This window comes from Struthio camelus, chromosome 4 (assembly GCF_040807025.1).
Source record: "Struthio camelus isolate bStrCam1 chromosome 4, bStrCam1.hap1, whole genome shotgun sequence".
NCBI lineage: Eukaryota > Metazoa > Chordata > Aves > Struthioniformes > Struthionidae > Struthio > Struthio camelus.
In genome coordinates this window covers 4,539,034-4,827,391 of record NC_090945.1, presented here as the reverse complement: position 1 = coordinate 4,827,391, position 288,358 = coordinate 4,539,034, and the positions used below count along the sequence as shown (strand labels likewise).

Below are 288,358 nucleotides of genomic sequence, written 5' to 3'. Positions count from 1 at the left end.
GGCAAACACCAAACCTGATTCTCGGATGGTAGGTCACCCTTCCTAACTACCTTGTTCTGTAGGGCCAAACATCTGTTGCACATAGGGTCCATGTTGTTTAAATGCACAAGCACAGTTAATTTTGGCAAGTACCCTTTGTTTTTTTCTTTCTAAATTCCAGTGCAAAATGGCTTAAGTATGAAATGAACATAACCAGTAAGATTCACATGCTGTCCTGCATGTGATTGCATGACATTATGAATTCACTATATTCATTTAAGTACTCCTTTCACACAAGGTGTGGGGTGCAAGTGCTTTACACATCACAACACTGTTTTATCAAGTACTGCTCAGTCTAATCCAGCATCAGTATTCTTGCATCCAATATTTAGATATTTAATTCGGACACAGGGGAGGGTTTCCCTAAAGATAATCTCTAAACGATCGTAGCAGAAAGCATACTTATGTTCATCTTTTGGAGGAGTATGAAATCATCTGCATGTACTCAGAGTTCAGCAATGCTTAAATAGTTTGCCAAATACAGATCGATGGATTAATCAGGTCTGCAATGGATCCATCTTTTGGATGGCTGTGTCCTCCCTGTGAGCATTACTGGCTGTGTTCAAGTACGAGGTCTTTCTCCTGGATAGAGGAGTGCAGGGGAGGGGTAAGCCCTGCTGGACGATTTTAATAAGATAGGATCTGCTGAGTGGAATTTTACCACATACTAAAATGTCTGAAGGGAGTTTGGCATCCCAGGCTTTCCCAAAAAAAAAACTCCTGGAAGCTAATTTGCAGCATTAGCTATTTAATGACTTTTGAAAGTCTGCTCTGAGGTCTATCCTGATGGGTTTCCAAGAGACTTCCAAATGATGAGCAGTATAGGACAAATATTTGCACATATCAGCCCAATTAATGGTATATACAGATGCAAATGAAATTTATGACTGTGAATTATACATGTCAAGCAAGAGCTTAAGACAGCCATTCCAAAGCTAAGCCACATAAAAAATATTAGCCTTCTTCAGTGCTGCCTGCCACTGTAAGTACAGTAAATGCATTCTATTTGTTTTATTTCTCTCCCTAAAGGCTTGCAACAAATAAAGCAAAGCTAACCTTATGCTATGATCATAACAAAATTCAGTTTGGAAAGGACCTCAGGAAATCATTTATTTGCTTCTTTTTCTTACTCACAAACATAAATCCCCTAAAACGTGGATTTCACTCTCATAGCAAAAATAGATACATGGTCTATTTTTCTGAGCAAGCTAGGTTCAAATTTTGATTCTGTTATGGTCTAGTAGAACAGCCTTGCATGTTTGTGCAAGCCAATTTTTTTTTTTTTTTTTTGCCCCTTGTGTTGCTGAACTACACAGCAAGGTCTTGGAGAGACAGTGAAGCTCCTTGTTCCAGGATGTTTGTGTTGTGCACAGCATCATGTGGCTCTGATTTTACTCAGGGCTTGTAGAGGCAACTGTAATAAATCTTAGCATATGATATTTTCAACGCAATGGGGCAGCAGCTCCCTGGGCACCACCATCATTCCAGTCACTCCCAAAGGTTTCAAATCTTTCTTTAAAGCCTGAGGGAGTTAACAGTGTCACATGGGTCATTTTTTCCTCTTGCTAGATACTCCTGCCCAAAGGATTTAGTTGCCTAACACCAGGCTAGAGAGAAGTCCTTCTCCTCTTGTGGGTCTCAGCCAGGTGAGCCCACTCCTGGTACTGCTCGGCCTGCTGGATTTGAGAATCCTGTCTGATTCTTTCCAGTCCAGATAAAGATTCTGGAGCAGAGATGTCTGTATGGGGTTGCCATGTGGGCAGAAGAGCGCATAGCAGCAAGTGACACCATGCTAAGGCCAAGCCCCCTAAATCTGCCTCAGAGCAACCCACCCAGAAGCGTTATGTGGAGTTTGTGGCAGATACTGGAACTGAACCCAATTTCCCGAAACTCAGCCCAGCGTTTCAGCTTCACCCATCCTGTCGTCTCCTGTGCAGCTGGTGTATTTCTAGCAATAAAATAACAAAAGATTTCCAACAGTCCACTCGTTACGCAAAATACCTCTGTTTTTTAATCAGACTTTGTAGCAGTTGCAGCAGGTGTCTATGTGAAGTGATAGAATTATTTAAACATCATGGTTATTATTTTTCCTAATTCTTCATTTCTTTTTGCCTTCAATGCAAAGTTAAAAGGCACCACTTCAATGTTTAAGTCCCTGCAAAGAACCACTCTGTAGTATTTCTCTTTGAAGTGCCATCTCACAATGGGACTCATCTTACTATTAAAAGTTTTTTAGATACTGCACCAGAGGAATGATTTACAGAGTTATTTAGCAGTAACCCTGTTGATTCAACATGGCGGTGAGCTCTCCAGCTAACTACGCTTTCACTATCCCTTCAATTTCCCGATACGCCTTCAGAATACTATTGAAGCTGTGAGCCACATCCAGAGCCTGTACTTTGGCCCTCGTCCTCTGAAGCCTTGGGCCAGATATTCACCTGGGTCACACCATGATAGCTCCACCCAGAGAAGAGCTTCTAGGTAGAGACAGGATGCTTTTGAAAAGAGAGTGCTTTTATACTATGCTAATGGTCAGCATGTCTCATCCTGGGGAGAATGTGGGTTACTTAACCCAAAGAAGAAGTGCATATCAGATTGAATGATGATTATTCAACCTTCTGGTCTTAATTCATTCAAAAAAAATTCCTGGGAAGTGAAATTTCATTTTCTATTTTCAAATAGAAAGGCAGGAAATTCAAACTACTATACTATGATCCAATTCAGTAACCTAAATTGCTACATATTTTTCCACTTATTTATTAAAAGTAGAAGTACTCAGGAGTGGTGGGGGTAAAGACAGCTAAAAACAACAATAATTGTGCTATTACTTTGAGAGTAACTACATTTTCTTCCAGTGCATTTGGATGTTCAGTTTGAAATAAAAAAATTACTTCAGTTGCCAATAAGCTCAAGAAATCTATGGGACCCAGTTGTTATGGTCTGTTAATATACTGTATATTTCTACTAACCATCTGGCTGCTTTCAGTGCTTTTGCCACTCAGTGAGAATGTCATTTACAATAAATTTCAACAAATACCATATGCATTAGGTTGAGAAACTTAAATGGTATTATTTAAATATTGCATTATTTAAATATTACATTGTGTAAGTGTTTAATGTTGACCAGACTCTTCAGTATTTTAGGTTCTGCGGCCCAGTAGACTTGGAGCCTGAGGCTCTAGTTTGTAATCCGGCAGACACCTGCCTTGCTTCTCAGGGCTGGCTTTGCAGAGGGACTGAAGAGCATTACTGAGCCCCACTTTACGGTATCTGACCCCAAAGCAGAAGCCACAGCTTAGAGCCGAGAGCTCCAAGGGCATACTCGGGGTGTGGAGAAAGGCAGGCACCCAAAAAAAGGTTTATATCAAGCAATGTCTGAATGGTGAAAGAGATGCCAATGGTTCATGACTTAACTCCTGCTTCTCTGTGGCATGCAGAGGGCTTTCATAAGAGGGTACTCTCCTTGCACTCACCAAACAAGTTCCCTTGTCCTTAAAAAATGCAAGTGTTAATTGAGGCAGAGAAAAGGAAACAGCACAAGCTAACCCTGACCCAGCAAAGCTGCAGTCCTAGCTCAGGCTTCAGGAGCAGTTTTTCACCTACTGAAACTTTAGGGAAAAATACAGGATGCCCTTAATGCCCTATGTATTAAGCTTCCTTCTGCAAATATTCAGAAATTGCAGGGGCAGGGAGGTTCTTTAGAGCTACGCAGGGAGTTCTAAAGAACAACTCTTGGGGTTGTGGTAAGCAATTTCTTTTAATGGTTTTATTTCTCAGTTAGCAAAAGCTAAGACATTGCTTTTCTACAAAAACTTGACCAAAAAAAACTGAAAAAAAAAAAATCAGTAGAATTTTTCATTAATCTTTTCATGTGTTTGAAAGAGTTCAGACAGTAAATATTTTAACACTGCTAGTAATTAGTGAACATATAGTCGTCTAGTCTTGAAAATATAACATCTGGAAAGTTTCTACTGAATTTGAACATTAACAGATGGGGCTTTAAAAGCAGTCAGCGTTTATCTAATCCTTCTTCTCTTTGACTAAATTGGAGCTTTACCACTTGCTTCAGGAGGAACAGATCTCGGCCAATTTTAAAATTCCTATGCTATTAAGTACATAATCACTACCAGCCTTGGACAAAGTCTCAATCTCATTTTAATCAGAGCAAGATAAGCATTGATATTTTTTCAATATCAATTACATCCTAACATTTTATAACAGACCCATTAAACAGGAGTATGAGTTGCTATGCAAGCCAGTAAAAAGTCTTACAAAACAGTCTTTTGACCCCCAGCTCAAGAACAACTTAATGACACAGAAGGAACATACAGAATGATCTTAGAAGTACTTCAGAAAAAAACCTTTGACTGCTCATCCTTTAGATTATTGTTAATACATATTCCTTCATGGAAATACATCACTATTATTACAAGTATACCATCAAAACACTATCAGTCCGACTTCAGGTATGTTAGTCACTCCATTCCTTCCACATATTTGGAGCCTTATGCATTGCAAAATGTGTGTCTTAGGAACTGAAAAGGCATTTCGTGATGAGACATACAACATCACTTCCACAATCAAAGACCTTGTGCACAAAAAACTCGCATAACCTAATATTCCTTGGCATTCAGAAAAGGATGTATACTAATTTGTACTAACTAGGCAATTGCTTCTCCTGCACTTGGAACGCCCTCAGTGGATTTACCTATTAGCTCTATCTCACACGTTCTACCAAAGAGAAACATTAATTCATTATAAAAATAAATGTGCCTGTGAAGGAGCTTTGCACCAATTTGCTACCAATCTGTTAGGTATGCCATAACCTGGACAGGTCTATCTGAACCAGTTCCAATACCTTTCTACAGAGGAAGTAGCTTCTATAGAGGCCTGTGTTAGAGTAGTTAACGCTAGCCTGGAAAAGCTCTGCTTTAGATGCTAGCACACGGAAAAGTGTTTGGGTACCACCACATTAGATACGTTGGCCTTGAAGTTTCCCTAGAGGGAGCAAATCCTAGGCATCAAATTTAGCTTTGGATTTCCAATAACCCTCTAGGGGAGTACTCTCTTTCTAGCACTTCCTCCTGCAAGTAGAATCTGATTCCTTATGACTTGCTGCTGTTACCAGCACCTGGGCTGCTCAGGAGGTTAAAGAAGGTCTTTCCCAGAAATCAGCCTCCTGACTGCTTTGGCTTGCTCCTTACTGTTCTGGGGATGCATGGCAGGCATCCCACAAAACAGACTTAGCAAAGGATCCAAAAAAAATTGCTCCATGCTTTGGACATGAGAAATGTACTGCTACAGTTAAGATAATAAACCTACCCCTTAGGGCATCTGCCGCCGTATTCACAGATCTCAGACATTACCTTTATTTGGGGTAGTCCTTCAAAGAATCCAGGGTTCTCTTTCCCATGCTCATCCTCTCAAGGAAAGGACTGAGTATTTCTCTCCCCTCTGTGGACCACTTTCCCTCTCCCTAATCTGGGTACATGAGGACCTGGATTTATTTTGCTGCTTCTGGAAGGACAGATCCATGTCAGAGCAAAATACTTCTGGCCTTCTCTTTTTGCCTTGTTGACTGATATTTTGTCAAATACGAATCAGCAATTTCATCACAGGTTTCCTTTTGTCCACTCTACACTTAACCCATACTAGCCTCTTGTTGAAGAATAATTTTTATTTGTTAGCCTTGACATGTATTGCTTCCTTCTGTTGCCATATGGATCCATCCATCCTCCTAAAATAGGTCTATTGACCAACAAGCATCTGTTACAACAAAGCCTCATGCATACATAGAGGCAAATTAGTGGTTTGTAGATAAAATTTAAGGAGGGATAAGCATTTCCTTTGGCTGCTGCCACCAGCTTCCAGAGGCCATGAGGCTCACTGGATCACCTGGTTTTTATTTGGTGTTCTGCAAAAAAATAAAAATAAAAAGCCTTCAAGCTAAGTGTGTCCCATCTTACTGCCACCCAAGTGGACAGTAAGATCCCAAGGGTGACCCTATTTACTCACGTGCTCCATAAAGGAGCAGAATTACAGCACAGGAACTGGGAGTATGATGTCTGCGGGGGTGGGTTCACCTCTATTCCCATGGGAAACAGTGGGAGCAATTCAAGAGCAACAAAGTTTCTTTTGGAAAATCTCATACTTCCGCAACTCATGCAGCAAGCAAAAACAATGAACACAGACACTTCTGAGTGTTATCTCCCCATGAAGATGACTAGCATCTTTATGTGCAAATAGCATCTTATTTCAAAAGAGAAAAAGATCTTTAGTTGCTTATCCATGGACCTGGTAGATAAAAATCCTCAATTTTTCTCTTCTAACCAGTGTAATGTTTTCTAATGAAAACACACACAAAAAAAGGAATACATTTAATGAGTGTACAATACTAAACTAGGCTCTACTGGTAGGAGACATCACATGCTGAAGTACAAAGGGGATAGAAACCAAAATAAATGGAGTGACCCATACCACTTCTCAGCAACGTGATTTTATGTTGAACAAAATAACACAAGGCACCCAGAGGAAACACTATCACACTGCCACAGGTTAGCTGCTAAAGAGCCCTACTACTGACGAGCACCATTGCTGCAGTTATCTGAACTGTTTTACAATGCACCATTTTACATTAGTGCTTTTAACAGATTTCTACCAATGTTGGATCTGAGCAACACTGTAAATCTAGTCTTCAGAAATCTCTGCAGCTGTATCTCAACTCCCATAACAAGTTTTAGTTACAATGCCTGATTTTAAGTAATTTCCTGTGAAGTTCAGTGTTTTGTTTTGTTTTAATGGCTCTAGAAAAGTTTAGAATAACTTAAGCACTACACTATTAAGAAGTAATAAAAAAAATCCACACTTTTAGCATCTTCAGTTTAGAGCAAATTTTGTAGTTGTTGTTTTGGTGATCTGAATTATGAACTGTAATATCAGTGGTTTCATCCTGCTTTGAGTGGCAGGTGTTAAGCCAGAGCCAGAGGTAGTTTCTGCTTCTAGGAGAATAAATTAAAACAGTGAGGGCCAGTATGGAGCAGCTGCTGCAGCATGTGTGGCCTCTGAGATTAAAGATTATCAGTCTTTGGATGCTGGAGTATGAACTGAGTGCAGTTTCCAAAGCTCTGGCTGAATCGCATAATGTTTAAACATAAAGGCAATGCAATTCTCAAATACATGCTCACAGTCCCTTACAAAACCCAACAAAGAAACACGCCACAGAGATTTGGTAAGTAGGAATTTAAAAAATATGCACCAGGAATGTTGTTTGTTAGGAGAATATTTCAGCTACACAAGAAAGCCATATCTGTAAAACAGCTACATAGAGGATAACTCTATAAGCCAGCTCCTTTGAGATTTATTGTACCCATTTTGGATAAGAGTAGGGGCCTGCCTGAAAATGAAAAACGTTAGATGCAAAATGGATAAAATGCTTTCCCCATTGCTAATCTGCAGAAGTCTGCTGCAAGATGCCAATGGAAGATACCTCAGAAGCATTCAAAAACAGCAGCAGTTGTTATGATGTGCAGAACACTACCAGTGTTATGGGTAAGGACTAAAAACAGTGAGTTACTTCAGGATTTAAATCAATCTGTAACTATCTAGATTTGGAAGGAAACTTTCCTTATGAACAACTTGTCCCACTCTTGGATGTTTGCATCTCTCCCTGAAGTATCTGGTGCTGGCCACTGCTGGAGACAGAATAAGGGCTTAGCTGGAACATGGACTCAAAAGTCTATGTTCCTGAAATTACTTGCAACTAATGCATTCAACAGAATTGTCACACTTCATTAGATACCTTATTTGTAACAAATAATCCAAACATCTGTCTTATTTTTATTTAGTCATTTAGAAAAATAACCGTGTCACAGGTTTGCTTTTCAAATATCACCCTTATCGTGCATGTCTGTGCCTCGTTTTAACTGGCTACTATACATACGGAGCGTCAAGATGAGAAATCATCCTTTTTGCCCTCCCTCAAAAAAGCAGCAAGAAATAACTAATCCGGTCACATGCTGCAAACATGTTGAGACAACTTTAATTAAAAATCCTTCTTTGTGGAAAATAGAGAAAGTTGTGTGGACAGAAAAATCATATACCAGACTGCTCATTTCAGTCCAGGCCATCATTTTGGCACGTGCTTAACTGTACACCAGCATTTTCCAGCCTGTGCAGTGTGTGTGTAGCTGGAAGCCGGCGCTTTTCATACAGGCGAGCACATGGAACAGCCCAGTCCACAGGCTGCACCTACAACTTTGGCAATACTTTGCTTTTATGATTTACAGCTCTCAAAGGTGAAAAGATATGCTCATGTCTCCATTGTTTAAACATACTGGCAATGCATTGAGAAGTTTTTGCAGAAGAGCGTCTTCCCCAGCTCAAAAGCCAAACAGAATGGAAAAGCAGGGAACATACAGTTTCCATGGGGGCAGGTAAAGTGAAGTATTTCCCCGATTGCTCACACTTGACCTAGCTGATGCTCCAGCTGAAGTCAGCAGTGAAAAGCTGCCTGTGCTTTCAGTGGGAAGCAGACCCTGACCAGTGTTGCGTGATAACTGAAAAACGCGGCGTACTTGAAATCCAGACAACTGATCAATTCTGGCTACATTTCCAGCTGCAAAAGCTCTGGCAGAGACACCTAGCTTGAGCTGAGCTTCAGGACACTTGGCAGGGGATCCTGGACACATTAAAAGGCCCAGACACAAGGCATGCAAGCAGGTGGCCCTGGCCTTATACTTGTAATCAAGATCAATGCAAAACAAGGAATGGTAGGGCCCCTGCAATGAGGTATCAGTGGCAACCCCCGCCTTCTCTTAGGGCATCACAGACATTTGTAGCCCTTGCAACACCTCCCATAAGCAGCAGGGCTTAAAACAAATGCTAAGTCCCATAGCTCTCTTCCCAGAGCAGCACCAGCACTCTTGACCCAACCTACTGCTGCTCTTCCCCCTAAACCCTGAGCAACAAACAAAAGGAATAAAGAACCAACCTTGAAAATCTGAGCCTGCTTGATGAAACCAGACCAGTTTTGTCCCACTGATTTATATTCCTCAAGCAGAAGGAGCTCTATTTTCCCCCTTCAACCTTTCTAAAATAGTAAATCATCAGACAAGACATTCTTTCAGTTCCTGAATAGGGGCTCTAAATACCAAGATGAATTACAGACACAAACCTCCGCCCAAAGGAGCAACTGGTGTAGTTTTAGTTCATGATATACCTCCCTCGCTTATCAGCATCCCTCATCTACATCTCATTTCCATTCTTTTTTCTCCCCACCCCAACCCTCTTGCTTTGCCAAATGTCTCAGAACAGCAAAAGCCAATAGAGAGGTCAGACTCAGGAAAAAAAAAAAAACATAGGCCTGTGTAGGCAAAGTGGACAGTTCAAGCAGCAATTCAGAACATGAGATTTTTACAGTCCCTTTTCAGTAGGTCTGACAGTCATCTGCTACTAGAAAGGCAGCAGCCTCAGCACCATACGGCACTTTGAGCACTTGATGCAAGAGCTAGAGTCCCCAAAACATCCCTGTGAGCCTGCCACCGGGCTGGATAGCTATAAGCCCAAAGGCTTGCACTTGCTGTTTGTCTGTGGGCTGCAGGTTTTCACCTCTGAGGCTGGGTAATAGATTGGACTGCCAGGACCCAGCTGCCCCATCGCTGATGCCAGTAGCAATAACTCGCCTTGCTTACACCCCGGGCATCCAGGAGGGATTTGGGTGGTGGCTGACCTCTCAAGCATATATTTTCACAGGAGGACCCTGATCCACAGCACTGCTACTGTTTGGAAGAGATGTTGCTATCCTTCATGTCTCACACAGGGTGCTCATGAAGGGTGAACACGCACTGTTTCGCATCAGTCCTTCTGAGTGACATCTAAAAGCTGCTGCCTCGTTTGCCCTCCCTTATCACTTTGTCAGAAAAGCAGCCTTTAGTTTCTATAGGCTATGGAGAAGATCAAGAAGGATTTTCACACATCCTTAGTTCACAGCATCTTCAAGAGCTTCTGAGTAAATGAAGAGACAGTTCTTTCAAAATGTAAAAATCCTTTCCCCTGGTTTACACAGCAGGAGGATATCACTTACTAGTGTTTGCTAATGAATACACAAAAGAAAATACAAGAAGCAGTTAAAAAAAGTAAAAAGGACATTCTGTAGGATTCAGTGGCCAAACGTCTAGTTTGCCACTGTCATCTTCCCCACTCTTTATAAGATCATCTTGGCTCAGAATCAAGTTAAGCAGTTTGCAAATCTAATTTAAATTCTTAAACACAGCTCCAATTTATCATGCTCTTTCTAAGGTCAAATCTATTCTGTATTCTTTCTCAAAGTTCTCCAGTGTGGTAAGTACTGTAGCCACATAATAAAAGGAAATGCAATTCTTATTTTATGGAAAACTTCCTTGAAAAAAGAAAATAACTCAGTATAGTTGTAGCTGTTACGAATTTCAGCTTTTATAAAGCACATTAGTATTCTCGTTGGTTTTTCTCAAGAGCTTTGTGTTCCTGGCAACTCTAAGACATGGGTTTTTATATATATTAATATATATAATGCTTAGAAAAGATAAAGGCCTGTCTGTGTTCAAAAGACACCAAGGTGCAGCAAAAGTGGAAACTGTGTCTTTTCAATACCAGTTCCTTGCTAAGCCCACTTAGGGACAGTAGTTGATGTACTTTGCAGGACCAGAGTCTAGGTCAGTCATATTAATTGCTAAAAATGATTATTAGCAGCAAGTGCAGCTGCTATACTGAAAAATGACAAACAGCAAAAGGCCCGGAAAAGACACCAAAAATAAAGGAAGAGTGCAATACACCTGGCTACACATAGGAAGGACAACCTTCAGTGCACAGTTCTACTTGTATTTATGCTGGGAGAATATGTGGCAACACTATCAGCAACTTGCTGCTCAGGATATTCTCACTGTAAGAATGATTAGGCTCATGAGACTGTAGACAGATCTCAGAGTGATGCTGTGCAGCAGCATCACACATCAAAGATTTTGGCTGCATTTTTCAGAAAAGCCTGAGTGAGTCAGTACTAAAGGCCACCAAAATTAAATGCACCCAGATCATTTGATTTCCTTGAATGTGCTGTTCTGCAATGCTACTAATAACGCAGATCGCTAAGTTAGCGCTGCTAAAATCTTGATACGATATTGTTCCACAGTAGAATAAACGCTTTGCTTCATTAGGGAGTTATTTTTATTATTTTCACTAGCAACATTTTTTATCTTTTCGCATAGTACGGGGCTCTCTCAAGACCATGATTCCAGCTTTACCAGGACTCAAAAGGGAGGAAAACGCAATAAAAAGAAATATAAATCTTTAAAGTGGTTCTATTGAAATAAAAGACACCATAACAGCAGGACATCGCAGGACTGAAAACAACGGTTTTGCTCTAACAGGACATGAGAGTATTTGCTTTCCAACAGCAGAGTGCATCTACTGCTCTTTCTGTGCATAGAGGTAATACACTTGTCCCTGCACCAAGGCACTATATTGCCCACCCTGGACATTAGAGCAGAGCTATTTCAAAGTGAAGTCAGATTTGAATTTGGTGACTGGATGCAAGCAGCACAACTAGAAATAGAGAGGCAAGGTGCTGCTCTCCAACTTGCTTTTATCTTGTATGCACAGTTTATTGTGCAAGCCTGCAGTTCACAGCAAACAGTCTCAAGTGCATTATATATAGCACTACTGTTGCCAGAGATGGGTGCATGAAGAACATTGATTTGGATGCTTCCACTTCTAGGTGCTTTTGAAAAGCCAAAGCAGATTTCTCTATCCTTCGAGAAAGCATTGGGTGGCTACAGTGCAGGAAAGTGTGCCCTGTGACACTGCCACCCACTCTAAGAAACAGAGAGGTCTCCAAGGATTTCAAAGGCAGAAGAGTTTCGCTTTCAGTAGTGGCCCAAGGCAAACTCACTCCAGAGGTTCATGGATGAAGTACATGGATGAAGTTTTCATGGAAAACCTGCATACATTTGATATGCCAGCTCTCAAGCTTTTAAATTCAGTGAGCTTTTGCCATTATGATTTTTCCCATCTTTTCTAAAGTTGTGAGAAATTCAAAATTCCTCAGCAGTGAAATGTGGTGCTCAGGAAAAATAAACCCAGCTGCAATTCTTGCTCTAACAGCATGTAAAAGACATCCTGAAAGCCCTCCAAGCATAATATCCACTTCTGAGTCAAGGGAATCAACTGCTGAAATTCAGGCTCATCGACACAGAAATCTTTCCCTCTTGGTAAACAAAACGTCAAGCAAAGCAGACTCGTCTCCCAGCCAACCATGCTCAGTAAGTCAATGTTTACCTGGAGTCTGTTCTGATTCTTGAGAAGAATGCCACACTGATCCAAACGCAATGAAACTCTGCTCTCTTCTCCAAGATTTTCCCCAGTTTATTAACTATAACTAAGCCAACATACTCTACTAAGATGGAAGAGTGCATTGGCTTAGTTACAATTAGTAACAGACCAACTTCACCAAAACTAAACCACTCAAGGAAAACCCCAGAGAGGCCCTGAGTTAGGGCCTCTCCTACCAGTGCTTATGTCTTTTCCTTGCTCAGGAGGGCATGCAGGCAGGTTGTGGATGCATTCCTGAACAGGGCTGGCATCTCTGACCTGAGGAGCCTTATCCTGCTTCTGCTTTCAACAGTGCTTCAGTTTCTATTTCTCTCCTTTTTCCTGGTTTTGACCATCTCAAAGACAGGCCAGTTTTTCCATGCCGCATAAAGAGAGGGTCGCCCACAACAGGGTTCCAACCTTACTCCAAAAAAAAAGTACACAGCAGAGATGAAAATCTGAAGTCTGAAGTACAGTCTCAAATCATTTTGGAGATAATGTTATTGAACAAGAGACCCTTCTCTCCTCTGATATTAAGCCTGATTTATGCAATCAAATTGCAAGTTACTGATATTTTTGTTGCACCAATGTGTAATTATTTTTCAGTTAAAGCAGCTCCCTGCATCTGTTTGTGGACATCTGGACACATTCGGACACTTCTGAAGGTGAACAGACGTGGAGAGATGACAAGCCTGCCCAATAACATACTGCCTTTCACAATAGTCACAACAAGAGAATTATAGGCTGTTGTTCCATTTTTGTGGGCTGGGATGTCTTTTAACTGCTTATTATGTATTTAAAAACAATAATCCTCCATTTTAAAGCTTTGCAGAGCAAATAAGATGACTTGTTTTTCTGAAAAGAAAATTGCCCTGCAGACGTAGATGGTCACGCAATCAGTCTGGGTGACAGCTGGTATTTAAATAGAAAATGAATTCTTCTCAGTCTGTCAAAAGGCAGGGACCTTGTCTTCCAAAGCAAGTGTGAGATTGCTTAAGACCCTGTATATCATGAAGCCCCTGACATAAGGGGGAAGTGAGTGAAGTGAAACTAGAAATCATCTTTCTCCGTGCAAGATACAGTTCCCTCACAAGCCCTGGCTTCTAAATTCCCTGGGGCTGTCCACAGGGCATCAGAGAACTAACACTTGCAGAGCAACAGCGACAATCTAGCAGGTCCTAACAAGGCAGCATGTAACAGCACATGATCAAGGATCACACCTAGTCTACCTCCTCACCCTCAAAATGCTTGCTTGCTGCCTGGCACATACTCTGTATAGTTTGCTTTTAAGTCATGAGACATGTATTTGCAAAGATAATTTGGCTCAGAGCATCCCTCATTCCCCCCTTGCTCTGTGGGATGGGGACAGTAAGATTTCACCTCATTTAATGGAGCAGCTTATCCTCTGCCACATCCCCAAAACAACCATCAGGAGGGGCTGCCTCAGCCTGGGCTCCCTGTCCCTGGATAAATCAGCACCTTCTCTCCACACGCACTGCAGCCATGTCCGGCTTAGCTGCCTCTCCCTACTTGCTCACTCCCAGGAAGGACTATTTCACAGGCAGTGGCCACACAGCATCTCCAGAAGAACAGAGGAATTCCTCATTTTATTAGGGGGAGGTCCATCATTGCTGTATGCACCAAAGAAGATAGTCTCCTAACATAAGTTTCTTTGAAAAATCTTGGCCAACGTGTACTCATAATACTGTGCTCAGGTTCTCTCTACTTGAGGAATGCCTCGACAGCTGAGGCAAAACAAAAAAAAAAACCCATTAGTAGTGTAAACAGTATTTATAAGTATTTATATTTGTTTTCAGAAAATGAATCAAAGCACAGTGCATATTATTACTGAGTAGACAACAAACTGGGACAGTCTTTAGCTGAAATACATCAGCTAAGTTCCGTGAATTTTAAGGTAGCAACTCCCATGTAGTGGAAAGCCTGCTCAAGGGTGTACAATAGTTATCTTCAAATTGTTTTAACTTTTGTATTTTTATTGTGCTGATAAACCCTCATTACTGTAGTACTTGAGGTTGTCTCCATCCTCCCACAGTCATGTGACATAGGAAAGCACCCTAAACCCAAGCTCAGAAAGGTAAGCAAGTTCTTACTAGGCTTTGAGTAAAGTGACTGAAATCAAAGCAGCACCTCAGAGAGCTGTGAACAAAATGCACCCTAGGCAGGCATACCATTGTGCATAGGTACTAGAAAACATTACAACACCTGAACAGCCTTCTCCTTGGGTAAAGCAGACTCCATTTAGTTGGTCTTGGAGCATTTGGCCACTGTGGGAGACCAAATGGGAGAACAAGAGACCTTTTGACATTTTCTGTGCATGCACACATACAGGAGGCACGTGAGCACACACATCTAATTTTAGAAATACCACGCTTTGGTGCACAGCTTTAACTTGTCAGAGGACTGCCATGGACTATGCTGCATACTTATGCCAAACTGATGATCTAGATGCAGATCATGGGTTCTGACTGCAGATGTTATGAGTGCACCATTCCTAACAGATATATAATCTGATTAAATATGAAATGCAATGATATTGTCAAAACCCATTAATCACTCTTTGAAGACACATTAATGTAGGCTTTACTGACAGCTGTGATGATTACACTCTCTTTGCAGGTACTATTGCTCAAACTTACCCGTTGGGTCTCAAAGAAGAAGAGAGACATAGTATGCAAAGTATACTTAAAATGCACAGTACACATTTGTAACATCACAGAAAACGTTTCTATAACATTCCTGCAGCTTTCTCTAGGTTATTTCTTTGATTTCTGTTCAACCCTCTAATTTAGTGCCCTGTGCAGAGATGGGGATAGCTTGCCATAACAGGTGGGTTCAGAAACAAGCCACAAGGTTCACATCTTAGAATACGGGATATGCCAGGGTCTCCCTGCAGGACTTGGGGGGACTTTTCTTCCACTTCAGCTGGAAGTGAAGATTGATTACAAATAGTCCAATTCTGCAAACCAGGCACCTACAGCATGTCTTGCTCTGGATGGTACATGAATAGGGGGCCTCAACTGTAGCCTGAGAGCTTCAGAAATGAGTGCCAAAGTCCAAGCCCCATATTTAGGCAATCAAGGCTTAATTTTTCAAGATCATTCAGAACCTATTGACCTCCATGACAAATGCTGGTGCCTGGATGCTCTCTCAAAAAAGAAAAAAAAAGCCACACACACACAGAGCAGACATGAGCTCAGGGCTTACGACTTCAAGCACTTGCTGTGTGCCTTCCTTGCTTTGCAGTCTTCAAACACTCTTCTAGGATGAAGAGCTTTCCACTGGTTTCTTTAGGGCCTGTTTAGTTGTTTCACATGACTGCCCTTTGCAGACACCCCCCTCCACCTCTGTGAGTTCTGACATATAAACCCTGAGATAGCAACTTAGGTGCATCAGGTTTAATAATATCATCCGCTGTAAGCATAGCTCCTTCTCCACTGCCTCAGGACTGACCCCACCGCCTTTGCTAACAGGGCTATGGGCTGTTGCTATGCTAGAGTGCTATGCTAGAGTGCTATGGGCTGCTGCTATGCTCCTCTCCTACAGGTCCCAGGAGCAAAGAGCAGGTAGAGGAATCCACAGCATAACTACGTCAATTGAAGTGGTGTGTCCTTTAATGCACACATTCAAACTTGTGGCTTCTTGGCCCAGGAATTGTGTTAGCACACACTCCCTTGCACCAGGAGCCAGGATGTGAAGCAGTCTCTCATGCAGCCATGCAGATCTCCCGATTTTGGCCTTAATGCACCTACAAGTATTAACCATCCATTACCAAAATGATCTTCACTTTTATGCCTAATATATTGGTATATATTTCTACATCTGCTTTTAGCCTGTTCTGAGCTTAATTTGATTCCAGTCTTGTTTTTTGACTTCCTAGACCTCTGAATTATTTATTTTGGCCCGAATATAAGATGAGCAGCTGCTCTCAGGCCCAGTAGACATTAGGAAGGCCAACAGGAGGCAGCCTTTGTTAATGCTTCAGAGAAAGGAGAAAACTCCTACTGAGTGACGCAGAAGGGGCATGCCTGTTGTGCTGTTCAAGTCTGGCCGGCCATGACTAGCTACCCCAAAGAAGAGCAACAACTCTTGTCTGCAGGACTAATAAACTGCAGCATTGGGGAAGGGGTAGCCATGGCCAGTGCACGTTCACATGGGGAAAAAACAGCAGTCTTGGCAAGTTATATCATAAGGCAGGCCAGCGGTCACCAGTAGCTACCGTACTAGACCATCTGTTAAAGACTGTGCCAAATAGAAAAGCACAGAAGAACAAGATTTACCAAGTCAGAGCAAGGACCATCTAGGTCCATATCCTGTGGCAGACAGTGGCCAGCAATGGATATGAAAGGAATGTGAGATCAGGGCAAGCCAGGAGTGAGAATTTTGCAAAATATTTTGCAGCCTACCAGCAAGTTGGGTTTCCCATCTGCACTGTGCCAGAGGCAGTGGCTCTGCATTTAATAGCTTGCAATACCTTCTTATTCCATTAAATTGTCGACTCATACTTTGAGTCCATATAAATTGTTAATATCTGCAGTATTCTGCAGCAAGTAAATCAGCAAAGTAACTCCCTGCTGTGTGACAAATTACCTCCTTTAATTTGTTTGAACACCTACTTGCCACCTGCTAGGTCACCACAATGCCTCCTAGCTCTTGTGCTAGAAGAGGCAAACATCCTACCCCTATTTCCATTTACCATATCTGAGATTGTATAGACCTCTCATATCCCTCAGTCATTTTTTTCATGCTGAATAGTTCTAGTCTACTTAATCATCTCTCATATAGAAACTACTCCATCATTCTCATTGGACTTATCTGCACTGATTTTTTTCCCCCTTCTTTTCCCCCGGTCAACCATCTTGCCTTCTAGACATTGATTCTACAGTTTACAGGATCAAATAGAGGATAAATTAGGGACCAACAGCTTCAGAGGGAACTAACATTGGCACAGCAATCCACTGTGTATGTTGAGCAACGAAGCAGGGTTTGTATCACAAACTCTTCAAAGCAGGCACTCTTACTATATAATTTGTACAGTACTCAACCCAGTTGGGCCTTACTTTACCTAGGACACATGGGTGTTACTCCAATAACAAATAGTTTAAACAGGTGAAACAATGCTAGAAATACACATTTTAAGGACAAAAAATAAACTGGTAGTTGTAGGCCTACAAGCATGCTAAAATGAGCATTACAAAGTATTGGGATAGTGCTTGTGAAGGGAAGGGAAGGAAACTGAAGTGTATTTGGGAGAGTGACATGAGGATACAGCCCTTCGGCATTGAGACAGGTCTCAGACCAGCAGAAATATTTATACAGAGCAGTACCTGTGTGTACATATATATAATTATCATACAGATAAATCACACAGCAGCATGTGCAAACAGAGCATCTTTTAGAAAGCACGGGTTGGAAAAACTTGTCATAATGCAAATCTCTTCCTGCACTGGCTCTTGCTGTGAGACCTTGAAGGCTGGAAGGAGACAGCATGGCCCAACAGTATCAGAGGCCAATTTGGAGAGGCCTTTTAGATAGACATTGGTTCAGACAGATTAATTGAATCAATGTGAACCCAGGTAGCCATATGGATTTATAGGAGACTACCACTAAAGTGAAAACTAAAGACTGGGACACTACACCAGTATTTACTGCAGTGTGACCTGAACTTTGCTTTTTTTTTTTTTTTTTTTTTTTTTAAATGTAAAATACCTCATCTAGAAACTAGAATTCCCCTCCCTATTAAAACTCGCATCCAAAATGGCATTTCTATGCTGTCCAAATACAGAAGCGCATGGGATCAGTATATCACAACTCCCACACCTTAGGATTGGCCAAAACATATTGCTTCAGACGGTCTCCCTTGAACAGAGAAGCTCTCTTCAGTGGAAATGCTGCTAACAAGCCTTGCACTGCAAAAAAGCTCAGCCACCTTCATTCCTTCATTTTGTATTGAACTCTTTTGCTAAGCTCTTCATTGCCTACATTCCCAGGAAAAAAAAAAAAAAATCTACAGTGTGGTTCAAAATCACTATAGAAACTGTTCCCTAATGCACTACAGCCTGAAGAATTTATAGCACGACTTCCTTGGTAAATGCCTCTCTAAGGATATTTCACAAAAGCAGACTGAAATCCAGGTAACAGAGCAACTAGAAGTATAATAAAGTCCTTCAGTCTGAAGAAACAGGAACAGGATCAGAAGCAGTATGCTAGAAGAATGGAGATTTCAGTTTTCTCTCAGAAGGGATCAATTGTTCTGTTAGAGAATATTGATAGAAATCTTCCATTTGGAACCAGAATCAGAGCCATGACTATACTTTATGGGAACTTGACTTCTCAATTGTTCGTGATCCTTCCTCTTATGTCTTGATTCCCTGCCAGGCATCTCTCCCATTAGGTCTGATGTCACATCCCTATTTGCTCTATGTCCCTAACACCACAGAGGCGATAAGCACAGCTTCTACACCAAGTACATTTTATGAAGCACAGCAAATACTGGACCACTGGGAAGGGAGGCTCTTCACCTGTCCATCAATATGTGAAGTGAAATGAACTCTGCAGACTAGACTTCTGTTCAGAAAGACACCTTGAGTTATGTGCCTTGGGAGAGGCAATCAAAACAAAGTAGATAGAAAAGCCAAAGTCCACCCAAGAAGAACTGCTCCTCAATAGAAAGCAGAACTTCAGAATCAAGATAAGCACATCCTAAATTCCAAAATACCTCAGCAAGGGAAAATGCAAGAGGGTAGGATCTGGAATAAATATTAATTACCATATTTGAAGTAGTTGAAGACTTAAGCAGGCATAGATGAAGGTGTCAGCATCTTATAGCAAAACAAATAGTATGATTCTCTGTAAAGGGTTAAAAATATATGTTTTAATAGGGACAGAGGCCAAGAGCTGACCAACACCATTTCGTTTTCACAAATGCTGAGCAGCCAAGGAAAAAAGTCTTTTGAAATTCGGCTCTTCATTTATTCAGCGCTAAAGAAGGTTCTGGCTCCTTGTGGGATTTGCATGAAGCTCCCTTCCTCTATGTGAAGTTCCTCCTGTTGTAACTTCAACAGCACTCCTCCACAAGCAAAATCACCTGCCTCATTGCGTCACTTGCAAGACTGAGACCTCAAGCCCAGGCTTCCCTGAAAGGTGTGCACTGAAAATTATATCTCCTTTCAGGGAATGACTGGTCTAGAAATGAGACTAGTCCAGAAAGCATCTGCTTGTAGACGTCCACCCACAAAGCCTGAGAACACTGTCAAGGGGAGAAAAATACTGGTTTCATGCTGTATTAAAAATAGCTTTTTCCAACAGTTCTTTCTTTGGTAGATGAGCGCATGAACTCTGTACAGGACAGCACAAGGTTGACCTGTGTGGCAATGTCTGAAACATGCTTAAAGAATCATAATAATTGACAGTTGCACATGTTAATATTTTAGACCCAATTGCCATTTATGTTGAGATTGCCTTTTAGCACTCATGTGGTACAAGCCAACCACTCTCTAGCCGGAGCACCCAGGGCTCAAGGGTTCACTCTCACACGGGGAGTCATGCTCATGCTTTTAAACATACTTTCATATCTTCTAATGAAAACATGAATTCCTCAGTAAAACCCTTATTAAACCAACATGAAAAATATAAGCCTTCCTGCCAACTGTAACTCACCTGGAGTGACAGCCACAACTCCATCTCCAAAATACCTTTTTCTCTTATCAGCTGAGCATCACTCCTTAACAGAGGTACAGAAAGCAAGCCTGGTCTCCCTCCTGGTTTAGGAGCTACTGGCTATTAGCAAACACATGTATGGCTGGTTGGGCAGGCAGCAAACTCTCCTCTGCCTCTGCAGGAGAGAGGAAGGGAACTGTAGACTCAGGTTCTTGAACTGCAGGATTAAAATCACAACTTATTCATGGTGTGCTGCAGAAGGTCATAATGCTCTGATAGGTGTAAGGACTTACCTCATCCTGATCCCATAGATTTCCCCTCTGCATTCTTTCTTCAGGGTTTCAGCTGATTTCCATGACATCACCAGTAGCACCTGCAAAATATCTTACCTTGGAGGGTTGGAAGCACAACCCTAGAGAAGAGGGACAAGTCTCCCACAACACTGCTCTAGTGCCCATGTGATTTAGGCAGAGAAGTGTCCAATCGGGGCGGTGAAAGCCAGGTTTCAGCTTGTCTCAGCAGAGCCAGCCCAGATTACTTAAACCAGACACACCACTGCAGACCAATACACATATAGCCAAGAGAAGATACTGGAAAGTTGCCAGGAAGTCTTTCTCCAGGCATGGGAATGAAGGGAAGTCACTATCTTTGGCTGGTATAGAAGGAAAGCACTGTTATCTGTGTGCACACACACTATTTTATATTACGGAACTACTCAAGCACCAGTAAAAACCACTAACAGCACATTCTAGCAGACAACTAGCAGCACTGATGCCTGTCACCCTACAGAGACCTGATGAGATTTCTTTTTCAATGCATTGCTATTAATCAGAATGTTTGACTTTTTTTTTTTCACTAAAAAAGAAAAAAATGCAGCTGTCCTACAGTTGATTCTGTAGAGGGCCATATATAGCCTAGTTTTAAGCAGCTGTCACGTGGTTCTTAAATATGGCTACACCAACTGGCACCTAGCACAAGGATGCTTTGTCTTGACCCTTTGCAGAAACTGCATAGGTCAGATTGACTTGAGGTTGCAACTTCAACAGTATTTTAAGGGATGGAATGAGAATATCCTAGATGGACTCAAATATCAATTTCTTGAAATTTCCCATTATTGAATATGGAGAAATTTCACACGAAGAAAATTCACACCTTGTGTTTAAAGCCACTGCTGCAACACAAGACGGCTTATGATTAAATATAGCTTGCATGCCTGGCTAAAGTCAGGGTTAGAGCACATGGCCTTTGCAAGCTGGAACTCTCCTGAAAAATATTTGCAGAAGCTCACACCAATTTGTTGCTGCTGGGCAGAGGACAACATCCTGAAAAGCATGCAGATATAACCAGAAACACAACAGCTATAGGTGAAACTCTGAGAATATCAAGGTGTCTACATATAAACCGAGACGGTTAGATGGTATACTGACATATGACACTTTCATGCAGAAAAGGAATACAATAAAGTCATTTTCTTTCAGTCTGAGAAGTTAGTACAGAAATTTGGAATTTCCTGATCTCCATCCCAAGTCCAAAAAAATTACGATAACAGAGGAGGACTGGCACTCTTTTAGACTTCAAATCAGACTAACAATTTTATTCTTTATTTGCATGAATGTTCAAAGAAATTTTCACTGAATGTTCAGTGTCAAGAAATGCTCAAGTTACAATGTGTTACTCAAGTTACAATACGTTCCTTCTCGTTTATCCTCACCTTTCTAGGAGCATAAAAGCTCTCTGCCACAGAAGGTAGGCAAATGTCCTATGACATGGGAATACCAACTTCTCCATCAAGCCACTGTAGTCTCATAAAAGAGTAGAAGAAACACCTTCGTCGTGTAAGCCCTCTTGCCTTCTGTTCACAGCTGTGCAGAGAGAGCCAGAAATATATATATATATATTTTTTTTTTTACAAAAGCAGAGAGATAACCCTAGCGCAGTTCAGAATAATGACACTGGCTTGGGTGAGGCATGGTGAACTGAACTGAGCTTGCCAGCCTTCTCTGGGGCACCTTCAGCAGTTCAGATATCTGAAGGGGAAAATCACAGTAAAGAGAATATCAACAAAACCAGCAATAATACACCATCTTCCACTCTTCTACCTCATGGGTAAGTCAGTTTATTGTACTAGCAGTCTGCATCACTCTCCACGAGTTTTGTTTTCCCCCTGTCAATGGATTTTGTTTTTCTGATTCCACCTCAGATATTTGATACACTTAAGAGACTGGGTTTATTTTACACCCAGTCCCACAGACTGGCACATAACAATAGCTCTTTCTCACTGAAATAACACACAGGCTCCCAGTGTCATTAGCAAAAATGCCCAACTGGATTAGCATGTGAGTTATAACACTTGCAGTCAGGGTAGGGTCCATGTTCTCATGGTCCTCAGTGCCCAGCTGAGGGATGACTGACTCACTGCTTTGGGGTGGGGTGACTCACCCAGCTATGAAGTGACTCACTCTACAGGGTAACCAAGATAACACCCTCATGGATATCACACTATAAAGTAAGCCTTTAGTAGCTGCATGCAGTGCTAACATCTCATGAGCTCCAAGGGACCACTTGGATATTTTGATTTTCATTAACCTTTTTAAAGGTCACCAGCCACCACCACTTCTCAGAACACCAAGGGTTAAGAAATTCAAAGCATGTAGAAGTTACCTTAACAACAAATTATTGGATACAAATGGAAACCACATGGAAATGAGAGCTTCCTAGGCACTTACTAGCACTTATTGTGCCCTATCAGAGGGAGAAGGGCTGGAAGAGGAGCAGGAAAGAGTTACAATTAACAGCTCTGCTCTGGCTTGGACAAAGCCTCCCTCCACCAGCAGAAGGGTGTTGCAGTCTGCTTAGGTCAACACATAGGGGAGCAAGGAGGAAAAAGGTGATTTCCCCCTCCCCCTGCAAGGTACATTTTTCCCACCCAGAAAAATGCTGTCTGGATCAACTGGAGCATTCTGCAAGTCTTTGTACTTGGGGGGGGGGGGAAGGGGGAAGAAATCAGAAAAAAAAAAAAGAACCTAACTTTCTTATATAACAATTTCCACTGGAAACATTTTTCTGATCACCATTTAAGAAAACTGCCCTTTGATCAACTTGCAGCAAGCTGAGGAAAGAGAAAGGTGCTGCAATAGTGACAACAGCACAGCTGGTCCAGCACAACACTTCTGTTTCTCCTCCATCAAGCCTTATCTGACTGTGAATGGGATCCCACATTTAGACTGCCCATCAAATCCCAGGACATATGGTAGCTATTTTATAAAATCTATTTTATTGGCTAGAATTGAATATACCACTTAAATAAAACATTTTAGGGGCTCTATGTGAACCATACTGATGCACAGTAGGAAAGAAAAAAATGATTCCTTATTATTCACTCTATATCAAGATGAATGCAAGTAAGGTTTATAACAGAAGCCATCTTCCAAATATCAAAGTCCACATAGAAATGTCACAAAAAAACAAATCCCACACACCATAATCAGCTCCCATGTGTAATAGTTAAAGTTTGCTTAAAAGCAGGGCAAGAGTTTGAGAAAAATGTGCCAAGTATTGGCATTGGCAGCACACAGTTCCTGGAATAACAGCGCATAAGCAGAAGAATTACTCATACAAGATAACACGGCTTGAATTTTCATTATTCTGGAGTTTGCCGAAATGCACAGCTTGGAGACGAGAAGCCAGGCTGTTGAGATGTGTGACAATACTCAGGAATGTTGTCTGTATTTCAGAGACAACACGCTGTCCCTTTCAATAGCGTCAGCTCTCCATCTCCATATAATCACTTTAACTTAAAATTAGAACAGAAGGCTGTGGCCAGAGAGTCTTAACACTTCAGCAGCACTTAAACAGTCAACATTTGGGGAAAAAAATTGATCAGGTGATCTACAGTGCATGCACTTTGCTAGCTGTCAGGAGGTTAATGGTGTGCCTCAAGCACAAGCCTAAATTAGGATGTGAACACCTTAATCTCCAGTCGCAAATGCTGACAGCAATGGCACTTCATCAACTATTTTTGCAGTCTTATTTGCTGCATATCTCCCTGATTTCTCAAGCCCATGCCACCAACCCTCCCTCATCTCCACATGAATTAGCTAAATGACCTCTTGTAGCCTGCTTGAAATGAAAATTGTCAACTGAAGGAGAAAATAGCTGTTCTGAATGTTTGCAGGGAATGGAGAGGGTGGTGAATTGTAAGCTTTCCTGCAATATAAAAACCTCAGAGAAATTCATCCATCAGAAATTAGTCTAACCTGGTATTCAGAACTAAAAATGAATAATCCTGCCCAGGAAAAGCATTAATATTCCTTCTTTAATGTTTGCACATTACGTTTTCAGGTCTGTAATGCAGTAACAGCCTACAAGATCTTGATTATGTAAAAATATTGCTGCAGCAGAGCTGGTATCTGTATTTGTTATATGTGCTTTATAACATGGACTCTGCCATGCTCCTAAAGAAAACTAATGGGTAGAGGTTCCTGAGCGACCGCCGTGGATGCACTGATACTGTGCTCTTAAGAGCTTTATTCCAAGAATGCATTAAGCTTAAGGCTGAATGGCAGAGAGTCAACCTTTCACCAGTACTGTCTGAGGGAAGAAGAGATACCAAAATTGGAAAAATAGAAACGAAAATATTGTCTGGAAGTACAATAAAAGAGCAGTTCTCCAATTTATGTGTACGTCCCTAAAAGGATTAATTTAATGGTAGTGACAAAGACAAGTCACCATGGATTAACCTGGGAGCAAGTTACTTCCTCTAGGGTAACTGCATCTGAACACATACTCACCACATAGCAAATATGAACTAGTTTTAGCAAAACAGTTAAAGGGTCAAAATCCTCTTCCAGCACTGGAATAAAATATGCAACAGTTTCAGACAATTATCCACCAAAATTTCAGCTTTAATGAAAAATGCTTTTGGAAATAGAAATCACTAATCAACTTTTTTCATTCAGACTATCATAGAAGCCCAGACCTGTAGGTCAAGTCAGGTTGGGGTGGCAGATCCCTAGGGATCCATCCTCGTGCCCAGAATAGGGTCAGCTCTGAGGTGAGACCAGGTTGCTCACTGCTTGATCCAGTCAGGTCTTGAAGACCTCCCAGGGATAGGAACTGCCCAACCTCTGGGCATCCTGCTCCACTGCTTGCTTGTCCTCATGGGGAAAAAGTTTATCCTTATATCCAGTCTGAGCCTCAGTTTCAGCTTATGCCTGTTATCTCTCATCCATCCGCCCTACTCCTATAATCCCTCATTAGATTAATATATACACAATCCATACCCCAAACCTGCCACCACTTAGCAAGCCTGATAATGCTACTCCAGACTGAAGGGAAGCTGATCAGAAGAGAAGAAAATTTAAGATACATTAGCTAATGGGTCTTTGAAGAGGACACAAAGGCATCTTTAGGCATTGGCAGGATATGTGAGAATTTTGTTTCCATCAGAGAAATTTCCTCGTAAGAAGAGGATAGACCAACACCAGAAAACATAAGATGTCTGCTATTTCAGGGCAAACTGCCTCATGATTCTCCAGTCTTCAGGAGGTAAATCTTTGAGGGTAAAATCTACCCTCTTTAAAACAGCACATTATGAAGTTTTAAGGCACGACAGTGAGAACGCAATTTCCATTTGTAAGAAAGCCTAAGGAGAAGGTTTATTTTAGGATATTTGCGCGCACTCAGCCTTCCCAGTAAAAAAGCACTTCAAGCACATGCCATGCACCACACAGGCAGCGTAACAAAGATCCCAGCTGCCCTCTGTGCACATCCCATAGATGCTTTATTTAGAGGCAAGATGATCATTGCCCACTTTATCATAGCAGCTGAAATGCCCATCTGAGAATTGTGCCAGGTGCCTCAATGTGATAGATACTATACCTGTGCATACAGAGGGAAAAAAAGCCCTCTTTAAAGCATTCACAAAGTAGTTGGGAAATACACAGCAAAAGGGGAAACTGCAATGACAGCCTGCACCAGAGCAACAGCCAAGCCAGGCACAGAATTAGTTTTCTCAAGCCCAACACAGCACCTCTGGGCTGGACTATGCTGCCTTTCAGCCTTCTCACTAAGAATAGCATTTTAGATGGGCCAATCTGAATCCTGGGTTGTATCTGAGCATGTGAACTTCCATTAGGGTTGCACAGCTCAAATTCAGAAATTTTGAGGAGTGGCAGAAATCTCAGATCGGTTCCTGCTCAGTGACTAGCTAAGGTGCTCTGTCCTGACCTCAGCCAGCAAGCTGCAGCTTTGCCTACTTCTTTGTTCATTCCTAATTGCTCAAGAGTGAGGGAAACTTGAGAGCCTGCTACACAGACACTGGATTTCTTTCTCCATCCAGAAGATGGATGCTCTCTGGAGAGAAATAAAGGGGCAAGAATATACTGAAAAAAACAGGGACACAACACCCTACACACTGGCAAGCCAAACAAATCGTCAAAGCTGCTTCCCAAACCTGTTCTTCAGAAGAGACTTCTGTAGCCATTACACTGGGATAAGTATACAGACTCAAAATTTCTGCACAAAGAAATAAGCCCTAAAACAGGGGCTGTACCATCCTTGAGCCTTGGAAAACTGTCATTATAGTTGTGGAATGCCTCCCTCAAGGGGACTAGGCCACACAGGCACTCCCGTAATACCCTTCATGCAATATTGCTCTAGGTGACCCAGTTTGAGAAGGGCAGTTGAACTAGATGATCTCCAGAGGTCCTTTCCAACCTCAGCCATTCTGTGATATTACCAAGCTGCACTATTAAGAAAGCTTCATCACTAGCAAAACAATAGAACCAGGAGCACTGAAGGAAGGAAAATACTTACATATATATAAGGCAAGTTCTGCTCAGAAAGAGCATGTAATATATGCTTGATTTTAGGCTTTTAAGCAAGTGCTTGAAATTATGTTTGGGTAAAGTTTCTTCCCAAATAGTAATGCTTATTTTCTGGATTGCGATGAAATCAAACAGGGCTAAAGACATTCTTGCCCTAAGACAGCTATAGCATGACCCAGTAGAGTAGTTTTCCTTCGCGTGAGAAATTTTACTCTGATGAAAATTTAGCAACGAATTATTTTGCAAGAAGCTCCTAAGATAACTATCCCTTTGTACACAGTTGCCACAGGGCTACTACTACAGCATTTTGCACTGAGATTCTGACTCACATCAGTTCAGCTCAGGTTGCCACAGCCTCAACAACCTTCATTGGCTTCTGGGAAGGGTTCACGAGTCAATAAGATCATGTGCCCAAATCCTACAGGGGTTCAAGGAGTCAGTTTGCACTCCATCCAATCCTACCCTCTAATTTCAGTGGGTCAGAGGGAGGAACTGCCTCCTGGCAGAATATGAACAAAGAAGGTGAACCCAAGTGCTCCTTCACTACTGCAGAGCCTGCTCAGACACCAGAGTGCCGGATAACAAAAATCTCATTAGTTTCACACGGCTGCAGCCAAAGGGCAAGGTTTCAGAGAGGTGAAAGATTCAAGTCAGCCTAACAGCAAAGAGTGTTTTATCCACTCTTTTCCTCTGTAATGGTTAAAGGGGTTTTATTTACATTTGCTATTCAGAGTGAAAGCTACTGGTGAACATCCCACAGCAGGTTTACAAAGAGTTTTGGCTGCAGGAGAAATCCTTATCTTTGGCAATTCCAGACCAGCAAGCAGAAGATGTAGAAAGATAATTTTTGTTATTACAACAGAAGGTTTTTTCATAGCAGGTGTTAACCCACTTGGGAAATACTTGATATCCTGTAATCCCTCTGTCCCTGTCATTTCTGTTTATTAGTTCCCTGACTATATTCAAAGCTGAAAATGGAGAAGCTGACCTGCCCAGCTTTCCAATTGAAGATGGGAGCCAACTGACAAAATACAATGTAGCTGTTTCACTTTAACAATCTCACCTGGACACATTATGCATCTACTACCCCTTCAGAAGCTTATTTCCCAGAGTTGGTTACCATGCAGATAGTAAAACTTACTCTTCTTTGAGGGTCAGGATTAAAGCCAATGAAAAGTGCCATGTAATTCATTGAGAAAAAGCAGCTAATATATATGCCTCAATACAAAACTCTACACTGTGAAAATTAAGATTGCTCAATACACCACTAAGCACCTAAATCATAGAATATGCAGCACAGAAGAAGCAAACAAGTATAGCTCAAAACCACAAATGCTTTCTGGACTGTATAACCCAGCTTAAGCAAGAGCACCAGGAGAAGAGCATTTAAGCAAGAGCACCAGGAGAAGAGCATTTACTCCCTCCTTCAAATCCCAAATGCCCTAGTACCCAGAGTGGGGCTATGGCACCCTGTCTGCCAAAATCCATAAGTGATTCAAAAGCTTCTGCACACCCAAGGCTTCTCCAGCATGAGAAGCCAGACACCTAGCTCCCTTCTAACCTTCATGAGGACTAAAAATAGGTGGAGTGGTGCCTATGCCCCATGAAGGGCCCAGTCTGGTCAGCATGCTCACAGCACATGTAACACCCCTCAGCATGAGTGGATTCCTAACAAAATTGAGCTATCATGCAGACGGCAAGGGTGAGAGCCAGCTTTTACACAACAGCCTAGTGGGCAACAGCAACAGGAGAGAGCCTTTGGCAGGGTGGAGAAGATTCAATTTCCGCCTCCCGGGAGGGTGCCTTGACCATACCACAGGCTAAACCAAGGCAGAGGTGATCTGCATCCCATCTTGTGGAGGGGCACCAGGAGAGGGGAATAGGCAGCATGGCTTTGCAGCATGCTGTTAGGGCACTCAGCTGGAGAATAGGACCCTAGGCCTCACCTGACACTGGCTTGCATCAGGCCGAAGAGGTTTACATACCCCCTGGGGCCTGCTGATTTGCAATATGAATCAAGGAATGCCACCACACAAATGGCTGGAATGGAAAAAAAAAAAAAAAAAAAAAAACCATTGGCATCTTTATGCTGTCTCTACAGCATGCCAAATATAGCATATGTAAAAATTGGCCAGTTGGCCAAAAACAGAAAAAATATCCTAGTGTTTGTTAAAATTTATAATATTTAATTCTTTGCAAATTATTAATTCACATAGCTGGTTCACTTTTTTACTGAGGGTAAAGAAAGGAGTTTTAATTAAACCCTGGTATTTAAGTACACTTGCTAAATGTAGCAATAGGGCATTGTTGAAGACAAATGACCATATATGACGCTTACTCTACAAACCACCAGAATCACCCTTCTAAGACAAAAAAAATGTCTTAAGAGCACTTGGGTCTTAAAAAAAACCACAATTAGTCAGTGACTTAAAATATCTTCTAGTCACAATAAAATGTGTTTCTCCAACTCAACTGCATCTCCACTAGTTTTACACCTGCAAAAGAGGCATGGGCCAGAAAAAGTAAGCTTCACTTCTTAAGTATTCAAGGATCTTCCCATTGCCTGCCTAACCGGCTAATGCTCATTTTTACCTGGAGGCATTTGAAGTTTTGAGGAGCATAGTCAGCTAAAAGAGAGGTATGACCTGCTTGTGCAAGCAAACTGACTATCAAAGAGAAAGCCACAGGGCATTCATCATTAAAAACTGAATTAACAATGCATTCTGCATTTTCTGTATAGAATTTTCTTTGAGAAAGGATTTAAGAATCCTCTGCATCCAGGAGCTCAATAAATTGATAAGAATGCCACAGCAAAACTTCTAAAGCACATCCTGACCAACACATTACCATGGCACCATACAGGGACAGGCACACTTTGGTAGCACTTACCAGCAAATAACAATACAGCTTTTGAGTCCCTCAGATTTGGACCTTGGTGTAGTTAGACCAAATAACCACTTTTGAGTAGCAGGGCCATGAATCTGAAAAAGCCAAAAAATTATATTTCACATAAGGATAGAAGCATGAAAGCAGTAATAAGAGAAGTATGTGTGATAAACCATCAAGGTAGACATGAATGTCTACCATGGAAGTTATGTTTCCTTGGAAGTTAAGCTTCTACACCTGGGAAGTTATGATTCTGGGGCTGTATTTATAAAGAAGAAAGCGCAATCCATTACCTGCCTCTCTGAGTAGTTCTGGTTACTGATCCCAGTATCCCACCAAGGCAGGTCTGCTGCATCTCCAAGAAGCTCGTGCTACAAAGCCCTTGTGTCTGTGTCAGCTCTAGCTTGTGAGCTTTGCCTCCACGTGATGGGAGAGCCAAAGACCAGGAGCCCACATGCACCTGTGCTACCAGATAGCCGTGGCAAGTGAATGGTGGGATGGACGCAGACAACCACAGACCAAGTTATTGCTGGTATTCCAGTAGCACCTTCCTGTCCCAGCCAAAACCAACAAAAACTTGCATGTCACAAACTGAATTTCTCCTGAGATCCCACACTACCCCCTTACACTGCCTAACCAACAAAAGACAGCAAGGAAACAAAACACTTCACATCTCAGTACCTAAAAGCCAGTTTCATTATCTATCCTTGTAGGTAAGCTCAGGAAGTGTGGGCTAGACGAGTGGACAGTGAGGTGGATTGAGAACTGGCTGGATGGCAGAGCTCCAAGGGTTGTGGTCAATGGTGTGGAGTCCAGTTGGAGGCCTGTAGCTAGCGGTGTCCCCCAGGGGTCAGTGCTGGGTCCAGTCTTGTTCAATATATTCATCAATGACCTGGATGAAGGGACAAAGTGCACTCTCAGCAAGTTTGCGGATGAGACTAAACTGGGAGGAGTGGCTGACACAGCAGAAGACTGTGCTGCCATTCAGAGGGACGTGGACAGGCTGGAGAGCTGGGCGGAGAGGCATCTCCTGAAGGTCAACAAAGGCAAGTGCAGGGTCGTGCACCTAGGGAGGAATGACCCCCTGCACCAGTACAGGCTGGGGGCTGACCTGCTGGCAAGCAGTTCTGCCGAGAAGGACCTGGGAGTGCTGGTGGACAACAAGTGAAGCATGAGGCAGCAATGTGTCCTTGGGGCCAAGAAGGCCAATGGTCTCCTGGGGTGCATTCGGCAGAGTGTTGCCAGCAGGTGGAGGGAGGTGATCCTGCCCCTCTCCTCAGCCCTGGGGAGGCCACCCCTGGAGTGCTGTGTGCCATTCTGGGCTGCCCAGTGCAAGAGAGACATGGCCCTCCTGGCGAGAGTCCAGCGGAGGGCTACCAAGATGATCGGGGGACTGGAGCACCTCTCCTATGAAGAAAGACTGCAAGAGCTGGGCCTGTTCAGCCTGGAGAAGAGAAGACTGAGAGGCGATCTGATCAATGTGTATAAGTATCTGAAGGGGGAGTGTCAAGAGGATGAGGCCAGTCTCTTCTCCGTGGTGCCCAGCAACAGGACAAGAGGCAACGGGCACAAACTGAACCACAGGAAGTTCCACCTAAACCTGAGAAAAAAACTTCTTGACTGTGAGGGTGACAGAGCATTGGAACAGGTTGCCCAGAGAGGTAGTGGAGTCTCCTTCCCTGGAGATATTCAAAAGCCGTCTGGATGTGATCCTGGGCAATATGCTCTAGAGGACCCTGCTTGAGCAGGGAGGTTGGCCTAGATGATCTCCAGAGGTCCCTTCCAACCTAAACAATTCTGTGATTCTGTGATCCCATCAAAAGCAGGAAACTTATGAACCAGTGTCCCTGGACAGTGTTTTATCTCAGGGTAGTATATGCACCTGAAGCCTTAGCAAGCATTTCTACTTGCTAGATGTTGCTGCTCTAGCAGGTTAGACTGCCTCATCCAAGGTTTGCAGGAACCTGTGCATATTTACTGCAGAGAAATCTAAATCAGGCCCACATCCTTTTTCTGAAGAACACTTCTGTCCTAGGTATACCTCAAATGGAAGAAAGACTATTTCTTCTGGTAAGAAAAAAGTGTGATGTGATGCACTCTACACTGTAAACCTCCTGTGTGAACCAACAGTCTTGAGAATATTTCCATCAGTATGTTACTGCATTTGATGCATCTTTCATTCACAAGGTTGATTCTCAAATGCAGTTCAACCTCCTTCAGCAACATGCCAGTACTCATCAGATCTCAGCAGGGAATGGAGGAGGGAAATTTAGGTTCTCTCATCTGTTACAGAATCACAGTCTGACTGCTTGTTTTTTCTGGCAGGGGTAGGTTTGAGTCTGCCTGCTTTTCTGAGGCTTCTCCATACAATTCAGTTTTTCCTCAAATTGATGCACTCCACACAGCCTTTCCAACTAGTATGTATCATGTTTTTAATCTAAATTCTCTGTAGAGGGACACATTGCACTATTGATATTTCTGAAAAACTCCCCACCGGTAGTCAGCAGGGAATTCTGCTTCTAAAAAAAAAATCGATGGCACAACCCAGCCATTGAGAGGACTTTGTTCTATATATTGCGTGTTATATCTTTTAAATGATTCCTGGCATTGATACTAAAATTAATGAAAAATTAGATGAAAAGGAAAAAGGGACAACAAAATACTTGCTTCAGTCAAAAAGCTGGTAAGGGCAAAGACAATAATATGTATTGTGCTACTGGAATATTAATTGTAGAATCTGATAATGTCATAAAATAGCTCTGCTGTAAGCCTTTCAGGTGTTTGTAAGTAATCATTTGATTACTTATTGTAGAAGTAGTCAAAAACTGGAGTAGGGCTACCACTGTTTTAGAAGAGAAGGACTACAAAAACCTGGCCCAAGGGAGGATTTTCAACAGGATTTGAAATCCTTTAGATGCATCTTCCCCACTTTTATGGAAAGGGACTAGGACTTCTAAATCCTTTACACACTTTGACAACCTAACCCATCATGCGTAAAAAAAAATCATAGTACAGAAGCTTTACCAACACATACCAGCCCTGCTAACTACAAAAGACCCATTTTTTCCTTGCTAAGAAGCCTCCCCCCGCTCCTCTGAACTTCATAGAAGTTGTGATTAATTACACAGAAGTGGATCTGGCCGAGTCTTTTCAATGCAACACTATTGATTTACTCCTGCAGCACATGTAGCCCACCACATTTTGACATTGAAATACGATCTCCTTTAATGATACCCTCTTAGTAATATCTTCCAGCTTTCTGTATTCATTCTGGGATTTAGATTTAATTTGGGTGCTGTGGTGTTGCATATACTTTTATTGTGCTCTGTTTACAAAATGATTCTTGCAATTAATTACAGTAATGAGATTATGGCTAAAAGACTCACAGAATGTTGATTAGATAATTAATGATTGGTTGTTGTTTGTAGCATTTTATTCAATATACAACTATGGGTTGGTCTCTCCCCTTTCCTTTTTTGGTCTTTTTGCCTGAGTTCTAATAGGTAATTGAATAAATGATTAGTGGGAAAGTAGATTACATGAATCATATGTAACCCCTTGGCACTTAGACAGGAATCTAGAGTAATATAACGTGAAGAATATTAGAAATCAATTTCTCTGGTATTTTCATTGCAGTAATTACAGGCTGAAAATAGCTTTAAATCAGATATTACTACTAAATTGGCAAATAGGCTGAACCTGAAATACAGTGCCTCTGTGCAGGAGAGTTAGTGATGTTAGATAAGTAGACTCATCTGAACAGCTACATGCCAGCAAGGACAGGACTGAGCAGGACACCAAGAGGCTAGTGAGGGTGGGCAGAAGTTGACCACTCAATCTGGTGCAGCTGAGCCAAGAGTCAAACAGCTGACCATGGAGAAAACGTTTCCCTTCAGGGTCCATGATGCAGACAAGGGATCAGGTCATCCTTCCTCTGCTGTCAGCAAGCTCCTGTGAAACCCTTTGACCACATTAATACCACATCTTTGTTCAGGGCCAAGTCTGAGCCGCAGTGGAAGCCCATCCATATCATAATCAGAGTTGGGACCTCAAGGCAAAAAGGCAAATAATTAGTAATTAAAATCATACCATATTTCATATGCAAAAATTGACCAAATCAGCATTGCTGGGCAGCTTTAACTATTGTCTTTTTTGAACGGCCCAATATTCTTTTCCCTAGGTATTTTGGCTCATTTCTGTGAAGTCTGATGGGATTTTTCCTTTTTTAATGAAAAGTACTGCAACAGAAAAGCTCTGGAAAAGGGTATCTGGGCTTTAATTAATAGAAAAGAACAATTAGCAGGAAAAGTTAGCACAGTTGACCTTTAACCTTTGGTGTTGCTCATCAAGTGAAATACACATTAGAGCACAAGGGACTGGTGAGCTACACTTACTTATAGGGACCAGGGGAACTCCCAAAATCTTAGTTATATAGTCAGACAAAGGAGTGTGGTAGTTTCCAACCATTCTACAGAGAAAGCCATGAAAGGACTTCTCCAAACAACTCTACTCCCTACAAAGTAACCCAATGGGCATTTAACATGCCAAGAAAAACAAGAGGCACAAGACCAGACGCAGCATTTAAGTCTGGTTCTGCATAACAACTTGCAGGCTGTTTCAAGACCACCTAGAAAATACACCTTTCCCTATGAGGAGGTACAAGATTCTGCCCGTTAGCTTAAGTGAGGCCCTTTTCATGCCTGAAGATGCAGAATTTTCTCCCAAGGCTTGATTGTTTGACTTAAGAAAAACATGCCACTGTCCTGCAGTGGTCAAGGCCATCAAGACACCACCTTGTCACCCTTATTGCCAATCTTAAGTAATCCTCAAATCCCAGCCTATGACAGAAAAGCCAGAGTACTTGTACATTTGAATCATTAATTCCCTCCCTCAGGACCTATGCAATTGGTCCATAGGCCTGAGGCTCTAAATTCATTCAGGGAGCAGAACTTGCTCTCAGCCTTCTGGGAAAATCCAGATCTTCCTAGCAGGTGAAAAATCTGAAATTCACACTTCAGCCCCAGGTACCTGGTAGCCAATCATCTTTCTCACAGTAATTCAGATGTCAGTCTTCACAGGTGAGGTGGAAACCAGCATATTCATCAAAAGGATGCCAAACTTGAATTTTATGGTGTGCCTTTGACACAAATCACTAATTTACCACTCCTCTAACAGTTTCCCAAATTCAAGCAGCCAAGTTTGAGGCATTTCAGCATAGCCAGGTCCCAACTGATGCTAATCAACATTATTCCCCTACTGAATCAGTCAAACCCAGATTATAACAGATGATATGCAAGCCTATTCTAAATAATTCATTAAATGAATGTGATAATGTAAGATGAATTACCTTGCCTCAATCTACTTCAAAAGACATGGGTCTTTACAGATAAATTTCTGCAAAACAGACCTACTCATGGAAGAATAGATTAAGCTATTATGCACCCCAGGCACATAACACTTTCATCACCCACCTAAGTTTCTTCAACCGTTTAGTATTTTTTCCAGAAAAAGCCAAAGATCTGGTAAGATGCATTTTTAGAAGATAAAGGAATCTAGTCAAAAACTAGGCAAGGTTTTTTTTCTCTACCCTCCATCAACAGGGAAACATTACTAACAGACTATGACATAGCTATACATTTGAGGGAAACTACACATTGGGCATAGTTTGCCTCTACACAGCCTGCTCATAGATAATACATAAGATTAAGCACAAAATGATAAGCCTCTGGCTAGAACCTGACTTAACAAGAATCCTATTCAAATCAGGGAAAGGAGGGTCACAACCTGTTCTGATAATATCATATGTTATAGATACTTGCAATATGTTTAAGACAAGAAACATGATCTCCACTACTATAACATAAGCTTTATCATAAGCTCAAGAGAAGCCAGTCATCTTTGAGCAAGAACAAAGTGTAGCATTGCTGCTGGTTGGGGTGAACACAGTAGAAATCAAGTTGCTTCAGACGCATTTGTGTTCATCACACCCACGTACAGCACCTAAAAACCCCATCGGCCATTGCCTCACAATTTTAAGCACCTAGTGTCTTCTCTTGAAGGAGGAAAAGCATAGGGAAGCCTTCTGTTTTATTCAAATAAAGAACAGTCCTGCAGTTTCACTTATACGCCAGTGTGTGGCAGCCCTTAGGCTGTTGGCAGCCTGACAGCACTAACAGGCATTTATCTTGTACTACTGCAAAGTAGATCTTTGGCGCATACAAGATTTAAACGCCTTCTACAGACCCCAACCAGGAACTAGACCCCCTGCAGGTTAGGTCACCTTCTGGCACAGAGGTCTGTACAAACTGCATAGCAAGCCAGAATCATTCAGTTTAAATGATTTCATTTTGGAGTGCCTAACTACTCATCTAATGCAATAGCCACTTGCAGGCTGCAAGGGAAGCAACTGCTACTTTGCGAAAGAGTAGCAAGATTCAGTATTAGAGCACTCTGGCCCCTCATCCACACTACCCATTTCACAAGGGACAGTGTCAGAAATACAACACCTTCCTTAAAGTTCCCAGCATGGACATTCAACTCAAATACATTGGTGACACAGAGCAAAGCCTGAGTTGCGTGGAGCCCAAGCGCTGCTACACCCTGAGCAGGACCAAGGTTCTCGGCATCTCCAAAAGAACAGCACCTTCAATCTGCACTCCTACCCAAATGTCATACAGGTCAGCAACATGTGCATCACTACACAACAGTGCATCACCATCACCATGTCAATAACTCAGCATTAAGTTCCAGGTCCTAATGCATGTCCTGATACAACAGTTTGAAGCAGCCATCAGAATGTATTTATTAATTCTGCACAGATAATAGGTTGCTTGCATGTTTTAAACACATTATACAATACTTGGGAATAGGGAGGAAATAAGTTTGGTCCTAATTTTCTCTTGTTAGTATTGATCACCTTGCAAAACAGAGCAGGTCTTTCATTGCTCCAAACACAGGAAACAAGATAGGTCAGAAAGGGCAGGCTTGGCTGACAGCTAAGCTTTTGCTGAAGGTCCCAGAGAAAAAGGTGAAGTTAGAAACAGTTCTGCACTTGACCCATTTTCCAGTTTTAACTATACGGAGCAAGCACCTCAGGAAACTTTAGACTGTTGTCCAAACAGATGTACAGATAGGTTAGGAATCCCTGACAGCATGACCAAGTGAGATTTATCAAATGACTTTGGGTTTCCCACATGGTCTTCATTCAACTTTCACTTCCTGAGGCCAAAGATCAAATCAAAATCAATGTTTATTAAATATTTACTTTACTGAGTTAAATTTGCTGTGTTAACTCGCAGCATGCAGTCCAATATGATGAATAATAGCATCTGACTTTACTCCAACTCCAAGTTGCAGCTTTTTTTCTTTAAAAAGGAAGGCTAGTGACTTGAATTGCAGCATGATCATTTAATTCAGAACAGTATCTGCTTAGCGTTGGGCATTTAAGTGAGGTTTGCTTTAGGGTGCACTATTCAGCAGTGCCAGAGCTATTTCGTTCAGGTGATGATCACTGGTAGAAAATTGTGAACTACTTGTCCAGTAGTTCAGAGACACTAAAAAGATAAGATGAGGGCCACTCTCTTCTCTTGTGGGTTATTAGACATGAGACAGTTTCAACAGAGATTTGAAACCTCATTTTTGAAACAGCCTGCTGGGTAGCCTAGAAGTAAGTCATTTGTTAAGAGGCAGGTGTGAACTCAATTCTTTCACATACTGTAAGAGTCTTTGAACTGCTACCCCACAGGACATCTACGGTCCCAGGGTGCTATTGCAGGTGATGCTCCAAATACCTTTTAACTCACCATATGCACAATACCCTGAAGAAATAAACGCATCTAACCTCATCTGGAAGAGGACATCCTGAATCCTAGTGAACTCAGCACTTGAATCCAAATAGTTTCAGTCTGCTCCCATTATGAAAAAAAGGGGTCTTTTGGTCAACCATTGAGCAAGGACAATAACAGCATGAGTCCTAATGCAAGGGAGACTACTCCAGAAAGTTGAAAAAGAACTTATTTCATATATACACACATATACCAACATCAGCCATGCTGTGTTCCAAATATCTACCCTCCTTAAGCTGCACAAAGCTACATGGCCAATTATAACATGCCCCTGGTGGGCTGTGAAGCATAGCAAAAGCAGTTAAAGTAGAGCTGAACAGCCAGATTAAACTTAGGTGCAGGACTACAGTTGAAGGAATTTACGCCATCCCAATTTTTGATCATTTGCCTGACACATATCACTTGCACTTCTAGTATCGGACATCTGAGGAATTGGAAACACTTACCTTGTCCCCTTTATGTGCCCAGATCTAAGCAGAAGATACAAAGGAGTTAGGTATTGATCTGCTACAGGTCTGGGGACTGTACACTCACAGGCCATGATATTTTCTAGAGACTGTTCCATTCATTGTCTTGTTTACAGATCATGGCAACTCCTGTCATAAGCTCCCAGATTTGTATTTATTAGTTTGAATGAAAAATACAGTTCAGATCTTAAAAACATACTAAGGGAATTGCTTAGTTTAAAGATGGTATTTGTTGACAGAGCACAGTTATACTATCAGATACAGTACTAGTATGGGGAGGGATACAAGAAACAATAGTCCCTATACCAGTACAAAATAGTGAAGCCATAAAAATCAAGACTGGCCATTACAGCTGTATATTAAAACAAAAATCATCAATTGATTATTTTTCTTTAGGGTCACTTCTGTAAAAAACTGTTTGAAATAATCCATATGAAAGAAAGGTTGTGCCCTAAGAGTGTTGCCAGCAGGTGGAGGGAGGTGATCCTGCCCCTCTCCTCAGCCCTGGGGAGGCCACCCCTGGAGTGCTGTGTGCCATTCTGGGCTGCCCAGTGCAAGAGAGACATGGCCCTCCTGGCGAGAGCACAGTGCAGGGCTACGAAGAGGCTGAGGAGACTGGAGCATGTGGCCTATGAAGAAAGGCTGAGCGAGCCTGGCCTGTTTAGCCTGGCAAAGAGAAGGCTCAGGTCGGGGATCTGATCAGTGTGTACAGGTCTGCGAAGGGAGGCTGTGACGAGGATGGGGCCAGCCTCTTCTCCGTGGTGCCCAGTGACAGGACAAGAGGCACAAAGTGAAGCCCAGGAAGTGCCATGTGACCCTGAGGAAAAACCTTCTTTCGTGGGAGGGTGCCAGAGCACTGGAACAGGTTGCCCAGCGAGGGAGCGGAGTCTCTTTGCCTGCAGAGAGTCCCAGGCGCCTGGACGCGCTGCTGTGCAAGGTGCTCTAGAGGAGCCTGTTTGCACAGGCAAGTTGGACTAGATGTTCTCCAGAGGTCCCTTCCAACCTCAACCATTCTGTGATTCTGTGAAGAAAGAAGATGGAAAATTATTTTTCTAGGATAAACAAATAGGAGGGAAAAATTCCTGCCTTTTGTTGCACCCACAAAAAGTTTTCTTCAGCTCCTAAAATCTTACCCTGCTGAAGCCTTGTTTTAAGCATACTCTACTAACACAAAAGCAGAGCTCACCTACACAGCTGAGAATCCCCAGTCTACTCCTTAATAAGAATTCCTAGGAAAGAGCACAAATATTTGTCTCAGAGGAAGAGAAACCAAGGGCTTTCTTAGATACTTAGCCCCCAACAAAGACCTCTGCTAAGTTTTCACACACTGCATGATTCTTATATATCAATAAGAAGACACAGTACCAGCTCAAGAACACATCTGCTTTCAAAGTTCCAGTTGAACTCTCATTAGTCTTTCACTACTGAAGGCATAGAAGAAACTAACCTCCATTTTCTCATCAGAAATCCTATGTTATTACTAAAAAAAGAAAAAACCCTCTTCAGAAGAAAAGGTAACCTCACTTATCTCCCTTGCATAAAGCCCTACACTCTCTTATCTTACTCACAGCCAAGAGCAATAACAGGCCCCCATACAGTCTCTTACAGCAATTGTTTCTAATTCCCAGCTTGGTCACGGCTGGGGGAAGCTTTGAGACACTATTTATTGTTTGGGTGCATCACTTGCTCTTTTTCATGTTCTTTATAAGAGAACTGAGGAGCAAATGAGGATTTGTTGGGTTTTTTTAGGTTAAAATTTTAAGGTAGGCTTTTTTTTTTTAATTAAGCTTTTCAGTATTTTGAGGAAAATAAGGGTCTCTTCTGAAGTTGCTAGATATTGCCTGGTTAAGTTCAATAGGGGATGGTTTTTCATTCATTTAATTTTATTCTTTTTATATTGGTTGTTATAGGTTAGCTCCTAATAAAGAAGGCTTAAGCTATTCTATTTCTCTTATAGAAACAGTGCTACAGACCTAGAACTCAATGTTATGACTTTTCAGACACCTCACAAAGATATAATACATCATTAGCAGATGTTATACTGTTTATTATAGAAGATAAGTGATTGTCTTTAGTTATGGCTTGCATTCTTTCAGCCGCTCTATTAATGCTATTTTTAACTTACTACTGATGCCTGTAAAAGGTCTAGAGACTGTTGACCACTTATTGACCATTTATAAAATGAATGTTATCTCAGAGGGCTGAAAAATTTATTTGTTTGTTTCTTTAAAATAGGGTAACAATTGATAATTTTGTTTTTGGATTTCATCCTTGAAACTTCTCAGCTTCTTTAATGCTTCATATTTTAACAGCTGAGAAGCTTATAGAAATTATTCCTCGAGGTTCTAATGCAAGCTGATATTTTCCAATAGAGGGAAATCAAAAGATAGGCAAGTATATTTCTAAAACTTGGTTTAGCTGGTTCTATGAAAGGGAGTTGTTCTGAATATAATCAAAGTTGTATTTAAGCATAATTTTGATCCCTTTCTTGAAGGTTTCCAATTCCTTTAGTCTTGATGCTGGTCTTAGAATGCTAGCTGGCTGTATGCTAGCTGGCTTAGAATTTTAATTAGAACTAATTGTAGAATGTTTTGGTACTGTTTTAGCCTCCTGGAAGTATTGGCCTGAATGCCTCCAGAGCAACACTGCCAAGCTGTAGACCATGACTTGCTGTAAAATCAGGATTTTTTATTACATCTGTAGTTGGAGAAAGTCCTGAAGGAGGTTTAAGTTCAGATAATAACTTCTTGCTCTAGAAAACATTTTTTTCAATTTCCAGTTTGATCAAAGTTGTAGGGTTTAAAAAAAAAAAAAAGCTTAGGTAATTAGTAATACGTATGGTTTCTTAGTTGCATGTTTCTGGTTCTTTCATTAAGTTTTCATCAAGCTATGTTTTAACACTGCAATAGCTTTGGAAAGCAGAAATGAGACAGACTGAGGCTGGACAGCTCTTGACAGAAGTACCTCACTTCTTGCAGTCTAAAAATTGTGATGCTTTGCCAAATGCTGTATCCCTAATCTGGCATGTCTGTGCAACGTGATTTTCTGTTTGCTGGTACCTATCTTGCTCTGAATAGACTGATATTGGTATTTTTATTGGCCAATTCTACAGCTGGCATCTGCTGTCAGCAGCTTCGTGTAAACACACTCCTGCCACAGCATCTGTTCTGCTGCATATTGCCCTTACTGTCTCACATGCGGAGCCAGAGAAGGAGTGATCAGGCTCTCTTTTGAAAGAAGGTATGGGCATTTAAAAATGGAAGCTGAATTTGGGGCTCACTTGTTCTCCCAGGGCTAGGTCTTTAGAAACTGACTCCTTGAGTCAAATCAAGGAAGTTTTCTAAATGACCTTTGGGTTTCTGGTGTCCAGCCTTGCTCACATGTAAGCTAGGAGACATTTCCTTCATATGAAGATAGGAGATGTGTGAAGGTGATCAGAACAATGGACTGCTGTACAGAATGGAAGATTTTTTTTTTGTAAATGGAATTTGACTAAAATGACAGGACTCAATCAGTAGCCAAATGCAATAAACTGAAGACGGATCTTACAGACCCTGTATATAAACTAAATACATATGAGCAGCAGGAGAAGACCCCAGTCAAAGTTGGCACTGTTGGGCAAGGAGATAGATACATACATAGAGAGAAACCTTTGGTTTCAAACTTCATCTCAACAGAGAAGATAAAAGGTAATTATGATCTGCAGTTTACCAATGGTTTATCAAACTATATAAGTAGGGAAGACTTGACTAGTTGATGGCAATGAAATAGAAATTGTCCAGCTTGCTTTGGTGTCAGGCCAAAGAAAGAACAGACCTGGGCAAAAATCAAACAGTTGTATGAAAAGTTCTGTGTTATATTTTTTTATTCTAGTGCTCCCACGCATCTCCTACCACTTTTAGTGTAAAAAACATACTTACTTTGTTTGGGTCTCCAATGTCTGCAGAATTTTATTCTGTACTTGTCACCATTAGATTTCCTTGCAGTACAACACCAAGGGTTGATTCAGATTTGTCAAATGCCTGTTCTTGCTTTCCTGGGAATAGACAGGAGGAATGTGTTGTAAAATGCTCGAGGATGTACTACTTCAGAACATACATCCAAACAGACACACAGGCTCTGTTCACTTGGACCTAATCCTATGCTCAAGAAGGACATGGCAAAGCGGTTAGTCTTGTATTTTTATTGCAAAGTGCTGAGGTTAGCATTGGTTCTAGAAGTTCGTGTGATGTCTCGGATCAGCCTTAGAAAAAGGTCAGTTGCAGCTTGAAGAGAGTTGTATTCCTTTGAAAACATGTCCCAGGAGGTAGAAGACGCTTCTTCCATGTTTTATAGTTCTTAGTGCCCAAAAGAGGTATTTTTATGGCTGGTGTAGCTCTCCTGTCAAAATTAGAATTTTGTTCCCAGTAGTTATTAATTTAAAAAAAAAGCAAAGACAGAACTGCAGCAGCTGCTCATCTCCTGGATGATGTCATGACCTGCAGGTCTTCCCAGATGAAGAGTTAACTCAGACACAGGGCAGCCACCTAATTTGTAAGTGCCTGGGTCTAGGAGGATTAAATGGATTTAATGGGCCTGAGTTTGACATAAAACAAAGGAGGGGAGCTGGGCATTGAGAGAAATGGAGTCACAACACCTGCAAGCAAAAACACCAGTAAAGAATAAGGGTGTTGCTCATCACCCTATGCAATGATCAGCCCATTTAGGGAGCATCTTAGTAAATACTCAGCCATAGTGCAGATGCTTGTGGTGCCTGCTGGATAATGCTTGTTGTAAATTTCTCCTGCCTCGCCACTTACCTATAGTTCTGAGACATGCTCTGCTTTTTTTCCTGTATTTTCCTATATTATTTGCCTTTTGTTTAGGGGACATCTACAGAAAAAGGAATGTAGATTCAATGCTTCTGTCAGAACACCCAGGGAAAGCATATTCAGTGTTTTCTGTTGAAATGTTTCTATTTCACATGGAATGTGGAGACCACAGAGAAAGTCTGGAGAAAGAAAGACTCTCCCTTGGTGGAAGAGGATTAGGTTAGAGATCATTTAGGTGAACTTGACATCCACCAATCCATGGGCCCTGATGGGCTGCACCCACGAGTGCTGAGGGAGCTGGCGGATGTTATTGCTAGGCCACTCTCCAGCATCTTGGCAAGGTCCTGGAGACCGGGAGAGGTGCCTGAGGCCTGGAAGAAAGCCAGTGTCACTGCAGCCTTCCACAAGGGCAAGAAGGAGGAGCCAGGAAACTCCAGACCTGTCAGCCTCCCCTCCATCCCTGGCAAGGTGATGGAACAGCTCCTCCTGAAGGTCATCACTAAGCATGTGGAGGACAAGAAGGTGATCAGGAGTAGTCAGCATGGATTCACCAAAGGGAAATCATGCTTGACCAACCTGAGAGCCTTCTATGATGGAATGACTGTCTGGGGAGATGAGGGCAGAGCAGTGGATGTTGTCTCCCTGGACTTCAGCAAGGCTTTGGGCACTAGCTCCCATCACATCCTCCTAGGTAAGCTCAGGAAGTGTGGGCTAGACGAGTGGACAGTGAGGTGGATTGAGAACTGGCTGGATGGCAGAGCTCCAAGGGTTGTGGTCAATGGTGCGGAGTCCAGTTGGAGGCCTGTAGCTAGCGGTGTCCCCCAGGAGTCAGTCCTGGCTCCAGTCTTGTTTAACTTATTCATCCATGACCTGGAGGAAGGGACAAAGTGCACTCTCAGCAAGTTTGTGGATGAGACTAAACTGGGAGGAGTGGCTGACACAGCAGAAGACTGTGCTGCTATTCAGAGGGACGTGGACAGGCTGGAGAGCTGGGTGGAGAGGCATCTCCTGAAGGTCAACAAAGGCAAGTGCAGGGTTGAGCACCTGGGGAGGAATGACCCCCTGCACCAGTACAGGCTGGGAGTTGACCTGCTGGAAAGCAGCTCTGCCGAGAAGGACCTGGGAGTGCTGGTGGACAGCAAGTTAACCATGAGCCAGCAGTGTGCCCTTGGAGGGGGCCAAGAAGGCCAATGGTCTGCTGGGGTGCATTCGGCAGAGTGTTGCCAGCAGGTGGGGGGAGGTGATCCTGCCCCTCTCCTCAGCCCTGGTGAGGCCACCCCTGGAGTGCTGTGTGCCATTCTGGGCTGCCCAGTGCAAGAGAGACATGGCCCTCCTGGCGAGAGCACAGTGCAGGGCTACGAAGAGGCTGAGGAGACTGGAGCATGTGGCCTATGAAGAAAGGCCTGTTTAGCCTGGCCTGTTTAGCCTGGCAAAGAGAAGGCTCAGGTCGGGGATCTGATCAGTGTGTACAGGTCTGCGAAGGGAGGCTGTGACGAGGATGGGGCCAGCCTCTTCTCCGTGGTGCCCAGTGACAGGACAAGAGGCACAAAGTGAAGCCCAGGAAGTGCCATGTGACCCTGAGGAAAAACCTTCTTTCGTGGGAGGGTGCCAGAGCACTGGAACAGGTTGCCCAGCGAGGGAGCGGAGTCTCTTTGCCTGCAGAGAGTCCCAGGCGCCTGGACGCGCTGCTGTGCAAGGTGCTCTAGAGGAGCCTGCTTGAGCAGGCAGGTTGGCCTCCATCATCTCCAGAGGTGCCTTGCAACCTCACCCATTCTGAGAGTCTGAATAATTGCATCTTTGTTGGGCAAGAAAGAGGAAACACACACAAATGACTGGTCAACTGGTTAGGTGCTCTCCAGCAAGATGGAGGAGGTAGACTGGCATTTCTCCTGGCTGGACTCTCCCCTCACCTGTGGATGCTTTTTATCTTTTTCATTACCTTTTGGGCAGAGTCATGTCTGTCACTTTAAATAAGAGGCAAGCGACAAGTTACCTTGTTAGGGTTGAAGTGATTCTGAGCATGTGCAGAAATTATGTGTAGCCCTACAAAAATGTTAGGTTTTAATTTAACACTCTACAGAGGTGTGTAAGGGGTTTGGATACTGAATATGAAATGGGAGTGAAAATACCAATTCTTCATGTAACTTCTTTAAATATACTAATTTGTAGAGTATACTGAATGCCTAAGATAGGGTCTCTTTTGAGATGGTTATTGTTCAAAGACTAGTTCTTGGACCTGAATAATATATTGACAAAAAGCCACACGAAGGGTAAGTATTCAGTAAGTTCTTATGTAAATGGACTGATAATTGTACAGTTTGAAGATCACTTCTGTTCACCTTGCTTATTTCATTATTCAGGGCTGTATGTGGTTTCACTGTGCAAAGGAGCTGTACAATCAGTGCATCTGTAATGGTTTTGTTAAAGTTTAAATGTTTATACTAGACTCAACATTTCCTGAACTAAATGTCTTTGGGTGACTATTGCGCTCTGGGTAATTATGTGCCCTAGACCAGGGACCCATTACAAGTTCACATTACCAAGTATTCTGCTCTAGGCTATAACGGTAATCTGATTGCCACTCCTTTCTCCACTTGCTGTGCATGTACCCACCTCCTTCACCACCTGATTGAATGAAATTGTAACCACCTACTCTCTTGTTTAGCTTGGGGCAGAATTAAAGGTAGAAAACAGGCAGCCAGAAGTGTTTGGGAGTGCACATGTGGGAAGGCAAAAGCTATAAAAGGGTGAATGGAGTAGGGATTGAACAAAGGTGCCAGAACCCAGAAGATCTTGCAAGAGACAGGAAAAGGAACGAAGCTTTGAGATCAAGGAAGAAACGCTTTAAATGGAGAAATAATTGAAGCAAGCAGCCAGTTCTCACTTATCACCATATGATGCAGATGGTGTGTTTACATCTTGCTATTGCCCAATACACTGATACTTTAGTGAGCTCTACTAACCTTTATTTGTAGAGCCTTTTCCTAAAGACCTTACCAGGGACTCTCCTCGCATCTAGGAATAGCCAACGCTTAAGTTAAGAGGCAGTCCTGCTGGAAAGAGAAGGAAAAGTGTTTGGCAAGGGAAGGGGTGGAGTCAGAAGAGCAGAGGAAGGCACACCAGTGTTGCAAGCATGGGACTTTGCTTGCCTGATTCCCAGGTTACTCCTCTAGTTGTTTAACTACATTGCCAACAGAGTAATGCAAAAATACTGCTGTGGCAGTGAGGGTGCTCCCCTTCACCCTCACCTAGGTGTAATGCTCACCCTTTAAAGCATATATCTTTGTTAATAGGATTTTACTTGCCCCTTATTTGGCACCCTGTCATGACCTGCTCTCCCTGATATGCTAAGATGGCCCCTGCTCGAAAGCATCTGTAGCACTGAATGAGTAAATGGTTATTATCAACTGAGAAAATAGTTTCCTCAGGATCACTCAGGCTGCCTATGTCAGAAACAAAGCTTGTATCAATGCACCTGAAGTCTATAGCTTAACGGAGAAGCCACCTAAGTGCTCCAGCTCCCCTGGGACTGAAGGAACAGCTTTTTCTGGCAATGGACAGAAGTCTGTCTGTGAGGCTTGCCTCTTTGCGACACTTGGACCCTTGAGCTGGGAAGCTGTGTACAAAGGAAGGCTGCTGCCTTTTTTTGACATCTTTCCATTCTTTAAAATCTAAGACAGGTACGTTCTTTCTTGAGTAATATATTCTGTTCATAACTCTTGGAAATGCTATGAAAGCTAAGAGTGACAATAGGAAACACATGGATCGTATGTCATTGGCCAATATTTGTGCCAGGATTTGTCACATGAGGCAGTCTGTCCCAGGGAGCTGGCTGCAGTCCTACCCTGTCACTCTCGTTTAGTTAAAATTATCTAACAATGCACATGGAAAATAATTATTTTAATTACTGAAGCACTTCTCCATGAGTAGATACTAGAGTTCTGCAAGCTAAGTATTTCTGATTTTGGAACACAAGCCCTAACTAATGGCATAACTTGAGCATTACAAAGGAAGGAGAGAAATAAATATGCTCCTGCATTTTAAAAACAGTTGCAATTAGCTGATGGAAGGGACTCAAAGACTATAGCTGTGATCCAGATGCCATCTCACAAGAACATAAATGAATGTGTTGGCAGCTGAAATTGCTAAGCATTTGCACATATTTGAAATATGAAGTGACTGACAATGATGTGACTTCTTTAGCAAATCATTAGGGGCAGGTTGAAAGAAAAGCTGGTGTCAAGCAGCCTTGCTTGGAGGAGAGGGGAAATGAAAAGTATTTGCTTTCCCCAAACAACAGGAGAATAGATGTGGTTGGCCTCAGTGTGGAATACAAGGCAATAGCTCAAATCAACAAAACTAGTCTGCTTATGAGCAAGGAAATTCAGGGCAGCCATCCAGATTGCCTTTAGAGATTTAAAAAATGTATTATTGACCTTACAAAAACATGGTTCAGAAAGGAACGTAGTATTGGACAGCACTGTATGTATATTAATATAATTTCACTACTATATGAGACATTAATATAGTCCTGACTATATTCATTATTGTGTTTGCACCTTGAAAGAGTGTAAATGTAATGAGTGAAGAGCTGAATGCTAACTCTTGAACTACAGTAGAGTGCACAATTGCTAGCACAGATCCTGATCGAAAATGACATGCTGGAAAAGAAAAGGTGAGAATGAAGAGCAAGCGGATCCTCCAATGGTTTCTGAGCTAGACGCAGGCTCACCACACACCTGTGTGACCTTGAGCAAATTACTCAAGGGCTAAGTTCCCACAAAGGGCTCTGGTACTTGCAAATGTATTTAAGTGGCTTGCCTAAGTTTGTGCAGTGTCTAGTAAAGCTGCTGAATGAATTGCTTGAGGGGAGAAGCTAGCTCTCCATATCTGCTGATCCTTATTCTGATACAAGATCATTTTATTAGTGTTTTAAGAACATTGTTCCTGATTCAGAAGAGCTGTAATCTATTAAGTAATCTTTATCTGGATCTTTAGTATCTGTTTTGCTTCTGTCTGTCTGTACAGGAGCATTATGCTACTCTTCCTCATAGAGGTGGTTGAGGAGATGAATTCAGGAGGGTGAGATGCTGAGCTATTGCAGTTAGTGGATGCACGTAAATAGCTTAAGATGAGAAATGTGGAAGTGAGTCCATTATTAAATTTAAACAGGACTAACCATGTAATCAAATTAGCCTTTGCACTTTCTCCTGTGCTCCACTTTCTACATTAGAATATCTCTATAAATCTCTGGAAAGCCATTTCATTTGTCCCCTTTAATGCTCTCTTCTGCTGTGATGCAAAGAAATATCTCAATACTTCCTAAGTACTGGGTAGGCAGCAAGTACTGCTGGCTCTATCAGCTGCTATTCACCGTGCTCTTAAGTGTGTACTTGGATTATCTTGCTGATCAGTTTAATCTAGACTAATGCATGAAAGTGATATGTGTTGAGCTCCCTGGGCCAGGGACTGCTCCTTTCCTCAAGGATAGGCAGTGCGATTTTAACACCTGGAGTTTGGCTCACTGGAGTCACTACAACCCAGTGAGAGAATCAAGTCATGAGCATTTGCAAGTAGGAGAGTATGCTGCTGAGCCCGAAGTGCCATAGGAAGAACTGTTACCAGGACTAAGGGTTGGTGATGAAAAGCTCCAAAACAAAATGCCAGACTGAAATGTCAAGCTTTCTCTGAGCCTTCTTTTGCCTGAAACATATGCATATGTTTTCCCACGGATTCTCAAGACTTTGGATCTATTTTCAGGCTCTAAGTGAAGTGAACAGATTTTCCTAAGTGCTCAGTTGCCAGTAGCTCCTGTATTTTGTGGGGGTGGAAAAAGAAATCGGTGCTGAGACCATGTAAGTGACTGGGTCTTGAACTTGCACAGGCAATGTTTTATTTACCACTTGCTCATTTTTTTCATGCAAATATTGGTTTGTTGGTTGTAGCATCTTTGCATCAAAGTATGGAGATTTCAGGAATAATTCAGGGCCATAATCCCTGATATACCTCATGTAGCCAAGGGGTGGCCCACCTGCATTTGATGCCTAACTTGTCTCCCCACTGGCTCCTGGTACAGATTTCTCTGCTGGGGCTGAGACTATTGCTTTCTGCAGTCTTGTGTAGGTTGCTATAGTGTTTCTTGAATGCAGCCATTTTGCGTTAAAGCTGTAGTTGTATCCATGATACAAATCCAAATATATCCATCTACTATGCAAAGCTGCTCAACTGCTCCCAGATTGCTTTCACTTTTAATATGCGTTTAGTTTTTGAATAGAAGGTAAAGCTGCTCTTTCAAGGGTTTTGGAGAGGAAAACAAAAAGCAAGTACTAAATTTCATGAGAGTGTTCCTTGAAGGTGTCATCTCTTCTGATTCTTCTTAGAGAAAAGGATGTTTCAAAAGAAAACGGCAATGCTTATATGCCTAACTAATGAAACAATTTACTGCATTACAGCACGGCCGCTTCTATTCCATTAATGCAATGAAGACATGGCTTCAGTGGGACTGTTTATGCTTAAATTTAAAGCATGAAATTAAGTCTTTCCCCAGACAGTGGTCCTATTGAATAGATGCAATAGTATTATACCTTTACACTTTACTAAAGGACAACAATACAGGGGAATGTATTTGGCTGGCAGTTGAGGGTTACTGAAATAACCTGAAGGATAAATTCATTTAATGTTCCATTGTTTATCCTGTCATCGACAGGATACAACATGCTAATGAAATGCACTGACAATGCAGAGATGCAGAGTTAGAAGCTGGTTTGAACAGAGAAATTATACAAAGGAAGCTACATACATGGGTAGAGAAGTGAAATTAAACTTGGAAACATGACCTCTTGCCTATCTAAGGGGAATAATCAAGAATGCACTAACTCAAAAGATGTCTAGTTTAAAAAATAGTTTAAATAATACGTAATAGCTGACAAATTAGGAAGCGTCAAGTCCCATGGGGCAAAGCTGTCATTTCAGTTTCAGATGCTATATACAAAAACTTTTTAGAGCTAGTTGCTTATTATGGCTTTGGTATGATTACATTTCTGGTCAAAATGTTATGAGAAAGATGCTGGAAACTGGGGGCACTTCAGAGTATAGCAGTATTACCAATACTATAGGAACGAGTCATTAGAAAAAGATAGAGCTGATGACACAGAGACCTTGGCTAAACAATGGCTAAGAGGAAACGCTGCAGAAGCAAAAGGGGGTAAACGTCGAGGCAGAAATGAATTAGTACGAGCCTGAGACAGATCAGGTTCTTGAACAGCTTCAAGGGCAGAGGCCTACCCCTTGTGATTTTATTGTGAGCTTATTCAAAGCAGTACCAGATCTACTTTCTGTTTTGGTGGGAGATAGGAAGGAATCCTGTGAGATAATCCTGTTTCTCTCTGATCACCCATCTTTTCTGATGCATGAATTCTGGTGAAGAGGGGACTGCTTCTCACAGTGATCCAGGGTTGTGGAGAAAGACCCTTATAAAGAAGAAAAACATAGAATTTCAGCCTCTGGCTGGCTGTTCTTGCTTAGCCAGCAGGAGGGGGCACACTCTCAATATAGGATGCCCTCGTGGGTGTCAGAAGGTAAGCAGGATTAGTGAGGCACTTTGCAAAACTTGCTGTCCTCTTGGTGCATTGACAAGGCAAAAGGTAGGAGGGAATTGCCTCCTGCAGATTGGTGACAAAGCCAGAAGGAGAATAGCAAAAAATCTGAGCCCTGACCAAATAAGATGTGCCTGACAGTACTCAAAGTTGCAATAGCTTCCCTGCAGGGCATGAGGCAACAAGCATTCAGAAGGCTCTATTTGGCATTTTTTAACAGTACGCAGGGACAAGCTCGGAGATGACGTTAGGGCACTTATAGATCCTGGCTGTGCCACTGGGAGAGCATGAACCACATACCTGGGAATGAGAGCTGCTTTTCTACAGGGGAAAAAGGCAGTTAAGAAAACCTAGAACATGGCTGCTATTCATAAATAGCTTATGAATCATATGGAGCTCATATCACTGTTTCCTAGAAAATTAAGGTGTCACTAACATGTCATCTGAAATGTCTCTAAATTACAAGCCTGCCAGTCTGAACAGCAGACAATAACTGTCAAATAGCAGCCCAAAATGGGGAGCAAACAACAGTTTGTGACATTAGACTGTGTGGTAAGAGACTTGCCTAACCACAGCAAACTTGCCTCTTGGCCAGTGGAGGCTCTTGACTGTTCGGGCTTTTTATTTGCTCTTTGCCATCTGATCCTTTTGAATATGCCAGTAAGGTGCTGTTTCTGAGGGCTTTTTTCCCCCACTTTTCCCTGATTTCTGGTTGGCAAAAGTTAACAATGCTTCCGGAGACGGAAAAGCCCTAAAAATGAGTATGCCGGGTGATGGTACTCTCTTTGTAAATCTGATGCAGGGCCTGGGTCAGATGTTCTCTGAATCACGACTCTTTATCTCAGCTGAGGGTCTGGCCATGCAGCTCTATTCTAGGGGATGGTCTAGCTGAAAACCTGAGCTCCTTTTTGATCTACAAATCAGTATAGCATTTGAATAGTGAAGGTTTGACACTGCCACAAATAGATCTGTGCTGGGCCTTTCATTTGTCTGACTACTTTATGTATGTACCTAATGTTATAAAACAAAGCCCCTCATTGTCCTCCTGGTGGCAGTAAAAATGACAAATAAACATGGCATAGCTTGTGAGTTAGAGAATCTTCTTGTGTAAGTAGTGAATACTTTTGAAAATAGCATGCATGATAGTCTAAGATGATGTTTATATTTTGGCAACAGCTGAGAATCATATATGGCGCCCTGGCAGAGAAGCATGCAGTGGGTAGGCTGTATTGTCCAACTGGCATATGAATAAAGAACAATTAATGCCAATGCACAGAGCTGTGCATTATTAGAAGTTCCCCCGTGAAAGCCTTTAATTCTGCAAAGCTGTCCATTTAGTTTTTTTTTTTTTTTAATACCGGCTTTGTTTAAGGGTTGTGTGATATAATTTACAATTTGTTTGGAGCCTGGATCCTGAACCTTGCCCTGCAGAGAGATCCTTGCGTGGAACACAATGCAGGCATGCAACCATCAGTTACTGCCTTCACACTATAAACAAACAAGGCAAAACCCTGGCACCAGTGAAATGAAAGATAAAACTCTCACACTTGGGGAAGGCCAGCATGGAATTTTGAAATGCATTGATTTGTGCTTAATTCCTGTCCAGATGAAATCTGATCATAAGCTAAGTTGGGAGTACAGTCAGGCTAACGCTTCTGGTATTTTGAAAAGCCTATCCACAATGAAGTAAGTGAAACTGAGGAGGAACTACACAGACGAAAAGGGTTTCCATCAACCTTTATGTTTGTGTACCCACAAGATGTGATGCTGTATTTATTTGCTTACCTGGAGATAGTCTCTTCAGAGGCTAAAGGAAGGAACTGATATTGGTGAATAACCCCCCCAGGTATTAATTTCTGATACTCTTGGGGTTTTCTGGGTGTTGTTGTTGTTGTTGTTTTTGGTAGGAAGATAACATGTTAAAATGGGTGATGCCTATGGCTCTGTTTCCACCAAGGAAAAACTTTCAGTGAAAACTTTCATGAAACAAATGGTCACTGCTAAATTCAAAACTGTGTTCTAGTGCCTGTCTTGGAAAGGCTAAACAAGCCTAAAAATAATCTTTAATCTATTTGTCAAATTAGTACCTTCCCCTGAATTGAATATTGTTACTGTGGTCAAACTAGGTGATTGAGAATATGATAAAAGCAACTGTCTTTTAAGCTTGCTGCCAGGAATGTCTCTGTAGATGGTGTACTGCTAAGAAGTGGGTCTTCGCTGAAGGTAAGGATGTGGTTTCCAAAGCTTTTGGGAATTTTGGAGGCTGACAAAGCATTGCTGTAGTACAGCCTGAGCTGTCTGCCACCACTCGCACCACCTACCTTGGCAGCGGTGTCACTGTGACTCTTGCACCTGTGCTTAAATGAAGAAACGACAGAAGAAGTTTTAATGCATTTTAGTTACATGAGCGTTGTCAGACCTAGTGATTTCATGCTCATGTCTTCCTCAAGACAGCATCCTGGGATGAGTGCTCCCCTGCTGTTTGCAGTATCTTAACATTACAGATATTCAGCCTCGGCGGTTGAGGAGAAAAGTTTGAAAATGTGAGTTAGCTGCCTCGTCTGCAGGAAGCTCGGGAAAAACTCAAACCGTTTTCCTGGCATCTCCTGTTGTTTCAAGCCTCGCGCTTTTCTAGCCCCTCTCCGGGAGCTGATGAGGAGCCGTGGACGCTTCTGAGCGTTTCGCAGTGGCAACACTGCCACCTGCTTTTCCACAGCACGGCCACGCCGACCGCCCCGTCTCGCCGGCGGAGACGCGGTTTCCCGCCCTGCGCTGAGGCGAGCCGCGGCGCCGGCGCCGCCCCCGCCCCCACGCGGGGCGCCGCGCCCCCTCGCATCTCGTTTCATTCCGCTTTTCCTGCCGCGCGGGGGGACGCTCTGCCGGTGGGGAGGCGGCCGGGGCTTGCCCCGCCGAGGGGCTCCCCCTCGACGTGCGGCCGCCATGTTAGGGCCGGGCGGGCCGCCCTGAGGCGAGGCGCGGCGCGGCCGCTCCGTCCCCGTGCGGGATGGCGGCGGCGGCGGGTCCGCCCCGTCGGGGGCGTCTCCATGGCGGCGGCGGCGGCGCTGGGCCGCCTCCCCCATCCCCGCCCCCGGTTCCCTAGTCGCGCCGGGCGGCTGGAGGGGAGCGGAGCCGCGCCGCGCCGCCAGCCCGCCCCGTCCCGAGCGCGACCCGAGCGGGCAGCGCGGGGGAGCCGCGGCCCCATGCGCTGAGGGTGGCGGCGGCGGGATGGGGCTGCGGGGCGGTGGCGGCTGGGGCGGCCGCGCCGGGGCGCCGGCTCCCGGCTGGACGTGCCTGCTGCTCTGCGCCGTGCTCGGGAGCCTGCTGGCCAGCCCCGGCAGCGAGGGTGAGCGGGGGCCGGGGGCGGTGGCGGGGCTCCGGGGAGGGGGGTGGGGGGCGCGCTCTTTGGGGTTTATTGCATCTATTTTGTAACCCCTTTGGAAAGGGCAGGGCTGTGGCCGCAGGGCGGTGGATGGTGCGCCCGGGGAAACGGCGGAAACTGGCCGTTACCAGCTCACCGCACCCTGGGTTGCGGGGTCCGGGAGAAGGGAGGCGGCGGCGGCCGCCGCTGCGCGCCCGCCCCGGGGCCTCTTGTGGGTCGGGGCGGCTGTGCTGCCACCGGGCACGGACGGGTTTGCAGGGCTTTGCCCGGGGGGGTTTGCCCGGGGAGCGGGGCTGCGCGGCCGTGTTTTGCAGGGCTTTGCACGGGAAGGGGGGTGTTGCACAGATGGCTTTGCACGGGTGGGTTTGCATGGCTGCGTTTTGCAGGGCTTTGCACGGGCGGGTTTGCACGGGTACTTTTTCATGGCTGGGGTTGCAAGGCATCGCACAGGGCGGGGGTTACGCAGATACCTTTGCACGGGTGAACTCGCACAGCTTTGGTTGCAGGGCAGCGCACGGCAGGGATTGCACAGGTATCTTTGTACGCGCGGGCTTTGCATGGAAGGGGGGGTTGCACAGCTGGGGCTGTTTCGGTGCCTTGGCCCGGGGAGGGTTGCAGAGCTTTGCCCGAGGGTTGCGCGGGTGCGCGCTTGCAGGCGGGCGAGTGGCACCGCCGGCGGTGCGGCGGCACTGGCACTGGCGCTGGCTCCGGCTCCGGGACGGAGCTCGGGGGTGCCCGGCTGGGGAGGCTGCCTGTGAGGAGCCTTGCAGATCCTGGCCGCAGTGCGCTTGAAGATAAATATATATATAAAAAGGAAGGAAAGGCACGTATATGCCGGTAGTTAACCCGTGCACCGCAGAGCCGGTAGTTAACCCGTGCACCGCAGAGCGGTGCGCGGCCGGTGGGGCTGGTGGTTTGAGACGTTTCATCTCTAATAAAGTCAGTAGGCGAAAGTATGTGTGAAGGTTTCCTGTCTGGTTTGGGTCTTCCACGGTTTCGAGCCGCGGTGTTTTTTTCTGTGCCTGGCGCGGGCAGTGTTTGAGGCTTTTATTATTTCTGGGTCGCGCAGGGAAGGCGTAAAGTGAAAGCTCTGCGTGTCCAAGTTTTGCATTGTATGGGGTTGCTGGCTGCTCACAGCAGGCTGGTTTTGTGAGGCACCATATTTATTAAGAAACTTCTGGTTTCACAAACCAGGGAAAAGAGGGGAGGGATGCAGGAGGAGGAAAGAGAAATCGCACCAAAATTTCAAAGGTGTAGCTTGAGGCAAGCAGCTAGCCCAAACTGATTTCGTAAGGCAACGATAACGTGAATCACAGTTAAAAAAATGAAGCGAGGAATCCATTCCTCCAGCTGTGCCTGTGTCTAGTGTTCAGGGGTGGGAAATGCATTAATTTGGGGGGATGGCAGAAATGGCTATGATTCTCCCCGACCGTCAAAAAGGGTGAAAGTCTGTGGTATCCTTTTTGGTGCTGAGTGATTTCAGTTGTGCCATGCCAGCATGCACAGCGATGTCGCTGCTTGTGCAGAGCTGTCCGGGTTACCTGCCTGGCTCTTGTACATGCTCGAGTTCACCTTGCCGTGGGACTGAGAGGCAGCTGGAGATGTGCTGAGCCCTGTCCCCATTGTCCTTTGCCCACCCACGCATTTGCCCCAATTTGGGGAGTCTTACCCCCAGTGTACAGTGGCTCTGTGCGAACAAGGAGCTGCAGAGCAGGATGTGTACCTGATGAGGAACAAGCCTGGAAAGGATTAATACAACTGCTGAGTTTTAGTGATATCCTTAGGAAGAGGCTGCAGGGGAGTATTACAGTAACGGGTAGCAGCGTGAGGGTTTGCTTCGTGATCTCTCTCCTCCTGCTTCCCCAACTCGTGCTCTGTAATTTTGGTCTCTTCAGTAAATGCAAAGGTAAAAGACTGTTGGTAGGAGGGGTCTAACTGCAGACCTGAACTTATTCAATGACTGCTATCCTTTGCTGCTAAGAGATTTATTTGTAAACAAGCATTATTTGACAAGTGCTTCTCACAGTGGGTCTCCTTTGCCAATTACTACCGAACAGCTCTGCTTCTGGGAAAGGTTCATCCTTTCCTTTGCACCTTTGCAGTATGTAAAGCTTAATGCGTGAGAAACCCCAGGCACTGAAGTCCGACTAGCCATATGCCACTGATACTTGTCACCACTTTGGGTTTGAAAAGTTCAGTTTGGCTCCTTCTGGGTTCTGAAGCATGGGACGAGAAAGAGCCTCTCCTGCGATTACTTGTCATGTTCAGCTGTTTGGAAACTTTTTCTTGGATGGAGGTGGCCATCTTAGGCCTGTGAATAATATTTTTAAAAGCTATTGGTAGTGGGTTCTCTGGGTCTTTCTGATTTTGTTCTCCCCCACCCTACCCATGAAGGTTAAAACAGCTAGCAGATAACCTATGCTATATAGGTATGTAATGCAGCATCTAGTTTTCCAGCTGCATAGAAGATGAGCCTCATAATTACTTCTTTTTTCTTGACTCCTGCATCACTTTTTTGTGTTCTTCTAAATCTTGTTGTAGTACATGGTGATGTTGTAGGATAACATATGTGCCATTACAAAATCATGCACTGTGAATTGTTGTTTTACACACTTGTATGAGGGAGACTTGGGGGAAATGCTTTAAAAATCTAGGTTAAGACTGGGGGCAAGGGGGTTCTAAAGACATTTCCCAAAACTTATGTTTGTGTTCCTTAGCACAGAAATAGGTTTTCAAAAGTGCAACTGAGTTTCAGAAACTGCTGCTCGTTTTGATGGGGAACTATCGAGTGGTCAACCTGTATCTCAGATTTGGCCACCTTTCCAGATCTTTGCAATTATGGATTGCAGAAATAGGGAAAACCGGATTATTTTTTCCCAGGATTTCTATAATAGAGAAATAAAAAATCATTTTGATTTCAGTCACCTTCTCTGAAGTTACGTATTAAAAATATAGGATACAATGAAGAACGAAGCCTCAGTACTATTTTCAAGCACTGTTTTCAAGCACTGTTTAGCAGTTATTTTTAACGCTTTAGCAGAGTTCATCAATTGGAATCAGAGACTTCCTTCCTCCCTTTGGCTATTTCTACAAACTCAGAAATTCAGCACAATGAAAACATTCCAAAAAGTACACTGGAAAGTGTTGCACATTGTATTGAAATGTCAGTATTTCACAGTGGTTTATTCCTTTAAAGTGCCTTGCTTATGATTTGTCTGTAGGGAACTGCTTCCCTCGAATTACTGTCATACCATAGCGTGTTTGACTGAACATACTATTTTCCACAGAATACATTCGGATATTGGTAATAATCAGAAATGCATTGCTTCAGATTTGAAAAAAGCATTGTTGATACTTATAACTACCTGAATTACATATTTTTGGAAGCCTCAGAATTTTGAAGTCACTGGTGATGTTTGGGGTGCGTGAACCTGAACAGATTTCCTGTGTGGGCTGTGTCTTGTTTTTCTGCCTGCAGTAACTTCTGACCTGTCACAGACCTGAGAGACAGCCCTGGACTATACGACTGAATTTCTTCCACCTCCTTCACTTTAAAAGTGCACGTGTTTTAAATTAATCTGTTGTAAGTACTCAGGTTTGGGAAGTGGCTTTTGTAAATTATTTATATAAAACAGACTGAATGAACAAATTGTCTAAAGACCCTTCGCTTCCCCCCCCTTCCCCAAACTTCAGCATGATTTGTTACCCATCTCCTGTGAATTTGAATTGGTTGGCAAATCTCGTTTGGAAATCACCCAGATGACCTTAAAAAGTGTCACACTGGCAGATTTTTAAAAGAAGGCGGTGCATCACATTTTCTGATTGCTTATAACAAAGTAACTCAACAACATACTTGCATAATTATCCTTAAATATAAAGTATATTTCAATTTAGGGCTTTTAATCAGAAATAAGTGCTGATAAGGCAACGCTATAACAACTGAGTATATTTTTAAACAAATGAAAAGAAATGCTGTTTGAAATAATGGCATATTTAAATAGGCGAAGGTGAGACATACAAAATGAGTCTGCTTTTGTAATGCATATGTATTACATTTATTTTAGGCACTCTAGCCTGGAAGGATATTCTGTAGTTACTGTATTTGGTCCTCTTTCTCTTAACTCTTTGAGGGATTTTTTGAAGCCGTGTTTTTTGTCAGTTTATCATTTTTAGTTTAAATGAATAAATGAGCACAATTAAAGGGGTGGGTTTGGTACAGGCGAAAATAGAGGAAGGTTGTAATTTACAGATTATTGCTGACAGAGCCTGGAATGATCCTACCTATTCCAAGTGTGTTGACTTGAGTGTGTTTGTGTTGGATACTAATGCATAATTCCTATGTCGTGGCATACTAGATAAATGCATATTTAGGCAGAATATCACAGCGTTTATATTTGACTTGTGAGTGAAGCCTTTTTCAAGGAGCTGGTTGTGTGCGTAGCGGAAGTAGATGTGAAAATAATTCTTGCATCAAGATGTTTCAGTTAGGCTAATGCTTTGGATACCAGTATGTACGATCAGAATATTTTTAGTTATTAAGTTGCTCTTTCCAGCTTGGCTTTGCATGTTGTGCATTCACATAGCTATGGCAATTTTGTGTAATTCTATAGGAGTTAGGAACTGCCAGCATGCATATACTTTGTGTATGCACAAGAGATAACTTTGGATACGTTTCAGTTAGTTCAATGCTGCTGTGTACGGAGGCTTTGAGGAGGTCATCTGTTCTGTATTTTGTACGTTGGAACAGTTCCCTGTGTGCTTTCCATAATAGCAGTGCATAGCTTCAGTGCTGTACATTTATTTCACTCATGGGAGTAATGCCATTAACTTCTAAATTCACTGCAGTGGAATCACTGGTATGAGGAAGGACAGCTCATGTTTAATGGTCTTTTTGGGATCAGTCTTATGTTATGTGTGTCTTTTTAAGAGGTTTAGAATGACTCAGTCGTAGTTCTAAAATGAAAACTACTATCCTTGTTTGATGCTAGAACAGCATTTGAAATGCAGCACTTTAAGTATAGGACTAAAAGCATTGCTGCTTAATGACGCGTTTTTAAAAAATGCAAAGTAAACAATAGCAAAAGCTGACTCCAAGATAGTCCCTGTTTCCTTTTGAAGCTTATCTTAAAAACTGCAATAAATAATGGAAAACAGGCAAACTGTCTTAGAACAGAACCACCGACAGAACGTCAGCCGATAGTATCATAAATGTTGACACCATCAGTTGATGTATAAAGCAGTTATTTGCAAATCAATTTACGTATGGATAAGCTGACAGGTACCATGGGGGAAAGGGAACAGTTAGTGTGCTTGTCTGACAGCTACTTCCTCCACCGGCTCCCTTGCCCCGTTAACTCTCCCACAGTTGCCTTATGTTTTAACTCTAAAATGTTGTCCGTCTCCATGTCTGCTATTTTCCTTCTGTGAAACAAATCAGAAAACTAAAGCTTACACGTAAGAAAGTGTTTATTCTTTGAACTAAATAAAAATGCATTTTACAGTAAGCAATGGGAGGGAGGGAAGGTGGGAGGAGAATTTTATGAAATGTTCCTGAGATTGTAAAGCCAGGGCAGTTTATTTTGTGATGCCTCACTGTGTGATCTCCCTGGTTTTACGCTTTATTGTTCTGAGGATTTCAGTGTTGCTTCTACTGTGCACTGTGCTAGTGTCGAATCCTCAACTCTGGGAAGCTCCAGTGGGAGTTGCTCAGCTGAGCAATAGCATAGGATCCTCTTATATTCTGAGTCTTGAATAGAAGCGGGACCGTTAGACACCTAGTCTTTCTGACCTGGAGTTGAGATTAAGTTTTAAGTAGTAGTCCATTCTCTGACTATGCAGGCATATATATTTTTGAATAGAGATAAGCTTTAGTAGTTGCTTAGGGACACTGAGGAAATGAGACCTTACCCCAAAATGAGAAGAAAACAAACTTTGGCAATTGGATTCATTTTATTCTCACTTCCTCCATTAGGAAATAAATCTAAATTGATTGAAGGGCAAAATGAGATTGGAGGGGAAGGAAAAAAGAGAGAAACGCACAGAGAGATCATTTTCTAGAAACATTGGCCATCAGTGCTCACTTGTATAGAGGAAAGAGTATTCTTTACAGCTCTTCAGTTAATACTCAGCCTTCTATCCATTAAAAGGTAAAGGAAAAATCAATAAATATCTTGTGTTTATGGTAAATCAGGCACACACAGAATTTTAATTCCTGTCATGAGTGCACCTTTCTCACTGACTCTAAGTGCTAGCAAGAGTTGTGTCCTTATTTCAACCTAGGTGGGCTTGCACCCTAGGTTGGAAAAAGTTACATAATATATAGAACAAATTTATTTTTTTAAATTTATTCTTCACTAAAGACTTCTACCAAAAAGAAGTCATTTCAGTTTATTCATCTTTTCTTTTGCTATGTCTTTACAAGTTTTCTTCTTGTGTAGGCAATGTGTTCTTCCCACTAACAACCTCTATCCTCTTCCTTCCACAGGAAAAGAAGGGATAAATTTTCAACCCCTTGAAAAGCCAATAGATCATCTTAAATATTTTTTGTTCCCAAATGCTATCTAAGCATTATGCCAGATATATATATTTTTTTCCTCTAAGTGAACCGAGTGGCAGCCGAGTAGTCATTATTGTCAACAGGAACGCTTTATTATTGGTAGTGGACAGTGAGCTCTTGCAAGTCTGCTGATGCTGGAAGCCGACAACTCTGGATTTGTCTGTGCTGAGTTTCTTTCCTTTTACTGAGTTCAGTTATATGCATAACAGAATTTGATATGCATGTCTCTTTGGAATCCTTTTTAGGAACAGAACTGGGATTGCTTTTAGTTGGTAATGTTCTGATTTGGGAAAGGACGTGAATGCCCTTTAATGCTCCCAGCAGGTGGTTTGATTGCATTGGGAATCCACTGGGATTTTGGGGCTTGTCTTTTAAGTGTGTGCTTTCTTTAAGTAGGGTCTTGAAGAAACTGGCTGCATCTTTCAGCTGCTAGTAGATATGTTGAAAAGGTGTTGGTGAGCTGTTCTCATTCTGTGCCCTGGGGAGGTGCCTGAGCGTTGCCATGCCACTAGCGTACCTTGACTGGAAACAGTTGACTGTAAGGGTATAAATGGACCTAGGTCTCCAGGCAGCAGTTGGTATTTTGTTGCTCCATGCAAGCCTATGTGGTGCTGGTCGTGCCTTACTTTCACAGGAAGTTTCTTTCCTGTTGCTGATGAGAGTGGTACTAGCCCTGAAGGTTTCCCCGAAAGCTTTGTGCTGCAGCTACTCTGGAGATTGCTGTTGGGTTGGTGCAAAATATTGTTTCCAGTGAATCTTACGAGTGGAGCTGGAACCGTTTTATTGACTTGCTCTCTTTTTTCAGTGAGTAATTCATTTTAAATTAAATGGTGATTTCAGTGGAAATGGAAAAGCTTGTCATTTTTTAAAAAAAGGTGAAACAAAACTGGAGCTTTGTTGACGTTTCCTTGTACTTTGGTGTCAAGCTTTCTGATTTTTTTCTGTATTTTCCCCCAAACAAACAAAAAAGTCTTGTTTGGTGAGAGGCAAAGAGCTAACAATTTCCTGACCACTTCTGCTTTTAGGTGATGTATTGGGAGAAGAACAAATGACTGCCTCTTGTCTTGAGTGCAAATCCTTGCAAGGGAAAAATCTGCAGTTTACTATTTGATTTAGTGGGTCTGGTTATGGAAGTGAGCTTTTCAATCTAGCTCCCTGGTGCTATGGCCAACGCTGCGCCTGCAAAAAAAATGCACTCAGTCCAGCAAACTTTGACGGAAAGGGCAGTGTCACACCCCTCTCAAACAGTGTGTTCAAAGAGAAATTACAGATATAATGCAGAAATTACTGGGTAAAATTGTCTGCCTGATGCTATGATAGCAGTTGTCCATCTGGCCTTAACAATCTATGAATCTCTGATGTAGATTCTAGCATTTTGGCACTTGCTATTAAAGGAAATAATGAGAAAACTTAGAGCAAAATGAAGCCAACATAGTAAGACATAAATCTGTAGTTAATATTAGTTTGTGAGTTCATTAAGTAGCGTATATTTTCTTCCTCTAGTGAGCTATAAATAATAGGTACTTCCACAACGTGTGTTCTGCTGTAGCTGGCTTCCACGGATGGAAATGTTTCCTGAGTTCTTGCCTGCTTGGTTTTTTGTCCTAGTTCAATGCAACTAATTAATACAAAGCATCTGCTCCCTGATGACTTTGATTCTTTCCAGGAGTTTATTTTTTCATTTGTTTTTGCTTTCTTGGATTATTTTTGACTGTGGTTTGCTGGAACGCCTTGGATTTATACTTCTTGAAGAAATACTTGGCACAACAGGGAAAACAGTTGGAAAATGAATGGCAACAGTAGTGCAATATAACCAATAAAGATTTTTGAAAAGGGAAAACTTTGATTCATGATGATGAGGAGACCTCTCCAGTCAGTGTGTCTTGGTAGCTCCGTGAACTCTGAGACAGCAGGAGGAAGGATGAGAGGGTATACTGCATAATGAGAAACAAGTGCTGTTAGCGATGGTGCGTCTTGCAGCTCTAACCCCTGCCTTAGGCCAAGGGAGACAGGAGGGGAGAAGAGGTGTGTGCTGAAGGAGTAGTTCTTACAGCCTCACAGACTCAGTGTAGCATCAGTCACTGTCCAACTGAAGGAAATGCATTTCTCTCCCAGCATTTCAGAAAGGATCTGAGTCCTTACCACATCCATACAAATCCAGCTGAAGGCTCAAACCCTCAGTGGCTTGGAGGCGCAAGGCCTGGCAGAAAGCCGGTAATGCCTTTCGAAAGACCTCCCTGTGACAGTTCAGTGCAAAGCAGTGCCATCATGTGTTGTCACGTGCCTTGACGTGCCGCACGTGCCAGATCATTTCACCTCATGCTAAATTTCCAGTGTGTGAATACTCCCATCAACTTCACTGAAGTTCCTCGTGAGTATTCATGGAGTTCCTCTTACAAACTGTGAGTGTTGGGTCAGAACTGTGGCTGCCTTGATCTAGCTCTGTCCTGTCCATGGACAGCTGCATGTTGCAGTGTGCTGTGCAAAGGAGGCAGAGAGCTGCAGGAGGAGCTTTGCAGTCATAAGAGTACTTACTTGATTTTCACCTCTTTTCATACAGGAATTCACGTTAACAAAAACAATGTTCAGACTCCTGTTGAATTTGTAGCAAATGTTCATTTCAAAGCAGAGTTTTGCTTCAGTTCTATTTAAAAAAAAAAAAGAAAGAAAGAAATTGTAGTCTGAATGTTTTATTCCAAAATGTGCTACTTATTTATAAAAGGATGTTTTTAAACGTTTAAGTTGGCTTTAAGTGAAGGTTTCTTTAACTCCTTTTCATTTTGTGATACAAGCTGTAGTTCTATGGTACTGACTTGATCAAAGAGGGCACTCTTTTCCTCCTGCTTTTCAGTTTTATTTCAGTGAAATAAAAAAATGATTCATAAAGCTTTGCAGCTTTGTGGCATAAACTCTGTCAGCTCTAGATATCTTGACCATTTTGCCTGTTCTCCTGGAGCAATTGCTCACGAGTAACTTCTGTACGTTGTGTCACGTTGTAATCTTGGACACCTCCACTTGGAAACGGTGCTGCTAAGGACTCCTGCAGTGCATAAAGGTTTTTTAGGGCTTGACTCAAAGGCCATGGCCACCCAGAAGAGTTGTTTGTCATCTGCCAGCAGAGACTTTGTTCCCATGTGAATTCTGATTCCTGCTTTTCTGGAGGGTGCTTTGACGCTGAAGTGTCGGGACGATGTGTGACTGGCGTCATGATAAACGCTCAGTGTTTCATGCTGTTGATGGTGTGGGGTTTTTTGTTTGTTAGTTTGGGGGGCTTCTTTCCTTTAGAAACTGGAGCAGAGAAATTGAAGCTGCTACCAGTTGATTCTGCTCCAATTTGGAGCCATTTCATTTCAGTGATGTGATCAAAAGCCCGTGGAGCAGTGGCTTTTACTGACGTGTTACACTGTCGTCGCAGACCTGTCCTGCTTTTGCCTCCACGAGCTAATGCGACCACATGGCACCGTCCTCAGTGGTGGATGGGTTGCTCTGCTGCGTGGGCAGGTAGGCTGGTTTAGGGCGATACTGAATGCTGGCAGTGGCCTTGCTTGGCATTTGGTGTGCTTGTGCTTCCTTCCAGCCCTGATCCCTGTGCAGTCATGATGAGGCTGCTGAATGCCAGTTATGTGAATGTGACAGGGCACTTGAGTAGAAGGCCAGATCCAGTCTCCTAGTCAGAGATTCATGAGTGAAAAAATACTGTTAATTCACCAGCTAGAGTTCAAGGCAAGGGTATAGATCGCTCTGGTTTTATTCTAACTTGATTACTTACCCTTAGTAACCAGCCTGTCTGAGAACAAGTACATGCAAATTCCCTGAGCTATTACTCTAAATAAAAAAAAAAGAAAGAAAGAAAGAAAAAAAAGGCTGTGGTGTGACTTTAGACTTAATCATCATTTATCCTACCCTGAAGGCATGGAAGTTAATGATGAATATAGATCTATGTGGTTTTGTGTTCCTCTTGACTGAGCATTAGAAATAATTAGGGCTTGTGGGATGGGTGGCACTGATGGTGTAGATGAGCAGAAAATGTTTCTGAATGTATGTACGCTCCTCTCCCAAGTTCAGTGGCAAAAATACGTGTGCCAAGTGTGTGCTTATGTGCTATGCAGTTTTTCACTGTTTCGTTGAGACACATCTAGCTGGTGATGAGCAAAAAAGAAGTGGGAATAAATCAGTTCTGTTATTTGAAAGCTTTTAAGGTTACGGGCCAAGCAGAGTTGATAGTGATTTCTGGAGCAGCTGCTTAGCAGGGAGAGCTTTCTTGCTTCCCCAGGGCTGCAGACTATAGACAGCTCTGGGTTATGTCAGTAGAGCATGTAAAGCATTGAGGCTCATCCAGAAGTCCCCAGCTATAGAGGAGCTGAGCCTGACACTGGACCTCCTGCACTATGTAAGCCCTGAGCACGTACTTTAGGAGGTTTTCCTGAATTACCTCCTTCGGTGCCCTAAGTGCTTGGTTTAGTTGGCTGTCAGACAGCCACAGCCAAACACACGCTGGTCCTCAGGCTTATTGGGGAGGAACTGGTTCTGCCCCTTCTGAAATGATTTGTAGTCTATTTTTCTGCCTTGTTGCGGGTTGAAACACAGGGGTGTTTTTTGGTTCCTTTTTGCCCAAGTAGCCACACAATTAGCGGTGAGAGCATCTGTTTTGGGGTGGCGCCAGCCCTTCTATAAAGTCTCTGCTGAAACTGTTTCCTCCAAGTCTCAGGCATGTACTTATACCTGCTGTTTGTCTGTTGATTCTTCCACAGCCTGGCCGATCTGCAGTTTTTGGATAAAAGCCATTTTGGCAGAAATAACATCCTGGGCTGGAAGAGCGATGCTGCTGAGCCCGTGCCTTGAATGACATGGCTAGGGCTATGCTTAGTGGGTCTGTACTTTGGTGACTCTTGGGCCCAGGATGCGAAGGCTGCCTGAGAAGGTGTCCTGCGAGCCTCTACAGCTTAGGCAGCATGTGCTGGGAGCTCCTTCAACTGAGGGGCGGAGGAGCCACCCCCCTCAAAAGGGGAGACAGCAGGGCTTGGATGGGGTGGAATCAGGACCTGGCACTGATAAAGGACACAGAAACTTACCAGACACGCCTGGCTGGGCTGATGATTGCGTGGGCAAGATGCGGCTACTTCACATGGAATAGTTGTCATTTGTGTTTATAGCAATTTTTGTTGTTTGAAAGTAAAAGAAAATGTCTCAGTCTTTACAGGCAATTTAGAATAACTACTAGCTAAACATATTCCTCAGGTCAATATAGTGCAGTATTTTAGAAGATATACTGTGAAAGTAATTCTGGGCAGAAGCCCACGGGGCAGCCAGAGTCTGCTGGGACTTAGTAAGTCCCTCAAAACTATCTGAATTATGCTGGGACCTTTCCAGTCTCCAAAGGAGCCTAGACACAAGGGAGTTTCAAGTCACTAGAGGCTTTTGTTTGCCTGGCGTGTGGATTTTGGGTTACACCTTTTGACAGGCACAGTGGAGTATCTCATCCCCTCTTTATTTTGTTCTGTTTTCAGTTCTACTGAAATAGAGAAGGAGTTGCCTCTTTTCTAACTGCAGATTTAGTATTCACTTTTGTTGGCTGACTCACTGATATAAAAATTCCCACTGACTTAATTTAGAGTTGAATGGATCATATTATCTTTTCATATGCACAGAATTGTTTTGAAATTGAAGTTAATAACAGCAATTTAAAAATTGCTGTTGATAGAAAGATAATATAATATTTAGTTGTGTCATACTCCTTTTAAAACTTGACGTTTGAATAAAAGCACTTTTTTTTGCTTTTTCTTTTTTTTTGTTTAATATATCACAAAGAACTTTGTAGCATCAAACATTTCATCTAATTACATTCATTAGTGGCATCTCCAGGACAAATTTTAATTAAGTTGTACAAGGTAGATCAATTCTTGTTTTGCATCCATTGCAACTTAAGACAGGAGTATACTGTTCTGCCCTGTTAAATCACAGTGATTGTAATGCAAGGAATTTGGGTAAATCTGCCATTGTGTTGACAATCTCACTCCATTCTCCCACTCTTTAAAATAATACATAGTTGTAAAATAGGAAGTGTTACACGTCCTGTTTTTAAGAATATTTTAAGATGACCCTTTTTATGACATTATGAAGGAAAAAATGCAGTTATGTTTAGGAGCAATTGGGTTTTAGCCTTCGACTTCAGCTGGAGCAGGAGAAATTAATGATTATGTTACCTGAAGGCTTCAGAGGGGAAAATTTGGCCTTTACTGGGTGTTATCTGTAATGACAGATACTAATAGTACTTTTATTTTGCTTAGGCTGTGGTGTGGCAAGCAGTCTACTTGTGTATTTACTTACTGTGAATGTATTTCAGTATAGTCCCTGAATATTGTTCCCACTGACTGTTCTGTAGTCAGGTAGCATTGTAAGCTCCCAGTTTGCTCTTTGTGGTTTAGGAAGAGAAAGCAATCCAGCCACCAAAACCCTGAGGTGCCCTGTATTTTTGCTAAACGTCATGAAAATAGGCTAGTTGAGGCAGAACAGCTGTATGCCTTATGGTAGTATGCTGGATTCATACTTGGATGCACGTTGTGCAAATACCTAGACAGAATAGTCTTACAGTGTTTGAGACTCCAGAGCTGAGAACTAATTTTTCTACTTGAATGTTGCTTTGTATGTTTTGGGCTATTTTTGGGTACAACGGACTTCCATGTTCCACACTCAGTACAGTACAAGCTAATGATCAAGATTGAATTGACTCTGAGAACTTTGTTTTTCAAACTAGATCTGTTGTTTAATCTGTGCTTACCGTTTTAAGTATTTCCTCAAGATTTTAAAGGAACATGTCTTTTATTCTAGTGTAACGTAGTTCTATTTTTATTTCTTTACCTCTATGTAGACAGTATGGTTTGGTATTAAATCCTTGTGCTTCCTATACAGTTAGGTCTTTTTGGCTCATCTGGGAAAAACAGGCACTTGGAGTCGAATACTAATAAACTTGATCAGAATTTTAATTTTTATATGCATTGTGATCAGCAGATACCCTGCAAATAGGGTGATTACAGTATCAGAGGTAGTCAGTTTGCAGCATTTTTCTTCGGCTATCATGCATTGCAGCAGGATGATGTGGGCTGGTGTAAGAAAGGGTCTGTATGCCTACTAGTAAGCATTTGTGTTGGCATACAGAGGCAGCAGATTAACCTGATAGAAGTACCAGGGTGAGGGTTATGATTTTCACATCTGTTCTTCGTATGTCTTGTTATTTCCACTTATCTGTGAATCTGTAGGTACCTCCATAAACTGACTTATTTCAAAAGGACTGAGTACCTAGTCTCCTCTGCTGATTTCAGGCTTGCTGAGGCTGGCTCATCACGCACTGAAGTCAGCTTTAGGCCATCCAATTTTGAAAACTTGGTATGGGGTTTTTAAAGAACACATAGGGTGGAGATCAAGAATTGAAGACCCAGAGAAATCAGTTCCTTTTCAAGAGGGATACCGGTGTAAAAAGTGAGATCGCAGTAAACAAATATACTGCAAGCAAGTCTTATAATCCAAAGAGAAGGAAATCCTGTGCTATTGAATCGGTAGAAAGTGCCTCCTAATTTTAGACTTTGTATGACAGCCATTGATTCAGAGACTAGTTTTAACTTGGGGATTGAAACCCTGAATACAGAAGGGGCGCTGGAAAGCACAACAGGCTCTTAGCCACAGAGACAGCACGAAAAGCTGCTGTAATTTATTCTTTAATTATTTCACACTTTGTACTCGTACTCCATGTTTTAGGTAATATGAGGGGAAAATGTTATAAACTTGGGAATAGTTTATTGCTCTTGAATGTAAATAGTTTGTTAATTGCTTATGTGGCTTAACAGTATAAAAGTTGATGAATTTCACTACAACTGCAAACAAACTGAATTTTGAGGGGAAAACAGGAAAAGATCTCTTGGATTTCTAATAATGAAGTTGTCAACAGACTTAGAAAAATGCAGGAGAGAGAGAAAAGAATAGTCTTCCTGATAACAAGAATACTCTATAATTCATGTATAAAATACTTCAAAAAATGAGTTCATGATAACTGAGATACTCTGCCTGTTGCTTCTGTTTCTTTTTGTCTTAAAGCCTGATTATGCTAAAAAGTGTAAAGTGTGTGTATATGTGTAAACATACATACATATATATGCTTGTGAGTGTGCATGTATTTATCTGTACATTATGCCTTATACATGGGCACATATATATGTGTATTTATTCCCCCCCCTCAAAAGATCAGATCACAAGAACCTAAAGGTGGGATCTGCATCCTGCAGAAGTGCATATATAATTTTGTTTCAATGGGAGAACTCAAAGGAGTAATTTAGTGCATATATAGTAATGTTTTCACAGTATGACCTCATTGTTAAGGGGCGTTATTGCATTGTTACCATGCTTCAAAGAAATTTAGCCTCCTTGGTTAATTACAAACAGTCTGTTTACCACAGTTACCCAAATCTTGAAGTATTTACTGAAATCTGTAATCCATCCAACTTCCTTAATAGTTTTTCTCGTTTCTTTTCAGTGAATTTACTGGACTCGCGCACAGTAATGGGGGATCTGGGATGGATAGCCTACCCAAAAAATGGGGTAAGTCTCTGTTGTTTGCTTTTCTCATTCACAAATAATGCTAATCGTTTCCATTCCACATGTAGACTACTGGGTTTTAAAACCTCCCTGGAGTGATTTGTCGGCAATGGAAGGGGAAAAAAATAAATAAAACAACAAGCTGTGACTGGAAAAATGGAGCTGTGTGGCTAGGGGATTGATTTATTTATGCTGTAGAGCCAGCCACAAGCATTTTAAAAAAAAAAAACAAAAGCATGAGTCAGCCCCCCCACCCCTCCCTGCACCAATAACATCTATGAGGTTATTGAAAATTTTGAAGTGATAAATTCTGATTCTCTTTTTCATCTTCTTGAGCCTTTGGGGTGAATGTACATCAGTTTCGTGGAAGTCTTCTGCATCCCCATGTCTGGGGCATTACTGTTCACTTTAAATGAGCAGCGCTGTTTAGAAATAGTTCTAGGTCCATGATAAAATTATGGAAGTTGATAACACAGCTACTAGAACAGGAGATGAGTTTTAAGCACCTTGACTGCTGAGGAGTCCCTTTCTCTTTCCACTAACTACACTGAAAATGGAAGGAACGTGGCTTCCTGAGTTGATACTAAGTGTTAGAATTTAGGTGCATGAATATCCTTCATTGTGTCTGTTTGACCTGACTGCATCATGTGAGCAATCACTGTTGTAACTGTGGCTTCTCCATGTACGGCTGGGTAATTTGAGTCAGTGTGTATTATCTTCTTGCAGTTGCAGGAAACATGAAATGATTGCCTGTCTGTTGTGGTCTTGATTTGGCTGGGACATCCTTGGTATGTTGATGTCACAGAGAGTTTATTGATAAAGTCAAATAAGGTTGCCTCCTGCAAGCTGCTGAGTATTCCTGTCAATTCTTGGGAGCAGTGAACACCATCTGACGTTAGAAAACGTCCCAAGATTGAAACACTGCACAACTGTGCCCTCCAGCAAGATAGATTTCAGGATTGTGGTATTCCAGAGTTTTAAACATCAGCTGAAACTGGCTGCAGAGTTGCCTTGGATGCCAGTTTCATTTGGACGCCAGGTGGACTGCCATGAAAATGGTGGTGGCAGCGTTTACATGAAATACAGCCACCCCTATGCATATATATGATATAGTGAATTCAAATCTGGCTTTCCACGTATTCTATGTTTCCATGTGTTATATTCTGTTCTTTTCCATATATTGGAAGAGCTAAACTAAATTCTTCGATAAATCATATTTTATTTATTTTATTTTTCCTTTTAGCAGTATTCTGTAGGTTCTAGTTACTTTAAGTATTTGGTAGCATTTCCACTGGTGATACCATTCCTACTGAAGATGCATTTTGAAGCAGCCTTCAAAAACTCTTTTAGGGTTGCTGCTTCAGCTCATGAGGAAGAGAAGCATTTATTTTTATTATGAATCTCAAAGAAATTTAGGTTTTTTTTTCCTAGAACCACATCTACTAGAAGTAGGAGACTGCATGAAGAGCTTGACTCTCGTTAAAGAAAGTAAACATTTATTCTTTGTAGTTGTATAGGAAAGCCTGAGAAGAGTTACCGGTGCATCACAAAGGCTCAGACTGAAAGGCTTTGAAAATAGATTTCTGCCTCTATTAAAAAAAAAAAGAAGTCACTGGTGGGGGAAAGAGGTCAAGTCATGCCAAATGAACTTGTTTTTGGCAGATCCTTTGTAGGATCTGCCTTTGTCATACTCTAAGTTTATGCTACAGCTATATATAGGGGCAATTTTTCTATCTTAAACCTTTAAGATGTTCCATGCTCCAGAGAGGTCCACCTCGTCTCATTTAGCCTGTTGTTGATCCCATTTTTGCTGATTGCAATGGAAAACGTGCACTGCTTTAGGAAATAAAAGCTGTGATGGGGTAGGAGACTGACCCTTCAATCTGGAGACAGGTTAGGCTTAGAGTCTGTTTTATAGCTGTAATTCCAAATAAAGTACTACAGTGCATTAAATCCCCACAAGATCAGACTTTGGTCTGCTGCAAGATAGTGCGCACCAGCTAATCTTGTGAATAAGGAGGTTAGGGGAAGGGAGAAGAGCACTTCAGGTTAAGGTTGCCTGTGTAGAGTTTTGTCCAGCCAACGTACTTGTGTCATACAGGTTTTGACAGTGTCCAGTATTCTTATGTTCTGGTGGGGTTTCGTTTCTCTCATACTCCTGGAAAGTATGAAAAATCCCCTTCTTTCTTCAGGTGGAGTATTGAGGGGCCAGTGGGAATTCAATGATTTGTCTGAAATATGCTGTGGCCAAGCAGGGATTGAACTGAGGCCTCCTGGAGTGGAGAACAGGATGTTGTGCACAAGCAGATACACTCCTCTTTTTGCTGTTTTGCTCTCTGAAGGGTTAATGAATCCTGGAAGTATGGCTTCCTCCCTACCCCAGGAGACCTTCCTCAGCTGCGTGAGCTTCAATAGCTTGTAGCAGTCATGCATGGGTCTTAAACCTGCAGTTGCGTCTGTGTTAGGACGTGGGCAAAGTCCTCATAAAGTCTGTGCAGCGGTGGACCTCAAAAAGAGGACCATTTCCCTGCCAGTGAATCCCTGCTTGCAGCTCACAAGTTGGAAATTTATCCTGTTATTACGTGCCAAAGGGACAATATTTACCTTGCTTTCCAGTAGTGGTAGATTTACTTTATGCTTAGGGAGGTTATTGGAATTTCCTGAGGTTGTTTCAGAAGAAAATCTGGCCCTTAGTGCAAAGTAGAAGCCTTCCAAGCACATCAACGAATCCAGTTGGGTTTTCTTTATTAAAGCCTGTGCTTGTGAAGCGTGCCTGCAAAGTCTGCAAGTCTCTTGCCTCTAGCTTGATTTCCTGTGGTGCTGCCTGTTTACTAAAGCTGGGCACGTTAGAGGTTTACATAGCGTTATATATGGCTGTGACACTGCCTAAATCTGACGTACAGAAACTGCCCTTGATTTTGCTAAATATACCCTTTTATTATATGGAAACTTGCAGAAGTAGGAACAATAGGAAATGCTGTGAGAGAAATAGCTGAGACCAATCAGACAGTATTTGTAAGCTGTGTTGCCTCTTTCCTCCTTTGCTCTGGCAGCAGGCTACGTGCAACATGTTTGGGCTCCCTGCAAAGCCATAGCAGGGTAGAAGCCACCAAGACCCCTGAGCTGTTCAGTCTTATTTGGTTTGGCCATGTAAAAACAGAACCACTTCTAACAATATCTGGTTAATTGCAAAAGCTGTCTTTTAAAATATATACTTTGGTTTAGCTGGCTTGAGTTCTTTAGAAATTGTATCCGATTTTTGTTTCAGTGGTTATGATAAGCATTGATTTACTTTTCTCACACCTTCTTCCTTTTGGGGTTTATTTTTAAAGTTCTTTCTGAACGACTTTGAAGTATTCTTTTCCTTCAAAATCAGAGCACCACATACCTGCTTTTCTTTTGTATAACTAGCCCTCTCCCATCTCCTCCACCTCCCATTGATTTCCTTGAACTTCCTGTAGCACAGAACAGGAAGGCATCCGAGGTCCTTTGAGTATTGGCTGTGTGCTGTGGCTCATTGCACAGCTCCGTGTTCTGTTTTTTTTTTTTTTTTCCTAGGCTCAGACAGGAAAATAAACATGCACTAAGGAACCTTGTCCTGTGGAGATGTTAGAGGATGTTGGGATCATTCATAATTCTTTATTCATTGCAGAGGATGAGAGAGAGCTGGCTGACTTGCTGCACTTGAACTGCAAGAAGAAAAGCAATTGCCTCTGCTTTTGACAGTAGATAAGGGCAAATACTGAAAAATGGGGTAAACTGAGCCAGATTCGTTCTGCTAGTTGCTTGTCATTTATGTAGGACATTGTTGGCTTCAATTTTTGAGCAGTATTTCTGGTTCATTCTTTTGAGGACAGGAACCCTAGGGTGCCTCTTTGAAGTTAAAAATAGCAGGGGTTTAGATTAGTCAGCGTGGTTTGTGAATAGATTCATGTTGCTCTCTGTCGGTCTTGGTTCATATTGAGACTTTATACTGGAATCTTGGCTCTGGATTGGAGGTAGTGTTTGCCCTCCGGGATAGAAATAAAGTAAAGGAGGAGGGATAGAGGGGAATGGAAGGGGAAGGAGGATTCTTGGCACCTTTGAGCTGTGTCATATGGCTATGATTATAATTGGCATTTTCAGGGCAGTACTTTTGGCAGCCAGTGTTTTTTTTTCCTGCAAATGCTGCTGCTCAGCTGTAGTCAGTATCGAAGAGGAAGTAGAGAGGGATACACTGCAAGAATACAACTTGTACTGCAGCAGGGAGCATAATCGATATGAAAGTAATACCTGAGTAGGTTAAAAATGTATACTAATGACTTCTGAAAAACCTGCAATTTGGCCACAGCTTTTATTTATACTTGCACACCCTTGTGCACCCACAGGTCAGTGAGAAACAAACACTCTCCTTTTAAGTGTTATTTGAAATGGAGTAATCCAAATCAAAGCAGTGCTTGTAGTTTTCCAGTATATACAAAATCAAGGATTTTAACAGGAGTAATTTGTGGGATGGTATTGAGTTCAATAGTCAAAACATGTGGAAAATTTTTGTTTTCCTCTAGGATTCCCTAGGGTTCAGGGTAGTATCTCAATATATCTAAACTTCTGTCCTTCCTGACCTTCCCCTCAGTTCTTCTTGATCCTATGTAGTGAGCTTTGCATGTATCCCATGGTGATGTGTTTTCTTTTGATTATGCCACCTGTTTCAGTATACCAACGTGATTCATGTATGTATGGTATGGCATAATTATAATAAAAAGCTTGTGCTTTGGTTCTGCAAAGACTACAGGAGTTAATAATGCAGTTGTTTTGCAGGATAATTGAATTACCTTTTAAAGCACTGCTGAATTAATGCTTCAAATTCTGAAGGCCACAGAGCAAGATTGAAGATGCTAGCATTAAAGGGGGTTGGAGGTGCTGCCATGAGAGCTGCACTTGGCCTACCAAATACTGTTCAAATTGGTGCACTTGTCTGGTGTGTTGGTGGCATTGCCAACAATTGTTGGGCTGCATTTTTTCATGGAGCTTGACTATATCAACCAAAATCTGAAAAGATGTGATCTCCTTTACTCAGGAAGGCCTCTGCTGGAGAGCAGTATCAGGAAACATAGCAAGTAATTGAAGAGAATCCACAACAGTAATCACGTAACTGGAGAACTCAGAGACATGTTTTATGTGGAAGGGCTGATGGAGCTGAGTATAGCATAAAGATTAGCAGACTGGCCCATAACTGTCTTTAGAGTTACAGAGAGGAAAGGAGTAACCTCTTCCCCAGGTTTGCAGTGGATAGGACAAGAAGGCCAGGGCTTCAGTTTTGGCCAAGATGATTCAAATTAAACTTTACAAAAGTACTTTCTAATGGTAGAGACAGTGCAGTTTTGGGGCAGATGTGAGGTTTCTTTGACAGGAGGTCTGTGGGAGCAGGTTAGATCATCATCTCTCTTCTTCTGGATGAAGCAGAGTTGATGTCCTCTAGAGGACGAGATGAAATGATGTATTTTGTCCTTTTCCAGCCCTACATCGGAGTCCCTGCAGACAGAAAACTTGTCTTTACTCTGTGTCTGGGGTGCAAACTTCCTGTGTGTTTTTTTTTTTCTGTCTGTCTGTCTGTCTGTCTTCGCAAACCTCAGTCCTTTTATTCATTCAGAGACCTCCATTTAAGAGCCACTTCTTGTCTGGTGCCCACAAGAGATTAGGTGTGGTATGTAGTTTCTTTTGAACTTGAGTACCTCATGCTGTACAAGACTTTCCATTGAACAGCCTCACCATTTCATTGATACAAAATAGATCTTATTTTATATATCATATGTAATCATATAATAAATACCATATCTTTTCATATCTTATCTCCTAACTAAACATTTGAAGTTGAAGCCTCTTACTCCATTAGGACATGCTCTTATGTTTGTTGTCCCGGACTCCAGTCTTGCTGTTCCTCCCTTGGTGTGCTGTTGACATGATATATGTGAAAGGGTGCACGTTTCTTCTGTAGATATGGGATGGGACTCTTGCAGTCACCTGCGGAGAGACAATTCACCACCACAAAAAGTGGCAACATCTGACTGTCATGTTAGAGGAGATCTAAAGTACCTAGAGTACTCTAAGATCCTGTAAAATAAAGTATTACTACTAAGATTAAGAATAAAGTAAGTCTTTATCTCTGCCAGAACTGTATATTGCAGTCTTGGTCTTGAAAATTCACCACAGAAGAAATGAAGGCTAATCCTTCAGTATATCTCTTTTGTACATAAAGTTGACAGCATTAGGTTCCTCCAAACAGGCTCTTTGGGCAAACAGTCTCCTTTCGTGCTTTAAAAAAAAGCCTTTTTTTTTTTCTCCTCCCTAATGTTTTATGAATTAAGTTTGGGGATAAAAGAGCTTCAGACAGCTTTATAATCTAAAACTGTTGGTTTGTTACTTTTGTGCCAGTCCCAGAAATAGTGGTATCCAACTTAGTAACTGTACAATCAGACTGTGTAAACCAAGCGCTCCTACTAAGAATATGAATTTTTACAGAAAAGTACTGCCATTGCAGGATGCATGTGCCACAAGCCCAGGGTCTCTAAAATCAGCATTAAGATTTTATAGCTTATGTTGATGTATTTGTAGAGTGTAGTTATTTCTTCATTGGCTTAATATATGTATCACTTGAGTATATATCACTTAATGGCACAAACCATTTATAAGACTTAGAACACATTGGCCTTGCTCTTGTCCTATTAAACTGCATAAATTTTTGTTCAGGTTAATGGCATTTTTGGGGTAACTGTAAATGCAAGACTACAGACTTGTGTTTGATTTATTTGTTGTTCTTTTCATAATGGAAGAAAGTTGGTTTTCTTTTCCTGCTTCTCATTCAGGAAAGCCAGCTCAGAAAGCACAAAATAGATTGAACGTTAACTCCAGAAAGGAAAATGGCTAGTAAGTTTTAGCCTAGGTGGTGAATGTTTTTAGAATGCAGAATTTCTGAAAATACAGTATTGCAATGGAAGCTATTATTTTGTCTTCATGACTAGTGGTTGCCTTGTGTATTGCACGGTGAATGAAGAAAATGAAACTTACAGAGGGATTTTTTGGCTGCAGTGGACATTGACCTAACTCTTTCTTTCAAAAGAAGACCCATCACCTAGCCTAAAACTAGTAAGAAGAGCTCTGACTTCTGTATTACCACAAATTCCAGATATGTGGCTATTCAAAAAAAGCTCAGCAATTAAACATCTAAGACTGCTCAAGCAGCCTACACACATGCATACAAAAGCGGAGGCTGCGGCTGGAATTTGGCCATCAGAAAAAAATGCCAGTATTTTAGTTGGAAGCTCTTTTTGCCTCGAAATATTTTGTTTTTATGTACCTTATTTTTTCCTAGGAAACTTTTTCATGGGGGAAGAGGGGAAACACGCTGAGCTATATTATTCAGTGTATTATATCTGTGCTAAAGCAGCCAGTAATCATGGAGTCTGTCTTTTTTAATGCTGAAAGTATAGTGGCAAAATAGATCTGACCTTCAGTACCAGAAGTACACATGGCTATAAATACATCCTTTCAGGAGTTGTGTGTATTCGTATGCTTTTGAGCATGCAAAGTACAGCTTCCAAATTGTGTTTAAGGTGAACTCTTCTGCAAAGAAAAGTGGTGGCTCTTCTCACTAGTTTTGAGGCTCTTCCCAACTTGAATGATGAAGCATTGTTGAAGGGTATGTCAGTGACACTGGGCTATGGGTCATCTCTGTGTTGCCACTGTGGCATTGTATGCTGCCATGCCGCTGTGACAGATCGTCTTTATCCTACGGACTGAACAGTGAGTATAAAAGAATTGCAGAACATGATGGGGCTGTGGCTATTACTGCTGCTTCACCTGCCTTGTCAGAGGGTTTAAAAAAAAAATCTCTCAAAGAAAAACGAAACAAAACAAAATGCCCCTGCTGCAATCACTGAGAAGCTGTAAGCGTTTGAGGGAGAGAACACTTATTTTCCCTTGTGTAATGGGAAATTGCTGTTCCCTGTTTTCATTTTAAAGTAGTTAAATGAAAAAGCATCCGTGATGCAGTAGTAGTAGAGCTCTGTGAGTCAATGAGACTTGCATGTTAGTGGTTTTTTTTTTTTTTCCCCCTCTGCTCACCTGTTCAGACATGCCTCTGGATAACCTTAGTTAATTGTAAGGACCAATCTAAGGATGAGTTGCCAAATAGCTCTAGGGGGCCAGGATTAGCCCCGGGGAGTCAGTAAGAAGTGAGCCACTTTGACAAGAAAAGTAGAGGACATCCCCGGTTCAGTGGTGGTGTGTTGCCAAACGAGAAGGACGAGAAATTGCCTGCTGCGCCAGGCGCCTCTGGGACAGCTCCCAGGACAGCGGCAGCAGTGGTAGGAGGTAGAGATTGCTAATGGCTTTCTGAAAACTGCATGTCCTAGACCAGACTGAAACACCTCCAGCACAACCCTTTGTTTGCTTTCTTTCAACGCTTCCCAAGAAGCAAAGTAGTATTAGATGCCTGGTTCTTACCAAAAGCCTCTGATAAGTGTTTGACCTTTGAATTCTTGCTTATTTCTCTTTTGTGTTCAGTATTCTAGCAAGTGCTAAGCCACTGCTTTGATTATATGAAGTCCTTGATTTAACAAAATAAGTGATAGAGACGTAACAAAATTGTTTGTATTGTGAACAGAGATATTTAGATTATTAGAAAAGTAATCTTCCCTAAAGCCTGTTTTTGCCCTAAGTGTGGATCTTACTGACTTTAGTGTGTATGAACTACCTATATACTGAAACACAGCAAATACAGATTGGGCTGTAAATTTGTTACTGTGCTGGCATAAAATAAGCCAGAAGCTTGTGAAGATATCTGCTTGCTATGGATAATTACCCTCCTTGAGATATTTTCCTACAAGTATCAAAGATGAGAACTTTCCACACTGAAGGGTGGAAAGGTCTGAGCCGTTATGCTGAAAAGGTTCTCTTTTGACTTCAGCAAGAATGTTTTGGGGCCAGCGACCTGATCCTCGTCTTTGAAGGTCTCCCTGCAGTATCAATGTCTTCTTCCTATAATATTGACAGCCCATAACGCTATGCAGAAATACAGCATATTTCTTAATGTGATTTGAGACGTTGGTGTGCACTGATCTAAGATTTAATATGTTTGCAGTTCTGTTCCTGTTGTATAGGGTGAGCTGCTGGCCTTGTGGTCTTCTCATTCAATTCAGCTACTGCCTTGCCTTGGATTTTGCTACGAGCTAGATCAAGAACCTATGAGCGAGTCCTAATGCTATCTCAGAATGAAAGCAAAGTGGAAGAGGAAGTGATAAGAGGATTTGATGTTATAATTTAAATATCTATTTATTTAAAGTGATCTAATAAAATAAAATTCATTGATGTCTTCAGTGTTTGAGTTTCCCTGATGCAGATGTGCTGCTTCTAGGGAACAGTTCAGATAGTGAAATCCTGAAGTCCCAACTGTACCCAGCAGATACAAAGGGGAGTGAGAAAAGTGCCTGAGATTTTTACCTTTCTGAAAAGGAGGAGATTGACTTGATACGTATTTAGTCTTCCAGCTCTTTAGAAGAACTAGCACTTCTTCCTGTGCTGGCAGTCTTTTTCATTGCAACTTTGATTCCCCTTTCTTTTGGGGTGTCTTTGCACAATCAGTCTTGTTGGTGCTTGGTCGTCTGTTCACAAACCTCAGGGGTGTTCAGTTTCATTTTGTTAACTTCATCTTCCTCAAGAATTGGGAAGATGCGCACGTGAAAATGTTCTGATTTCCGACCTGTAAGCTGTTTATGACTCGGCAGCTGTTGGAGCTCCTTGCAAGACAATTTTAAGTGCTATTATGAATTGTAGGGCATGCACCGACTGTTCTAGTTGACTGCAGTGCAAATGTATAGTAAGCCAGTAAATCGTAGACAGCATTGTGATTACAAATCATTACAATAATGCAAGATTATTCAGTTTATGTCACAAATCCTTCTAGACTACACAATTAAAGTTGTAACCACAAGTATAATCCTGGGAGATAAAGTCACTTCATTACACAAGCTCCTTCTGGTTTACTGTTTACTTTATTTTGATGCCAGATTGAATAGCTGAATGTTCCTATGTAATTAACTTTAATGGCAGCATATCTGTGTTTTTGTGTCCATGCTAATTCTGGAGTTTATTTTACATCCTTAAAAATATGGATTTTGATTAGTATAGTAGTTAAGGAAAGCCCTAGTGATTTCAGTTATGGTATTGGGAAAATTAGCATAAATGATGAAGGAAATTTTAGCAAAGATTATCAGTAATGTCCATCACATTAGATGTATTGTCAAATGATCAGAATAGAAATGTTTTGCGGTCATTGACACTTGCTATTAGGTGGTGGCTAAGTGAGTCTGAACAGTTCAGTGCCTCCATGGGAAAGCAGTGGCTGGAGTGAGCGTGCTGCTCACTACTTACAGCTAGGCAGAGTACATCTGCTAAATGAGGGTGGAACAAATACTTGATTCGGAAGCTGAATTCAGACTATGGTTTCAGATATTCATCTCCTTTCTTGAGCGCTACCTGTTTTTTGGGTTTTTTTTCTGTTGTTGTTGAATCATTGGACGTCATTACACTTCGTGCTTCCAATGCAAAAGAAACCGAGGTGGGATCAGGGACTGCTTGTGCCAGTCAGCCAGAGCTTGATGACTCAGTGTGTTGGAGTGATGCTGATAAATACCCAGACTGAGATAATCAAAACCCATCAGGGGATTTGGATGTTGTCCTACTTATTAATTTTAATGATGATTGAATACCTATGCCCATTACACAGGCTGTAAAGCTCTGCCCCAAGCTTCCTGAGCCCTGTACATTCAGTTTTAAAATGTTTATTTGCAGTCTGGCCTGCTTAACTTAGAGGGCTAGTCCTGGTGTGGACAGGCTGTACAGATAGATGGGAGCTATTGTGCCCTTTTGAGTCGCAGTAGCTAAGTCTGCAGAGCCTGTTTCTCGGAGCCATATAAAGGTATTGAACTGGCAAATGTCTTTAGCCCCTAGGGGATTTGGTTATGGTGCTGCTTGTATGATGTTTGTAAAAGGCTTCTGCAGTGTAGGTGTAAGAGAGAAAGCAGGGAATCCTAAACAGCCCTTGTTCAGTGTTTCCAAAGCTATTTTGCCCCCCCAGTAAACCTTTTTGACTCCTGTCTTCCCTGCCCTTTTCAGGGTTAAAAGCCTGAGCCTGAGCATAGCATTGCTCCTGAGCTGCCCTACTTCTGAGGTTAGCTCTTCCAGTGCTAATGTGGGGCATCTTCCCCATCACACAGCTGTTGGTGAAGACTGACCCAGCTGAAGTTCTATACACAGAAATCCCTGTGCATCTCTCCAGATGTTGCACAGGGTCCTTGGCAGAGGCTGGAATCTCTTTGTATTAAGCTTTTCATATATGAGAGAGACTTTTCCCAGATGAACTTCCCGTGCATCTGTTCCTGCTGTAAGAAGATGTAGTATTTCCCCATTGACTGAAGTTGAAGCAAGCAACTGAGGCTCAAACTGGGTGCTTGTACTGCAGATCTTCAGTCTTTCCTTGAACAACTGAGAATGAGACTAAATTACCAAAGTCTTGAACGCTGCCTTTAAAACCAGACTGTCATGGTCTTTTTTTAATAGTCTCTTTTTATTCTGTTTTGTGCCTTCTAAAATAAAGCTGCAAACAGAGAAAACAGTGAAATAAAAAGTGTTCACACAAAATGGTGTGATTGAAACTACTGCTGACAAATTTCCTTTCTTCTGTGCTCTGCAAACAGTTTTAAATCTTGGAGAACTGAACTAGTGTTCTCTCATATTACAGTGTTAATAATAAGTAATCAGAATGAAAATGGGAAAAAAGTTGAGCGAGTCCACAGTGTCAATGATTTGCAATTAACATATTTTAATATTCTAGATGCTCTTTTTCTTCCTGAGTTATCGTTTCCTTGCTCATGGAGTAGAGCAGCCAATTAAAAAAGCACAAAATTACAGTATTTGCTAGTTCTCATTATTTAAAAATAAGAGCAAATTTGTGAATGAGTGAGCTGAAGGTGATGGTGCTGTAGCTTCCTCGGATTTAAGGCTGGTGAAACTTAAGATTACTTTGTTGGATCTGTTGTGGTATTTACACTATAGAAACTCATGCAGTGATCCTTACAACAGTTTGTAACTTTGATTTGACCTACAATGCATCCTTTAGAGGGGGATTTCTTCCCTGATTTAAAGTCTTTCTATTACAGGGAGTCCACCATATCCCTTTGTAACTTATGCCAGCAGCTGGCTCTCCTTGTTCTAAGGTAAACAAATTTGCTTTCTAGACTGAATTTGTCAAACTTCAGTTCAAGGCCAATGTATCTTGCTATGCCTTTTCTTGCTAACGTTACATATCTATCTACTAGTCATCCCTTCAATTCACCTTCCTACACATATGCCCTTGACACAATTGCAGGCTATAGCCATATCCGAGCCTTCTCTTTAAGTAGTTGTTATAGTTATTTCTGCTGTAAAGCAGAGTTTGAGCTCGAGTAGCTCTGGACTCTCCTTTCTGATCTCTTCCCAGTTTGTCAGCATCGTTGTTGAAGTGTCAGCATTCAAAATGAAGGTGGCTTTCTGGTAGTGGCCTCAGTCAAGCTTTGCATCTCCTCCATTCTCCACTGCATCACCCTTCAGTATCTTTTTCAATTGGCTCAGTGAGGCAAAAAGACCAAGAAGAGGAGGAAATCATCCTGGCATTGGAAGCCATGCAGAAATGAGAGGGCATTTTAGTAGCTGCTTAGCTGGTCACTGGGGCCAAGAGACATTCGGGTGTGGTGCTCGATGTATGTATGACCTGGAGCCGTGTGCTAGGGCTATGCCAAAGCCTGCTGTCGGTTGACCTGGGCCCTTAGTTATTCAGGAAGGGGAGTCCAAAGGAGATGGACGTGCTACTACATCAGTGCGTTGTGTGCCAGTGGCTCCTGACTGCCCATGATGACTCGGTAAGCTGCTAAAAGTTGGGTGGACTGTGGCAGGTTGTTACCCATCACCTGTGTTTGTGGAGAATTCATTGTGCAAACAAAAAGGGACCCAGTCATTGCTTAGCCAGGAGGAAGTAAATAGCATTAAAAACGTTGGATGTAATTGCAAGAGGAGGAAGGAAGTAGTATCATTCGATATGGGAGGGGTGATGGAAGGAATTAGTCAGGACTAGGGAACATTCTGGGTTGAAAATCCCAAGTCACCCATTTAGTGAAGTGGACCTATACTGTGGACTCTTCTTCCATCTGTGTTAGCAAGCACTTATGTCCTTCCTGTGGAAGGGCCTGTGTTTGCTGCCTTTGTTTTCTGTGGGAAAAAGCACTGTAACTTCTGGTCAGAGCCTGTCCCTTCTGGACTGGGGAAATAGGTTGTCCTAGTGCAAGGTCTGTAGTGGAGAAGGTTCCTCTTACAGGGGAAAATATAAGCCTTGCAATCTCCTAAAGTCCTAGGAAAGGTATGGTTCAGTCCTTGCTCGGCAGCAGCTGTAGCGTGCATAAAGGCTTCGTGCCTGCAAAGCCAATATAGTATCTTGGAGCATTGTGTTGCTGAGCACAGGATATGTCAAACTTCCACCACCGAATTCTCACCTTTGTGCTTAGGTGGCCTGCCTCTGGCTACTTCAGTCCACAAAAATAAAAAAATTCCCCTTCTGAATGGGAGATGGTGTGGGGAATGGTGTGTCCATGTGCGTGTCAAGCAGTACTTAAAACATGCATAGCTTTTGGAGCAAGTGACAGCCTAATTCCATAATCTGAGGCTCTGCTCAAGTTAAGAATCCAGTCTGCATTTCCTTCTTGCAAATGTGGTTATTGCTTATACGTGAGCCATCTAAAAGCCTGTTCTCTTGTACCAATGTGCTGTAGCAAGGGCAGTCTGCTCCAGAATAGGACTGTTAGTGTGAGCAGGTGAATTTTCCAGTCAGGTATGCAGAGCCTGGTTTGAAACTCAGTGAAATGGTAAGTTGTAGGTAGTCCATTCCTTTTAGCAGGAGTGGGCTTTGGATCTAGTACTATATGCATCTGAGGAAAGATCTCTGTCTGTGGTATAGCTGAATGAAACAAATACAGGAACAGAGAGAAGTATGCAGATCAAACGAGTGAAATGTAAGATGGTGAGGTTGGCCTAGTTTCATTTGATGGTATTGTTTATCTCTTAGCTTCCTCCTGGATAGCACTAACATGGATTCTTGTAAATAGCTTGCGACTAGATCTGGGAGCAGGTTTGTCGTAGGATGTGAAGGACTATCTCCTGCTGGAATGAAACTGGACCCTTTACTGTCTGTCTGAATACGCCTGCATCTATCCTTGTGTGTGAACATGTGCATGCCACATGCTGTAGAGGGACAGGTGATAGCTTTAAAATGTATAATATGATAAGCAGGCGGTTTTGGGGGGGAGGGGTAAGCTATAGATGCAACAACAAGGGATTTTTCTGTGTGTCCTTCTCCTGAATAGTTTATTCTTTTATTTAGTATGAAATATCTTTCACAGCTTAATGCTTTAAGTTTCTTTGTGCACCGTAGTTTATGGATGAGAGCACACGTTATTAGAAAGCTTTATATGTTGTGTGCTATGGGGGCAACTTTTGCTATGGGGTCTGAATGCCATTTCTTTAGCCTTCTAACTTGCAGTGGTTATGCATTTTAATATGAAGAATGATGTCCAATTAACCACATCATCTGCAGAAAGGCTATTTCCTATGATAATTAGTTCTTTCGGTGAGAATTGTACTACTTATTTATTTCCTAAAGTGCATCCATTCATCTTTTTTCTTTCAAATGTCAAAATTTTATGTGAAATATGCGGACATCCAATTCTGCTGAGAGGGGAGAAGAGTCTGAAGCTGAAGAGACACAGCTGGAAAGGGGAAGGATTTCATGGATAAACTGTGAAATAATAATGAAATAATTTGTAACTTCCTGTTTAGTTGAAGTGGTCACTTGGCTCATTTTGCAGAATGACAGCAAGGCCTAGAAGAGGGATGGATAAGTAATCAGTTTCAGAGGCTATGCTGAGTAGTGCCTTTTCTCTGGGGGTCTCCCAAAGATGATTTAAAACCTTTATTTATCTGAAATAGGAGCTGGAGAAGGGTTGTTGTGCTCAGCAGTAAAATGCTGTTGCGGTAATTCAGCTGTTAGTGTTACAAGTTACACACAACTCATAGAGCAGCTCCCATCCAGTGATGAGACTGCTGTGCAGGCGGCTCTTTCATACACAAGTCCAAAGGAATCTTTGCTCATGGCTTCCTGAGGGACTCTAGCCTAGCATGAGAGAAGAAGCACTGATAGGAAACCCCTGAAGCTGGAGGAGCTGTGCGAGACAGCAGATCACAGTGCTAGGGGAGCCGAACTCAAGAGCACCCATTGTTTACGTAAATAATTTGAGGTTATCTTAGTTTCTTCTTGTAAAGTCACTTTCCTGGACTTTGCATGATCACAGCTGTTTGCTGAAGCAACATTTGTTTTTGAAATGCAGATATCTGAGCTCAATGTTTAGCAAGTGATTGTATTTGTTTTCTTAGCCATCGCAGGTTGATGTCCATTTGATTCTTTAGAGGTTGCCAGAGACACTGGAATAGAGCGTGGAGTTGTGTTAGGTTATAGGTCAGAAAAAAATAACTGATGAAATATGGAACCTCTCCAGAAATGCGTCTTTTCTGAGATTGTTAGGGTAGAGGACATCCATCATAAATGCAGGCATCCATATGTTTTCAGGTTTAAAGAGACATCAAGGGTCAGATTGCACCTCCATCCATTATATTTATATCACTGTAATTCCAGTACTGTATTTAAATACTAACATTAGCTTGAAACAGTGGGAATTAGATCCCATATAATGAAAAGTAATTAAAACTTACATTATGTTGTGGAATAACCATAACAAGCATCCACATGTATAATTTATTACCTATAGCGGGTAAGTACTTAACAACAGTCATAAACTCATTCTGTTCATTCATTTTTAGATCTTAGCCTACTGATTCAGACCTTAACTGAAAGTGAATATACAATCAATGTGAGGCTTTTTATGCTGGCTTAATAATGTAGGAGTGCTGAAGATCTTTAATTAAATAATTATTCTTTGTTCAATCAGGACAGATTACTTCACTATAGGGATTGCAGGAGAGAACGTACAAAATCCACCCTAAAATGAATATGTTTTAGCTACTTACTATAATCCTGCATAAGTGATGGTCTTTGTCTTGCACAAAGAAGCAAGAGCAACCGCAAAACCAGGATAAGTTCTAGTCGGATATTAAAAATGTAAAGCCTAATTCTGAAGCGATCAAAGAAAAGCATGCTAAGACCCAATTTAGTGGTGCTGTGAAAAAAGGTACAGCTGTCTGATAAATGGGAAAGGCAGATTTTTCTAAAGGGCTCAGCTTCCAACAGTTTTCTTTGTTTTTGAGGACAGTTGTAAGGTGCTCAGCACTTTGGAAAGTCTGCCTCCCTCATTTAGCTGCCTCCCTAGGAAACGGGCTCTTCAGGAAATCAGGCTTTTGGTTTTCTTACTGGTAACCTCATGTAATAAAGAGGTGGCAAATGGAGCTGTTAGGAGGAGGTGCAATAAATTGCATGGTGTGTATTGCCTGCTGTGCAGGCCAATTCCCATAAGACAGTCTGCAGAGGCACGTTTCTTCTGTCTTGGTGTATTAGAAACGCAAAATCTGTTCGATGTAGGGGCCGCCACTTGTAACGGTGCACAAGGCTGACTTCACATGGTCCCTGCTGCCGCGCAGCGTCATTAATGCAGCTCACGGCGACTGGACTGAGAGGACTTCAGTGTTTATGAGGGGAATATAATCATTTAAGCCTGAATGAGCTTCAAAGCTCTAATGTGGCTGTTTGGCCAACAGAAATGAGATGTAAATTTGTGCTGAATAGCCACCGATTACAGAAAGATGATTAATGCAAGATTTGAAATTGATTTATGGGTGCAGTTGTCAAGGCTGAAGCCATGAATGTAATATCATCTGTATGAAAAGCTTTGGGTAGATTAGAGACCAGGGAGCAGGGGTAAAATAATGCATTTGCTGGAGGGTCTGATACATTGTTTGGGCTTTGTGTAATCCAGACAAATTTGGTGTATGCCTGAGAGATTAGGTTTTGCCAGAGCAGCACATGGATAATTATTCCACTTTGCCTAAAACATTAGAAAAAAGTAGATTAGTCAGTTTTCTTCTCATTAAATGCACTTTTAGTCAAGTAATTTTTCTCTCTTTCTGGAAACTCCTAAAAATATTTTCCCACTTTTAGGGAATTTCGAGTAGCTGCTGCCAATGATGGAGATTAATGATGTGATTTAGTTTTTGCAAAAGAAATACTTCTTATTCCTTCTCTTCCATCACTAACAGTTTCCCTGGTACATGCTTTAAAAATAGGCCATATAGTTGCAGTAGGCAGTTAGACTTTCAAAATAAGTTCTCATGTATTTAAACATTAGGACACATATCAGACGAACAAGGAAAGCTTCCTGTCTTGCTCACTGCTTTTGAAAATTTGTGAACCCCTTGGTGTCTTCAGTTGATGAATCACATTAACACTATCCCTGAAAATTTCAAAAATCCAAGCATTTAGCTATAAACCGAAATCGTATGTCATCCCTTGCGGAATCCTTCTGAAAATCTGACTCTGTCAGTCTTCCAGCGTTAAACTGTATGGTGTCAACGCTGTTTGGTATAGCACTTGTTAAATTGTTCTGCAATGACTGTTACATTGAGCAGTGAAAAATGATTTAATGGTATTGTGTTTTTTCATTGCCTCTTTCATGCTCATCTCCCTTGTCTTAGCCTCAGTTGCCAGACTGCATCGTGTACCGTATGCTTAACTTGCAGAACTTCAACCCTTAAAAAAAGGGAGGGGGAGGGCAAGAAGCTGGGGTTACAATCAAAACAGTTGCTTTGTTCTGGGGCAGGTCAGAGCAGCCTCTGATTAGGCATGCTGGAGAGGGTCTGGTGCTCCTTTTTTATTTTGATTACTCTAACCCCCAGGTGGGTTCTTCCATTTGGATTTTGATCCTGACATCTTTCCTTGATCACGCAAATGATCAAATTCAGAGCAAAACTTCTGTCCTGTTTTCATTTTTCCGTTATATCTTGGAATGTAAGAAGTCTAGGAGACTTTTTCCTGATGTTACTTCATTTTTGAACAACTGAGAGTATTTTAATTGAGCCCGTCTCCAAATGCATGTTATAATTTCATTGCAAGCATGTTTTGCAAATAATTTTTCAGGCTTTAATTGCTCTTCTTTCTTACCAGCTTGCTTGAGTGGGACTTGTTTTAGCAAATTACTGCTGGTGTTTCAAGATGATATCTCAACTTTACAAGCATCTACATTGTTTGACTGTTGTCAGTAGTGTAGAGCAATCCAGGAATTGTCAAAACTTTGGCATTATATTGTGTTGCAGAAGTTTTACTGAGTGCCCGCTACACAAATGGAGGAAAGAGATGGGGCAGCAAGCTTTACATGTATATTACTGCTGTAAGAGTGTATGTACATGGAAGAATTGCTCAAATGGCAAATTCAATTGTTTGAACAGTAGGAGTGGATGATTATGAAGTTCTTCAGGTAACTTTAAGTCAGCTTCTGTTGCATCTTGACATTTAGCGCTTCCAGAGGGGAGCAGTGGTGCCTGATCTCACAGGTGTAGCATGGGTCTTTCCCATCTGGTGTTTTTTTCCTCAGCTCTCCAGGCAATTTAATTGTGTTATAATCTCAGTTTGTAGTAGTCTGTCAGGGAGGGGGATATCTAGTGGTCTCAATTGTATACAAAACCTTGAAAGCTTGGTCCAGGTAGAACTTGAGATCTAAAACAAAGATGAAAGAGAAAATACCAAGAAAAACAAAAATATTCACCCAGGTGCTTAAGATGTCATTAAAAATTTTTTTTTTTTTAAGCTGATCTTATACTGGTGAGTTGTGTTCTGAGTATCTGAGACTGGTAGTAATGAAGTTGGGATGGAAGAAAGGTGGGGCTTAACATTGACTCGTTTGCAGGGTAGTCCTTGTTTATAGTGAAAACGCAACATTAATCATTCCCCTGTCTTTATTAATTCTTGGCCTGCCCTGTGTTATGGTGTATGCAGTACAAAAACCTTGGCAACTGGTGAACTTGAGCCCTGATGCGTCTTGATGCCCTGATGAATAGCCTTTAATATGGATTAACAAGTTTGTTACCCGCGTGTTGGAAATAGTCTTTTTAAAGCACACATCTGGCTGTTCCTGCAGAGCTGCTGTAGTGAAGAATTTACTCTTCATGTTGTGGAGGGAGGGTTCATCTATTTATTTGAGTTCGCTCTCTGCTAGGCAAATTTTTTTCCTTTGAAACGTAGCAATGCAGGATAGTAGGGAATTTTTGAGGATTCATTGGTTATTGCATATATCAACAGTGACAGAGATAGCACTGAGTCGGGCTAAGGGAGAAGCAAATTCCTGGTGTGCCTGCAGTAGCCAGGGCTTTTCTTGGAGCTACAGATTGTCCTTCCTCAAGGCACAGCAGGGCTGCATGCCAGGCCTTCACATCTGGCGTTGGTCCTCTCATCGGAGCACATGGCAGAACCCGAGCTGAGCTTTTTCTTTTATTTTTAATCACATGTTCCATCTGTTATTTTGCTTAACCTTTGAGAGGCTGTTATGCTGGGTGTTGGATGTGAAAACAATTTGCTAGTCAAATGCGGTACGTGTCAGGAAAGATGTTTGGGCTTTCAGTTCATATCTTTCCTCCTTTTTGCAGTTTATGGTTTTTCTTCCCCTTAAGTTCTGAGTTTATGAAAAATAATCCTTAACTCCTGGCTGAAAATCTACTGGAATTAGTGAGGAAACTCTCATTTACTTCATGTGATTTAGAACCAGGTGGCAAGATATTCTGAGGAGATGAGTTAGCAGACTGTTCAACTTAGTGGCTGGAGTAGAGTGATGTAAGAAACAGTAGAAGATTGCTATTCAGTAGAAAAACATGGGAAACATAGCCCAAAGAGTGGTATTCTTACTTATTTATTTTTCTAATTTGATAGATTGAGGAGAATATGCCAAATGACCAGAAAATATTCTCTACTTTTTTGGAAACTTTACATTTTAAATTAATTTTGTGTGACCAGATTTTTGCCCAAGTAGGGAGTTTAATCGGATCCTTTCTATTCTCTGTGTCTGTTCTCCATTATGTTCTTTGCTTGACTAGTACCTGTTGTTAGTAAGAAAAAAATACATATGCATTCATATATTCATGTCTTAGTTATAAAATTGTTATCCAAATGAGGCCCCATCTTGGGTGGGGGGACTATGGTATGTATGGAAATTGTGAGCTCCCAGGCAGTTACAATTGCCCTGGCATTTAAAGGTTTTGACAAACGTTGGGTCAAATACTCTTTGCATTGAACTCCCTGTAATTTTTTTTGCTCTGTTTTCTGCCCTTAAAATGCGTTCCCAAAATCAAAGAACAGGTAGACACTATGTGGAAATCTCTGCAGCTTTTGCATCGTAGAGATGAACGTTGATATTGTGAAAGAGAAGTTCATCCATACAAATAATAACCATTACTGATTTGGTAGTAGAGGTTAGAAAAATGTGTTTGGAGCTGAAAGAAATATTTTGGTTGTCACATTCATTCCTTTTATTTTTCTCCTCTACTATTTTCGTTTATATTCAGGAAGAGAGGATGCCAAATACTTGGTTTGGGAAATTGTCAAAATGACCATTTTCCTCTTCACTGATTTTTGTCCTCTCCCATCCTTTGCTAACTTGATCTGAGTTCATGAATTATTTTGATTCCTCCCCCCTCCCCCCCCACCTTGAGTAGAGTTTATTTACTGAAAAAAGTCACCCAGCTGTATTTTGGTTTCTTTCCACTATCCAAGTAGTAGAGGACTGGATGGAAGGTGTTGCAGATTTGTGTGTTAGCCAACACCCTTGCTTAGGATGGTACTCTGAAGCGGAATTTAAACTTCAGGCTTACGTAGCTGAATTGTCTTAAAAATTATGCTTAAAATGCTTAAAAATTGTCTAATAGCTGTGCTTAAACTGGGACCCTGGCCAGTGACCTGCTAGTGGTGGAGGTGAGTTGGGCAAAGCCGTGTCACCTTTTATTTTTATGTGGCAATGGCATATAGTGACATCATTTATCCTGTAAGGCTGGCACTGCTTGTCATGCCTCTACTCTGCTCCTGGCACTGCTCCCCTCTATCAGGAGAGCAGACTTGCAGTGTTGTGGCTGGTTATTGCCTTTTTATTTTTCCTGAGAGCTGCATGCACAGCTGGTGCACAGATCTCTGTCGTTTGCTGTGAGTGGGACAGGGTCCCCTGCATCCTTTCTTCTTGTAGTAGTCGCATCTCTGAGGCTGTTTCTCAGGGACACTGGTGGTTTGTGGCTGAACTGCTGACTTTTTTTCTTCAAGGCACTTGTCGAACGCTGTCCTACAGGAATTCATGAGGGGCTTGCATCCAATTCCTCACTGCGCACAGGAGGCAAGATTGAGGTTTCATATTGAAATGTTTCATTCGTGCCATGCTCAGTATGATGATGGTGGGATTCTGCCGCAGTCAGTAGAATGAAAATATGTATATGTATATACACACACCCTCTTGCTGATGTTCAAAACGGCTGTTTTGTACCCTTCCCTAAACCCAGGATCTGCAGGAGCGAATAAGGTGAATGTTAGGTTCTTGTTTTGCACTCGTTTTTGAGCAAGATAAAACTTTTTTTTTTTTTTTAAATAAAGGCTGACCCCCACACCCGGCAAAAACAAAGGTTCCCCTTTAGTCGTGGCTCTAGAGCTGAGTCATGCAATGTATCATAAGACTTGGGATAAAACTGGTAATATCGATAGGGGGTATTGAAGTAGTTGAATGTTGGGGCCAGTGTGTCTGTAAGCTGTTTTGCGGTAGATGAGATGGTGACATAGTCGCTCTTACTGTACAGCTACCACAGCTCTGTAAAAGCCGCAGTGCAGAAAAAAGATATGTGCAGAACTCTGCCTGGCTTGCACTAGAGATTTAGCCTTACGTAAGCTCACTGAAGTCAATGAAAATTACACAGAGGAGAGCCTGCTCAGATGCGCTTATTTGCTTTAACTTTCTAATACAATAGCAGGTGAGAAGCTGGCAAGCAGCTAAAAGAAGAAAGTTCTTGGGTTTTGTGATGGGAGGAGAGCAGCGAAGGGAGGGAAGGAGCAGGTTGTGAGAGGAAAAAGTCTGGTTGGAGGAGGAAATGTGCATGTCGGAGTGGGCTGGAGGCTATTTATTGGTAGCCAAATCTTGACATGAGCTGCATAAATGGAAGTCAAAGAGCTGCCCAAATATTCCTGGGATGAAAGACAGGGTAGACTGCATGATCAGCATGGAGCAGGATGTTGGGCCAGTCTTGTCTTTCTGGAAGGGCAATGGGTTTTCCATTACAACCTGACATCGGTGTTGTATAGGCCCGCGTCACGCTGCTCTCTGCACTAGCGTGGTCACGCTGGGTTCGACAGCCATACCTCAGAGTAAAAATAATCCTCCTCTCTCTGGGCAAAATGTACAGAGCATCTTGGGTGTTTCCACGTATTACAAGCCAGTGATGTGAGATTTGGGCTAGGCTTGCCTTTGCAGTAAGGGTCCAGGTTTAGCATGGTTGCTGCTGCAGGGATCAGCACTGGTGACAAGGTGCGGGGGCTTACGATCCTTGCAGTTGTTTTACTGTGTCTGAGCAGCGGGCTGTGAAATGCACTGTCTTCCCAGGGTCCAAGGTGATCTTCCTATTCTTTTGGAAAGTGTGTGTTGTGTCGGGGCTGCCTCAGCCCAAATACCTGACTATATTTACGTGTGTTGACGCCACGTGGCAGCCCTTCAGGCAGGCTGGGAGGCTCATCTGCTGGGACAGTGAGGTAGAGTGTGCTGCAAACCAGTGCTTATTAATCAGTAGAGTGCCATTCCTAAAGAGGAGTACGAAAATTGGGACACACATTCCTGGAGGGCTGAAAATGCTGTTTTGATGTGTTTTCAGATCTTTTTGCGATGAATTTTAAACTGTGAGAACTACCTGGAGCTCTAGTTCTTTGTGAAGTACGTGAAGAAGCCAACAAAGAAAAGCATAGGAAAAGTAAAGCTGTATTCAGTGTGTGGAGCTGGTGGACTAACATGGATAAAGAGGCTAGAGCCACTGGTCAAACTAGCATGTAGAGGCAGGAGGTAGAGTTGTATATACGTGGTGGAGAAGGCCCAGTGGGAAGGAAGATGCAGGGGAGGATGAAAAAGGAAACAACATAATTATTTTTTTCCCCCGAAGGAAAGAGTGAACATACATAAATGCTTTTCGAATTTTGCCTCTTTATGGCAGCAGATAGCTGACTTGCCATGCCGTATCACATAGCTCCACATGGTGGGGTGGAGAATGAAATGGCAGATGACCAATGGGAGAGGAAGAGGCTCTGCATATGAGGGAGCCTGTGAAGTAGCCAGTGGGAACAGAGGAGACTGGAAAATGTGTTAGTGGGAGGTAGGCAGGGGTCCTGCTGGAAAAGTTTCTGCTAAGTTCTGGGAACCCGTTTGCTTAATGCTCTTAAGCCTTCCCCTAAGACACCTAGGATTTTGTTAGACGCTTCATTTCTCACTTGGCAGCCCTGGGACATGGAATTAGGGAGATGCTTAAAATTTCCACATCACCTTTAGTGGTTGTTTCAAGGGGAGAACCATACTGAAAATTCTCTTTGCAATAACATTGCTTTGAAATTTTCATTCCCATTATTTGTTTTTGGGGCAGCAACCTTTTGCTGTGCTGTGGTAGCAAATTACAGTCCTGGAATCCTGGAGATTAGAAACAAGCCTCTGAGCAGCAGACAGTTGGTGAATGTGTTTTAAAATTGTCCATTTAACCCAAGGCCACTCCACTGAATGTTTTTTTAGCTCATATATTTTTAGTTAGATGTGTGATACCTTTGGCCTTTCCATAGGCAGACAGCCTGCATGAATTTCATGCTTCTTGTTGATGGAGCAGAGTGAGTCTTAGCTTCTGTTAACTCGCTAGCAGTAGCATACTAGAAATTTCTCATTCAGAAATAGGTCTTCTATAAATGATTTAATATCAGGACATTGAAATGCATTTGTATTTTCCTTCTTATGGCTATTAGAGACTTAGAGAAAACATTTAGCATTAAACTAATGTTGCGTTTTTGTTTTAATCCTGCAGATGGGGTTGACATATCTTAAAATACGTACTGCAGAGAGGAATTAAAACATTATACAATTTTTCAGTAGTACTTAATTTTTTCCATGCAAATATTTTCAGCTAGATTTTGTCATATTAATGCATTGAGTTTTATTTTTCATTAACCATTACAGCGCAATATTTCACCCTCTGGAGTTTGTAGCTTGCTTGTATTCCTTTGTTTGGAATGCTTGTCTGAGGTCTGAAATATTCAGGACATTGGGACCGTGCAGAAGGTGCAGGGGCTCTTCCCTCCATCGCCTCCTCATGCAAGGATGTAGAAGCAGAATGGTGGCAGGCTGACTGCAGTCTCCAGGGTGAGGTAGACCTGGCTGAACTAATCAGAAGAGAAAGAAATGGTGCACTCCTACATGCAGATAAGAAAGAAGAAGGTGGGATTAAGTGACGGAGCAGAGATTTTACACAATAGCGGCTGCTCTGATAAAATCTGGTCGACTCTCCCTTGAGGATTATACACAGATAAGCAGTCTTAACTCATTAGCACCTCCCGTTCCTCTTGCTCTCTGATGATTGCTTTAGGTTTGACAGCAGGCGGTGATGGCAGGACTTACTCTGATTCGGGGTACAGTGCTGGAAATGCAGCTCATCCTATGGTTGGAGATATTGGATGACATGTGCTTTGTTGTAACTGAGGTTAGACTCTAGCACAGTTAGTGTATTTATGCTTGGATCTTATTTCCTCATAGTGTTAAAAGTGCTCTCAGTGCATGAAAGAAATAAAATCATTGGATTTAGTTCTTGAACAAATAAGCTTTCTTCTACTTCTTCGCACCAACACAATTTCTGGATTTTGCTATGGAAATGAGCTTAATTTTGTAACTCTGGAGGGCATGATGGTTTTTTGAAAATTGATCTTGCAAGTATTAAACAAAAGAGTGACGTTTTTCTGTGGGTTGTTGGTGTGCTTTAGAGTTAGATCATTAGTGATATTATACTGCAACACCACAGTGACTGCAAACGTCAGTTCTCTGAAAACACACATTAGATGCTCCCTAAATGTCATCTAGGGTTACACTGTGTATTTTAGTACTATACATACACATCCCCCTCCCTAAAACTGTTCAGTCTAAGTGATTTCCAGCCCTCAAATGCTTCTCACCACCTTCTGCTGGAGTATAATGTTTCTCCAATAACTGTGCATTGACCCGCTTTTTCAAGAGGTCCTCTGACCTTCACCCAGAAAAAGCAAAGGTTGAAAGTCACTAAGGTCATCTGAATCTTTCCTGGGCTATACTGGGAAGTGCTCACCTGCACCCCTAACTGAGGAGGCCACGGTGGAGGGATACCCTCTTCATCATATGGAAACTTGCGAGGGTAGTAAAAATAAGTCTTTGGATTTACAGTGTCTTTGCTGTTGGAGCTGTTTCTAATTAACTGCCTCTCCTCAAAGTTAGGCCTGAATCCTGCAAAGATCTGTCTAGGTTTAGCCATGGGCATACCTCTAGCTAAGTCTGTGGGACTGCTGAGAAGGCTAAAGTGATGTATTTGTGTTCATTGTGGTAGGGTCAAGGCCTTTTTAAGCTTAGGGAAATCTGAAGGGTTTTGTTAGATGAAAATACAGCTTAGCATGAGGAAAAACTTCCTCAGGTTGGCTTCCTCGCTCAGAAGATGGGTGGTACATGTGAACTCTTTGCATCGCAGCAGTCTGATCTTTTGCGGAAATTGCATAAGTCTTGACTTTCGCCTGCCAGGTCAGGGAAGAGGCCCAAGTGGAGGAGAGGAAATGCTTTTCTGGTTCTGGCATTCATGACTCATTTTGTTCTTTAGCATCATGTTATGCTTTCATGCCACTTGTTGCTGTCTTTTTCATTTAAAATTGAAGTAAAACATTTTCATGAAAAAAAATTGATCCTGATGTTGACTCTGAGGGTGATCCCTGTCAGCTCTGTGGTATTGGTATTGGGGCTGAGAAGGCTCTTGGCTTTTTTTCAGGCTGTATCCACAATAAAAGGCTTGGTCTTTAATGTTACAAAATACTCAATTTGGAATATAGCTATTACCTTGCAACTGAGCAACTTTGCATTCTTACTTTATGCTGCGTTTGCAGCCCTAATTAGGAGCAAGCAGCAAAGTTGAGTAGAGGCACTGGGTGGATGGAAGAGGTCTTGGGAATTAAGCCCTTACTGATGAGCAGGCCAAAAATAGAGAGGAACAAAACTGAAATAATCATTGATTCTCCTGAGTTCTTTGTATTTGATGGGTTGATCTGACCTCTTAATGTGACACCTCAGCTCTCCAAAGCAGAGAGGAAACGTTAATGTTGCCAATTGCTATTACAGACACTGTTGCAGTGCTACTCGTTCTTATGTGCTGCACTGAGAAACAGCCTTTCTTCCAAGTGAAGGGCTTCAGAATGTGGCCAAAACAAAAATGAAGAAAACAGTTGCTACAATTCCATAAACAGCTGGGAGAAGTTAGAGCTGGAGCTCTGCTTAAAAACCTAAGTAGCACTCTCATAAGCAGCTCAAGATTTGCAGTTCCCTGTAACTCCTTTAGTTGGAAGTACTCTGATATCTGCCTGAGCAGAAACTCTAACTAGGGCTCTCGGGGAGCAAGGCCCACTTACTTTGTATACCACTCCACTGATTTTCTGGCAAGCTGTTCAAGGCAAGAGAGTAGCCTGGAGAGAGGTGGTTGTCTTCCCTTGCGTTGGGCAGTGATACAAGGATGTGGAAAGGAGGCAGGGGAGTTGGGGAGAGCTCGGACAGAGGGGCTGTAAATAGCTTCATTCTCCTATGTGGATACATTGGGAAAAGCCAACTCATGCCCCCATCTGCTTTTGTTTTGTCAGTTAAAGCAATAGTGGACAGACCTAACAGTGTGTTTTCCCACTTCTGAAATGTCTGAAACAAAAGGTTACAACTAGCAACCTTTTATATTTATTTTTTTTTTCATCTGACTTTATCAGGAACATGTCAAGCCTGCAGTATGGAAAAACTTGCCTTTTAAAACATTTTTTCCCCTAAAATTCCCCTAAACCTCTAAATCCCAAGGTGCCCTGCCATGGGAAAGCTAAGATTTTGGTGGAGTTGTAACTTTTTTTTTTTTTAAGTAATACTTTCTCTTTTTACACAGTGGGAAGAAATTGGTGAGGTGGATGAAAATTATGCTCCAATACACACATACCAAGTATGTAAAGTAATGGAACAGAATCAGAACAACTGGCTTCTGACCAGCTGGATCTCTAATGAAGGGGCATCTCGGATCTTCATAGAGCTGAAGTTTACCCTGAGGGACTGTAATAGTCTTCCAGGAGGGCTTGGGACTTGCAAAGAGACTTTTAACATGTACTACTTTGAATCAGATGATGAAGATGGGAGGAACATCAAAGAAAATCAGTACATCAAGATCGATACTATTGCTGCTGATGAGAGCTTCACCGAGTTGGACCTTGGAGACAGAGTTATGAAGCTAAACACAGAGGTGAGAGATGTTGGGCCCCTAACCAAAAAGGGATTTTACCTCGCTTTCCAGGATGTGGGTGCCTGCATTGCCCTGGTCTCGGTGCGCGTGTACTACAAGAAATGCCCATCAGTGATCCGCAACTTGGCCCGCTTTCCTGACACCATCACGGGAGCGGATTCCTCGCAGCTGCTAGAAGTGTCAGGCGTCTGCGTCAACCACTCAGTGACTGATGAGGCACCAAAGATGCACTGCAGTGCCGAGGGGGAGTGGCTGGTGCCCATCGGGAAGTGCTTGTGCAAGGCAGGGTACGAGGAGAAGAACAACACCTGTCAAGGTAAGGGTTTGCGGGAAGGGAGCTGTGCCGATGCCATTGGGATGATGTGCAGTCTTGGCTTGGTTCTCTTGCACCCCTCCCATTGCTTCCTGTTACATCCGTATTTCACACCTAGTGGAGCTGAGGCTGGTGAACCGGATTCTCACTTCCACTGAGGTCCCTTTGAATGACTGTGGTATTGCGGAGAGGCCTTAGCTGGGTTTAATGGGACTTGCTGCCTATCGATGGGACCCGCCAGTGCTTTGGGCATGTGGACAGTGAGAATCTGGCACACCGCTGTTACTTGTGGAGCAGTGTACTGTTGGGCCCATGAGGGGATTGCAGTCTCATCTGTTACTTGAACCTGGACATTATTTATACTCAGGGTAGGGATTTTCCCATGAATGTTAGAAACTTGAGTTCTTTTCTCTGGACTATTGCAGGGAATATTTGAAATTAACTTCCATATACAAGATGCATTTTGTTCTTCTATGTGAAGGAACATGCATTTCTCTTTATTTCTTTATGAGAAAAAAAGATTTTGATATGGTGTGAATTGTTTTGATTTACCCTGCTCGTAAACAGTTTAATGCAAAGTTGCTCAGCTGCTTAGAGTTAAATCTAAAGCCCCACTCATGCAAATACTTCCATATGTGCTGAAATTTGCACACAAGCAGCTGGTAGAGATGTCTGGGATTGCTGGTCAGAGTAGATCTCTTGGATCATTGGGGTCTCAGCAAGAAATTTAGGTATCTGAAGCTTAAGACCTAACAAAGAATACTTTTAAGTCAGTGCCATGTAAAATGAGGTTATGTGCTGTTGGAATATAGCTTGTTGTATTAGATAGATGTGTGTAAAATATGCACTTCTGTTGTATAATGGGTAGCTTGGAAGAAAACCTGTATGGGCATGAATTAGAAAAGAAGATTTCAATGCAGTTTGCTTTTTGGAAAATTGTTATTATTTATTGATTGTAAATCCCATCTTACTTCCTTGTACTTGGAGACACTTTCTAAGAAAGAACCTGTGGCTTATTGGGGAAGCAGAGAGATTCTGCCTTTTCTGAAGGTAGCATTACATTTTCTCTTCAGCTCACTCCAGGTGTTCATAGTGTTGGTGCAAAGGACAGGTAGCCCATATGCAAAGTAAACTGTGGCCTTGATCCTTTAGTCCTCAGTCACACACCATTCCCCTGAAGATTTTAAAGTTCAAGTCTCTTCAAGAGTTGACTAGGATAGAGGGTGAAGGTATATTCATTTTTCAGAGAGGCGTTCTCTAGTAACATGCAGAATGTGTTTTTTGACTGGGATGTTCTCTTTTTCTATGAGAAGATTTGCAGCAGGCATTGCAGAATCTGTCCTGGTTTTGCTATCCTTGTGCCGGTAAAGATCTCTCTTCCACATGTGGGTTAACTGCGAGTCTGACTTGGTATTTGATACTATAACAAAGGGAACAAAGATCACAATTAGCCCAAACTGAGGACGTCTTGGCCTACCTCCCTCATCTGCAACAATCAGACATATTATCAAGGATATGCTTCTATGTAGCTAAAAAAATTGTGTCCCAAAGTAGCATGCGCTGTTTGGGTGCCATGTCTAGACGCTGGCTTCAGTCACCTATGAGAGTTTTTGGGGCAAATGGGTACATCCGTTGGTTCTCATTCAAAACCTGCACTTGTACACTGCTTGAGCAGGATGCAGCATCTCTGAGCGAGACTTGGAAGAGCTCTATTTGGAAGAGCTGGGCTGGGCCAGCAGAGAAGCAACATCTCTGGCAGTTCTGAAATGATCATGTGGAGTACGCTTTCAGAAGCCGTAGGTGATTTGGGATTCTGCTTTTCATTTCCTTTTTTAAGTCACTTGGGAGGAGAGCGCCTAGTAATAGGATAGTAAACTTTGCAGCCCATAAGCAGAGTAAGTTACACTGAGGAGTAGATGCTGAGTGCATTTTGCCTCTGTAACTGCATTGGTACGAGTGGCTTTTTCCCAGCCTGACTGGCATTCAGGGAATGCGCTTCATGCTCCTGGCTGTCATAATGATGGTTTCAGCACTCTACAGTGCAGCTATGACAAACACCTGAATAACTTCTGACCTTTGGTTTGTAAATCATTTATGCACGTTTGCAAGTGGTCTCTTGCTTTGCTTTCACTTAAACAGGTTATTACTGACCACGCTTTGGGAAATGGAGCATTTCCAACCCAGAAGAGCCTGGCATTGTTTATTAAAACTTATCCTACAAAGATGACATTTTCCAAGCTCTAGTGTCACGTCTGGACAAGGCAGACTACACTCTTTTTATTAGAGACGATGTAAATCCCAGTCACCCTCAGAAACATATGGGAACTATTGAAATCCCTTCTGCCTACAAATCATTAATTGGCAACGATGTTCTGAATTCATCATCTTGTCAGCAGGGTTCCTTTTGAAGGAGGCAGTGACAGTAACAGCTGAGCAATTTCTCTCGCTTGGGACAGTGAGGTTGTAAATATGACATGGTCTAATCTCCTTATATAATGTGTTCACTCTTTCAATTAATGTAGGCAGCTAGGTAGTATTTACTTTAAAGAACCCGAACTACTTATATTTTACACTTCTTATAGCAACATGGCTAATTTATCAGCAGCTGCTGTGTTGATAATCAGAGGTAAATCGTGACTGTTTTGGGACATGCTTATAAAGGACCAATGTTAAGGTTCATTACTCACAAGAATAAGTTGCTGTACTCGTTAAAAAGAAAAATGAAAGACGTTCTCTGTGACTTCTTGGACTGATTTCCACAGCAGTGACCTGGTGCATCTAAAGGAGTTTATCGGTTACTGGTTTGGCCCCAGTTCTGCCCATGCTGTCTGAATGGGTCCTTGAGAAATGTTCCTGAGTGTTTTCACTGGCTGGAAAATGCCCGATTTCAAGTCTCTTTGGTTGGGCCTGCCTAAAAGAAGGCCATCTCCTGGCGCTTCTCTGTTCCTATTGAGATCTGTTCTCTGTATTCAGCCTCACCTTCAGCCCAGTGTGCTTCAGTGAGAAGCAAAAACCACTCATTTTCGTCCCCATTAAAGGCTCTAGAGCCCATGCTATTGGAAGGGAGGGGCTGCTGGCACATAAACCTAGTGAGACCCAAATAGTGGGTCCTAGCAGTGACCATGGGGCTGCAAATGCAATTGATTTGCAGAGTGTGGTATTTTTGCAGCTGCTTTTCAAAGCCAAACCACAGATTAATTAAATTTTTGCCTACAAAAAAAGAAAAAGTTCATTGAATTAGAGCCAAACTGAAAAATCAGGGAATGAGTTCAGAAGGTTGTGAGGTTCTCCTTTCCAAGAATCAGTGCATGCTGCTACTTTGAGACATCAAAAGGAGTGCAGCCAGTTTTAGCTAGCTACAAGGTATGGCCACGATTATAGATGTTACAGAGCTGGACAAAATAATGGCGGGGGAAAAGAACCTCAGGTAAAATCTTAACTTCAGTGACAACCTTAATGCCTTCTGAGGAAAGAATTTCAAAACTGGAAGCTGGACAGAGGACGGTTGGGCTGTGGCTTTCTGCGTTTTAGAAAGGAATTGCTTCTGGAAGAAATATTTGGATTATTTTTGTAAAACAATTGTAGTATGTTCTAGCCCCTTTATTCTCTTTAATACTGACATTTTTATTGATTCTTTTTCGCTAAATCAGTTTTACTGAACATACCTCTGTGCATTTACAAATAATACTTATTTTTGCTGATTGTTCACTCTGTGTTTTGTAATGCAGCCCAGCTATTGCCAAGAGAAATGAGAATTTCCTGTAGGAAACAAAGATCTCAGCAAAAACCCATATTCACTTTTTTTTTTTTTTTTTTTTTTTTACTCAAGACTTAATTAAAACTAATAGACAAAGGTAGCCAAGTTTATGTAGATCAAAAGTTTACCTGCCGAATCAATTCCGCAGTGATTTTCTTGCTGACTGATTGGAGGCAAAATGGAGTTACTCATCTTCCTCTGAGAGCAGTGCAATCAGTGCAGACATTTGAAGGAACTTTTCCAGAGTGGTGATTGCCCCCCTGTTGATCAGCTACTAGAAAGATACTCAGAGGCAATTGTCTTTTGGAGCTGGGCAGAAGCAGGCAGCCAGAGACAGTGACCTGCAGTCAGTGGGTAGCAGAAAGCGCTATCTGTGCAGACTTTGGGGGCAACCAAAGGCAATGACAGCACCATGCTTGACGACTATCTAGTTCCTCTGAGTCTGCATAACAGGTATACCAGAGGCCTGACTTGGGAATGAAACGCATAGGCGATACTGCAGTAAAAATAACTGTTCTTTTACAAACAAATTCGGTGTGTGGGCTTCCCCAGGTGGCACTGTGCTGAAGCTCAGCTATTAACTTCTCTGTTCCTTTGTTTCTAGGAAATGGGAACATGCCACTGCACAGATAACCTTGTTTTGGAGTTTGAGCTTTGACTGCAAAGCAGCTAACGTTTCTCTTTTTGCTTCCAAGGCAGAAACAGAAGAGGGCAACTCTTCAAATCCCTCCAGAGCTTGTCTGCACACCCCTCCTCATCTGGTCAGCTCAGTCCTCACTTTAAGCTGTTAGCTAAATTCTGCCTGTCTTTTGGGAGCTTTCCCAGCTGGGACTCAGGTGAATAAGGCGAGCCTGCTTTACCCTTGTGGTAGAGCAGAGAGCAAGCTAAGTCCAGGGATTAAAATAAATAAATAAAAAGCTCTTCTTAATTGTTCTACTGGGAGGTGATTACATGGCAAGAAAACATTGATGGAAATATTCAGTATATGGAAAATACTGAATTTGGAAGTAGTCTTGCCCCTCCAGGGAGTTCTTTGCCCATCATTCATATTTCTCAAGCATTTTTCTGATTAAAACCAAATTGTCTGGGAGTATAGGAGTATAGTATAGTAGATGTTTGTGTAATTATGAGCTGAAGTGCCTAGTTAATTTTAATTAGGCACAAAACCAACCCGACCAACATCAGAATAGCTGAATTTTTGACTGCCCTTATATGTATTACCTTTTCAAATGTAAAGAAAATGACTTGAATGCTGCATTACAGCAAAAAGCACTTGTCACTGGAGGGGAAATGGTTTTATTCTGTAGAGAGACAGGCACATGTATAGTTAGGTATTTTGTTCTGCAGTTGAAATACCTTATGAGCAGGGAAATAATTTCCACAAATCAAAACTGTATTGCAACAGGAGTGATAAAATACTACTTTCTAATTTTGCACATCTATTTGCCTTCATTATAAGAAGCATGGTCTGTGCATGCACCATATATTGTGCTTTGCTAATGAGTTGTAACCTTCTGTACTTAGTATGTTCATGACCCCTAATGGCTTTGAAGATCTTGTTCTCATTCTACAGCGATGCTTTTAAGTCATTACTTTGCCTGACTTAACCTTATTGTTCCTTGCAGTGACTGCTATGCAGTCACCTTCCAGGAGGGCAATTAAGGAGTACTAAAGTATGGACTGAGCAGCACAATTAAAACAGGTAGGAGAAGGGTTTGGAAACAGCTCAGCAAGTGTGAATTGTAAAGGTCATATTTGCTTCTTGCTCAATTGATATTTTGGAACAAATTTTAGGATATATGTTTTTTTTTTTTTTTATCTGTTTCCAGATAACTACCTGATACTTAGTTGAATACTGATTTTGTTTGCTTCCTTCAGCATCCTTGAATATAGGATGTGCACTGGTAACTTAGGAAGTTATTTTTTGAAATGTGGAATGGGAGAGGTGGGGCAGGAGGAAATACATGCTAGCCATGGTGCCCTTTGGTTCCTTTGTCACTTTGTCTCTGAGTTGTTTGGAAGCAGCTTGTTTGTTTATTGTGCTTTTCAGAAACAGTCGAGGACTCTGGACAAATACTTACTTATAAAACATGTGAATACTGGTTGGCAATATAATAGATTTAATTGTACTGATATAAGATACAGCTGCCCCCACCCTTCCACTCTGCTCCGTTGCTGGAAGTCGTGGCTGTCGTTGCAGAACTGGATAGCTTGCATGCTGGCTGAAGTGACCAATGGAGGGTTTGTCTTAATGCCCCTGCCTGGGGCAGATGAGGCATGGGTGCTATCCCTGGGTGCTAATCTTCAGCAGAAGGGTGTCTGCAACCCCTTAAACTGCCACAGAGCTGCCATAGCTTGTCTGTCAGAACCCACGTTCCACAAAATCAATATTAAGTATTAAAGTGAAGTGGTACTATCGCATGTTTTGTTCATAATGCAGGTTTTCAGTTTTGTATTCCTCATTTAGGAGAACTTAGCGGGAGTTAATGATGTGTTGACATTTCAATTATATGCTTTTTCTCTTGGCGTGCTTTATATCTTGACCGTTTTAACTTACCTTGGGATAACATTGAGGTTGACCTCTAGGTCCCACAAAACGAAGCTAGAATTTTGCCTTTTATGTACCGATTTGCAGCTGATATTTTATTAATTTTAGCTGCATAAAATTGTGCCCTGTGTAAGGTGAGCTGCTGAGTAGAATGCAATGCAGACGTCTCCAGAATGAGGTGAATTATCTTGTGATAGAAACAGAGGTGCCCACTTATTTTGTCAGAATTTTCCTCATTTTTATCAGTGAAGAAGTTAATCTAGCATAGACACAATGATATCAACAGAAAGTACATAGTTAAGGTTGTATTGAGCTCAATACTGATGTGCCTCCATTTTTAATTTCCCTCAGGATGACGATGAAGTTGTTAATACTGGAAGTCACAGAGTGGGAATAGGTGTTACATTACCCCAAACCGTGTACCCAAAATAGATTAAAGAAAAAAGATGATGCTAGCCATGAATGTCCTTTATTACTTTCATATACCTGTCTTACCTTTACAAATGTGTTTTTAAAAAACAACTGAAGTTTGAAGAATTGGGATTTAAGTTGACAGCTCTCTTCTTGCTCTAAATGATGGTAGATAAAGTTAAGGCAAAAGAAGATTTTCTTTTTTTCCCCCCTCAAAATCCAAGCTCTAAGCACTGCAACTCAGTGGCATTATCAGACAAAATCCAGTGGATATCTGGAGGCGTGAGACAAGACCATCCCTAGTTGCATGCCTCTGCTGCTGTGCTTGAGGTCACCTCCCTGAAAGCAGAGCCAGTGGGAGAGGATATGTATCTGCAGCTCTGCCACCTCGCTTGTCACACACGCAACCTGCTACGGTGGGGATGGCTGGCGATCGGCTCCTGCTGCAGTGATGGACCCCTCCCAGGAGACGTGGGCATTGTGAGTGTCCTGTTGGCACAGCAAGGCTCAGAGGTGCCTCCTAAGACAAGACCTTGTGGTGTTGCACTTTGAGAGCAGTTTGTAAGCAGGTTAGCTGGCACTTCGGATTTGACCCTTTCAGTGTAGTGAAAGGAAGTTAATACAAGCCGAGTGTGAAAATATGAAAATGACAATATGAAAAATACTTCATGTCATTGAAAGGGCTTTTCTCCAGGGTATTTTGAAGGAACTACTTTTTGAATGGAGGTCAGAGTCACTGTTCCTTATTGAGCAAATGACTGCCGTGGGGAAGAGGTTGAGTTGTTCAGTACCGCCCAGAGGCTAGAGCCCAAACTACAGCTCTGGCCATCAATGCTGTATTTTATTCTGCATGCTCTTTTGTGATTTTAGAGTAATGTAAAACCCTTGTAAGATCGTGCCTATCTGGGTGGATTCTCTGGGAAGGGCTGGACAGCAGTGCACAAACTTACTATTCCTCTAAGGCTGGAGTTTCAATAGAAGTCATCTTTGCAAAGGTTTTTTCAAGCTGTGAAAGGTGCTCTCCTTATCTTGTTCTTGTTCTTTTTTTTCTCCTTTCTCTTTTCCTTCTTGTAGACACGTTTTCCCTCCCTCCCCCCCCCCCCATTTAAAAACCTTCACCTTTTACTTTAGGCCATTAGAAACTTTCCTTTCAGAAGCATCAGACACTCATCAGCATTTCCTGAAGCCAATGGGTGCTCAGCACTTCTGCGCATTAACTAGGCTGTTTGCTTTTGTGCCTTAAAATTAGGTACTTCCTTTCCGAAAGTTTTTGGCCTGAAGGTGCATTTTCTGAACAGGACTCTCAGGCAAACGAAAGCTGCTGTGTCGTGCAGAAGCCATGCAAAGCAATCCATAGCTGCCTGAAGGTCCCTTTCACTGCCAAAGCCATGGCGTTTTTGAGAATTGGACCTTGTGCATATAGACAAAAAAAGCATACCCTGCATCAGCACGTTCCCTCTGGTACCTCTGCTTGTCTGTGACTGGTATTACTGAAATAACGTGAGCATTCCTAGGGAAGCAATAACATCTTTATTGAACTTCGGAGTCACAGTTACTGTCCACCGAGTGAAATGGCTGCCTTGAGCGTGTTCATAAGGATCCCTTTTGCTACGGTGCTAGTTCTCCAAATAATATGTTAGATGCCTTGCACGTACTTGGATAGTCTGTCATCCAGTTATAACAGCGGCAGAGGTCACAGCATTGTGTTAGAAAGCTGCCTGGAAAGGAAGCTTTTTAATTACTGCAGAGCAAATGGAAAAGCTGTTCCCTGAGTGAGTGGGGAATGTGCTAATTTGGTATTTGGCGGAAGCAGCCTGTGGGTTGCAGCTTCCCAGCTCTGAGCCGCTTTGCAGATAGTCCGCTACCCAGACAGCGATAGAACCAGGATGGTGGCCTTCATTACTGCCAGAGCTCGGTGCCAAATGGGCTCCACACAGGTTTGGGAAATACCAGTGATGCTGAGAGTTTGGGATAAGGGCCATGATTGTATAAGTATAAATCAAAGGTGAGTGATCATGTTAATTACTGGGCAAAATCCATAGTAGCGGAGAGGAAGTGGTTCAAGGTGACATGGGGTGCTGCATGGTGATGAGGAGTGCTGTAGTGAATCATGAAGGTCCCTGGATGCCCTGTGACCCTGTGTTGGTGGGGGTTCCTGCTCGGTGTTGACCCCCAGCAGGTTAAATGTGTGATCTCTCTGAGGGGGAGGAAATCCCTACAGCAAGGTGTTTGTAGAAGGAATTTGAAGTAAAAATGGCCAAAAACTCCGTGGATGCTGCGGCAAAAAGAGAGTCAGGGGATCCTCCAGTACCAAGTAGGATGTTCCTCTGGGCTTATGTGTGCATATGAAAGTTTGGGTTGACTTTGCTAGGTAGGGGGTAAATGTATGGACGCTGTTGAGAATTCACTCTTTCTGTCCTACAGACTTTGGGGTGGGGGCTTTTTTGGTCTTTTTTTGATCAGAGCTTGTTATACTGTTCAATAGAGCAAGCAATTAGCAAGAGACCTTCTAGAAGTGAAATGCATGGAAACGGCTACAAACGTCTGCAGAAAAAGGCAGGTGTCTTTGTTCTTTTATGAAATAATCTTTGCCTTTCTGCTTACCCAGACTCCTTAGGCTCAGATAAAAGCTTTTCTCCCTTTCCCGTGGACAAGCCTGATCTGTATTATTTATTTATTTCCAAAGACTTTTTAGAAGAGCTTTTACATTACTTTGTTGCTCTCACAGTTCAAGCATGATTTAATATGTCAAAACTAGTTTGCTTAACCGGCCTTGATTGTCTTGCATACTTCCACTAAAACAGGGCAGTCATCTTTCCAGGCATATTGCTGGTGAGACAAATGAAGTGTCACACCAGTTCAGGCTTGCTCTTGTATTGTGACAGCAGTAGCTTCCTCTGACAAAATCAGCAGCGGACAATTTAGACAGTGGTAACACCATTGGACACATCTTGGGTCAGAGCAGTGCGGGCCCACACACACAGCTGCAGAGACAAGCTTATGCTTGAGATACTTAATCGATCATTCACGTGAAAAGGAATTTTGGTCCAGATTGAGAGTCTGGCTAGTACCAGAGGGAGACAGAAACCCCACCCTGCTGGTGCCTGCGCTCGTGTAGCCTTGCTGAAGTAGCGCTTGGAATCCCTACTCCAAACTGATACAGCTCAGTGCAGGTTTCCTGGCAAAAGTTAGCTGCCACGTGATCTTGTACCTTCTCCTGTCGGTGAGGATTTTGCCATTGATTTTGATGGGAGGAAGACTAGTTCCTTACAATACATGCCTAATAATTAAAATGATTTCGTGGCCTAGGTCTTACTTAAGAGTGTTATATTGACTGCCGGTAAAGCACAGGCTGCAGGATAGGAACTTAATTTATAATAATTTACATAACTGAGATCCGACCTATTTCTCAGATAGTGGTGTGATCCTAATCTGGTCCAAACTTCCTGAATGTTACGTACAGTCTTTCTCTTTATGGTGATGGTCTTCTCACCTCTTGCAGGGGGACACAGGGAGACGCTACTCCTTAAAATCTCCTAGGGAAGAAGTCTGGAATCACTCCTTGCTCTTATTACAGTTTAAAATGGCATGTCAACCCTTTGGGCCTGCTTGCAAGATTTTTGTGCATCATAGGAAGCATTCCCTAAGCTGCTGTTGCTGCAGAGCTGTGCGCTCACCTAACTTTTGCTTTGCACTTGGCATCTTTTCGTTGACTCCTTTGGCTGTGTTGATAATACGTACTCAGCAACGAGGTCAGACATCTCCTTGTGCAGTGGTGTGTGTAGCACTGGTGTGCTCTGTGGGATTTTCACTCTGGTGCGTGGGATGGCTGCCAGATGGAAATCTGGTGCTTGGGGGTAAGGAAAATGAGTGTATGATTCTGTTATTGACTGAGCTTTGAGCGCAGCTAATGGCATTGACAAGAGCTGTGCCATTCTGATGGCGAAGGCAGAAAGCCATGCACTGACTCTAAAATGTAGCATGTTAAGTGCACTGGCAGAGAGGGGGGCCTGTGCCCCGCCAGACTCTTCCTTGCATCGTATCATAGGGTGGAGTCCTCCTGTTTGATTTCGTGGCTTCCCAAGTGATTAATGGGACAGAAGAGTGCTTGGGGAGTGCGGGAGGGTGCGGGGAAGCCTACCTTTTAGTGTTTTGCCAAGAAGATAAAAGACTATGCTAGATCTGACCTCAGCACATGAAGCAGTTGGCCAGTGTTGTCTGAAACTTCATATCCTGACTGTGAACGCTTAATGTTGGTTGAATGTGTGCTGTAACACAAGGTATTTGCTAAGATTCTTGTATGTGACACCTTCTATATGTGTCCTAGCTGAAAGATTCAATTGTGCTGGTGCGTGCAAGCCTTTAGCTGTGCTTTTTGTGCACTGTACATGTGTTTCAGAACACACTAGTTCCGGTGTCCCGTGTTCCTTTAATATCGCATGTAACTTACAGGCTAGCAGCAAAACGGGTATTTTGCAAGAAAGCAAGACCAACCTGAACTAGAGTCAGCGTTTTCAGATGTAAGCATTTGCTTTTAGGTCAGAAACAGAAAAGCATTAGCCTAAGGTCCCAGCGTTTGTTTGGAGTGAGCTGGTGTAAGAATTTTATCACTCTGATCAGGAAGAAACCAAGGCTGTTGTCAAATGAGGAGAGTGATTTTTTTCCTGAGCAGACCCACAACCTTTGTGCCCTCCAGAAGACTGTGCTTTTAACTATATAGAAAATTCTGAATACAGGCATTTTTTATATGTAGCTGCCATTTGAAGCTATATAGGTGACTGCTGGAGGGGTAAGTGGGGGATCTCCTTCCATTCTCTTCATTGCAACCCAGAAAATGATGGAAAATAAAGCAAAAGCAGTGCATTGTTTTGCAAGGAATGCAAAGAACTGATGGCTGCAACACCACTGTCTCATGTCTAGGTTAAATAACAGAAAATAGATTGGGCTTCATTTGTTGGCCCCTCAGGTTTCTTCCTGCTCCCCTGTGATCCTTCTTTCTGGTAGCATGAAAAGCAGCATGGATATGCGCAGAGACTATTCTTATGGACTGGTTTGGTGGGGTGAAGTAGCCTTTGTCTTGGTATCACTTCAGCATCATCCCCAGTAAATGCACTGGCCTTCCACTTATCAACTGGATTCAGCCATTTCACTTCTACTGTGATGGGGACCCGCTAGTTCTGCTGGATGCAAGAAATTCCTGCCTGTGCCATCCAGTGCCCAGCTGCACTGGATCTCTCTCTGGGGAGGATGAGCTACAAACGTGTATAATAATTGATAAGCCTCATCAGAGCTGCTCTCCAGCTTGCTTAATAATCCATTTTTTACAGTAGTAAGGAGCAGGAATTTCGGAAAGAAGTTTAAGGAAACCTGCAGAGATTGGATTACAAACCCCCCTAGAGAAGTTTCCTGCACAGGTCGAAGTGTGCATTTGAAAGACCTGATTGTATAGCAGGATTAGTATTGTCATGCTTCTCATTGTTCTTGATTTTTAAATTCCAGGAGCCCCAGATTGTGGCCTGCCCACACATGGATCTGCACAATTGGCCAATAGGACAGCAGCGTTAACGGAGAGGTGCGGCTCTGGTGGTCAGTCCTTGGCGAATTCGGCCGTGGGAGTCTAAGACCTCCCTGTCTGCCCTACACGTTTGCCTTGGATCAGTACTGAGACAGCAGAGGTGGTATAATAAGATGTGCAGCTGCTTCTCAGCCTTTTCCCTGCTTACTCAGGAGATTTAGCGCTTTGAGATAAAGCCTGAGTTGGAATAACTGAAGGCAAGTTGCAAGGGTGGTGACTTGCAGCAGGGTTGGTCATGACCTATCTTACTAAGGCAAGATTTGCAAGACTGCCAGTGCGCTGTTAGAGCCCTCTGTAAAAAGGCAGTCACCTTTTATGTGCTTAGGGAAGGAATGATCTCTGCAACAACCATGCTGCACGTATGTCTGGAGGACTTCTGAGTCTGTGGAGATGTCGTAGGATTCGGCCAAATGTGTATTGTCTCTGTCTGTGTGCTGCCAGGCAGATGGGGAGGGCTCGTGGAAAGCCAGCTAGACCGTTTCTGTTTGTGGAGTTCCTTCCATGTTTTGTGTTGCGTACGTGCGTGCAAACAATGCAGGCTGCACATATGTAGACAAACGAGCACAGTCTCTTGGAAAGTTTGTTTATTGAGCAAAGGCTTCTGATTTAACCAATTCAGATTTTGCATGTTCCAGGGACTGATTCCCAGATGCCATTGGGAAAAGTGTCGGGCCACATTCAGATTAGCCTTATTGTTCCATAATATCTTACTGGAGTGCAAGGTTAATTAGTACCCTAGGCAATATGCATTATTCATCACAGCAATCAGGCTTTTCTTTTGTCGGGCTGTTGCATGCTGCAGATCATTCCTCTTCCCATAACGGCTCCTTGATATATTATTTTCATATTTAATCCTGTCAAATCGTATATGTGATAAATAAATTATGTGGGCACTCTGCTGATTGGAAAACAACACTTCAGGTGTCAAAAAGGACTATACCTTCAAGGTTTAAATCCTGGTTTACTTATCTGGTTTGGCATAGACCTCTAGCACCATGGGCAAGACAAGATGACTTTATTGCTGCCTGCCTTCGTTTTGGGTTAGATGGTCAGATTGTCCAAACTGGGATAGCAGTTGTGATTGTTGTTTCCTTCACATCAGCAGTGGTTTCAGTGCTAATTATCAATGGCACCTCATTGCAGGCATGAAGTGCTAAAATCATGTTACTACCGTGGGCTGTGGCTGCCTGCAATATCCCCACACAGATCACTCAAGCATCTCCTTTCCCTGCCCTAGGGCTGCAGCTGTGGAAGCTGCTTTCTACCAAGGCTCCTTCAGCCATGAGGACTAGCTATGAGGTGCCCATGGCTACCACCCAGTCCCAGGAGCTGTGCCCTGCACTGGGGTCCTGTGTGGGCTGCAGCTGGCTGGCAGCATGCCCTCGAGCCCGGCTGCAGCTGGCTGGCAGTGTGCCCTCAAGCCAGCCAGCTGCGTTTGCAGCGTACATCGTAACGCTACTTGGTGTGCAGAGGGTTTGTTGGCCTTTCTCCTGGCAAGCCCTCAGTTCAGGGGCCAAAGAACCAGCACTTAACAGCAGACAGGAGAGAGTTCACTAGAGAAGAGTTATCTGGTAGGAGGAGTTGTACAATGCTTTGGTGATTCATCTGATCCTTCCTTTCCCTAAAAGCAGGATCCCCCTGAGAGCCTGTTGCCTTTGCTTGTCCAGCTTTCAGGAGGCTGAATCACTCCTATATCCTGAGATTACATTGCCGCAAGTGCCGAGTGCCTACAGCTTCCATATGGGCACTTGGAAAATCCGGTGACCTACAGTGATTTCTCTTCTATCGGAAAAAGCTCTCTCTGCCACGGGGCTTGTTTAAAAAGCTAATATTCTTCTGAAAGATCTTTGGTAGATCTTCAACTGCTGTTTAGTGGTTCTGCTTCTGACATGTCAGTGAGGCTGCCTTCTGGAGGAGTTGTCTAGCTGCAGCCTTCTCAAGTCAGACGCACACACACACATACTCGTGCATAGAGAGGTATTAGGACACTGTGGCTCAGGGAAAGTGCTGTTTGTGTGGGAAGACATCAAAGCCCCCAGCTAAGATCACTTGCCTTGTGCTGTGTACCACACAGAGAGAAGTTGTTGTGCCCACAAGGAGTTTACAGTCTCAAACAACATGTTAAAAGGGAAACTGAGGCATAGAAGGCCTGATGACTTGCTGAAGGTTGTGTGAACTAATTTTGGCAAAAATGAGAAGCTCAGGCTTGCAGCCTCACTTTAAGATGATCATTGGCAGTTCCCCAGATCTCGTTTGCTCTCCTGAAAAAGATTTAGGCGTGCACTCACTTTTTGACATAGTATGGCATGGCCTCCTTGCACAGAGGGGCATGCCTTGCAAAGCAATGCTGTGCCGTCAGGATCTGGAGGAATGACTTGTACTGACATTGCTGGAAGATAAATGGGGCAGAATTTTACCTTAAATAGCCTACAATAATGAATCCTCCATCTTATGCCAGCCTTGCTGAAGTGATGATGATGAATGTTCAAGATTCCTTTGTATTCAAAACTGCAAGTAACTATTTTCCAGCAAACCTGACTCATTTCCGTGCTACCCCTCTTGTTTTGGACGTGCATTGTTTTCCCCTCCCAAGTTTCCCTTTAGTAGAAATAGAGTCTTGAGTTTATGTGACTGCCCTGCTTCTTGCCTCCTCTTAGCTGGGACAGGGAGAAATTTCAAGGGCATGATTTCTGCAGGTGAATGCAGAATTTGGTTTTTACATGTTGAATAACAAGCAAAAACATACTTTGAAAGCTAGTACCTTTATGTATCTAGGCCCTTTCTAGGGACAGTTTGGAAACAGATTTTCAGCCAGAACAGAAGTGAGCAAGAAAAAGGGGAATATTATTTGTTGAAAAGTGGCTAAATGATAGCGGTTAGCCCTTTGGTCCTTCATCAGCTGAGCTGAGAGATGGAGATCTGGCTGTTCTCAGTGGAAGAGGCACAGGGAGGAGGGTGGTCCTTAGCAGGGAAACCCCAGCCCCATCTGGTGTGCGGTAGGATCCTGCTCCATGTTGCCAGTCCTTCCCTGGCCCAAGGTCCTTCATTCCAGGTGCCCATGTGGCATGTATCAGAGAAGCACTGGTACTGCCAGGTGAGGCCTCTGCAGACCTGTAATGAGCTCCTTTATCTCTGATGCCTGTAGAGCAATGAAGAGTCTGTGGCTTCCCAGCCGCCCTTTTGGGAAAACTTGTAGGTGAATACCTTTGGAAGGAATGCCTACCTCTGTGGGTAAAGTGATTAGCAAACACCTCTAGCCTTTGATTTATTTGTTTATATTATAACAGCACCTGGAAACGTCAAGAGGTGATTGTCAGTATTGTTCTTTTGCCCTCGTTATTACCCACTGTTTTGAGCAGGTAGCTGAGATGCCTTGCAGCAGTCCGCTGCCTCCAGTGTTGCATGGGACTGCATTTGTAAAGTAATTTGAGCTGCTTCAGATTAAAACATAGAGGTATTCATTTGCTGTTTGCTTAAAAGTTAGTTACAGGCAGCAGCATATCAAGTAAATTGTGCCAAAATTATAATTATGTAAATTATCAAAAGTGGAATGACTTTGTTAGCTTAGTCTTTAAAGGTCTCATCAGTACTTAACTTCAGTAAATGCACAGTGCTCGTATGCTACTTTGCTGCACGGTGTTATGACATAAAGGCAAAGCAATTTAATTCCTTAAGTAGTCCTGGGGACAAAAAAAAAAAATCTTGCCACAATCAGTGGTGTGCAAATTTAGTGTTGTGTTGCAGAGCAGCATGGCTGAAAGTATTAATTAAAGAAGATCCTCTGAAGCTGCTGTAGATCTCTGAAATAGCTTGTGGGGGCAAAAACTAGAATGCGTGGCTGATTAATAATAGAATAGCTTTGCTCCCTCTCCTCCCCCATTTTCTTAGTTTTATATGACATGAAGCACTACTTGGAAGAAGTAGTGTTTTTTTCAGTGTATGCTGGAATATAACAAAAGCCGTCATCGTTCCAGACAAAAGGTACATTTTTGTTGTCATGTTTTGACTTTGAAGTAGTCAACCCAATGAACTGTTGAGTCTGAATATATGAAAAAAGGCAGCTATATGTGGTGAGGCTGTCTGTCTTTCCTTCCCAAGGAAAGGTTTGTGTGCCTCTGTGTGCCTGTTCTTCAAATAGGAGGAGGATCCTTGGGATGCCAGCAGCTTGAGAGAAGGGTCGACGCTTCTGGCTTTGTCCTGCACCCTCAAGACATTGCAGGGGTTAGCAGTTACCAAATAGACACCCATGGCTTGGCAAGTGTGGCTCAGGCTGTGTCTTTACCAGTAAATTAAACAGTGCTGGGAGTGTTCCTGGGCACTGAAGTTTGTGTAGTTAGTTGCTAGCCGGGTTTTGGCCAGACATGCTAGTGCTTCCCCAAACAACTCTATCAGAAGCGAAATGGGCCATACACCATCCTTGGCAGGCAGTTTGGATATAGCCACCCTGCTTAGGTGAGTAAAAAATTTAAAAAGAATGAACATGGACTGGTTTTTGCCAGTTTGCCTGAGCCCTACACAGCAGCCCTAAGCACATTTAATTTCTACAGTAGTTTTAGTCACTGCAACTGGATGGCTTTGGGAATGGCAAGCATGCGATAAAGTCACAGGGCGCGCACAGTACTAGAAACAGTGTCTTTGCTTTGGCCACTCAGATAGCCAAAGATACAACCAGCAACTGGGGACTGATTATACTTTAAACATGTGCTGTGCGCTCTCCTGGCTGGGAGGTCTGTCCCAAAGAGCAACTGCTCTGGATAGAGCCAGGGTTGGAGGCCAGCATACAAGCTAAACAGCTGACATGATGTTCAGCAGGTGTCATGTAGACTCTGTGATATTTTTTTCTAGCACTTTCATTTCCTGTGTGTTTTATATAGACTTTATTAAAGAAGGATATGGTGCCTGCACTAGGTGGGATGAATGAGACTTCCTGAAGAATGGCCCCATAAACTCAGGTTTATCCTTTGCATGGCATTTTCAGTGCTAGCTCTCGGAATCCAGTTTGATTTTCAGTGGCAGCAGGACATTACAATCTCCTAGATGCTTTCAAAACACTATCTTTAAAATTATCTTCCAAATTTGCATTTCTCAGGGAAAAAAATCAGCTTTTATTAAGTGGTTTGTTAAGGTATTGTAAAAGATAACAAATAAAGGAAATGTATAACTTAGGCTTTAAAAACATCGACAATGAAATAGTAGCAATAACACATGGGCAATATTGCCTTTCCAAAGCCTTGCTCCTGCTCTTCTTTTCATGAGAATTCTGCAATTCCTGATGAGGGAGGAGAAAAAAGGCCTAAGCACTGAATCTAAGCTGCTACTTGTATACTTCCCTTGTTTGGACTCAAATTCCCAGGGCTTTTGTCATATGATCAAGTAGCATGTTACACAAATGATCTCATTATCCTTATTTTCACAGAATCACAGAATGGTTGAGGTTGGAAGGGACCTCTGGAGAACATCTAGTCCAACCTGCCTGCTCAAGCAGGCTCCTCTAGAGCACATTGCACAGGAGCGCATCCAGGCAGGCTTTGAATATCTCCAGCGAAGGAGACTCCACAAGCTCTCTGGGCATCCTGTTCCAGTGCTCTGTCACCCTCGCAGGAAAGAAGTTTTTCCTCAGGGTCACATGGAACTTCCTGGGCTTCACTTTGTGCCTCTTGTCCTGTCACTGGGCACCATGGAGAAGAGGCCGGCCCCATCCTCGTCACAGCCTCCCTTCGCAGACCTGTACGCACCGACCGGATCCCCCACCTGAGCCTTCTCTTCGCCACGCTAAACAGGCCAGGCTCGCTCAGCCTTTCTTCATCCGAGAGATGCTCCAGTCCCCTCAGCCTCTTCGTAGCCCTCGGCTAGACTCGTTCCAGGAGGGCCATGTCTCTCTTGTCCTGGGCAGCCCAGAACTGGACACAGTACTCCAGGGGAGGCCTCCCCAGGGCTGAGGAGAGGGGCAGGATCACCTCCCCCCACCTGCTGGCAACACTCTGCCGAATGCACCCCAGCAGACCATTGGCCTTCTTGGCCCCCTCCAAGGGCACACTGCTGGCTCATGGTTAACTTGCTGTCCACCAGCACTCCCAGGTCCTTCTCGGCAGAGCTGCTTTCCAGCAGGTCAACTCCCAGCCTGTACTGGTGCAGGGGGTCATTCCTCCCCAGGTGCTCAACCCTGCACTTGCCTTTGTTGACCTTCAGGAGATGCCTCTCCGCCCAGCTCTCCAGCCTGTCCACGTCCCTCTGAATGGCAGCACAGTCTTCTGCTGTGTCAGCCACTCCTCCCAGTTTAGTCTCATCCGCAAACTTGCTGAGAGTGCACTTTGTCCCTTCATCCAGGTCATTGATGAATATATTGAACAAGACTGGACCCAGGACTGACCCCTGGGGGACACCGCTAGCTACAGGCCTCCAACTAGACTCTGCGCCACTGATCACAACCCCTATTTTAGTGATGAGGAAGCAAAGCAGAGGAAAAAATTACCAAAATTATGTAGCCATCTAGTGGAAAATCAGGACTTCCCAGTGCTGTGCTCTACTCACTAAACCATGAGTCCACTTAGATACAGTGACTGTTATTGTATTTTCTCATTAGCGAGTGTAGGCATGGGTCTAGTATGTTTTAGCTGATCTTAAGTGACTCGTCTTGACAATAGCTGTTTTCAGTGATGTGATTTGCAATTACAGTTGAGCTTCCCCCCTGTTTACTTGGGACAGGATTTCAACTGTAGCTCAGTCCAACATCTTATTACGTTGCACTGCACATTCTCACTGTCGACATGATATTTTTCAACTAGGTTAAAAAAAGCTGGAGACAGGAAAGCAACATAAATTTACTGCATGAGTACTTCATTTCTAATATCTTAGGTTGTTGGAGAAATAGAAAATATTTAACAAGTTGTATAAAATTCTACTAAAAAGTACATGATATTACTAAGCTATTGGTATCTGCAACTTTTAGAAAAGGCTGGATTAGATATTTTGCTCTGTGCTGACTTGTTAGAAAGTAAAAAGGATGATTTGCAACCTGTTCTCTTCTGCTGAAGCACTAGACTCTAAATATGCGTTCCAACATTTACTTTAAAATAGCATGCTACTGTGGATGGTGTTACTACATATTTAATTATCTCCCTTTTTAAAAGGGAGTGAAAGTGGATCAGTGCCTGACAAAGCAATATACCTCTGATTTGTATCCTGTGGCAGCATGACTTGATCTTTTCCTCTAAGGTAAAAACAAAGCTCTTAGTGTCTTCATGCAAAATTGGCAATCTGCCATTTAGACAAAACCCTTCAGACTTGCAGCTTCTGCAGTCCAAAGATTAGCAAGCCAAGCCATATTACACGTGCAAAGTTTCCAATAAATAGTGATTAATTAGTGCTTAGAAGTGAAGCCTGACGTGAGCTTTCAGTTCAAGTCCCTTCAGTTGAACCGCTTTATAATGTGATGCTATCAGGATATTTCATTGTATATGGAGAAGCAAGGGAATAATAAATATGTGCTAGAATTCCTGTGTGCTGGTGAATTTCTTTAATTTATCAAGCTTGCTGGTATGTCTTCTGAAATTTTCACCAAAATGATGACTAGTTCTTTAATTACACTTAGAGCTGTGTTGTTGTTGTTAGAAACTACAGATTGAATTTAGTAACGTAAGTGTCATTAATCTGGTGAAATAAAAATGTCTAGCTTTTTAATAAGGTCTCAATTTAATGTTTTTAAAGACTCTGAAGAGATTTAATGCTAAAACAGTTGATATAAATCTCCTCCACTCCTCTGTAATTGTCTCTCTCAAGTGGGTACCTCTTTTCAAGGAAACTTGGCTTACTCTAATTTGAAAGCTGTTTACTGCTTGCAGGAATTGGATGGTCTCTCACCTTTATTGTTAAAAGTTGTTAACATCAGAGGTGATCAGGAAACTGAAGTGATAGAGTCTTATATATAATATAATCTTTTTTTTTGGGGGGGGGGGGAGGGGAAGGGGGTAAAGTGGTACAACAGAAAGGCCCCAGTCAGGAGTTGGACTCCATATGCTGGATGCTGTACGGATGCTGGAGAGCAGCAGAAGTTGAGCCTGTCCGAAGGAACTGAATTGTACTGGATTTGAGGCTTTTCACGTGAATTTCTCTAGTCCCCGTTTTGGGTCTGTGTAACACAGTCTTACTTTTTGACCCTATAAACTGAGGCATATCAATCCACTACTTGATCTTACTGGTTATTGCAAGGCATTGGAAGATCACGTTTGGTGCTGCTGTATGGTTGCCTGGGCCTTGCATGTTGAGGTTCATACGGTGCTAAATGGAGTGAAAATATTCGTTTGTTTCCAAGATTATATTTGCTATGGTTTATTCCTGAACAGACTGAAGTCTTTTCTTATGGCATTTAATTTTCCTCTTTTTTTTTTTGCCAGACTGACTTTTCATAACAGATCATCAGATTGGTTTGTTTTAGATGAGGAACTGAGTGGATTACTTGAGTTGTATATTGATTTAGAGATACAAAGCAGGCACTGGATTGGCATTACTTCTTATGGAAACATTTGTGGCTTTTTCATTAAGCTTATTATGTTCATTCAGGCAAACCTTATTTCTGTGGACCTTTTTGTCATCGTTGATGCTACTGCCAAGTGAGTCCAAATTAATTTCCTTCTATGCTCTGTTTCCTAGAATAAGGCATGGAAAAGCTGAGAAAACCTTGCCACGTGGGTCCAAATGGACCTCCCTGCATCATAGTGAGTGTATTTAGCCATTTTAGTTGTAAATATTGCAGTTACGAGACAGTGGTATTCACAAGGGAGCTGAATCACTGCAGTCAGTTTAGAACAACAAAACACAGAAACTGTACCAGCCTTAAAGATGAGTCGGTGCTGTGGTGATTAAAAAGATATATGTTTCCCCTGTTCCAAGTAGGAATTGGCATTGTTTTCCTTTGAGATTTTCAGAAGTCTATAAAAAATGCTTCCACTTTCCTTGGGGAGCAGCTTAAGATCTGAGAACGTTGTTTGCCATCAGGTACTCCTCTTTAGCCCATGGCTGGCATGGGGTCAAGAGGACTCTGTGCAGAGGGGCAAGTGCGAGTGCTGAGCTTTGGTGCTGTCTCCTTTCCTTGGCTAAGGCACCCCATACCTTTTTGGGGTTTGGTGACCTGCTGTTACTGAATTTAGAGAAGTGTAAGCAAATACCCTGTGTGTCGCAGAGCCAGGAGCTCATGTATTTATTAGTGCAGTGCTGGTGGAGGCTGGATGCTCCTGGGTACCACGGCGCAGTTAATGAGCACTGCTGCTTTTCTTTCCTTGATATGTGAATGGTTTGGCAAGCAGTCCGGGGAAGACAAGGGGCAGCTCGTGAGCCCAGCCGCTATTCTGCTTCTTAATTATTACTGTTTCCAAATCCCTTTCAGTATTCACAGCTCAATTTATGTGCTAATTGGTCCTTCTAATGATCAAAAGATAGAGACTACTGGAGTGTGCGGTGGGGGGGCGTTCTCCTGGCAGTGCCACTGTGCAGCGACCATAAATCTGTGGCAAATATTTTGTTGCCTCGTGCCCCTCAGCTGGTATCAACCAGCCTATTTTCTGCTGGGGCGGGTGGCCTCTAGGGTGAGGGCTGGCTTGGGGAGCAGAAACGGTGCGGGGAGAGCAACTGTGGACCAGCATCATGCTGGCTGGAGCAGAGGCATGCTGAGGCCTGAAGAGAGGCAGATGCCCCTGTGGGCTATAGCGTGAGGGTTTCTGTGGCCAGTGGCGGTGTGCAAGCTTGCGGCTCCTTTGCCAGACAGGTGGGCGAGCAGCTCCGCCTTGAAAGCACAGTGGAGTGAGCCAGCCGCAGCTCCCCTTCCGGGTACAAAAATAGGGTTCCTCGTGTTTGCTGCCTCCCCTGGTTTCCTGTGCCAGTCCCTTATTTCTGCCTCTGATCAGATCCGAGATGGAACAGAGCCCCGTTTCCTTGCAGCAGCTCCCTCCTTTTGCTGCCGTATCATATGCCAAGACATTTTGTTGGAGCTGTCTGCAATGCAGCTATAATTATTGAGTATGCATCTGCTCTCCTCCCCTCCCACTCACCCTCTGGTACCTGGTGCAAGGCCCCACTTTCCCTGCAAACCACCTCGCTGCTTCGCAGTGCTTCCTCCTCTCCTTCCACCTACTGGTCCCCCGGGTGCTGGAGAGCTCCCTCCACCAGCATCCCATAGTCCTTTTCACATGCTTCTGAGCTGAGCCCTTCTTAAAGCATGTGCTAGCAGCAAAGCTCTTTTTAAAAGCATGTGCCAATGGTGAATCTTCATGCAGCAACTCTGCAGGGGAAGGGAGTGCTTGGATGCTGGTGTGCACCTGAACGCCCTGTGTGGCTGACTGGCCATGTCTCCTACACGGTCTCTTTGGGGTCCCTTGCAGGTGGAACTGTCCCCTTCTGTGGGACAGTTTGTGTTGCTCTGACGCAGCTGTACAGGCAGGAGGGAAGATGAAAACACCCTCCCTGCCTCCTGGCATCCGAGCCACCTCGTCAGGGAGCAGCAGCAGAACTGGGTATCTGGGGTTCCTCTCCCAGCCAAGTTCTTGGGGCTGGAGGAAATGTGGGTCTTCCTGCTGCAGGAGGTAGCGCAAATAGCAGCATGTGGCCAAGGGAGCGGGATGAGGGATGGCCTTATAAATCCTGCGAGTATTCCTTCCTGTAGCTTTCGTGCAGCGCTGTGTGACGGTGAGGAGTATGGGCACAGTCCATTCCCTTTTGGAGTGCGATGTCCTCTATTTTTACAGAAAGACAGCACTTTCTATTTTTTTCTGGTTGCCAGTGTACTTCTAAACTGCTTATTTGTTATTTTGGGCCCTTTGTGGACAGAGCTTGTAAACCTGTTTCCAAGGTGGTGGTTTATGACATTTGGCCTGCATGTGTGGAGTTGAGAAGCATCCATTTGTATTTTTGGAAAAGTCCATGTAGTTTTTGAGCAAACTCTTTTTGTTGGTGCCTTAGCTTCAGCCGAGAATATTTTATTGCTTCCAAGATGTCAAGGGAAACTTTTTCTTCCGGGGTGTATTGCTATCCACTGATAACTGGTCAGCCTTGGAGGCTGGTCTTTTTAGAGAGAAAGCACACGTTCTGCACACTGGTTTCTTTTCAGTCGGTTCTTTCACATTGTTGGCAAGGGATACTTACCATGAAGGAAATGCACAAATCTTTTTTTCACTCCTTGTTGTAATAACGTTGGTAAAAGAACCTTGAAGTAGAAACTGCTTTCTTAATTTCTTGGTAAGTCTGCAGGAAGTGAAGGGAGATTATTCGATTTGTTAACAGGGCTAGGAAAACTCACTTGGAAGATTATGCTATCCATTATGACTGCATGTCTGCTCAGAAGTAAGAGTCTAGCAAAAATAACTAGATGTGCCTAATACACTGAAAACAACAGTCATGATACTGTTTTGAATAATACTCTACTTGAGGGATCTTGCTGGAGGTGAAATAAGATATAACGTGGGAGAATCAAGATTGATGTATGAACGTTGAAAACAAGGAAATAGCTAGGTGTAATGCATAGTTACATTAAAATACCTCTTAGTCTAACTTCTCCGGAGGCTTCCATGGATCAGAATTTTTCTGGTCCATTTCTAAAAGCCGTAATTGTTGTTTTTCTTTGTTTTCATGAAAAGTAATGAACTGAACACAAGCTGATTTGTTTCAAGAAAGCTTCTATGCTGTTGACTAGGGACATAAAGAACTCATGCTGAAAATGCGTTATGAGCCAGAGTTGTGTATGGCTTACAGTATTCATATTAACCCGTCCTTTGACTTTTTTTTTTTTTTATAGTAGAATGGATTTTGTTGCAAGGGAAACAACATGTTTGCATTCCTAAAAGTATGTAATATGTGTACTAGAACAAAAATTATACACTGTTTGAAGACAGTATTTGTCAAAAGCAGTCAATAAATATTAAGTTAAAGGAATTTTCCCAGCTGTCCCTGAAGGCAAGTGAAAGTAGTGTGGCTGGAGGAGGGCTCTTACATGGGCTGAGCAACCCTAAGGGAGACGCTTCAGCAACAAGCTTGGGGGAAATGTCAGAGTTGAGCAGGCAGCTATCATTAAGTATTTCAGCTTAGACTGTCGATACAGGCAAATCTTGGTGAAGAGTAAGCTTTAGACAACACATGCTAGTTAGTATTATGACAAACATGGAAAAAGCCCTGGGATTCAGTGACCTATGAGATTTTTTCTTGCCTAACCTTTTCACATTGTTTGTTTCACAGAATGCAGTTTATGAAACTGGGTGGTTTTAGGGGATCGGTATCTGTTTCCTATTCATAGGTCCTAGTTTGTCTCAGCACAGGAGTGACCACAGGTAACTAGCATAGGGTGGCTATATAAAAGTATTTAGGGGAGTGGGAAAGAAGGGAGAGGAGAGGGAAACAGGTAGAGTATTGGCCAAGTATTTTCACTTCTTACAGTTGTCAAGTATCACAGTACTGCAGAGCTATGCGTGCAGAAATTGTGCAGTTTACCTGAAAATCATGGCTTTTAAAACCCAGTATTTGTTGAATTCCTTGATTTGCCTCACAGCTGAGCTTTTAGTCTCCATTTTAAATCTGAGCTTTTAGTTTCCATTTCAAATCTTTTCTTGGCGAATGTGAAGCCTACAAAGCTAATTAGAAAAAGAAGGATGACGGCTGTAATTCTGATGGTACTTATAATATAAAATACCAAATATGATGAAAACAAGAGATCTGGCAAAAGTGACAGCAAAAACACCCAAACCTTTTACAGCTGATTCAATTGCTCAACTCCAAATTGGAGGGTTTGCTCCAAGAATCACTAGGATACGTTTTCTGGCCTAAATTCAGTGATAGGTGAGCCTAGATTAGCATAATGAAACCCATTTGGCTTTAGCATTTCTCAGCACTTTATGTCTAATCTCTTTTTTGTTAGAGAGGCCAAGAACTGTACATATCTGCAGAGCAGCCTCACTCTCCACGCCAGTAATAGTCTCTAAGAGGAGTTGAAATAATAGAAGTGAGTTTTGGGAATACGTACGGCTATATGAATTCTCCATTGACAAGAACATTAGTCCCCAGTGCTGTCACTCTTCTGCCACTTCTGTCACTTTTCTTTCCCAGCAAATTAAGGTATTATGCATGGTCTAGTAAATTATTTAAAATCAGTACACTTGCCAAGTTCTTATCTTGTCCGGTATGCTTAAGATGAAATATTATACAACATGTTCCCAAATGAAGTGTTGCATACACGATAAATACTCATTAAATTGTGCCTCTCAGATGACATCATACCTAATAATACATTAGTAGGTGTTTGTGTCTAAGCAGATCTGTGCAGCTCCCAGGAGTCAATTATTTTGTCAGTCATTGCTGCTTTATGAAGATAGCAGATATTTCACCAGAGCCAAGTAGCTAGCCACAGAAGAGGCACTAGAGCGGATGCTATTGCGAAGAAATTGATATTACAGGAAATGTGAGATTGCAAAGCCAATGTACGCTAAGTTAGTACTTGTAAGTTGTAGAGGACTGTGAGGCTGATGCCTCTATTTTTCTTTTTTTTGTCCATTTATTTGTATCAAATGACCAAAGTGCAGAAGCAAACCTTTAGCTTTAAGCACAAAGGTAAGAAACAAATAATTTGAATGGGGACCTGCACCTCCTTCAAGCTAATCACGTGCTTAATGGTTCTTGGGGAGGAGCCTGCTTGTAAACTGACATGCCTGTAAGGAGAATTCTAGATGTGATTTGTATTTATTTATTATTCAAAGTGAGATCCCCAGTAGCTAATTGCACCTAAGGTTAGAAGCTGCCCAGCAAAAGTTGCAAACTGCTTCCTAGTTTTAATGCTATCCTTTATCCTTATGTTTTATGTATGATGTAGATACTGTGGGCATTAATGTGTAAACAGTCAGTGTATACGTATTTGCATTACAGTAACTCGCATCATGTATGCCGCAGCTGTTTTTGCTGTATTTTGGAAGACTTTTGCCTTTTTGTGCTAATGATAGTGCTGAACGCTTCATTATTTTGGAGAATGATGAGCAGGTGCCAATTATAAGTCTTGCATGACCAACATAACATTCTTTGCAGCACTAGCAGGTATTGCAGATATTGATACAGCTAGTAGTTTTTCGTTATAGCCCCTTCTCTTAGAGCTGTGATGTTATGTATGTTTCAGCACTTTCATCCTTTTTTAAGCAAAAAGTTCTATTTTAAGACTTTCTCCTCCTGGCAAGTGTGCATTGCATACACAGGAGATGGGATCTGGTCGGTAGCTGGGATCTTACTGTTCACTCTCCATTTAGTTAAGAGTGTAGGAAAAAGGTTCACTGCTAGCAGAGCTCCTTCTCATCCAGTCATTGAGGTCCATACACCATGGCTATTGCCAGACTTTGTTCTTCTCAAAGATTGTGCACCCAAGTGTGTTAGCAGATCCTTGTCCAAACAGATCCAGAGGGTGTTTGGGAACCAACAAGGGAACCCTGCCAACTCTGCAAGAAGGTCCAGGGATCTGCAGATGCCGGCTTGTTGGGTGATCCATCACGCCTCCCTCAGCTCCTGTGGAGCCTCTGCTTCATGAGGACGGCAGGCAAGGTCTCTGAGAAGCTCTGCTCCTGGGCCTGAGATGGTCTTTGTTCCCCACCCTCATCTAAAAGGGAAGGGACAACTACAGCTTGTCTAGCGCCAACCCATGAGTTTCAGTCTGTTCAGGATGTCTGCAGCACAGCTGATGTGGAGCGGCAGGCATGAAGAGGGTGAAATGAGAAGCGTGTGGCCCTTGCTAACATGCAGGAGCCCCACGAGGCCTTGTGCTGGTGCTCTTGCCTTCTACGTCAGATGGTTTGCGATCAGTCACGTGGCTGCGGTGGGGAAGCCCTGCTTGTCCCGCAGGCAGTGTGGTGCCCACAGTGCTTACATGGCTCCTGCGAGTGGGCACAGCAAGCTAGCAGATGCTCCTGGCCACTTCTGTGCCACAGGCTTTCCTGCCTGCTCTTCTACTGCTGTGAATTAATTTGGTGCAGTGCCGTGCTGTCCGTCACGATTTTGCTCAAAAATGGAGCTGATAATTGTGTTAAATCGATCCTGCAAACAGTAGGGAATGATGATCACTTTTCACCTTCTCACCTTTGCAGTGTGAAAGCTGGTGTTTCTGTAGCACAGTGTCCTTGATGTGCTAGAGTCCTATCTGAAGACCTCCTGAAGCCCTAAATGCTGTCACCCAAGATACTTGAGGTGATGTGCCGGTGTGAATTAAGGTTTTAGCAATTCAGCCCGCTCTTTGATTTGACACCGATGGAGTATTGCCGCCTAATGGAGTGTTTTCTACTTGCTGGCTCTGCTGTTGGCCACTTTATGCACAGCAGGCCTCTTGTTTTGGGTGAAGACAACTCATAAGCAGTAGATGACATGCTTTTAGGGTTTTTTTTGTTGTTTGTTTGTTTTTTTTCCCCTTAAGGTTGCAGAGGAGTCAGAGACCTTTGGAAGAGAAAGGCTCTTTGAGACCCTCCCTGACCTTTATCCACATGTAGATATTTCAAGCTTGTTATTTTTAAATAGAGCATGTCCCAGGCAGTCAGTAGTTGTCTTATTTGCTTGCTCTGAATTCACCTTCTGCATGTGAATGCAAAAGCTGATGTGTTGATGTCATCCTTATAAATCACCATACATCTAATTCCAGCAATATATGCATGTGCTGCGTATCAAAGGACGCAGCAGAACTCAAAATAATGGTATTCTTGAAATACAGATATCAACTTTGTTTTTTTCTCTTTGTGAGGAGGAATGCATACAGTCCATCAGTGATTTACAGCTCTGAAACGTCTTTCTAAATCCTGTCCAGAGGACTAAGGCATGTACTGTACTAATGACAAAACAGCTCAGGTCCCTTTGGCGATGCTTCCTGAGGATTTTATTTTCTCTCAAGGCTGTTCTTCTGGTGACAGTAGTACAGCCTCTTCCTGTAGAAAACAGTACTTTTTCCTCAATCCAACTGTGGAAACCAGTGTTAATATTGTATATCCAAGCACTGGAAATGGAGTTAGCCTGGAAAGGAGGGCAATGTGGGAAGAGCTTGTAAGGTTCAGATAACGTGCACCGTGTTGCATGTTGAATGAATTGTATGCATCCAGTGTTTTGGGGCTTGATGCAAGAGTCACCAGATGCATATTTGTCACCTCTGCAGAGCAGGACACACAAGGTAGCCTTAATATCTCTTAAGTATTTCTGTAGAGGAGAAAGCAGGCCAAAAAGAGGAGAGCAGAGAGTGTGGGAACTGAACCTCAGTGGCAAGCCAAATGGGAAAGAAGGTTTTGAGGAAGAAATTTTGGGAAAAGAGGTGGGAAAGACTCAGAGGGCACAGGAATTTCATGAAAAGCTACCTTTTGACTCCATTGGTATTTCTGCTTGGGGTTTGAATGGCAATATGGATTTACAGGATGGAGAAAACATAAAAACAAGAAGTAGTGGTTGGTATTAAGGGATGTGAACAGCCAGAAAATAATCTCTGAGTAAGGAAAATTTTGTAATGGAAGTTTCATAAAACAAAAGAAATTTGCCCTTTAAGAATAAAGCAAGAATACTATTTTACCTGTTAAAACATATTCTGTTTTGTTTGATTACCTGTGGCTAGATTCAGTTCACTATATCAGCACTTTTAAGTAAACATGAATGCAGCGTTGTGAGGTTGTTACAGCTATTACCCAGTTTAGGAAGGAAACCTATTTTCTCTCAGTATTGCTAGCAGTAATGAAAACTATAGTGTCTTCATTGTAGTATGGGGGAAAATGTGCTTGTTCTAGGTGAGTGGAGAAATCGTTTGTGTTGCTTTGATATTAGCAATAGCAATATCAGTTCTTAATCAGGAAAGAGAATGTGACCTTGAAATATCCTTAACTCTGCCCCCTTGTGCATGTTCACTGTGTTCTACGAATCTTTCCTTCCCTAGAACCCTGTTTAAGAGAAATGATGAGGAAGCCTCAAGAAGTGATCTTAAATCTTCCCATATGCTTCTGCTCTATGTGTGCTTGGCACACATGTTGTTCTCTTGCAACATGTTAGGATATTACGTTATTTGTCACGTTCTCATTAGTTTATTTTTGGATGGGTAGTTTTTGTTGCTCGTATGTAAAATAGAAGCCAATGATTTTTAGTTGTAAGAGTTCAGTGCAATGATTTTCAATGTGAATTGGAATCTAACAACGTGAAGGTGATTCAATGGTCTCTGTTCATATATTTGATGAACTTCAAGCACTGTATTTTGAGGGGTGTAGGAGCTTACTCAACTTTTTGAGACATTTGTAGGAACCCAGCTGGAGAGTTCTTTTAAGTGACCCATCTCCTAGCAAAAGCTGAACCCTTGTAATCAGAAAGGCAGGCATGTTTTCAGGTGCTCGTGTTGGCCACTAAAAGATGTAGTCACCAGTTTTGCAGTCTTACCTTTTATTCCACTTCAACCCATAAAATGTCAAATTTTTTTTGCTATGTTCTCTTCTGGCTAGACACTACCTATGTGGAATCCAAGGCGGAAAGTGCCATTCCCTCTCTGCACCCAAAGGAAGCCAGGAAGAGAAGAGGCTTCCAAACTGGAAGCGCAGTTTTAAAAACTCTCAGTATCTTGGAGATGGAGATATCTCACTATCTCAAGATGGAGAGCTTATTTCAGCGCTCGTGTTAGGTCTTGAAGATGCAGCCGTTGCTGTACTTTGTTGAGCAGAGCCCTCTGAATACCTGCCCAGAAGTTTATATTGTCAGTATTAAGTCAGTACTTTTTGGAAAACACAGGCTGGGGCAATGGGTGTAGGTCCCCTTGCTGTGTTTGGATGCTCTGCCTGTCTAAAAGGCCAAAGCCCTTGCTGAAGTGCTCAGCCTCGTCTTGCCTGTTAACTTCAGCACAACTCTCAGGATTTTTTCTGATTAGGTGATTTACATAGGTGCCCAAATAAAAACCGAGAGACTAATTTAAAGCAACCTCTTCAAAAGATAGCTGTGGGGGCAAGGTATGCTCCCACTGAAAGTTCAGTCCTACGCTTTGGACTTACAGCTTGAATGTGTTATTAAAAGTGTGTTCTTAGGAAGATGTACAGCCTGACGCCTGAGGACTAAATAAGAAGTGGAGAGAATTGATGTAAATCTGGGGAAAACATTGCCATATACTGTGAACATCACCATCTCTGCATGAGGATTAGAGGCTGGGATATTTAAAGTTCTCCTCCTGACCTTGGGCAAGTTGCTCTCTTTCTGCCGGTTTCCCACCTTTTGTCAGTTTAGCCTGTTGGTACTGTCTTTTTAGGCAAAGCGCACCAAAAGGCGCAGAGGCCTCCCAACCTAACACGGGACATTATTGACATTATTGTGCTACATCTAACGGTATAGTTGGCACCTGATCTCTCATACCCATCTGTTTGCCCTTACTATGCTAGCTATCATTTGAGAGTCCAAGAGCATTTCTGCTATGTTTTGGACATCTGCATCTGTTAAGGTATTAACAATAAGAGAGGAAGTGGTGAGCAGTTGGAAAATGAGGTTTATGATTAGTACTGGGTCATGAGTAGGACTAAATGAACCAAGCCTGAAATTCACTGAAGAGAAGCGCGGATCTGCTTTTGCTCTCAGACACGTGCTCACCATGCAGGAGCACACAAGCACTCGGGTGCAGTGCAGGCAGCCCGAGTGGCTGATATTTATTGAAAATGAACAGCCTGTGAAATCGCTGTGAAAACACTGCATTGTGGAAAGACTGCCGAGAGACTCGAGGGCAGCTGTTGGGACGAGACGTCACAGAGGCTTCTTTCGAAATGAAGGATTTGCTGCTGAAGAGCAGCCAGTGAATTTGTGGAGCGTGCCCTGCAAGCTACCCAAACAGAAAAATCTGCTGTGCTCACTGCTTGTGTAAGAGCTGGATTGAGTTGACAAGTTAAGTGCTTCCTTTGGAGTTTTTACAATAGAACTTTCAAATGCTTCCCAACAATGCTGAACGGATGAGTTGATAGCACTGCTTACTGCGTTATGTAAAGCCACATTGCAGCGCGTTTATTCATTGCCTGCGTGGCCTTAATCCTCAGTTTTGCTATTTTTATAGATGAGAGTGGTGGGGAGGAGGAGGGAAAGTTTTGAACATTTTTAGATGGATTGCCAGATTCTAGTGCAATCCTAAAATTTGCCTTAGTTCAATAGTTTAAAAAAGGTGTACTTGGACACAAAAGCACTACCTTTTAACAGGACATTTTATGGCTCCGTAGTAAGCCTGAGGTGAGTTTTGCACCTAGAGCAGGGAATCAAACGCTTTGTTGTGATATGAGCAGTTACCCTCTCAGGATGCTCCAGTCTGAGTGTTTATAAGTCTAGCTGTTAACTAGCTGAAGAGTTGAGGCAAGCACTTCAGAAGCCAAATTTAAAGGACTCCAAGCATCCCATCAGGACCTCTGAGAGCCAAGTGCTGGGCTGTGACATGTCGTCTTCCAGGTGCGTGTGCAAAGTAAGACTGGGTTACAGCCCAGAGTTTGGGGATGGAGCAAGTAGCTTTGCAGGCAGCGACCTACATGTGCCCGTCACACATCATGCTGCTGCGGCTTTGCTGTTGCCTGAGCCAGGGAGACCGAGAGCTGGCACCAGGAGCTGACCTGCCTGCAGCCACGTTGCCAAGCTATAGCGTAGGTGTGTTCTGGTAGAGAGAGTTGAGTCCAAGAATGGACTTAGACACCTGAAAAGAGATTCAGGTGGCATTTTGAAGCTGAAATACAAACCCTCTGTCCCAACCTTTCTATGTGCCACAGTGCCGTATGCTGGAGGTGCCCAACGTTGTTAGCTGCCTCTGCCTGGACTTGGAAAAAGTCGAGACCCCCTGGAGTTGTTTGACCTGCACAGAGCAACTTTTTCACCCACCTGAGTCCCACTGAGACCTACAAACTAGATGTTTGAGCAGTGCCAAAGTTACCTGACCCAGGTAGAGTCAGGAGGCAAACGAGCCTCCTGGCATAAGAACGTGCTTTTACTGCTCGAACTCCCAGAAGTCCTCCTGGTACCAGAGGAGATGACAGCGCTTTTTACAGCTGAAGTGATTGGGTCCTTTGCAAAGGGAGGCCCCTCTGGGCCTTAGCACAGGTCAGTCCTGTCCCTGCTTGGTATTGCTATGGGGCAGGATTGAGGCAATTTGCAGTCCTAATTGCATTGCTGCTCCTAATGCTTTGGGATTTCCTTTCTGTTTAAACTTGATTGGGTGTGTAGAATTTGTTCCTTAAGTAGAAGAGTTTTTCTAGGAACACATTTAACTTTTTTGGCAGTCTCACAACTGTGCAGGAGGCATTAAGGTTTGGGGGTTTGGTTTTTTGTTGTTTTTGGGGGGTTTTTTTTGTTTTTTTTTTTTTTTGATCTTTGTAGCTCAGTGAGTGCTATAGAAAGTCTACTCACAGCAGTAGAAGGGAAGAATAGACTTTTTTAAGGTTGTTTTTAGCTTTTACAAAGCTCTCTGTTTCTCTCTCTCCTTTTTTTTTTTTTTTTGTCATGTGTTATGGAAGGGACTGTTACCACGTCACTTTCGTGATGCTTGTTCTTTATTTTCCACTTAAACATCATTGCTGGCATCACACAGGATGTTTACAGTTCTGAACTGAGATGCCTTTCTTACTGCTCAGTAGTAATGCCCTATGAACTCCAAAGGCAATTAATGCAAAAATCAAGTGTAACTGGAAAGTAGTTGCCCTTTACAATGGCTTATCTTGTCAGTGACTGATTTATTTAACTCTAAAGCATTTTATTGATGTCTTTGGAAAGTAGCTACATGACTAAAGCAAGAATATTAAACTTATTAATTGTGGTGAGTTTTCCCTGCTGGCTTTATCATTATACATGAATTGTGCAGTCTGTAAAACTGACTGTATATTATTCCAAGGAAATATGATGCTGTGCTGTAGGCAGTACATAGTTTTGTTTTAACTTCATTAGTGTTAAAAATGAAATGTTCAAGCAGATAAAAAGGTTAAGTGCAAGCTACTTAGTTCTTTTTTATAGAGTCCTTTTGAAGATAAAGATACTGTATCCATGGTAAATAGTTTTGTTGCTGTTATTAATCTGCAAAATCTGAAGTTCTTATTACGATGCAACTCAGAGGAGAATCGCCTCTTTCCCTTGGAAAGCCCAGGGGTGATGGATTGCAACAATTTAGGTCTTTCTGAGCCTTATAGATTCCAAAATTTTTACAAATTTATTGTCTTTAATATAAGAAAATAGCTTTTATTATCTACTGGATTCCTTTACGTTCCTGTTGGAGAACAGTATGACTAATAAGTAGCTTCCCTATTTGCTGCAAGACCTGTGAGGCTTCTTTTGAAAGTATAAACGCTGGCCTTGGCAGAATCACAGTGTTCCTCAGAGAAGCAGAGAGAGTTGAAGAAGACATGGAATATTTCCGTAGAAGGCGGTAAGAAAAGGCAAGTGAGTGCAGCTCTGCTCCTGATTAATCACTTGAGGCTCCAGAATAAGCGAAACGACATTACAGATTTCAGGAAAGAGGGTGGCCCTTGTTTTATAAAGGAGGACCTGAAGGACTAGTTCTTCCTTGTGTCTCTGCTTTCCAAGACCTGTCTTGGAAAGCGTCCTCATGTGTTTCCCAGAGGAAGGTGGTGGGCTGTGTGCAAAGAGAAATAAAACTTGAAATCAATTTTCCTTTCAAACAGAACATTTTCTGGGACTAATAGGGAAAGATGAGCTTGAACCAATTCATTTTGTGCCTAGCAGTGTTTTGAGTCTCTCCTGTGCAATTCATCCTCCTCGTGCAGAATAAGTGCTAGTGATGAGAATAAATGTGGGAGCTGTTGCATCTGTGTTGCAGATGGGGGCCCTCTCTAGACAGACCCCTTGATCAAACTGAGGGACAAAATTCAAAAAAACATCAGATGGTTGGAGCGTTGGTTCAAAAGAGATAGACCCAAAGAGCTGGAAAGAGAGCAATCACCAAGTCCAGCCAGACAGGATCGTATGTTTTTAATAGTAATGCTGCTACAGGTATATATTAGAACACAGCCCTGGAAATGCTGGTTGAAAAACAAACACCCTGTGGCTACAAAATGACTGCCTCCCACTGCTGGGAGCAGCCTCCGTGCGGTGCAGGCTGCTCCCAGTGCTGCTCTTCCTACCCTGCAAGAGGACTGTGTTGGGAACGGACATCCCACATACCAGGAGTCGTGTTTCTTTGACTCCCAGGTCTGATAGGCATATTTGAAAATTCCCCCTATTTATTTTTCAGGACTGTTTGGAGCAAGATATCTCCTGCTGTTATGGGTGGTGTCCTTTCACACTGCCATGGGACAGCAGTAACTGTGTGTCTTAGTAGCGGTGCCTGATTTGCTCTTCTGTCCTTGTGCAGGTCTGCAGAGTGAGATGAGAAGAAGGCAGAACCTTTGGCATAATCAAGTTTGTATTTGCTTATTACTTAGCTGTTTTTATGTCCTCCATCACTGGATTGTCTGAGCAGTTTATTTACAAGACTGCCCACATCCTATTTTTTCCTGTCAGTCCCCCATGTCATTGCAAGTAATAATAAGATGCTCTGATTTGGAACTAGAAGGCATATGTGTGTTAATATCCTGTTGAATAAAAATACAGCTCTATAGATCTTTTTCTAATTTCCTTCTATCTATAGTGTCTCAGATAGTCATTATATAATCTAATTTTATGTTATTACCTTTACTCTTTTTAATTTTTATTTTATTCATAACAAAAACATAGGATGAGCAGAAAAGATGAGGATCAAATACAAGACTGGTAACAGATAAGAACTTTGTAACATGAAAAAGGAAATTTCATGCTATTAATATTCAATCACACTGTGGAAGCAGGTAGGGGTGTTTTGTTGGGGGGGATTCATAAAGATGTGGGAAGAGCACTGGGCTTGATGAGACTCTTCTGCCTGAATGAGAGTCCAGATCATGTGACTTGCTCAAAGCAGTGACACTACTGGGAGTGAATGAACTTTATCAACACTTACCTTCACTATGGAAGTAATTTATCCTATTTCTTAAGTGGGGTAACAGATGAGTAGGTCTTGTGCTTTTGGAGAAACAAATGCTTGAGGAATTTGGCCTCTTAGCCTCCCATCCTGCAGGAGATCCAGGAGAGTGGGGTTATCACTGGACAAGTGCCACAAACTGCCTTGTCGCATGCCTTGCTCGTAGCTAATGTCCCACATGGATTGTGGTCTCTGCAGGGTTTGCATGCAAAACTGTGTCCGCTTTGTTTGGTCCAAACAGGTGCCAAAGCGTTGTGTAGTTGTACAGCAGGGAGCTGAATGGTAAGTCACCCTGGGGTAGGTTTTGGTTTCTCTGCTCTGAACAGGGCATGGCTATTTTTTGTGTGTGAAAAGGCTGTGAATGTCTGATGGGGAAAGGAGAAATTCAATTTGCAATTTTGCAGCTAAATATGTAGCATACTGCGGTTTGCGAGCTGGGGAGTGATGATATGACACATAACAAAAGACAGCATCTCAGAGTATCTGCTTTTCTTGGGGAGGTGTGCTATGGTCATTGGGCCTGAACTTGCTGGAAACCTTGATAACATGAGGAAAGATTGCATCAGGGTTCTCACAGGAGCTAAAAAGCTCTTAAGCCTTGGTTCCCTAAGTCTAGATTTTAACTAACTATTAAAATTAAAGGATTTTAGTTTTGCTTCATCCTGAGCTGTTGCTCAGGATGTTATAGAGGGCTTATTATCAACAGTTGCTGTGGTTTCTGGCATTTGATGTTGGGCAAGCCACAAGGCAAGGAAGCGTTGTCTGTCTGTCTGTAATCGGTCTGTGTGGCTTCTGCTCCATCAGTGGGTTCTCCAGAAATTTGGCAGGGTGCTGCTCCTGGGTCCGGAGGGGCTCCGTGCGATCACCTCTTCGGCAGAGCGTTGTCCTGTGCTGAGCTCAGTTGGTTTCATTCAAGCAAGCCCTTGCCTCAGCGCCCCTGCTCTGCTGAGATGCATGAAGTCAGAAAGCTGAGCAGCAGCTCAGCAAAGTGCCGTGGCAATGGAAGACTGAGTGACATTTAGATGGATGGTTTTTGCAGACTGTCTCCCCATGCTATTTGACATGCAGCAATCTGCTTTCGTACTTTACTAGTTCATTTCATTAGCATGGCGCTCCCTGTCTAAATATAAAAATTCATGCTGAAAAATCGATTACTGTCACTTGTCAGTGTGCTTCATTTACCCTACCTCATAAATGCCTGAGGATAATTGGCAACAACAGAAAAGTTAGTGGCCTGTATGTGTTGGCAAGGTTGAGAAAGCACAAAGCAGGATCGCTTACCACAATCCTGGCAGGTCAGTTTGAGCAGCAGCGGAGTGTGGGGAACAGCTTTGGAAGATGAGTATGGAGAGGTGTCCCTTGCGTGCTCTCTTAGAAAAGCTTCTCTTCTCATCTCCATTTGATCTTTGGAGCAAACCATGCCTTGTAGCCCAGGTCTGCAAACCTGCCCTTAAAAACAGCTTTCTGTGAAAGTAGCTTCACAGAGCTGGAAGTGCTGCTCAGAGAGAAAGCATCCTTGGTGCTTATAGCTCTGAAATATATCCAGGCCTCTGAATCTCGAAGTTGGTTCCTCAGCGTGGATGGAGCCCCGTGAAGGCCTGGTATATACAGTTTTCTGAAGGGGGGACAGCTGTGCAGTTCGATGCTCCCTGGGAACTGCTGGAAAGTTGGGTATACTTTGACTGTACTGCAGCCTTACTAGTCAGACATGGGGCTTCAGAAATAGTGCCAGGCAAAGATTTTAAGCTCTCTAGGGTGTCTTGTATTTCAGTTCTTCTAATCTACATTAGTTTCAGACACTTTATATTGTTAGATTTCTTTGTTTCATTGTTGGTGATGTTAAAAATAACAGTCACTGCAAATAAAATTACTGAAATGAAAACCCTTGTGCTGGGCAGCATCTCCAACTGCTGCTTTCGTATGCTTTTTTTATTCCTGGTTAATCAGTAATGAGTTTCAGGGTATTAGTAGGCAGTCCTCCATATCATCAATTAATATAGCTCTATGGACCAAACCTTGGCATCATCTATTTTAATGTGCATTACTTGATGAAGCAGCTGAGGTTTTGCCCCATCATTTTGAATGATATTCCGTAATGTTATTTAATGTGATGTTAACTTTCAATAGGGGCATGACTAAACACTAGAAATTAAATTTTTTGACATTTGTCTGTGGTTCATTATGGTTGATGTGCAGTTTGGAATCCTTTTCAAGTAACACTGCATACAGCCCTGATAACATGCTTGGAACATAATGAGCTGTAGCAAGATTATAGCAACGTAAAGGTCAAATAATCACTTAAACATGTATAAAAAATTATTCTTGAAAACGCTGTTTGACTGCCTTAAAATTGGACTTAGTTAAAACATAAAAACCAGCTCCAACAGTTCTGTTTTCCAGAGATAAATACAGTAGAAATAGATAACAATGCAGAGGAGGAAGAAAGGCTTTTATATTTTAGCATTGTTTTGGAGAAATAAAGCTAAATACCCTGACTTGACAGGAAGGCACTCTCTAAACATTTTGCATGTGTGTTTGTCTCTCAGTGCAAATTAATTACTAATTGCCTGTTACGTGATGCATTGAAATTAGCTCTTTCTTCCTCATCATAGCTTGAGATATCTTGCCTCCCACTTCTTAAGGAGGTCAGGGCTTCGGCCTCCTCTGGAATCCCAAATGAGGTTTGTCAGTCAAGCGTAGCAAAATCTAATCTCTTCCAGAGAAAAAGAAGAAAACAGACCAGAAAATGATCTGATTTTCCGATTTCATGGCCAAGGTTACCCTGGGAAGTGCTGAAAGTGGCATTTAAAGCCCGTAACTAAGGTGGCATGCCAAACTAAGCACTAATAACAGAGCAACCGTGTGGAAAGATATCGCTTTAACAATTTTACAGTTGCTAAGTGTGAAAATTGTAGTGTGGGCAAGCTCCTGGAATCTATGGCAATTGGTTCAAAGAGCTGGAATTGATGCTCAGCAAGAAAACACTCTCGGCCCCTGTAACTCTTAAACACCAATGAGGTCAGCTCCTGCTTTTGCTGTTCAAACATAAGGCTGAACAGCTTCATTAAAGAGGCATTTTTTTCCTCGAGGGGGGTGGAGGTGGGGAATAAAAACTGCACAGAGGGGGATTGGTGGCTCAATCAGATGGTAATGTTGTTGTGCCATACAGACCTGAAAGAGAAGGAGGAATAAATTACAGCATTTCAAAGATGATGCATCCTTGCTTGTTGCGAGTGCTATTCTGCTTTTCCCTTTCAGATGCCCGCGCTTCTCACAGACAGATGTGCACATGCATGCATGCGTGCCCAGACATGTGTGTGCTCCCCTCGCTTCCCAGTGTCTACTTACTTACTTTAAGTAGCTCACTGATGCAGAGCATCATGTATGCAGTGCAGACATTTTTCTGGGAATGAGAACTGTATGAGGTGATGTGGCAGAAACAGTACCAGGAAGGTGTTGAAGGAGCATATCCAAAACAAGCATGCTTTCCTGTTACTGGACTTTATCTTTTTTTGGACTTTTTCTGGACTCTATTGTTAGAGATAGTAGCCAATTTGGAATAATAATCCGTCAAATGAGCTTGTCAGTGAATCTGACTGTATGTCAAAGGAGTGGTTACTGTCTAGCCAGCTGTTAAGCCAGCCAGCCAAGCCTTCTACAAATCATCAATCAGCCTCCTATCCCAGCACGGCTAAGAAGCGCTCATGCCATGGGCTGCATGTAGTGAGGGCTCTGGTCACCAGTTTCTGAGGGATTTTGGAGGCAGTGAAAACTGCCTTACTGGACCTTGTTCCGCTAACTCACCTCAGCAGCAGAGCTGGCGCTCACTGTGTTGCACAGCAAGTGTAGAGGGACTGTCCCAGGCACCTGTGTGCTGCCAGATCTACCCCTCTGGAGCCACACGAGCAGCCAAGCTGTTGCTGCTGGCAGAGGGACTCTTACTAGGGCCAAAGGAGCTTTGCAAGGCTCCCAAAGGCCCTTGGGAATTGCTGCTTGGAGGAGAGATGGTTCCAGCTGCTGAGGAGATGTCCTCACCTCGCACAGCAGACGTGCGAGCCCCTTGAACATGTTTCAAACACTGGCTGAAAATTACCATCTATGCTGTGTTCGTGGCCAGAACCGATGATTGTAATAGCCCTTTCTGTGAACATGTGAAACCTCTGGGAATATGCCTTCTCCTGACTTATCCAGTATCAGCTCTTTGCTGCTGAGGTCATTTTATTGCCTAAATATGGCTGCAGAGGTCACGCTTTAGGTAGCTATTAACTAAAGCCGTGGTTCCTGATCAGCAGGCGTCATGGTGACATTACCCCTGTTGCTTTTGCACTAGGAGTGGGATTAAGCCTTATCTATTTGATAGCGTATATATGACCTGCCATTGGAAAGCATCTATCCTAACCTATATGAAGCACAGCTGGGAAACTCTCCAGGGCTGGTGTAACTTTTGTGTTAGCATTTCTCTTTCATGGATTTTTTTCTTTGCTCTGCATTTCTGCCACCCTAAATCTTGCCTATTATGTTACTGTGTGTCTTCTAGCGGGTTTTAACTCTTACCTTTTAAAAGTGAGGATTCCTATGTGGTAACAGTAGTGAGGCAAAATGTATCAATTGTTGGGCTGCAATAAGTTATTTCTGCACCAGTTTCTTCAGTCGCCTCATGTTGGTGTCAGCGTGTCATATTTTTGGAACCAGAAGAACTCGGAAACAGCTTGTATTTAACACCATCTCTGATAAGAGGCTGGAGCCCAGCACATTCAGGTGGAGTAACAAGCTCTGGCGTTTCGAGGTCGAGGTGTGCAGGTGTCTCCGGAGCCCATGCACTGGATCGCATAGCACCACCAGCTGCCCAGTGCGGTGAGGAGCAGCTGGGCTGGTGAAACCCTTGCTTGGTGGGGGGTGGTGAACAGATGCCACCACATGCCCTGCACAGCTGCTGTTCAGCCTGACAGCAGGCCCTTGGAGTTCGCTGGCTTGCCTTAAAGGTGATGAGTTAGCATTCCTGTTTTTCTGTTTAAAAAAAGAAAAAAGGGGAAAAAAGCATCATAGGACTTAAGAGCAGAGAGGACTTCCACTGTTCTTGTGCTAGTCCTTGTCTACCATAAGCACTAAATCATACAATCCTGTTCATAAACATATTCATTTACCTCTTAATACACCGTACTGCCTGTTCCCAATAAGGTAAAGGTCTGGTTTAACCTCACGTGGAAGCAAAGAGCCTGACTCTAGACTTCTTCTGTGTGGAGAACTCTTGATGAAAAGGAAGAAAACCAGGGGAACTGCTGATTCAGTTACTTCTGTAGATCGCTGTGCCCTCAAGCTTTCCATATTGGAAGAATTATGAACCATATGTTGCTCCTGCCCACGTGCCAAAGCAGAAGACTTCTGTGGAGAAATTCTGTATGCTGTGCTTACGCATCTTCACAGGGGTTGTACTACCAGCTTCAAACCGGAAAATAAAGCGGTCCCACCATGCATATGTGCAGCCCAGCTCTGCAAACTCCTTGGGGCAAGCAGAGGCACTGGGAAGGCTGGGGGGAGCATCTTCTTAAATCCAAAGCATCTTCTTTTGGGACAGCAGCCTGAGCAGCTTGGGAAAATGGCTGATGTTGGGAGGAGCAGCATCCTGCTGCCAGTGACTGTAATGTGGCAAAGCAGCAGGTTGTGTCTCAGCGTTTTGTGCACCAGAAGTGAATGCAATGAATTTGCAATCAGGCTTTATTGTTGTTGTAATCTGTGGCAGTTGTGGATGTAGATTTATCAGATCTCCATATGCAGCTTCTTAAATGGGAAATTTGTCTAGGGCTGGCTTGCTCTAAAGATGCTAGGAAGGTTGTCGCTGTTTCAATGGATTTGGCTTCGGGAACGTCATGCCTTGCCTGGGTACTTAAAACCACATCCACTGGCAAGTACTGCAAATGTTTTTCTGATGCCCAGAGCATACAATATGTATTTATCTACATGACTCTGTTTATAACATGCTTTACAAGCTTTAACCCTTTAGTCATTTGTTTATAGCATTAGCTGTCTTTCTTGCAGCCAGAGATATCTGGTACTCTTTCTGCCTGTTTGCCTCCTAATGAAGCAGTTGTGACCTCATAAGTTTTATGTGATACCCAGGGTTTATCAGCAATGGCGTACAAGCATCGCTTTGGGGGGGGAGGGGAGGGGGACGTTGTGGTTTGGGGTCGATTGAGTCAATCTGGCATGAGCCTTGGTCTGAGACATCCCTGCTGGCTGACTGCTGATCTCTCTGCAGGTGGCAGAGGCAACTGTTAAAGGCTAATGGATATTAACCTGTGTTTTTATATCTCTGTCTGCTCTCAGAACAGTAGGGGAGGATGAAATGAGGAGCAAATGTCTGGAGCAGAGTGGGGTTTGCCAGGCAGCCTCAAAGAAGGCACAGTGCTTTTGGGTTCAGTCTTTACCTTGGCCGAAGAAGGGTAGAGAAAGATGATGCTATTTCTGAGAGAGATGATTTTTCTGATAGAGGCTTTGAAAAGAGGAAGGAGCCCAGGCCACCTGCTTCCTGCTCTTACCTTGTGTGGCATCCCGTGGCAGCTACGTGCGTTGGCACTAATGGATTCATGCAGCCCTTCTTCCCCAGAGAGGTGCGGTAAGGCTTGAATGACGTCAGACACTTCTCCAAGGGCAAAGTGTGCCGTGTGATCTATCTCTGCCAAAATGTCCGTCATTCTCTGCACGACCCCGATGGACAGAGATACGGAGGTTGCTGGCAACAAGGAGAGCTGGTTTTTTGCCTGGTGCTGAGCTGTGCTCAGATCGCCCCAGGTGGCACAAAGCACAGATTACCTTCCGTTGCTACCTAGTGCTGGGACTTCGTTTTCTGTTAAGCACAGCCCAGTCTAGGTCTCAGGACTTGGTTTACAGCCAGGCGAGTTAGTTCCTCCAGGTTGTCTCCTCTCCTCTTCTGAACAGGTGGTTAATCCACTAAATAATGAGCCTCCTTTTTTTAAAACCTTCAAATGATGAAGCATTAGCTCCTAAACCACCTAGGGAAGCAGCATCTGGTGTGTCTATTAAGCCGTATTGCACTCAAATTCAATTCAGCAACACAAAAAGACGGGGTGAGCAGTAATTAAGAAGTCCACTGATGATAAGAACTGACTCCTCTTAGAAATGATCTGTACTAGCAATGTGGTATGTTGATTTAAAAAAAAAAAAGAAAGCTGAACTTTGAGTATTCCAACAATGTGTATGTTTTAAAGGGTATCTTGTACTTGATTTATTTTTATTTGTTCAGGGAGGAGTTTATCCTCTGTTTAGAACTGAGTCCCTGAAAATCCTTTTTCCGTGTTACCAAGAACGTTGCACACTCTCTTTTCTGTGGGTTTTTCAAATGGATGGAACACCCCGGCAATGAGTTTTAAAAAAAAAGAGAGAGAGAGAGAGAGAGAAACATTTCTTGGGATAAGGATGGATATGTGTTTAAGTATGCATGCAAATATGTGAAGCTATCTGATATACATTTAAGATATAATACTTGAATGATCTTTCATAGCTAGGCAAGGAGATGAAGGTCTAAGTATGTGCACTTGGATAACAAACGGGTGTTGTGCAGCAGTGGTCTGCAGTGATGGTGTTTGTTTAGGTACACTTATTGGGTACAGTCTGATCTCTTGGACACATCAACAAGCCCATCTCGCAGGAAACTTCCTCGGATTAAAAAAAGCAGGATCTACTGAACACAGTTTGGATGGCTTTGGCTAGCAGAGGCGGTGAATTTAATCATGAGCTGTTGGAAGGCTTGGACAGGAGTAACTATTCATTCAGTTTGCTCCGATCCCTTTGCTGCAGTTTGTTCAGTCAAGCCAGAGTCAATTAGAGGACGGTGATGATATTTGTTATTAAAAGCTAATTTATGCATTGCAAGTTATGTTTATGGCTTGGCTTTGTTTTGGGCCTTGCTCCATTATCCCTTCAGATCTCTTCCCCAGGGAAGTTGTGACCAGAAGATGCTGCCATAAATTAACCTAAATGAGCAGGCATGGTGGTGTACAGGGAGGAATGCCGCTGAAAGTTTTGAAGATTATTTATAGAGTCCATGCATCATCAGCAAAGCTCATGGCTAAGGACATTGTTATAGAGCAGCTGCCAAGTATTTTCCATGAATGTTTCTGAAGGGGGGGGGGGGGGAACGTCACATTTAAAATTCTTCTTGTCATAACTTTCTGAGATGACCTTTGAGGGAGTGAAAGGATCTGGGTTTTGGACAACCAGTGGAATTATTAAATACATTAATTATCTGGCAATTCTTAGAAAAAAAGACTATTTAGAAAAAATAATTTCCGATGAAAAGTTTTGAGCAACCATAATTGCAGTTCTATCTCAGTATTTTGCTCTAAAGGCATCCAGATGACAGACCACAGTGTGTCTGACTTCCCCCAGCATCCATGCTTCCTCCTTGCGACTTAAACTCATGCGTTCAAGCAATTTTCGAGTAAAAGTCTAGCAATCTTAAAGGTATGTTGGAGACCTTTTAAACCTGCCTTTTCCCCCAGTGTGGGAGCCCCGTCTCTGTTAAGCAGATTGTTTTTCCATGTGGTTCTTTATTCCAAGTCTGTCATACCAAATCCATAGACAAAAAGCAAGATATAAAGCCTACTACCATTGCAACTGGATGCAGAAAAACTGCAACTGACATCGTCACAGGAAAGCAATGGTATTTGTTGCATATATTTTTAATGTATGCGTATGTACCTGTCTACATGCTTGTACGCACATAGAGGTATTTTGATATTAGAGGGAGCAATCCTAGAAGTGAAATGAACATTATAAGCTAATTAGAACTGTGAGTTTTATTCTTCTCCAGTGGGACTAGCTGAGTTTTTCTTGGCTAATGCAAGTCTGCATTATGAGACCACAAACCTGAAAGTGACTCCACACAGCAAGAGCACCAATGTAGAGCATATAGAAATAGGTGAAATCTCATATGACGCCTGACTTCTATATTCTGAAACTCAAAGAGAAAATTAAAACATTTTGTAATCTCATATGGAAATGTCTCAGCAGCACTGCTTTAGCTCCCAGGGAGACAGGATGCACATTTTGGGCATTACAGAGGAAGCAATTTTTCCAGTGCACAGCATAGAATAAGTGTTGGTTTCATTCCTTATTCATGGTCAGTGGGACAGAAGCTAACATCTTCCCAGATAAGAGCAGCATAGTAAGCATCTCCGGACTATGATGGTAAGTGGAATATTGGAGTCTTGAGATTTGAAGATGTGCAGGATGTGTACAAGCTCTAGCATGCCCTGAGATGGGCATGTCCACTTGCTCTTGAATGGTAGATGGTTTCTCTCTTAGGCAGGCTTGTCTTCAGAGGTCCTCTGGGTGCTGTACACTGATGACCAGCAGGGCTGACATACGTGATAGGACACAGTTTGCTGCACATGTGCTATAGAAATGGTCTGGATATTGGCTTTCAGCATGGGAGCTGAGCTGCATGGGCCCAGGGGTTAAGCTAGCCCTTCTGCTCAATGCATTTCTCTCATGAGGGCTCACCAAAACAGAGGTCTTGGCTTCTTTTGTTGCACTGACTCTCTACTCTTTGTCTCTGTTCTCATCTCTCCCTGCTGTGTTTAACTGTTAATAAGTGCAGACCTTACAGGTCTGATCAAGGAGAAGGCTGATTAGGTTGCAGACCTGTGGGTGCTGTTTGCAGCAAAGACATAACGCAAAACTGTTTCTACTTAGCAGTCGTTGGAGCAGCCATGAGCTTGCGGGAGTCCCTGACGTCTGCAGCTGCACGTGCATCATAGAGTGACAAAGTACTGACCACTGTCTGAATTTTGATTGCCACAGTTGACTATATTAATCTTCTTTCAAATTTTGTAGTTTACATTCCCCTGACTGTCCCTTTTCATTCTATTCCCAGGAAGTGAATAGAGTGGAAACTTTTGGAAGGGTTTTAGCTTTGCTTCCATGGCAGGCTTGGATATGGTACAATGCGAAGTAGTCTTCCACTATTGTGGGAGAAATATCCTCATAGCAATGTGCCAAAGTTGCTAGGAGTAATTCACTGCACAACTCACCCCAGCTGTAGCCACCAAGCAAATTCAGCTGTTGGCGATTTGAAAATTCACTAAACAAATCTACAAGAGGATTCTGCTGCTTAATTCACCTAGAAGCAAGGTTGAAAGATATTAAAAGGGTCAGAAATACATTTGATGTTTGTCATACAAACACACACAAATCTTCATCCTGAGGGGGACCTTCATGTAATGGGATTTAGGAAGTTTCTTTCCTCTTTAAGACCTTGTTAGGTACTGTGATTGCCTTGCCACCTAGTAACAGGGCCGTAACGAGAGACTTGGATGGCTGTCACTCAGCAAGGAAAGTGAATGAAGTTAGATTGTGATAAATTGCTTGTCGTGTTGGCTGTGGATGGGGTTAGGACAGGGCAATTGTCTGCCTGAAGCAATGTGGAGCAGGTACACCTACACCTCAGATATTGAGGGTTTATTATTGTAAAATCCTGAAAAAGTACAGTATTAGTAACAGGCAAATATAAGTTATATGTTAACATGTATGTTAAATGCTGACTTATGTTAAATATGTCCAGGTGTATTCTTGGGGCTGGAATTGGAGGACCAGCTAAACTTCTGCTGATTGCATCTCTCTTATGACAGTAGGATTTTGTTTGTCTGCCTCCCTGCTTTCATGACTGGGCAAAGCCAAGCGTAGTTGCTTCCTTAGGTCCCCAAACTCTTAAAACGTGACAAGTGAGGTCTTTGAGCTATCTCCATGTATATGCTCTAGATGAGCTGTGTAAAGGCTGGCCCTGCTTTGGGTGGCATCTGTCAAGTAAAGAATGTGAACGTTTGTTTGTTTTCAGTTCAGTTTGGAGCAAAGTTAATCATGGGTCAAATAAAATGGTAGTGCGAATCTTAAACCAGCAAATCCTCTTCCAGGCTGTCATGCTGACTCTTTAGAAATACCCATTCAGCTGAGTGCATTGGCATGTAGCTACACAAGTCCCCCTAATTTTAGTTTCGTAACAAAATCCTTGTCGGTCGTTTCAGATTTTTAGAAGGCTATTTTCCAGAGAAGCAAACTCAAGTTAGGTTCTTAAACCTATGAGCAGGCACGTACATAAAAGGCTTAGAGTAAAACCTCCATCTCATTGAAGCCAAGCGTAAAACTTCAGTGACTCCTGATTTCTAGGAGGGCTTATTTAAGTAGCTGGGAGTTTCTGGGCATGGACACTCCTAAAACTCTCATTTCTTCCTGAAGGGTGGGGATTTCTAAAGCAGCTAAGTCTTTAGTGTGCCAGTCCTATTAGCTGAAAGTAATTAGGACGTGGGTTCCCACATCATTAAGGACTGGGCTTTTAAATGCGTTTAGGTATTTCATGGTTGTTAGACATAAAGGACTGAAAACCCAATTCTGGTTTTGAAATTTTTCACCTTGTGCCCTGCTGTTAGAGCAAATGAATGTCTGACCCAGCCCTTGTGAAGCTGATACCTTTCTTTTATTAGAGGCCAAACATTTCCAATTTAACTCTGAAAGGGAACTAGCTCTGGTAGCAGCTCAGAAGTATCCCATAGCTGAATCCAGAGTGATCCGAAGAAGCATATTGACGCAATTATGGAGAGGGGAAAAAAACTACTTAGGCAAAATCCTTTATTAAATTTGAACTTGTGACAAGGGATGAAGATGGGGAGCTGATGGGGAGTGATGGGATCCACCTTACCAAGTGGGGCACGCGCGTCTTTGCCAACAGGTTGGCCAGCCTGGTAAGGAGGGCTTTAAACTAGGCAAGGTGGGGGAAGGGGAGTGGTATAGTGGCAGGAGAGTCAGTAAAACACCGCTCAAGTCAGGAGGCCTCCAGCGGGTGCATACAGCGAGGGGAGACAGCATGCAACATGGCTATGGAGGCTCCTCTTGCACCTCTCCTGGGAAGCTTGCACGCTTGACTGGCTCTCTGAAATGCCTGAATAGCAATGTGCGCAGCATGGGGAATAAACAGGAAGAATTAGAGATCTGTGTGTGGTTGCAGGGCCATGATCTCATTGCAGTGACAGAGACATGGTGGGATAGTTCACATGACTGGGATGCTGTCATGGATGGCTCTGTGCTTTTTAGGCAAGACAGGCCAGGAAGGCAAGGTGGTGGAGTTGCTCTTTATGCGAGGGAGCAAGTAGAATGTATGGAGCTCTGCCTCGGGGTGGATGAAGAGCAAGTTGCGAGCCTATGGGTAAGGCTTAAAGGGCAGGCTGACATGGGTGACACTGTTGTGGGGGGTTTACTACAGGCCACCTGACCAGGAGGAAGTCATCGATGAGGCCTTCTACCGACAGCTGGAAGTAGCCTCACGATCACAGGCCCTGGTTCTCGTGGAAGACTTCAACCACCCTGACATCTGCTGGGAAGACAGCACAGCTAGGCACAAACAGTCAAAGAGGTTCCTGCAAAGCATTGATGATAATCTCTTGACTCAGGTGGTGGAGACGAACAAAGAAGGTGTAGTTGGAGAGGTGAAGGTTGGGGGCAGCCTTGGCTGCAGTGACCGTGAGATGGTGGAGTTCAGGATCCTACGAGGAGGGAGCAGGGCAATAAGTAGGATGGCAACGCTGGACTTGAGGAGAGCTGACTTTGGCCTCTTGAGGGACCTACTTAGGGGAATCTCGTGGGGTAGGGCCCTAGAAGGAAGAGGGGTCCAAGAAAACTGGTTCATTTTCAAGCATCACCTCCTCCAGGCTCAAGATCGGTGCATCCCTCTGAGTAAGAAGTCGAGCAAAGTGGGCAGGAGACCTGCATGGATGAGCAAGGAACTCCTGGCAAAAACTCCAGCAGAAGAAGGAAGTACACAGAATGTGGAAAAGGGGACAGGCCACTTGGGAGGAATACAGGGACGTTGTCAGAGCGTGCAGGGATGCGACAAGGAAGGCTAAGGCCCATTTGGAATTAAATCTGGCAAGGGATGTCCAGGACAACAAGAAGGGCTGCTTCAAGTACATCACTAGCAAAAGGAAGACTAGGGAAAACGTGGGCCCGCTGCTGAAAGGGGCGGGTGCCCTGGTGACGAAGGATACAGAGAAGGCAGAGTTATTGAATGCTGCCTTTGTTTCAGTCTTCCCTGCTAAGGCCAGTCCTCAGGACTCCCAGACCCTGGGAACAAGAGAGGAAGTCTGGAGAAAGGAAGACTCTCCCTTGGTGGAAGAGGATTAGGTTAGAGATCATTTAGGTGAACTTGACATCCACCAATCCATGGGCCCTGATGGGCTGCACCCACGAGTCCTGAGGGAGCTGGCGGATGTTATTGCTAGGCCACTCTCCAGCATCTTGGCAAGGTCCTGGAGATCAGGAGAGGTGCCTGAGGCCTGGAAGAAAGCCAGTGTCACTGCAGCCTTCCACAAGGGCAAGAAGGAGGAGGAGGCAGGAAAGTGCAGGCCTGTCAGCCTCCCCTCCATCCCTGGAAAGGTGATGGAACAGCTCCTCCTGGAAGTCCTCTCTAAGCATGTGGAGGACAAGAAGGTGATCAGGAGTAGTCAGCATGGACTCACCAAAGGGAAAGCATGCTTGACCAACCTGCTAGCCTTCTCGGATGGAATGACTGTCTGGGGAGATGAGGGCAGAGCAGTGGATGTTGTCTCCCTGGACTTCAGCAAGGCTTTGGGCACTAGCTCCCATCACATCCTCCTAGGTAAGCTCAGGAAGTGTGGGTTGAATGAGTGGACGGCGAGGTGGCTTGAGAACTGGCTGGATGGCAGAGCTCCAAGGGTTGTGGTCAATGGTGCAGAGTCCAGTTGGAGGCCTGTAGCTAGCGGTGTCCCCCAGGGGTCAGTCCTGGGTCCAGTCTTGTTCAATATATTCATCAATGACCTGGATGAAGGGACAAAGTGCACTCTCAGCAAGTTTGCGGATGAGACTAAACTGGGAGGAGTGGCTGACACAGCAGAAGACTGTGCTGCCATTCAGAGGGACGTGGACAGGCTGGAGAGCTGGGCGGAGAGGCATCTCCTGAAGGTCAACAAAGGCAAGTGCAGGGTCGAGCACCTAGGGAGGAATGACCCCCTGCACCAGTACAGGCTGGGAGTTGACCTGCTGAAAAGTAGACAGCAAGTTAACCATGAGCCAGCAGTGTGCCCTTGTGGCCAAGAAGGCCAATGGTCTGCTGAGGTGCATTCGGCAGAGTGTTGCCAGCAGGTGGGGGGAGGTGATCCTGCCCCTCTCCTCAGCCCTGGTGAGGCCACCCCTGGAGTACTGTGTGCCATTCTGGGCTGCCCAGTGCAAGAGAGACATGGCCCTCCTGGCGAGAGTCCAGCGGAGGACTACCAAGATGATCAGGGGTCTGGAGCACCTCTCCTATGAAGAAAGACTGCAAGAGCTGGGCCTGTTCAGCCTGGAGAAGAGAAGACTGAGAGGCAATCTGATCAATGTGTATAAGTATCTGAAGGGGGAGTGTCAAGAGGATGAGGCCAGTTTCTTCTCCGTGGTGCCCAGCAACAGGACAAGAGGCAACGGGCACAAACTGAACCACAGGAAGTTCCACCTAAACCTGAGAAAAAAACTTCTTGACTGTGAGGGTGACAGAGCATTGGAACAGGTTGCCCAGAGAGGTAGTGGAGTCTCCTTCCCTGGAGATATTCAAAAGCCGTCTGGATGTGATCCTGGGCAATATGCTCTAGAGGAGCCTGCTTGAGCAGGGAGGTTGGCCTAGATGATCTCCAGAGGTCCCTTCCAACCTAAACTATTCTGTGATTCTGTGAAGATATCTCTCTGCCTAAAGGAAATGCTTATGAGTATCAGTTCTCTGTGACGGTGGTTGGTGGAGGTTCTACGTGGAGCACACACTTGAGAATTTGACTTGGGCACAGATACATTGATCAGTTCTGTGGCCAACAGCAGAAAGTTCTCCACATCTCCATTTCATGAAATTGTAGCAGCAACATTTACCTCCTTTTGTACGTCAGCAGCAAATGCCAGCATGGAAAGGAGGTGACCAATACGATTCTTCCCCGAGGTTACTCTCCTCTTAAGAAATAATAACTGTTTGGCTCCCGGGGCCCCTTGTTTTCTCAGTTGCTCTGAGGGCCAGCAGGCTTGATCCTCCTTCTGGGTCTGGGGAGCCTGGCGATGCTCATAACTGTGGGTTCCTAGGCCTTTTTGTAGACCACAGGTCTTTTGACGCTGTGCCTTCAGAATAATCAGTTGATACAGTAATAGTACCAAACGGTCAGGATTTTGAAAAATACTTTGGTTTCTGAGTTACATATTGCAATGATTTTTTTTTCTTTCTTAGAGCAGATGTTGTTAGGAAGTGAAAATAAATGGCTGGAGTGCCTGTATGAAATCTTTCAGTGCAGGTAGACCAGCACAATTTCTCATGCATATGGATGAAAAGAGAATAACTATTTGTATTTTCCCCAATAGACTCTATTCGTGTCTGACATATTACCACAGGTCTTCCAGCAGAATAACAAAGAAAACAATAGTTTTCCTCTATGGTCTCATTGACTCTCTCTAAGAGTCCTGGCTTGGTATTAACAGGTAAACAATGTTTTCTTCTGCTAGATTGCCTTATGCTACAGAGACAAAATAAAATTACCAGGAAGAGAAGGTTTTATAAATGAGTTACTGTTTTTTCCTTTCTGGAAACAAAACAAGCCAAATGCTGCCAACCAAAATGAACAAGGGGAGAAGGCACCGAAGGAGGCGGCGATTGGCTATATATTTATTGCATTTGTAGGAGTACATTATTGCTGATTCAATGAAATAAGAAAATTGTTTAGGCTTGCCTGAATGAGCATTACTTTATCTAATCAACCTTTTCTAAATTGGTCGTAATGTACTGCTATAAATACATTATTTCCAAACTCCGGGTTGTGTGGGCAGCATCAATTCTGCTCTGCTGTGGTACCAGAACATGCCCTTCCCTTTGCTCTATGCTTGAAAAGCATTTTTTTTTCCCAAAGGAATGGTGGGAAGAAATTAGTTGGAAGGAGTTGGAAGGAAAATGCCTTTTGCGTGGTCAACAGAGGGGTTGGCAAGATAGCTGGTATTTGGTCATCTGTAGTGGGGCAATCACTTCTCCAGGCAGGCAGGTGAGCACACACCTGGGGTGAGAAATGCGCAGGGCTAATCTTGTCACCTTCTTGTCACTGTCTGATGACCCGCCTTTTTGTGCCCTTCATGCTTAATGCACTCGGCACCCATGTGCCCACGTGTCCGTTGGGGTGAATCGTTCTCCTGGTGGCATCATGAACAGGCTGCTTTGGCATGGAAGCGCTGAGAAAACTCTGCAGCGCCTTCCCAGCTGGATTTTGGAGTTTTTGTTAGAAACAGTAGCCTGCAGTTTCCAAGAGAAGAGATTTGGGGTATGCCTGGAGAGGGAGGAACTGGGAAGCACAGGTTGTGCTAGCCTGTATCAGAAGCCTCATAGCAGCCTGGGCCCGCTATTTGGGCTGCGGTTTTTGGGGAAGACTTTGTAGCTCTTAAGGGATAACCTCCAAGATGTGACTCAAAGGACAGGTTTCACTCCATGTGGAAAAGAAAGAGAGGCTGCCAGAGCTTAGTACACCCTGGTGCAGTGAGCTGTTGTACCATGGTCCAAGCACAGGGAAAGACACAGTCGTGCTTGGAGTGGAGCCTTGGGGACTTCAGTTTGAGGAGGCTGGGTCCTGGCTGAACTCTACCCCTTATGCTAACGGGCAAAGAAATCTCTGGATAAGACAGTAAATGAGAGTTTTAGTCCAGCCTGCATGTTTACGCCTTGCTAGAATAACATGCAACTTTTTCTTGTTCGTAGGAGAAATAAACCTGGGATCGTTCGCTTGTACCTGTTAAGTGGTTGTAATTGTGTTGTTACTAAGCTAGAATGATATATCTAAAGATCTTCTTGCATGGATCGTAAAAAAGCTAAGTAGCGTTACTGGGCTAGGAAGCAGTAAGCCATGGATTTATGAGGGGAAAAAAAAAAGTTGTCAGTTTTGTCTTTGATAAGTTGTTAATTTACCTCTGAACTGGCAGACTTCCCTGTAGTTAGTATAGGGAGTTTCTGTGTTATGCAGCGAGTATCAGAGTAATGTTTGGTTATCTGAGACAGCTGACAAGTGTTCAGGCAGGACAGCTAATGGGAAAGGAAATTCCAAAGACACGTTAAATCTGAGTATATTATAGTGTTTAGGCTGCTATATGTGTATGTTATGAAAGAACAAAAAACAGTACTAGGATTGTTGTAGGTAAACTGATGATGGTGGAGGCTCCGTCTGCATTAGCAAGTGGCGTGATGTGGTAGGAGTGGACGTAGAGGGTGAAATGGCTGGGCTGCAGCGGCAACAGCCACACGCTGTGCATCTTGCAGGGGTCCTGCTTTGGACTGGCTCCAGCCTGGGCTCTCTAAAACCCCCTTGCAGTTGGGGCATGGTAGGTGCACTGCTGGAGCACATCTTCAGGTTTAGTCTCATCCCCCAAAATCCATTTTGCACCTTCTGCACTATGTACTGAAGCACAGTTAATCAGGATTATCAAGAGATTCACTCTGAAAATACACTTCTGAAGCAAATAAAAATTCAGTGTAAGCACATTTGCAGTGTATTTTACACTGTTTGTTTTTTTTCACGCTTTCTTTAGTTAAACAAAAGTCCCTGTTGGCACAGAAACGCGGTATGGTCCATAACTTTTCTAACCCAGTACCTGTGAATAGGCTATCTTCTCTGTAAAAAAAGTGATTTTTATCATTGCATTCTTTTATGAAATGAAAGAACTGTTCACTGTTCACTGTTACGGGATTGTGTTTTAAAATGCTGTTGCTAGTTTACTGTTCAGCTAGCTAACAGGTCAATCAAAGGCAAGACCTTTAGCAAACAAAGACAAACACTGCAAAGAGACAGGGAAGATGACCAAAATCTACTTTTCTTCTCCGAGGAGGGTTTGGAAGTCTTTCGCTGTTTCTTGCTGTGACAACCTGGTGTTGATCTGGAGGGTATTCTAGTGATGTCAGTACGGAGAAGATGAACTCTATTTTACATAAATTAAAAACCTGTTTAAAATGAAGTCTTTTGTGGAAAAGAAGGAATGAAAACATGAGAGCAGGCATCCTGCTTTTCAGTCACAGGGGTGAAGCAGCTTTGTGGGCTAAGAGGTATTTTTCTAATGATATATAGGAGTTTGGTTCTAACCAATACTCTGCCAGGGTCCTTCCCAACCCATCACAAGACCTCGGGGGGTTGTGTCCTAAGGACATGCAAGTGATCCTATGTGATGCGCTGCATTTCGGGAACAGCCCCAGGTAAGGATGCAGATGTTGATGCGGCAATCTCTGTGCACAGGAGCTCGTGCTAGTTGGGAGCTGGAACCATGAGAAAACCAAATTTACACAAAATTAAGCCTGTAACTTAGAAGCCATAGCAGAGAAGCTCATGACTGCTCACTTTAGGTGTTAAAATGTCTGTGGGGCTGGGGATTAGAAGGCATGGGGCAAGCTGGCATGTAGGGAAGTTGTAGCTATTTCATTTGGGGGCTTTGCAGAAGATCAGGTTTAAGAAATCTGACAACAAGCAGACCGTATTTGATCCTTGCAAGGAGGTAAGACAAATTTAATGCTTAGCCTTTCGCAAAGGCAAAACCGTCATTGCTCATAATCTCTTAAGCAGCAGTCTCGTTGAAGGGAACTAACATAGCAATGCTGGTTATTTATTTATTTATTTGACATATTTTTAAAAAGATGAGAATTGGTTTCTATATTTGTTCATCTTCAGAATGACATACAGCTTTCAGAGTAAGCCACACATAAGTTTCATGGACCATAGTGGTATATTTTGTTTTTTAAGAGCTATTAGGTAAATCTAGAGACAAGTAGATAGTATAGTCAGCTTGAAAATGATAAGCACAGAGATATGAAAGCCATTCCTTTTCCTGCTATTGAAATGGGAAGATTAGTGGAAATGTCATGGCTTAGAATTCATGAAGCAATGTTTCCCTGATCAGCCATCAGACTAATTTGCTTGAATACAGTATATTTGTATTTATTTGTTTTATGAGAGAAGACTGTGTATGTATAAAGGCAGGTTGAAACAGGTGTTACAAATTTATGTAGAAACCCTTATACATAGTGTTCTGCATTATCACACTTATCTACTAATTGTGTTAAGACTGTGATTATCTAGCTACTGTAAATTACTTGCAACTGTAAAAAAAACTTGATAAATACTCATCATAAAACCTCTGCAGGAGGAGCCTAGAGGTTAGAGAGAGCCACAGACTGATTCAGCTTTTGAGCAACGGTGGGCCAAATCCTCCCGCGCTTATCGCTGAGTATTGTTCAAAGTGCGTTTTCTCTCACTGGGGGTATGATCCCTGTGTGTCTGGTGGTGCTGCCTGCTTTTGCTCTGATACCAATAGGAATTAAAGGTTTTTCATTGCTTTGAAAGAGATCTGGGCAGCCTGCGTGAGTAATTGGCTGCTTTCAGGAACAAGTAGTGACAGCTGGGAGGGCACAGCCATAACAGTCCCTCTGTCATTCTCGGGAGACATGTCTGTGTTAGAAAATGCCCGATTTATGGATAGTGGGTGGTAGAATTTGTATGAGCATGTACTATGTATACTTATATTTGTATATATCAAGTGCCCAGGTACTTGTCTGTGACGCTTTGAATAGCTGCTGTTAATACAAGATTGTGGGGGAGTTTGTAGGGAACATATGTTCTTATGGCCTTTTTGTTTTTCTTGGCTTTTCTGAGGCTCTTCTCCAGTGATGTAATGCCAGTATATTGAGGCAACCTTTCTCAAGGAGAAAACACTATGGCACAATGATTTTTTTTTTTAATCTTTCTTATAGTCAGTATTCTAGATTAAAATCTGCTGTTGTGAGCAGGGATAGTTTGTAAACTGCAGTTTGCTAGGGGGTGCTGTGAATCACACCCCTCTCCCCTGTTTGGATTCAGCATTTCTCTCCCGTTTGTTCAGCAACGTGGTCCCTCTTCCGCCCAGTCCACTGTGCTGAGCCGGGAGCAGGTATACGAAGCTGAGGCTGTAAACCAGCTGGCGAGAGGAGTTAGTGCTCTTGGCCTCGGGCATCACTGCTCCTGGGTGGGAAGCTGCTGCCCCTTCGGATCTGCCAGCAGAGTACAGGTTAGAATTGAATGAATTGGCAAAAGCCTTAGCAAATTATTTAAACTAATAAGCTTGCTTTGCTGAAGTTAGGGAAAGATCACTCAGGTTGTTCTGCTGACAGATCTGAGGGGGCAGGAATTTCCAGCTGCGGAAGCAGGAATGAGCTGCTACAGACAATAAACACTTTCCCTGTTAGAGCTAGAGCCGGCAAAGACGACACGCGCCCTTCGCTATTTCCAAGACTTGACTGTTTTTGTGCTTCCCTGTTCCTTAAAGGGAACGAATTAGAAAATAATTCTGCATACTCCTAATGCTCCCTAAAGGTGCTGTGTGGATAGAGGAAAAAGAGATGTTCCCCAGTAAAGAGAACACAGTGCAAGGAGAACATTAGGGATGTGAGATGGAGAAGCCCAAAACCAGTGGGACAACATAGGATACTTTCCTGGTCAGTGACTTCGCAAAGGGAGCCCCATGGGCCCCATAAACTTGCCAGCAAATGCTACATGCTACTTTGAGGTAACAGGAGCTTTTTTTTTATTCAATACGGACAAAATTCGTGTTCCCTTGTCTCAGCTGAGATTTATGGCCATGTAGACTATTAGTACTTTTCCGATTACAGCTCTCTGGCAGTAGGAGACTTATCTAGCATCCCTCTTCCTGCTAGAAAGCTGACAGCGTGTGCTTATGCCTGCATGTGTATTAGCAAGGGTTATTAATTTCTTTTGGATACAAACTAAAATTAGTGTCCCTTGGCTTTTTCCTAACTGAAAATTGCTTTTTAAATATGTAAGGATCAGAAATCATTTCCTTGATACCTGGGTCCTTTCCTGAACCTGTCATTCACATGATCATTTGTCATTAGGCACAGTGGGCAGGAGGTTAATTGTAATTGCACAGTCACCTAGACTATTGTGTGATTTGAAGCGGAGTTTCTCTGCTGTGTCAGGTCCAACAGTATATTATTTGGAAGCGTTTCTGCCAGGTTGCTCTTTAAATCTGCCATGGAACTGAGGAAGCAGTGATTTAAGGGTTCGATTTAGTGCTCTCTTCTTGCTGTCCGCTTCAGGCCACTTTACTAGTGGCAGCAAGATGTGAGGGGAATTAAAATACAGATGCATTGGAGTTTTTAAAAAATAAAACCATGAAGTAACTGAGAACTTGGAACCCTTCGTCTTTCTAACTTAATCCTGTGTATCTTTGTTGACAACTCTATATGTAAATCACTAATTATTCTAAACTATTCAGTTCCCCTCCAGGAAATCCAGGCTTCAACATTAAAGGCTAGCTGTAATGAATGAAAGCCTTAACACTCATTCCCCACAGGTTTTATTAAGCTGCAGAGAAAACACAAGGTTCCTTTGCATCATGAATACCAGTGATAGAGGGGTCAGCAATTTACCTGCGTCTGTGGAGGTTACTGGGTTTGGGACAGTAATTGTAAGCACTTCAAGGTTTCAGTAATACATACTTTTCACCTTCTCAGAGAAACAGTGAGAAAGGAAGACAGGATTGACTGCTGTGCAGAGCTCTCCTTTCATGACTTTATACCAGTGGTGAAGTCCAAGAATGGGGATATAGATGCAGACCTGAGCCACGGTTATCTGTCTGTCTTTCTCAGGTGGTACTTCACTTTGTCCCAGTCTTCCCTTTTTTGGCCCAGCAGTTCATTTGCAGACTTACCTGACAGCTGGAACTGAATTTGGCAGTTTAGATGCAGCCTAGTCCAGCTCTAGGGCTTTCTGCACATGTTTCCAAAACCACTATCCCTGTTCAGGTGTTTCTTGGCACATCGTACAGCAGTGCATGCCACTTCTTCAGCATTGTAAGCATAGCTTTCCCTGTGATGCAGGGATGTAGTAATAGTGCATGAGTAAGAGGGATGGCACTCCAGCCAACAGGGCTTATCTGGTTCTGGTAGAAACGTGGTGACTTGTGTTGCAAGGAACAGCCTAGCCTCGAGCTCCCAGGGATGTCAGTGCCCCCAGACTGGGCTGCACGTTGCTTTCTCTGTGTACAGGGCCATACATACCCCCATGCATGGCTTTCCGAACTGCTTGCAGCGCTGCACTGCCCCGTGCGCCCGCCCCTTTTGGCCCTGATGCTTCTAAGGGTGAGACAACCTGAAGGTTTCAAAGTTCGGGACTCCAGGACGTTTTCCTGAGTAATACCTGGAAGAGACAACTTCATCGCCTTCTCCTGCTTTCCTCAGGCTGGAAAAAGGCAGGCTTGGAAAGCAAAACTTCCCATTTAGATTGTTTTTCTTTTAATCTAATTTCTCAGGAGCAAGGGAGAGCTTTTATTCTCACCCTTTGAAAAAAAAATTGTTGGACAAGCCAAAAATCTTCATGTGGATGAGCATACAGGCTTCTCCTGTACTGGCCTTTTGTCTTTTTTCCCCTCTACCTTTTCTTTGTATTAATCTTGGCCACCCTCTTGAAGGAGCTATTGATTAAAGCATGCAAACTGCCTCCGAGCCTGCATATCAAGCTGCTCTTTTTTCAAGTTGCTCAGTATGGGAAGAGGGTCCATTTTGCACTGCAGTGCAGCTTTTCCCAGATACCTGGTCTCTCCAGCTCACGCACTCTCTCCCTTTTTTTTTTTCCTTTGCCCTCTCATCCTGCTAAATGGACATCTTGTCAAATACTGTTTGCCCAGTCTGACAGCTATAGAGGTCTCAGAGAAAAAGCCAGATCCCTGCACATACACTCAAACAAACAGAATCAAAATGTCAAGGCACAAGCGAAATATATCACTGTGCTTCCCTGTCAGGTTTTGCTAATATCACCCGGCTAAGCTGACAGAGGAACACCTGCAGCAAGTTAACCTATTTTTATTAGCGCTTGTTTCACATATTTATATTCAGTTAGGAATATATGGACTGCTGGAGAGAAGGCTTTCAATTATTTCATGGCAAAATGGACTGCCCACTGGTCGCCATCCAGAACGACGTTCAGGGCAGTGAAGTCACTTTCAAATAGCACAGCAATTAATAAGGAAAGAAAAAATAATTCCACAGTCTGTTGTTAAATTAGCAATTCTTCAGTGTGTCTGTAGTTCCTGGCAGAATTAATACGCACTCTAAAGCCTTGAGTGGCCTTGGTGCATATCATTTACCCAGGAGCTTCAAAAGCAAAATGCAGAGAGCAGGAGAAGCCCTCAATTGCAAGAGAATTACTGGAATTATCTATCTAGCAATCATTCAGGAGCCTGGTTCACAAATTATCAATAAGGAAATAAGTGTTTGGATCTGTATTGCATCTCCTGTTCTTTCAAGATGGAAGTAGCAGAAACGGTGGCTGGAAAACGATGTGTTAAGTAACACAAAGAAAAAAAATAAGCAGGCTGCAAAATACATTTGAGCAGGGGGAAGAAAGCGTACAATGAGAGCAATAAATTTTCCTTGTGTTGAAGGGGGATATTTTATAGCAGCTTTTTGCAAATTGAATGCATCTATATAAATAATGTAGCAACAGATTTAATTGCAACTATTTATTTTTAAATTTGGCTGGCTGACAGGAGAATTTCTGTGCAGAATAATGAACCCTGTGTTTTTGCCACTTATGCAACTTTAAAAAAAAGTTGTGACTAGTACTTCAGCAAAGTGTCAGACTCTCAAAAGTTCCTGGCTAGTCTCTGGCACTTCTGAAAACAAAGTACCAACACCCAGAAGTACCTCCGTATTTAATCATTCCTGGGGATTAGAGAGGCAGAGATGCGCCTGGTTAAAGCACAGCTCTAGCAATCAGCATCCTGCCACAGCCTGGAGATGACACAGATGAGGCAGAAAGTGTGATGGGAAGGAGGTTGGGGGGCGGGGGAGAGGAGAATCACATGGGAATAGGGAGCGGGGAAAGAGGATGCAGGGATGAAGACAGCCAAGATGCACATCCGCTTGGCAGACCGCAGCCAGTGTGCTGTGCGATGCTCAGCTTGGCACTCGCCCTGAGGGTGTAAACAAAAGTAAGTTTGGTTCATCAGGCTCTCCTGCAGTCTCTGGATTTCATGGCTTTTAAGAGGACACACAGTCAGCCTCCTCCTTTGCCTGCTGGCTGTCATGGGGTATCGTCCCAGCATTGGAGAAGGCTTTGGTGGGGAAAGGTGGGGAAGATGACCTGTGGGCTGGGACACCATGTATAAAACCTAAGACAGGCACATTGTGGTCTTTCCTTGCAAGGTGTACGTCTGCCGAGACTCAGCCCTGCCCCTCGGCGGCACACTGAACCCTTACTCCAGCACCAGCTGCTCCCCCTTTTTTCTGTGTTGGCATCTTCTAATCTTTTCTTGGACAAATACTCAGAAAAAACTTGGGCATCTCCTGTGAAGCAGAATTGTTTTTTCCCAACCAGTTTTAGGAAGACTGTTAATGTGGTGCAGGGGTGCAGAGAGATAGCAACAATAAAGAATAAAGAAAGTACTGGTTTTCCAAGGCAAGCAAGCTTGCGTAGGCAATGCTTGTCCCTCTGGATGTGGCTGGAGAACCAGTTAAGCTTAAGATAAGCAACAGTATCCCCTTATAATAGTTTGAGAATCAAATCTCTATAAATCAAGCTTTGGCAGCTCAAAATCTTTATTTAAAAAAAAAAAAAACCTAATGCGAATGACCAGAATAGCTGCTACAAAGTTTGCTTTACGCTAGTGCTTTATGGGATGTTGGAGCCTGGCAGAGGGAAGTGAATTTGTCAAGGAAGAGGGTTGCAGAGAGGGTTATGCATAGCAGAGGGAAGGGATCTGTTTGCTTTGCTTTGTTTCACCTTTGAAGTGCTGGAGCAGCCACATATGTCAAATGGCCGTTTTGGGGGCAAGACTAAAGCCCGTGAGAAGAGAGTGCTGCTGAAGCTATTGCCAGGCTTACGAATAGGGCACAACCCCCCCACGCCCCCCCCCCCCAAAAAAAAGGGGGATGCTTTAATTTAAAGTAAGTGCTTTTCTCTCAGAAGAATCCTGTTTATAGTCCATTGGAGAAAATCTTCTATTGGGATGTAACTGCATGTTTTTCTTCTCTTAGGTATTGATGTTCTTGTGTCTGGGCCTGAATTCACAGCAGTTCTAGCTAGTTCATGGTAAATATGGTGCAACTCCAGCATCCAAAAGCCCAGATCATGTTGAGTTTGGCTCCCAAACCAGGAGGTTTAAAGTATCAGGTCCTATTGATTTATTCTGGTTTTGAGCCTTTGTGTTCACATTTAGCAGGCTTTTCTCCACAAATAGAGGCGCTTTTAGTGAAATGAGAAGTTCTCCTGTTATTGCAGAACTGCGGGATCAGAGCTCAGAGCTGCAAATACTGTCAGACTGACCCGGCTAGAGTTGGCAACAGCCCAGGTTGCCCTCCATTGAGCTTGCTTCTAAAGAGGACCCATTCAGTGGATTTATTTGGGAAGGCAGGTGAACTGTGAGGTTTTGCAGTGGTTCATCTGATCCAAAGGAGTAATTTATTATTCTTAAAAATAATTTCAGTGTTTTGATGTCTTGTTAATTTAACCAAAGTCACTGTATTTGCAGGTGATGGATAACTGCTTGGTGCTCCCACGCTGACTTTGTTGCTTTGTGGAACATTGCCTTTTGTGGGACTTAGCCTCCGGGCCCTCTGACAGCAATGCCTGGCTGCCGCAGAATTGGTTAGCATCATCTGTAGCTTAGATTTGCAAAAACACTTCCCAGGAGTCACTTTTATGTGCATGAACCTATTTAGCACACTTTAATCCAAGCAAGTGTAGATAGATTCCTTCATATTTTTTGTTGGAAGGACTGTAGGAGATCCATCTATATCGCCCTCTAATGGAATTTGAATAGATGTGTTTGGAGTGTCGTATGTTTGTCCATTAATTAAAAGAGGAACACGTTTAAAATGAATTGTCTACAGCCAGTCCTAGCAAATTAACCCCCTGAGACAGGTGTTCCTAAAGCTGAAAACAAACAAACCCTTCAGCATTTGAGGCAGATTTTGGATGGACCTTTTGTAAGGTTTCAGCATCACCATCGGTTGGCTGGTGCTGCCTATTTTGAACTGAAACGCCAAGTGAAGTCAACGGAGGAGATGCTTTTATGCAACCTAAAGATCTCAGCCACACAGACAAAGTTGTACAAGATACAGTTGTTCAACAGGAAATATTTTAAGCATTTTAGTTCCCCTTAAAGCCTGCATATGTACAGTCTATTCGTTCAGGCTAAAACCTTAAAATGTTGCTAGAGTAAACACACATGACATAAATCATCAAAATAAATCCTCCCAAATGTCATATTTCTTAACCACAATTGGTTGCAATTGTCCAAACCACAGTATAATTAGAGCATCTTTCCTTCTTTGCTGGCCAGGCTCCAGATCCGTAAGGTAGGCTGAATCAGAAGACTGAACCTCTTTGTAATATTGTGCTAGCAAACATGTGGCTTTTCTATTTCCAATAGATATTACTAACTGGTTGTTGCATTGCTGTCTGTGCTGGATGCATACACAGATGTACGTCAGGAGATTCTGGCTGGATCATTTTCAAGTTTGATCCTTTCCCATCGCTGCCATTAAGGATGGCACTTGTTATTCCTATTCAGCCAGCGCTCCCATTGAACTCAAGGGAGCTGTGCAGCTTGTCTGTCACTGCTCTGCTTGTATAGAGCACAGTGCAACTTGACTGTTTAAGTTAGTGTGCACATAACAAAGGAGAAGCCGGGGAAAGCCCCAAAGCAGAGTCCTGTGCCTCTCGGGTTACTCACAGAACAAGGCATCTCAAGGTATGGTTTACTAGTGGGCAACAACAAATGTCTGTCTGCCTTTTATCCCTATTCTCCCCCTTAGGTGCGGAGTTGTATATAATCACTTTCTCTGCTTAAGGGAGTGAAATGATTTGTTTGCCTTCATTAAAAAAAAAAAAAAGAGAGAGAGAGACACAGTAATCTGAGCAAAATTTAAGTGCAGCCTGAAGTCTCAAACCTCAGAGATCAAAGAAAAGATGCATAGATCAGATTATGGTTATAGATACTTTATAGATATTACAGGCCTGTAACAACAAGATGTGGACTACCTTCTTCATTTTATAAGCCAAAAAGCAGAGGCTCGGCAAGACCAACCTGGATTGCACCTCATAACTGGCGAGCCATGCCCTGGCGGCCGTGGCCCGGGCCCCTCTCGTCCACAGGGCAGGGTCTGGCGTGAGCCAGCTGGCCCCACCAAGGAGATGTAGCCAACTGGCAGCACGGTGGAGCGCGCAGCCCGTTCGGAAAGAGTTGCTGGCAGCCTTGTGCGGGCTGGCGCTAGCTATGAGTTAGGGCCTTGTGCACGTAGCTTTTGTTGTCACTGTTCTTCAAGGCTTGTAACAAGGGGAAACAAACTGCGAATGTTAGCGAAGCCATGCCTTTAAGTGCTTTGTCTGGCCATATGCCCCTGCTGTCATCATCATACATGTTTCCAGCACTATATAAAGTGGAAATGGAGGGCCCAAGTGATGGAAAAGGTACCCCATATCAAAATCACCTTGTGCTTCTTGTGGGAGCAAAGAAGTTCTTGTGTGGGCGCTAGTAACTTGCAAGAACGTATTGTTGCTGGTCACAGAAATATCATTTTCACCAGGAAAGGCCACTTCGTCCCAACCACTGTTTTCTCTGGGAGCATACCAGTTTCTCCCAGATTTTTTGGACAGGAAAAACAGCAAAAACAAAAAGGCAGCTGTTCTAAGAAGAAAGCCTGTGAGTGCCTCCCTGTATAGCCTTAGTAGGGTTAAGGAGAGAAGACCGACATTTCTCGTTACTGTTTGGCAAACCCTGGGTTTGCAGTTGGGAGGCCGGCAGAAGGTAAGAGCTGCAAAAAGGGGCCTGGATCAGTGCAGGTTAGCTGTGTGCTGGAAACGCAGAGTGAGTCCTTGGAAAGTGCTCGGTGCTGGCTGAGCCTAGCCCCGCTGCCAGCAAAACCAGCGGGAGCATGCCAGCACAGCACAGAGCACTTTGAAAAATCTTCCCTTTCCCTTAAGAGCATTTATTTTCTGTAGCTTGCTTTTTTATTCTGTGAAACAAACCTAAATGATAGTGAGGGTCTGCATATCCGCCAGGATAAGTCTCCTTCCCCGCCCCTTTTTTGCATTATGGAGAGTTTAGGCTCGATTCAGGTTTTTGCCTCACTGATTGCTTTGAAATCTTCTTTAGAGCAAAGTCAGAAGGTACAGAAATGTAGCACATTCAGATCTTAATGTAATCGCAGATATTTTCAAATGTATTGTGTTTTGTGTATTTTTGTGGCTTGCAAATGCAGCTGACTTGGGAATTTGATGAATTTTTCAGAGTGGTGCCACATGATGAAGTTTTATACCATTTAGAAGAAACACATTAATGTCATAAGTAGCAGTTAATTCTTAGTTTTCCAGCAACTCTACTCATGTCATAAATTGCTGTGTGACAATTCAGTGAGTCACATGGTGGGAAAAGTGGTATTTCAAGGGGAGGAAGTGAAAGTACTAATTTATTTATATTCTAGTTTTCAAGGTTGTTTTTGTATTCAGAGCTAGAGCTCATTTCAATGCAGAACGGAGGTAATTCAGCCTCAATCAGAGTAGGGTTGGACAGAACGGCATCAAAAGACACAATATTTTCTAAGAACAAAGAGTATATCCCACTTGAGATACATGAATCAGCTTACCTTCAAGGTAAGTTGAATCTCTTTCTTCAAGGTGCAAAGCACTCGGGTGACCCGCTTCTTCAGCAAGCTCCAGAAACCTGTTTAAAAGGCTCTCTCACAGGTCTTGGGCTGCAGCATTGGCAGCTGAGTTGCCCAAGTATGCTAGCAAGTCTGCGGGATTCAGGCAAACCAGCAGCTTTGAATTATCGAATTTTATTAGAGGATATTTATTTAATTCCCTTCAAATCCCCAAGGCGTGCTGCAGGAAGCAACGTAACACTATTGCTGATAGAGAGACCAACACTAAAATGAAATATAATCGGGGCATTTCACACGTTTGCTATAACTTTCTAGCTTTGGCAGCAATTTTGGAGCCGGCCCACCATTCACGGGCAGGATTAGCCCTTCAGAGCCTGCTTGTAAATTCTGCAGGAAGAGACTGGATTGTTTCTCTTTTTTTTTTTTTTTTTTTCTCCTTCCCTGCCGAGCTCCCGAATATTTTGTAGAAGAGCTCAGAACTCATCTGTTTGTGTTGGTTGGGAGACAGGAAGACAGGCTGCCGTGTTTTTGTTTTGTTTTGTCTTGTAAGTAAAAGTGAACGTCAGGAGCACAAGCTGCGGCTTGGAGCAGCTCCGCGGTTTAATTGATTCCACATTGCAAAGCTTGTGCCTCGCTCAACCCTTCTCCTTTCTGCTTTGGGCGCATCTAGGAGGCAGCAGCCCCTTCTTCTCGGTGCAGATGCTTCAAGGCATGGCAGCTCCGGAGAACTCACAACAGGGCTCACTTTATTTGTAGCTTGTTTTTTATCAAATCCTTCAGCTCTCAAGGCGCAGTCCCTGTGCTGGAGTGATGTGCTAATGAAGGCAGAGCTGATGAGCTACTGAACCGCTCTCCTTTCTGCTGAGCACACACAGCAGCCCCAGCTTGTGTGTCAGCCCAGAGCCAGCTCGATGTGGATTACGGAGCTTGCGCGTAGCTGTGAGGCAAAGAGCTTTCTCCTGATTTATACTGTGGTTGCTTCTAAAAGCTGTGGTAATCTGAGCCCTGTTCAGCTTGCCCGTATGTACAGAGATGGTCCCTGCCCAGAGGATTTTGCAGTATTAAAAGGCAAAGCCGGACTGAAGGAGGGGAAGGAGAAGCAAAGATAGTTCAGGGAAGGAAACTCAGGTCTTAGTCCGATAACCTGTGCTCTCTCAGCTGGCTAGACTGCATTCTTATCCTCATTAATTTTTATTAGGTTTCATTTATTAGCTTTATCTGTGGATTAATGATGCTACTTTATATTTGTGGTTTCTGACCATTACGGAGACTAAATTTGGTACTGTGTAAGGGAGACAGCTTAATTGCTACTTGAGCTTTATTTTTTGGGATATGTGAAAGGGTCGCTTTGGTCCTGCAGAGGGAGTGATAGGTTGGGCCTTTCTCATCTCTCCTGACGTTTCAAGGCTTCATAAGGTCGCGTTCCCTAACTATTCTCTCCCCAGGGACGAGGCCTAAACTCACACTAATATTAACTTGCTGTTGTAATAGCTGAGTGCTTGTGTTCAAGGTGATGGTTTCACCGATTGTGATCCGTCTGATTCTCTGGGAAACAGAGAACCTCCAAGGCTGGTCTTTGCTCTCTGCACTTGCAGCTTCGCAGCTGGCTGGGTGCTGCTGGCGGGGGTCAGTCTGCATCGATGGGGCAGCGCAGCGAGAGGGGAAAGCAGCCCTGGGTGCTCGGAACAGCTTCAGGCAAAAATTGGAGATGGTTACAGCGCTGCAGCTGGGAACCATTTGATGTTAAGGCTTGCAGAAAATAATCTCTGTTGAGTAGTCCCAGCTGTTTGATGGTACTGGCTTGCTTCTCTACTTTCTCCCCCCCTCCAACTGGTGTTCTCCACCTCTAGTATTTACATAGCGTGTGAAGGTTCAGCATGCCATTTTAAGAGGCCCGTTTTCACTGCAAGAGGCCCAGTGACCCCACTGTGTTCGAAGATCCAGTTTCTAGCAGCATGGCTCCTTGGGGCACCCGTCTGCAAGCTCTGAAGCCAGTTTCCAACATGATGTCAGTGCAGAGAATCAGCTCACAGCATCACTGTCGCGAGAGGCCCTCGCTACTGCCCTTCATCACGGCAATCTCCACTGACCTTTGCTGAAGTGCTTAGGCAACAAGAGGCTGCAGAGCTGTTACTGATCCATCTTGGCAACATTTTGCAGTTGCTACTAAAAATAAAAAGAGTGAAATTAATTTGCTACTAACGGGCGTGCTACTAACAGAAACACAGCCCGCTTATACCAAACACTAGCAGGTTGCTTGTGGAATGCTTGCTTTATCTAAAAATACTCTCTTCCCCCTTCCCCCCCAGCAACAAATCTCATTTAAAGACTATTTTCACGCACCAGTGCCTGTTAATCAGTTAAGGAGTTATCAGTTCTAATATTAGAAAGAAAGAAGTAGGTGTCATTAACAGCTTAAAACTCTTTTTCATTTCTTTTCAGCTGTGTTGTAGCAGATTATGGGGAATCCTAGGCTCATTTTACTTCTCCTCTCCCCACCCCCTTGAAAAGAGAGGTAGTAGCATTAAATGAATGACTGTATCATGAGAGTCCTAAGTATGCTTTCAAGAGTCATTGAATAAGAAGTACTGAGATAAAAATAAAGAAGGCTAAAATTAGATTTTATTCGAAATTAAACCCCAGATACCCATGTAATTTTAAGTGAAGTCATGTATACTTTATGAAGAGATTTTAAGGTTGACTGACAGAAGAGGAATGGTAAGAAAAGTGGCCAAAACCCAAGGTATGTAGACGTAAGGCGCTGGCTGTTTGTGGCACTGTTCTGCTCTGAATCCAATCTACAAAAAATCTGATTTATTGCATCCAAAGGCAGAAAAATCGGAGTGTACCAGCCAGTGCTCTCCAGCCTCCAACGGAAACCTCGAGTGAGAGGTGGTGTCAGTGAGTTCTTCCCTGCAGTCACACAGCTATGTGTTGAACCTACATAAACTTCTAGCTTCCACAACACCCAGCAGCAGTGAGTTCCTCAGCTTTAACCATTTGCTGGGTGAGCAACAGCGTCATCTTACTTATTTTGAACCTGCCCTCATTGATAACCTCTAGACAAACCTCAAGTCCTATCTACTGCATGAATACTGTGGTGTTTTTGCAGAAACCTAAGCTCCATGAAGCAAGCGAAAGACCTGGTAGTGAGGGTCTCATGCGTGGCCTGCCTGCCCAAAGCCCCAGGCACCTCTGCCTTCTCTGTAGCATGATATTCCAGCTCTGCAGCCCGCAACATGGCTGAGGAAGTTACTTGTGGCACCCCTTTGATATCTTGGCCTTCTCCTCAGGGCCTAAGCTGGGCTGAGGGTTGTGTTTGCGAAGAGCTGCTGAGTGTATTGTCTGGACTGAGCTGCAAATGCAGCATACGGAACAGTTTCCATCAGGAGAGGTCCCTAGACCTCTGATTGCCAAGAGCTGGCAGGCCGTGCTGTGGGGGTCTCTGTGCAAATCCCCTTCAGACCTTCTTCCCAAAGCATCTGCTGTCGGATGTTGGTCTGAGCACACCTTTGAGCTGACTTGGGGTGGCAGTTCTTAGCTGTATTTTAACTTTCTGTCCTATTCTTTTTTTTCTCATATTCTATCTCCTGTCCTAGAATCCTTTCTTTTGAAGCAAAAAGGTTAAACCAGAGGTCTTTCACTTAGGTTTGACAGCACACTACCCTTGCTGGTTATTGATTATGGGGATTTATGCTGAAATTTTCAGTGAGAAGGAACCTGCCTGACCTATGTGGGAGCTTTCAGATTATACAAAAATTTGTTCAGTTTATTTTCATTTCACATCCCTCACTGAAGCATTATGGGTTACAGGCATTGCTTACATCTGTTGGCATTGTACTTATTTGTGAAAACAAAGCATTCCCTTCAAGCAGAGCTATGTATCATACTGTCATTAGCAAACTGCACCTTGTTGAAAATCTGTCAAAGACGACTCACTTACTTTGCATTTGCTGCTTTGCACCAAGTAGAAGCACAGTAAACTCCTGTGCCATAGTGATTTTCTGTCTATCTTGATGGGACATAATGAGATGAATTCAAGTCCCTTTTTTTGAAGGCGAATTACATCGAGTGCACACTAGACACCGGCTGCCCTTGTTATAACGTTGCGTGTTTTCATGCTTTCATTTTCCCTTCTCTACTGTCTGCATGTGCAAGTGAGTTTGATTCAGCTTTGAAATACAAATTATAGGCTAGGAGGAGCTGTTTGGTGGTTTCTTCTCCCAAAAGACTCTAGAGATTGTAGAACAATTCCTTGTTGTAGATAAGGCAGTGTTTGAAGGTAGCTGTGAAGTAAATAAAAGAACAGGACCGTATGCCAGAAGGTGAGGAATATGCCCCAAGTCATGAGGGCAGCTTGTGGCACATCCACGAGCAATCCTCTAGAATAAATTTAGCTCTAGATGTGCTCTCAGGAGCTGCTATTTACAGCAGATATTTATGGCCACACCTTGGTGGGAAGAGGCTGTCACTTCAGCTCAGTGCCATTTAGGTAGGTACCTGATGGCTACTTTGGATTATTGCCATACCTTGGCACCCTGGTCCTGATATGTGAACAGAAAACAGATGGACTGTGTCCTGCCAAGCTCACAGTGTAGATAAGGAGCAATAGTTGGGTGCTGAGCCCATCCATCAGATGGGCTGGACAGACGGCAGAGGAGCGAATGGGAGCCCGGCAGCCTGCAGCGCCTTGGGAAACTGCCTCAGTGTTGCATTGGGCTGCACGTGCTTTGTGGTTCCAATGATCCAAAGCTAGAGGAAGGGCCTGGGAGAGGTTTATAGGGTGATCTTGAATTGCACTCCTTTGGTGGCAGCATGAGTGATCTTTGTAGGCAGCGACCGATTTGCTGGCTGATTCTAAGAGGAATTTTTTCCCCTGTGTTGGAGATAGCTGAAATCTGAATAGCTTCTGTACCAAATAAAACATCCTGTGTTTTTGTTATGAGCTGACAGGAGCAAGTCTCCAGTCTTTGCTGAAGAAGCTAATGTAAAAGGGAGCATGTCAAGAGAGTTTCCTGGGTACTGTAAAAACTAGGACCAACTTTACAGCCCCTTCTTCTACTTGGTCCTTCAGAAAAAGAGATTCGTAGTAAAAATCTACACTTTGTCTATGGTAAAGATGAATTCTGCCATCACATGCTCTGGTCAAGTCTTAGCACGTGACCGTCATGCCTGTGATTGTCCGAGACATTCCTGGTGGAGCAATATTAATGCTTTTGCTATGAGCTCATTGTCTTTGCAAGCTAATTAAGACTAAGAAGTCTGAATGGAGGTGAAAAGGTCCTGTGATTTCCAGGTAACTTCTATAAGTCTGATAGCAGGCCTGGGCATCATTGGTATCATATTGGGCATAATTATTTTCAAGCCACTCAAAAGATAGAAAGTAACAGCACTTTGAAACAGGAGAGTGTGGTTATATGTGTCTGCTTCTTGAGAAGAACCGCAAATCAGTTTCCCTCCAGGTTTTCTCTGTGCTCTGTTTTTCCTTCTTTTGATAACTGTGAACTTGTAATTCTACGTCTAACTGTAGAGCTACAGGGCCAGCTGGCTTTTTTCTAAAGCAAAGCTGGACACAGGCAAAGCTGTGGCTGTTACTGCTCATGGCAGAGTGTGTGCACACAGGCAGGTAGAGGGCTTTGCTAAGGTGAAGAAGTGCTTGTTGCAGAAGACTGGAAACAAGGTACTGCTGTATTCACTTCAAATTATCCAAAGGGGAAAAAGTATCCCAAGCTACCCTTAGCCATATATCTATGGCTACCCTTAGCAATATATCTATGAGAACACAATAAGCTCTCATACAAAGTCTTTATGCCCCGTCACGCATACGTGTTGAAGCTGGAAGGGCTGTATTGTACGGCAAACGTGCCTGATGCAGGCTGTACCCAGAGCAATCTGTAATATGTGGAGTGTTTCAAAATTCATCACAGATTTTCAGGCAAAAACTGTAGGGAAGTAACCTTATGGCAGAGTCTTAAAACTGTCCGTCTCAAGATCCCCTCCAGCGCTATGTTACTATTTATTTGCTGAGACATAGATTTCTGGGTATAGAATATCTTAAGCAAAAAACACAAGATGTATTTTACCTGATTTTTCTAAGACTGAATGAAAAATGAAAAACAGTACAATAATGTTTTCTAAAGCAGAGGTACAGGATCTGTTAGGTCTAATGCATTCAACCAGGAAAATAAATACCTAGCAAAGGCAGATGCCAGAGGAAAAAATAATCAGCAGAATCTCATTCTCCTTTGGTACAGATATTTAAGTATGCACTGTCTATTAGTGGCGTAGGTTGTTGTACAATATTCAAACCAAATAGCTTGCAAGTGTTTGTCTGTTTTCTTTGCAGCTGAAGATATGTTTTTAAAAGGAAATGTGACGAGACTTAATTTTATGATGGGAGAGCTTAGCCTGTGGTTCTTCTTTTTACAGTATGCAGACCTGGGTTCTTCAAAGCTTCACCCCACAGTCCATCCTGCAGCAAATGTCCCCCTCACAGCTACACGCTTGATGAAGCATCCACATCTTGCCTGTGTGAAGAGCACTATTTTAGGAGAGAATCAGACCCACCTACAATGGCCTGTACAAGTAAGCATGTGCTTATAGGGTTGTTTTTAATCCTTTTGAGCTGTTCCTGTACTTTGACTAGACATTATGATCGTAATTACTGTGCTTTGACAGGCTCTGGGCTGGAGCCTGGCCTCTCTGGACCTAATCTGACCCACTTGTAACGTCGTTGGCTTGGTCCACCTTACCCCAGTTACATGAGAACAGACTCAGGCCTTTTGCTTCTAAAGCTGGCATTAACCCCAGGAAGCGTTTATTTAATGTGCAGTGTAATGTATCCCAACAGATGCTCCATCTTTCGCAGTCCATTTCGCAAGCATGCCAGAGACCTCCTTAACAAGCAGCCTCGCATTTAAGAAACAGCCCTTAGTGCAAGTTGGCATGCACGCGAGTAGCAGTGTGGGGCATGCGTGCAGAGGAAAGGGTGGGCAGTGCTTGCCAGCTGTAGCTGTGGGTAGAATGTGGGTGGTCCTGCTTAGCATCGTGTCTCAGCTCATTTTTCAGTAGACAAGCAAGGAGAGAGCCCTGCCTTTCCAGGCTACCTGGAGATGATTAATCTTCAGCACAGCTGCAAAACTGTGCAGAGGAAGCTGCTTCTCTAAACCAACAGTAAAAATACAGAATTTATCCCGTGCTGTAGCGGGAGGTAGGTATAACAGGCGGATTGGGCTCCTGGGAGTCAAAGACAGCGGTAGTAGAATTGATTATTAGTTTGGCCCTTTTCCTACAATCTATGAGTTACCTTCTTGGCAATAACTTGAAGGCTTCTTGTTCACTTTATGTTTCAAGTATTTAGGTTCCCATGTTGCATACCCCCCACCTCATCTCACTGAGATTAGCGTAGCACAGAACAGAAGTCTTTGCTGGACCAGGTCTGTCATGGTCCAGATGTGATTTTGCAGAATAGAAGTGATTAAAAAGGACTGAAGAGGAGCTGAACTACTAGGGCAGGAACAGGAACAGCTTCTGGGAAACTTTACTGCTAGAGAAGCAGGGATATAAATTCATGTGCTCAGAGCCACTGGGAAACAGCAAAGAGGCAACTTCCTGTCTCCTTACATCGTTGTTTGGGAACTGGAAGTTCAAGAGTTGAAGGACAGACGTTAGAAGCCCATATAATCATGTCAGCAGCCTGTTAGCCTGCGGCACATCACAGGGATCCTTTCCTGACTGTCCTCCCAGCAGACACCAGAGTAAGGTGGGATGGAGAAGCAGAGTGGAAATGAGCAAAAGCAAAGGGCTGGAGAGAGCTGGGCATGAGAGCTTGGAGCGGGCAGGATAGTGGCTTTCTGAGCCTTCATCCCCGTGACCATAGGTGTCCTTTCCAGCTCCCTGAGTTTGCACTGAGAGACAGAAAAAAACCTTTCCTGTTGGAGAGTCGCTCTCACAGAGGAAACTGTTTGCCCTCAGCAGGTGTTTGTGTGCCTCTAGGAGATACTTGGTGCAGAAGGCGCAGCAGAAGTGGGGTCCTTGAATCTCCACATTTAATTTTCACCAGAGGAGGGAACTTTAAACATATAACTGTTGCAGGTGTGCTATAGGGAAAGAGGAGGCAGCCTTAGGCAGCGTGGCAGTAACTAGCACTGTATGGTCTGGGTATGAGCCATGCAAGCACTTCTCAGGCTACTAAGCAGATATGCCAGTATCTTTTAGAGCAGTAACTAAGATGGGCTAAAGCAAGAAAAATTCTCATACCAGGGCTTCTTGATGTCCATTTTGACCTTTAGCATGACTTAAAAATCATAGATAGATGAGAGATAGGTCCAGTTATTCTGGCGGTGGGGAGGGGAGGAAGGTGGGCAGCTATGAACTCTTGAAACGCATGCAAAATCGACGTTTTTGTGCAGGCAGACCCAAAGCTAGGGACTGATACAAAGTTATGCTAGACTGTTGGTGTCCACGGTGCCCACCGTCAGTACGTCAGTAGCAATGCTGCTGTCCGTCCTCTCTCAGGAGGGAGAGGACACGCATCCACTGTATCTGAATTAGCCTGGGCAAGAAGCCCACCAACCCCAGAGGAAGAGGTCTTTGCAAACCAGAGACCTGAGTGCAGGATGAGATTTTCCAAGGGGCACAAGGAAGCTTGGTGACCAGCTTGTATTCAAATAAGGTGCAGGATGAGCGCCTGTCTCCCTCAGGCCTCTGCTACAATCCCAGCCCTGCAGGAAAGGGCTGAAATTTCTGGTTCCACAAATATTGTGAGGTTGGTTTGGGTTTTGTTTGGGCTTTTTTTTATGTTTGTTTGGATTTTTTGTTTGTTTATTTTGAAAGTTTGCTGTAATCTAGTCCCAAGTTAAGGCATGGTGTGCTAAATTATGTTAGCACAGTGGCAGGATACCAAGTGCACACGGGGCAGGTGTGGGTTACAGCGCTGACCCAGGCACTGCTCAGCTTCTGTTGCTTGCTGTATTGGAGCAGGCTCCTATGCAAGGAGTGTCAGTGCTAAGGCAGCTCACTTACCCATCCTTTTGGGGGAGTTTATGGTAATCCAGCTACATTTGTGCTGAAGAAGACATGGGTTAACCTGCTGTAGGGGTAGTAAATTTTGGCAGGGGTTGTTAAAGGTCAGGTAGAAACCCTAATGTCTTCACACAGTCCGGTTAGGCTTGCAAGGCAGCAGTATCTCATTGAGAACTGAAACACAAGGAAGACACACTTGAGTCATGGCTGGTGGGAAAATATTACCAGTTTTGTGAATGTGTCCGTTATTTATTACTGCAGAAGTTAATAATATTCATAGGATTCCTTCCACTTGAAATCTAGTTAATTGCAGGGAATACATCACTGTTCATTTTCAGCACTACACCTGCAAAGTCCTCTTGCCAGTTGGTACAGTTATAAAACCACATTTTCCTAATTTAAAGAGGATACTTCTCAGTCCCAAGGTGCCATATGACTCTCTTCCCAACCCAACAAACAAGAACTAAAGAAAATTAACTGCTGAGGCACTGTCAATTGCTCAGTTAAGCACAGTGGGGGGAAAAGGAAGTAAAATATGCTTTTATTTAATTTTTTTCCAGTTTCTTAAACGCACTTAAGTAATGATTTGGAAATTTTTAAATTAATAGTGTTGTGATGCAGTCTGAAATAATTATTACTGTCAGACAAATACTTAAGTCCGTACAGGCATTTGAGAATTCTCTTAATATTGTTATGCATCTTCCAGGAAGTAATTGTGCTTTGTTTCTTTTTAAATAAATAAACCTAGCTTCAGTTCCTTGCAGCACATCAGTTTGAAATGGAAATATATAAAGTTGCACCCTTTCTCCCCTCCCATCTCTGACAAGTTATTCTGTTGCAATTCAGAGCATACTGGGAAAATATTTCTCAACAGCATGATGTGTGAGACACACTGAAGTTTTTATAGTGTGTTTGGTGTAATAGTCTACTCTCAAAGTTTACAATTGAATTTATTCTGAGTATATATATGTATCTCGGAGGAAATTTATCTCTCAGGTTATATTTAAAATATGGTCATCGGCAGAAAACAAGTTTTCCGTCCATGAAGGGAAATACCAATATTTTTACCTTTAACCTCTGATCAATAAATCATGGTGCGGAAGGGGTGGATCTTAACAGAACTGCCTGTATAGTACAGAAAGTAGCAAATTAAAAAAAAGACTTGGTAAACAAAACATCTTTGTCTTTGACAAAGAGAAGGTGGAAATTAAAACAGACCCTCTTAGCAGATTTAGGGCCTCTCTGCCTCAGAAGCAAAAACAGCGTTTTGTTCTCCAAAACTGTGATTTTTTTCAAAGTTTCACCCAAGTGCAATTTCAGGAGTCTTCAAATAGGTCTTGTTAGATATCTGCAGACTGCTAAAGACCATTCTTAGAGCCCCTTTGAGAATGCTAATTTTATAGGTCATGGAGTGCCACTAAGTTCAGAGCATTTCCATTGAAGTTGATGTTTTTCAGCCTTCAAGAAGACCAGCTGGCTCTTCTGTACAAAGCAAGTAAAACCCTCTGATGACTTTAGTGAAGTAATAATTTATCCCCTATTAAAGACATATTGTCCAGTAGGGGTTTCTTGTGTCAGACTTCATTTATTTCTTACGTACTGGTGGGGTAGAAGTGCATTCATCCAGTGGAAATAAAAATTGGGCAGTTTAACTGGTTTTAAAAAATAAAAAATAATTCTATGTGCAATGTATATAACTCCACACAGCTCCAGTGATGAATATCCTAGTTTCCATTACATCAATATGAGCAGGAGAGGTCAGAAAATAGTTCTGACTTCTGCTGTGCTATGGTGTCATTAGCTAAATAGCGCTGGGTCCTGGCGGTGCGGTTTGGAAGAGTCAGCTTGCAGAAATTCCCAGACTTATGGTAGAGCCCTCTTAGGCAGGCCTGTGGATAAGCTCCCTCCACTGCCTTGTGCCTGGTGAAAGTAAGTTTGCTTTCCGTTTAAAGTGATTTGAAGTCATTATCCAGATGCTAATTGTAGTCCCCATGCAGAAGGTGATCCTGCAGACTGTGATGGGGATTGCTGGCATGGCGGCAGCCGAGCAGCTAGTCCTCAAACCTGCACAGATGTGAGCAGGTACTTTATTTTAGGCATGCCAGTAAATAGGGCCTAATCTTTAAGCACGTCTCGCTGAGGCTGATGGGTGTGCGCAGGCATCTCGCGGCTTGCTCTGCCTCCTTTGCCTATCCACAGCGTTGGACTCTGGGAGTAGGCGCACAGGGACCAACTTCCAGGCCTGCCTACAGGGACAGACGCTAAAACACACAACCTGCCTGGTTCCTGTGTCCTTGTTAGCAAACAGTCCTAACGTGCAGATCACATTAACGCAACTGCAACAAAGTTGATCTGCTATTTCCTAAATTAACGTGGCTTTCCTCTTCTGCTGTTTCTCCCCAAAGAAAAAAAAATCTCAGAACTATTTTTTTCTCTCTGATAAAGAGTTTCTCTTTGAGTCAGAACAGCGTGAGTTGAAACCATCACAGCATTTCAGAAGCGTTACCAATTTTATAGACTTAAAATGGAGAGTAGGAAAGGGAAATGGGGAAAGATGTTTCTTGTTTATATGGTAATTTCAGTTTTGCAACATCGCCTATTTTAAATGCATCGGTCGAGTTTAATTATAACAACAAACTAGAATAAGATAGTCTAAGACATGCTGTTAAAAGCGTGTGGATTTCTACCTGGTGAAGATATTTCTAGGGCTCTTTACAAGGAGCCGTACATGGGTTTTGACAGCTTCATTCAAACTGAATGTTCTCTAGAAAATCCCCTTCTGCTGTGTGGCTTCTAGTCATGCTGTGGCTAAAATCCAGCTCAACTTTCTTTAAGCAGTTTCCCTTTCTTCCTAGTTCAGTACCATCAGTATATAATGTGCAAATCTGTAGCATGAGATTCCTGCTGTCCTTTTGCATCATCTTGAGTGTGTATCTGTGACTTGTCCTTCACCTCCAATATAAGTCTATTAGGACAAGAAGTTTCTCAAGATGCTGTCTGGGCAATATTTCCCATTCCCTCCCAAACCGATCAGCTTTTTGTAACGCAAAGGCATCGATGGGATATGATCTTTTTAAGTTGGCTGTGGTCTGCATGTCCAGAGGCTTGCCCGTGATGTCCCTCTGGTTTGACTGGGAGGCCACTGCAGAGCACTGCCAGTGTTTACAGAGGTATCTAGTGATATGTCACACTTCAGTTTTCCAGTGTCTCTGTGGTGTGACGCATCTAAAAAGGTATGTGCCAGCACCTTCTGCAAACGGGCAGTCTTGAGAGTGTCTCCAGATGGACAGCACAGCGGCCTGCTGAATTGGAAGTCACTTTAGGAAATCTTGGCCTGAGTGTACAACATGGCTTTACTTGCCCAGCCCATGGCCTCTCCCAAAAGCATGTGGAAAACCAGAGCAAGTTCGTAGGAGCTCTCATACCTTTGCAGCAGCAGCTGTTCAACCTCATATAGCCTTGCCAGAGCCATACTGACATCCCAAGCATGGAAACTTGGCAAATAAGCAGGCGTGGTGTAGCTAACCCACCGTGCTAGCGCTCGTAGCTTGGCAGGGACTGAGAAGGCTGCAGCTGAGGACTCAGATATGGCCGTGGTTCCAGTGGTCCATGTAGATCAACACCTGCTTTAGGCTACGTTAGGTGTTTTGTGTAGGTGTGATTTGGATGACTGCACTTAGTTTTCTCTAGCCACAAATAGCTAATGGGGAGAGGTGAGTGCATACAGAGGAAAGATTCAGTGTTTGGACTGGGTGCCCAAATAGTGCAAATACCCCAGTTCGTACTGGGGCTAGTACTACAGGTGAAGTGGGGCAAGGAGAGGGGGAATCTTGTCCCCAGTGAAGCTATAATGCCTTGGGCAGAACAAAGCTTTGCAGCTCCCTTAGCTGGAAGAACGAGGAGAGCATCAAAGGAAATGCCCCAGGTTGGGACGTGCTTCCACGGGTATTTTTGAGCCAGCCCCGATGTGCATATCTTGTCCTCCCACACTGCATCGCAACCCAGACCCCTTGTGGTGAGGCCGGAGCACTCAAAAGAAATCCCCATCTTCCCTGTTCTTCTGCTGCAGATTGTCTCTGCGTGCCATGCAACGTCTCTTTTCAGCCTAGAGAGTAGTAGAGAGCAGGATGAATGATAAAACTGTTTTCACCATATGTTTTTCTCACTTTACAAACCAGGACCCCCCTCTGCTCCTCGGAGTGCCATCTCAAATGTTAACGAGACTAGTGTCTTTCTGGAATGGATTCCCCCCGCTGAAACTGGTGGAAGGAAAGATGTATCTTATTATATTGCATGCAAGAAGTGCAACTCACACTCGGGGCAGTGTGAGGCGTGTGGCAGTCATGTCAGGTACCTCCCCCAGCAAACCGGCCTGAAAAACACCTCTGTCAGGATGGTGGATCTGCTTGCTCATACAAACTATACCTTTGAAATTGAGGCAGTGAATGGAGTGTCCGACCAGAGCCCTGGAGCACGACAGTATGTGTCTGTAAATGTAACCACAAATCAGGCAGGTAAGTGCAACTTCAAGCTGGGGAAAAGGGTGGGGTGGGACCCAACCCGGTCAGACCCGGTGTGGACCTCCCGTTGCAATGGGTGGAAGTCCAAGCGTGGAGGGCTGGACCATCACCTCTTAAAATATGCATGTGGGAAGGGATTCATGTCTCACAGGAATAATTTCTGCAGTCTTCAGCAGTGGGAATGTTTCCTTCCAGCAGGACACGTGGCTTTAGGATTTGTGGCTTTTTCCTTTTTCTTTATGCGAAACACTTTAGACCCCTTTACATCTTTGCCTTTCAGTGTATCCACCCACTAAAACAGAAAGAGTGTAATTGCCTGTTGTATTGGGAAAGGGACATCCCTAAGAAATCATTTTGATTCCAAGTACTGATGGTTAAAATGTCCTAATGTTGGGAACAGTTGCCTTAAGAAAATTATTTTGAGCGCTTGTAGGAAACTCGGTCCCTCTTTTGCACTGTGGTGCTTAAGTGGCTGGACTCAGACTGGGGTATGGTACAATCTCTCTGCTTGTCTGACAAGGCAGGATTGAGACACCATTGCTTACTGTGTCCTTCTTGATTTTGCCCTGTAGAGAGGAAGACCATGTAGACTGCCTTTTTCCCTCATGCAGGGCTCAGGCCTTTGGAAGCCCGCAGGGAAAACAAAGCTGTCGCCTTGAGGACAGGCAGCTGGGGCACAGCAGAGCCATGCACCTTGAATGCAGGCAGACAGGGAGCTGGCGTTGTCTGCTGTCACTTGGAGATGTGTAACCGCATTTCTCTTCTGCCACTTCCCTCCGTGCGCATCAACACACCAGGTGCATCACGCAGCTTCTCTAAATCCTGGAGACTTTCCTATAAGTTTTTGTCCCTCGTGTGCCTTGTTTTGCAGGGATCTCTCCCTTCACCTATTTGATTGGCTTTCTGCCATTTGATTCAGGGCTAGTTCAAGGCTGCTGGTGACACTTGTCCCCTGCAGAGCCCTTCCAGAAATGCAAACCAGAAATGCATTTGGGACTGTAAAGTCCACACACAATGCTGCTGCCAGATCACTTAGCCAGGAAATCTGGTGCAATGCGCAGTGTAACAGTTAGATGGAGATTAGCAGGTCCTTGCGGCTAAGTGGAAAAATGTTAGGTGGAGCAAGGCTGTGTTCTGTCCCTGCCACCCGAGGGTATGCGCATGGGGTTGACAGCCAGCGGAGTGAGAGTGCAGTTGCATTGCAGTTCATCAGGTACCTGTTCTGGTAATGAGTCCACATTGCTGAAGTGTTGGACAAATTGTTGGGATATATCTTGAGGAAAGGAAGCAGAGGCACTTTCAGTCGCTGCTGCCCAGTGATAGATGTGGCAGGAGATCTTCTGGAGGAACAGCTGGCGCTGGCAGTGGGAGACCTGTTGAAGGCGCAGATCCATGGGTGTCGCAGTCATAACGCTATTTGCTGTTGTCCTGTTGAAAAGGCTGCTGCCAGTAAGTCTCTTGTTGGAGAAAATATGCTTTCTCGTTCCTGGGTTTGCGTTAGTATTTCATTACTGGCATTGGATTTTCTCTGATGTGCAGGGTTAAATCCACATAAACCTCACTAAACGTAGCTGTGCGAGAGAAGATGATATATTGCTGGTCTGTGGGGAAATGGTCCTGTCTTGTAAGTTATGTGCCAGCCTCCCAGTAGTTGCAGCGGGAGTTATATGCATAATAACTGATTTTCTGTGCACCAGGCCAAGAATATAGCCCCTTGCATGATTATTACCCACAACTCTTCTTTGGAAAGGTTTGTTATAGGAAGTAGTAGACCCATGGGCTTCATGTGGTGAACATGGCTCCTGTTAAGGATAGTGGATCTCCATGTTACCCTAGTGGAAGTGCATCACAGCCAGCAGCCCTTAAAGGCCTGGTAGCACTACAAGGCCAGCCACAGCAATAGGAGAAATCCTGCTGCAAGAACTGTTGGCTGTGGCAAATGAAAAAATGCATGTCATGGATGGCCGTTCTGGCCATCCCCATCTGGCCATTCCCATCCTGGGTCTGGCCATTCCCATCCTGCTGGTGGGTATTCACTAATGCAGCACCGCAGAGGAATGCTAGGGTTGTTTTGTTGCTTTGGCTTTGTCAGTCCCAAAAAGACTGTTCATTTCAGGCCTGCAAAGAACGCGTGAGACACAGGATGCTGGCTGCACAGCTTCTATACATGGGAGCTTTTGGCAGCGGCAGCGCGAGCTGGTTTGAGATCCTGAAGGTATTGCTTCTTGAAAAAAATGTGTTTCTTTCCAAAATAATGTATTCCCCTTCCTCTCACTCCCATTTAAACTAATGGTAAAAAGAACTGGCACCAGCAATCAATCTGGCGTTTTCAGACCGATGTAGTTTTCTCTGAACTGTCTAGTTTTGAAATCAGGTGTGGAAATACTGTATTACAAATATCGTGTAATATCTGTGCACAAGCAGTGACAGATCAGCTGGTAACTCCAGCAGCCTTGTGCTGCAGCCCCAACTCGGTCAAAACCTGTCCTCCCCGCCCAGCCTGCGGTTACATGAGCTGTTTCTGACAATGGTGTTAACCGTTCTTGTCCTCACTGCAAATCTAGATAAAGGCGACTCATCAGTTTTGAAAATCAAATGATGTGAGACCCTCGTCTCTTGCTTTTGGATGTTGCTAGCCAGCAGAAAAGCTGCTGGTGGAGAAGAGGTGGCGGATACAGGAGAAACCTCACATAGGAAGCATAGGAAATACTTTTGGTCCCTGGGGTCACCTGCCTTGCTATTTAAAACCTCACCTTCCACCATCAATAGGGGATGTCTCTCAGGGAACCGTTTTGGTCTCTGGGCAGCCCAGCACCTCTGCTAGGCACAGAGCAGGATACCTGGGGAAGCAGTCTGAGGATGTGGCATGTGGCCATCTGTGCACTTCACTGGCAGGGTCAATGCATCGGTGTGCAGTAACTTTGAAGTTGCACAGGACTGCTAGTGCCTGGTATGTGGGTCAGATTTTCTTTTTTTTTTTTTTTTGTTTGACCTTCCCTTGCTCTGAGTGTTTAGCATTTTTACTGAGAAGCCAAGTGGTGAGGAACTCGGAGGCCAGAAGCAAAGACTGCTTTTGTCTCTGGGTTGTGTAATTGTCTTTTAGATTTCAAATCTGGGAATATGGCAAGCAGAAAAATGAACTGGTCCTGATAATGAGACGGTGAAGCCTCACAGAGGCTTGCATAAATTCAACTAGTCCCAGGCCTGCACAGGGCAGCACAGAGGCAAAGGCGAGTTGTACCGCCCCAGCTGGGTGCTGCAGTCATGCCGGGAGGTTAGGGAGGCCAAAGCTTACCTCCTCTTCCTCCCCGGTGGCTGGCCTTTTGCAGTCCTCTGAGCATCTGCCTAAGAATGACCACGTGATCCTGGGCTGCAGCCGAGTCCTGCAGACCCTCAGGTTTGTCAGAGTGTTGCAACTTCTGCTCCTGGGATGATCAGGCCACCATCACCATGATTCTTCTCCGTGGCGCTAGGGTTATATGCCCAGAAGGACAGTGCTGCCCTCCTATCCACCAGCCTTCTGGGCCAGCCACCTCAGCTTGCTCAAGGTGGGGCTTGTTCTGGGGTGCAAAGGCTAAAAAACCTTATGTAGGCACAGGAGCTGGCCAGAGCATGGTTTTCCCTGGTGGATAGCTCTAAAATACATACCCAATGGGCTTTCACCACACAGATGGTAGGGAGCCATCTCTAATGCACTCTCACAGTGCATTAAAAAGTGTGCCTTGTGCACATGGGCTAGAACTCAGTGAGTAATTCATGATTGTCAGTGATAGGATTGAGTTAGCTATCCTTTTCCTGTTCATGATTTTGCTCGAGGTTTCGTGTTTTGCAACTGCCTCCTAATGTGCCTTTCAAGACCGTTTCCAGAAAGCAACCCTATAACCAGGCTGTGCGTGCTGCTAATATTGAAGTTTGCTCTTTGAGCGACTACTGCCTGACGTTTTTTCTTGGCAATTCCACCAAGCGAGATGATTAAGTAATGCTATCGCTCTAGACAAAGATGTGCAGCTCCCTTGAGGCCTTTTGTCTTTGCTACCCTGTGTATCAGAGGAACCTACCCTGCGGTCTTGGTCAGAGACTCATGTCTTGTAGTGGGCCCACAGAGAGCAAGCCGGCCATGATTCATGGTTGCCTGCACGTGTGTTGTATTGCAGCAGGAGCACGCAACTGCACGCTCAGAAGAAGCATTGACAATCTTTATAGGCTTAAAACCTGCGAGAGTATTTGCTTTAAGCCAGCCTGCCTCGAGGTCTATATGATACTTTTGAGGCTTTTGGGGGAGAAGGCGAAGATCTGGACATTGCTGACAGCGGAGGAGTTAACATGTCTAATGCCCTCTGCGTACCACAACCCCGAGCTCAATAGGTCCCTAATGCTGGCTGTTTAAAGTGTATAAAGGGACTGTCCCCAGCCACAAGGAACGTATCTGCCTGAGGCCAAAACTGAGATACAAGTTGCGTCCTGTGGTGCAACAATAACACTTAACAATCTCATTGGCGGAGAGGACCTGACAACCCATGCTTCTGCCTACAATGCCAGGCCAGCTTCTTGCTTAACCAGGAAATCACTAAATGCTTATAGCAACCAGAAGGCCATCAGGAGCAGGGAGGTGTACTCAGAGCCTCAGTCCTTCCTCTGGTTGCACAGGCTGTGACCTGTGAAAGTAAGAGAGAAGAGCTTTTTCCAGAGCAGTTGGGACATACCAGTCTTTGAAAAGCAGCCAAGCGCAGCTTGGAAAGGGAAACCTGCGACATAGGGCTTGTTATAATCTTGTGTCAACAGCTGCTTGCTCTTGAATCTAATTGACTGCTACCTGGTGTAGCCTGGGAGGGAGACATGAGAAACATGGGGAGGGGCGAAGGTGGCAGTATTCTGAGTGCTGGGAGGTGGGTTTTGCAAGGCTCGCACCAAGAGCAGTCTAGTTAGACTCTGAACCTTACAGGAGGTTGATTCTTGCAAATTCCTTGTCTCTTGGGGTTTAGGGTTTTGGGGAGAAGAGGCATTGCTTGTTTTCTTTCAGAATAACAAAACATTTCTAAGATGAACCTGCAGTAAATGCAGCGTGTTGCATGCAGTCATACCAGATGAGAAGCGAGACTTTGACTTGCAGCCCTACTTTCCAACCAGAGTTGCTAGCCTATGGCCTGCAATAGCTTAAGCAGATACTTAGTTTTGTAAAATTCCTGTTCTGCTGCCAGCATGTTGAGAAGGACTTACCTGTTAATGTCAATTGTAGCAGTACTTGATCCACTGGGCTGTGTTATCTTCTCGGCAGTGGTCAGTAGCGGATACCTTAGAAGGGGTATAAGCATGAGGCAAAGACATAGGGATGCTTTCTTAGTGCACTCACCAACCTCGCGGGAGAGCCTCCCTGTGCTTGATAGCCCTTAATGTATTTTTGTTCCATGAATTTGTCTAATAATTTTTATGAACTCCTAGAAAATTTTAGTAGCTGCAGGCAATCCTACATGAATTCAGTGTGTCTGATAGTTTAAGCTATGCTTCAGATTCATGTTGGTCAGAAAGAAGCTATTAGTGGCATAAATAGAGGGTTGAAGACTTGCAGTTGCAAATCTATTTGGAATACACTGCTATTTAGAGCACACTAGCTTCCAGTGAATGAACGCAGGTTTCAGGAGCTCAGCGTTTAAACCAAAGCAACGCACCCTTAAAAGCAAAGTGTAATCTTGCACATCAAGATGAGCTGATACCGCAGGTCAGGGTTATTCTGACAAATACAAGTGAATTTGTACTGCCTCGGAGACTGTCCTCCCCATTTAAACCTGTGTAAACCTCTTGTGACGCTCTGCCCCACGGCACGCAGCCGTGCGTTGTGCAAGGCTCCTTCTGCCAGCTGTGAATCTGCCGTCTCCCTTTGGTACCCAAAATGACAGTGACATATCACAGGGATGCCCGGCTGATAGCTTGCGATGACCAAATCCGGTTGAGCTGCCATGCAAGCACAGCTCCCCTCGTCGCTAGTCAGCCTGCTTCTCTCCAGTAGCAGGAGCCCCCTCGAGCCAGCCCACCTCACTGTGAGGGCTTCTGTGCCACAAAGCAGGTTTTCAGGTTTCACCTCTTGGAGAGGGAGGATCTTTCTTCCTTTCATGCAGCAGTTCAGTGCGTGGAGGGATTTTGAGTGGCACTCAGCACTGGCCTTGCTGCATGTCTTGAAGCTGCCAGGGGTTTCCCCACTGACTGCCGAATATAAGGCATCAAAGCCAGGGAGTTTTGGAGAAGCCCACCTTTAGCTTTCATGCTGTCGCCCACCTTTAGCTGTCATGCTGTCAGATGTTTTATCTGACTAAATCCAGAGCCCACTGGAGAGCCTCACTGATGCGCTGCGTATCAAGTTGCCAGTGTTCAGGCAGGAAGAGAGAATAATTTCGTTTGTGAAATCTCATGCATATGCTGATAATCAACTTCAGGAAGTAGTTTAACTTAGATAAGAAAGAACTGAGATGGGCTCAGAAGACGTATACAGGTAGCATAAGCCATAGCAATGAACAGAGGTAAACAGAGGGAAGTCGGTGGTAGCCATGTCACTGCATCAGACCAGGCTTTTGTTCATAACTTTTGCTTTATTTTTGAAGCACAATCGTATAATTAGAGAAAGGAATCATAGGTTCGCATAGATGCACAAAGGATTTATCATTCGAAGTTTTTTGTGATGCATTCGTCCAGAATGTAAGATCTTCACACACCAGCCTATTCAAGAGTCACAAGTTCACCCCAGCCCAGATGGCTGGGTGTCTGCTATCAGATGAATTATGGATCAGCTGAATGTTTTATAGTTTTATTTATAACACCCCTGTTGGTAATTGCAACTGTCCCATAGTTGGTTATAAGCCTTTCTGTTATACTTAAAATATTAGAAATGCATACTTGAACGCTGAAGGAATTCTTTCAAATAAAAAACCAAAATTCCCTAAGTTCACAATGCCACTTTTAGTTAGAGATCATTTTTATTCTTACAGTATGTGAGACAACCCTGTTGTTGATATGTGGGGACATTAAAAGGTGAAATAATGCGTTTTCCTGCAGGATCCACCTGATGAGGTTGCCTGCGTTGGCTGCTACCACACGAGGTGCGTGGCCGGGCGCAAGGCAACGTAAGCTGCCCCGAGCAGCCTCCAACAGGACAGGGCTAATTCCTCCGTTATGCCCCAGTGTCACCGCCGGCAAGGTAGCCTCAGACCTGGGGTAAAATAGCAGAGCCCGGGAGGCCCAAGGCCTAAATTTTTAAGCATGTGTAAGGAGCAAATATTGGAATTTCCAAAAGAGCATAGAGTAGGCTATGCTGAAATTCGATGTTCATTTCCCATGCCTATGTGGATGATGAGAGCTTCACAAGGTCAGAGCCTTAAGAAGCTCTTGTTTTTGCAGAGCACCATTGATGTTGCATTGTGAGAGTGATAATGTTGTTTTCAAATGTTATTTCCCATTTTTCTGGCATATTTTTAAAGAATTGCAAAATAATCTTTTATTAATCTAATTTTAATCACCTTAAAATTCGGTCTTCAGGACCAGAAGTTCTCCCTATATCGCACTGAGTACAGTACTTGGCAGAGAGCAAAAGTAAAGCATCTAAAATGGTTTCGCTTCCCAAGTGACATCAATTTATAGATCTTTTTGAATGCAGCTTCTGAATTTGATTGCCAATAATCCTATTCAGATCTTCAGCCTCATCATACAAGCTGTTAATTCCTTTATCTGATATGTTATTTCTCAGATTTTAGCGTTAAAACTAGTTTTACATTTTCAACACTTTGACACTTCTGAAAATGAAAATATGAGGACTTGAAAATGCCCTCCTTCCCCCCCCCCCCCAAAATCTAAAGCTATTCTCAGTGCTGCCACAGAAATAGCGGGAGATTGGTAGACATTTAATAAACATCCGACTTGCTCTCTGACTTCAGCTTCTTTACAGCACCAGATAAGCTTTTTACAGTAATCTAAGTCAAAAGTTGAATAAAACGATGGACAAGCAGATTAGTTTGAAACAGTTTTGTTTCAGTAATTGTGCACTGAGTGAGCTATATTACGGAAATTTTGCATGAGGCACAGTGACTTTGCAGTGCTGAAACTACCCATGAAACTACCGTGCTGATACTAATTTGAATCAACATGAAAAAGTAATGTACACACCAGGGCGTTAGTATTTGTGCGTATACAGACGCACAGCACAAATGCAGTGCACAAGACTGAGGTTATGCATCCAGGGCTGAGGGAGGGGAAAGAGTATTTATTTATTCATGTTACCATTTTTCCCTCTCTGGTACTGTCTCTTCTTGCTGATTCACCTGCCTGCGTGGACAGGGGGTACCTGAATCCATAGAGCAGGCTGGGTTAGGACAAAATATGGGAGGGAAATACATGATGGTTGCACAATGTCCGTGAATTGCAGCTTCCCAATCAGTTTTTTGTAGTGTTGGATGGGTTGAAATGTTTTCCTCTCCTGGATTGCTTGTTATTGGAGAGAGATAGTTCAGCAAAGCTTGAAAGGCTTTTCCCAAATCTTCCACTTCAGAGTGTAGTTGCTAGTGCAGAACACTTGAATAGCAAACAAACAACCCATTGTCCATACCTCAAAAAACATGTGAAATGCTACCTGTGGCATTTTTATTTCTAGCAAAGGGTTAATGTAATAGCCACGCCGGGGCTGGCTGGTATTTTATCAGAAGGTATTACCTCCCCTGCACTCAAGTCAGGAGGCTGGAGAGCTCCACCCAGAGAATGAAGAACAGCGTTGAGAGAACAGATAGCCAAGCAGTAAGCAGTATTTATTTCACAGCAGCTGGACCGAAGTTTGTATACATGCAAATACTTATAAAAACCTTGGAGTTTAAAAGCTTTAATTAAAACGTACTTCAGATGTACTCAATTGCTTACATGGTGAAATGCTTTGTGCATGTCCCCATCCTGCAGGAATAGTTGTGATCAAAGTGAGTAACTAATGGGATTTCCAGCTAGATCAGTACAATAGAAATCACCAGAAGGAAAGCGTTATAATTTATTTATTTGCCTACTTCTTCAGAATTGATGGTTTTAGGAATGTAAGGTCAGATCAAAAGGCCCTGTCCAAATCAATGCAGGACACCCACTGGCTGCAGCGGCATTGGACCAGGCAGTGAGCAAGCACTAGGCAAGATTTTTTTATGCTGCAATGCAGCAAGCCAGGGAGATGTGTTACTTTTTCCTGAGAGGTGCGTAATATGCTGGCCTGATCCTGCAGTCACTTCAACTTGGACAGGCCTTCAAGCAGAGAGAGCTGCTGCATGAAAATTAACTGAAAAATTCGCATGCTCTGTTACGCGTCTGGCAAAATCCGTCCTGTGGGCTTGAGGTCCAAGTGGTGGTTTGGGCGTGTTTAAGTGGTGTAAAAGGCCCTCTGCTCCCTGCCTCCCCTACCCCGTCCTGCCCCCTGTAGCCGTGCAGGCTGGGCAAGTGGGATTTCTGAAAGTGCTCAGGGCTGCCTCCGCTCTCCCCACACCAGCACCCGCTGCCTTCCAGGGAATCTTCAGAGCCGTTGCCCGCAGCGCTGCTGCATCCGACATAAAGCTTTGCTTTTTGTGCTGCTTCTTTCATTGCTGTTATTTTTGTTTGACGGGCGCTCTCAGTCCTTGGAAGAGTACTCTTGGAAAAAGATCTTTGGAATTGCATCCCCTCTCAGCCGGGTTTTAGTGGCCGATGGCAGGATCTGCTTCTCTGCTCTGTGTCCCTAAATGAGCTGAAAGGAGACATACTGAAGCGGATAAAAGGAGAAAACCGGGCTTGCCCCCCCTCCTTTGGTCTTCACGGGTTTTCAGGACCCTGTGTACAACTCAGCTCAGCTCTTTCTTTTCTGCATTCTGCCTCAAAGCACGGAGAGAAACTGGTGCTCGACTGACTAGATTATTAATTGCGCCATCCCCAGAGTTATCTTTCATACAGTTCAGCATTAGCATGGCTTATTACAGGGGACACTTCTGTACTGCAACTTTATCCTGCTGTCTCCAGGGTTCTGCCTTCCCTGCGATGGGTTCCTGCCTTGAAATGTTAAAACACGCAGCTCCTCGGGTCTGTCATTCGCGCAAGCAGTGTCACTAGAGCACAAAATCAATTGCTGACCTTGCTGGAGACTTATGGCATGAGCCTCTCAGTGCCTGGCCATGCAGTTTGCACAGAGAGGTGCTCTCACCCAATTCAATAAGCTGGAAGAATATTGCTGCAGAAATGACCGGCTTATTTTATTTATTGCATATCTCTTTGTACCAGGTGCTGCTCAGGCCCTGTATGGAGGTGTAAAGGAGCTTGAGGCTGGCCAAGGAGGATGCACATGAGGGCGCAGACCCATCCCCACCTTTCCCAAAGCTGCACACAGCAACCGGCAGAGCTGGATGTGCGTGAAGGACAGACTACCCTGTGCTTGCCGCAGGGGCCGTGCACCAAACCCTGCTGTATGTTGGCTTGGGCTTCGTGCGGAACTTCTGCCGCAGTTTGATAGCTTTGCAGGGCTTCAGGTGCTATTGGCAACACCTGCAGAACACCTCTACAAAGCAAAAAATCACCAAAAGCAGTCAAACAGGTCATAATTGTTTCCTGTGCTCAGATAACAATTGTGCATCGGTAGTGGCCTCACTCCATTCCTGTGTCCTCTGATAGCAGTGACAACTTATTTTAAATTCTGTTTGTATAGGTCCAGTTCCTCTTCATTTAGGACAAAATATGGGAGGGAAATACATGGTGATGATGCAAATGAATGCAGTAAATAAATTCAAGTTGGCTCAGCTTTAACGTGGCCAGACCTGGTCCATGCAGTACATGCTGTCCCTGCTAATGGCTGGGGAAGGTGTAACACATCAGGTCTGGCCCAGTTACAGAGCTGATGCAGGGACAGGCTCAGACAGGCTTTTGGGGAGGTCTGCCTATGCCACATGCTCTGCACAGCTCGTCACATGTGTGAAGGGGGACCTGATGTCTGTAAATTGTTCTGTGATTTTAATACATGTGATTTACCCATTGCTTTTCATGAGGAGATTTTTGAAGGAAACTGTTCTGCTGTGACCTCTGGCAAGCCTCTCCTCCTCCCTATAGCAAGGCTGCAGGCTCTTATGTTGATTTTCCTTGTGACAGGACTTCCATTTCTTGTCTATGTCTGTGCAGCAGCATGCACAGAGGGCTTCAAACTCTGTCTGCCTTTGCAAAAAAACGTGCAACAATGTTTTCTTCTGAAGCATTTATTGAGCTAATGGCTGCTGAATAGCTTGGAGAAAAATGTGGTATGGGATGCATTTGCTCCAAAATCTTACTTGCGATACTGACAGTACCTTTCTTCCCTTTTTTAGACTATCAGTGAGAAAAGAAAAATGTTTGCTTCAAATCTGTCTGCCCCTCCTAGCTGAGTGCAGTGTATTGACTGTAATACGTTTGGTTGGTGAACTCTGCTTTGTCTGCTAAAAACAGAGCCATCAGTATTGGTACTGTCCATTCCAGGCAGTTGCAAATACCGGTGCTTGGGTGATTGTATTTAACTAAAATCCTGATCTTTTTGACTTTCTACCCAGCGGGAGAGCAATTGCTACCTTGTCAGTAAATACACTGAGTTCTAGTTGGCCTTTGGCATTAATAGTATTTAGAGTGTCTTGGCAACTATTCACTGATGAGGGTCCAAAAAAAGCACTTAACAAAAACCAAGGGATAGCAGTAAAGAAGTGCTAAAGACACTGATACTTTGTTTATCCCCCCACACGCTTAGCAGAAATTTCAGCTGCTGCTCCTGTTTTCACCTGTTTCTCAGCTTTTGAACCTGGACTGTGGTCTGTGAAAGAGCATCCACTGGGGGCTGGAGCAGAGGGCATCTTGGCTGTGCCGGCCCACCCTGTGTGGGCACGCTGCATAGTCCCACTCCCCACAGAGCTGTTCTTCGCAGATGAGTTGAAGGTAGCTGGCTGGCTAAGGGGGCTTTGCTGAGCCCCCCAGACAGCCCTACGCAACCTTCAGGGCCCAACTGAGTTTTTGAAGTACCGTTGAATTTCTTTGTTAATGTCTCGGTCATTTATCCTGAATGGAAGAGGGTATTTTTTCACTTGCAGACATGAATTGACTCTCTAGATTGGGGCAATAATCCCTTTTAAAGGAGAGGAAAGCACTTTCTTTCAATGCAAGACAGGAAGAGAGGAGAAAAAGGAGACCTCCTGCCAAGCTCTGCTTAGGACTTGCTCTGGCACTTTCTGGAAGTGTTGGATTTTGTTCAGTGATTAGAAACTGAATAAATCAGATGAAAGAAATGGGTTGATGACAGGGTGATAACATGTGTTGGAGAAGAGGATGGAGCGGAGAAGGACAAGCATAATGTGGGTGACTTTAATTATGTGGAAGGTGGGCATATTGACTTCCCAATCCTGAGCAGTGTGTGAAAAGATGTATTAGTCTATATTCTATCAAAGGTTGATGAGGTCTTCCTGAAGATGTTAGTAGTTACTTAGAAGAAAAAGGTGCGCTAGCTGGCAGTATTTATGAGCACTTTAATTACATTTCACAGACTGAGTTCCAATTAGAAGGGAAGGGAAAAAAAAAAGAAAAGATGTGCAGCTTGTGTTTGGAGCAAGGTGATAAATCTATGGCTAAGGAGAGTGGTAAACAAAGTAGCTATACATCATAGCGTCATTTGCACACTTCTATTTTTAGGTGTTTATTCCTTCTCCCATCCTCCCACTACTACAAGCAAAAAACGCTCATAAAGGGGTCAAACACAGGCTTCCATTGTTCGTCTTAAAAGAAGCAAGGGAAAGAGCGTTTGCAATTGCTGCGCTACAAGGCTATTACTTTTTGCCAAATCATTAACTGTGTCATAAAGCAGCAGTCCAGAAAAGGCAGACAAGAGACAGATCACAACATTTGTCTCTGTGCTCACATGAACAGTGTAAAAATATTGCCGTCATTAATGCATTCCTTTGTGTTGTGTTTGATGCTGCCAATTCCCATGCTTTTTGGTTACTTTGTTACAGTCTCACGCAGGCAACCTCGTACCCAGATGACCATGGTGTCTGATTATTTTAGTGTCAGGAAGTAATACTGAAAGGAGTTCTCTAAAAATTGCTTGATGTTGGCTTAATTCTGTTCGCTTCGTAGCAAGCCCGGGACTTTGCTAGGTAGTTCCCTGGAGAGGTGGTAACTCTTGGGCTAAGAGCCTCTTGTTACATCCCACTTGTTCCTTCTTGCCTAGGAAAAAAGTTTGTTTTCTGTATTCTTTCCTTGGGGGTGTAGAGCATTTGCCAGCACAGTCTCTACAGCTGATGCAGGTAAGAGATTAATTTTATCTAATTATATCAGTACTGGGCACAGGAGGTACCTGAGGTCTTGGGGTATTGTTAGTTAAAGCAAAGGTAAAACTGCAAGCAGTTCATGACAAACACTGAAACTGTAGCTGGGGAATAGCAGGAATTAGCTACTGAGATAGCTTTTATTTCAGATAACATCAGTCCCTCCCACTGATGAATAAAAGGCCTAAGGACGATGTTACTTAATAGTGCTGAAATGGCTGTGGTGAAACCCTGGCAGTACTTCAGTAAGTGGGAATTTTTGCTCTTCTCTAATTCCAGGATCCCCATGAAAGTTAAACAGATCAAAGCAGAAACACCCTTTTCCTTGGTGCTGTCAAAACCATAATCCTTATTTTTTTAAAAGAAAACTATGTGAGGAGTAAGGTATGATGGAGTATAATTGCAAAGTTCTCATCTGGCAGTTAGTATCTCGGAGCCGTCTTAATGCTGTTAAGAAACAGGCATAATTGTGTGTAGGACGTGTATATTTGTCATGGGAGCTGGCACTTCAGACTGTTAGAAGGCATCTCTAAGCTTTGCTCTATGCTGTACAGGGATTAATCTAGTTTAGGCTGGTTAAGAGTCTGTCAGAGTTATGCTGCTGTCATCTGGGCAGTTGTATGCTCGAGTGAGAGGAGAGTGCTCAGAAAGGCAGGAGATGTCTCCTGTGGCCCCGGTACCTTAGGCAGAAGCAGTTTATTACAGAAACAAGGAGGACTGGAAGCTGTGGCAAGGAATAAGACAGAAACAACTTGCTAAGGGAAGGGAAGTTTGAATAAAAGGTCATCATTAGCAGCTCAGTGGCATTGAGGGCTTTTTAATTAACGTGTTTGGGATGGACAAAGAGGGTCTCAGGAGAGAGATTGTTTTGGCCACAGGCCTAAAGCTACCCCGGAAGAGGAGGTTGTATGCATTTTAGCAGAACACGTGAACCTCAAAGTGCTTTGCAAGGAGAGTGAATGTCCGTCCCGTGCATTTTACAGGTTGTGAAGGAGAAAGAGAAATGATTTGCCGGAAGTCACACAATGATTCAGCGGCATCGCTGGGAAAACATCACAAGTCACCAGGGTCTAGTGGCACCATGCTTTGCCGGAGTTAAGGTTAAGCCACAAAGTTAACTTAGTTTATGTGTGTCCTTCCCCTTTCCCCTGACGTTTATCACATACTTTTTAGTACTCTGCACTCTAATCGGGAGTTAGGAAATGCATATCCGCATGGAGCAGAGTCCTTCCTGATGAAGACCAGAGGATAGTACAAGACTGTGCGTACAGTCTCTTCCAAAATTTGTTCTGTATCAGTCTACAGCTGAGCATAGGTTCAGGTGGCTTCTTGGGGAATAGTTCGGTCATTGCTTTGGCTAATTCACTTCCTGGAGGGCTGTCTTATAGTACCCTTACCTTACTGGATCAAATTCTTTTCTTAGTTGCTTGGAAGCTACTTCTGATGAAGTCAATGAATAGTCTGTCATGCAGAGGGAAGCAAGATATGGCCTGATGTCTCTGGTAGATTTAATTCCCGCTTGCTCCTCTACATGTCTTCGCAGCTACTGCTTGCGTTTCTCTTAGGGGCAGTTGTTGGAATTGTTTGCTTTAAACTTCATTGTTTCTCCTCAGTGTTCAGAAAGCCAAGATTCTCTGGTATATGAAAGTATAATCCCTTTGATTTTCATTCTTTTACATATTTCCTGTCTTGAAAACTTTGTACCACAATTCTCTGAGAATCCTTTTGCCAGCTCATTTAGTACCTAGTCACAATATATGATTTGGCATGCCTTACTGAGGAAAAGATGGACCAGAGAGCACCAGATACGTTAATCAGTGACTGAGATGTCTTTGGGTTCCCAGAGTTTGTCGTAGTGACCATCTTGGGTCTTGTTAGTAGAGAGATGATCTTCAGAACGAGATCACTGAGGTTATAAAACACTGCTGTGTAAGATAAGTTCATGGTCACAGAATCGTTTAGGTTGGAAGGGACCTCTGGAGATCATCTAGCCCAACCCCCCTGCTCAAGCAGGCTCCTCTAGAGCACATTGTCCAGGATCACATCCAGACGGCTTTTGAATATCTCCAGAGAAGGAGACTCCACTACCTCTCTGGGCAACCTGTTCCAATGCTCTGTCACCCTCACAGTCAAGAAGTTTTTTTCTCAGCTTCAGATGGAACTTCCTGTGGTTCAGTTTGTGTCCGTTGCCTCTTGTCCTGTTGCTGGGCACCACGGAGAAGAAACTGGCCTCATCCTCTTGACGCTCCCCCTTCAGATACTTGTACACGTTGATGAGATCGCCTCTCAATCTTCTCTTCTCCAGGCTGAACAGGCCCAGCTCTTGCAGTCTTTCATGGTCAAGAGAGGATGTGGCATTCAATGGCCCTTTTAAAAGTTGCATCCAGGCTTTAAAGGCTATACCCTCATAATAAATGAAAGAGGACAACAGCCAGTTCCAGCAGCTTTAAAAATGAAAGCAGCACCCAAATGGTGCCAGTGGGACTTTACAGTCCATATTTATGCAGTAAATGTAGCACTAAGTGGCTACTGGAAACCATGGAAGGATGGTAGCAGAATCTTTTTTAAGATACAAGGTAAGATGCACCCGTGTGGTCCAAATGCCGTTCATTTGATAGGGGGAAGAGGTAAGTAATATGAAGTTCTTATCAGAGCAGTACACAAGAAGTTTGACAGGCATGAATGGTTTGAGTAATTTTGGTTAGAGTACAATAAATAAAGTAATGGTGTTCCACATGAAGTAATAAACGTCTTTGCAAGCAGTTGCTTGGCAGCTGTATGAGTGGATGGGATTTTTTCTCGGCAGTGTAATATTTTGAATGGATGATAACACAGAAAAATATATTTCCACATTTCTCAGATATATTCATCACTGGTAGAAAAAGGCCGATGGGAAGGTAATCCATGAACTGGATTACAGCTGAATTCTGTGTATTGTAGTGTTATATGATATGAAAATGTGTGTGGACAGTTCCTACTGATTAGATACGACTGTTCAGTATCTGCAGGCTTTTTAAAATCACAAGGTGTTTATAATTTTTATAGACTGGTAAATGTTGCCAAATTGCTTGGAAATTTGCTGACAGTCTTTAAGGGATATTTAGCTAACAAAGACACATTTAAAGCGTACATCCTTACATGAGCTCTACTTAATTTGGATGATGACTCATAAAAGTGTGAATGTGCATATGTTTATATTTAAAACAGTTGAATTTTTTATTTTGTTTTTCAGGTTCTCAAGAAGTAACTGTTGAGTTGGAAATCTTTTTTGACATTGTTTTTATTTGTCTTTAATATCCCTTAAAATGTTTTTTTTCCCCCAAGTTTACCACTTATTTCCTATTGCACCCTTCCTGTGCCCAAGCACACGTGACTATTGTGTGTAAATGTATTTTTGTAATGAATAACACAGGGCAAGATGGGCAGTACTCCAGCAAGTCACTGCAAGGTGAAGTTTGGTCATCTACCCCCAGGGATGAGCTGTCATTGATTCAAGGGAAAACAAAAACTCTGGTGTTTTGTGGGAGAGCTAAATTATCTCTTCTGGCCTTAAATCTAGGCGTCTTGTTTTAAAATTGTGTGTCTCGGTTTACCTGCTGCCTGTAAATTTGCTAATCTGAGTCAAATGAGCGTAAGACTTGTTCTGGTTGAGTTCAATGCATCTGTACAAAGTTTTAAGCAGATTATTTTAAATGTTGCACCTTTTGTGCCAGCCTAACCATAACTGTGTGCAGATGCAGTCTAAAAGTGTATTTCTCATTTTTTGGACAGTTCAGCAACATTTGAGTACTTTGCTGAAATTGAATCCTGAGAGAAACCCAAGTCTTCATTATTCCTGCTCTTGCTGCAGTAGCCTTGATAATGTGCGGTATCTTGTAGAAACAGCATCAGTTACATGCCTTGTTCACATCCAGTTTTCAATACTGCTGAATTAAGAACAGTTAGAGCTAGTTAATGGGCTTCCCCCTTGTATAAAATGGGAATAGACAAAGGCAAGCAGAAGCTGAATGGTCTGCAAGAAGGAAATCTTTATTTTGTTTCTACCATAGATTAGGGATGATCAATGATCATGTCAGGAGGGAGAGGAATGAATATACCCCAGGATCTACATTTAGATATTTAATCGTCCTATCTGGTGCATAGCATCCATCATTCATGTTTTTAATGCCACTTACTGTTATCATCTCACATTTATGCAGGGCACATTTAAGAAGAAAAGTCACCCTGATGCACAGTGTCCTGTGGAATAGAATAGCACCGAAACCAGTATGGTTCAGAGGAAATTGGTCAGGCATGGAAACACATGATCCGTCCTTCTTTCTTCCATAATGAGATGTGCCATACAGCATCAAACTTTGTTGTGCATATGGATGTGATTAATCTGGCCTTGCTAATACTTATTACAGTTAGAATAAAAAGTAACCAGATGTTCATCCATATTTTTGTATTACTTGCTTTTAAGCAGAGCCAGTGGCAAGCATAACAAAACCTGCTTATTTTAATTCCCTACCACCAAAATTCCTATTCCCAGAGCCACCTATACCCACGTTTCTTCAAAACTTTTTGGCACCAAGTGAAATCCTAAACAGGAAGGTAGGTGGGCTTTCCTCTGATCTTCCCCAAATTAAAGGTCAGAACGTTCCACTTATATTTGACCCACAGAGATGTGAGACGCCATCTTGGAGAACGTTTTATCACTGGTTACGTCTTCTCCTCATCACAGATCCTCTGTGAACCTCTGACAGCAACACAAAGAGAGGGGATCCAGTCAGCTACCAAAAGTCATCAGTGATGCTAAGAGCTGTACACTCCCAGTACACTCCTACTCTTCAAGATCTTGGTTTGGTTTCTAGCTCTTCAGTCTAAGTAGTTTGAGCCACAGCCCCATGCAGACAAAATCTTGTACAAGTCTTGTCTTGAGATGACAGCCCCGTGGATGGCAATAGCAAAGTCTTCATCTGAACAAAAATCTAACGAACTCCTGCCTGTGCCTGCATGGGTAGCCCTCAGTAGTGCTGCAACATACGTTTACCCAAGACTAAGTGGGAGATAATGTTGCCACAGACCTGTGACCATGGTGCACGAATGCCTGTAAGCAGCTGCTCTTTCTGCTATGAGCTCTAGTAACCACTCCATCCTGCCACCAGCCTCACTTGAACTAATTCCAGACCTCTTCAAAGCGTAATTTCAACCAGACACTGGATGAGGTGAGCAATGACAGCATGAAGATTGGTCAAGGGAGAGTCATAAACATGCAGGGTAATATCATGTGGGGAATTATTCTATATATTGTATTTGTGGAGGAGACACAGGAGTTGCCTGGAGCCTGCTGGATACACTTTTTTCTTAATTTCCTCACTGAACTTTTTAATGATCTTGTCCGTGCATGAAATAAGAGTGAAATAAGATAAGAGATTGTTAGGGTTGGTGGAGTTGGGCACTTGCTCAGGTCATCCTCTGATCTAATTCAGAGAAGAAAGCCAAGAAACTCCTCTGAGGGAGGAATGCCTTGGGACCTACAGTGCTGAAAAACCCTCTTTGCTAGCAGTTGTAAAGCTGAGAGGAGCTGAGTGATTGACATAAGGGGTACAGCCTTGCCAAAGACATATTAGCCCTATTCCTACAACCATATTAGAGTGGTCATGAGAAAAGAGAGGAGTCTGGATCCAGTGAGTCTTGTCTTGCCTCCATCTTTCCCTAATGAGGTCTTGGAAATGCTGGAGGAGAAGAGGTCAGCAAAACCCACAAAGGTATTTGGGGGAGCACAACTTTACAAATGCTTACTTGGAAGCAGTAAGGCACTTTGCTCTTGTAAGCCTCTTAGCTATATCTGGGAATAATGGCAGCACTGCTTTTGTTTCACAGCTGGGAAGCGGAAGGGTCTAAAACAGGGGTTTGCGGTAAAATCTTTTTTTTCTCTGATGCTTCAGAGAGTGACAATATCTGAAATGCAAACCAAGCAGGCATAAAATTCACACCGCTACCCTGGGTGCAGACAGCTATTTTAATTTCTGATCAGTCATATCCAAAAAGCAATGAAAAGTCCTGCAGCAGGAGGACACAAGATCAGCCACCAACCAATACAGATTGGACTAAGCATCATATCACAGATGGAAACCTAGTTACTGACCACAGTCCTGCTGATGTTTGAGAAGAGCTAAAGCCCTGCTCAGTTACATGTGCAGTTACAACTTAGCACTCCTGAAATCTCTGTTGGGACCATTTAGCTTCTGCGTGGGAATCCTGCCCGCGGATACTCGGGCTGTTTTCCTTTTCGTGCAGCATTGCCCTGACCTCCAGAGGCCATGGGGACACTGCTGGGTAGGAGAGTGCTTAGAACCTCTCCTGTCTAGCAAGAGGAGGGGAAATGTTAAGTGGAGCATCCCTGTACAGTCTGTAAAATGGGTTTTCACAATGGCAATGTTGTACCTTAAAGCTGTTTCTTGAACTGGTCTCTACAGCCTTTTCAACACTTCTTCTGAAACCAGGTGGACTGAAAAGACTTGCTGGATGTTGATGGACAAATGCCTATGCTTGCTTCACGTAGGAAGCTAATGCCCCTGTGCAGAGCAGCAGAGTCTGCCATGCTTCCAGGTGGAGCCACAAGTTTTGGGGAAGGTTCTCTGGCAAGCCCCATGGGCAGTAAAGTGACAGTAGCAGTTCAGCAAATTCCTGTGTTTTCTTAAGAAATATCCAATGATATTCATCATTTCCTGGTATGTTTCGTATCCCTTCTGCACAAGGGAGGCCTGTGAACAGTCTGCCCGTCTCCATCTATCACGTTCAAAACGCTGATGCTCACCCTGGGCTTTGTGTTACTTGGTTATGATCTCTGTAGTTGTGCCTCAGCAAAATCATTTTACAGTGTGCTCCTCTTTAAGCACGCAAGAAGTGCTTCTGCTGGAGACAGAAGTTGGGGAGAGTTATTAAATTATGAAAATGAAGCTTTTATCACAAATTTCTCCAGTATTTTACTTCTTGTTACTCATGTAAGGTGTCTCTTCCACATTTGAGCTCAGCATGGTGTTGCCAAGTTGCCTGTGATTTAAATAGCAGAAGCCGGCTGCCAGGAGTAACCCTTGCCGGTATTCCTTCTGTTCTTTATTTGCCTTACAGCAGTGCCTGCAGGCCAAAGCGAAGATTGTGCTGGCAGCCTTTGAATAGTTGGTTCCTGCCCCTCAAGTATAGATAGATAAAGGAATTATCATTATCTTCCTTGCACAGATAACGGCAGTGAAAGATAAGTGACTTGCCCATGGTCATGCTACAAGTCTCTGGCAGAGCCAGAAAGCAGGGTATTGTTTCCCCCGGTCTGATGCTTTTATCACAGGACCGTCCTTTTGAATGAGTAGCCACTTTCAGCAATCCAGATTTTTCCCTATTCCTCCTGGCACAAACTTGCAGGCTGGTTAATGCCACAGAATGTGTCTCCCAGATTTCTGCCTTTCAAGATCTATTTCATTTTTATCATTCCTCTTCTGATGTGCTGTTGCCTTTGTAGAGCCATATGTCTGGAAGGATCTCAGGATATGTTTGTCTAACCTGCTTTAAAACTTCCCGAGACAAAGGTGCTACAGGTTTGTTGGGCGAGTTTTCCTGATGCTTCCTTGTTTTTGTCCTGAGGAAGCTTTTCCTAAATTTAATTCCAAGTCTCCTTTGCTGCACTGACAGCAGCCTTGTATGTATTTGGAGACTTTCATATTCCCTTTCAGTCTTATTTTCTCTGGACTCATCAGCTCCAGTTCCTTCACTCTGTCCTCATAGCTCACGATTTCTAGAGCTCTGCTTGTTCTCTGATACCCGCTTGGATCCCCTCAAAATAGACCATGTTTTTGTCGACATCCAGCATTCAAAACGGGGCACAGTATGGAGCAGCCAACTCCTCTGAGCACTTTCCTTTGCTCCCTAAAGACCTGATAAATCAGCTCTCTGCCTTCTGGGAGCCGCCAGTTTTCTATTGCAGCTATTTTTCATCCTTTCCGAAGAGGCTGCAGGAAGCTGAAGGTACCAAAAATAAATAAGAATTTTATTTCGAGCCTTTTGGTCTTCATTGGGGAATTTGCCTACAGAAAAGGTCTGGGCCATGGTTCTGCAAAGCTGGGGCCAACTCAGGGTCCCATCACAGGTGCTGAGGGGTTGTATAGTTTTGCACTTTTCTCACATTATGAGTGAGACATGGGAGAAGAGTGGTGACAGGAGGGAATGAGTACCGCAGGGAATCCCTAACTAGCTATCACGCCAGTGAAGGATTTTCTCCATTCTTTCCCCTTACCTGCTGCACCTCCTTGATTGCTGTTCTTCGAGTGGAAACATAAGGAATTTATTTGGCTACCTCTGATTCTGCTGGAGTGTTTAGTAATTTGGCTTTAATATTAGAGTTCATCAGCAAGAATGATTGGTGTACCATACAGAGTGGCAGGCTTGGCAGAGAAGGAGATTTCTCACACAGTTTAAAAATGGTCCATGCCATTGGTGGATTTACCGGGTTTAAAAATCAATAGTAGCCAGGAAAAGGATGCAGCAGGTCTTGTTCGAAGAAAGGAGCTGATGGAGGATTAAGAAGGAGCGTCATTGCAGGGAGCAGGAGCGTGTACTTTATGCATTTTGTTCAGTAGCTATGGTTTTGTTTTGTTTTTAATGGCCCATGATTTTTAAAAGGAAGCTTTTGCTTACATGCAAATAAGATATTAGGCTACTAATGATAGGCGAGGAGCTGTTATGTGTGTGCTGGAAGCTAACCTGATAAATGTACTCAATAATGAGGATTCTACTGCAAAACCCTGAGCCCTGTGGCTGTGATCCAGCAAAGTGCTGACAGCAGTGTTAGTACTCTTGCACTTAAAGTTAAGCATTTTCCCAAAGCACTTTGATGGATCAGAGCTGGACTCCTTATCACCTTGCTCGGAGTAAATTTATAAGGGTGTTGGGAGTTGATAGTATTTATTCTTTGGCTTCTGTGAAGTTTCACAGTGAAACCACTAATGGAGTATAGGGAAATTACAGCTATTGCGTGGTGTGAAGGAATCTAGCTCTGGTTTTAACCGCAGACTGTTGCCCATCTTCGAAAAAAGCTTAACAGCTTGATTTCCAGAGGCCTCAGAAAAACCAGAAACAGAGGTATTACAATTTCCAAGTCGGCTGCAATGATAGCACCATTCAGCGTCAAGCCCGTGGGAGGATTTAGATGCTGCAGGTTGTGGCTTGGCAGCAGTTCAAGCTGAGCTGCACGAGGGCTGCTGCTCTCCTTCCCATCTCCTCGCCTGCCCCCTCTCTCCCGGCACTTGGGCACCCTGGTGCCAGACTGCTTCAGGGAGCTGGTTTGGCCTAAGTTGGCCAAAGAGGATTTTTTCCAGCTTGGTCTGTTCCTGAAGCCTGGTTGCACAAGTGCTGTTGTGCAGGAATAGAGAGCAGCCAGAAGAGAGGATCGCAACTGCCGTGGTGACCTAAACTGCTGTGGCTCTGCACCCTGTAGGCAGATATTCTCAGCAAAAAATATCTAGATTATGCAGAATGATGTTGGAGAGCGTGGTGCTCGTTGTCTAGCCAGTCCTTAAAATTCTCCCAAGCTGCTGTTTCTGCTCAGGTATTGAAAGTACTTTGGAGTGAACAAGTTGACCGATAGTATTTCGCCTCCTTCAAGGTGAGTGTGTTCAATGTTCTACAATTGCCTATGTTAAATCTTTTTGGAAATTGCGAAGGAAATGAAAAGAACAGCAGTATGAAGGATTTCTGGACTACTGGAGTACCAGCACATTTCTCATTTTTGCACACCCCAGCAGTGTGAATTACCAATGGTGACTCTGCTTGTTAGTCTGTGCTGTCCAGAGATAAACTGCTGCTATTGGCATAATTCTGACTGATAACTTTTATGATCGTCAGGGGGGTTCCTATCACCTGCAATTTTCTCTTGTGATATCTGGTCATGTTTTTGTAAAGCCCCATTCCCGAAAGTCACACAAATCTGCAGGCAGCTTTCACTCTTTGAAAGTACATGTTTTGCATCCCTGATTGCAGGGAGCTGAAAGTGTGTATATACAGCTAAGTAAACAGAAGGCAAATGGCAAGAATCCAATTTATTTTTTGAAATCATGTGCTTTTTAAGAGTCTTACCAAAGATTATTTAGTGCTTGGAGGAGGCAGTGATATATGATGGATTCCATTAAATATTGTGGCTCTGTTGTACATGAGGTGGTGTGCACCTGAGGAATGAAAGAGCAATCTTGCCCCAAGACTTCTTAATTTAGTGCCTGGATCCTGTGATGTCTTATGCTTCAGACATTGCTAGAGATCCTGTCGTGACTGCAGCCTGTGTTCCTTAGCCATAGCAGGACTTTGGTTCATTATAGTAAAGGTTTTAGAACTTACACTCTATTTTTTCTTGAAGAAAGCAATGTTTTGGAAACATTTATACAGTCAGCAGTGGGGCATACAGAAGGGAGTGCTGGAGATGAGATGTTGCTCTTGGGTTGCTGCGTATCCATGGTAAGGAACAATCTTTGGGCCGTGCAGTGGGGAGCCCAGGCTCGCCTCTACTTTGCACTAAGGGCTTGGTAGGGGTGAGCCTGCCACCCCCCCCAAAGTTAGGCACATCAGTGAGTCTTAGCAAGATTTTGCCTTCTCATTGTAAGTCACAGGTACCAGATGTCCCTGGGATGTGTGTGTTTTCTCTTGGTATAAACTTAACAGCAAGCTGGAGCTGGAAGGCCGTTTTGTTCTGCATGGGTGCAATGCCCATTACCACTGGGTCGTGATCCCCAGGCAGGGTCCCTAAGTGTTCCTTAAATGCTGAGCAGTGTAGTAAAACGTTAGCCTTGAAAAAACAGTCAGGCTGTAAGTTCTACCCTGAATGTGCTCTGTTTCCTCTGACTGTAGCTAAAAGCTGAACAGCCTGCTGTTACATTGAAGTGAATAGCAAAGCTTGCATTGATTGCACCCACTGTCCTTTAAGATATATATGTTGAGCCCTGCTTTTCTACAGATTAACACTGTATTTTGATTAAGAGGAAAAGACCGCTTACAAATGTTTTAAAGCTATACATTTTACTATGCGTCAACAGTCAATGGAGAATCTTAATAAATATATTTATATATTTATTATATAATAATAATAAATGATATAATAATAATAAATTATATAATATAAGTATATATATATTTATTATATATTATATATTTTATAATAAATATATTTATATTTATTAATATATATATGAGAGCGCAGCCAACAGAGGCAGCGAACAGACGCAGCAGTTTGCACAGCAGTGTCTGGGCTCTGCCTGGGCCTTTTGTGGGCCTTGTTGGAAGTTGTGGAGACTTTCTGGGGACCCCCGAGGAACTAGACAGTGCTTGCTGCTAGCAGGAAGGGAGAGCTGGGCAAGGACTCCTGCAGGGGACCTTGACTTAACTTCTCCTGGGAAGTTCTAGCTAGGTGGGGCTGCTGCTAACAAGCTCTCTGGGCTGGCCTGGTCAGAGGGAGTTGGGGCTTTTGTTTCAGGTGGCTCCTGATTGGGTGGATCAAGCACCCTTGTGAGTCACTGCTGGGCAGAGGCCTATAGAAGAGCCAGGCCTAAAGCGCAGCTCCTAGAGTGCAGTGAGCAGAGGCAGCAGTTTGCGCAGCAGGCAAAGAAGGCACCTCTCCATTTTGCACAGTGGTGTGTCCTTCCCCGGGGCATGGTGATGACACGCCGCAGAGCACGTTCCCCAGTGGCTGCTGGAGGTGCTGCATCAGCTGTGTCTGAGGCTTCAACCCAGACAGACCCTTGGACAGCAGATGCAGCTCTGCGGGTGTCAGGCTGCAGGGAGTGCCTGGGGCCTCTCTGTGAGGCCTGGGCTGACAGTCAGCTCTCCTGTGTGAGGTGTGCTGTGGTTGACCAGTTGCGTCACCAGATAAAGGAGTTATGGGAGGAGGTTAGTAGGCTGCGTAGCATCCGAGAGGATGAGCGGGAGATTGGCAGGGTGTTCTCGGAGACTGTTCAGCTCCGGGAGTCCCCTGCCCCCACTGCAGCGGAGTTGTCAGAGGGCTCAGCACTGTGTGTAAAGGTGCATCATAACACTTGAAGAGGGCTGGAAGCTGGTGACCTCTCGCAGAAGGAGAAAGGCTCTTGCTCCTCCTCAAGACTTACCCTTGAAGAACAAGTTTAGCGCCCTCCAAGCCGAGGAGGAGCTGGGCATGGCTCCAAGGGAGGCAACTGGCCTGGCAGACCCTGTGCCGTGCAGGAACCCCCGGAAGAAGCGGCGAGTGATTGTTGTGGGTGACTCCCTGCTGCAGGGGACAGAGGCACCTCTCTGCCGACCTGATCTCTTGTCCAGAGAGGTTTGCTGCCTGCCAGGGGCTCGAAGAAGAGATGTCGTGGAAAGACTGCCAAGGCTTGTCCACGCGTCGGACTACTACCCTCTGCTGATCTTCCATGTGGGTGCTAACGACACGAAAGGCAAACTGGAAACCATCAAACGGGACTTCAGAGCTCTGGGAATGGTGGTGAAGGGTCTGGGAGCCCAGGTTGTTTTCTCCTCAATCTTGCCTGTGAGGGGAAAGGACAGGAGGAGGAGTAGACGAGTTTTCCAAGTTAACAGCTGGCTGCGCCGCTGGTGTTGGCAACAGTGCTTTGATTTTTATGACCATGGGACCCTGTTTGAAGATCAACAGCTGATGGGGAGAGATGGGATCCACCTCACTAAGCGGGGCACGTGTGTCTTTGCCAACAGGTTGGCCAGCCTGGTAAGGAGGGCTTTAAACTAGGCAAGATGGGGGAAGGGGAGTGGTATAGTGGCAGGAGAGTCAGTAAAACACCGCTCAAGTCAGGATGCCTCCAGTGGGTGCATACAGCGAGGGGAGACAGCATGCAACATGGCTATGGAGGATCCTCTTGCACCTCTCCTGGGAAGCTTGCATGCTTGACTGGCTCTCTGAAATGCCTGTATAGCAATGCGCGCAGCATGGGGAATAAGCAGGAAGAATTAGAGATCTGTGTGTGGTTGCAGGGCCATGATCTCATTGCAGTGACAGAGACATGGTGGGATAGTTCACATGACTGGGATGCTGTCATGGATGGCTCTGTGCTTTTTAGGCAAGACAGGCCAGGAAGGCGAGGTGGTGGAGTTGCTCTTTATGTGAGGGAGCAAGTAGAATGTATGGAGCTCTGCCTCGGGGTGGATGAAGAGCAAGTTGCGAGCCTATGGGTAAGGCTTAAAGGGCAGGCTGACATGGGTGACACTGTTGTGGGGGGTTTACTACAGGCCACCTGACCAGGAGGAAGTCATCGATGAGGCCTTCTACCGACAGCTGGAAGTAGCCTCACGATCACAGGCCCTGGTTCTCATGGGAGACTTCAACCACCCTGACATCTGCTGGGAAGACAGCACAGCTAGGCACAAACAGTCAAAGAGGTTCCTGCAAAGCATTGATGATAATCTCTTGACTCAGGTGGTGGAGACACCAACGAGGAGAGGTGCAATGCTAGACCTTGTACTAACGAACAAAGAAGGTGTAGTTGGTGCTGTGAAGGTTGGGGGCAGCCTTGGCTGCAGTGACCGTGAGATGGTGGAGTTCAGGATCCTGCGAGGAGGGAGCAGGGCAATGAGTAGGATTGCAACGCTGGACTTGAGGAGAGCTGACTTTGGCCTCTTGAGGGACCTACTTAGGGGAATCTCGTGGGGTAGGGCCCTAGAAGGAAGAGGGGTCCAAGAAAACTGGTTCATTTTCAAGCATCACCTCCTCCAGGCTCAAGATCAGTGCATCCCTCTGAGTAAGAAGTCGAGCAAAGCGGGCAGGAGACCTGCATGGATGAGCAAGGAACTCCTGGCAAAACTCCAGCAGAAGAAGGAAGTGTACAGAATGTGGAAAAGGGGACAGGCCACTTGGGAGGAATACAGGGACGTTGTCAGAGTGTGCAGGGATGCGACAAGGAAGGCTAAGGCCCATTTGGAATTAAATCTGGCAAGGGATGTCAAGGACAACAAGAAGGGCTGCTTCAAGTACATCACTAGCAAAAGGAAGACTAGGGAAAACGTGGGCCCGCTGCTGAATGGGGCGGGTGCCCTGGTGACAAAGGATACAGAGAAGGCAGAGTTATTGAATGCTGCCTTTGTTTCAGTCTTCCCTGCTAAGGCCAGTCCTCAGGAATTGCAGGCCTTGGAGACAAGAGAGGAAGTCTGGAGAAAGGAAGACTCTCCCTTGGTGGAGGAGGATCAGGTGAGAGATCTTTTGTCCAAGCTTGACATCCATAAATCCATGGGCCCTGATGGGATGCACCCACGAGTGCTGAGGGAGCTGGCGGATGTTATCGCTAGGCCACTCTCCATCATCTTGGCAAGGTCCTGGAGATCAGGAGAGGTGCCTGAGGACTGGAAGAAAGCCAATGTCACGCCAGTCTTCCAAAAGGGCCAGAAGGAGGAGCCAGGAAACTCCAGGCCTGTCAGCCTCCCCTCCATCCCTGGAAAGGTGATGGAACAGCTCCTCCTGAAGGTCATCACTAAGCATGTGGAGGACAAGAAGGTGATCAGGAGTAGTCAGCATGGATTCACCAAAGGGAAATCATGCTTGACCAACCTGCTAGCCTTCTATGACGGAATGACTGTCTGGGGAGATGAGGGGAGAGCAGTGGATGTTGTCTCCCTGGACTTCAGCAAGGCTTTGGGCACTGTCTCCCATCCCATCCTCCTAGGTAAGCTCAGGAAGTGTGGGCTAGACGAGTGGACAGTGAGGTGGATTGAAGACTGGCTGGATGGCCGAGCTCAGAGGGTTGTGGTGAATGGCACAGAGTCAAGTTGGAGGCCTGTGGCTAGCGGTGTCCCCCAGGGGTCAGTCCTGGGTCCAGTCTTGTTCAGTGTAGTCATCGATGGCCTAGATGAAGGGATAGAGTGCGCCCTCAGCAAGTTTGCGGATGAGACTAAGCTGGGAGGAGTGGCTGACACACCAGAAGACTGTGCTGCCATTCAGAGGGACGTGGACAGGCTGGAGAGCTGGGCGGAGAGGCATCTCCTGAAGGTCAACAAAGGCAAGTGCAGGGTTGAGCACCTGGGGAGGAATGACCCCCTGCACCAGTACAGGCTGGGAGTTGACCTGCTGGAAAGCAGCTCTGCCGAGAAGGACCTGGGAGTGCTGGTGGACAGCAAGTTAACCATGAGCCAGCAGTGTGCCCTTGGAGGGGGCCAAGAAGGCCAATGATCTGCTGGGGTGCATTCGGCAGAGTGTTGCCAGCAGGTGGGGGGAGGTGATCCTGCCCCTCTCCTCAGCCCTGGTGAGGCCTCCCCTGGAGTACTGTGTCCAGTTCTGGGCTGCCCAGTGCAAGAGAGACATGGCCCTCCTGGCGAGAGTCCAGCGGAGGGCTACAAAGATGATGAGGGGGACTGGAGGGGGACCTCTCCTATGAAGAAAGACTGCAAGAGCTGGGCCTGTTCAGCCTGGAGAAGAGAAGATTGAGAGGCGATCTCATCAATGTGTATAAGTATCTGAAGGGGGAGTGTCAAGAGGATGAGGCCAGTTTCTTCTCCATGGTGCCCAGCAACAGGACAAGAGGCAACGGGCACAAACTGAACCACAGGAAGTTCCACCTAAACCTGAGAAAAAACTTCTTGACTGTGAGGGTGACAGAGCATTGGAACAGGTTGCCCAGAGAGGTAGTGGAGTCTCCTTCCCTGGAGATATTCAAAAGCCGTCTGGATGTGATCCTGGGCAATATGCTCTAGAGGAGCCTGCTTGAGCAGGGAGGTTGGCCTAGATGATCTCCAGAGGTCCCTTCCAACCTAAACTATTCTGTGATTCTGTGATACTTTATAGATATATTTTTTATAGCACAAGTTCATGTATTGTGTGATTCGAGTAGTGATCTTGTACGTGCAGTAATACAACTCTCTTGCTCTTTGTTCTTTTAATACAGTTTTATAAGAGTAACTAAATACCATGGCCTAAGTATTCTTAAAAAGAGATCCACAGCAAGAAGCAAACAGGCCTTTAGGTGTGGGTCAGTTAACGTCAGTAAGTAGCTGTTAAACAAAAGGTACCTGGTTTCCTTGTTTCTTCTCTTTGATTCTCTCCTTGCAACTTCCTGGCATCCAGGAGTTGCCCAGAGTAAGGTGATGTGTGGACAGAGAGGAGCAGTGGTGCTGCCAAGACCTGAGATGGTGATGGAGAAGCCCATGTCTCCATGCCTGTCTGGCCTCCAGCTTTCCAGGTGCCACGAAGTCACGAAGACCAGATCCATGAAGGCATTTCAGTCTCAGCACCCACTGCGTCTGACTGGATATAGATACCAAAAATATCTTTGTGAATCTTAGCTTGAGTCTTTCGAGTGAGATTTTTCAGCACTGTTTAGCTCCAGTAAGTGGGGCCAGATTTCCAGGAGGGCAGAGTGTGGCTAATGTCCTTTGTTAGCTAACAGGGCCTGAGGAGCTGCTGTGCCACCCCAAGCCATTTTTTAATTTCTTTCCTTCTCCATCTCCTGGCTACACTCAGCCAGTCGTTTGTAGGGCTGAACTGTAAATTGGATCAGTATCTTAAACTGCATCTCAGATGGGATCTGTCTTTAAAAAAAAAAAAAAAAAGAAAAAGCTTGCTTTCTCTTTTTACAGTTTTATGCTAGTCCAGCTCAGCCACTTTAGGACATGCCCCTCAAGTTGTGCGAGCACAGTGGAATTATAGCAAGAAAGGGTATTTAGGTGCAGTAAATCTTAAAGCCTTAGACCACACCAGCACATTGAGTCCCAGTCTCAATTTAGGCATATCTACATAGCTGTCACACAGAGCCAAAACAAAAGACTAAACACTATCCCTGTGCTAATGCAGATTGCATGCAGATTATTTCTGATACCTCTCTAATGTGAGTGTGATTTTTTTTTTTTCTGTGTTATGCCTTCCAACAACGTGCCCTTCTCTGCAGTGAAGCAGCTAATGGTTAAAGGCATCAAATTAGCTGTGTCCCCGCCTGGCCTCATCTGCTCTGCTCTCTGTCTTTAGCCCAGGCTCCTTTCTGGTGTCTTAGGTCAATGATTAGAAGTCTGGAGAGAAATCATTTGAGGAAAGCTTGGTCAAAGAAACAACGTACTCTGCAAGGAGAAAAGCGGGCTGTGTTGGGCTCCACCTTGCACAAAGCCAACCCTGCATCCAGCTCCAAGGTAGAGAGGTTGAGGAAGTGTCTCAGCTCCGTTGGCAGCTCGGGCTCTGCATCTTGCCCTGCTGTCTGGCTCGAGGAGCTGAGTTTAGTCTTTAAGGGGTTGGGGTGGTAACTACATGAGAGATTGCCCCTTTTCATACAATATAAATCTGGTTGCTTGAGTTAGCCATAGGCTTGGATTACAGAAATGGGGCCCTGTCTCCTCTGAAGGCTACCAAATGCTTGAATCGGTTTCCTCTCTTCATGTGACATAATGTGACCTATTTGGTTTCAAGGCTCATATCAAGGCATCTCAGATTTTGGAGGCATTCAAAATAGAGGTGGGTAAGAAAGACTGTAAATCAGTTTGAGGCTTGGCATTTATCTGAGGTATTCTCCTTGGGAGATAGAAGATGTGGGAAAATACCTTGTATTCACTGCCAAGGAGATTTGAAGTGTGTGCTCTAGTTTTAATATTTGTGTGAGAAGAACATGCATGAAGTCCCCAGTTGGTCAGGAGACACCTTGAAAAATTGTTCAAAAGAGGAAGGTCTCCATATATGAACTGTATTTTAGGATTGGGCTTCTATTTTGCGCTATTTTTTTTCTGTGGCTAAAATGTACTCCCTTGCACTATTTAGGGCCCGTGCATCATTTAAATCCCACATGAAATCTCAGATAGAATTGAAATGGCATATAATGGTATGTAGAGCAAGCCCTCTTCATTGCCTGGACTCAGTTTTCACAAATGCTTAAAAGTGACAGCTAATTTGGGCCCATCCTGTTTCCATAACCAGCCATGCATCGCTTGTGACTATTTGTCCTCACGGGGCAAAGAGTTTGGAAGCCCATTATCAGGCAAACTGGGGTTCATCCTGGGGATATTAGAATTTGCAGCACAAGTCAGCTTATGACTTAAATGCTAAGTTCTGATCCAGGTGTAACCAAGGAGTCATTGGGTTTTGAGCTTTTTTAAAAGTATATTTTCTGTGTACAGAAATGGAAAAAGAATACAGCAAAGTCATTCTTTTTCGCATTGTTCTTTTCAAAGTAGTATTTCTGTTTTTATAAATATATATAGCTTGTTAAAAATGAATCTGCTACTTGAAGCTTCCTGCAATTTCACCTGCCTTTAGTCTGATTCAGTGAATAATGCTAGGATTGCTTCAAACTCTGCAATGACCAAAGGCCTCACAAAAAAAATTCATTAGTGTCATTAATTAGAAACTGAGAAAAACTGCAGTAAGCTAGTCTTTTGAAGTGGAACCAGAATTACTTGTCTCGTGCTTGCTGTTCTGGTATATACATTTTGTTTTCTTTGATTAAAACTGGCCTTAATGTAGTGCTATGCGTTAATGACAGCATAATATTGGGTGATACGATAGGAGATGGTATTGATTTAATCACAAGCATGAATTTGACTTCTCCGTGCTTTGGTGTAAATTCAGCGTGCAGAAGAGATGTGGCGTCACTCATAGGGAAGAATTGCAGGGTGTGCGGAGGGGTCCGAAGTGTTAGATCCCACATGTTTGCACATACAGAGATGTAATCACATTAGAAGAAATTGCAGGCGCATACAAAATGGACGCTAAAATCCATAGCAGAGATGCCTAGAAAAGCAAACGGTAATAGCTGGCGGGGCAGAAGTAGGAACAGTGGGCTCTTCCCTTTTGCTGATGCCTCAGTCTCCTTTTGGAGGGAGCCTGGACCCAGCTAGTCGGGAGCCGAAGGAGGGCGGGAGAGGTGCCAGCCCCATGGCTGGTGTAAATCAGCATCTCTTCCCAGGCTGCACAGGAGGACGTGTCCTGGCAGAAGTGAGAGTTGCGTCAAAGGTCCCAGGCTGGCGAAAATGTCTTACTTTTTGTAGTGAGGGTGAAGCGAGCGTGTGTTTTTTGCTCAGCTTTACCCACTAGTTAATATAAAACTGCACTCGCCGTGGGGATGCGGGCAAGATGGGGAGCCATTAGCTATTGTTTCTGCCAGAGTGAAAAATACCATGGCAAAAATAATGGGGCTGGAGAGAGCATTAGCTAGACCATGAGATATAGAAACTGGATTATTTGTTTTATCTTGGTGCAGTGGTCATTCACCTGATAACATTAGTTTCTCATAAAATATAATTAACATTTTATTCCCATAAACATCATTGTGTATTAGATGTTAGTGGGATGCAGCGCAGTATTTCGTAAATACTGTATTTGGTGCCTCGATGGCTAATTTAGTGCTAATGTCATTATCAAAGGTTGCAGAGGAAGAATGTCCTAAAAGGTCTATTCCTCATGAAATCATCTGTGGTTGAATTCAGATGTGAATATTGATGCGTCTTCTGCAGAGACTTGAATCTATTTATTTTGTCTATCCCTGTATCCTGCTTAAGAAACATAAACAGAATTGCAAAAGTAGAAACAATTCTCTGATTTTTATTTGTTTTCTGATTAATTTTGGTCCCAGGAAAGCAAAATGTACGTTAGCAATTTCACGCCTAGTTACATCTTCTGTTTGCTTTCGTCACATGCATGGCCGTTTTCATGAATGGTGGATATAAATGTAAATGGTGTAATATCTGATGTTTCGCTTAGACATTAATGCAAACGTATGGATTACTTGCAAAGCAACATGTAAACAATTCACTGTGCATGTCCACTCTCTATAATGTCCAGACAGAGGTTTGAATAAGAATTCTGTCTGCTCACATCAAAAACCGTAGGAGATTACAGCTTTATATAGTATAATTTTTCCATTAATTTATTTTTTTTACATGTTATGCTCCAAAGGGAACTTTTCAGTGGCGCGGCTTCTTTCTATTAACAGATGCTGCCCTTGTAGAAGCAGTGACCTTTAAAAAGCAAGTTTCAAGTAATCCTTTTATTTCCCTGAGATCATATAACCCAGTATCCACTTGCAGGCTTTTAAGATGGAATGATTGCAGACTTGGTCTGCTTGCCCGGATTGAATTACATTTTGTTTGACAAAGAAAACTCTAAAATACTTATACCTTCCTTTTTCAGTTCAGAGCCTTGTAATCTCTGCGCGTTGAGGATGCACAGTGGTTGCCGTATCATCCCAGCACCACTGGGATTTATTGAATTTACTTAATTGGCCTTTATCTCACGGTTACACTTCAACACTTCTTTTGAAGAAGATTCAAAAAGGATACAGTTACTGCTTTTCTAATTTGCTGTGAGAGTTCGGTTACTCATTTTCTTATCTTGCCGCCTTTTCCCTGCAGAGCAGAGCATTCTGTATAGCCACGACGGAGCGTGTTAGAGACTTCCCTCACCAGAGATGTAAGGCCATGGAGCTGTTGGCTGGCAAAGCAAAGGCAAATGGCAAAGCCTGCTGCTTTTTAAAGAGGCAGCTCTGTTTTAGGGGAGGATTGATTTGAAAGTGAAAGAAACCCCAATTTTAGTCCCATCTCTGCCCTCGGATGCTGTGACCTTGGGCGAGGTGCTTCCCCATCTCCGTTCGTTTTCAGAGTGACGCGGGAAGGATCAGTGAGTGCACAGTAGTTTAGCTAGGCAAGGTGTGATATCCACGTGGTGTTTGACCGGCGCTGCTGGATGACAGATTGTATGTTGTATGCTGCTGGTGAATGCCAAGAAGAAAGGTAAACTCCCTTGGAAATCCCAGAGCAGGATTTTGCAGCAGCCAAAGGAATTCAGGAGCACTTGTCTCATTCTTTCATTTTTAATGAAGTTGTGAGCCTCCATCCTGCAGACACTTAGGGAAATCTCAATAAAAGCAGGGGGGGAAAGTGCATTAGGTGATGGGGCGTTGCTGACACGGAGAATTGCACAGTTTTTGCCTTTGGAAGAGGTGCTCGATAGCAGGGCAGGCTGAGATCTCCCCTTGCTGCAGCTCTCTGCTTGAGTTTGCTTTTGATACTACAAGTTTAAAGAGGTTCAGGTGCTCAGCTCTGACTTTTCTCCATCCTGCCAACCACATTGCACTGTGTGGTGGCACCGGAGAGCAGAACCCTGGAGGGGCACAGGTCTGTTTTTCTGGGTATGTGAGCAGCTCCATCCCCCAGAGCATCCAGGGGCCTCCCACTAAGAAGTAGCCGGTGTGTCCAGTTTTAGTAGAGATGGTTAGGTGGTCATCGGAGGCTTACAGCAAGCTTTCTCTAGGGTAGACAGGAGAGTATGGAGGATAGTTTTTGCTTCCCTCACCCCAATGCCTGTGAAAACCATGTATCTTAGAGTTCACCACTCTCTGTGCCCTCTCTGGGCTGATGGCAGCTGATCATACCCATGTGCACAGACCATACATCTCCTGTGCGTGTCTCACCTTGATGCTCACACACATGCATTGCATCCATTTAGGCATCTGGAGTACCTAATGCAAAGTCCTACGCTGGACTGGCAATTTCAGTCTAGGTTGTTACTAGCCATCACGTAGCCCCAGCAAGTGTGGAGGATGTTAGCTGAGGGTGAAGTCACTTCTGTTGATGCAAAACTGTTGGTGATCACCATGTGCTGCAGGTGGCATTTACATATATAACATTATTATCATTCAAAGCAAGGGAGTTTTTACCTGCTCAGTTGTGAGCACAGTGGTGCACGCACCTGAAAAGCAAAGTATGTCTGTGAGGCTGATGCCAGCTCTCCAGCAGAAAATGTCATGGAAACGGCCAACGCTTTCAGTATTCTCTGAGAGTCAAGTGGGCGAGAGATTAGTGAACAGGAGTGAGAAAAACTGGGGCTGAAAAGGGTCAAGATGCAGGAACTTGTTTGAAAAAGGCAAGCTCACTGCTAGCCGTCAGTCCAGGGATATTGTCTGGAACTGTTCCCTTATTCTTTTTGGCTGAAGATCAGGATTGGCAAAATTAATTTGTTTGTTTTCTTTATTTTACTTAATTGGTTCGGGGGAGTTTTTTGAGTGTTATGGTAATTAGCTGGTCCTGAGTACCAAAGAAGAAATTTTTTTATAGTTCCAAATAATTTTTGGAAGATAGAACGTGTTCATTTACTGCTGTGCTTTGCTCTCAGTCCCCAGTGTTGCTACAAACTTCTTTGCCATCAGTCTCCACAGCCCCCTTTGAGTCCTTGCCAAGCGGTGGCCCCGCTAGAGGGTGATTGGGGGACCCAGGGCCAGGCTTGGGTGGCTTTTCCTCCGGAGAAGCTGGCCTTTCTCTGTAGCCATGCAGAGGGTGGAGGCAGGCAGCCTTCCTGTCCTGCCTGTGCAAAGCCCTGTAAATTAGGGGGGTGAATTGCTCCCCTCCAGTTTTGTTTCGGTGTCGTTCCCTCTTCTCTGACACAAAACAATGGCATCGTGGATGCGTTTCCCGTAGCAGCATTTGCTAGGGAGCTGGCACGGATGGTAAAAAACACAACTTCAAAAGTCTTGGAAGTATCAAACTGAAAACAAAGAATCAAGCCCATTTCCAATGCACATGTGAGCTGCTAAGGGCAGATAACCTTTGAGGGCTACACCTTAAAATCAGAAGCAGAACTGCATAGCCATTTTCATTCGGTAGCTTCCCCAAGCGCTCTGCAAACTTTTGAACCTCTGGCAGGGATCACTGCTTGGTAATCACCATTCAAATCTTTACGGTCGCCGTTTGCAAGGGATTAGCATCGCCACGGAAGTTGTAACACCCCAGTGGTGCTTATGGGGAGAAAATGAATTATAAAAATAGTAGTGGCCTGCTAGCCTGTTCAGCACATCCAGAAAGAGAGGGCTGAAAGATGCCCAGGCTTTAACTAGTGCTTAAGCCCAAAAATAAATCAAATAATAAAATCAAATAAACCAAATGCTTGTAAGTCTGTACATGCTAAAATACATACCTACAAAGCAGCTGAAGGAAAGCAGTATGTAATTTCTCTGTGATAACATAGCCCCGTGACCTGTTTGAAAAGGTCTTGAAAAGGCAAGGTGTGGGGTTGATGTGGGGCCAGTCATAGAGTGTGTGTTGTGGGACCTTGCCCAGGTGGACGATGCTGGGCAGATCCTCAGCTGCTGTAACGCTGGTCTGCTTGGAGTCCTGCCGGTTTACACCTCCTGGCTTGGTTTGTTCAGAGAATTCCTCCCGCATTGGATTTCTGCTTGTGTTTCATCAGCTCTCGCTAAAGCTTTATGTAGATCAACACACAGTGGAAAGCAAAGTGTGGCAGAAATGGCAGCAGTGGAGCGAGGCAGTTGCTTGGCATTTATAACCAACCCCCCCCCATGGGACTGAGCTCCTCACTGGGGCAAACTGCTGCTGCTGCTCTTACTTAGGCAGTGGCAAGATTCCCAATTGTCAAAAATGGGCAAATAGCACCGAGGTCAAAACAGACCCTGTTCATGAGCAGTAGCTAAGGCTCACATTGTGTCGAAGCTGCGACTATGAGCTTGAATTTGGACACGGCAAGCAGTCTTACTAACCATGATTTTGTCTGTTTTGTTTTTCTCCTGTCTTGCAGCACCTTCTCCAGTCAGTAGTGTGAAAAAAGGAAAGATAACTAAAAATAGCATCTCCCTTTCCTGGCAGGAGCCAGATCGACCCAACGGCATCATCCTGGAATACGAAATCAAATATTTTGAAAAGGTGTGATGGACTGATTGCTGATCATCCCAAGTACCTTCTCCTTTACTGTCTTTTTCTTTTAGTTATAATTACGTGAGTCATGGAAGGGAGTGGAGCAATTTTATGCATAAATCAATGTCAGATTGATTTTGCAGTAAATGATTTGGAAGACTTGAAATGAGGGTGTTGTTTTCCATTAGTATGCCACTTCTCTTGAACAAATACATTAAAACTGTGTCAGATTCCTCTCCAGCCCCTATCACATTAAGGTAGAACCTGCTCGTTTGTTAAAAATAAGAGCGTTTGGGGATTAAGCATCCCTCACCTCCTGGAAATATCAGCCTAACCCCTGTCCTTAGTATTTACGTTCCCCACTTGGTTTTACTGCCTATCTGGCATTTTTTCCAGGGCTGCCCATTAAGTCTGCTGAGGCACACTGAGCTTTTCCTGTCCCTGCGGTAGAGTATTCTGTTTGTTCACTTCATGCTTTGCAGTCCAGTGCACAGAGGGAATCCCACTGTGCCAGCTGCTGGCTGAGCGCTGAACCACTCGCCCTGAGCCACGTGTACACTGGCTTTTTTTTGGAAGAGTTACCTGGATGAGGATGGCACTGAGGGCCGTTATTTCCAAGAGAGATGCTGGGGAACGCAGGGTTGAACAAATGAGCTAGATTTTGCTCAGGGACGTGGGATCTTCACGGGTGTCATCGCATCCTGGGGTAAGGAGAGGAGAAAGGTTTGCCAAGAGAGTGTGCCTGTTACAACCTCAAGAAAGACATCTTTGCTTAAAGGCTTGCCTTTTTTTTCCGACTCTGTATCTTGGTCTAGTCAAATAACGTTCTCTCCCTCCCTGCAAAGCTTGCCTCTCTTAGGTCTCCTTTTCAGATAGTGATTTGTTCTCTTCCTGCAGATTTAATGCAGTTTAACTGAAAAAGGTAACAAATGCACTCTGTCTAAGTAGCATCTTATGAATGATGCAGCTCGTCTAAGACTTTAAATAGCAGGCTTGCAAGAGACAACTCAATAGCAGTTTCTGGCCTTAGTTGGAATTGTAGTGTAGTCTTTTTTTCTGGAAAAGACATACTTTCTACATGAAAAGTGAAGACAAAATTAAGTTTAGTCAAAATTCTCATTTTATGTTAAAACTTATTTTAGGGAAGATCTTATATTAGTTCTACCTAGCACCCAAGTGAAGGTACTCAGCACGTAGCAGGATGGGACGCTTACTTCTCCTCTCTTTCTCTGTCCATGGGAGGGACCCATGCCAGCAGCCCATACAAATAGGCTGAAGAATTTCCAGAATTTCCTCCTGCTGCATCAGGATAAAATCATGATTTTTTTTGCATTTGAGAGAACTGGGGTGGAGCAGTGGATATCTGAGTGGCTTAAACAGGGCTGAGCTTTTCCAAAAAAGGCTTCTCTCCCTGCTTTTCAGCAAACAAGATGTTAGCTCCTTTGGGAATCAAGGCTTGTCTTGCCTGTGCCCTAGTGAGCGAGCCCAGCTTTCTGCCCAGAAAGCTGTGGCTATGGAGGAGCTAACCATGGACTCTCATGAATTTGGGTTAGATGGTACTGAAAGGCCTGGGCTTTCCTGGAGAACCCTTGCGTAGCTCTGCAGGGTGCTCTAGGGAACAATAATCTTCATTTTTGGCACCGTTGAGCGTGCTGTGCTGCCTGAGCCCTCTCTGTCCCAGTTGCCCATCAGACAGTGCCTGGGGTGAACCGTTTTTGGGGTGAAGTGGCTGGCTAGAGGAAGTGATGGCAGCAGAGCCCAGACCCCAGAGTTCGAGGAGGTGCACAAGGATTTGTGTGCAAAGTTTAGCATGTCCTTGGATTATTTTTGGAAGCTTCAGTTGACTCTCATTTCTTGGGGTTCTGGAAACATTGCTATTCCAGAAGCTTGTAACAAGGCACAAAGAAAGAATCAAGATTTGCTTTTGCCTGAAATAATCAATTGCTGATTCTCTGATTACATTGAACTACTGCTGTGCTACATTTAATCTTCGCCTTGGAGTGGCCTGGAAAGATTAGCCTCTAGAAATCTTAATAATGAGCAAATAAATCAAGCAACAAAATACATATATTTGTTTATTCTGTTTAGTTTGCGTGTTGTCTTTTAGCAAAGCATGGGGTTTTAAGATGTGCTGTTTTCAAATAGCTTCAGTAAATAGTTCTTAAAGTGCAAGTCATTCATGGGGAGGTTGCTGCAGCCAGGGAGGGCTTTTGCCAGCTTGATTTATTTGTTTCAGGCTGATATTGAAGCTTAGTATTTTCCATGGGAAAGCTCAAATGTTTAAATGTTTGCAGAAGCCAGGCCTGTATTGAAAGCCGGATTGGGCTGACATCCAAGTGAAGATGCGAACTAATATCCAGTTATTGCTTTTTAACTGTTCGTTCAGTTTTATTTGTGAGATCACCCTTCATCCTTCTTGGGTTTTGTTATTATTGTTTATATTCTCTTGCCTTTCAGCCCTTTACAGCAGTATGTTTAGAATGTTCATTTCCAGGGAATGAGAGTGGTCTATATTAAATGTTTTGGAAAACTGAGTTTTGTCAGATCACATTCTTTTAAAAGAAATCACTCTTTAACAAGAAAGAAAGGACAGATAGATAAAAATACCTACAACACAGTCTTGTGTAGCTACGCGCTTTAATTAGAAATTATGTAATCCTGTATTGGAGATTTCCAAGGCCGGATCTGAAGTATATTACTGTCTATGGAAAGTTGCCCATTAAAATTTGACAAATTTAAAAAAAAAAAAAACAGCTCAGATCCTAATTACTATGTAGAAATCTTGGTAAGGAACTACTGAGAATTTTTATTTACCTCATAAAAATACGGATCTGAAAGGATTTGGTGAATAAAAAGCAGATTCCGAGTTTGCAGGCCTTAGTTTATGAGCTCTTGTCTAGATTATTTGGTTCGGGAAATGATTCCAACTGTAATTACCAAGGACTTGAGTGAAATTTTCACTGATTTAAGTGAAGATTTATTTCAGCAAATCTTCTTAAAAAGTTCATTGTCTCAGAAGAATATGGCAAAATTAGATATTTTCAAGTAGTTTCAGTTTACTGTTCCTGGCCAAGTTCTAATTAGTGGTTCTAGAAAAGCCAGCATGAAGTTGCCCAATGTATAAATATGTTGCTCTCTTTTAGGCCTAATTATATTACTGGGAGGTAGTTTTGAGTATAAATCAAAATCACTTTTTAAAGGCAATGCGCCTGTTTTCCAGTTCTCTGTGTGTTGGGATTGATTTTTATTTATAGTGCAGACCTTTCCATTTCTCTGGGCACGTCTGTGTAAACTGTGCTGTCTTTTAAGATCCCAAAGTACATCCAGGGCAATGGAAAGTTGCTTTCAGTGCAGATGAGAAGTGTGATGTTGTCATTTATGGGTGGAAAGTATGACCACTCTGTTATGGCTCTGTTTCATGCTTCTTGGAGTCATTGATTGTTATGAGCTGCAGGGCAAGAGAAACTCCAGGTCCACCACTCCGTACTGTCCAAATGGCCTACACAGATTTCTTCGGGAAGAGGGTCTCAAAAGTGCTTATTTTTAGTGATTTTTCTCTGACGCTGTCGCTGCATTCATGATCAGTATGTGTTCTGCGAGAGCCGTTATTTGTGTGTTTGAACTCTGTGTTTCTTGGGGGGGTTGGGGAAAAGGACCAGGAGACGAGCTACACCATCATAAAATCAAAAGAGACAACTATTACAGCCGATGGCTTGAAACCGGGCTCAGCATACATCTTCCAGATCCGAGCACGGACAGCTGCTGGATACGGTGGCTTCAGTCGAAGATTTGAGTTTGAAACCAGCCCAGTGTGTAAGTCATTTTAATTACTGTCAGCTCATTTCTCTGTAACGGTTGCCAGAAAGCAGTCTGAGGATCAATATCCTTGCAGAGAGCTCTGTCACTCTCACATTCACCCTCTCTCTTTCTTTCTGGCCTTATCTCTTTAGTTAAAAACATGGGTCACATCTTTACCACGGGTTGGACAGGTTAACACGTCTGTCCTCGCTTCCTCCTCGCATTTAGTTGGGTAGGAGTTGAAGCACCAGGAGATCTTTAAGCTTTGGGAATTCATAGAATTCACTGCTTGGGAAACAGTACCTTTGTGAGAGTCATTAGAACTGATGAATGCCGCTTTCAAACCACTGAGCAAGGAAGGGTGAAGGTATCCCCATCCGTAATGCCGTAGTGGAGTGCTATGAGATGATGGGAACAAACCTAGTAGGTAAAATATCTGTTATTAAATATTCATTGATTGCATCTAGAAAAAAAAAAAAAAAACCTCTTTCTCCGTAAATGGTTCCTCCCTGCGACGGGAAAGACTTAACTAGCATTAGTGCCTTGTGGTGTAAGTTGCTGTCAAGTTGGAAGGCAGTTCCCTTTGGCTGCCAGTACAGCAGCCTTAAGAAAAGGAATTTGACTCGTGCACAGAAACGGCAAAAAATGCTTACTGCAGGCTTAAGGCATTGCTTGGTCTGTTAAAAACTTGGCGAGTTTGGTTTGTGGTTTGTTTGTTTTTCTTTTAATGACTTTGATCCCGTTCGGGATTCTGGAGCATTATTCTGTGGCTAGTTGAATCCCAGAGACGTGCAGAGCATAGTCATATGTAAAGGCCCAGCTGCTGCCTTTTTCACGTGTTCAGATGCAGCTGTGAGGAAACTTCTTTTGTTTCTGTTTCCTACGTTGTGCAGAGGTGCCAAAGATAGTTTTCTCTCTTATAAAATATGTACTTTGTATATCTATTTCAGTTAGTACAACTGACTTTTTTAGTCTTTCATACTATTTGCATGGGAGAGAAATTTTGTGTTGGGAAATACTCTATCCATTCCTATGGAAAACAACAAATTGGTCTGGATGTTTTTCTTAGAAAAGTAAATTTATCAATACTTTGATTACTGTTACTCTAGGCCACTTAAAATTTGTCACCGTCTCTTTGAAAAAAGTTTCTAAGTTGTCATTTCAATGCATGTTACTTTTTAAACCCTAATAGATTTTAAAGGGATCATTACATATGTGCAGATGTAGCTGTGGAGCCAGTGGCTGAGCTAATACAGTGCAAATTGCATCATGATGCAAACATTAATGCAATAAGAATTGTCTATTTAATGTATTTCTTATTATATTAACCATTAATTGTGTCCTATAAGTAGCAACAAAATTGTGTTATACTGAAAATTATTCTATGTTGTACTGGAGAAGTTCTGGTTGCAGTTGGAAAGTTTCTAGTTTAGAGTAATTTGAGTAACTGTGTTTCAGAATATTAATGAATAAAATACACTGCATATATGCACATTTGATCCAGCGCTGTTGTCACCAACATCCAGAGCCAAAAATAATGGCACTTCCTTAAAGTCTTCCATGCAAATATCTGCATTAGGACTTTTTCGTGGGCATCTCGCGATGGTATCTCAGCGTACTTTACAACCCTTGAGTGATTTAGTCCCGCCAGCCTATAAGTCTTTCTTGCATTTTAAAGACAGAAGCAGGTGCAGTGATACTGAGGAGCTGCTAAAATGCCAGCGTAGTCGAGGAAATGCCCCGTGGTCTCCAGTTCAGGAGCTGGGCACCATTCCTCCATTGGGCAATGCATTAATCCGTGCTCTGGCCAAAGCAGGACTTCACCAGGCATTCAAACACTGTGCAGGCCTGAAACGCAGTATAAGCCTCCATATCTTGCAGAAACACGGCTCCGTTTAACACTTTTCAAAGAGTGATCTTTTCCTCAAGGTTGAATACAAAATCAGTATTAGTGCCAGGAACGTGACAAGCCTCCCGAGTCCTTTGCACACACACGTCGAGAAAGACGAAAGCTTGGTGATACTCCGCACAAGCCCGCAGCGGCAGGTCGCAGTTGCCAACTGCAGTTGTTGGCAGGGGGAGACTGGAGGACGTGGAAAGCGAGCACTGGGCAAATTATCAGTGCTAGATCCAGGTTCAGATCGAAACCTCTCATAGAGCCACAGCAAATCATATCGGTTCAAGCACACATGAAACCCTTGCAGTGACTGTTGCAAGAATCCAACACTCTTCCAAAATTGCTTGGTTGAAACAGCATGTTTTATTTCCAGTTCACAAGCTTTCTAATGCAACACACTTGGAGGAAATATCAGAAGGTAGTTGCTTACAGCTGCGTGATCTAAGCAAGGTACCTGAGAAACGGAGGGAAAACAATGGTTGTAACTTATTTTGGCCTTCTCTTTTTTTCCGCAATTTATGTTTGGTTTACATGCTGTTTTCTGAATGTGCAGGTTTGGAAAGCTTTGTGATGCAGCACAGCTGTATTTTTTTAGTGGAAGTCTTTATTTGGATGGAAATTGTTGCTGAGGTATATCCACTTTTTGCTACCCTCCCTTTAATGTGCCACAGAGTCTGTCCCTGACCGTGCCAAAAACCAGCCCAACCAAAAAACAGTTGTTGGCTGTATTGGTGAGCTAACCCTGCTGATCCCTGGTGTGGGAGCAGGAACATGACAAGGAGGGATGAGGCAGGTCTGCCCCTGTCCAAGGCAGCAAGGTTCCAGATCTGCTTATGCATCCGCACCTTTGGGCTCCTGCAGGTCACACTAGGATCTATCTGATTTTCCCATCCCTTGAACAGTGCAGAAACCACCGGAGAAATAGCTTAATGATCTCTTTTAACTGTTTTTCTTTTTAATTATTTTGCCAAGAAAGCAATAGAACATAATATAAAGGAGCCTCTATAAATTTGTGAGCCTAATAAAATCTTTGGACGATGGCATGACTTTGGAGCAGTTAACGTTAAGTATCTAAGGTATTGGGCCAATCATTATGAAATCATTTACTGTACTTTTGCAGGCCAACTGCCGGCCTGAAGTCAGGTACCAGCCAGCTACTGTAACCCACTGGAGATCAAGGTTTAATGCCTTACCTTTTCTTTTTTTTTTTAACAATTAATGTGGGGCCATATTCAGTTATTTTTATAGCTTCCATAAAGCTAATCCTGTGCTAAGGAGCCCCATTTAGTTAAAGGCTGTCGTTAGTGTGCAATTGATTGCCGCCACTGCCCAGAGGGGCCAGGGTTTTGCGGAGGGCTGGTGCTCCTGCGGCCCTGCCACAAGCCATGGGGCAGCAACTCTTTATCACAGGGCTCTTCTCCTGTGTTTTATCAAACAACGGGATCATTTAAAAGGCATGGTCTGGGAGAGTTCTGCTTCCCTTATCAGATAGAAAGACCATTCACGGTATGAGTTTTGGTAGATTTCTGTTTTACAGAGGACACCTTCCACCCATGCAATATAAATGCTGCAACAGTTAGTGTGCAAGTGCTTATAACTTTTTGAAGCACAGGTAGTTTTAATTCTCTCGGAGATCTCGCTCATGCCTCTTATTTAGCGATAAGGGATTCATTCCATAAATGTTTTCTCTGCAAAGAGGAGCTTGCTGAGTTTTCGTCTTTGATTTGAGCAGCTGACCGAGAAAAGCAAACTCAAGTTTGCAAACTCCAAGTTCTGTAGCATTTCAATTTTTGAATTCAGTGATGCAAGTTTGTTTGTTTGCTGGCTTGGTTTTGCATGTGTTTTGATTTCTTTTCACCCATTTCCTCTTCAAAGTAGAAACAGACAGCAAAGAGAGAAGAAGCGAACTGGTAAAACTGAAACCTCACTGGCAACCCTGCAAGAAAGACTCATGGGTATGCTGACTATAATTTTAACCTTAATCTCCATTTTCTGTTTCTCATCTCAGCAGTAGCTGCATCCAGTGACCAGAGCCAGATTCCTATAATTGTTGTGTCTGTAACAGTGGGAGTTATTCTGCTGGCTGTTGTTATTGGTTTCCTTCTCAGTGGAAGGTAAGAGAAGCAGCTGTGTATTTATAAGCCTCGAACTTTTATGATAACTTTTATCTGACCAGCTGATTAACACCATTTAGGTGCGAGTACCTTGTGAATGAAGTTGCCAGGCAGTAGCGCTATAAAACAGCACCAGGGAGGGCTGATTGATCTGTTTGGACAGGCAGGAATTTCAAATGCATGCTCACAGATAATAGTTCACTTCCTAATGATTTGCAACTCGGTGTATAGACTGGCCTTGATTATTAGACCTGATTCTCACAAGAGTGTTTTCACACTTTTAAAAATGAGCAGAACGTTATTACAGGTAAAATACTACCTGATGTATCACAGAGTTCAGTGCTTTTAAAGGGAATTGTTTGCAAATCTTGAAGTTCATACGTTTGTACTCAGATCTTGCAATGGGCTTTTATCACTTAGAAAGCTTAACTACAATAAAACACATAAAGAGACAAAAAGAAGAATCCCAGGCAAATGGACAAACACCCTAAGTTTGGTAGGGCCTGGGTTTTATTTTTCATGTGCAGGATGCTAATGTTTTCCCCATCTACTAGTAACTTACTAAGAGAGCTACCCCCATCGAGGAACACGCTCAACTTTAAACCATCAAGCAGTCCCATTGACTTCTCATGTCCTTAAACGTAGGCAAGTGATAAAAGCCTGGGTTATGCAGTCTTTGACAATTCTAATGGAAGTTGATGGAACTTGTTGGTGAACAAAGGATTGTGTTGTTGGGGAAAAAAATCTGGCCTGTGTCCGTTTGTATGGCATTATTAAAATGGCATAGCAGCCAGCATACAAGGCGCTTTCATAAACTACATGTGTATTCTTCAAAGTTATTGAAGTACCTATCAAAGTGTAATTTATTTATTTTAATGGCAGAAGTCAAACCACTGCAGTGTCCTTCATGCAAAGCAATGTAAGATACCATGCCAGCGTCTATTAATACTGCTGAATTTGTTCTCAATGAGGAGTAAACATCTTTGCTTATAAGTTACTGATCAGCCCATTGTGGAATGCATGAAACAGGTCTGCCTTTAGCTTGGGTCTACCAAGAGCAAGAGCTTGGCTCTAAATCACAAGATATGGCAAGTATTAAGAATAGTTATAAGACATATGCAGAGGAAGTGCGCTAATACTGAGATTATCGGCTGAGGGTCTTGTTTCACAGAGGAAGTAGGGCATCTCATTGTGAAATCAGGCCAGGCTGAGCAGCTCTGTCCCCCAGAGCTGTCCCATGGGAGGGGAAGCTGTTTTACCAGGTAAGTGTGCCAGACTCATCTCCTTTCAGGGTCGGAGACTGACTCTCTCTTCCAGCGCAGCCATTCAAGTTCTAGTCTTCTACTTTGAGGACTTGTTGGGCTTAAAAATCAGAAAGTAAGTGCTCCTCTCTGCAAGAGAAGTGTGCAGTGGTGTGTGGGGGTGAATGGCTACGTGCCGTTTCCTTCTGGGCTTCTTCCTGTCGGTGTTGGCCACTTTCCCATGCTGAAATACGCTCAGCAGTGCCCCTGGGACAAGATCCACAATGGGGATGCAGGAGAGTAACTTTGCGGTTGTCCAAGATAAGGTGTGCCCAGTTCAAATCCTTCCGCTGCCGGATGTGACCCCCTCACCCTGCCATGGAGTCCTGGGAGACGGATGTCTCTGAGCCTCCTGCCAAAGGTGACCCATGTCACACAGAATATTGAAAGGGCCATTAGACAGCAGAGAGCTTAGATGACAGTCAGGGTCCTTGCCTGGGAGACGTGGTCCTCAGGCCTTGCTCCAAGGAGCTGTGCTCTCACCTCTCTCTGTGGACCCCAGGGGCAGGGACGGGTTCCCAGGAGCTCTTCTGTAGGACCAGGCAGGGTGTGTGGGAAGGGGCAGGCACAGTGCACAGGGACCAGAGGGGTTCACTGGCTTCTCTGCTACTGAAAGGGAGATCTGGCCAAAGCAGGCTGATGGTACATCCAGATCTGCACATTTGGTGCCTGGAGAGCTTGGTACTAGCAAAAACCAGGCCTCTCATGTCCCTTAGGTCAGATGCCCCCAAATCAAGCCACCCAAAGACCCAATTACTTCCAAAAAAGGGGATTAGTTCACTTTTAGCTTTTCAAGCTGTGGCTGCATGGACTGGGAAGAACCCAGGCCCTCAGCTGGAGGTGGTGGAGCAGCCCCACAGTCTGGTCCATCATTAGAGAAGTAGCTTCAGGACTGCAGGGCTTGTTAGCCACTTGGAGTTCTTGTGAATTTTAAAGCCTGCCCAGTGTGTCAAGTGACTCTTGAGAACAGCCAAATAAACCCTAGAAACCTAGAAAGTTGGCAGCCAGTTTGAAATTAAACAAAGCAAAACAAAAAAAATTGTTCCTGTTTTGTAGAAGCAGAAATGACACTAAAATATTTCAGTCATGCTGCTTTGCCTTGGATATGATTTCAAGACAATTCATGGAGTGCTTCTCATGCTGGGACATTGCTGGGGTGATAAATATATTGCAAGTCATAGGCTAATCCCTTTTTGAAGCTGTTAACCTGTTTCTGGAAGACACTCTCCTACATCTTTGGGGTGGTTATGCATTCCAGCACTTGGCACCAGAGGGTTAAATTTCCTTTTGTATTTCTTTCCACTAATTACTTTTGGAAAGACAGACATTTTGAACTCCAGGAGTTGCTCCAGCTGGAAGCTCCACTGCTTTCCACGCCGAGCTTCCAGCTTGCTCTCCTCCCTGGCTAATGCAGTAGGGCAGGTATTGCCCAGCTCCAAAGCTCAGGAGAAAAACCCTACAGGTCTGCAGCGCTGAGGACATGGCCGGGTCAGCTTGTGCAGCCTCCAGTTCCATGCTGCTCCCAGGCTCCCTCCTGTGCCTGGGGCACCTCCAAATGAGGATGTTGCTCCCTAAGGTGTCGCATGGCATGTCTGGAATGGGGACACTCACAGTGCTAGGGAAACTGGAAAAGGAAGGGCTGGGGAAAGGCATCCTCCTCCTCTCCACAGTTCAGCGAGTTATTTCTCAGCTGTATGGACTTGCGATTTTGCTGGGCTCTGCGTCGTTTTATTTTCCACTAGGTCCCTGACTGCAAAAGTTTCCACATCTCTTCCTTTTGGCTTTTCGAGTATCTGTGCAGTTTCTATCTCCTTTTGAGCGAAGGTAAATAACAGCTTGGCATTTCCCTTTGGCAGCTGGCCCTAACCCAAAGGTCAGCTCAGTGTTAGTCACAGTGGCATTTCCACACGCCAGCGTCCATCTGTGGAAGCGCGCTTTGTGGCCGAAGCTGGAGCTTTCTGGGAATTTGCAACTAAACGCGCTTTGCCCTAAACAATTAAGCCGCTTCTCAGAGCTGATTTACTTGCAGATGCTCAAGAAAAAGCTTCCTGTAAATAATGTGTCCTCTGACCAAGGTCATAAAGCCACTAGGCAAAATAGCAGATAACTTTTTAAGTCTTCTGCTCTTTGTATCAAGGGCATATTAATTATATAACAATCAGGATTACAAATCAAAGACAGCCACTCAATCAGACGTTAGTTGTCTCAGCAAAAAAGAGAAGTGGATTGCAGATCTATTATTCAACCAGATACAAGCACTGGACTAAAGAACATGGAGTTGTTACTATCTTTGTTTTCTTAGGACTATGTGCTGTTGTCAAGAGCACAATGTATTTTACAGATACAGCAAGGCTAAATTTGCTCTCCTAGCAATGTTTGAATTAGATGCCACTTGCATCACTGTTCTAAATTGAAGTATATGTTAATCGGAAACCATTGCAGGCTTTTGTTTTAAAACCTGTGTCAGACACACCAGTATCAGAGCTCTGCGTGCTACATCTTACCAGGGGAGTAAGGTACTGCAAACGTTGCCTTTGTGCCGTCAGCCCTTTTAGCCCTATGATAAACCTAGGTGGGAGGCCAGGTTTGTAAAGCAAGTTTGTAACAGCCTGGAAGGGAGCAGCAACAGGAAGCAGACTCACTGCTCCAGAGCAGTTTTCCATGTTTTGCCCTTTAAACCAATCCCGTTTACAAAACTGAAGGAGCCTTGGGTGGAGCGTTAAGAGACTGCCGTTCCCTCCAGCCCTCCACGTGTTAGAGCTTTGTAGCACTAAGCAAAGAAATGGGGTTTTATCAAGTTAAATGGGAGCGCTATTAGGTCAATGCTGAGCTGCTTTGCGAAAGCCGCTCAAAATAGCTAACAAGTTTGCTGTGCACCTGCATTTACAGCCAGCTACCCATCATGGATGACCTTTCCATGTAAAGCGATATTCCAAAGAACCGAAGGGAGCTTTTTATAGAAGTTAAGAAAAATATATTTGAAGCAGCAAAGCCCGCCCCTCGCCCTGTGTTGTGCATATATAGAAAGTCTCTTCTGGCAAGGAACTAGCCTGCAAAAGACAAAGCAAAGACAAATCTTGCCACCTGGGTATTGGCAATTAGAGGCTTCTGCAGCACAGTATCCATCCTTGACCTTAGCTGATTTAGACTTTTAAATAGCCGTCCCTGCACTGGCAGAGGGCTACTTGCTGGACTCAAATATGTGCATCTTTTTAAAGAGTGACTTTCAAGGAGCAGAGGGGTTGAGAGGATTGTTGGTGTATATTCCTGAGCCAGCATTTGCAACTTTTTGTGGTGTTGGAGGTCAGAACGGATGCATTTTTCTACAAACACCCCCGCCCCCATCTTTTTCCAATATCTGTCAGGGCTTAAAATAGTTCACTTTTCTGATATTTCCGTAGGAAACAGAGAAGACAGTTTGTAGATAATGTTTTCCATAAGGAGGATTTTTCCAGCGTGAGTCACAATTTTTGTTAATTGTGACATTTTAAAGGATTTTTATCTCTACATTCCTGCCTGCTTTTTCTTCTTCCTCTATGACATTGTCTCCCGTGATTTATAACCATTTTATGATACTGCCTACTGCTGAGTGTCCTCTGTGATCCACCTGATAACAGGAAGGATTTTGTGGGAACGGCTATTGCTCTGCCAAGTCGAGATTCCCATCAGGCTGGGTCCAGTTCTGCCTCTGTTCGGTTTAACGTTTTTACTACACCCATCACGTTAACAGCCTCTTTGCTCTTTGGTGGTACCTTTTCCCAGAGAGGAGCATTCATGGCGTTTGCTGTCCGGAAAAGAGTGCCTCCAGGAGCCAGTGATCGCTTCCCAGGCCTGGCACGGGAATCCACTGCGCATGGTCACCATCTCTACTGCTGGTTCCCTAGATGAGCTCGGCGCATTCGGCCACTCCAACAGCACCTAATGAGACGGTCCCCTTTCTCCAAAACACCTCTCTGCTTAGCACCTATGTACACATGCCAGGCATCAAAAGCCAATGTGAATTGCCGCAGTTTCGAGGAAGATTTAGGGAAGCAGGCAGTCTGCCTTCGGGTGACTTTGGCCCAGGGAGCGGGCAAAGTTTGACCAAGCTTGTAATTGAGCTCTAAGCCCATGAGCCACAGCCCTTGAAAGCAGTATTTCTGACTTACTTCAGCAGCAGCCGAGAGAATGGGGCAGACAGACCATCATGAATAGGTAACCAGCTGGCAGGTGTATCATGCAAGCCTCATCCAAGCCAGGCAGGAGTAGGAGAGTATCGCAGTCAGCGAGGGAAAGCTGTTGCCCTCGTTCAGAAGTGCTGCATTTGGTGGTATTGGACAAGCCCTGCCTCTGCTTGAGCAGCGTATTTGGATAGCATGCAATTTGGGAATTTGGGTATCTTAAAAAGGGTTTTACAATGTCTTGGCTGTGTGATGGGTGAAGAGTGAAAAAGACCATGAGGCTGTTATCCCTCCACACTTTCAGATATTTTGTTGTGCTTTGGGTACTAGAAATAGGAAGCATGACTGCTCCTGGAGGCACTCCATGTTGCAGCACTTGGCCTCTTGTCTAGAGAAAAGGTTATCTGTACTTCCTTGCAGTTTAGACATAAAAGAAGTATAACATGATCTGTTTCCAAGAGATCTTTCTGAATGCAATTCCCGTCTCTGGAAGTGTTACCCTGCTTTTCCTGTAGTGATTGTACATACATAGTCTGGTCAGGCTTTTGTATTTTCAGTTATTCCCCAAGAGCTCAGAGACATGTTTCAGCATGTGAACAAGATATAGTTTGGCAAGAAGAGGATGTGACTCCTTAGACATTAATGAGATCTGGACAAACCACAAATATGTTCCTAGCAGTTTGCAGTATATAATGTCGCTCCTCTGATGTTTGAAGTAAGCGTGTTGACTCACGAGGTGCTAGGTGCAGTGCTGGCTGCCTGAGCTGGGGTGTGGGCAGTCATCACTGCCATCTCACAAGGCTGCATAAAGGATTAGCAGAGTCTTCCCAGAAAGCCTCAAGCCTTTTAGTCTCTAATCGCAAGCCTCTACAGAACGTCCCATTAGAAGGGCTTATTAAAAGCAAAGAAGGAGGCTTTCGTTTAGCACACTTCCGAGTCTTTAACTTAAAACTTTTACCAGCTTTAGCTATATACAGCAGAGTCTCACTGAGCTGCGTCTAAGCACTAGAAACACAGTTTAATTCCAAATGTTGTCTGCAGACCTGTAGTAAATTAATTACACTGACAGAAGGCATAATCATTGGGACCCATCATATTTATTTCATGAAGCAAGCATGCAGTCTGGGGCTTGAAACAGTGCCAAGCGTGTTGATAAGTGCTCCTGGCACACATTTGTTAAAGTTAGTTTTCCAGACAGTTTGGTTTAAGAGCCACCTAGGCAGTACGAGGTCACTTTTCCAGGAACCGGAGGAGTGTCAGTTTTTCTCATCTAAGAGGACTCAAAACCGTAGGTTAGTCTAGCCAAGAACTGGGGCCCAGCTCTCAGCACAAAGGTCCCAGAGGTGCTGCTGCAGCTCCAGGCTCTTTGCATGGACCCTGACCATCTGCAGTCGTTCCCCAAAACCGGGGCCCGACACGTAGATCACACCTGGTTTCAAACAGGCTTTCGGAGAGGCTGCTGCCTCAGCTTCTTGCACTTTCCAGCAAAGGGGATTTAACAGTGCAGGTGTTTTCTCAATAACTTTCGCCAGTATGCAGGAGTGTAGGTCTTAACAGATCTTAGCAGATCCCAGGGATTTCAAGGTAAAAAGTCAGCTTGTTGGTAAAGGTTTTAAAACATTTTGTTGGCCTCAGAGTTTTTGTATTCCGAAGTTGTTTTTTTTTTTTTATATCTTTGCCAAATCAAGAGGTCCTTTAAGCATTAGCATTAGCAAAGATAAATCCTCCTTTGCATTAGCTGCTGAGGCCAAGTGCTCCATTCGCTTACATATCCAAGCGCTCCTTGGACTGGAAAGCGAATTTTGTTCTCCACTGAGCCAGTTTAGTTTGTTTTCAGTAGCCCTAGATTTTCTCTAATGTTACACGCTTTACTATTTTGATCCTAAATGAGATCTCAAACCACAGCATTACGTGACTGGTGTGCAGCAGTAAGGATGTATCAAGGCATAGCTCACTTACGTTTGAGCATTTTTCATCTACATAAAGAGAGTGATTGAGATTTTAAATACTCTGCACTCGCTGCTGGGAACAGATTTTTTTTTTCAGAGCAGCTCCGTTTCTGATCAGGCACCCGGATAGTTTTCTGTGTTTCAGAAAACAGTGAGCTCTTTTCTTTTATAAGGAAACAGTTGCTTTCAGGTTAACTGAACTGTTGTTTCAAAAACCTTGACTTTGGTTGCTGAGCAATGTGGGGAAGGTGTGATGATAGCAGCTGTTTGAAAATGCCCAGGGCAAAAAAGGGCTTGTTACTAAAATGTAAGCTAATGGTGTTAGAGTCATCAAGCCTAAATAGAGCCACAGAGATCTTCTAGAGACTCACCCGTCCCCTTCACTCAAATCTTGTGAGTTTGGCCTAGAAAACAGGAGACCTGACTCAAAATATATAACGTTTCACTTCCTTTTGTATGCTTTTGGGTTTTGGATTTCCGGGGTTAACATATATCAATGGAGAGATTTAGTGAAAGCTGAACTTTTCCCATATTAATATGACACCAGGAGCTGGGGCATTAAGAAAATACCAAATATTATCAACTATAGTAAAAGAATTGGCATCACTGCTTATAAAATGCTTGCTGGTTGTTTCGCTGATGCAAAAGGAGCTGAGAGAGACATTTTTCACCAGCTCTAATTTAAGTAAGCGCATAATCCACTATATAATTCTGTAAATCATTGCATGCCTGAAATTATTTTGCATCGTAATTTAAGGAAGTGCAATTGCAGAATGTTAATTTTGTCAAAATAGGTTATTTTAATATGTTCAGGCATTGTAAGCTATACTTTAAAAATCTGAAGGGTGCAGTTCTTTTCCAGAACGCTGGATGATGATGATTTTATGAGAAACAACAAGTGAGATCTTCAGCTGGCTTTAGCCGGAGTATTTGTCAACACCACTGGGCCCATGCTTATCTATCACACTGAAGATCTACCTGTTGTTAAATTGCTTTAATATATTTGGTAACAGAAAATTATCTGTGCGAGTTGTCCGAGAAGGATGACGGGCAGTTGTACAGCCCGCTGCCGGGTACAGCCTGATGCCAGGTGACCACACACTGATTAGACTAGAAGATCCAGGTAGTCATAAAGAACAACTAGTGCATATGAAAATGTTGAGAATGTATTTGCACCTTGCCAGGGCAGTGGGATTATTCCTTATCCTCGGCCTTTTTGTTTGCTTTTCAGTTGCTGCGATCATGGCTGTGGGTGGGCTTCTTCTCTGCGTGCTGTTGCCTATCCGAGCCTAATATGGTCAGTGTTCTCACCCACCCTGGCTCCCATTTGGTGTCCCACCTTCGTGTTTTCTGTGCGCAGTCCACCACTCTCTCCCTTTCTTGTACTGGCCTGCAAATCACTTTCTCATCCAACCTCTGCACCCAGCTTGTCTCTCTCAACAACTGGAAATAGCCTTACCCGAAACACTGTGGTTCTCCAGTAAGAGCAGGGGTCCCCAAGGACCATCTGATATGTTGTTCCGTGGTGGATCGATGCAGACAATACACCAGCAATGTCATGTGTCATAATAAACATCATGTAACTTGTATGCCAGACACTTCATGTAAATATGCTTCCTGTCACCAAGAGGGTGGGGGTGGGGGAGTAATTTGCCAAAAAGAAAGAAAAAGAGGGGGCAGTCGGGAGGGAGCATTTTTAATGGCATGTAACGTGCATGTCGGTGAAATGAGCTGTATGTCATTGGTGCCAATGACACGGGGCTATTGGCAAGGATATGCCCGAGGAGCCACGGACATATCGTTGCTGGCACTGCGTGCCGGGCGTCTGTGCTGCATGCTGCCCCATCCTGCGACCACCTCTTGCTGGACTGCCTGACCACCTTCTGTGCTGTCCTATTCTCTCCTTTTTCCCAACTCATCAAAGGAAGGGTGGGTTTAGTTTCTCTTGATGTATCTGGACGTGAGTTGGGTTGTTCTCTGAAAGGGAACGGGGTTTAGGGCTGTGAATCAGCTGCAAGCTGTGCAGGCAGCAATCTTCTGAGGCAAGTTAGGAGACATGAAATTGCAACCATCAAGAATCCGCTTGCAACCATAGGAGCGCAGAGACGTTCCACTTCAATTCACGGCTGGCCGCAGCTTTTGCCGTGTAGCTAGGCGAGCTGCGTGAGGCTTTTATACTCTATTTTCTGGAGGATGCTAAAGCTTTGCACAGTGTAAGCTGAGGCATGCTGCAGTCTCCACTGCGGAGCGCAGCAGTGGCTGAGGCAGACCGTTCCTGTGTCCTCTAGTCTCATGGTTTGGCTCTGACATGGCCTGAACCAGCTGCTTTGGAGACAGAATAGGAAATCTGGCAGTCTATAGTTTCTCACCCCATAGGAGATGGAGTCCCATCTCTGGGCTAGCTGAAAGCTATATGGCTGCAGTTACCGTGTGCCCTGGACAGCCTTGCGTGCCATCCCAGATGCCCACGTGTCCCTCAGGCTTAATTCCCCATTAATGCATTATAAAATATCAGCTTCTGCCTGATGAAGAGCATCGGAAAAATCCCTTTCTTGGAGCACAGGGAGGAGCTGGCCTCAGCCTGCAAAAGCTGCAAAGCTGAAGGCTATTTTTCTGCCGTTGGGGTAGTTTTTAGTCAGTTTCCACGACTTCTGAGTACTTAAGAGCAGTATTAGGAAGCTAGACTGCTCAGCTTGAGATGCTTGGCTGCAAAATGTTCTTCTGGCCTCTGTGGCTGTTTCTGGAGGTCATCAGTTTGGCACTGATTGTGCTAAAAGGAAACCTGCTGGATTTCTGCAGGGTGTTGTGCCTGTGCGTGAAAGCACAGGAATTTGTCTTCCAAATTTCCTCAGCCAGGCAACAAGAGGGTGGCAGCAATGGACAGCGCTGGATGTGCCTGCTCAGAAGAGCAGGGCACACACCAAACAGAGCAAAGGAACGAGATTAAGTGAATGGCTATGAAGAAATGAGAGATACACAGAGAAAGCCTGTGACTGACCTGGAAAATGCCCTCTGCAAGTTTCCTTCTAACTTGCAGAGGCAAAAAACGTGGCAATAAGCTGCTGTCCTGGGAGGCAGAGATGGGAAACATGACTTCAAGGCCCAGGCACTGTCAGCTGTGCTCGAGGAAGGCAGGACAACCTCTTTAAAGAGATTTATGAGGCTCACTTCAGAGGGAACTTCCTGCAAGAGGGAGGAAATAGCATCTTGTTTAAATTATTTCTAATTGTTCTCGCAGCGACTTAGGAAAGCCGGGTGTCATTCAGCGCAAAGGCAGGGAGAGACTGAAGGCTAAAAATACTGCGGCTGGAATTTGGAAACTTCCTCTGTACAACATCCAAGTCAATTGGAGGTCAAATACAGCCTTGCGCCGTGCTGAGCGGGCCCACGGTGGCTGGAAGCACAGTGGAAAAGACAGCGAGATGTCATTTGTCAGCATGGGAACCTGTGCTGGCTCCATCTCGTCAGGTCAGCTTGTGTATCTTTGAATGGAGCCGAAGATCTTAGCTTATAATCTTATTGTCTTTTACACCACTGTCCTCTTTTGATCCTGTTGTCCTAGTTACAGGACTCACAGAGGAGGTAAAGGAGGAGCTGAATGAACAGATTCCCAGCCATCAGGGGTTATACCAGGTTACCCTAGACAGAAGTTTGGTCCAGTGCAATTTGAAATAACTCATTATAGACATGTGATCAAAAGGTAGAGGAATGAAATGAAAGCAGGAGGAAAGAGAACAGAAAAATTTAAAACACTGATGCGTTTTAGACCAGTCTCTTGCGCGTTCCCTGGTTTTGTCATACTAAATGTATTCTAGGATTATAAGTAGCCGTGGACCAGCCTCGCTAGAGGCTTTTGCCTCTGGCTCTCAGTATCGGGGTTGTCTGTGGAGGATAAAGCTGCTTGTTAAACACGTTATTGTCTCCACACGTGAACCGAGGCCCTGGGATCTCAGCCAGATGGATGGAGGCCGCTTTGTTTGTTCCTCTGGGCAGACCGCAGTCCTGCCCTGCAACACATCCTGCGAGCTTATTGCTTTAACAGCCTGGAATAAAAACTCTGAGCTAACACCGCATAAACAACAACCTGGCACTCCTTGCAAAAGCCTCCTGTGAGATGGCAGCTCGAGAGGCCTTGGATGCATTCCTCAAAGCTGCCATGGTAAAGGATTCATAGTAAAGGAATGTTTCTGAGGGAAGGTCTCAACCCCACAACGCAAGTGGGGTTTTGCCACCATTTTGGAGAAGAGAGTTCAGTTCTCTTGGATTTAAGAGATTAAATACTTATATAAATCTCTGCAAGACCAGGAGTGGAGATGGCATACTCTTGTGGGACACAACTCCTTTTATGGTAACAGCTGCACCTAGCAAAGCGTCCTCGTTGTGGGGTCTCCCAAATACTCTCAATACTCTCCCCATTTGCTGGCACGCCTTGACCATATGCTGAAATGCTTCGGTATATGGCTGTAAAAACTGCTAAATCACACCCTTTGGCGTCTGGTGACCAGCAAGGTCCAACCCCATTCAGGGATGGTCCCCAGACTCAGTGGCTCTGGGTCAGGACATGGGAGCACCTTCCTTAGGCCCTGTCTGGCTTTTGGGGATGCCCCGGTGACAAGGGCACAGGGAAACTCAGGTTCAGGTGCAAACTATTTCCATCATTCTGAGGAGAGCAAGCATCTTGCTGCCTCATTTCTTGCCATTGTTATAGTTTTTTCTCTGCGAGTTGGTTTCTGCTGGGCGAGGCAATGGGTATCGGTTTCCCATTTGGGTTCTTCATCTTTCTACCTGTCCATTTTATATTTTATAAACCTATATAGGGATCATTTTACAACTTCACTTTTATAATCTGCCCCATCAATATTTTATGAGCTGCCTGCCACTCTGCAAGTACTTTTTAAATAAGACATGATGCCCTAAGAATATATAAAATCTCACTTTTTTCCCTCTGATATTTTTATTGAAAAACATGGAGCTGTGCAAGGAAGATATTTGCTTTCTAGATCCAGAAACTGGGACAAATCTGCAGCAGGAGTAAATGGCTTGAGATTCAGGCATGCTTCTGAATTACATCATCTCTTTGGCCAAGTGTCTCAAGCTCAGTGGGAGATAAAATGAGCATCAGGATCTTTATTCTTTTGCTGTACGTGATATGGAAAACATACAGAAAATCTGTGTTTTGTACAATGACAATAAACGAGAGAACGAATCTTCTGTGAGGAAACCTCCGACTTGCAGCTTTTTCCAATAAATATTAAGAGCAAATGCACACGCAGAAATGTTTTATTTCACAAGCAAGTAGAATTTTTTCTCCCAAGAATATCTTTTAAAGCAGAAATTTAGATAATTTATCTGTCAGTAACCTGTGTTAACGTCGCACAGCAGGACTGCTAACCTGAAATGGCAGATTTTTATAGGATTTAGTTTGGGAAGAAAGAAGAAGAAAACTCCTGTTACGAGGCATTTAACAAAGGTAAAGGTCCAGAAGGGAAGAAGTGCAGTTTAGCTCCGGGCAACATGTGGGTGGGCTATTTCTCGGAGCAGTTTAAGGACATGAGGCTACAAAAGGCTCAAATGGCAATAATGGGCAGGTTTTGTAGGAAGGTTCCTTAGTGATGCCGAGCTGTTGCTGCAGAGTCAGAGTCTGCTAGCTGCACTTGCACTTTGGTGCATCTCGTTGAGGTTTGTTTTAACGATGCTCTGGGGGTGGCAGAGCCTGATTTTGTATGTTAATGCGACATGTTGCTGTATGCGTTACATGGCTCCAGAGAGAGCACAGGCAGAGGCAGCTTGTTTGCCTTGGCCATTTGAGCATGTCCCAGTGCAGTAAAGCACTGGTCGTTTTGTGTCAAGGTAAGCATGGCTTGCTGCGCCAAAGGGATTACCTGTTCCCCTTCTCCCTTCCCTCGCTTTTTTCCAGTTTTAGCATTTGCATCTCTTTATGGTTGAATCATCCTGAGATGCAGTTAGTAAGAAGGGTTATGTTGGAAAAGATTTTTTTATAGGTGAAATACTCTAAACCTGAGAAAACGATAAGGATGTTTGGTTTGAAAGGTGTACAGAAGGGATTTTGTATATGCTTTCAGTAGCCCAAGAAACCTGTTTATAAGTGGAAGTCTGAGTTTTGGAATACATAGGTTGAAACCTCCTTCCCCCACCCCAATCCTAAAAATTACTTTTGCAGAAAACTGATTTAACTTTTGACACCTTGCAGCAAAAAAAAAAAAAAAAGGGAAGGGGAGGGTTGCCAGAAATGGGAGTTGATACTGATACTCACATGTTTAGTTTTTATACTTTTGGGGAGTGAGGGGGAAATTGATGAACAGGAGAAGAAACCATTTTCCAGCCAGTCCTAGCCAGAGATCTCCCACACCAAAACTGCTGCTAATATGATACTCCCTTGGAGAGTCTCGGCACACAGCCAGGGCACGGTTCCTGGGTAGTTAGACAGGAGCCCATCTCCGGAGATGGCCGAGCAGGGAGGCGATCCCTCGCATCGGTGCCTGCTTGCACAGCCTCAGCAGCCTGTTTTTCTGGTCTCGCCTTCGCACATGGCTCCCCTCCCGCCAGTCACCCTGGGCGCCTGCGCCGTCCTGCTTTCACCCTCAGCCTTTCGGCTCAGCAGCAGTGCCTGCGCCCTGACAGAGCTGCTGCCCCCACTGCCAAGGAGCTGCTGCCCCCACTGCCAAAGATGCCTCATGTCTGGCATTGTTTGTTTGTTTGGTTTTTTTTAACAGTGAGCATTTTGCAAAGCTCGTGCCAAAAACCCAGAGCCGAAAGGCTGCTTGGCCTCTCGCAACAAGGCAGGCAGCAGCTCCCTGTAATGGGGCTTCATGCTGAGGGCACGTCTTGTGCAGCTGCCCATTGCTGCCTCCTCCTAATTGCCATTTTGTTTGCGCTAATCATACGTTTTTTGCTTGCTGTGAATTGTACTGGAGCACTCACGTCCCCTGTCCCAAAACCATGGGCAATGAAAGAGAAGACTGTGAGTTTCTCAACTAACGAACTGGCTGTGCACACAGACTGAGTTTGGGTGTCTGGTCCAGATTTGTCCCTCTTCCAAGCTGTGGTGCTCTCTCTCGGGTCCATATGCTTTGCTTTAAGGGTGATCTAATTCTTATATCGGGTTGTTATATCAGGTACTTGGAAAAAAATTGACAGTTACCCATGACAGTTATCCATACTGCATCATCACAGGTTTTTAGCTATATTTATGTGTGTGTGTGTGTGTGGCAGATCACTCTGCCTGCATAGTTACCCTGTAGACTACAGCTTCCCAAAGGCTTGTCCGAGTGAAGCAGGTCCCAGACAACATCCCGTACAAAACCAGCGAGAAGGGAGCAGGATGAGTAGGGGCAAGCAGCCAGAGACTAATAGCAGGAATCTCTGGAGGAGCTGCACCTCCTTATGGCTGCGTTTGCAACTCCAGCATGCGATTCAGCAGCATGCTTTGCATTGCCGGGTGCTAATGCGGGAGCAAAATAGGCCTGATGGTGACTCTGTGCCCTCTTCCACCTCTTGCTGCTGGTCAGGGGGAGTGCATGAATTGCTCCCCAGGGTAAAGGTAGGAGGTGTGCAGGAAACACCAGCAGTGCCAGAAATACATAGGAGACCCTTGAAGGGCAATGAGGCAACAGGTATTCATTTTTTTTAATCCCATCATTTTGCATGTGTATAAGATGGGTATATTGGCGCAAGGGTGTTTTCTAAAGCATCAGAATTGAAAGTCCTGTACCAAATGCTCAGTGTGTGAAGGGGACCACACAATATAGACATTATGATACCTGTAAAAGCAGAGGCTTGGGCTCCGCAGTCCCAGAGACCCCACTTCTGTGATTTTAGTGTTTCATCCCATTCCCCTTCCATTGTCCTTCCTGTTCATGCTGTTTTCTTCCTAATAATAGCTAAATTAGATGTATGGTAGATGGAGGTTTACAGAAGCATCTGTGGGATTTGGAAGCACAAGGCCAATTGAAAAATCAGCAGGCCTTGGGCCCTGAACCACATTAGGGAAATTCCAAGTAGTTTGATGAGCTAAAACTGGGACAGCAGCAATCTGGCCACTTGAGAGTTCGAATTTGTCACTGCTTTGAGTTTTTGTGCTTCATGTGATTGAAGTAATGAGTGGGGTTCATCTATACCACAGACCAAAGCGTTTTTTTTTCCCCCCCCCACCCCAGGCGCTGTGGCTATAGCAAGGCTAAACAAGATCCAGAAGAAGAAAAGATGCATTTTCATAATGGCCACAGTGAGTAAAGATGGACACATGTTTTTGGCTGTCCCTGGTAATGGGAAATACAAGTGGGAGTTTTTGCAGAAACTGTTTTGCTGTCAATTCACAGAAGAATCCAGTTAATTTGATTATTCAGAAGTCCCTATCTTCCCCCACTCCAGGTCCTGCAGAGAACCGAGTCCAGGCTTAACTCTGCACTTAAACAGTCCCGTCAGTGTCAGTCAGTTTTACATGTGCCCAGCAATTCATGCCTGTACATTTTTTGTCCAGGATGGGTCAGACTGAGTGATCTGAGTGCAATGGATCTGTCCACTGAGCCATTTTATTTTGTTCCTCTCCACTGGAGTCTTTGCTGTGTGGCTCAGGATGCTATTAATTTTGCCTGGCTGGCACATAACAGCATCACAGTTTTGTGGTCTGGATGTCTCTGTCCAGAATACCCGTTTTAAACCTTTGCCTTGACCAGGAGTGAGGACGCAGCCCACAGCTACTCTTTGCCTTGAATGCCTTGCCAAAGCAGTAAAGAGTAATTCCTGCTTCTTGCTCATTGTGAGCTTACAGTTAATGCCTGTAAGCTTGTCTGAATATGCTAAATAGATACCTAAAAATACAGACATATGGCTGCTGTCAGTCCTTCTGGACATCTAAAGCTAATGTCTCAAAATGCTAATGTCTCAAAAATCCTTCCTCCGTAAAGTGTTGTGGGACCTGTGGATATGTAACAGCTAGGTGCTTTTTGGTGTGGAAAAGGCAGACGCATCTTGAACAAAAGTCAAATTTCCATTAGTGCTATGTAATGAAGGCAGCAGGAAGCAAATCAATTAAGAGCCACAGTGTAATGTAGCTGTCGTATGAGACTGATGAGCGGTTCTTCATGTGAGTAGCCTTAATGATTGTCAAAACAAACTTATTATAAGGATAATGAAAATACTTTTTCCCTCTCAAGTCCTAGAGAAAAAGCCTGGTATTGATTATATTTATAATGATACAACCCGCAGGCTTTGTTGTACTGCAGATATTCTGTTCATTTAAATTTCAGCAACTTCTGAAATAATGTGGCTGATTGATTAGGTAATACGTGACTGGTAGGGCAGAATTTATTGCAGCTCTCCATCAACCCTCATCCATGCAACTGGCTTTGCAAGTCGTTCCTTTACATTTTTGTTTTTGCCTTTTCCTTCCTGGTGCCCCTTTTCTGTGGGAGGGCTGGTTGTTTGGGCCGCTACTGCCTGACAGGCCCATCTGATGCTGTCAAAAACTTCAAAGGCTTTATAAAGCTTTGCAGTGGAGGAGAATTAGAGATGAGGCCCTGGAGCAAGCAGAGACAGAGCTGCCAGCCCAAGGTCACCTAGGGACTCCTAGAGGACACCTAGAGCAATTCCCGGGCCTGAAGTGAGGTTCCCCAATGGCACGCGTCCTTCTAGCTGAACACTATCATGTGTTTTTCTGAAATACAGTGAAGTTATATGGATGTCACGCACTCAGTTGCACGGCATTTCAAAGCACAAAGCATTACAAAGTATTGTCTATTAATTTTTCCAACAAAAGTCGACTGTTACCCTCGTTTGCCATGACATATGCCATTAACATCGTGATTTGTGTTCACAGTTAAGCTGCCAGGAGTGAGAACCTACATCGACCCCCATACCTACGAGGACCCGAATCAGGCCGTGCACGAGTTTGCCAAGGAAATAGAAGCTTCTTGCATAACAATCGAAAGAGTTATTGGAGCTGGTATGGAAATGCCTTTCCTGCCCCTTGGCAACATGGGAGGGTATCCTTCTTTAACACTAGAAATCAGAGACAGTCTATCAAATATTTGTCCTGTTAGGCACTTTGCAAGTGATGCAGAGTGTACCCTTGTTCCAGCTGAAGTCAGGGAAAAGCCTGTTTTCTGTGATTTTGAAATTCAGTGACTGAACTAAAAACAGCAAAAAACAGTCAGTTCAGACCAAGCCAAATTATTTCTATAGATTCTAAGGGGAATGATTCACTTCATGCTGAGGTTCTTTTCACTGTTTTAACCTTTCTCTGCTCCCCCAGTAAGCTCAGTTTCAAAGCGAAAATTAAGAATAAGAAGTCATTTGAAATGAAACACATAAAAAGAAGCCTGAAGTATTTAACTTCTTTGAACAAAAAATTTAAATTCCCATTTTCTTTCCAGTTAAGTTGTTTGTTTAGACATGCATCCAATCTTAGGAGTATTTTGCATCTCCTGAATTTATGCTTTTGGAGATAATTTACTGTTCACCAGAAAAAAATCCATTTGGGTTAATTAAAAAACAAAAAAAAGTAGTTGCAAAATTGGAAAGGGTTTTTGGTCTATTGCTGTAAAAGGCTAACAAAGTTCCATCTATTTAACTTACCAAAGGAAGGCTAAGAAGCAACTTGCTTGTATTTTTCAGTTATCTCCACAGAGAGATGATACAGGATATGACCAGACTTTTTAATATAGTAGACAAAAACATTATGAAACGAGAGAAAAAACAAATGGGAAGTAGGGATAACTCTTTAAATATAAGAAAATCAACTACTGGAGCAGCTTATCTGTGGGGGAGGGGGGGTAAAACCTATCACTAGGAATGTTTCATTCGACTCTGGGTATCTTTCTAAAAGGCCAAGATTTACAGGCAAGATTTTCCTAGTTTTCTTGGCTTATGAATTACTTGGCTTGCATAATGCTGGCTATTTGAGTAGATGATCACTGTGATGTTCTGCTTTCCACATCCATGAGTGCATGACAGTAGATTGTTGATTAGCTATGTCTGGGAGATAGGCTGTATACTATATATGTTTACTATGGACAGACATATGCTGTGCATTCCGTGATCCCTTTCTTTCCAATTTTCTCTGAAGGGGAATTTGGAGAAGTCTGCAGTGGGCGGCTGAAACTGCAGGGAAAACGCGAGTTTCCAGTGGCTATCAAAACCCTGAAGGTGGGCTACACGGAGAAGCAAAGACGAGATTTCTTGGGAGAAGCAAGCATCATGGGACAGTTCGACCACCCCAACATCATCCACCTGGAAGGCGTTGTCACAAAAAGTAGGTACAAGCTGCTGTGGACCACTGCCTTTAAAGTCAACTGATGGGAGAGTTAGCAGTGTGGGTGGGGGAAGACTTACATAACTCCAGTTACTGCTATGCATCTTATCATTTCTCAAAAACCAGTGTGTCTGAATGCTGCTAAAGTGGCTGCCGGACTTCTGCCTTGCAGATCGTCACATTCTCATCCAGCAGCACCTTCCACTTGCCTTGGGGCCACACAAGAGCAGTTTGAACACAGTGACACCGAGCTGCCCGCTAAGCTTGGAGAGCAGGCTCGCATCTCATTCCTGCTTTTATTTCTTTTGAAACCACATTGGCCCCAGTGTGAACAAAGAAGTGCCGAAAAGTGGGAAGAGGTTTCTCTGGCAGGCAAAGGGGAAGGATTTCGCTACCAAGGGTCTGAAAAAATCCCTGATGATTTCCAGCTGTCATATTTCGAGAAACCAACGAAGCAAAGCACTGGCAAAGGATCTGCAGGAGGCTAGTGTTGGGAATTGTATGTGCTTGCAGCGGGTATAAGCAAGGACAGAAGTTGCCAGTTGGAGTATTTTTTCCAGAAGCAGGGAAGTGAAACAGGAGTGTAGCTGAAGGGGACCAGACTGTGTAAAACTGTTGTTCAGACAAGCTCCCTCCAGATCTGCTAGCATTGCCCGCAGTTGTCCCTGGTGTTGGGATATAGATTATGAGAGGGGCAAGGACCGGGGAAGAGGCTAACTGTGAAATGGCTGGCAGAAATCCCAGCGTGAAAGTTGCTGCCATGTGCCAGTTGCAGTGTGTGTGCAGCTCCTGTACAGCTGCAGCTCGTGCTGTAACTCTGCCCTGGAGGTATGTTCCTGTCATATGCCCCCATCAAAGGGCCATGTCCCCTTGCGTGCCCCCACTAGAAGCAGCGCATCGATCGTATGACCCAGCACAGAGAGTCTGGTACATTAAGCAAAAAGAAGTAAATAAATGGTGAGGTGTGTCTGTGGAGTCCAGGGAGGCAGGCTAAAGTCTAAAGGCTTTGCTGGCTTTGGGAAAGGATGAAAAAGGATGTGACTGAGTTCCCATGGGTCCCGAGGGCAGGACCTCGGGCAGGAGGAGAACTAAAGGAAATACACATCAAGACTCTCTCGGGGTCACCGGATGTGGCCCTTTTATGCGTGAAAGCCTCACCACGTCTGTCCTTCGTGGATAGAATGCTCCCATTTCTAGGCCTGTAGGGATGAGGGATACTGGACAGGAAGTGAGTGACATTCGTATGTCTGTAAAAGCTGCTGCTGACGTGGGCTTGCATCTTTTGCTGACATGGGCTTGAATGTCTTGCTGTTGGGGCCTCAGAGGATGGGTAGGAATCCCCCTTTTAGAGAGGATGTCCTATTTTCCTAGTGAGCTGATTTTCCTTAGAGTGGTAGTGGGCCCAAAGACCATGGAAGGAGATGCCTGGGGACTCTGCCGCCTAATTGAGGGCTCTGAATTTGTTCTGGGAGCTGGCAGTGGGAACAAATGCCAGAGGGAGGGTTTGGTGGGCAGAAAATGCAGCCATAGGCTCTGCCAGTTGTGTTGAACAAATAAACTGGAGACTGAATTTCAGATGTGTTTGCTGAATCTGAGTCACAAAAATAGCGTGGAGCTAGAAATAGTGGGATTACCTTGCTTTCACACAGGTTTCCAGAGACAGGGGAACATATCCAAGCTGGGAGAGGTCCAGGTTTAGTTCCCGTGGGGCCTGTGGGGATTTGAACGCAGGCAGTCCAGGGAACTGCCTACCATGGTCTGGGACACTCTGGGAGGTGCTCTCCAGTGCTTCTGCTGGTAGATATTTCCTTTTGCAAGGTTAATCGCAGAACAGTTTTGGAGGGGAGAGGTTGGGAACCTCTTGTTTATTGCAGATTTTTTCCATCAGCATTCAGCTCTCCGAATGTTTGTATGTAAAAACCTGCTTTTTTCTCTTCTTTTACACAAACCACAGCAAAGTGGTTATGAGTTCCCAACCATGATGCTGTCACAACCTCTTGTTGCCTAGCTTCTCTTTCTGTTCAGTGTTTCAGTCATTGGCCTTCCGTGGATTCAGATCTTTAGGGTAAAATGTCTCTGATGTGTCATAATTTACTTTGGAAGTAAATTAAGCTAAATTGAATTAGGCCATTTTTAATTCTGAATGAGAGTATCCATGTGGGGGTTTAAGGCAGTTTAACTAGCTACTTCAAATGCACACCTTTAGTTAATTTGGATAAATTGTCCTCATTGTCCCCATGCAGACAAGCCTCTAGCTATTTCTGCTTTGCAAAGTGACTGGTGGTCTTGTTTTCATTAGCATCCTATTTTGTCGCTCTGACAAATTGCACATTGCATTAGTACGTGGACGTGAATGACATCTACACACATTTTATAGCCCCCGTAACACCAGCGGGAGGGAACCCTGCTGACACCGAGACTCAGACTAGCCCTTCCAAAAGGCTGATGTTTACTTTTAATTTACTTTTTTGAAAGTTGCTCTGTTTGTGTCTTATTTTGATGCTTTTGGATATGAGGCTAATTTATTCCACAATTACTGTCAACCTGCAGCAGTCAGATAATGAAACATAAGTGCCAGAAGCCTTTGCTTGTTTCTGCTCGAAACCCAAGGCAGAAGCCTGCGGTAGGTCCCTCAGGGTGGTGTCATAATGAGATGCCATTCTTGCTGCAACACTGCCTTTAAGTATCAGAGATAAGGGACTCCCTTGCTATAGTCAGTTTGCAATCTGGCGTTAAACCGGGCACATCATAAATAGCGGCACATTCTACAGAGATTTTTTTTGACAGATGACTGAAGAACCCAGTTCTTACCTTAAATTGCTCATTTACAATGCAGAGAAACCCCTTGCTGGGGTACGTACAGGCTAACAGTGCCAGCTTTGCTTCATTGCTTCTCCTTTCTCCCATTGAAAGCAAAACAAACACAACAACCCCAGAGGCTTTTCAAGATTAGCATAAGGGGAATTTACACTACTGGTAAATTGGTAAATGATCTGTGCCCATCGTGCTGTGTCCATGCGATCCTGGGACCCTTGGTGAGTGTAAAACGAGTTTAGTTGTGGAAGAAACCTGTGACTTGCACTGTTTTGTGCTGCTTGAAAAGTCCCTTCCCTGGGATAACACTTTGGAAGTTTCCTCAGGCAAAGCTGAGTTTGGCAAACGGCTGGAATTTCTTCTTCCTACTAAGCCCAGGTGCTTAAGGAAAAACAGGGTGAAGAACATGGTCTTTTTCATGCAGGAGGGCGAGCAGCCTGCACTCCACCTCGGACTTCCTGCAGGGCCTTAGTCACGTCGCTTAGCCTCGCAGGTGGGGGATGTTGGGTATCTGGCTGGCAAAACCACTGCGAGCTGTTGCCAGCACCGCTCTGCCTTGTCCTGCATCTAGCCGTATCGATTTTCCATGTGTGGCCCCGAGCAGATGAGTCGTTTTGAATGCTAATGCATAAACAAAAATCTCTCTTCCTCCTAGAGGGGCCAGTAATGTTATCCAGGGCCCAAAATATTGTTCAGGGCTCCTAGGTGCAGCGTTCATATCAAAAATAATACTTTTGGCGAGCTTTTAAGTCAGACAATAGCTGTGATATTAAAGGACTAAAGCAGCGCTGCTCCTTCATGCTGCCAAGGTAGTAGCTGCACAGCAATGAGTGTTGTGTTTTGATTGACAAATTCACAATTACCTGGATTATGTAGATAATTTGATAGTAAATTAGGCAAAGAGTTAACGGGAAAGAGGGAAGATTAAGATCAATTCTAAACTGTAGAATAGAATATGAACTGATTTTTAAGAGCATTTACCTTCGTGTGCATGTTATGACATGCAGCAGCTCTCACTGATCATGTCTACGAAAGACATTTATAATGCACTTTAAAAATAATTGACAGCTCCTCTTTTGTCTGGGCTTCATGCTAGCTAATGGAAATTGATTTAAATAAAAAATAATTTACATGTTCTTATAAGATTTCATTGAATTTACAAGGGCTGGAGCACACCACATTAATTATTGCTATGTCATTGTGGCAAGCTAGCGAGAAATTAGATATAAAAACTGAGCAAAAACTATATATAATTACCATTAAAATGACTCAGGCATGAAAATTAATCAAATGAATTTGGAAAAACATTATTATTCCTGTCAACAATAGGAGGTCAGGTCTTTTGTTCTGAACTTTTATTTTGATCCCTTTTTTTAACTCACTGTCTGAATTAGGCTGTATTTGCAGTACGCATCTTGGGAAGGGATCTTGTTATTATTTAGGGGGCATAAAAGGGAGTTTTTATTTCCAGGTGTGCTTACAAGGGTAGTCACGTGGGATGGCATGAATTAGGAGAAGGCTGCGCTGGTCAGCAATGCATAGGTTATCTGGTGTCAGCTTGTGACCTCTTCCTCAAATATCATCTAAACCCCCCCAGGACTTAGTCCTCCACCCATTATATGGGGCTGCCTTTCCTTCCCGTCCTCCTCGAGTCCCCCATCTCTACACACATACGTTGGGGCAATAAGTAATATCATCCCTCTGGGATAGCAGTGTCTCAGTGCAGATTTACTTTTGCCTAGCTGTATATTCACAATCTGAAGTGTTATGAAAAGACTTTATTCTTTTTTTTTTTTTAATAAATTGGCTGCTAATAAATCCACCTCTTCTTTCCAGGCAAACCAGTAATGATAGTAACTGAATACATGGAGAATGGTTCTCTGGATACATTTTTAAAGGTACATTTTTAAAGATATATTTTTAAACTCTTTTCCCAGGGGGACCTTGGTTAAAGTTTGGGTTCTTTGCTGAAGGTTGGTGTCAGTACAAAAGTTTGTTGAGTGCTGGTACAGCCATTAATGCTCCTTTTTGGAGGCAGGAGTAGCTCAGTTACCTGTTTGATCAATATTTATATAGCAGCATGAATAACCTGGTTTGTGCATCAATAAAACCAGATAACAATAAATTGCGGAATATTGTGCTTATTTTAGAAAGCAGTCTGCTGCATGGAAATGATTCACTCGTCCTGCAAAACTTTTTGACATTTCAAGAACACATCCAGGCTGCATCCTAGCAAAATGTAGACTTGTTAGAGCTTTTCAAGAATCATGAACTTTAGAGGATGGAGGAGTCAGGAGGTAGACAATCTGTGTAACGCCATGAGGATAGCCCCGTCTCCCAAATTTTCAAATATTCTGCAGTTAGGCTTTACATTTAACTTGATGCCATTCAGGCAGCTGACTCAGACACAGTCCTCGCTGGTGCTTTTATACACACAGCTACACATGTTCACTCCCAGTAGCAATCTCTTCATCACTCACCGGTGAAAGCAGCTCGCTCTTTAATCTCCAGTTAAAAGAACTACATTTCCTTAGCTTTTTCTCTAGAGAACCTCATCCAAACAATGAGACTTTCAAAAGATTCGTGGTCAGAGCAGGAGAGTAATGAAATGTTCATTTCCCTATTTTTCTTCCCCGGAGACTTGCCTTTGCCTTTTTATTTGTGTGGACGCCGTGCTGAAGGCGCTGGGGCTCTCAGCTGATTGAACATCTCCCTTGCTTTTGCAGAAGAACGACGGGCAGTTCACAGTCATTCAGCTGGTTGGGATGCTGCGAGGCATCGCATCCGGGATGAAGTACCTATCTGACATGGGGTATGTGCACAGAGATCTTGCTGCCAGGAATATCCTCATCAACAGCAACTTGGTCTGCAAAGTGTCCGACTTTGGGCTCTCCAGGGTCCTAGAAGATGACCCTGAAGCAGCATACACTACTAGGGTGAGTTATGGGGATAATGAACTGGTTGAGCTCGAGAAAAATGTATTCACTTTCACATTTGGTATTTAGGCTCTTTAGCAAAGAAGTTTCTACAAATGCAAAGCCCCCAAACTGTGTGCATGAGGATTTGGCCAGGTGTTATCAGTTAATTGTTGTCAGATTAGTTTTGCAAATGCCTGCAACTTTGTGCTGGGAATGGCCAAACAAAGCAGAATTTAATGGCAATCTAATAACTCTGAAGTCTGTACAGAGCACCTGAGTCACATAGCCAGCTTTCTGGAAGTGCCACGTTCCCAGCCCTGTTCTGTTCTCTTTGGCAAATACCAAAGGGAGAAAAAAACCAGAACGTGCTTTGCTTAGGTACCTATGCAGAGATCTAAGCCATGATCTCCAGACCAGCTTAGCCATTTTAAAACATGGCCTAGCAGCTAATGCTCCTTGCTAAGCAAGCATGTTTTCCCCTTCACCTCTGAAGGCAATTTGCCCCCACGTCAGAAGAGGCTGTGGCAGCCTCAGTACTCTGTCTCCTGCCCTGAGGCAGGATCCCCGGCTTCATGGGCATGAGTCCACCTGCCTCAAGGCCATGCGCCCTGAAGCTAGCACAGAGGAAGGCACGAGACAGTGCTGAGAGGGGTCTGACAGCACCCATCTCTAGCAGCACTGGCTCTGCAGAAGACCTCCAGTAGTCGTGGCAGAGGCTGTCACAGCTTAACACCGCCTACTTATGCATTTTTTCCAAGCGTATTGTTTTGCGGGTGATGTCAGCTCTGTGGGTTGTGTTCCCGGTTCCTGAGGAGATTTGGCAGTCAGGGAAAGGCATTTTCATTGCTGGCAGTCACAGCCCAGCACTGGGGCTCTGAGCATGGCTGGACCAGAACCCTCCTGCAGGCGGGAGGGCTTCTGGCCAGCCCTGCTGCGGTGGGGACCGCCCTGTGCTAATTGGCACCACTGAGAATCTGGCCCCTCACTTAAGGCATGCTCTGATAAGCCTGCGAATAAATAGCTGTTGGAAGAAGGGGCTTTTTTTGTTGGTTAATTTGCTTTTTAAATATGTTCCAAATTCTGTCTCTCTCCAATGGCAAACACTCTTAGGGGGCATTCAGGGAGAGTTTCCAATATTTAGCTCGGCACTGGGAGGAATGTATTTTAATGTAAATACATTGAAAAGTATTTTGAGATAAATCAAGGGAGATGACTCTTTAGGCCCAATGAGAAAAGTATTTCTTAATCTGAACTCCCCTTCTCCCCCCCACCCCTCCCAGGGCTGGTCTGAGGTTTGATTTCTAAAACACTAGGAGAAAGAAAGGGAAATAGCAAAGCACATTTGACAGCTCTCCACAACGGATAAACCACCGTGATCTGTGGGAGGTGGCATCATTTTCAGCCTTGCAGCGGAGGCCAAGCAGGCTGGTCTTTGAATGTACACATTTTTGTGCCCACTGCACAGATCCAGCTGCAGGATCAGGGCTTCAAAAAAAAAAAAGTGCTCCTTCCCCAGCAATTTGCATGAAGCTCTCATTAGATCAAAGTCTTCCTCTGATTCAGAGCTGTCTGTTCCTCCTCCGTTCACTCTCGGAAGCTGGGAGCCGTATTCCCCTACCAGCCAGTGCAACATAATTGAGATGTTGATCCTATACATGTCCCAGCATTCAAACAGAATTCAAACAACAAACCTTCAGGACAGCCAATTAGTAGGCAGCTTACAAATGCTTATGGGCTGAGATAATGTGGAGAGGGGCCCTGTGCTGTCAAATAGATTTACTTTAAAATTCGATGTCTCTTTCCAGAGAGAAAGTAGCATCCCTCAGTGCTCTAAGAAGTATTGTTTCATCCTCTTTTGCATGTTCTGTGCCCTCCTCTCCAATCTGCTTTTTTTTTTTCATCCCAGGGAGGGAAAATCCCCATCCGATGGACAGCACCTGAAGCAATCGCCTTCCGCAAGTTCACGTCGGCCAGCGATGTCTGGAGCTATGGCATAGTTATGTGGGAGGTGATGTCCTACGGCGAGAGACCATATTGGGAAATGACGAACCAAGATGTAAGCACATGCAAGTGTTGCCATGTGATGGGACTCAGAGGCTTAGCGTTCATTCTGCTGCCAGAGAGGCAGGACTGGGACGGAGACCCCACTTTAGGACAGTCACTGTAAAAACAGCTTTGCTCTCCCACGTCTTCCCCATGCCAGAGAAAACCAGTCCTCCTGTTGATGCTCTCTTTTGCATCAGCCCTGAAGAGGCTTTGCACAGAGGGAAATGTGTCTGTGCAGAGCCAAGCCTGCTTCCCCAGGCAGACTGCTGGAGCTACACTAATGCTGTTAGAGCTGGAGCCTGTCCCTGTTCTCTCTAATGACAAAGGTCTGCCAGGGGATAGATGCTGATAACTGGCAGCATTTCAATTGCATATACTAACCCCTGCAATCATGGAAAGCAGAAACTCGATGAGTCGTGGTGAAGGCTTGTTCCCTGCACAAAAGCTGGGTGATACGGTATAGCGATTGCAGTTCAGCCTGACATCGCTGAGATCTGGGTTTCAGATGTCCTTGCATTGTGAGTCTTGAGAACAGATTTGCTCCTTCTTCTTCTCCCATCCTTTGCTGTGTCCACTGCGAAGACCTTTGAGTCTGCGTTAGTGCTCCCTCTGCCCTCAAAGCTACCTTCTCGAGCACCTCCCAAGATGCTGACCCACTCTTTACACTAGCTCTGATCCCAGTCTATGTGGAAAGGCTCTCCCTTTCCTCCTCCAGGGCTCCTTCCTACCCTGAGCTCTCCATAAACATTTATCTTTGTCTCAGCTTAAAAAATTGTGAGACTAGGGTGGCTAAAATTTCTGGGGTCCCTCCTTCCTCTTTACAACTCTGAGAAACATGACGTGGAGCTCTCCTAGGATACCATCTAGTGCATGAAGCAGGGGGTCACCTTAAGATTGGCAGGGCCCCCAGAGCAGCTCTGTTACGTGGGAAAAAGTACAGCCATTCTGCCTGTGGCAAACGGAGTCCGTCTTCATTGCTCCCACCTCCCTCCTGCTTCATGTTTGTGGAGACCTGCTGCAGAATGGGTGGCAGATCTTCGCTCTGCTGTGGGCTTCCCCTGGCCCCAGCACAAGGCCTGATGTTTCATCCCCTTTTTCTTTGAACAGCATCCCTGTTCCCTTGACTTTTTGTCATTATGAGTCTTCTGTTTCTCCTATGTTTTCCCTTCGGCCTTTGCCGTCAGTTAATGTTAATAGCTGTCATGCTGGGCTGCTCTCTTGTCCTATCTGCTCACCTGTGTAGTCCAGGAAAGGAGGCGAGCAGTACCTTTGAGGTGGTCACACTGCACGTCTTGCGTGAGAGAAGCGTAGTATTTGGCATGAATGCCCCACTGGTTCTTCATTGCTGACGCTGTCACCTTTGCAGGGAGCTTGGTAAAGCAGCATACATCTACACAGGGGGTTATTTCAATCGTGTACAGAGACTTTCTTCCATGCCCTGTGCAGAGGATGCAGCAATTTAGAGCCAAGTTTTTCTGGTCGCATGGAACACTGTAGCTATTTTTAATGCTGTTGCAAGAGCATAATACAAATACTATTCAGTAAATGCCGGACTAAGATTCAGGCTGGTGCCAGTGAGATAATGCTCCGTGGCCAGGGAGTCCTGGTCTGGATAGTGACCCTTTAAACATCTCCGCCTTGCACAGCTACTCCAAAAAAAACCCAAACGCTACTCTGTCCTGTGGGATGTTGAGTGCGTTTCACTTATCTGAGGAAAAGTGGACAGGGGACTGGTTTCTTTAGCAGCGGAAAGCAGAGAACTGGTGAGACCTTTATGAGCATCAGCTGCTGAAGAGGCTTTGCTTGGATCACCTCTCTAATCTGCATAACTGGCAACTGGCTGAGCGATAGTAGCCTAGGAAACTTAATTCTTGTGGTACAGAAATGTTTCCCATGTGATTTATGCCTTCCCCTACATATCCTCGTGGCCCATTCTTCTTCCCTTGCCTTCTCGTTTTGGCAGAAGAATGAGAGCTGTTAGATTTCATGCTGAGTTTCATGTGGAGAGCCCTGGCGCTTTGCTCACATGAATTTCAGACTCTGTTGCCCACTGGTTTCGGGCACATGATTTGCAATTAAAGCACATTGCTTGCAGGTGTAGTCAGTGGTGAGCAAAGCTGTTCTGCTTGTGTTTTGTGCAAATTGCTCTCACCCATGTCAAAGGAGGTATAGTGCAGTAGGGCAGGCACTGTTACAGCTCCAAAGGCTACACACCACACTGTAAAGTCGCAATGGTTTCTGGATGACTTTCTAAAAATATCCTTTGACTGAACCACAAGATAAGGCTTTGGTGCAGGAATTGTTGAGTGGAATTTTGTGGCCTCTCTTTCACAGGCTGGTAAGTTAAGTTATCATGATGTTAGCATTTTAGTCTTCAGAGTGGTGGTTTTGTGAAGACAGGAGGCTAAAGGTGTTACTTTGGTTTACTGGAATAGACTGTCTCAGGTTGTCCTCTTGCAAACATCATAAATTCAATCACCCCAATCCCATAAGTGAATAACACTTGTCCAGAAAAGGAAAAGAGACAAAATGTCTCCTAGCTGCAAAATTTTGCTCCTCAAGTCTTACAAGGTAGTGTGCACCAATGACCAGAAAAGCAAACGTGCCATTTGCTTATTTTCTAACTATTGTGGTTGCTACCAGTGACTTGATCATTGTTGTTTCCTTCTTTTACTTCTGTTATAGCCAGACCCCCAAGGCACCTTGAGATACAGGAGTATATTTCAGCCTCCCAGCTCCTTGCAGTATTTTGGTACCATTTACCTTGTATCACCAGAACGAATGACATCCTGTAAATTGAGTTAACACTATTGATTGGGATGTTACTGCCAGGAATAGAAAGCATACATAACTCCATTGCAGATGTAGTTCAGATATTCTGAGCTGGTGCCAGATGGTCTGATACTCATCTTGCTACTATTTTCTTTCTGCTACAGCTGGAGGATGATTCCTTATTGTTAAAAATACACACGTGGACATAGCAAATAACGTAGCTGTGCTACATTGAGGTTTTTTTATATGGCAGTTGCAAATTTTGGGTCAGGGATCAGCTGAAAGCATGATGCGAAGAGAGCATAGTATCGTGGGCCTGTTTTTTGATGCTGTGAGCAGAAGCCGTGTTGTAGAAATGACCACTTTGCAATCCTGCATAGGTTGGGTAGAAAACGGTGCAGCTGCTCCACCGAGGAGCGAAATCCGTGGGGATATTCCTGCTGACACCTCCTGGCTTTAGACAGGTCTCTGTTTGAGCACTGCTGGTCTCGTGGGCCAGTTCTTCGGATGTGCTTGGTACCCTTTGAGGAGACTGCAAAGTGTCACGCAATGTCTCCTCTACTACATATGCCCTAAGGAGATCTGAGGTTCCCACTGCTGCTGCTCAGCCAGTTCTGCTCATTCCTAGAATTTCCCTGCTTGACAAAAAAAAAAAAAACACACGCACATGGCACAGGATGGATTGAAAGTCATATACGTGGTCCTGAATTTTGGAGCCTTCTGAAAAATAACGTCAGCCTGACGTGGCTCTTACGGTACTGCCCATCAGGGGATTAAAGAGCTCTGGATCAAGGAAACAACTTAACATGCTAACTGCACAGTCTTCTTTTTAAAAACAGGATGTTTTCAAAGCAGAAGTGAGACAGTGCCTAGAATGAATGGCGTTTGAGGCTGCCTTTGGAGTCAGTGAAGTGCTGTGGTTTTTCACATGGCGTTCACCACCCACAAGAGCTGCTTCCAGCCCCTTTGAGTCAATGAGTGGACTTGGAGCGGCGGGTGTGAAGAAGGGCTGCCGAGGCTCTCTTGGCATGCTCACACACCCTTATGGCCTGAAATGAGAGCTGTGTTCTCCTGAAAAAGTGTTAAGGTTTTTAAATGGGAACTGTTGCGCTCTGACCTCTATTGTAAATCTATCAAAAAATGGGGGAAACGAGTTGCTTTATTTATTTCTGCTCTTGTTTAGCCATTTTTGCTTCAAGAGCACAAGCAGCACATATGCATGCCAGTTGTTTTAGCTTTAGAGCCATTGATGGTTTGTATTTGAAATCAGTGCAACAACCCTCCTCTGTTTCTAATTTACATACTCTTGTGCTGACATTTTCAATTCCTGGCAGAAATGTGGACACACTAAGAAACAACTAGACCCAGACAGTATTGAATGATATATGAGATGGTTGCTCTGCCTCAGCCTTGAATCCATCCATCAATTAGCATTCAAAGTCTCTTTTGAAATACAGTCAGACTTTTATTACTGTAATACAAATTTGTGGTCTAGCACATGCCTTTTCATTTAAAAAGAAGCCCACAACTGAATAAACAAAATTGCTGTACTCCAAGGCACTGCTAGGAAGCCCCATAGGCTGCTGTTTGCAGTCTGCAGCAGGCTTAGGGAGTTAACCTGGTATAACCTGTGGAGCTCAGCTGAGCCTTGAACATGTACAGTGTGAGATTTATCCCACCCATTCTACCAGTGCCTTGGCTCTCTAGGTTCATTTTTCAGTGACCAGAAATTAATTATTCAACCCATCCTGTAGAAAATGTGAAAGATAAGGGGGTTGGGGGGTTACTGGGCTTGCTTCTTGTATGCAGAGGTTGCAGGGAGAGAGTTGTTGATAAGCATATTGCTGACCTCTAAGTTCCCTGTTTTCATCATTTTGCATTTGGGAAAAGGATGAGAGGAAGAATAGCAACCCAGCAGCCTTGTGTTTTGTCTCCCATAGGTGATTAAAGCCGTGGAGGAAGGCTATCGCCTGCCAAGTCCCATGGACTGCCCTGCTGCTCTCTACCAGCTAATGCTTGACTGCTGGCAGAAAGACCGGAATAGCAGGCCCAAGTTTGACGAAATTGTCAGCATGTTGGACAAGCTCATCCGTAACCCAAGCAGCTTGAAGACATTGGTTAATGCATCGAGCAGGTATAAATTCAGGCCAGAGCCATTTCTCAAAGCAATATTCTTGTCTGAATACCTGCTCCTGTGTAGAATTACCACTTATTATTTGGCCAGCTCACATCCTTGTGTGGCTGTTCCTCCAGCTTCATTATGTCCAGAGGAGTTTTCCCAAATCGACTCTTTCCGTTTAAATTGGCAGACAGGTGAGCAATTCAGTTACTTTATAAATGCAGTGCTGCTGCCACAAGGAAAATTACTGTGGCCTCTCTTTCAGAAGCTGAGTGTCAGCAGTATTTGTAGGTCTATGATAAATCTGCCTCTGCTCTTACCCCAGGGTTAGAGAGAGCAAGACTGAGCCCATGAAGCATATAGTAAACATTGCTCAAATTATCTCCCTGTTGACTTTATCCTGGTAATATGAAGAGGAGAGCCTCTTGGAGAAACCCTTCAGATGTGCAAAGCTCACAGAAGTCCAAGCGCATCCTCCCACAACTGTCCCCAGTCCCGTTAGCCATCACCTCCCGTTCTGGCAGTCTTTGTAAACAAAAGAGGATCTTTGTGATTCCCAAAGAATTGTACCCAAATGATTTTCTAAACCGCATTAAGTGAACAGAGCAGCCGCTGTGCAGTTAAATATGAATCTCAAGAGCTACACAGCTACGAATAAGGTCAATATGGTCAAGGAATCAAATTGCGCTTGGGGAAAAGTAGAGATTCATATTTTTCAGTAAGTTCCAGTCTTGGAGTCTTGGAGACGGGTTTTTTTTCACACTGTATAAACGAGCAGTATTACATCTGAGCCATGTATGTCACTAATCACTTGGTGCCTCGAAAGGTCATGAAGGAGTGATATATATATAAATCACTGCTGTTTCACTGATGTCAGTGGAGTTCCACTGATTAACACTGTGTGAGGCTCTGGCACTTCAGAAAAGTTCATTCTCAGAGGAGGGGAAAAAAAAAGACACAAATCATTATACGGATAGCACTTTAACAGCAATGAGGTACAGATATTAAGACAAGGTTACGCTGGCAGTGTGGACCAAAGCTGATTTACTGTCTGAGTCTTGCACAGTGGCACATGGCCCGTATCCCCTATTGCCTCTAGATTGCACATCCTGTGCTGGCCTCCTCCTTTCACAGGAACAGGGCCGCAGCTTTTCTCTGCAGTCCTGAAGTGCCTGTGGTTGCAAAGCCCGGACATGTGCTGTACCAGGGAATCTCATGCACAAAGGAGAAGCTCTGTCTTCCAGCTAGGGTCGAGTATCATGTCCCCATGTATGGTGTCTCATACACTGGGAGAGAAGAGACATAAAACCTCGGTACATTTCACTTTTAAATACAAAATAGATCTGATTCCTTGGGCTATGTCACATGCATCATTAACCATCTGAAGAAGAAATTGAAGAATGAATCTTACTAGCAATTAGTTGTAATGTCAGTCCCAGCAAACCTGCAGGAAAAGGTTTATGATAGCACAAAACATGTGATGTTTCTCTTTTATTTTCAGTTCAGAATAGCCATTTTGAAGGCATGCTACATTGTGGTTGATGTACTGCTATCCCAAATGGTTATTCTAGAAAAGATGAAAATAGACAGAAAACCATTTACTTGAGTTGCTAAGCACTTTGCTGATATTTTATTGCATGTACAGGTCAATCCAATTCCAAACTGCTCCTTTTCAAAGTTGCGCTAGGTATTTTTGACGTGGATGGAGCACCTGAACAGCCAGGTTTTTGTGGCTGTTTCTTTAATCATAGAATGCCATGCCCGGACCACAGTGTTTCCAAATGAAGCATTACTTCAACATACAGCAGCTGTAAAGGACTTTCTTTTATATATGTAATGTATTCTTTATAGAAATTCTTGTTAATGCAAATAAGGGAGGAAATCACTCTCCACATTACAGCGTGTACATATCAGTAGGTACCTCATGACATTAGTGATGAAAATCCACTTCTCATTATGATTACTTAGGAGTTTTGGATTCCTCATGTGTATAAAATGTTATGGGAAGCCATTATGCTCTTGGTACTGCAAGCATTCATGTTTTATTGGACCCTTCAGCATCACTATTAAATAAACAAATAATACTAATGCAATCATAAAATACACGAAGATTCCTGAAGTGCTAAAATAATATCCCAGCTCTGTTTCCAGCTACAAATCTTTTAAGTCTAATTCTCACAGTCAGAGGCTGATCCAGCAAATGCTTTTTCTGGTGGGTAATAATCTTGGTGCCAGGTTTATATTAGCTTTATGTCCTAGTGTGCAAAGCAGGGGCCAAAGCCAGTGTCTTTCCCTACTCGCCTAGCTGACCTTGGACAAGTCCCTGCACTCTCTGCACTTCACTGGAAGAATGGTGGACCTGTATACAACACGGGTCTTTTGCACCATGTGTTATAGTATTTCTGCTACGGTGAAGGGTTATTATATATCTGAGTTATTTCTTCCATGCATGGCATAACTGAACAGGTAGCAAATTGTCATGATGGGGTTTGAACCAGGCTATGGAGCTGGAGTCTCATTTCTATTTCTGGGCTAAATGATGAAGCTCACCTCGAGCCTGGAGTTTGGTTTGGAGTGTTGCTGCTCTCTGCAGGACTTGCTGGATGATAGCCACATCTGAAAACGTGGCCTAAGTTGGCAGGAGCTGGCCCCAAAGTGTTAGCGGCAGCCTGCCATTGACAGTCGCTGCTGGGAAATGTAATCTGGGTTTTGGCTTCCAGGCTCTGGGCTGTCTGAAGTTAATTATTAGCTTTGAAGAAAGAGGAAAACGGAGCAAGAGGAGCAAAGCTGAAGTCCTTGAAGTGGGAGGGATTGGGGGAAGCAGTGAGGAAAGGCAGCCTCCATGTGTACAAGAGATGACAGCAAAGGATGCTAACCCCCATCCTCAGCTGAGGCTGCTTCTTTCTGCTCATGTTATGGACCCAACAAAGTGGGCAAAGGTACAGGTGAAAAGACATGTTAGAGATGTTGCAAAGTCTTGCCTAGCTAATCCTTCATAATCATTTCTTTCCTTTTTGCTCATGAAACAGGTGTTTTGAAAGCTTTTACATCAGCCTTTCTGAAATTAATGGTAAAACGGAAAACTTTGGAAAATCCCTTGCCAAGCTTATCAAGGGGGTAGTTCCCTCCACCTCATTTTAGTTGAGCTGCACTACCAAGGTTAAGCAACAGCTGCTGATGAGAGACAATAATTACCACTCACCGCGTGCCTGACGAGAGGATTCAGGCTGCAGTAATCACTAGAGTATGCAAGAAAAGAGCCGTCTCCACCATAAAAAAGTGAGTGACTGAGTCATGTTGAGTACCTCTTGATACTGATTTTCTTTGCTTCTCTGTTTTTGCTTTTGTTTTTAGAGTATCAAATTTGTTAGTAGAACACAGTCCGGTGGGGAGCAGTGCCTACAGATCAGTAGGCGAATGGCTGGAAGCTATCAAAATGGGACGATATACGGAGATTTTCATGGAAAACGGATACAGTTCGATGGATGCTGTGGCTCAGGTGACTTTAGAGTGAGTAGTTTCCAGATCATTTGCACCTCATTTTTTGGAGTTGAGAGTGGTGGGAGACAAACCTTTCAAATATAAGTAAGGAGAAGGCTCCAAAAAGGAAAGCATTACTCATTGTTTGCAGTCAGCAGTTTCCAGGGAAGTTTGCTCTTTTAGCGTCCATATTGACGAAAACAAATGCAGGCAAGACCAGAGCTTACCGTCACTATATTGGCAGCCAGCACCTTGGCTCCTTTGCTCAAATAAATTAATGCTTGAGTCTGAATAATTGACAAGCGGCCCTCTGACATAAAAGTAGTTGATTATGTGAGGTCATTGACAAAACTAAAAAAAAAAAAACCCTACTAGTAAATATGTCTGATTTAGAGTCCCCTCTGAGCTGAACTGGCTTTACACTAGCTGGTTTCAGAAGTCACCCAGATTTACCCAAGAATGAGTGGACACTCAGCCCAGTAAACAGTAATGGGATTCAACGTTAGTCTAACACATAGAAATAAACCTAGACACAGCTGATGTCTGCACAAGAGCATTAGCAAATACACATCTCTAGGTGACAGGCTCCCTGGCCTAGGCTCTTCCTTCTAAACTTCTGCAGGCTTCAAGCAAGCGTGAGTTGCATTTTCACTGCCTTTCTCATCAGCAGGAATTGCACCCAGCAGGAACCAAAAGCTGCTAGCAGGCTTTGATCAGTTATTTGTTAGCCAGAATATTGCAAGCAAGGCTCAAATCCTGCCTTGGAGCCTGCTCCTGTTCTGCTGACGGCATCAAGCCAGCAGCCCTGATGCTGTCAGCCCTGGTGGCAGGGCCAGGTCCACAGCACCCATTGTGCCCTCCACGTTTTCACATGTATGTGCTTGCAGTTAGGGCAGCAACACTACATGACTTGGTAAAAATGCCTTGGGGCTACTGGTTTATTATGCTCTACCTTTAATCGCCTGTGTTGTTTTGTATAATCACATCCATACTTTCTTCCTGCCACTTATTCAAACTTAGCACAGAGCCTGCATTTCCAGCTGGGTTAACTTGAGCTTGTGTTAGCGCAGGCATTGAGGCAGAGTGGGAAGGATTAGGCTCCATGCTTGGGGCTGCTTTGGAAGAGATCCTGGCTCCTCCAATTACCAGCAGGCCAACGCAACCAGATGGCCAGCACGCCTACAGAATCACTGCAGAAGAATAAGGAAAAAACGACAAAAAAGCCCCACAGAACCACAGTGTTTCTCCTAGCTGTCACAGGGTTTTCTATGGAAATGCACTGCATAGGGTAGGAATTCCTTTGCACATGGTGCAGAGCTTTTCAATCTTACCATCAGAGCAGGTTCCAGTGGAAAATGCAGATTCTCTAAAATATATCACAGACTTGTCACTGTTTGGCAGCAGAATTATTCAAATAAAAGAAATAATTAGGTTTTACCATTTCTTAAACAAAACTAATTTGTTCAGATTCAGAATTTTCTATGAATATTTTAAGAGCTCTAAAAGAAATGCTCAAATCAGAAGTGAAATGCTTTGGTTTGGGTCAGAGAAAATTTTTGCGTTGAACCCCAAATTATAAGGCGCTTTTCACTTTGATGCATTTATTTTTTTACATTTGTCAGTAAATCAGAAGTTCACTTAGTAATGTAGCTCTACCCACTATCTTAGCATCCCTCTTGCTAGTGCGCTGCCAAAACTAGGATAGCCTAACTCCCTCGTCGGGAGGGTTGTCTGCATTTCTTCAAAATCACACAAAATGCAGAGCTTCATAAAAATGACATTATTATTAAGTATTCTTTAGCTTGCACATGTATAATTTATAAGTAATACAAGGATCGATTACAACTGTGCCAAATAGCCACTGTTTTTTGGTATAAAATCTCAGCAGGCTGACCCTCAACTCACTAGCCCCACTGCCCATCACAGAGCCACAATTTTCTTCACCTCTGTTCTCCCTGACTTTGCATTTGCTCTCTTTTCTTCCTGTTTGCAGCCATGATCTCTCTTTTAATCTGTTCCCTGCTTCCTCCTGCTGCTTCTTTGCCTTTACCTTCTTCTGGCTTTACTTTCTCCCTCATTTTACTCTTTTGACACTCTCTCCCATCACATCCTCCTAGGTAAGCTCAGGAAGTGTGGGCTAGACGAGTGGACAGTGAGGTGGATTGAAGACTGGCTGGATGGCCGAGCTCAGAGGGTTGTGGTGAATGGCGCAGAGTCAAGTTGGAGGCCTGTGGCTAGCGGTGTCCCCCAGGGGTCAGTATTGGGTCCAGTCTTGTTCAGTGTAGTCATCGATGGCCTAGATGAAGGGACAGAGTGCGCCCTCAGCAAGTTTGCGGATGAGACTAAACTGGGAGGAGTGGCTGACACAGCAGAAGACTGTGCTGCCATTCAGAGGGACGTGGACAGGCTGGAGAGCTGGGCGGAGAGGCATCTCCTGAAGGTCAACAAAGGCAAGTGCAGGGTTGAGCACCTGGGGAGGAATGACCCCCTGCACCAGTACAGGCTGGGAGTTGACCTGCTGGAAAGCAGCTCTGCCGAGAAGGACCTGGGAGTGCTGGTGGACAGCAAGTTAACCATGAGCCAGCAGTGTGCCCTTGGAGGGGGCCAAGAAGGCCAATGGTCTGCTGGGGTGCATCCGGCAGAGTGTTGCCAGCAGGTGGGGGGAGGTGATCCTGCCCCTCTCCTCAGCCCTGGGGAGGCCTCCCCTGGAGTGCTGTGTCCAGTTCTGGGCTGCCCAGTGCAAGAGAGACATGGCCCTCCTGGCGAGAGCACAGTGCAGGGCTACGAAGAGGCTGAGGAGACTGGAGCATGTGGCCTATGAAGAACGGCTGAGCGAGCCTGGCCTGTTTAGCGTGGCGAAGAGCCGACCGAGAGGAGATGCGGTCGGTGCGTACAGGTCTGCGAAGGGAGGCTGTGACGAGGATGGGGCCAGCCTCTTCTCCGTGGTGCCCAGTGACAGGACAAGAGGCACAAAGTGAAGCCCAGGAAGTGCCATGTGACCCTGAGGAAAAACCTTCTTTCGTGGGAGGGTGCCAGAGCACTGGAACAGGTTGCCCAGCGAGGGAGCGGAGTCTCTTTGCCTGCAGAGAGTCCCAGGCGCCTGGACGCGCTGCTGTGCAAGGTGCTCTAGAGGAGCCTGCTTGAGCAGGCAGGTTGGCCTCCATCATCTCCAGAGGTGCCTTGCAACCTCGGCCATTCTGTGAGTCTGTGATGCTTACTTTTTTTTTTTTTTTTTTAAGTTCATTCTTCTCTGTCTCTCACACATTTCCTCCTCTTTTCTTCCTTGCCTTATGGAAAACTTTGGAAAAATAGTCCATTTTGAAAGAAACCCTTCCTTTATCTGGACCAGTTCCCCAGTTTCTCCTTCTGATTGCTGAAAGTGGTTACCCACAACAGGGTTCTTGAGGGAGTACCCTTTTATATGAAGACATGTTCAGTAGGAGACATGGAAAAGCAGTTAAGAAATATACCCACAAAACTTTTTTTTTTTTTTTTAGAAAAAAAGAAAAAAAGGGCAGAGGCTTTGGGACTAAAATATTCTCTGAATCCATCTGACTAGCTTATATTAAAACAAAAAAATTCAAAAGGTCAAAGAATATCTTCGTTCTTAAAAAGAAACTTTATTTACTCAGATTTTTTAAATTAAAATCCTTTAAAGAAGATTATGAAATGATCTGCTTAATTCCTTTTCAGATTTTTAAATGCATCTATATATTTACCCATCAGCAGTCCAGAAATTTCAAAAACATCCTCCCCAAAATCTTTTCAAGCCAATCAAAAGCTATTTGAAAAACATTTTTCAGATTGGCAGTGAACCAAGAAATCCATTTTCTGTGCAGTTCTAGCTAGAAAGGCAAGTTGTTTTAAAAGTTTTTAAATCAGATTATAGCTGCCAGAGATGCTCTGACCCTCACGAGCTGCAAACCGTATCTCACCTCCTCAGAGTGCCAGTATGTTGTGTATAGCACAAGTGTCATCTTTGGCCACTCCTTTAGTGGCCTCCTCCCCATGGAGACAACGTATCGGAGCTGCTCAGGTGCAGCTTTTTTCCAGGCTTTCCCAGCAGCAGAGCAGGACAGAGGCACTGATGCCCTGGGAGCCTCTGGGCGTTTTTGGGAGGGTGGAAGCTGAAAGGAGATATTTCATGAATCTATCTTATCTTATAGTTCACTCGCTCACTTCTGTCAAAGCTGGAAAAAAGGGCAAGAAGTTGAAAAGCCCTGACTTCACGTAGTGAAGCGCTGCCTGGTAGGTGAGGGCTGTGTGGAGCAGTACTGCGGCCAAGGAAGTGGTCTGTGGATGGGCATCTTGCAGAGGTGGCTCAACTGGTTTTATGGGGGCTAGATCAACTACTAAAAGAAATGCAACTGGCAGCCCACAGTTCAGCGTGGGTTAGCTTATTTCCCCTGGGCCGTGAGCAAACTCTGGAACTGTTGGCACAACTGTCTCCAGCCAGGCTGATAGCAGCATGAGGACCACACTATTGATTTGACTCTTAAAAATGTGTTGGGAGGCTCTTTTGATATGGAGCAATACCATACTTGTACAGCTCTGTCACTTTTCCACTTGGGAAATTTAGACAAGCTCTGCTGATTTTGAGGTTGCTTCATCAGTTTTTCTGAGTTGGCTCTAGCTAGGTGGTAATATATGTCAGCAAATAAAACGTAAAGGATCCAGAGCACCTGAGACGGAGATGCTTGTGCAAGGCATCATGCTTCTCCAATAGCTCCGCCTTGGACATTTGCGCCTGTGTTTGTGGTTCAGCTAGAGGGCTTGGCCCTGTTCAGGTCTGTTTTGGGGAAAATTGGGGAAGATCAATTAAAAAGCCAACCAAACATGCAAAAACAGGGCCTCTCTGATACCTGTCAGACACATTACAAAACACAAAAGACTCAGCTGTTAAAAAAAACAGCATAAACTTCAGAGGCTTAAGAGGAGAGATATCCCATGTTTAAGACCTGAACCGTAGGCTCAGGCTGGTGTAAACTGGCAGACTGCCCTTAAAATCAGTGAAGTAAAGGAGAGAAATACTTATCTGGCTTCTGTGGGGGCTCATCTTAGATTCTCCCAGGTTCTCCAGAGAAACTCTGGGAAAGAAATAACCTTGGCACATGCAAAGTTCTTTAAAGGTTAGTATATTTGGGGGGTTTGTTTTTGTGGGGGGGGGGGGTTATTTTTCTCCCCATGAAAGGGAAGAACAAAAACATTTTGTGCCCTGCAAATGAGAATTCAGGTTAAACATTCCTTGTCATTTTTAATATAGGCAGCTGTTCAGTATATTCCAGAGCTGGGACTTGGGGGGATCAGGTGAAAAGATCTGAACGTTTGGAAGTAGGTTGCTTTCCCCAAATAACATTAGTAAAACATTCTTTACAGTTTAAGACATTGCCTTGCAAATACCGTTCAAAACGATATTGCCCAAATTCAAACTGCCTAGGGGACTGATGTAGAAATTAAATGGAAAAAGGCGAACTGGATAAAAGCAGAAAAAATGAGATGAAAGTAAAGAATTCCTACAGTCTACTGGAAAAAAAATCATTAATGTAAAAGAGGATGGCCATAATATTTTGACGTGACTAATGTCTATTGGTGCCAGGGTTGTGGCCTCTTTACGGGACCTGGCAGAGATGGTACATGTTCAGCACTTTTTGAAAACCAGGCCTCGCTTGGGTGAGACACTCAAAAGGTTGGCAGTCCTGGTGTTCCTCCCTGGGCGCACAAACCAAAATCCCAGTTACAGCCCTGCTTCTTTCAAACTGATGACTTGATGCATGTTTTCCAGAAAAGAATAGCACTAGCAACAAAGTTCTGAAAATCAAAAATTAAAAACCTAAACGCAGCAAGTATCGCCCCAAGTCCTGAGCTCTGCCTGCTTAAGCAAAGTCCTGAAAATGCACATGTTCAAACAAAAAGTGATTTCTACATTTAGCTCTAATTCTTGCAAAGGGACGAATCACCTTGTGAAAAGTGGAGCCTCACCCTCCACCCTCTCTTTCCAACTGGATATCAGACTTGAAGGAAACCTTTCCGGTGGACCAGGCCTGCTCTTTAAACTTGTGGACCACCTAGTGACTTTGAGTGTATCTGGAGCTCTTTCCATACCCTGCAAGAATAACTTTACCAGGACAATACTCAAGAATAGCTAGAACCATGACTTGAGTTTCAGTCCAACCCTTGACTGGACCAATTATTAACAAAATATGGACTACGTACTATACCTTTTGAAATATCTGTACTCACTGAATCTCAGGACACCTTGTTCTTTGTTATTAGATGAAGAGCTCTGAATATTTGTAATAATCTGTGCTGTGTTGCCTTTCATTGTATTTTTTTTCTTATAAAATAAAATGAATTATTTATTGAAAGTTCTACTGAATGAAGAACATTTAAGAGTTCACCTGCTCTAGATGCTTATTCTTAGCCTGAAATCTCAGTGCTGGGATTGTGATGCTGCATCTGCTTCTCAACAGCACAATTCTCATGTCGTAATAACATAGGATGGGAATAATGAATAAGAGCAGATGAACTCTTAAAAAATAAAGGTCCTAATTTCAAGCAAAAGTCCCTAGCAGGTGGATTCCTCTCTCTAGTGTCTTCTGAAGGTCTTTGAGGTTATTGTTCTTCCTTCTCATTCAAACTGACAACTAACTCTGTGAGTAGTCCCCATCTAATGGTCAGTTGTAGAGTTACACCACATGACGAAGAGTGGTGAAATCTGGCCTGGATGGGAAATTAAATAGAAATTATCCGTGATCAGGATGATGGCTGCTGGCCATGGAAATTTTTCAGGAACCCGGCTCTTTTGCATGATGAAATGGATGGTGAGGGGCTTGTATTTTATGTGGCAATCCAGTCCTAGTCTACACTGTGTTCAACTAGTCCATGGTGTATTAGTAGTTCTGTTTGTAAATAAAATGTTTTAAATATATTTATTACAACGTGAAGACCCTGAATTCAACCCTTGCAAATGGAGGAGATTGCAGTTAAGGGAATACCTTTTTGTCCTTCAAAAAAATTGCCACTGGGCTTTCATATCAGGCAGTGGATTGGAGCAGCATGCATGCAGTTGTATGTGGGCTGTTTGGAATGAGCTGACACCAATCGCACCTTTATTTCCTTGGCTTTTTCGTTGGCTTAGGTCAGCTCCTTACTTCTGTGTAGGCATGCGATTGAAATTCCTGCTTGTTTCCATTTTTAACCACAGGAGAAAGAAAGAAATGTAAAAAGGGGAGATCTGTCCCTAGAAGAAGACTAAAAGTCTTGTCGCTGTGAGGATTTGAAAGCAGTGAGACGGCATGACTTGCATATGCAGATGTGTCTCCATGGCCTCCAGGAGTGCCCACGCTGCTGCCACAACCACGCTCACAAACCAAATATCTGAATGTAGGGTTCCTTGGCTCCAGATCGCCAGTGCCAGTTGCTTGCTTCTCCACAAGGTCTCAGATGCACCTTTTCTTGGGGGGAATTGCACGTTTCCTAGCATCCTCTCCCCAATCCCTCGCAAAACCTCTGTAGCTCCCTCCTCCCGAGCTGACCCCAAGGAAACTACCAGTCATTCGTGGTCAAATGAGCCAAGCAATGCTGGAACTTTTTACATTCAGTAGTTTCATAGCCCTTTGGCACAGAATTTTGATTTTGTGCAAAAGCCTTTTGTTTTGCACCCTCAATTTTGGGCAGTGGTATTTAAATTGACTTCTGCCATCTCTGCTTTAGGTCGAGCGCTTTGGCAATGTCAAGTCCCAGCTGGAGAAGGGACTTGGCTGTGTGGGAGCGTGCCACATAGTGTAAATCACATTCGGAAATGGGAATTAAGCTCCTACCTTCTTCAGGCACTTTTGGGAAAGTTTTGTCACTGCCTTTGCAATGTGGCCTTTGAATAAAATACAGTACGTATAAAATACAGCGTATTTCCTCCTGTGGGTCCAGTGCTGCTGCTTCTGCTCATGCCCCAGCCATGGGGAATACTGAGCTGGCATAAATGAGCGTCAGGGAAGCTATGCTGATTTCACACTGGGGAGCATCTGGCTTGGGAGCCGTAGTCTGGATTAGGTTTTTCGGTCCATCTTTGTGGAGGTGAAAGACTGTTTCCCATCCTTGAGGAATCCCCTGGCTTTTGGCCATTGGCTCCACATTCGAGAGGATTCAATCTTCAGAAAAATAGACTAGATCTCCTGGTGAGCACCTAATGGATTAAAACCAGAAACATGTTTGTCTTGTCTCTTTTTCTTTCTCTTTTAAATTAATGAGGCACTCAAAGATATTGGGTTATGGTAGATTCTGTAAGGGGAAAAAAAATCTCTGTAGTGAGTATCCAGAAAATTTGGAGTGCTGATCAAAAGGATCAGGAAGCCCACTGCTGCCCCAGTGCTTTAGGGAGTTTTTCTTTCCCAGATTGCTTGAGCTGCATATGAAACACGAACACGTGTGCCTTGCTGATACTTTCAGGCTGATTGTTTTGCATAACATGCGAGAGGAGAGGAAGAATATCAGCGAAACTATGCATGTGTGAAATATTTGGTGCTGGATTTTCAAGAGAGTTCAGTTTGCACTTTAGATATCTGAAAAAATAGCTGAATTTTCAGAAAAATGCCAACTGAGCAGCACTTTGCAGAGGGAAAATGGAAAATGGGTTGGTTTTTTTTTTGATCTTCTGGTGTGAACGTCCAACAGTGCTGTGTACATAAATAAATTGCATGTAACAATAGCATTACTACATTTTCCTTCATTATTAAGATTGCTTGCCAAACTAGTTTCACGATTCAGTGGAGGCAGAAATGAAAGCTTGTCCCCCTATGAGGCTAGGCACCTTTGCAGGCACCTTTGCTCCTTTTCTTCCAGGCAAGAAGCATGCCAATGTGTCTCACTGACCTTCAGTGCGCTGTGCCTCGTATGTCGCGATTCCCTGCTTGCATCGGAGACATGCATCATGGAAAAAGGATGAGGAAATTTAGGTGTTTAGCCTCAAGCAGAAAATATAGTATATTCCAAATGAAAAGGCTGAGAGCATGACAGTCCCATGGAGCACAGATCTAACTTTTGGCTTCAACTGGCTTATGTGTTAGTGCATCAATCCTCACTCTGAGTTGCTTTTTAATTGAAGCAATGTTTTAAAAAGGAATCTATGTAATTTTTTGGCTTGGATGATTTGTTGAATTCACACAGGCATCTCTGTCCAATGTGTAAAGCTGCTGAGAGCAACATACCTTGATGTGTCATTCCTGTGCATTATGCAGAAGTATTGAGGCAGTCATTGCATGTGTTCATCTGCAATCTATCTCCAGCATGTAAATGTGCTGAGTGCTGTAGGGTAGTTTTGCCATACAACTCAGATGGCCTTCAGGCTCCTGAGAAAAGCAGCAGGAGCTGGGGTGATTTCCAAACAACAACCATTACAGTTTCCAAAAAGCACCCAAGCTTTTTAGGAGCTCAAATCCTTCAATGTCTTTGTTAATTTTGTTTTCTGCTCTTCAAAGAGCTGCGGGGGGGCAGCAGGGTGGGAGCCATGCTCAAGGCTGCAGCAGTTCAGCGCTCTTTAGGACCGATCCATAGGGTTCCCACTGGCGTCTCTTTGGCCTTACCTCGCCTGAAGAGGAAGGAAGCATGGCTTTACCTTACTTTGTGCTGTTCATATCCAAGATAATGTATCAGTCTGTCTTAGGAGATGAATGTGCAACACATGTTTTCTTATTCAGGTTTTTCTCCTGGAATAGGGTTTTTCTCCTGGAATAGGGTCTTTCATGTGTAGTAGAAACCCAAGGATGATTCCTTGACATTTGGCCTGGCCTTTGTCCTTCGCCTATTTGATCTTGGTCCAGTCCTTTCACCTTGCTGAGATGTCCACAGCCACTAAAAAAGGGGATAATTACCCTTGCCTCCTTTACAAAGCACGTTGGGAGCCGTTGATGGTAAGAGCAAGGTAGTAGCAGTGGTTTGCAATGCATGGGAGTTATTAGTAGCAAGGTTGGCCCGAGTTGGTCCATAGAAACAACGTGTGCTTTCTCCACACAGGGACTTGAGGCGCCTCGGAGTGACACTTGTTGGTCACCAGAAGAAGATAATGAGCAGCCTCCAAGAGCTGAAGGTCCAGCTGGTGAACGGGATGGTGCCCTTGTAACTCACTTTTAAAGTCACTTCCTCAAGTGATCGGTCCTGCACTTTGTATACTAGTCCTGAGATTTATTTTAACTAAAAAAAAAGGGAAATTCAGTGATTCTATAACTGAAGGACACTGGCCTCCACCATGTCATCTATAAAGTGGTGTTTGACTCAAAACTTTCCTTTTCTTCCTATTTGTGTCTTCATTTTCATGAAGTAAGTGTAACATGCATGGAACATGGAAATGGATCTACTGTACATGAGGTTAACTGATGATTTCTTACGCTTCAGCAGCAACAACACCAAGCCTTCCCACCACACGTTGTCTGTACTTGGGATATATATATATAAATATATATATAGCACCTTTATATACTGAATTGTGGCAGCACATGGTAATACTTCCAAGGACTTACTTGAATGGAGAATTTTTTGTAGCCATTTATGGGCTCGCAAAAGCTGCAGTTTATTGAAGTTTACTTCAAGTCTTAATTGTCTACAAAAGTGTATTGAAGAGCAATATGATTAGATTATTTCTTGATAGATATTTTGTTTTGTAAATTTAAAAGATGCTGTTACACAGCGTTAAGTTATAGAGACTAGTGTATAAATGTTGCTTGCTCAGTGGCAAATATAATACAGGGTGTATATTTTTTTCTCGCTGTGTTACAAAGTCCTTTTTAGTTTGCTCTTCTGTGAGGATACTACATGAAGAAGATGTATATACTGTACAGTTTGCTACACATCAGGTACAAGATTGGGGGGGTTTTTTTGTTGTTTCTTTTTGTTCTCTTTCTCTCCTTGTTTTGTTTCTGTTTTATGTTGCCACTATGCTTTGTATTTTTGCTGTTATTTGGTTTTAGCAACATAAAAAGCTTTCAGGAGTTTTAATTACATCTATGAGATGATAGAAAAAGTGTGCTTAAATAAAAGACATTCCTCTCCCCCTCCCCATCGATGCTGAGGGCATTCGGAAGAAGAGAAGAGAAGTGGGATTAAGTCTCCCAGCTCTCAATGGCCTTCAGGGGCATCGTGGCACCTGGACAGGATGGCCTCACCAAGACGGCAGTGATCACAGCTGGGCCTTACAGAAAGCATCCATCTGCCATCCCTATAAGGCCACCAAGGCACCCACTGGCTTTCTCGCACACTGAGCTCAGTGGGAGGCAGTGAGCTGGGGTGGCCAAAAGGGCAATGGGAGATGGCACCACTCCTCTTCTGCCCATTTCTGTGCCGGGTACCTCCACTGCGGGAAAGGTGGCAGAAAGTCCAGCACAAAGACCAGATGCCCTGATACACAGGCAGGTACAGACCTGTGTGCTTTGCGCCTGGAGGAGGGGCACCCAAAAAAAGGAGCCAACCTTGGTCAGTGCAGTGGCACAACCCCATACGGAAAGGATCTGTTTGAGGCCAGTGCTGCTCGAGTCAGTGCTTGGTTGTAACCGGGTGTTGATTTGTACATCATAAAGCTCACAGCTGCTGTTTTCAAAGGGACTCAAGGGGAATAGCTAGCTGCCCAATCCCCTTGAAATCCTGGCTAGAAACAATTTTCATTCTTCTTTTGCTATGGATGGGATTAATCCATGCAGTTAATATGGTATTCATAGGTTGTGTTTGTTTGTTTGTTTGTTTGTTAAGGCTTTGGTAAAGATAAGGATTTAAAAATCACTCTGTTCATGGCAAGTATTATTCTAGATACATCGCTTTTTCAGAGGTGCTGGGTAGCACCTTGTAGCCTTTGTCCTTGCTGATAAAATCAGCATGCGGCTCCACTGTGTCCCACCTACCTGCTGGCCTGCAAAGCAGAGCTGCTCCAGCAGCACAGCCAATGTCACAAGGCCTTTTTCTCCTGCCCGCCTTCCCAAAGTGTGTCTTTAATGCCACTTTAACTAGTTTTAAACATCTTCAGTTCTTTCAAAGCCCTTCGATGAGAATTGATACGAACACCAGTTTCTGAAGAAAAGGGATGGGGAAAGGTCTAAAAGGAGAGGGTTTCTTTCTTCCCTGCAGAAGCACATAGGGATTTTTAGGAGCCCAAGTTTCCACAGCGTGCAGTAGGGATTTTCCATCCAACATGTGTCCATTTTGCAATGCTCTGCAGACTCACTTCTCCCCTGCCGTGTTTCCATGAGGTGTAGTCAGCCTCTGCTGCCGACAGCAAAAGCCCTGAGCTCATCTGTAAAGGTGAGAAATAGAGCCCTGAGTGTGCAGCAGCAGGAAGGTTTGACAAATCTCGCTTCTGCAATTTCTCACGCCAGCGTTTCATTTTGTCAGCTGCTGGACCACGAGAGGATGGTTGGGGCGGGGGAAGGGAGACATAACAATCTCAGTGCATAAAAAATTTGTCAAATAATAAATAACTTTATTAGAGTTGTCAGTGGAAGTGTCTCGGGATTATTTGTGTCTCCCAGGCTGCAGTGCTTTGGGAAATAATCTGTAGGAAGGCAGGAGCAACAACTCGTTTCTTTGGAAGGAACTGTTAAATTCCTGCTTGCCTCAATCAGCTGCTCTCAGATTTTATTAGCAAATTTCTGCCATTCTCCTTTCTGTTGGTTAGCTTCAGTCGCTCATTAACCATGGAGCCCATTGGATTTTGGGTTGTTCTGTTTTATGGGCTTTTAAAATAAAATTCTTCTCACTTTTGTGGCTTTTGAAAGGTGTACACAGGATTTCTGGTATGCACCATGTTTCACATGATGCAAGAATGACATTCTTGATATACTGTAGTAATTACCAGATACTGGAGTAACCTTCAAAGTACCCTTCAGCTGACCTTAGCAGTAAGCAGACTGTTCTTAAGCCAGACCATGTTTGTAAATAGGGTGACTGTGCTTGGTTCCTTAAATAAATAAATACCCTTTATATTTATTTCAAAAGCTGTTCTTGCTACGTATCTCTTTCCTAAGACTTTGAGCTAAGCAAAAAAGCTACTATTTTAAAGAACAGGGTCCAGAAGTTACAACTTCTACTGCTGTGCTCAAATTCCAGAGCAAAGAGCTGAGACCTTCCGTTAACATCAGAGAGAACTGCCCGTCCTCAGTATTTGGGAAGTTAGACTGTTTATTGGGGCATCTCGTATGGATTTATGGTTTTCACTTCAAGCTCCCCTTTTCACATGAATTTTGCAGCACCTCTTGGGAAATAGCAGCTTTTGCCACCCTCCTGGCCCGCTGAGCTGGGCAGCATGACGCGCAGGCAGACAAATGCACCTTTGAAAGGCGACTTTCATGTTTTGTGCTAGGAAAAGTAGCGATATTAAAAACGTATAGGCTACCACGAGATGTTAGAAATTATGATTGTATATAGCGGGATGCAGAGAACAAGACTGCAGTGGTATTTTTCTAATGCAAGCATTGAGGCAAGCTACGTAGTGTGATTGGCCACCCTCACTAGTCCTGCCATACTGAAGAGTGCAAGCATTAGATACACAAAGGCAGCAATTTTTGTTAATAAGCCCAGAATTGATAGCTGGAGGTGCATTTTCTATCTAGGGTGAGTCGAAGCAGTTTGCTTGCCCATCTCAGAGTGCTGCTGCTAGTACAACAGATACTTTTTTCCCAGTGCCTTTTGCTGCTAATTGGGAGGAAGTATTTCAGGGGGTGGGAGATCCTTTAAAAAAATGTTTTTTCTTCTTGGGAGGAGGAAGTCTTCCCAAGCGTAGCTTGTTTAGACTACCCCCATTCATTGTTTAGTTGCCACTTGGAAAAGTTATCTAATCATTAAAAAAAGAAGATTAATTTTTAAAAAAGATCAGTTCTAGATTTCATTTATTCCTTTAATAGGCTAACAGCAAGAAGAACAAAAGGTGAAGTAAAAAAATTTTTTTGTCTCCCCAATGTTGAATATAAAAATGTAGAAGTCCCAGTCAGTGGTCAAGAAATTGTGGATCCTTAGACTGCCTTAGTCTTGAAATTAGTCATTAAGGAGCGTGTGAAATACATCAGTAGCAGTCTAAGAGTAATGCTTAGTTTCGAGTCCTTTATTAATATTTGCGTTGCAATTCCTTAGGGGAAGGTAGATCAGGAGCTCTTGTGTTAAGTGCTGCCCGAACCACAGCTCAGCTCCTTGCATCAGCGTTTTAACTCATAGAAGATTTTAGCATTGCTGTATTTCTTTTATTTCTTTTGACACTCTCTGTGCATTCTGTTTGTGTACATGTTTTTGTAGTGTAAGATACGAAATTTTATATTTTTTCATGAAAATAAAAATCTTTGAATACCAGCTGCAGCTGGCTGTGGGTCACCCCTGCTGCCAGCACCCTGGGTCCATGTGTGAGCTTTCCGTGCCACATCAGCTTTTCCTTCTGTGCAAAGATGCTCGCACAGGTCCGAGGTGCCTCATAGCTCCCTTTGAAGGGGGATTTCTGGCTTCAGTGTTCCTGAGAAAAAGGGGAACAGGCACAGGCTGGCAGCTCAAGAGCAACCCAGCACATTTGGTCGTTGCCCTCTTCCTTCCTTTCTGCCTTCTAAGCTGGGCTGTGCAGCTGATCTTGCCGTCATGGGGAGAGAGGGGCACTGGGACACGGGAGACGGGTGGTGGGAATTGAGTCCAGGCTGCCAGCTCCCCAGGGAAAGGTCCTAATTACTCCTACCTCTCTTTTGATTTGGGAGGAGATCTGCTTTTTAGTTTGATTTGCAGTGCAAAACACCTGCGTCAGGGGCCAGTGTACTATGGCACCTGACAGCACTGTGGGTCCTGGACAGGCGCTCCTTTAGAAGCTAAGGGGTTGTCTTTCCTTTTTTTTTTTTTTCCCTCTCATCCTCGAGACTGATTTGTCTGAATTTTGGATAGAGGGATCCCAGCTCACACTCCCAACCCATGTGACTCAGCAAACTTGAGCAACAGCAAAATTATATATGCCCAGAGGAGTGGATAGGGGCAGCTTAATAGCTATGGTAGATCAGGATAGCCACTGCCTAAAGACTACAAGAAGATGAGGGCAGCACCGATGAGGACAGAGGGGGGAGATGCTGATTTCACCTGTGTACTGGAAAACCCAGAAAGACAATGGGCGATTACTTGTACCTTGCATTTTATGGCCCAGAAAGATGAGGGAGGCTGGGAGGGCAGAGGAACGGCACTTTATATATGAAAGGAAACATAAGGTCTGTTGGATTAACAAAGTGATGTTGTCAGCGGCTCGGATAAAACCTCTCATGCCAGGTCCAAAGTATTATTTTCTTATTTAGCTCTTGCTTTATCTATTACTTAACCAGGATGGCGACAGACTGTGAGACGTTAAGGGAGAGAAGTGGGGACAGGGAAAACACTAATAATTCACTTAGGCCGCATCAGCCAAAATGGGGCTTAGCCATTCTTCATGACTTTTCCACATGGTCTCCCTAGAAAGGCTCTTAATTCCTGCTGCCCTAGGTATTGGGCTGTCCCTCATTAATACATATCAACATTTTGGTGCTGAGCTCATCAGGATGCCCTAGGGACAAATTGGGTCCTGACAAAATTTGCTGCTGCTGCAGAGCTGTTTGGGGTAGTAAACATGAAAGCTGCTGGTGGCATCGCCTGGCGCAGCTGAAAGCAATGCAAGGTTTATGGTGCTGCAGAGCACCATAGACCCAAGCCAGAGACTCATTGTGCATTTTTCATCAGCTCAAGTGATAAATAGCGTGCAAGGCAGAAACTGCGAGCAGTGACTTAAACAGAAGAGGTAGCAGAGAGCTGGTGGGAATAGGAGCAGGCAGGGGATTCAAGAACGGAACAGGTTTCTTCAAGGCAATGGGGCCTAAGGAAAGTCACCCTCAAGCGTGTTAGGAACAAGCCAAAAAAATCCACACATCTGCAGGCACCCAAAGTGAAACGGCATCAAGGCACTGGAGGAACGGTGCAAATCACAGTAGGAATAGGGGGCAGCAGCGCCAGAGCAGGAAAGCTGCCCAGATCTGGGGGTGGTGGGGGGAAGCTCTGCGGTGGCACTCCCATTAACAGAGGCTACGTGGGTTACAGAAGACAAGCTTCACACGACTTTTTTGAAAGGCAAATATAACTTTTAGGTCTATTACAAGGAAAGCGTGCCAGGCAGGAAGCAATTTCGCCCCTGCCGAGGGACAGCTCTGCCTTGCCTGGAATCTGGCTTTAGGGATGTGCTCCTGAAAAACCCTGTGCAGATAAACATGGCAAAACAGACAGGAGCCAGCAAAAGCTGTCCGGGAAAGGGGCTGCAAGCATAAAACATATGCAATCCCTTCTCCAATATATCTATTGCATAAGAGGAGGGAAGGAAAACAAAAAAGGCAAAGATGTGAAATGGGGTGCCAGCCTTTTTCTTGTTTCACTACCAATAAAGGCCATATTTATTACAAGAAAATTGAAATCCCATCGATTTTGCTCCTGAGACACTGCATTGCAGGCTTGACATTTAAACATGAAACGTCAAGCGCCAAAGTTTAATCATTTGGTTCCATGAGAAATGCAGTGTTCAGAGCTGCAGAGCAAAAGGGCATGAGAGGTAAAAATTTTTCTTCATTTTAAAAAAAGAAAAGGAACAAGCTCTCCCATCCACCTGCCGGGTGAACAATGCTGGCCGAATGGTATCCCATCCATCCCTGCTTTGTCCCCTTCTGTCAAGCGGTGTCAGCAGGGGTCAGACTAATTTTGGTGGGTCCTGAGAGCTGTGGGGTAAGCCCTCGGGCTAGGAAATGGGATTTTCTCTTTTTTTTCCTCCAAGGTGGGTTGATCAGGTAATGAGAGGTTGTAAGAGCTCCTTGTGCAATTAGGATGTCTGCTTGATGTTGGGGCTCTTCCCTCCTGCCACCCATTTGCTGTAGTTTAATACCAATGGGCCTGTTAGGATCTTTCAAACATAGGCAAAACTGACCATTTCCCCCAAATTCTATTGAGGAGATAAAAGGACATATGCATATATGTATAAATATACACATATGCAAAAAAGCATGCATGTATAAGCTGGGCTTTAGCAACCCAGCAACCCATGCCAGAGTGCTAGCCCTTCCACCTCCTGAATTTCTATAATTTTTTTACCCTGCTGTATCTCTTTATTCAGCAATTTCCTTACAAATTGCGAGCAAGGATGGCTCAAGGCATGGCGGTGACCTGCTGCTGTGGGGAAGGGTCTTGGGATGGGGCAGCTGGGATGCACTCGGGAAATTGTAACCCAACATTTCGCTGGTGGATCTGAAATTGAGGCAGATCTGCAAGAAGGGCCCTCAAAATTTCACCATGGGAACTGTCAGGTAAAGAGCAAAGCAGTGCATGTTATCAATGGGGAACCATCCAATAAGGCACACATGCAGGAAACGGCACAGGAGTGACTGTAGATTGGGCTGAGTTTGGTAACAGTAATGATTTCCCTCATAACTTTCATTAATGATCCCAGCCCCAGTGGGAGGGAGGTTAATGAAATCTGCTGATAAAGTGAGGAGAGCTGGCATTATCAGAAAAGGCGGGTTGGGAGGCAGGGAAAGAGCAGGATGCCAAAAAATGGAGACGGTTTATGAGCAAGGTGGCCATGTTACTTCACTCCTGTCTAAAAAAACTGTCCCAAGGAAACACTGCAGGGAGCTGCTGGCTGCTGAAGTGATAAGTGCCAGTGCTGGGGTTAAAAAAAACACTGCTTAAGGCTGAAATCAGCACCAGAGCAAACGAGTGGAACCTGGCTAGGAATATATGTTGGGCAGCAAGTTAGCATGAAGTTGTAAGCAAGGTCCCCCTGCTTTTTTTTTTTTTTCCTCCACATTTTTATGCAAGAAAGCCAGGCTTTTGTGCAGATAAACATGGCAAAACAGACAGGAGCTGTCCAAATCACAGCTCTGGCACTCAACTCAGCATTAAGAGCCAGACTGAAAGCCTCATCCTCACAAGCTGGCCACTATTTTTTCTGCACTTTACATTAATCTGTCAATAGCAGATATTTTTCAGCAGGCCAAGGCCTGATTTTGACCTCCTTGTCAAGCAGAGCAAACTCACACTCCTTTTATTCCACCATGTTTATTCCTCATTTTGTAGCAGCAACTACTACTCTTACAGTAGAGGGTTAAAAAAAAAAACAAAACCAAAACTGAGCTTGCATTGAGCTTGCACCCCTGTGCTTGCATTGCAGGGAGCCTCCACCAGGGTCCAAACCCTTCACACATCCTCCTCATTGGCCCTGAAGTCTGCTGATTTCCTCACTTTTAAGCAGGGATGGCAGTTAGCATGCAGGTGCTGCCAGGAGCCTATTAGTAGGGCAAAAGGCTGACAGCAATAGCTGCAAAGGTGGGTGCCAGGTCAGAAACATAACAGAGAAATAAATGAAGGCAGCAGGGCATGCTCACCTCCCGAATTTGGCTGCGGCTGCCAGCAGGATGAGGAAGCACCCTTTCTCCAGTGACTTTCTCACAGCCTGGAGATCATTGCAGAAATAACCAGCAAGTTGGACCAGGGTGTCTTACCCGCATGTGTTTGCCCTGATGTTGGAGGTATGGGAAAAAAAGGAGATTAGGGCATTATTCAGTCTTTCACAGGTAGTTAACAAAATAAGACCCTGAAGGAAGGAGCAAGACTACACTATAAGGCAACCAGATAAGGAAGCACCCAAATAAACCTGAAAAGAACAAAAACAGTTGATAAACAGGAGAGAACTACTTGAATGAGGGGTGAACTATCCAAATTAGCATAAGGAAAAACCCACCTACAAGCAGGGAAGCTCCCTGCTGATCAAAGTCCCTTCCCCACAGAGCATGAGTAGGAGAAAAAGAGGATACTGTGACTTTAAATTAAGATGAGACCTAGCAGAACCAATGGGAACAAGGATGACTTAATGTAGTTGTAAACTATACTGATAACTGTTGCTTAAACTGTATAAAGTGTAAGCTGTGTAGTAATCAGATGTGCTAGCTTTGTGGGATTACCACCTAGCACCCATTTCTGCTCAGAAATGAATTAAACAAATATCTCGACTCTGTGCGGTTTTTGGCTCATTGCACACTGGGTGAACCCTTCACCCAGTGAAGAACCCTTCTTTGGGACAACACTAAGAGACTCGTTGCCCTTTGTGATTCACAGATGTTTTATCTCCAGCTGACAGTGGCTTTGTTGAGTGGCCAGATGTATGAATTCTGAGACATTCAGGTATTTTCTCAAGCCTACTGGCCCAGATCTTTGCTCGCCAAGTGGCTCCCCACTCTCTGGCACCATTTTGTCTGGCACCTGCTGGCACGTAGCCAGGAGGACCCCCAACCTGCATCTTGTCATAGGGATGGTGGGGATTGTTCGCTCCTTTCCCATTTGAGTTGCATCCGGCAATATGATGGGCTCAAGAGCCTTGCCTTTCAGTGCTAGAGTGGGTGTGCATTTGGGCCAGAAGTGAAATCTTTTATCAAATTGAAGTTAAGGCTCTCCAAGCATGATCTTGTCCTTCCCTATATATACATATATGTCCTTCTTTATATATATAACAGAGGGCTGTTCAAAGGCAGTAGCCAAATACATTTTAAAGAGCAGTAAGTGTGCTGAAATACAGTGGATTTTTTTTTTCCTGCCATGGTGGGGGAGGAGGGACGTAAAGCCCTTCTGCGCATGAGCTGGCATTCTACGTGCCGCTTGAAACCAGGCTGCGAAATGCAGAAAAGGGTCCAAACTGGTGGCAATAAGCAGCTGCTCAATGCGCCCCAATGAATGAGAGCATTCAGCAGGAGAGATTATTCCTGTCCTGTGGGTCTGCCTAAATGCAGAATAAAAACATCTATTCTGTACCGGCAGCCTCCTTTTCTAAAGACCAGCTGTCTCTTAATGTCGATAATGATCGTCCGGTGAGGGATGAACACCCAAATTCACATTCATATGTAAAATGATGAGTGGGAAAGTTTGCATTTAGCCTGACTAATGCCACATACCTTTCCAAATTGAGCAAATTTGGGTTGTCGTCTTTTTCTCCTGCCCAGTAGATGAGGGATGTGGTACAAAAGGGCATGTTTGTTATTGCTGTTTGGTTTTTTTCTTTTCCATATAGATACAGGGTCTTCAGCCAGGGGAAGACACCTGGCAAATTGACTGCACTTTTTTTCCCCCTAAAGAAGAGGTAGGTTGGGGGAATATTTCTTTCCTGCTGCCTCGAGGTGGATTGGGACTTTGCGGTAATGGGACTGCAGTAAAAAGAGGCCGAAATCTCTGCTATGCAGGGACACAATGTCAATGTTTGCATCTGTGTTCATGCACACAGCATGCACACGGTGCTCAACAAATGCCAGCACTGCCTGTGTGAGGAGGTGGTGGCGTTTGCAATCCCTGCAGTGCTCAGGAATAGCAAAGGCATTCTGCAACTTTTCTCGCAGCCCAAATGCCATGCTCGAGGGTTTGCACGAGAGTTTCTTGACAGCCCTATGGTCTTACGGGGAGGATTCCCTTATCAACTGGGAACAGGGCACTTTGCACACAGGAGAAGGTAAGAGACTGTAAAAGCATAAAAAAATGACACTAAGCAAAATGCCTGGAAGCGGCCCACAAAGAGGCTGGCAATGGTGCGAGGGGTACCCCGAAAATCAAGCAAACTGTGCTTAAATTCTCCATGCTTTTCCTCCTACATGGATGTATTATTATGGGTTTAGCAGAAGGATCTTGGCCTGTTTTTCTGCAGGGTCGCTAGCTTCATCACTTAGGGTGGAGGGTGCTTGTAGAATTAGAGTGTTCAGTGTTTATTGCACTGCAAATAATAATTACTAATAAAAATGGTCAGTGGAGATTAATTTCCCAGGCCTCTCCTATATTAAGGCAGAGGCTGTTCTGTGAGAGGCACCAGGCAAACATATTCCCAGGGACAGTGCCTGTAGATTAAATGTTATTGTATTTGAGGGCAATGCTGATATTTTGGAGACATTTCTTTGCTGGCTGCTTCCCCCATTTTATTAATAAAATAAAATCAGCAAAGGTCTTCGGCAGAGTTGTGGGTGTTGTCACTTGCTCTTTAGAGCCGATGCAATATGGATTTGTTTAGCATGGGAGCTTGTTGTTTGATTTATGTGTGGCTTTAATTGATTCACTATCAATGCTGATTAGTAAAAAATAGCAATATATCCCTCACTCCTGAGCAGGGAGAAAGATATCACCATGGGTAAGTTAAAGATGTTAGCAGATGGATTTACTGTGGCCAGCAGTATCTTATGTGCGATCTGCCCAGGAAGAGCTTTTTTGCAGCAACGAGCCAGTGCCGCAGTCCCTGCAATTTAAAGGCAGTGGTGTTTTCTGCTGGGAACCACTACTTTTATTGAAACAAGCCCATTGCAAGTGCTGCCATCGCTCTGACATGCCTCTTGGGGAGCTCTTTATTGCTTCTAAAGATCTTGCAGGTTCCTTTTTTTGGCTTATATGTTTAAACAGTAATATTTTTCTGTGTTCACACTCTGTAGTTTGGCACAGGTGTTTTCTGCCTGGGACCTCTTTTAAAATAAATAAAGCTTTTCTTATTTCTTTTAACTGCTGAGATCATTAATGAAAGTTACCTTTCTTCTTTCGGCTAAACTACCTCATTCTCTCCTGCATATAAAATGACAGATCTTCCTATTAACAGATGCCTCTTCTTTCTCCATGCTCATGCAAAGCCCAAAGTCTGATGCCCTTTCGTATCTTTCATTTTTCTAGTAAAATAGGTACGGCAGGCTCATGCCAACCAGGTAATTAGTGTGGCACAGAAAGCAGCGCAAGCTGCATAAATTAGCCATGTCAAGTGGGAGCTGCCAGGCACATCCCACTCTTTCCCCAGCTCCATTACAGAGGAGGTCTTCTGCAACTGAGGAGGTTTTAGTGGGGAAATGATTTCCTTTCCTTGATGTAGCACCCTTCTGAACCTGAATATACAGTTGTAGCTCTTGTCATTTGTTCACAGACTCTGGATTTCCTCTTCTCTGCCCAGAGGTCCCTGGTGATGCACTCTCATAGACACTTCCCAGAGCTGTGCAAGAAGACTAAATGAAATAGAAATGGCATTAAGTTTGTGGTTTAGACTTTTTTTCTTTTTTCTTTTCACAAGCAGCCAATATACTAAAACATTTTCGTTGCAGAGAATGTGCTGTTCCAGTGCCTTCATGCCATAGTCATCCAGTCTCCTCTGTGCGAGGTGTAGGTCTCCAGGCTTAGTAAAAGAAGGCGATGCCTCCTATTTCTTCTGCACCCTTTTGCCTCATGTTGGATGTGTATGCTTTTTTTTCTTCTTCTTCTCAAAAGTTTGAGCCCACAAGAAATTGTAAAGTTCAGTGTATTTCCTCCTGTGCTTTTACTAACGGAGGAAAAATCCTTTTTCCAGACCTGGCCTTGCCTGCACTGCTGTAGCCAGCATTTCTACCTTGTGGCAGTTGGCTGATGGGTATGTTTGGATCCTGATAGAAACAGAGCAACCCTCCCTGTCCAAAACTCTATGTGTCTATGTGTGTATATATATGTATTTACTGTTCATCAACTTTCGTTAGCTCCTTTGGTTTGCTTTCTGAATTTGATTTTTTTTTATAGCTGTTTTTCCTTCTTTAGATCTGTTTAACTAGCGTGGCCACCTCTCTGCTCTGTTTTTAGGCACCTGGCACAACAGCAATTGCATTTATCAGTCTGATGTTTCTCAGTAGACTTGTTCTAACAGTTTTTTTTTACCCTTTTAATTTGTTTTTTAATCTTTGTTATGCAGGCATGCATAGTTATATCTGTATAGAGCAGGGATAACAAACTTAATCAAATCATGATCCCCAGTACCTAATCTACCAGGAGAAACAGCAGGTACTGGCAGGAATGGGGGCAGTAGGGCAGGGCTCAGGCTCCAGATCTGCCAAAAGGGGACATGAGGCCAGTGGGTGGGGTAGGGTCACAGCAGGGCAGCCTGAGTCTGTCCATGGGGCAGCATGGGTAAGAGGCCTGGCCCAGTCCCTCACCTCCTGGGGCCAGCAGGAACCAGGAGCTGCGGCTGCCAGGAGCACCAAGTCAGGCCAGATGTGAGGGAGCAGCAGGGGGCTTTGGGCAGCCCCAGGATCCCCCCCAGGTGGGGCAGCCCTGGGACACCCTCCCCAGGCAGGGCAGGAATGGGAGCCCCTTGAGGCACCAAGGAGGAGACTCAGGCCTGGCCAGGTGTGGAGCCAGACAGGGCCGCAAGTGCTTCTGGGACACCTCTGCCATCCTGCAGGAGCAAGGAGCAGCGAGGTCAGGATAAAGCCAAACAAGAGCCAGCAGAGCTGCAGGCATACCCGAGCGGCTGGGACTCACCAAGCTGGGCAGAGCTGAGTGGGCATCAGGAGGCAACTTCATGTCGAAGCTGCTGGGAGCGGGCACTGTGGCCCCAAGGCCAAAGTGAGTCACTGCTGGCCAAAACCACAGGTTCCTGCCCTGTATTGTGGCATAGCCAGGAAGCAGCTGTTGTTCCTGGGCTTGGGTGGGGTCACTGGGTCCTGCTGGGGCCAACCTAAACCTGGATGAGGAAAGAGATGTTCATTGACAAGCACGGGGGCACTGAACCAGCATCAAGTGATGAGCTTGTGTACATGGCATCAATACTGACTAATTAGTTCATATGGATTCAATAACCATAAGCTAAATGAATTATTATTGAAAGTATTTACAGGGCCATAAATCAATTACTGTCATAGCTTGGCAATTATCATCATTTAATATTGATTCACTATTGAACCATGAGCTTATGTACATCAGATCAATGTTAACTAATATGAATACTAAATGAATGCTGAATAATGAGATTATGTATACGGAATCAATACTGACTAATTAGTTAACATTGTCTTAATAACTATAAGCTAATTGGTTAATAATTGTGAAAATATTGTGTAAATGATGAGTAATTAGTTCATATATGTTGAATCACTGACTAATTGAACTAATTGAGCAATTAACTTATAAATATTGAATCCAAATTGGCTCAGGGGTCAACAGTGATTCAATACCTATAAGCTAATTAGTTAACAAATGTTGTTGTATTATGGGATGAATGTTAAATAAATAATGGACTTGGCTCATGGTGTTTACTGGTGTTTCCCTTCCACACAAACAAAAAAGTTTCTGGTGCAAAAGAAGCATCTCAGACGTGAAGATCAACCTGGGCTCCCTGCCCACAGGACACTTGCAAATGCCCTCCACTTTGGAGAGGATCTACATGTCCTCCTTCCCCCCTCCCCTCCCAAAAAAGAGCCCCCTCAGCCTCTGCTTCAGAGCTGGAAATGGTCAAAATCACCTCCAAGTCCCCAAAACATAGGACTTTTATTCTCTGTTTTTAAACTCAAATGCACAGGACTTAGACTGTTTTCAGCTACAGAAATAACCAACTGAATCACAACTCATGGCAACAAAAACACAAGATTCCTCCTCTTTTGGACCTCAAAATGCAGGACATGTTCATGTGTTCTTAGGCAACTCATGGCAACAAAAACACAAGATTCCTCCTCTTTTGGACCTCAAAATGCAGGACATGTTCATGTGTTCTTAGGCTTGAAAATAGGCTCAACTTCCATTTGTGGCTTCCAAAAACACTGCATTTAGCTTCTGTTTTTAGGCCCCAAAATAACTGACTTTGCTTACCTTTCCAAGTCCTAAAAAAAAAAGACAATCTGCTTTCCCAGACTCAAAAATATAAACTTCATACTTCACAAATTACAAATGACCAACTCAATTTCAACCACAAAAACAGCCAACTAACAGCCCCTCTTTCCAGGCCCCAAAACACAAGCCGTTAGCATATGTTTTCAAAGTCAAGAACAGCCAGTTCAGTCTCTGTTTCTGACTCCAAAATACAGAGTTTAAGCCCGGCTTCTAAGCACGAAAATGCAAGTCTTGGGTACCTTTTCTTGGTCCTGATGACAGAATTTCCAATCCCATTGCAAGGTGACAAAATTGCAAGGTTTGGCCTCTTTTGGTAGACCGCAGTACTGCTGATCTCACCTCTGTTTTCAGGATCCCCCCCACCCCGCCCGCAAGCCCCTTCGCCCTCACCCGCTGCTTCAGAAGGCATATCCATGGAAACTGGTCCATACTTTCAGCCTCAAGAGCAGTCAGATTCCTCACCCTGTGCCTGGCCCCCACAACCCTGTGTTTGCCCCAGCTTGACTCCTGCCCCATGTGTGGGGCTCAGGGCAGCAGCCCCAGCCTCGGCCAGCCCTGGGCAGCTCTGGGCAGTACTAGGGAACTGGGTCTTGATGGCCCCCATGGGGAAGGGCCCAACCTCGGGGGCAGAGGAGGCACTGTGGACCGTGGATGCTGCTTCCCCCACAGCCACAGCAGTACTGAGAGGTTTCCCTGGCCATGAGCACTGGGGTCAGGTCAGGCCCCTCTCCACATGCTGCCAAGGCTTCGGGTCCAGCCTCTGTGGCCTGGCTTCTGCACAGCCTCTAGAAACCTCCCTGGCCTATGGCATGGCAGCTCAGTTGCTGCCATCTACCCTCTAAAAGGAATGCTCATTCCTGCAGATACAGTCACTTGGCCTGCACCATGCTCAGGGCCAGCCGTAAGGCAAACACTCCATGATGGTGCTCATGAAGTCTGTGATCTGGCTTAGGGGTAAATATTTGCAGACTATCTGGAGAGAAATCAGAAATGGGAGAAAGGATGTCAAAGGTTGCTCAGATGAAAAATACTTGACCAGAAAGAAGAACTTTTAAACATAAACAAAAACAAATATTATGGCTCCCAGACAGCTTTTCAGGGGTTGGGTACTGTCAGGGTGTTGGTGAAGGTCAGGAGAGAAGCAGACCTGACAGTGCTCAGCAGCAAACCAATTTTCTAGCTCACATGCATCATGTACAAGGCCTTGCAGGATCTAGCACAAAGCCGAGTCATAAATGCAGGATACTGATACTAACGAACTCAGGAGGAGGAGGAGAAGACAACTGAAAGGAAGAGGAGTTTGGGTCCTCTGGTAAGGCCTTTAGTGCACCTCGTCGGAAGTTGTGGCGGCTTTGTGGGGCGTGCCGAGGAACGGGACGGTGCTTGCTGCTAGCAGGAAGGGAGAGCTAGGCAAGGCCTACTGCAGGAGGCCTTGACTGAACTTGTGCTGGGGAGTTGTAGCTAGGGGTGGCTGCTGCTAACCAGGTGCCTGGGTTGCCCCGGTCAGAGGGAGCTGGGGCTTTTGATTCAGGTGGCGCCCGATTGGGTGGCTCAAGCCCCCTTGTGAGTCACGGCTAGGCAGAGGCCTACAGAAGAGCCAGGCGTAGAGCGCGGCTCCCGGAGCACAGTGAGCAGAGGCAGCGGTTAGTGCAGAAGGGTGCCAGAAGGCAAAGGGGGCACCTGGCTTTTCCAGTGTGCCGCTCTGGGCTGCCCAGTGCAAGAGAGACATGGCCCTCCTGGCGAGAGCACAGTGCAGGGCTACGAAGAGGCTGAGGAGACTGGAGCATGTGGCCTATGAAGAACGGCTGAGCGAGCCTGGCCTGTTTAGCGTGGCGAAGAGCCGACCGAGAGGAGATGCGGTCGGTGCGTACAGGTCTGCGAAGGGAGGCTGTGACGAGGATGGGGCCAGCCTCTTCTCCGTGGTGCCCAGTGACAGGACAAGAGGCACAAAGTGAAGCCCAGGAAGTGCCATGTGACCCTGAGGAAAAACCTTCTTCCGTGGGAGGGTGCCAGAGCACTGGAACAGGTTGCCCAGCGAGGGAGCGGAGTCTCTTTGCCTGCAGAGAGTCCCAGGCGCCTGGACGCGCTGCTGTGCAAGGTGCTCTAGAGGAGCCTGCTTGAGCAGGCAGGTTGGCCTCCATCATCTCCAGAGGTGCCTTGCAACCTCACCCATTTGGTGAGTTTCAGGCACCCTCTGACCTGCTCCTGCATCCTCCGAGGGTGCCCAGGACGGGCATAGGCACCCTCTCTCCTGCTCTCTGCCATCCAACTGGCCCAACAAATGGAACGAAAGCGCTTGCCCCTCTTTCCCCAGGGCCCCGCTACTAACAGCAGTAGGGGAGCCAGAGTAGCTGTGGGCAGAGAAAGGGCCACGTGAGACTGCCTGCCTTTGCCACACTGCAGCCCCCCCTCCCGCCCCCACAAGCGGCTGAAAAGGACAGCGAGCCGACTGTGGCCATAGTGGCCCTTCGGGGCTCTCACGACGGAATGGTTGAAGAGGAAGGCAGGTGTGGCACAGATCCAAGCAGACGCCGGCCAGAGCTGCACACAGCAGCTCCAGGTCAGCAGGCCAGAGAAGGGCAAAGCTGGGCAGAGCCCTCGAGCCGAGCAAGGGGCACCACGCTGCCTCTGGTGGCGCAGGGCTCCCGCTCAAGTCTGCCAGGAAAGCCACGAGAAAGCACCGCCACGCAAAACACATTCGAGTGCGGCGCCAACAGCGCTCTCCCTCTAGCCCGAGGCCAAATCCCAAACTTCGGGAGGAGCGCCACTTGCAGGTGCTAACGAAATCCTTGTGCCGGGAGGAGCTGTGTGACAGCCGCGCATTTCCTTTGGCCTGCCCCGTGAACTGTCCCTCTGCTTGGTTCACGAGCCTTTCCCTGCTGCCTAAACCGGACTCGGAGCCTCCCCAGATGAGGCCGACTGTAAGCCGAAAGACACGTGTGGCCCGAAGCTGTGTGGCCCCAATCCCCGTTCCTCTACTGAGCAAGGGAAGTGGTAGTGGCAGTCCCGTTTTTTTCACTGCCGCTCCCTTTGAAAGCGCCAGCCCCCGTGCGGCTAGATCCTCGCTCTCACGCCTAACTGTAACCTTAGTCCTACTTGGGCTACTAGCGAGATCCTGTCCCTGAGCGGAGCAGGGCACTGCCAGGTGCTACTGGAAAAGTGGTCCTCAGAGAAGACTTGCAGGATCCCCACATCCCTGTCGGCAGCACCACGCCGCTGATGTCCAGCTGGTAAGTAAGCGACCTTTTCTGGGGCTGGGTGAGGAAGGGGCGGGTGCTTGTTGCGAGCGGGCAAGGGGAGGTAGGCGAGGAGACGTAGAGGCGGCCAGAGGTTGTGCTGGGCAGCCGTAGGAAGGGGGAGCTGCTGCTAGGGAGCTGCCTGGGTTGCCCGTGGTGAGGGGGAGTTGTGGGGGCGTTGGGTGCAGGTGGGCCTTCTTTGGGTGGGTTGGGGGGGGGAGGGGGGTTGGAGAAGGCGCCTGTGAGGCGGTGGCTCTAGAAGCGGCAAGTGGCGAGGGCAGCGGCGAGAGGCCTGAGTGTGCTCCGCAGTGTCCGGGCTGTGCTTGGGGGCTGCGAGGAGCTCGTTGGAAGTTGTGGCGGCTTTGTGGGGCGTGCCGAGGAACGGGACGGTGCTTGCTGCTAGCAGGAAGGGAGAGCTAGGCAAGGCCTACTGCAGGAGGCCTTGACTGAACTTGTGCTGGGGAGTTGTAGCTAGGGGTGGCTGCTGCTAACCAGGTGCCTGGGTTGCCCCGGTCAGAGGGAGCTGGGGCTTTTGATTCAGGTGGCGCCCGATTGGGTGGCTCAAGCCCCCTTGTGAGTCACGGCTAGGCAGAGGCCTACAGAAGAGCCAGGCGTAGAGCGCGGCTCCCGGAGCACAGTGAGCAGAGGCAGCGGTTAGTGCAGAAGGGTGCCAGAAGGCAAAGGGGGCACCTGGCTTTTCCAGTGTGCCGCTCTGGGCTGCCCAGTGCAAGAGAGACATGGCCCTCCTGGCGAGAGCACAGTGCAGGGCTACGAAGAGGCTGAGGAGACTGGAGCATGTGGCCTATGAAGAACGGCTGAGCGAGCCTGGCCTGTTTAGCGTGGCGAAGAGCCGACCGAGAGGAGATGCGGTCGGTGCGTACAGGTCTGCGAAGGGAGGCTGTGACGAGGATGGGGCCAGCCTCTTCTCCGTGGTGCCCAGTGACAGGACAAGAGGCACAAAGTGAAGCCCAGGAAGTGCCATGTGACCCTGAGGAAAAACCTTCTTCCGTGGGAGGGTGCCAGAGCACTGGAACAGGTTGCCCAGCGAGGGAGCGGAGTCTCTTTGCCTGCAGAGAGTCCCAGGCGCCTGGACGCGCTGCTGTGCAAGGTGCTCTAGAGGAGCCTGCTTGAGCAGGCAGGTTGGCCTCCATCATCTCCAGAGGTGCCTTGCAACCTCACCCATTTGGTGAGTTTCGGGCACCCTCTGACCTGCTCCTGCATCCTCCGAGGGTGCCCAGGACGGGCATAGGCACCCTCTCTCCTGCTCTCTGCCATCCAACTGGCCCAACAAATGGAACGAAAGCGCTTGCCCCTCTTTCCCCAGGGCCCCGCTACTAACAGCAGTAGGGGAGCCAGAGTAGCTGTGGGCAGAGAAAGGGCCACGTGAGACTGCCTGCCTTTGCCACACTGCAGCCCCCCTCCCGCCCCCACAAGCGGCTGAAAAGGACAGCGAGCCGACTGTGGCCATAGTGGCCCTTCGGGGCTCTCACGACGGAATGGTTGAAGAGGAAGGCAGGTGTGGCACAGATCCAAGCAGACGCCGGCCAGAGCTGCACACAGCAGCTCCAGGTCAGCAGGCCAGAGAAGGGCAAAGCTGGGCAGAGCCCTCGAGCCGAGCAAGGGGCACCACGCTGCCTCTGGTGGCGCAGGGCTCCCGCTCAAGTCTGCCAGGAAAGCCACGAGAAAGCACCGCCACGCAAAACACATTCGAGTGCGGCGCCAACAGCGCTCTCCCTCTAGCCCGAGGCCAAATCCCAAACTTCGGGAGGAGCGCCACTTGCAGGTGCTAACGAAATCCTTGTGCCGGGAGGAGCTGTGTGACAGCCGCGCATTTCCTTTGGCCTGCCCCGTGAACTGTCCCTCTGCTTGGTTCACGAGCCTTTCCCTGCTGCCTAAACCGGACTCGGAGCCTCCCCAGATGAGGCCGACTGTAAGCCGAAAGACACGTGTGGCCCGAAGCTGTGTGGCCCCAATCCCCGTTCCTCTACTGAGCAAGGGAAGTTGTAGTGGCAGTCCCGTTTTTTTCACTGCCGCTCCCTTTGAAAGCGCCAGCCCCCGTGCGGCTAGATCCTCGCTCTCACGCCTAACTGTAACCTTAGTCCTACTTGGGCTACTAGCGAGATCCTGTCCCTGAGCGGAGCAGGGCACTGCCAGGTGCTACTGGAAAAGTGGTCCTCAGAGAAGACTTGCAGGATCCCCACATCCCTGTCGGCAGCACCACGCCGCTGATGTCCAGCTGGTAAGTAAGCGACCTTTTCTGGGGCTGGGTGAGGAAGGGGCGGGTGCTTGTTGCGAGCGGGCAAGGGGAGGTAGGCGAGGAGACGTAGAGGCGGCCAGAGGTTGTGCTGGGCAGCCGTAGGAAGGGGGAGCTGCTGCTAGGGAGCTGCCTGGGTTGCCCGTGGTGAGGGGGAGTTGTGGGGGCGTTGGGTGCAGGTGGGCCTTCTTTGGGTGGGTTGGGGGGGGGAGGGGGGTTGGAGAAGGCGCCTGTGAGGCGGTGGCTCTAGAAGCGGCAAGTGGCGAGGGCAGCGGCGAGAGGCCTGAGTGTGCTCCGCAGTGTCCGGGCTGTGCTTGGGAGCTGCGAGGAGCTCGTTGGAAGTTGTGGCGGCTTTGTGGGGCGTGCCGAGGAACGGGACGGTGCTTGCTGCTAGCAGGAAGGGAGAGCTAGGCAAGGCCTACTGCAGGAGGCCTTGACTGAACTTGTGCTGGGGAGTTGTAGCTAGGGGTGGCTGCTGCTAACCAGGTGCCTGGGTTGCCCCGGTCAGAGGGAGCTGGGGCTTTTGATTCAGGTGGCGCCCGATTGGGTGGCTCAAGCCCCCTTGTGAGTCACGGCTAGGCAGAGGCCTACAGAAGAGCCAGGCGTAGAGCGCGGCTCCCGGAGCACAGTGAGCAGAGGCAGCGGTTAGTGCAGAAGGGTGCCAGAAGGCAAAGGGGGCACCTGGCTTTTCCAGTGTGCCGCTCTGGGCTGCCCAGTGCAAGAGAGACATGGCCCTCCTGGCGAGAGCACAGTGCAGGGCTACGAAGAGGCTGAGGAGACTGGAGCATGTGGCCTATGAAGAACGGCTGAGCGAGCCTGGCCTGTTTAGCGTGGCGAAGAGCCGACCGAGAGGAGATGCGGTCGGTGCGTACAGGTCTGCGAAGGGAGGCTGTGACGAGGATGGGGCCAGCCTCTTCTCCGTGGTGCCCAGTGACAGGACAAGAGGCACAAAGTGAAGCCCAGGAAGTGCCATGTGACCCTGAGGAAAAACCTTCTTCCGTGGGAGGGTGCCAGAGCACTGGAACAGGTTGCCCAGCGAGGGAGCGGAGTCTCTTTGCCTGCAGAGAGTCCCAGGCGCCTGGACGCGCTGCTGTGCAAGGTGCTCTAGAGGAGCCTGCTTGAGCAGGCAGGTTGGCCTCCATCATCTCCAGAGGTGCCTTGCAACCTCACCCATTTGGTGAGTTTCGGGCACCCTCTGACCTGCTCCTGCATCCTCCGAGGGTGCCCAGGACGGGCATAGGCACCCTCTCTCCTGCTCTCTGCCATCCAACTGGCCCAACAAATGGAACGAAAGCGCTTGCCCCTCTTTCCCCAGGGCCCCGCTACTAACAGCAGTAGGGGAGCCAGAGTAGCTGTGGGCAGAGAAAGGGCCACGTGAGACTGCCTGCCTTTGCCACACTGCAGCCCCCCCTCCCGCCCCCACAAGCGGCTGAAAAGGACAGCGAGCCGACTGTGGCCATAGTGGCCCTTCGGGGCTCTCACGACGGAATGGTTGAAGAGGAAGGCAGGTGTGGCACAGATCCAAGCAGACGCCGGCCAGAGCTGCACACAGCAGCTCCAGGTCAGCAGGCCAGAGAAGGGCAAAGCTGGGCAGAGCCCTCGAGCCGAGCAAGGGGCACCACGCTGCCTCTGGTGGCGCAGGGCTCCCGCTCAAGTCTGCCAGGAAAGCCACGAGAAAGCACCGCCACGCAAAACACATTCGAGTGCGGCGCCAACAGCGCTCTCCCTCTAGCCCGAGGCCAAATCCCAAACTTCGGGAGGAGCGCCACTTGCAGGTGCTAACGAAATCCTTGTGCCGGGAGGAGCTGTGTGACAGCCGCGCATTTCCTTTGGCCTGCCCCGTGAACTGTCCCTCTGCTTGGTTCACGAGCCTTTCCCTGCTGCCTAAACCGGACTCGGAGCCTCCCCAGATGAGGCCGACTGTAAGCCGAAAGACACGTGTGGCCCGAAGCTGTGTGGCCCCAATCCCCGTTCCTCTACTGAGCAAGGGAAGTGGTAGTGGCAGTCCCGTTTTTTTCACTGCCGCTCCCTTTGAAAGCGCCAGCCCCCGTGCGGCTAGATCCTCGCTCTCACGCCTAACTGTAACCTTAGTCCTACTTGGGCTACTAGCGAGATCCTGTCCCTGAGCGGAGCAGGGCACTGCCAGGTGCTACTGGAAAAGTGGTCCTCAGAGAAGACTTGCAGGATCCCCACATCCCTGTCGGCAGCACCACGCCGCTGATGTCCAGCTGGTAAGTAAGCGACCTTTTCTGGGGCTGGGTGAGGAAGGGGCGGGTGCTTGTTGCGAGCGGGCAAGGGGAGGTAGGCGAGGAGACGTAGAGGCGGCCAGAGGTTGTGCTGGGCAGCCGTAGGAAGGGGGAGCTGCTGCTAGGGAGCTGCCTGGGTTGCCCGTGGTGAGGGGGAGTTGTGGGGGCGTTGGGTGCAGGTGGGCCTTCTTTGGGTGGGTTGGGGGGGGGAGGGGGGTTGGAGAAGGCGCCTGTGAGGCGGTGGCTCTAGAAGCGGCAAGTGGCGAGGGCAGCGGCGAGAGGCCTGAGTGTGCTCCGCAGTGTCCGGGCTGTGCTTGGGGGCTGCGAGGAGCTCGTTGGAAGTTGTGGCGGCTTTGTGGGGCGTGCCGAGGAACGGGACGGTGCTTGCTGCTAGCAGGAAGGGAGAGCTAGGCAAGGCCTACTGCAGGAGGCCTTGACTGAACTTGTGCTGGGGAGTTGTAGCTAGGGGTGGCTGCTGCTAACCAGGTGCCTGGGTTGCCCCGGTCAGAGGGAGCTGGGGCTTTTGATTCAGGTGGCGCCCGATTGGGTGGCTCAAGCCCCCTTGTGAGTCACGGCTAGGCAGAGGCCTACAGAAGAGCCAGGCGTAGAGCGCGGCTCCCGGAGCACAGTGAGCAGAGGCAGCGGTTAGTGCAGAAGGGTGCCAGAAGGCAAAGGGGGCACCTGGCTTTTCCAGTGTGCCGCTCTGGGCTGCCCAGTGCAAGAGAGACATGGCCCTCCTGGCGAGAGCACAGTGCAGGGCTACGAAGAGGCTGAGGAGACTGGAGCATGTGGCCTATGAAGAACGGCTGAGCGAGCCTGGCCTGTTTAGCGTGGCGAAGAGCCGACCGAGAGGAGATGCGGTCGGTGCGTACAGGTCTGCGAAGGGAGGCTGTGACGAGGATGGGGCCAGCCTCTTCTCCGTGGTGCCCAGTGACAGGACAAGAGGCACAAAGTGAAGCCCAGGAAGTGCCATGTGACCCTGAGGAAAAACCTTCTTCCGTGGGAGGGTGCCAGAGCACTGGAACAGGTTGCCCAGCGAGGGAGCGGAGTCTCTTTGCCTGCAGAGAGTCCCAGGCGCCTGGACGCGCTGCTGTGCAAGGTGCTCTAGAGGAGCCTGCTTGAGCAGGCAGGTTGGCCTCCATCATCTCCAGAGGTGCCTTGCAACCTCACCCATTTGGTGAGTTTCGGGCACCCTCTGACCTGCTCCTGCATCTTCCGAGGGTGCCCAGGACGGGCATAGGCACCCTCTCTCCTGCTCTCTGCCATCCAACTGGCCCAACAAATGGAACGAAAGCGCTTGCCCCTCTTTCCCCAGGGCCCCGCTACTAACAGCAGTAGGGGAGCCAGAGTAGCTGTGGGCAGAGAAAGGGCCACGTGAGACTGCCTGCCTTTGCCACACTGCAGCCCCCCCTCCCGCCCCCACAAGCGGCTGAAAAGGACAGCGAGCCGACTGTGGCCATAGTGGCCCTTCGGGGCTCTCACGACGGAATGGTTGAAGAGGAAGGCAGGTGTGGCACAGATCCAAGCAGACGCCGGCCAGAGCTGCACACAGCAGCTCCAGGTCAGCAGGCCAGAGAAGGGCAAAGCTGGGCAGAGCCCTCGAGCCGAGCAAGGGGCACCACGCTGCCTCTGGTGGCGCAGGGCTCCCGCTCAAGTCTGCCAGGAAAGCCACGAGAAAGCACCGCCACGCAAAACACATTCGAGTGCGGCGCCAACAGCGCTCTCCCTCTAGCCCGAGGCCAAATCCCAAACTTCGGGAGGAGCGCCACTTGCAGGTGCTAACGAAATCCTTGTGCCGGGAGGAGCTGTGTGACAGCCGCGCATTTCCTTTGGCCTGCCCCGTGAACTGTCCCTCTGCTTGGTTCACGAGCCTTTCCCTGCTGCCTAAACCGGACTCGGAGCCTCCCCAGATGAGGCCGACTGTAAGCCGAAAGACACGTGTGGCCCGAAGCTGTGTGGCCCCAATCCCCGTTCCTCTACTGAGCAAGGGAAGTGGTAGTGGCAGTCCCGTTTTTTTCA

The 288,358-nt window shown here is 44.4% G+C and overlaps 1 protein-coding gene across 14 annotated transcripts; it reads left to right on the top strand.

Annotated features, from left to right (window-relative positions):
- The first annotated feature begins 53,606 nt into the window (after nucleotides 1-53,606).
- On the top strand, nucleotides 53,607-268,289 carry EPHA5 (EPH receptor A5). Of its 14 annotated transcripts, XR_011140751.1 has the most exons (19): nucleotides 53,712-53,828; nucleotides 68,945-69,009; nucleotides 96,250-96,913; nucleotides 167,305-167,460; nucleotides 174,078-174,413; nucleotides 211,218-211,342; nucleotides 214,987-215,146; nucleotides 219,037-219,142; nucleotides 227,784-227,849; nucleotides 234,730-234,797; nucleotides 236,391-236,516; nucleotides 237,639-237,824; nucleotides 242,475-242,536; nucleotides 243,365-243,574; nucleotides 245,463-245,612; nucleotides 250,315-250,508; nucleotides 253,848-254,003; nucleotides 261,178-261,409; nucleotides 263,982-264,066. XR_011140751.1 is itself a non-coding variant. In XM_068941118.1 (18 exons), the coding sequence occupies exons 2-18, from the start codon at nucleotides 68,971-68,973 to the stop codon at nucleotides 264,085-264,087; spliced, it is 2,907 nt and encodes a 968-aa protein (XP_068797219.1). In that variant the 5' UTR covers nucleotides 53,712-53,828; nucleotides 68,945-68,970; the 3' UTR covers nucleotides 264,088-268,289. The 14 variants fall into 14 exon arrangements, 13 of the variants coding, with proteins under 13 accessions (XP_068797226.1, XP_068797219.1, XP_068797218.1 ...); XM_068941118.1 differs by lacking the exon at nucleotides 261,178-261,409 and having other exon boundaries at nucleotides 219,040-219,142; nucleotides 263,982-268,289; XM_068941117.1 differs by lacking the exon at nucleotides 261,178-261,409 and having other exon boundaries at nucleotides 263,982-268,289.
- Nucleotides 268,290-288,358: the final 20,069 nt, after the last annotated feature.

Coding starts and splice junctions, on each gene's coding strand:
- EPHA5 (XM_068941113.1), top strand. CDS start 68,971: ATGGGGGATCTGGGATGGATAGCCTACCCAAAAAATGGG. Junction 215,147..219,036: donor GTTTGAAACCAGCCCAGTGT/GTAAGTCATTTT, acceptor TTCTCATCTCAG/CAGTAGCTGCATCCAGTGAC. Junction 236,517..237,638: donor CGAAAGAGTTATTGGAGCTG/GTATGGAAATGC, acceptor TTTTCTCTGAAG/GGGAATTTGGAGAAGTCTGC.